This window comes from Astatotilapia calliptera, chromosome 6 (genome assembly GCF_900246225.1).
Source record: "Astatotilapia calliptera chromosome 6, fAstCal1.2, whole genome shotgun sequence".
Taxonomy (NCBI): domain Eukaryota; kingdom Metazoa; phylum Chordata; class Actinopteri; order Cichliformes; family Cichlidae; genus Astatotilapia; species Astatotilapia calliptera.
Genome location: NC_039307.1, coordinates 19,514,534 through 19,733,900, shown reverse-complemented (window position 1 = coordinate 19,733,900; position 219,367 = coordinate 19,514,534). Strand labels below are relative to the sequence as shown.

The window sequence follows — 219,367 nt, the reverse complement described above, 5'->3', positions numbered from 1 at the left end:
GTTAGCTAACAGTTGGATCTGAAGTGTCTGGGTGGCGTGATGAAACACACACACACGTAGAGACGGCGATGTTGAAACAGACTGGGTGGAATATATATGTGCAATTTCCTTGCCAAGAATGAAATTTCTTAGAAGCGACTTACTGTTGCTCTGTTACCAAAGCCTTTTTTAATTTACATTTAGACTTTCTGACACACCCAGATGTGCTGCAAAGAAGAATAAACTCATCTGAGGCATCTGCCAAAACAAACCCCTGTGACAGATTTGTGTCAAACATGATTTCTGGTAAGGTTCCTGTAATGCAGGGTGGATGGATGACGTGAAATAAAGTGCAGCGATAGCGAGACTTCATTAAAAATAAAACTTATATTACAAAAGATTAATAAATATAATGCGAGTGTTACTCTCGCTTCTGGTGTGGTAGAGTTCTCCTCTCTCGCTGGTGGTAAAACTAGCTTCCATAATGAATACAAACTTTTACGCTGTTGTCTACCTGACACACACACACACTTAAATGTTACAGATAAAATACAAAATGAGGTTAATTATATAATGAAGTCAGCCATTTAAAATCATAAAATAATAGAGCAAAAGCTACTATCCAGCATTTGCAACATTGAATCTAATTACCAAAAATAAATACACAATCCATAACTAAGGTTATTTTACTGTGTTATATTCACCAGCTCAATGCATTTAGTTCAAAGTGAGCATCAGAATGGGGAAGAAATGTAATTTAAGTGACTTGACCGGTGACCCGGTGTCACTCCTGTCAGCGAAGAACAGGAAACTGAGGCTACAATTCCCAAAACTAGACAATAGAAGACTGGAAAAATGTTTCCTGGCCTGAAGAGTCTATTTCTGTTGCAGTATTCAGATGGTAGGGTCAGAACGTGGTGCAAACAACATGAAAGCCTGGATCCATCCTACTGAGTGTCAAAGTTTCAGCCTGGTGGAGTGTAACGGTGTGGGGGGGGGGGGGGGGGGGGGGAATCTTGGCACACTTTGGAGCCCTCAGTACCACCTGAGCATCATTTAAACTGTCTTTACGCTGTACAGACTCCGCTGATGAGCGTTTAATTAATTTGTTTAATTAATTAATTTGTTGTTTTATGTTTTATTTTTATTTCCACAGCATACCTGAGCATTGCTGCTGACCACGTCTATCCCTTTACGACCACATTGTACTCAGGGTGAAGGAGATAAAGGCCTTGAATCGGACTTGAACCTTTAGCCTTATGGTTAATACATTTTTAATAACCATGTAGAAAAATGATCTCCATTGTTACTGTAAAGCTGTAAATTACATTCAGGAAACTTGATAAATTCTCTGCAGTGCATCTATAAACACTATCTGGATGGCTTTCATAAAGGATTGTTATAAAACTTGGTTTAAAGAACCTTTAACTGAGTCCTGTTTCACTTTCACTCCCTGTTCGGTTAGATTAAGGCTGCCTTGTTAGGTTTAGGAAAAGATCGTCGTTTTGGATTAAAATACACCAGTTCACAGCCTAAATCTGCACACTGAATACACTTTAAGGGTACCCAGTGCATTACAAGCAACACCTTATCTGTATCTCCAAGGAGGATTTAATGCACCGGAGAATAAAAACACTGATCGAAATCTTTTACAGACGATAAAGAAAAACAGTCATCTTTAACAAATGCATATATGTGGACAGTGTATGAAATATTATATGTGAGTATGCTATCAAAATGCCATCGTTAAACTTTCAGCACAATAAATATTATTAAAAATGAACCTTAAAATAATCAGTGTTTATTTCACAAACTAATGAAACAACCAATAAAACAAGTCCACATAAATCACAACATTATTTTTGATTAGAAACATTACTGTTATCTAGCAATGTTTGCTAAACAGCATAGTTGTCCAGCCACTTTTTGAACATCAGTAACACAAGCAGATACAGATTACAGCAAATCAGTTTTGCTTTGATTGTTACATAATCAATATTAATATTACATTTAAAGCCTGGTAGCAACTTTTTCTTTTCACTTACAGCAGCAGAGCACGTGTCAGAGGTGGGGTCAAGGAGAGGCTCCTGCCTGTCACAGACTCGTTCAGCCAGCGGTGAGTGCACTAATACTGATAATGACGTGTGTTTTAATAGTCTGAGACATTAACATTAAATGGACTTTGTGGATATTTCTGTTTTTTCCAAAACATCCAAAAGGAACAAATGTCATTAACTTCTTCTGTTTCCTCTCACAATCCTATTCAAAGTGAGATCAAACGAATAATGAATGGGGAGAAAATAGGAAAATCATTCTTAAGCAAGTTAAAACAAACATTCAGATTATTATTATTTTTTTAAATAGGCTTGAGGGTGAAAGTAAAGCGAGAAGCTTCAAAGGTCTTGTTTAATCAGGACCTGACTTTACAGCCTCCATCGCTCTGAATTACCTGGGCGCTAAAGGGAAAGTAGCTGCTTATCAATATTTAGTGCTGCTGCAGTGCTTTATGGGCTGTTACTGACACTGCCTGACCTTTTGTACTGACCCTCATCACGGCACTTGATGTGCTGTTACAGTCCTTTAAACAGAGCATCACTGATGATTATAAACCATCTAAATTACTTTATAAAGCACATGAAAGCGTGAAATTTATATTTGCTGGTGCATAAAGGTGAGCAGATAACGTCCTACCCTGATATATTTCTTCATATTTCAGGGGTTGGTTTAGTTCCTCCTGCACACATCCTTTACTGATGGCACAAGGGATTTTTTTTGTTGCAGCAGCAGGAAAGAATAAAAACAGAACAGTCTACAATGAAGTTCTGTTCAATTAAATTTTATCTACATAGGTCCAAATCACAACAACAGTCGCCTCATGGTGCTTTATATTGTAAGGTCGACCCCACAATAATGCATACAGAGAAAAACCCAACAATCATATGACCCCCTACGTGCAAGCACTTTGGCGACAGTGTGAAGGAAAAACTCCCTTTTAACAGGAAGAAACCTCCAGCAGAACCAGGCTCAGGTTGGGGTGAGAGAAGGAAGACAGGATAAAAGACATGCTGTGGAAGAGAGCCAGAGATTAATACCAAGTATAAATTGGAGTCTAATAAATATATATATTTCAAACCACTGATGCACAAATACAACAGTGATAGAAACAAAAAAAGCAAAGTGGGCCCTGAGTATTCACTCATATTTTATTACAACCATAAGCAGAAGCCATACGTTAGAGCAGTGGCTTCCCAAAGGTAAACAAAGCTAAACAGATCATCTCGAAACTAACACACAGGTTCTTCATTATTACTGAAATATAATAGCTTAAAATTCCTCCATCAGGCTCTTGGATGGCGGGAGTTCGCGTCAGGTTTTAAGGAGGATACAGGCATGTGGTGTAGCTGATCCTGCTGGGAAGGGCTGGGCACGGCCGGGCTGAGGCGGAGTGTGGACAAGTAAACAGATGCCAAGTCAAATAAAACTCTCCAATGGAACAGCTCTGGGCAGCAGGACACATTTAACACAAACACACACACTTTGTACACATTCAGTAGACTGTTTACACACAGCGTAGGCAGCGCAGCAGACGCGGGGTGATCCAGCTCCATCGCAGCTCACTCAACCAGAGAAAATCTGTAAGCCGAGTTTCAACCACAGTCATGTGACAAATCATCTTTCCCCAACAGAGAAGAAGCTTGTTCCCTTTTCAGCCTGTAACATTAGGAGCTCTGACACAGCAGGTGCGACACACACACACATGTGCACACACCACTGTTACAAAACCCCATAATTGCAACATAAGAAACCTCATTTATCAGGCGGTTCTGGTGGGCTGTGAGGTGTGGCCACGTAAGGAGCAGTCATGCTAATCAGTGACATTTACAGACGAAGGTGTGTCTGGCTTCTGGATGTTATGTAGAGAACATGACTCTCTTTGTTGCTGCTTCATGGAAATCTCCACTCAGCTGCAGTGTTTGGTTTGGATCAAGACATGAGCTGTGCCTTCACCCCACAGATCAGCGAAGCAGTTAACAGACAGTATTAGCAATTCTTCTGTTGATCCCTGAGGCTCAGGCAAAGTCTTTGTTCTCACATGGCCGGTCAGAGGTCATTTACAGAGCAGCACCACTTCTGGACCTGGAAGGCCTGGCTTTCTCAAATTCATGGTGTATTTGATTATGAGGGAGTAGCTGATGCAAACAGATGCCCTGCACTCCAGCTGAATGCCACTTATAGGGCCCAAAGGGCTCCACAACCAGAAAAAAGTCCAACATATTTTGGGAAAAAGAATAATCAGGTGTTGAAGTTTGACTGGGAAAGACATTTCTGAATGAGCTTCAACCACTTTTTAAATTATTATTATTAGGGTGACAAAAGTTAGAGCGGCAAAGCTGGGATGCTTTGTACAGGTGCAGAGGAGGGATAGTGGATATACTGGACGAGGATGCTAGGGATAGGGGCAGCTGAAGGTACACGTTTAACTGTATTTTTTATATTACTTATTAAAATAAAACATTATTTTATTAATATTTGAGGCAGAAAAAAAACAGCACACTCACCTGTGGCTTTCTTCCATTTTTCAGTCCTTTGTTTGCAGCCATGTCATCTATTGCCAACATTAATTAATTATAATTTAATTTTGGGTGGTTTTTTGGCCATGCTCAAAAGTAATTAATACACTTCAGGATATTCCAGGATTGCTTTTAACACTTGGAAATCCATTGATGTCAGTGACTGCCTGAAGTCTATAACTCAGGGACGTCATCAAAGACTGTTTTTCCTCCTTTGAGATATTCTGTCAGACTTCTATAGCAAAACTTTTGTAAAACACCTTGAATTAGAGCTGGAAGTCTGCATTTCAATCACACGCGGCCTGTTTCATTCAGTATTCACTTTGGTGGTGTACACAGTTCACCAAACTATAAAAAAAAAGTGTCTTATAGACCTACTAACTGTAATATGATCATTGCATAGCGTATCAAACTGTAGCTAATTTTTAATTCATTAACATCCCAACTTAAGCGTGGTATATAGAAACGCACCATTTATGTGCTTCTTTTCTTTAAATTGAATAAGCACATTTTACTCTTGCACACAAATAACCTGTAGCAAACTCCATGAGTGACATTTCTGTGATTAAAAACACAAAATCAAACAAGCAAAAAACAAAACAAAAAAACCCATCCAAGAATGGCTCCAACCCGACTGGGTGGCTGATTAAGACATGCTTGGAGAGGCCCGTGAACAGGTTTAGGAATGGAAGGAGAAAAAGATCTCTCGGTGAAATCGTATAGTCCTCTTGCATTCTGCTTGACTAACAGAACAACCCAATCACAGAGGGCAAAAAACAAAACAAAAACTAAGCATGCATGTACACGCACTACAAAATATTTTGCAGAAATTCCGTTTTCTGTCTTGTCTGGGGTCTTGCTGTTGGTGTTTTTTTTGGCTTTCCTGTTTCATGTACCCACTCTCACACTATATGCAAACTAACAGGGTCACAACTTGCCCGAACACGCCGCTTCTCCAACCTCAGGAGGAGTTCCTGTTAACAAATACGTCTGTGTTTTAAGTACGGTGTACAGCGCACGTCTATGTACTGGAAACCTTATATTGGTATTCAAAAATGACTGACATGTTTAGACAGGAGGTGGAAGAATCTATACATCCGACACATGTTGGTCTGGAGTGCAACACACTCACTCACACACACACGCACAAAGAAAGCTGGCTTCAGACGTGCTGGAAGAATATGAAATGTATTTTAAAGTACAGAGTAGCAATAATCATAGTAAAACAGAACATGTGCAAAGAGAGTCAGGGGTAAAAGAAAAATATCTTTACAGTGTAAACCGACAGGTTTGTTGCAATCAGTGAGAACATTGACACGCAGTGACATTCAAACACTCACGTACAGGCACACCAAGCTGCAGCTCGGGCTGAAGAATTCAGTGTGTTGCATACAGTAAATGATTTACGGGTGACAGATTGTCTCAACAGCAGAAGTTTTCCTCTTTAAAGTTAGCGTCTTTTGCCGTAATTTTGAGTAGCTCCTCAGTAAATGTGTGGACTTCCCCTCGCTGGAGCGGCACGGCTAAGATATCAGATTTTTCCCATCAATGCAGATGAATTGACATGTGTTTAAAGGTGAAACAACAGGATGTGAAATGAACTGGATTTATTGTGTTGCTTTTCCTGGAAGCTGCTGTAACTTAAATGAAGTTCAAGTTCAAATTGCGCAGGGCCAGGAAAGCCTAGGAAGAATCAAAAATAGTTCACCCCTGATCTCAGAATATGAGCACCATCATCATCATTTAGCCGATGTTATATTTAACCTTTGCATTTCAAACCCCCCCCAAAACATTTTGCTGCCGTTTATTTCTTCACCCATCCCTTCATCTCACCTCCTTCTTACAATCTCATTTTCTTTGGGAGGAACTTGTGTTTCTTAATTAATGTGATATTTGTAACAGTGCTCTGAATACTGCAGAGTGGAGTCTTTGTTCTACAAGCTTGCTGTACATTTTTTGCTGCATCCAAAAACACAAACAAACTCCATTTATCACACACACAAACACACACACACAAACACACACACACACAGGTGCAAAAGTATTTTAACAGCCGAGGCCCGGCGGTACAGTCAGCGCCATCTTTGGGGATTATTTATGTTTATTTATTAGAGCACAGGAAGAGAGTACTATCCTTCAACCTCAATCCCATTTCTGCCACTATTTCATCTGTCCTCTTATCATCATCATCATCATTATTATTAAAACATTCCAGAGGCGGCAGGATCGAGGCAGAGACTCATTAATCAACCCTCGCCAGCAGGTGAAGCAGCGAGTCCACAGTCCTGCTATCGTGCTGCTCTCTGCCCTCCAGCTTTGATGCTGCTGTGACTGTCTGTCAGACGGACAGTGAAGGCAGCGCCTGTCCGTCGGGGTTGGCGTTTATCCCGAGGTTGGAGAGGAGGCCCTGGAGGTGTGTGATGGTGTTCAGCAGCTGCTTCTTCTCCTCCTCCAGTGCAGAAACCTGCTCCTTCAGCTGCCCCTCTGCCTGGGCCAAAGCCTCCACTCGACTCTCCAGGTTGCACACTCGAGCGTGGGACACCTGGGTGAGAACAGCGAGGGAGCGGTGACCTAATGGAACAAAGAACGGGCAAAGGCAGCTTTTCTTCTTTTGTGCAAGCGTGCGTGTGTGTGTGTACCTGGAGCTCCTCGAGCAGGTCGAGGTTCTGCTGTCGCAGGCTCTGATTGGTCCTCTCCAGCTGCGCAGCTCGCTGGTGCTGGTTGAGGGTCGGGGGCGTGTCCAGCAGCTCATCCTGCAACACGTGGTACTCCACCTCATAGGCTTGGAGCTGCTTGGACACATCCATCTCACAAACCTGAAGCAGAGGCATTTAATAACTCTCAGCTGGGTGAACATTTGAACTGCTTGCAAACAGGAGAATCGTGTTTCCATCGTGTCATACCATTATAAAAGAATGTATGTGAGGAGGATATAAAAGGAATATGACCAGGTTAAAAGTGGGTTTAATTGTTATTTTTACTGATTTGATTGATCTAAAACTCTTGCTTTGGCTTTGTAACTATTTAACTGAGTAATAATGGAAACTCAAAGTACTCCACAAGTTTAGCACTGCTGTTTATAACTCGGCTCTCATTATTGCAGCTCGGTCGTTATTCCTAATTGTTCTCACCAAAGACAACATTTGGAGGCAGTAAACAAAAGCAGCCGCACAATCACACAATTCAACAAGACTTCAAACACATTCGGTTTAGAGCTGCTCATTAACTGAGATTTCTCATATATATCTATATATTTAAATTAAAAAAATAGTCTTTTGCTCACGTGTATTCCCTTTATTTCACTGAGGGCACTTTGTGTTTCTCAGCAAAATTACGTTATCATTACTCACAGCAATGGTGGTCAAAACTAGGAACAAAGCCTCGTGTGAAACTGGGGATGTTTACTCTACAATGTCAACACATTACACACACTGAGCAGGCTGCTGTTGTCCAGACCAAAGAATTTTTCACATTTCGGCATTACAAAACAATGAACTGACCTGGAGTCTCCACACATCCAGTATGTTCACTCCCACTTTTCTTTTTTTTTTCTCAGATGAAACTGTGAGTCATAACACATGTAACATATACATAATCCGATATGAAAAAGTGGCACTGGAGGGAAAGTACCGGCAAGTAAGCAGTTTGCCATCTCATAGAAATTATAAGATAAGCGCGTACCTTCTAAAGTATAGCTTACCATGAGTTATTAGCTCTGTGTCATCTGTGATAGCTAGGGATGGGTACCGGTATCGGTTCTGACATAAACGGTAGTAACCAGACCGAAAAGCAGCGCACATTTCGGTGCTTTATTTCGGTGCTTTTTTTTTCCTAAGCTGTGATACACTTTAGATTCTAGCCAATCATTTTACGTTTCCGAGGATAGTAGGCGGGCCCAGGTACGTGCGTTCTTTTAGAGCAGAGCTACAGATTAAAATGTCCAAGGCAAAGCGGTCAAAAGTCTGGCTGTACTTCACAGCAAAAGATGCAAACTCAGCAGCAACAAGTGCTTTAAGCTGATACTGTGATACTGTCAAAGGAGGTAACACCTCAAATCCGATGAAACACCTGGCGACGCATAGCGTTTTTTTTAAAAGCCGAGAAATGCGCCGTATTTGATAGCTTGCTGCAAGAGCTCACACCGAGCGCATGTACTGTGCGTGGGTTGCCTGTTATCGGACCCGGAGTTAGCAACATCCCCCAAAAACCCGAAGAATAGAGTCCTGGCCCCTAGCCCTGTCAGTGTAGCAGAAATGATGAGGATAATGATGCAGCAGCAGCAGCCGTTCTTCTCTGCGTGAGTAGCTTAATGTTGTTCGTGTGTAATTTACGTTGAGTAGGCTAACCACGTTATTACATTAATGCATGTAAGGTGAACTAGCAAACATCATCATAGCTACATGTGGCTGTCTTCTTGTTTGATGGAAGATACTCCCTTCACCCTGGCCAAAAAGGCTAAAATGACCAAAGAAAAAGTGGGAAACAGTTAAACATGAGAGGTTTTTGGACAAAGTTTGTGTTTTTTCCATTGATTAAGCACTGCTTCCAGCCAAGAGTGATACCATATATGCCCCATAGCTGCAGAAAAGGCTAACATTGTTATCTTTTTACAAAAAAAACTGCTGAACATGAGAGGTTTTTGGACCAATTTTGTGTTCTCCATTCTTTAAGCACCGGTTTGAGCACCGTTTGAGCACCGGCACCATTTCAAAAGTACTGGTTTGGCACCGGTATCGGATAAAACCTAAACGATACCCATCCCTAGTGATAGCTGACAGCCACATTACCGCGCACCTTAATGGTTAACATTTTCTCATGGCAACCATAAATTACACTAAAAAGTGAAACCTGACCAAGACTATGAGATTTTACCCACTCGAGTTGATCAGCGTGAGAGGCCCATCTTACTGACGTGGTATTTTTCCAAATGGTGACGCATGAGGTAAAATTTGCATAACTTCACACACACACACTCCACCCATCAGCTGCTCTCATCACTGTTGTAAAGGCAGGGTGTGGCTGGCCCTGATAGCCTCTGTCACTCAAGCAGGATATCATTCTCCTTTGTCTCATTGTGAAGCCATTAAACTGTCTCCTTTAACTGCTGCGAGTTGTAAAACCAGATCTCAAAATGAAACATCTGTTCCGTGAACTTAGTAAAAATGTTTTAATAGTTTCGTGAGCTCATTTAGAGCAACAACAGACAAGAAAAGAACGTCCAGTTTTACAACAGCTAATCTGATGAGCTCGGTGCTGGTTATCGTGTGAACGATGTCTGGTATGAGCGTGAGTAAAGGCACAAAGTCGCCAAAATAAACTGCAGGAGGACCACCAGGAAATTTTTTATAACAAACCTCACAGCTGAACATGGAGGACATTTCAAAGACAAACAAAGGCAAACTGGCTAAAGCTAAAGCTATCCAGAGCTCAGAGCCAGCCACAAGCCAGCAGCCTCGGTATGAGCAACGGATCAAAGATGTTACGAGGAGAATTATGGAGATAAATGAAAACGTTTTTTTATTACATAAATCTTCTCCACCTCCTCAATCCAAAGTTTTATCTGTTAAAACTTTGGATTGAAGACGAGCTGATTTTTGCCATATGTCAAATATAGATCTTAGAAAGAAAACTGAAAGCTGCAAAAATCTGTAGCATTAGGTCCCACAGGAAGTAACAGGCGTTCCTCTGTTTTCACATACGAAGTTCAGATCATTTTAAATAGAATGTTTGTGTTATAAAGGCATCAAATTGTGCAAAAGATCAATATTTTTGTCACACCGGCTGTTGTAGAATCAGCGTTTCTGCATTTTCAACTAGAGCATGGCGATATGACCAAAAATATTTATCACGATATACATTTGAAAATTTGTGATAACAATATAACTAACGATATAACTGACACTAGACAAAATACTTTACAACTCCTCAACTTTATTAGTGCAAAAAAACAAAAAACAAAAAAACAACCATGAACAAGCAGCTGTTTTTTTTATGTGCATTAAAGTTATATAAAAATTTAACAGTGCAAATGCAAAATCCTTGCTGACAGTTTAACCTAAAGGCATTTCCAGTGGAAATTGGCCAACATATCCTCAGCATAACCATGTATCCACAAAACTTAAAAAGAGGTTATACACATAATAGGGTACTATTATGTTGAAGCGCAGTACGTATCACTCCGCGAGGCTCCTTCCTACGATAGCCGTAATGCTCCGACAATCCATCAAGCGGTGTGGGTTCGTAGCTTAGCAAAGTCGTACTGAAACATTTGACCGATTTTCGAGCGCCGTGTACGACATAAAATTGTTTCCAGGTCAGTAAACACAACCAGAATTCATACATAAGGCACACGGGATTATAAGGGGCACTGTCGATTTTCAGAAAAATCAAAGGATTGATTTTCCAAAAAACACGGTAATAACGACGGCCCGCTAGCATGCACTACCAAAAATAGTGCTTTGTTGTGTATCTGATGGACGAAAGCTAAACCAGTTCCACACCACTGAAGTTGCAGCATTTTTACAAACCAATTCTGGTTCATCCGTTTCATTTAACGATCAACTTTCGCTCTTCTCATTCTGCGTCGCCGCCATGTGCGTATGTAAACAAAGGCACTGCGCATGCGCCAGTATTACCGTGAACGGTATGATATAGCCCAGCCCTATTTTCAACCATAGAAAAGACCAAATATCAAGAGTCTGATAGAAAACACTGGGGAAAAAAAAAGAAGTTACTTTTTACCGCTGACTAACATTTATCTAGAATAGTTATGCATCACTCGCTCTTTAAAATGAAAGTACACACGTACATTGTGAACAGATATTTCTTTAGGAATTCATAGAGAAAGTCTTTCTCACTGTCCTACATCCAACTAGTTGTTAGTTTTGTTTCAAACATGAAAATTAAAAATCACGCCAGACCAATTGTTCAGCAATGACTCAATTATCTCAATAGGCAAGGTTATTATCGTTAATGAAAACTAACGAAATAACGAAAACTAGAAGTGAAAAAACATTTTCGTTAACGGAAACAAAAATAAAAACAAAAAAAGGAAAACTAACTAAAACTGTAATGAGTGTTCACAAAACTAACTAAAATTACCTGAATTTATAGCAAAAATGTGTTTAGTTTTCATTGATGTGTGCGTGTCATACAATAGTCAAGGGTGAAAATAAGTTTAGTTTCCAGATTTTTCTCTTGCTGTCTCATTATGCCAGCAGGTGGCAGTACGTTAGTCGAGTCGTCTGTGTTGCTGCTCCGTCCACGCGCAGAATCATGTCAGGAAAAGTCGGGAGAAAGCGCCAGAGTCAAATTTGGGATTACTTTGAACATGACTGTGTTTTGGATGAAGCAAGTGTCTTGTAGTGGAAAGAGACAAATTATGAGGGGCATTTCTAAAGGGAAAAAAATCCCACAAACCTTAAAGTGCACTTGAAAAGCTCACACAAGAAGGCTAACCTAGCTTACCTTGAGAAGGTAAGGGAGCACACTCAACCCTCATCCCCAGAAACAGAAGCTAACCCCAGGCAAGGCAGCGTGATGCATCCCGAGACAACAGGACGGAGATATCTACATAACTGTGTGAGTCAATTGCCTTCAAAAAGTTTATCAATTCATATGAACCAAAATTATGAACACCCGGTGCTGCAAGAGTTAATAGTCTTATTGGGGCCAAGATATACATTTTATAGTTGCCTGGTATCAATGGTTGTTCATCTGCCTTTATTTATTTATTTATTTAAAGAACCCATAGCTGGGAATGTGAGTTGTCTGTCTCTGCATGTTAGCCCTGCGACAGGCAGGCGACCTGTCCAGGGTGCAGGGTATGGTAGCTGGAATAGCAACATACCCAAGGATAAGCAGAAGAGCATGACTGATATGATGAAACTGGGATTTTGTTACACTTAATTATTGCAAACACAACTAAAACTATAACTGAAACTAATCAAAACTAAACTGAAACTAAGGATTTTCAAATAAAATAAAAACTAAACTAGCAAACAATTGGTAAAAACTAATTAAAACTGATATAAAATTGAAAATCTGAAGTCAAAACTAAATAAAAATAAAAACTAATAAAATCGCAAAACTATTAAAACCCTGTCAATAGGACGATGGCTCACAACCTTTCTATAGCTCCCAAAACTCAATACATAAGATCACACTGATAAAAAAAAAAAAAAAAAAAAAAAAATAGATTTCTGTACTCCAGTGTTAAAATTAGGGCTGCTCAATTAATCGAATTTTAATCACGATTACGATCTGGGCTTTCAACGATCATTAAAAATGACTGAGCCGATTATTAGCCCCTCCCTCGTGCTTTACTCTCGCGCTGCTCCGTGTGGCAAATCGAGCGCACCTCTCTGCATTTCGAACACGTGTCACAACAATTAAGAGGACCCGAGGGAAGCTCGGAAAGCTAAGCAGAAGTTATTTGGAGAGGAGAGTGACTGCCGTTGGTTGAAAAGAGAGGTAAAGAAAACTTCAGTGGTGTGGAAACATTGTGGGTTCGCGGAGTCAGACGTGGATCAAGTAGACATAGTGTGTAAACTTTGCTACAGTGTCGTAGCTGCACCACAGAGCAACACTGCAAAGTTCACTAAACATAGATGTTTACATTTTTCATTTATTTTTTATATTGCAAACATTTGCACTGTTATCAGTATTTGCACACTATTTTATATTATTTTTTAAAGTCATTATTCAATACATTGTTATTGTTAAATAAATATCGTCAAATAATCGAGATCTCAATTTCAGTGAAAATAATCGCGATTATCATTTTTGCCATAATCGAGCAGCCCTAGTTAAAATGAGTAGTTACACATTACTAAACAACTTTGTCTCCTTGTCTAACCTGGTTGATGGTTTTCTCCATCTGTACAAGGCCCAGGTTGGGTAGCATGGTCTTGATGAAATCCACAATAGACTCCAAGCTATCGTGCTGCAGGATCAGAGGCTTGTGGCTCCCCAGCAGGCTTAAGGCCACCTTGAAGATGACCTCTGACCCCTGCAGAAACACCATATCTGACAGAGGACAAAAAGGAAGGATAAGTTACAGAGGCAAGCGGGGAAAAAACCCAGAAAACACAGGGAAAGGAGGCTAAAAAAGGCTCTAGCGTGACGGCACTCTTAAATTACATATTGTAAAAATCAATACTGACATGTGCTGACAGCAGAGCTTACCCTGTTTAATGGCAACTTAAAGGCTCATTAATGGGAACAATGATTTGACGTCAGCAGAAAACGTTTAAGCAAACATAAATGTAGGCCATTGTGAATCTGCAGAGCCAGAGAGCATTTGTGTGTGTATACTGTGAATACATCAGGGTGTGGTAAGGGTTAGGCAGGATTGCATGAGATCATACAGAAGATTAAGGAATGGCAGCAGAGGTGTGGGCCCCACAGATGATATCAAAAACCTGACAGTGCAAATGTGATGGCCGCTAAGCGCAACACACGCACGCTCGTGCACGTCAACACACACACAAATGAAGTGTTATGCTCAGATGAGCACAAGGAGCCAGTGAGTCTGGTTCAATGACTGAGTACTATGTAAGAAATTAGGCGTGAAAACAAAAGTGCGGAAGGAATGAGGTAGAGAGAAAGGCAACTCCAGAAAACATATACCCTCTGTGGGCGTGATGGCATTTACACAAATGAGGAAAAGGTCACTTAACAGATAAACAGTAACTGTAACTGAGTCTCAGTGTGCACATGACTCAACTGAATCCTTTACTTTGCCTGAAGTCCCTCCCCAACTCCTTCACCAAACTTTCAGGATTATAGTACTACTTATCTTCAATCAGTTACTAAAATTTCATTTAGCTCTGACAATTTCCTTTCAGCATTTTGGGTTCAAGATCTAATTAGATGAGATACCTAGGGAGTAGAGATAACTAAACATCACTGTAAACGCCCCGTCATCCTTTTTCCTGTCATGCGTCAATACTGCTGTGCTTCTATCAGGAAGAAGAAACAAGGCGGCGACCCACCAAATCCACTGTGCAGAAATAGAAAGCCTTCAAAGCTTACCAAAAACTCTGGCCACAAACCCGAGGGGAAAGTGTGAGGCGAAGACCGTGAGGAACCAGGGGGTGGCATATAAGCTGGGCCCGATCTCCTGCTGCTCCAAGTGGCTGTAAAGATCCCTGTGATAGTCATGAAGCAGCCGCGACAGCTGGTACATCTGGATCTGAGAGGAGCAACAGCACTTCGTTGTAAAGGTGTAACATGACTTTGTATGAGGGGCTTTTATTATTTCACACATGCTTTAAAAACTGGATCTGTTATACATGAACATTTGTAGGATTTTAATAGAGAGTATTCAGGAAGACAAACGTCTTGGTAAAAAATGGAAAGATTTTTTTCCCCTTAAGTTTACGACGCAAACACAAGTTTAAGAATGGACCAATTACACGACACCTTATTATGAGGTCACCTCCTTGGAGGGTAAAACGAGGGCTTCCTGTGTGGTATGACAATTATTTTTTAAGCAATTTTTCACTTATCATTAATGAGCCACTCCGTTCATTCACCATAGCAAAGTATAGAGTATTGCACTAAATGTGAATACTTTCCTAACTCCCTCATACAAAGTGCTGCGGTGAGGTCATATCAATTTGTCTTTCTACAGAGCAACTCCAACGTTATCCGTGGTAGATCACATCCACACCAAGTTTACCGAAGGTGCCTCATTTAAAGTGGTATAAGAAATAAGTTTTGATTAGATTAATGTTAAACTGAAATGCTGACAACAGTGACTCTTAAACTAGTCAGGGTACACTATGGAAAATGGCCTTTTTACCAGTGCTGGATTATGCAGATGTCATTTAAGTGTATGCTGCTGCCTCACTGTGTATTATCGTCACTTAACACTCAAAGAGAACAACACAGTTTATTTTTAAAACCATCTTTAATTAAATTTCACGTTATTTATGATCGGGGTTAGCCATATGAGTGTTTGTACACAAGGATGGGAAAAACTTTTAAGCACCTCACAGAACTTTCAGGTTAGGCCTCAGCCATAAAGGCCAGTTGTTGACTGCTTGGCAACCACTATTCCTGGATGAAAATGAGGATGCAACCAGTTACATGAGGTTCCTTGCAAATACTATGAAATCAGTCACACAGACCTAGAACATAGTGATCCTGTGGCCACCACAGACCACAAGGGAAAAATGTGTCTACCTCAACCAGCTGGTGAGTAGCTGCTGGTTGCCGCTGAGTGAAATTGGTCACAAAGAGCCACATGGTGCTGCCGTAAAAGCTTGTAATCACTTTGATTAACAGCAGATTTGGCACAGTTTGTGTGGAAGAACCAGACTCGCCAGGAATTCTTTCAGCTGCTCCCCTCTTGGGGTCACCACAGCAGACAACCTGCCTCATCCCGTCATCATATTTGCTTTGACAATATAGAATTTCTCGTTTTGACCTCAAAAACCACAAAATGATTGATGAGTTATTATCTGGTTTTGTTCACTTTCATTCTAGCAGCAAAGTAAAATGAGGGATTGTTCACAAAAGGTGTGTATAACGTTCACAAAGTGGAAAGCCGTCAAGGACCTTTTGAATTTATTGATTAAGGATCACGAGCACCAAGATCGTAACAGCACTTCGTTCATATTCATAGTTTGAAGCTTGAGAAAAAGCAACAGTCCTGTGCAATATTATTGTGGAGTATGCCGCATGTTGGACTGGTGTTGGACTCCCTGGATTAGCTCACAAGCTTTTTATTGTTACGTGACCTGCGCTTGAATTCAGGAACAAAACACATGATGTTTAGCATGATAACAAGGTTGTTTAGCATTTAACCATAGTATGTAGCTCTTTTGGTTCTAGTTCTATCAAAAGATGAAATTCAATCCCACACTGGAATTCAAAACCAATGACGTAGTTATCTGTAACACGAGCACTATTTACCAACTGTGTGGCGAGTACTAATGCAACTAAATTCCAATGCCAAGCACTAAGACCATGTCTCAACCTCACCAACGCTCTAGAGGCCATTAATTCACTGTTTTTGTTTGAAAACGAAAACGTAAGCAGACGTGTCATCTAAAAACAAAAAAAGGGGAATAAGAAGCATCAAATTCCAGAAAATGTGAGTTAGTGACATTACTCAACTACGTAACCACTGGAACTGGAGGGCTTTGCTCATGTGATTCAAGTATTTAAGAAAGGGAAACATAATGTAGATTAAGTTGTTTGGGGACACTGACAAGAGAATATTGTGTGGGTGAACACTGTACCTGCAGGATAATCATGTCAGGCCTGTACTGTTTGCGGAGCCCAGCATCGTACATTAGAAATTTGAGCATGTCGAAGGCGTCTTCTTCCCCCATGTGTAAAAGCAGCACTCCAGCGATGAAGGACAGGCCCTGGCAGTATCCCACCTACAAAAACGACAACCACAAACTTGATGCCGACAACACAGGGGAGGGAAACTCTCTCAAGTCTAAAAGACAGGTAACAGCTGGCTTTTTTTTCTTCCTTTTTTCCACTGAATATCAAAAGAAACATGCAGAATGAAAGAGGAGAAAGGCAGAAATAAAGCAAAAACAGAATTCAATGATACCTCAGGGTCAAGCAGTGAGTAGGCTTTCAGGATATTATAGAGAGACAGCTGTCCTGCCCCCAGCTGGGCTTGGAAATATGGATGTGTGGGAAAAGTACGACCTGGAAGAGAAGAGCGGAGCGGCATATTATCTCTCAGCAACGTCCGTAGTTTGCATTAAATATTATTTCAAACTAATGCACCAGATACGCAGTCGAAAACAACACTGACACAGCTTTAGAAGTGTAACATTTTCTTCTCATGGTTTATTTTAATTCGCTCTATTCTATTCAGCAGCATCTGGGTGTGTCCATGTTTTTGAACAAAGCATATACACTGCTGATCTTCGCTGTGGATGCAGAACTTCTCACTTTGCTGTTGACGTTAAAAAGGAGCTCGGTGCAGCTGCATGCACGTACTCTTTTGGAGCAAACACGCTTACAAACAGGTTCTTGAGAAGCGCACAGATGAATGCAGCTTTTTAAAGAGAACCGATCCCCGTGCTTCAGAGGCTTAACGTGTATTAGTGGATTGGACGTGTATGTTTCAAAAATGACAATAAGGAATGCGCTCCATTTAAAAACAAAACAAAAAAGCACTCTAAGGAAGGACAGACTAGTAATTGGCAGGTGTGTGTCAGGGGACTGAGGACTTGATTTACAGTTAGTGATGTGAGGTTTTAGAGAACCGAATGAAAACCGTGTGAGTGTATATTAAAGGAATGTGCGTGGGGGATTTAAGCTGGTGAACATAATGTCCTGACTCCCTCCCCTGCCTGGAGGAAAGTGTGTCTATTCTGCTACATAAAAGGTGTGGGAATGCAATGTGTTACGCACCTACATTCTAACCAAAAAAATAAATAAATTCCTCTTTTGCTTGTTTATGTGAAGGAAATAGCCTTGAGCTGCCATAAATCTTCTACCTGCATTCTTATTTTTGTAGCTTCAGTGTGACAAACACTGTGTTTATCACACTGCATATAACACCTTTATATTAGACCATGTATGCAAACCACCAGTTTGTATGTGCACGCCGTTACAGCTGTCCCTGCCCTATTAGATGTAGAGTAAATAACATGAAAAACACAGGGTCAAAAGCAAAAACTGAGGGAGGGGAAGCACTACAGGGACAGATCTGTGGGTGGATGTGTCTATGTATATATATGTGGGTGTTATATGGGTGGGGTGTAGGTAGTGAGTGTATGTGGGTTTTTGGGTGGGAGGTGTTGGGAGCATTTAAGGGAGAAAGTGTTAAAATGAGGTTTGACAAATACAAAAGAATATATGCAGTTTATGTGGCGTTTGCTATGTACGTTTGACTTCTTGGTATCACGCAGAAGGAAATTTACATTTTTCACAGTACTTGTCAAAGAATGACCATAAACCAGTGGGAACAATGAGGTGTTTGGCTACGTGAATTTATAAACATCACACACGTCACACAAAGAGACTGACAAATTGATTATTTAAAAGCAACAGTTCTACTAAAATCTTATGTTTTCTTTTACTTTATGCACTGTAGCTACAAAGTAGTGATTATGCTTGGCATGCATGCTGACTGAAGCGCCAAACAAAAGGATTAGAGAGGCTCCCGTGCTCACAATCAGCTGTTGCACCTATATTAAAGGTTATAGATGTATAGGGTATGACGACAAAGAATCAAACACTTTACTTTCTAAGTAAATATGGCTCTTAAACCATTAAAGGCATTCTCCTTATAGTCGTTCAGCTTGCTCCTGTTATGTTTGGCTCACTCTTCGAAAGTCTCATTCTGAACACCTGAAGGGGAAAATCTGTGATACACACTTTTGACAGTTTTGCTGCACGTTCAACCTGAGACGCCTCTGGGTCATTCCAGTAGAACTCGACACTGACTGTCTAAACACAAAAACACAAACGATGCTCCTGATTGGGCTTCAATGTTAAAGGATCAGTCCAAGGTCATGAGGAAACTGCCAGTGTGAATCTGCAAGTGGTCTAAGTGTGACTGTCAGGGAGTCATCCAAACGTTGCAAAACAGCATAAATAAGAACAGAAAAAAAGGCAATGAATCAAGTTTAGCTCACGAGTTTTTTTGTTTTTAAATTACAGGTTCTTCAACAGGCAGCCTGCAGGCCAACGATCACCAGTGGTAATCAGGGGTTCAAATGGGATTAATAATGCGTTGGCAGTGTTTGTGGCATACATAGCATTTAGAGAAAATATATTATTTAAAGAAACAACCAACTTACATTTGGCTGTAAAAGAAAGTGTGTAGGCATTTTATGCATACAACGACTGCAATTAGACTAAAGTTATTAGACTTAACTGATGACATAAAATGTGTTTATTTATTTACTGTTTTGAATTAGACTGCGATTCGTAAAATATACACATTGTTAAAAATCACTTTTGTGACATTGACGACATGGGAAAGCGAATGTACCAGGCACATTTAGATAACCCACACGCAGTTTAACCCTGCATGTTAACCGTGGATGCATTACCCAGGTCGATGAGGATGGCATGTTGCTGTGAGGTGAGTTGTTTCAGCAGCTCTTTGTATGGAGTGTGATTAGAAGGGGGCCGGGAAGGGACTGTCTGTGTTAACCGGTACTGTTCGGCGAGAAACTTCCAGATCTCTCCTCTGTGTTGCCTTGGGACACCTGCCAGACAACGATAAAGGAAGGAGAGGGTGATGAGGACAAACGTGGGACAGAACGCTACCATGTTGAGTGAAACGCGTCCGCCATGTCCAAAGGGATTTCTACCCTTCTTGAGTTATTAACTATTTGTACATGCCTGTAGAACTTAGTAACAGAAGTTGTCTCCATCATAATTTTAATCTACTAATATCCCGAGCATCGTTCAATCACCGCTTGCCCGCTTCTTGCATGTAAAATTTACTCTCAGCTTCCTCTCAGATGGATTATCCAGCTTGTATCCCTAATTCACCAGGTTCTCAGACTGCTATTTGTTATATGGTGACCTTTCTGTGTGTAAATACGTGTGTTGGACTCGTTGTTCGAGGCCGTGTGCACAGTAGATAACCTTCCTGTCCACGCTGCAGAACATGCTGATACTAGAAAATGGACAGAACAAAAAGGCCTGATGATTAGAGACACGCACCAGAGATAAAAATGTCAAAGGGAATAGACACCGAGTTCACTGTGCCCAAAAACAGTGAGTAGAATGCCTCGTGGAATTCAGTCACCTTGCTTTTGCCACATTTTAAAAAACAGTTATGAAGATAAGTTACAGTTTTTGGAGCTTTGTGCGTTAAGGTTTGGTCAATATTTGAAAATCTCTGCTGATTTTAAGAAGAATAAACATTTACAGGAGGAACTGATATAGAGCATGTGTTTGTGGAGCCAAGTATGTACCTTGTGCAACTGCAGTATGTATGGTCTCGGCGTCAAATTTGACTTTTGCCCTCCCGGGAGTTCCTAGCATTTTCTCCCACACCAGCGTGACCTCCTTCAGACACGGAGTGATTTCTTCATAGTCCAACTTCAGGCGCTTGTTCTGCAGATCGTTCTCTGATGCTACAAACACAAACACACAAACAACACATGTGAGAAAAAGCAACAACACTGTGCGTTTGCTGGTGGAGCTGAGGTGTTAGGACTCGGTTTCTGAGAACTATTTGAGCCCATCATCTCATCATTATGTGCGCTGCTCAAAACTCTCGGAATTATGCGCTATCGATTTCAGTTTGGTTTTGCGTATTAAAATGAGCCTCACATAGCACCCGTGCACTTTGACAAATTACTAATCCTGACTTTCGTTCGCTCTTTGTTGTGGCAAAGTGATGAGCAGAAACATGCAGCTGCACTGCATTAATACACTTCTCAGCAAAGGTCAGAAGATACAGGTGATAGTGAGTGAAAAGAAAAGAAAATCACTAAACAGCGGTGACAACTTGCTTGATGACTCTTCAGGTTCTTTAAGGAAAGTGTCCCCTTTACATGGCATCCAGAGTGCAATTTACTCTACTGTGCTTAACCATGCTGATTATAGAAACTTTACTGTCACTAGATCTGCTTCTATGGGTGTTTTCTTTGCAACCCCTTCAAAGGAACATAAGACCACAGCTGTCTGTCCGACCCTCTGCAACATCCTGTAGCTGGAATTCTCAATAGATCCCTTCAGTTAGTACAGAAAGTGTTGCTCTAAGCTATGAAAGACACAGCTCTTGTTTACGACCCACAGTCAAAAAAATACCCCGAGGATGCCTTAATTTTCACATGGAGACACACACGTTCTAATTAGCAATAACTGGAGACGTACATAATTGCAACATCCCCTTTATTTATGAAACTTTTTTGTTTGTCTTTTTTGGTTCGATGTAAAGGAAAACCTCCCACTGGACTTTCAGGTTAGTACAGTTTACAAACCAAACAGAAAAACACAAACTGAATTCCGTTGCAACATGTTGACACCAGTGATCAAAGAAGGTGAGGGCACACCCAGCACCCCTCATCTGTTCCTCTCTCTATGACAACACCCTTCCTCTCTCCCTCCCCAAATCTCTTAGCCCAAAACCCATGTCTTCTCTCTTTTTTCTTCTCAGTCAATCCCATGTCTGTATAGTCCCACCACCACCCCCTCCCTCTTCCCCTGTGGATGCCCCCACCCTTTCCGTTCAAATGTGGTGTCCACCCAGTGACCAGCTGCAGCTTGGCTGCGCTCGGGAGAGTGATATCATCATTACAGGAGGACAGAGACAGAGACAGGAGGCCACCCATCGCAGCCGGCACTGCAAAGGACTCTAGGAAAATAAGGTGTAAGAGGAAAAAAGGCTGAATGAATATTAAAAAAAAAAAAAAAAAAATAGAAAGAAAAAGACTAGCAGCACAATGTTATTAAACAAACTAAGAAATTTAATTTTAGGGCTGCTTTGAACTCACAAAATAAACAGTCTAAGGAAAAAAAACTGAAAAAAAGCTGTATGAATACCTTTTATGGGACATAAATCAGAAATGTAGAGGAATGACCTGGAAGGCATAATCTAGATTAATGGGAAAAAACTTGGACGGAGCAGATAGCTGACACACCCATAGTAAGAATAGATGCTGAGGCTGTGGCCATGCCGTCTGTCTTATCATCTGTTCAGAGCAAGCAGTGTCTCGTCACTCAGGAGTGGCACACTGGCAGGAGCCCAGCTAGCGCTCCTTCTCTTTCCTCTGTCTAGCCTTCTCCTTGTCTCCTACTTTCTTTTCTTTCTCTTTCACTGCCGCCGGAAAACTCCACCCTTGATAAAACACAACAGGATAGGATAACCCACCCTGGAGCTGACAAAGATACGCACACATGGATGGACGTGCACGCGCGTGTTTTCATAGTTGACCCACAAACCAGGCGGCAGCGAGAGAGATAAACTCATAGAATGGAGGATACGGAGTCGGGCTCCACCCTGACAAATAACGGACAGAAAGGTGGAGTGCACGCTGTGGGAGACTAAAACACAATAAATCTACAGAGCGCCAAGAAAGCCGCCACACGCTGGCAATGTTTGGATTGGTGTGTGTTTGTGTAGTGCGATCAGAGTGTCTGCGTGAGGCAGAATTGTGAGGCTGTGGTCCCAACTGTATTTTCTTTTTCTTACATCAATATTGACCTTCATTCGTTAATCTAGCACCATGTGCTTGTCAATTTATGGTTCATAAATAGAGGCAGAGGTATGACACATGGCTAGATGGGTGTAGATATGAGCCAACTGGGTCAGGAAAAAGGTGGTGCACTTGGCACACCCATAGATGTGCCTACCAGGAAGCACTTTTGGGCGCGCGCGCGCGCACACACATGCAATAACGTGTTATATAACTTGATCATTTGTGGTTTGTGATTTTAAATAAAGAAAAGTAGGTGTATACTCAATTTGCAAAGCTTTAAGAGCATGCATTTGGAAAGGCGTGTTGCCAGTGTCTTAAACAAAGACTCATCCTACTTTTTAGCTTCCAGAGAAACCAACTCATCGTGTAGTCAATGACTACCGATGAGCCACGTGAAACAAACAGTACCTGCATGTTATCATGTAGACAGAGCGAATTCAGACAGAACTGCAGTAATATTTAACACACCTCAAAAATTTTAGAGTTAAGGGCTAATAAAACACTTTTTCACAGCAATAAAGCACCATTTGGCTCATCCAGTTTTTCTATTTTGTGTGCATTTCGTTTTGATGTGTACATCTCAAATTCAGGCAAACATTGAAGTTTTTTCTCCACCTCAACAGGATGCTTGAGTAGCTGCTGTGTAGATTACGGGCTGAACACCACAACACTGTGAAATGCGATAGCAAAGTTTGATTATATGTCTCACTGTAGGGAAGTTTATTTTAACTTCTCTGTTTAGGGCTATTTTTTAAGAGTTGTTACTTGTAAATATGAATAAATCTCAAAAGTCAGTGTGGGCTCATTGCGTGTATCTGTTTAAAAAAAAAAAAAAATCCCTTTATTCATCCAGCTCACCTTGTAGCTTCTGGTTCTCTCTCTCCATCCTCTGCAGGAGAATCTGCTGCAGGATGGCCTTCTTCCAGAGATCCCTCAGCTCCTCTTTGGTTCTCTTCGTCTTCTCCTCAGGCACCGGTCTCATCGCCGAGTCCCCAGATCCTCCACCCACGATCTGGGCCACAACCTGACAGGCATCAGACCCATCTTAAAGACATTTAAAAGATTATCATATTAGCTTACATTAGATTATGTTGCACAAGATGTTTACTGTAGCAAATGTAAAAAAAGATCTTAATTTAGATTGAGAAATGTATCTTTAAAAACAGTTTTGTTGAGCAAAAAAAAAAAAGCAATAAACACTCCAAGTCATTTCAATTTAAAATGAAACAATCACAAATATCTTCTGGAGTTAGAAGCTTATTAATAAAAACATTTATGAGCAGCACATTCACATTCCTTCATCTGGACTAGCAGATAACACGCCGTTTAAGAACTGCAGGCCTTCCGATTAGATTCAGACCCACAGTTCTGGGTTTGTGTGTTAGATGTGTTGTGATTCTTTCACCATTAGCAATGACAATAAGCAAGAAATTTACATTTCATTTACACTTCATTTACATTTGTTCAACACTTCACTTTGTTTACAGGTATGAACAAAACTTTTGTTCATACCTGACAGAGGCGAGTGTCAACTTCTTCTTACTTTCAAACGTGTTGGTATAAAAAGGAACAAAATCATCGTCTCTAAAAAAATTCAAGTAGCCTTCCAGACCCCTCTCTCTCTCTTCTTTCTCTCTCTTTCGGTGAACCTCACGGACACTCATGCAAAACAACAAGAAAATGCTAAACATAGATATATTTGACACAGTTGGGTGCAACACACAGACAGTAAAAAAAAAAAAAAAAAAAAAGCGTTTGTGTGACTCCACCTCAAAGTACAGGGTGGATCCCAAACCTCAAAATACCCTGTGTTGTTTAGAGGAGCGACATACCAACTATCCAGATCGCACTTCTCTTTCAGTTCGCGGGAATATCGCGATTGATCCTGATCACTAAAATACACACGTACACACATACCTTAGCCTAACTTAGGTATGTAAATCTGATGCTTATCTTGTCAAAGACTCTTCTGAGGAAAAAAAAAAAAAAAATATGTAAAGGTCATCCTTTCAATACTACAAAAAACACTCACGCACACCACAATGGCGGGCTTTGTGTAAAACGAGTCTTATATTTGTGGAGTGATCATCTGTTTCTAAGACATGCTGAAACCAGCCGAGTCACCACACAAATTTATGGCTCTTCAGTTATAAAAGAGGTGAAGACAAAGCAAACTCATGGACGACACACACAGAAAGACACTAAGACACTCACACGCGCGCGCACAACTCTCTTAACAGATTCATGTTTCTTACTAGAGAGAGACAACTGCTGCAGTTTCAGCAGAAGACTGGTGACAATTTGTCTTTAGGTGAAAAAATGTCAAACTTTCAAACTGCAATACTTGATGACATTAATTCCCCGCCTACTTACCCCAACTAACACTATGGTACTGCATATTCCTCATAATAACATAAAAACACACACACACACACTCTGGCACAAAGTGGCACAATCCACTCCCTGTGCAAACAACCTGGTCAGAACCAGGTTGCAGTACACACACACACACACACACACACACACACACACACACACACACACACACACACACACCATGCAAAGTGGGTCAACAAGGCTGGCGCTTTCCTCTGGCGCTGTCTATGTATGGACTGTCAACATGACCTTGAGACACACTGCCACTTCCAGCAAAACACACACACACACACACACACACACACCACGCCCATGACCTCATGCATCTACGCACACACATAAATACACACCCAACAAGTTTAGCACTGCATTCAGCCAGCACAAAGCCCATCACATTGACTTGTTAAAAAAAAAAAAAAAAAGCCCTGTTTTTCCCTTCACTTGCTTGCAGTTGAGCGTCAAAGTAAACTTTGGCTGCACATTTCATTAACTGAAACATTTAACATGCTTCAATTACAGGGCAAATTCATGCAGAAAGACAGACTTCACCAGTCTCTGCACATTCAGTGTTAAAGTGAAGAAAACAACCACATTAGTCCAACATACCAATCTGATTTTATGAAATACAATATCCACCCAACAGACTCCAGTTGGGCGTGTGCACGAGTCAACATAATAATAGGAAAACTACATAATGTTACTTACTCCTGAGAAGAATACCACCTTTGTGAGGATTTAAATATTGCTGAAGGTGCACCAGGGAGGTATTATTTAACTGTATGGAAATCTTTGTAGCTGTAATGTGCCGTTAAAGCCACAAAGCGTAACATTGGGAAATGTGATCTTTGGCACCCCCCAGTGGTTAGATCTTGAGGGCCTCTTAGTTAACATTTTAATAATTTATCTAGACAAAACAACCAACAGGCATTCTAGTTAACAACACATTATGTGCTGCACATACATGTCCAAACAACATGGGAGTGTAGGACACCGCTAGTGGAAACTAGTGAAACTAGTTATTCTCAATGAGTTTTTGAAAAGCAGCAATTTAGCAATTAGCTGATGAATCAAGGAGTCAGTGGACATAAAAACAAAATAAAATCATAATAATGCATGCATGCATGTTACTGAAAGAAACAGTGTACACCCTGTTAGTCCAAGTCTTCCAATAACACAAAATGAACACTGACATAACAAAGTACAGAAAACACTTATTTTTGTAAATAAAATGCACTGTGTGAGAAAACGGTTTTATATCAGCTCACATGGATCATGCTTCTTTCCTGCTCGGTGCTTACTGGCATTACAGTGTGAGAAGCTCAACTATCTCAACTGTCAACACTTCTTCTGTCCTGAGTGCACTGTACATATAATTATGACACAGAATCCAAAGACTTGCAAGCACTAGCATGATTAAGACATGTCCACAAGCTGAAATACAGGCATTTTTATGTCAACATATGTTGTGATTGATATTTCAAAGTTATCTGAAGTCAAAGTAACTGTTCACTACCCAAAGTTATACAGTTTTCTACTTGTAACCATCATACCTTGACGGTATTTGACAAGAGCTGTCATTTCCCAGGCAACAATTACAACTGTTTGCTCAAGGTTTTCAAGCTTTTAGGCAAATCTTCATTTTCAAGCATTCAAATAATCAACCAGCAGCATTAGTGAAGAAATTTATACTGCAGTAACACAAAATTAACACTCCACCAGAATAATCATCTAGTGCAGCTGTCCCCAATCCCCGGGCCACAGACTGGTACCTGTCCGTGAGTCATTTAGTACCGTTGAGGCTTGGGTATGAAATTTATGGTTTTCAGAGTTTTTATCGGTTTTAGCGGTTTGTTTTTTTTAATTATTTTTTTATCGTTTTTATCGTTGACTCGGTTTCCTGGGTCTGTTCCCTTGTGTTATGAATGAATCGTCTTTTTTTGGTATCGGTTTTATTTTGTTGTATTTGTTCACGACACCTTAAAGGCCGGTCCTTGAAAATATTGTCAGACAAAAACCAGTCTGTGGCGCAAAAAAGGTTGGGGACCACTGATCTAGTGCCAATACTGGATTTGTAAAAAAACCAAAACCAAAACAAATAAAAAGTACATGAATATATCACAAATTCTTAGTTTCACCTTACATTTTAGAAAGTATCACTTCAACATCAAGAAAGAGGTTTCTGGGTACTATTTGCTCAGTTTACTGATCAATTTACTGATGATATCAAAGGTCTGGGGCTTTGCCAACAACTGTTAGTATAATCAATTCATTACAGCCCTACATAACAACAAATATAGCTGTGATTAACTAAATATAATATAAATATATGTTTAATGCATGACTTCCGTAGGTTAAAAAATAATAATAATAATAAAGAAGTAATAAAAAGTATACTGCTTCCCCAAAATGGAGGAGATGAGAAATTAAAACTGTTATGATAAACAGATAGGGAGTTACGTTTAAGTTATGAATCTCTGCCTTCAACTCTTCTGAGAGTTCTTAGCATAAAACTAAATGAAAGAGTGACACACAGTGGAAATGCTTTGTGTCTGCACCGCAGGAGCAGATTTAATAACAGTGTAGTAACAGCTTACTGAAGCAGCGCAGTCTCAGTTTTGCATATGAGCTTCCTGTTTAGACTCGCAAAAACTATTAAACTGAATAACGTGATTTACTAAGGTATGCAGTAAGCAAGGTACTTCAATTGAGTCAGGTTTAATAGGAAACAATTTATCTACAAATGTTCATGTTCCTGTGACAGTTTCTCCTATGAATGTTTGTGTATCTGAAATGGCAGGTGGAGAGGTTAAGAATGCGAGTGCAAACTGGGAACAGAGAATGTTAAGCCTAAGCTTTGACCCTGTTTTTTTTTGTCATATGTTTTGTCATTTCTACACAAAACTTTGTCCTTTATCTTTACTCAGCAGTGTGCACACACACAAGGTTTGACTTTTAGTGTGCTAAAAGTCTTGCTCTAGTAACACACACTTGTACCCCTCTCCAGCAATTTCATTTACAGCAGGAAAAAAAAGTACTTTTTGTAAAGACATTACTCACTCCCTCATCAGTTCTGCTCATTTTCAGCCTGGTAATTTGCAATTGCTAGAATGCATTGGTCATTACATGAAGTGGCTGTGTCATGTTTATATAAATCAGCATACTGTTAGTTGATCACCCACATAATTTTCTACTCCATCAGCGCATTTGTTAGCCTCATGCTAATTTGTCATGCTTAAGAAACCTGGGCTTTAGCAAAGAAAAGCATGTACACACACTCTTTATGGAGTGTGTTTTCACTTTCAGCTTTGCAAGCCGCTGTCAGCTTTTCTGTTCTCAGCTTAGAAGTGGATCCAAAGTTAAAATTTACATTAGCCATTAGACAGACTAATATACCAAAGATAAACAGGAATACAACTAATTTCACACAAGAATTGCTTTTTAGAGCATGATGACAACACAGCATGTTGGGGTTATCTACAGTCTCAAGAACAATGAGGGGTCCAGCATGAAGTGAATTATGTCTTTAACCATGATTTCAAAAGTTTTAAGTGTGTGTGGGTGTCCCTTACCGATGGAGTCTGTGCCTTTCTGAGGAGTAGCGACCCGCAAGAAGATCTGCTGCCTCCACGAGTGGCGGCGGCTGCGCTGAGGGCTTTCCCCGACCCCACCAGCTGCACTTGGTGTGGAAAGCGCCACTACATCACTGACAGCACAAACACCCAAATACAGAGATGTAGTTACAGATGTGCCCTGATAAACAGTCAATAGATAGATAGAACTTACTTTTTACACATACATGTATGCATGCATGTGCATGTACACATATCAAAACCACTTCAAAGACTGTATGAAACCAGAAGCGGATGCAGCCTGTGACTCAGCCTGTGACTCTCTCCACTCTGTGGTCAGCAGACTGCAAACACAATCACCGAGAGCCCTTCTCATAATATCAGGGGACTTCAATCATGCCTCACTGGACTCCACACTGCCCACCTTCACCCAGTATGTGACCTGCCCAACCAGAGTCAATAAAACACTGGACTTACTGTATGCCAATGCAGATGAGGCATACAGTTCATCACCTCTCCCTCCTCTGGGCAGATCTGATCACAACCTGGTGCACCTTGTCCCTGTGTATGAGCCCTTAGTGCGCAGGGAGCCACCAGCCACCCGCACAGTACAGAGATGGTCAGAGGAGAGCGAGGAGGCTCTTAAGGATTGTTTTGAGTCGACTGTGTGGGAGGTGATTTGTGATGACCACGGTGAGGACATCGACAGCCTTACTACATGCATTACTGACTATATAAACTTCTGTGTGGATAACACTGTACCTACCAGGACTGTACGGTGTTTCTCCAACAACAAACCTTGGATTACCCCAGAAATTAAAACCGTCCTCAAGCAGAAGAGGAGGGCCTTCAAATCCAGAGACAAAGAGGAGTTGAAAAGGGTGCAGAGAGAGCTGAGGGGACTGATAAGGAATGGGAAGGAGAGCTACAGGCAGAAGATGGAGAACCAGCTTCAGCAAAACAACGTTGGTGAAGTCTGGAGAGGCCTCAGAACCATCTCGGGCCACAAACAGCAGAACTCTCTGCCTGGGAGGGATGTGAGATGGGCAAATGAACTGAATCATTTCTTCAACAGATTTGACTCAGCCATGAGGCAGTCTGCAACATCGGCTGCAGACTCACCCACCCCCACTGCTGCTGTTCCACCTCAGACACTTCACACCTCCTCTATTCACCCTGCTCACTCCCCCCCACCCCCAACAACAGCATCCAATACACACTCAACACAAGGCTCCAGCCTGTCTCTCTCAACCACCCAGGTTAGGAGGGAACTGAGGAGGATTAATGGCAAGAAGGCAGCGGGCCCAGATGGCATCAGCTCGAGGGTCGTCAGGTCCTGCGCGGACCAACTGTGTGGGGTGATGGAGCACCTCTTCAACCTGAGCCTGAGGTTGGGAAGAGTCCCACAGCTCTGGAAAACCTCCTGTGTTGTACCAGTGCCAAAGACTTCACGCCCCAAGGACCTCAACAGCTACAGGCCGGTGGCTCTGACATCCCACCTGATGAAGACCCTGGAGCGGTTGGTCCTGGCTCAGCTTCGGCGCCTAATAAGCTCATCACCGGACCCACTTCAGTTTGCCTACCAGCCTGGCATTGGAGCGGATGATGCCGTCATTCACCTCCTACATCGTTCCCTCGCTCACCTGGAGACCGCTGGAAGCACTGTGAGAATCATGTTCTTTGATTTCTCCAGTGCCTTCAACACCATTCTTCCCTCGGTTCTAAAGGACAAGCTGGTGAACTCTGGAGTGGACCATCACCTCACTACCTGGATCCTGGACTACCTCACCGACCGACCACAGTATGTGAGGACTCAGGGCTGTGTGTCGGACAGGGTCGTCTGCAGTACGGGGGCCCCACAGGGAACGGTTCTGGCTCCGTTCCTCTTCACCATCTACACTGCAGACTTCTCCCACAATTCCACCCAGTGCTTCCTGCAGAAGTTCTCTGATGACTCTGCAATAGTCGGCCTCATCACTGATGGGGACGACAAGGAGTACAGAGGTCTGACCCAAGACTTTGTGGACTGGTGCCAGCTGAACTACCTCCAGATCAACGCCAGTAAAACCAAGGAACTGGTGGTAGACTTCCGCAGGCACAAGCATTCTCCACTGCAACCACTGAACATCCAAGGTATGGACATTGAGGCTGTGGACAGCTACAGGTACCTTGGTGTTCATCTGAACAATAGACTGGACTGGACTCATAACTCAGACGCCCTCTACAGGAAAGGGCAGAGCAGGCTGTACCTGCTGCGGAGACTCAGGTCGTTTGGGGTGGAGGGCCCACTCCTGAAGAAATTCTATGACTCTGTTGTGGCTTCTGCTATCTTTTATGGCGTGGTCTCTGCTATCTTTTATGGCGTGGTCTGCTGGGGCGGCAGCATCTTTGCTGGGGACAGGAAGAGACTGAACAGGGTGATCCGAAGGGCCAGCTCTGTTCTAGGATGCCCTCTGGACCCAGTGGAGGTGGTGAGTGACAGGAGAACGGCGGCTAAGCTGTCATCCCTGATGGACAACATCTCCCACCCCATGCAGCAGACTGTGACAGCACTGAGCAGCTCCTTCAGTGGGAGACTGCGGCACCCACGGTGTGGGACGGAGAGATTTCGCAGGTCTTTCCTCCCCACTGCTGTCAGACTCCATAATAAAGACTTTAACTGATCAAGCACACACATCCATACATATGCAATAATACTAAGTGCAATAATCCTTTCTGTCATCGTTGTATTTTTACTCAGTTGTATATAGTATTTGTATTTGTATTCTATTTTTATCTGATTGTATATTTATTTTATTTTATTCTACTGTATATAGTATTTTATTTTATTCTATTCTGTACAGTTGTGTACTGTATTTATTCTTATTGTATTCTAATTTTTGCCTCATAACTTTTGCACTGTCCACTTCCTGCTGTGACAAAACAAATTTCCCACGTGTGGGACTAATAAAGGTTATCTTATCTTATCTTATCTTAAGTACAGATTATGACTTTGCTATTACTAACAGACATTTACACTGACTTTTGGTACGAGTGTGTGTGTACCTGTTCTTTGGGTCAGGGCAATCATTCTCTCGGACAGTGGCCAGAAATGGAAATTTCAGAAAATTAGGGACAGATGAGGAGGAGTGGAGACGAGCACGGAGACCACCCAGAGGACTGAGATGCAGGTGGCGATAAACAGAAGGCAAAAACAAATGAAAGAACAATCGTGGAATCGCATCCTAACAGAGACATGCAGACGTAATTCCATCGATATCACCAAAAGCATGATGACATTTTCTGCTGAGGTGGAAAAAGCTGAACACAGCCCAGCGATTATAAATGAGGGATGGATTTAGCATGTCTCTGTCTGAATGGCGAACTACAGAAAAATACAGAACACAAGACTACAGGAAGGTATGAAAAGTTAGTACGAGAGCATTTAAAAACACAAAGAAAAACATTAGTTAAACTAAAAAACAGATTCTCACCTTCTTTTACTGAGCCGGGCTCCAGAAGAAGGTGAGGAAGGAGGATGAAGGAGGAGAGAAGAGTGGGACGAAGGACAAGGAAGGGCAGGAGGAAGAGCAGAGTTGCATGGGACGTGTCTGAGAGTCAGTGCGAGTGCAGAGAGAATGAGAGGAAGTAAAGAATATAATGGGCAATGACAAATGTATTTAAACAGAAGGAGAGTTTCAGAGTAACCGGTATAGAGTTAGGAGAAAAACATGTGACTATAAGTGCATATGCATCATATAAACAAGATTTTTGTCAAGCATGAAACTACAGAATATTGTGTTTTTATCTCTATATGGTCTATATGAGTAAAATCATTTGCATTTGATATCAATCACTTAGAACATGTTTTTACCAAACTCTGAAAAATGTTAGAAACATGTAGATTTAAAAAAAAAAAAAAGAAAACAGAGAAAAAGGTTTGCAGAAGGCTGAGATAGAGAGCAAGTAAAGCCAACATCCAGGGAGAGGAATGATGCAGTAATCCACGTACAAGTTTCACTTTCTTTTGACACAAATATGCTGGTGTCACTGAAAACTCAAACATGACAAAAATCCTCTTAACACGTTTGGAAAAAGATGATACTGCTTGCTCCTCATTGTCATAGACTTGATGAACCACAGTATTAAACGACAACACACACACACAGCTTCATTACTACTTGCAAATACCATAGTTTCATTATCTTTTTCTCAAAGTGACAAAGCGATGCGTACTCTCCAAACTGGCTTTGCAACCCTTATTCTGGGAACTGAGGTAAACCGATACAGGGTGTTAGACCACAAGGTAAAAATACCATCACTATAACCATCAACTTTTTAAGCTATAAAAAATATCTAAATTAAATAAAATACTAAAACCAATCCTTTTCTAAATTTCTCATATCAGCGAGTTCCTTTACACACATGACATTGTACGCATCTTGAAGACACAAATAATCATACTGTATTTGTCTGTTATTAATAAGTGGCACTATTTCTCTTTTATATGTTCATTACGTTTTGATATCTTATAATATTCATTAAGTTGCCTTATTATTACAGTCAACTGTATGAAAGCACAAAGTAAAATTTAACAAATACTATCCAAATAAAATTTCTACTAGTCTATCTGTAAACACACACACAGAAACACTCACATGCTCTACTCACTTGCTCTGGTGGGGAGTGTCCGTGCTGACGGAGTAGTGTCGCACAAGCTTGTGCTTGGTAGCTGCAGTGTGGTCCTGTGGTGGGTGAATTAGTATGTGCTCCGGTGAGTATTCGGCTGAGGAGGGGGTGGCAGGGTGGCTGAAAGTGCTGGCCCGGCGGCGGAAGCCCTGTGGCTGAGCATCCCCGGATAAAGAGGAGGAAGAGTGTGACAGCGGCAGAGAAGTGTCAATGTGCTTCAGGTCTCCTGTTGAGTTGTGACACCTGAAGATAATAAAAAGGAAAGGAATAAAAATTCATGAATGCAATCATTTCTACACAAGTCTAAGTCTATGATATGCACCACATAGTGAGAGAAAGCTTAATGTGATTTTAAACTTAATCCAATGTACCACTGAGCAGAGAGTATACAGTGGGTACAGAAAGTATTCAGACCGCCTTACATTTTACACTCTTTGTTTTATTGCAGCCTTTTGCTAAAATCATTTAAGTTCATTTTTTCCTCATTAATGTACACACAGCACCCCATATTGACTTGAACAAGTTCTCACCTTTAAAGCACTGAGTAACCCGAGATATGAGGTAGCCTTTGCATATAGGAGCGTTTACCTGAGAGGGCTGGTTGATCGCTGATGAGCAGGCAAAGGATCATCTAAACAGGGCTGATCCTGGCTGCTGTTGACAGTACAAATAGATGAGCTGCTCTCACTTCCCTCGCTGTTCTCCCTTTGAGCTCTGGCCTTGCTGCTTCCCTGCCATTAACAAACACACGTGTGTTAAACACATGGTTTTTACCTGTGAGCAAAGATCACAAACCAAGACACACAACCTTCCCAACCAATTTCTCAGTGCTTTACTCTATATGTAAAGACTAAAAACTGCTAAAAATAAATATTATAAATATGAACTCTCTCATCCTAACGGGCTGCTTTTTTTCCTGTTACACTGCAAAAACAATGAATAAAATAATGAAAATATATTATTACAGGTTTGCATAATCTATACTTTCAGCTTTATTTCAGCCCCGAACTGTTCACTACACTTTATGTGTAAACTGAGCCATTTTGTCAGTAGATATTTGCTGTGCTTGTTTTCACTCCAAGTCCTAAGCTTTTTTTATCTTATCTTCATGTGTTCTATTGAGCTTTTTATCTAAGTGAGAGGGATGGCAAGCAATTAGTCTGATAGTTTATAGGTCCTCATTTAATTTAAAAAAATATCCAAAGCCTGAAACTGAAAATCAAACACCTACCTATGAATTAATATCAATGTACAGCCACGATTTATTTCAATTTACATAAAATAACAGCACTTCTTGCATGTGGAAAAGCTAAGCTAAATGTAGCACTCTTTGGGAGTGTGGGAGTGGGAATTGTTAGGTACCCACTGTTTTGCACTTTTTAAACACCTACATATTAACATGGGAAGCACACACATGGAGAAAGACATTTATTATAACAACTGTATTTGCTTCTTACCAAACCAAAAGGTCAGGTATGTAATTTGCATATAGTCACATACCAGAACATACTTCTGCACACAAACCAAAACAGAAACAGCACTGTTACCTTCCAGATCCCCTCCAGGGACTCAGTGAGAGAGCGCTTGGCTCGGCTCTTGAACTCCTCGAGTCGCTGCCGGCTGCTACTCTGCTGCTGTGCCTCCACAGCTGGAGCGACATCCTCACACATCTACATACACATAGAGACAGGAAAAGACACAGAAAGCAACAGTGAGCGAGAGGAAGGGAGGTCCTCAGAGGCATGCAATGACGGCAATTTGTGTGTGTCAGAAAAAGGGAATTTTGTCTTTCCTTAGAGGACCAGTCTTTCATAGCAATAATGACAATAGAGAGGAAATGTAGGACTTAAGAGTGTGTTCTGCTAAAGAAGTGCATATGTATTTCATAGGGGTGTCCAGTAGGTACCTGTTTGCTCTCCTTCTGCACTGTGTGCTGATGGGTCTTCTGTCTCGCTTCATACAGATTTCTCAAAGAAGCCATTATCAACTCATTCTCTTCCTGATCACTCTTAGGACGAGCCCTCTGGACAAACAGACAGATTAATCAATATATTTGATGAGTTTTTGTATATATTATATATACTTATTATATATAAATGATGGAAATATGTAAAAATTATGTTTTTTGTTTTCTGTTCTGTGTCCTGTTCTTTTTGTATATGTGTGTTTTTTTGCTGCTGATACAACCACATTTCCCCTTGTGGGACAATTAAAGGATTATTCTATTCTATTCTACTTATATATATATATAAAATTATTATGAGAAATGGAAAGTTTCAACTGGAAAAAAAGAAAAATCTAAAATTGATCACAAGTCTGTTTAAGCTGGTAAGTTTCAGAGAACTCATCTGCAGAAGTTTACATTTGGAAAATAATTTTTACACCTGGTTCCCAAAAAATGGTGAAATCGAGGTACATTAACACCTACAGCACAGTGAGCTAATAAAGACATGCTTAGCTCTGTTGGGTTGCAGTTTTACTACACCACCAGCAGATGTTAGCTAAGTCACACAGCACAATGTATCTGCATTATTACTCTGGCAGTTTCCTTTTAACGTGCCTGCCCTTCCAATAAATACCATCAGCAGACCCCATTAAAAGTACTCAAGCCCATTACTGAAAACAAAACAAAAAGCTAAGCAAGGTGAAGAGAGAAAAAAACATTGTAAAGGCAAAACTGAGAAATGAGGTGGCAGAAAAATTTAAATTATCTGTGAAGAAAGAAAAATGTATCTCTGTGAATCCCCCTCAAAAAAACTTGTGAATCCACATTCATTTATCCACGATAAACTTCGATGACCTTGCTTACTAGGAAGTTTTCATGTTACAACCACCTGAAGGGAAATTTAAAAATTTACACCGCGCCCTTCAGGTCAACAGGCACAACAGGCTCATTACCATAGTGTTTTCAAAGACTGAAGCTTGATCATCATTGTCCAAAGTGGCCAAATGTTTTTGAAGCTCCAGTTTAGTTTTAGATGGGTGTAGACCTGAAAATAAAGAAAATACAGAATATAAACACACTACAAGCAAGCCTAGTCTCACTAGAGATTTGTTATACAGCAGCTTAGACAGTCCTAAAAGCCTAAATATAAAGAGTTGTACACATCTACAACATAGAGACACCACTTATAGCTTTAAGGACACCTTCTTACCTTCTATGCTCTCACAAAGCCTGTGGAGCTGCTGCATCGGGCAGCTGTCACACTGCTGGCTCTGAGTCTTTGCATTTTGCTGCAGGGCGGCCACAGAGAACGCTTGCTTCAAAGTCAGCATGATCTCGTCCACCTTAGAAGAGTGAAATAAAATTATTTATTGCCCTCTACAAGCTTCAGTGTTTTTAGGCAAATATCAAATAAATATTAGGATGTATGTCTTTTCCCCAACACTGTTATTGTCAGAGCAATAAATGCTTCATAATAAGTGTTAACTCCTAAATTCTTGGTTTGTGAAACCAGTTTTGTTCAGTTTGTTTAATTTTAATAGCCAAATCCCCGGAGAGCATCTGATTTGCTCCTTTTCTATCCCCAACACCAGAACATCTCCCTTTGAGTGTACAAGGTCTTTAACAACACTAAAGGGAAATCTAGCTCTGCAAACAGGAAAGCAGAGCCACTGCACATCTGGAATCAAAACTCCAGCGCCATATGGGAACAGACATTATGTAATGTTCATTTTACAACCTGTTAAAATGAACTCTGGCAGCTGATGTTTAACAGAACAAGTGTCTGATTCTTTCAAGAAATACAGTATACTCACAGCGCAGAGCTAGCTATCATACAGTAGCTTTTTTTTCCAAACCAAAATTGAGTACTTGGCACACTATGAGTCAGTGGAGCCCAGATGCACTGAGTCATAGGTCCTATGATTTACAGATATATTTAATCTGAAGTGACAGAAAAAAAGAAAACACTTGTGAGAAATTTCACCCTCCTGCCTTCTGGCATTTCATTTTAAATCCAAAGCAAACTTATTGACTCTTAAATGAAGTAGGCTGATCAAATCCAAACACTGAGTGGGAGGGACTGATATTAAAAAAAATCAATGGGTAAAATTCTCCTTTTCAGCACACATTCAAAATTGAAAAAAAATGTAGCTGCACCACTTCTGTTGTAAAAACTCAACAGCTGGCGATAATAACACAAAATGACACTGCGCTAGTGTCCAAAATCTTAACTGTGACTCAGTTATTTGGAGTCTGTTACATGGGAATATTGAATGAACTGTGTCTGGACACAAGCAAGAATCCTTATCAACTTCATGTCTCACCAGTGATTCATCTGTACACTGGAAGACATAACACACGAAGTGGCAGTTTCCCCCTTCCACGGTCTCCCTGCAAATGAAGCCGAAGTGATCCACATGACGAATACCCTGGAAACAGACAAATAGTGGGTTTAAAAAAAAAAAATCATAATCATAGTCACGCTTGAATAGTAGTAGGACTGTAGCGATCATACCTGTGAGCAGAAAGAAATTTCTTTGAAGCTCTTCTCTATTGCAACTTTCTTAGTGTCTGGACTAACCAAGAAGATCTGAGACCTGCCCACCTAAAACACAAAGAAACACAAAGAAAATACAGTTAATGCATGTGTGTTTATGACCTTACTAGCTTTCTTTCTGTAGTGTGTGACAACTGTGGTGTGGCAGTGACTACAGTTATAAATCTTACTGACAGAACTACTTAACAGAAGTTATATACAGTGTTTCCTTAAATAGTGTCCAGGGCCAACATTTAGTTAAATGCAGAAGGAAACAGAATGCCTGTGTTTTCACAGGCTTTTATTAGAGGTCGCAAATCACTCTGCTTACTGGATTAAATACTACACAACATTTTTTGTCTATTGCAAATTATTTAAAAGGGGTAGTGAATAATTATGAACATATCAATAGAAATGTCAGACTTAGCCAAAAGCCTACTATTCATCTGTAGTCCGTGGTAGGTCAGACAAAAACAAAAAATAAGAAAAATAACACACCATCATACTATACAACAATACAGCCCTGACAATAAATATATATAAACTTACAACATGAAGTACAATAAGATAACACAGAAAAAGAAATAAATATGAATGCATATAGAATTAAATATAACACATATGTTAACATATGTGTTATATTTAATTCTATATCTGATTAGTGAGTTACAGAATTATGTCTCTTTTTGTGAATAAGAGCGACACAGCAAACTACACAATACAAATTATGACTGCCATCCTTTGCAGTGTATGTGACTTCATTAGGAAGGAGTAAGAAAATGAATGAAAAGGAAACCAAAGTCGTTTTTTCTTCTTCTTTTCATCCAGTATGACACAAAGATGAGATAAAACGAATGACTGCCGTTCACAAAGACCTTTTTCATTCCCAAACTGTCATCCAAATCAGGCCATAATTAGGCTTATACCATGTAGACTGAACCCGCCATCGGACAGCGTTGCTAATCATGCACGAAGTTTGATAAAACAACACAGAAACAGCCATAAAGTGTGAAAGCGGACATTTCATTTAATTTTTTAAAAAGGTTTTTATTGGGAAACTTCAGTCTGCCTATGTAACAGTCCTTTTCTTATTTTTTCCCGAGCCTACAGGGAGTGCAGAATTATTAGGCAAGTTGTATTTTTGAGGAATAATTTTATTATTGAACAACAACCATGTTCTCAATGAACCCAAAAAACTCATTAATATCAAAGCTGAATGTTTTTGGAAGTAGTTTTTAGTTTTAGCTATTTTAGGGGGATATCTGTATGTGCAGGTGACTATTACTGTGCATAATTATTAGGCAACTTAACAAAAAACAAATATATACCCATTTCAATTATTTATTTTTACCAGTGACACCAATATAACATCTCCACATTCACAAATATACATTTCTGACATTCAAAAACAAAACAAAAACAAATCAGCGACCAATATAGCCACCTTTCTTTGCAAGGACACTCAAAAGCCTGCCATCCATGGATTCTGTCAGTGTTTTGATCTGTTCACCATCAACATTGCGTGCAGCAGCAACCACAGCCTCCCAGACACTGTTCAGAGAGGTGTACTGTTTTCCCTCCTTGTAAATCTCACATTTGATGATGGACCACAGGTTCTCAATGGGGTTCAGATCAGGTGAACAAGGAGGCCATGTCATTAGTTTTTCTTCTTTTATACCCTTTCTTGCCAGCCACGCTGTGGAGTACTTGGACGCGTGTGATGGAGCATTGTCCTGCATGAAAATCATGTTTTTCTTGAAGGATGCAGACTTCTTCCTGTACCACTGCTTGAAGAAGGTGTCTTCCAGAAACTGGCAGTAGGACTGGGAGTTGAGCTTGACTCCATCCTCAACCCGAAAAGGTCCCACAAGCTCATCTTTGATGATACCAGCCCAAACCAGTACTCCACCTCCACCTTGCTGGCGTCTGAGTCGGACTGGAGCTCTCTGCCCTTTACCAATCCAGCCACGGGCCCATCCATCTGGCCCATCAAGACTCACTCTCATGTCATCAGTCCATAAAACCTTAGAAAAACCAGTCTTGAGATATTTCTTGGCTCAGTCTTGACGTTTCAGCTTGTGTGTCTTGTTCAGTGGTGGTCGTCTTTCAGCCTTTCTTACCTTGGCCATGTCTCTGAGTATTGCACACCTCGTGCTTTTGGGCACTCCAGTGATGTTGCAGCTCTGAAATATGGCCAAACTGGTGGCAAGTGGCATCTTGGCAGCTGCACGCTTGACTTTTCTCAGTTCATGGGCAGTTATTTTGCGCCTTGGTTTTTCCACACGCTTCTTGCGACCCTGTTGACTATTTTGAATGAAACGCTTGATTGTTTGATGATCACGCTTCAGAAGCTTTGCAATTTTGAGACTGCTGCATCCCTCTGCAAGATATCTCACTATTTTTGACTTTTCTGAGCCTGTCAAGTCCTTCTTTTGACCCATTTTGCCAAAGGAAAGGACGTTGCCTAATAATTATGCACACCTGATATAGGGTGTTGATATCATTAGACCACACCCCTTCTCATTACACAGATGCACATCACCTAATATGCTTAATTGGTAGTAGGCTTTCGAGCCTATACAGCTTGGAGTAAGACAACATGCATGAAGAGGATGATGTGGACAAAATACTCATTTGCCTAATAATTCTGCACTCCCTGTATATGTAGACAACGGCCTTTATTTACATCTACCACGACCCCGACCATTATTAGTTTTGAAATTCTCTGAACACAGCTATTCCCCTCCCTGCAGCGTCTCTTTCAATATGCCTTTCTGTATCAAATATTAATAACATAATTAGAGCCTTTTGAGAGGAATGAAGATATTTGATCTGTGTCTCTATAACTGAAGCAAAAGAGAGGCGATGATCGCACTGGGATGAGGCTACTCTGGCAGTAACAGGATGTATAGTTAGTGTTAATAATGTGTCTGTATCTGCTGAGCAGAGCAGGACACTGACCTGTGACTATTTCCTGTCTGTAAAACAAACAGGGAAATTCCTGTTGGCAAGAGACCACTGAGGTCATGAAAATGTCAATCAGGGAGACTCATTTTGAGCAGCAGTCAGCATTTGTTATTGCGGAGTCATTATATTTTTGTCTTTATATTTGTTTTCTTCTCTGCCTTTTTGGCCTTGAGCAACTGGATAAGGGGCTTTATTTTTTAATCTTGAACAGCAATTTATTGCACTACTAACATACTTTGTATTCTTATGAGTATGAATGTTCTTTAGAAAAATTTTTACAATCAAACTTCCTGTGGATTCAATAAATTTTGGTACATTAATTTAAAATGGTATGCATTATGGGTGATAAATTCAACAAAGATAATGGGACCATGTTTTTTTTTTGTTTTTTTTAACTCAACGTTGAATCTGTAGTCTGGTATTTAAATCTGTTCAGAAAGCCAGAAATGTTCTCACAATCAACACTATGCATCTGGAGACCATTTCAGTCAGCATACAGTGATAAGAGGGTAGCGCCCAGAATATGTCGCCAGTCTATCAAAGCTCCGACACAGAGGGACAGACAACCATTCATGCTCACATTCAGACCTACAGTGAATTGAGAATCACTAGTTAACCCAACAAGCATGCATTCGAACTGTGGAAGGAAGGCAAAAAGCACCCAAGCAAGCCCCATCAAGCACATGGAAAACATGCCAACTATTAGGACTGTGCCATATCATTCATGGTAATACCGTTATAAATTTTTACTTGACATAAAAGTGTCATATAATGGTTTGTGTGCAAGCCTTCAATGGCAGTTTAGCACCTAACAAGGGGAACTTCTTCAACAATCTTGAACAAAGAGCAATACTTTGCAAAATATGCAAGAAATCTGTTCCTGCTACAGGTGGAAACAAACTTGTTCCACCACTTGAAGCAAAAAGCACACGATCAAGTATAACCAGGCTGAAGGGGAGATACTAGCAGCTGGCGATGTGTGACCCAAATTCAACAAAATGAGTCAAGCATGTATTGCTAGATACACTCGCTAGTTACAGGAACAAATACTGGAAATTACTGATGTGGTCACATGGTGGCACCTTGTTTGAGTGTGTCATCAACAACAGCATCTCAGTGAAAAAAAGAATGGAGGATAATGCCCTTCATTTACTTACAACCACTACGCCACCGTGTTGACCTCTAATTACACTGTCATGCAATATTTATATAAGTAACATTATAATAATAAAAATTATGCTTACAAGTCCTTAATAGAGAACAAATACAGATGTTTGGAGCATCCAAAAGAGAACTCAGAACACGCCTTCAATTTTATGTGTGTGTGTGTGTGTGTGTGCGCGCGCGCCTTTTCACCCACCATAAACAACATGGTCCTATTCTCCTTCAGGCTGGTGGGCTGCACATCAGCGGACCGCGTCTGAGGATCGGTAGTGTTGCTGTTAGAAATCTCTGGTGAGAGGCCATTCTCATCCAGGGCCTGTAGGCAGGGAAAGCTGGGGTCTCGCTTGAACAGAATTGGGCGTTTCCCAGTGGTTGGGCTCTCTGCTGCACCGTTACTAACAGCGCCACTCCCCAGTCCATTGGATTGGAAGGTTAATGCCCTCTTCAGCCCACCCACCAATCCCCCATCATTTGCCCCTTTATCAGCTGTCCCTGAGCCACGCAGCTGGCTGAACTTCTCGATGCACTCGTCAATCAGGGCAGGAGGGGCTTTCTTGTGAGCAACACTAACGCGGCCGCAGTATAATACCTCAAACTTTTTGGCAAACGCTGTCGGAGACACAGCAGCGGCGGGTGCCATGGAGGTGGTTGTAGTAGAGAGAGCGCAAATCCACGTTTCAGAGGAATCGCTGCCTCCAGAACCCGTGGAAGCCTTGTTGGAAACGGTGGTGATGTCATTGTTGCGTGCCGAGCTTTTGCCAGCCTGCCTCAATGTACTGATGATCTCAGGAACCTGGAAAGATAACGAGAACATCATTAGAAGTACTGTAAGGACTCATTATGTAATTGTAAGGCATTTAGCTAGAAAACCTATTTTTAGACTAATTGCATAAACAGAGACTGCGGAAGAAAACCGAGCTCTTAGTGTCACATTACATCCATTTGAGCCTAAGCAAAGACAAACAACTTTGAAAAAAAGCTTAACTCAAAATGCACAAAATGCTCAAAAACATTTAATCATGCATTTAATCTCTCTTCAATCCCAACCAGCCAAGTGGGGAATTTATTTAAAATCATCAACATTGCCAGCTATACTGTATATGTTCACAGCAACACGAATGATTGACATTCAAACAGAAGTATTTCCAAAACAACATTACAAATTTGAACCTGTACACTGTAAAAATACTTTTACTTTTTTTAATGTATCCATAAAAGTGCAGTACAATAACCTACACATTTCATCTAACAACAAAACTGTCTTTAGGAAATTATAGCCTGTTGACTATGTGCAAACAATGCAATTCAGCACTATGTTTAAGTTTCAGATCTTCAAAGTTAATGTTTAGTAATGCTTTTTTTTGGGGGGGGGGGGGGGGGGGGGATGCTACTTGTGTAAAATAAATTTCATTTGTTCACATGCTTTGACCTGGTGTGGTCCTTTGTTTGTGGACTCCAAAGTCATCACATACATGTTTGAACGTTTGAGTAAAATGTATTTTACACCGATCTTACACTGATACGAATCCTGCTGGGCTCAGACATTTGATATTGCTACTACTATTCGACGGCAATGCTTGCTGACATACTTACTTGTCTTTTTCTTTTGAAAGAATATTTATAACACTACTAATAAAACCCCATGAGGTGCAAAAGTAAACATTTCACAGGGAATAACTCATTACTGAGACCTTTACTCTTGCGTGAGTTCAAGCACTACCATCAAATTTCGTCTTCTAATAATATTTTTTGAATCCTTCATCCATATAAATTCATTCAGGGTCACAGAGTGACTGGATCCTACCTCAGCTGTATATAGCTGAAGCCTGCCTACGGGACAACAGGTGGGATACAATGTGGACAGATTACCAGGGGTGACCTATCGCAGGGCTAACACAGAGAGATAGAAAATCATCCATATTTATGGCCAATTTAGAATAACCAATTTACTGAACATTCATGTCTTTTGAGTGTAGAAGGCAGCCAAAGTAGGCCAGCCAGCCAGTCTATTAGCTGACAGTGCCAACCACTGCATCGACGTGACACTTAATGTTTTAGTTTAAACTTCCCTTATTATTTCTAAAGTGGTGATTTCACTGAGTCGTCACACTGTTCATGCATTCAGGTTGCATGTCCACAAACAGGTGGCTGCCTACAGTAGCAACAGCAGATAAACTAAAACAAACACAAAAGGCGTACTTCAAAGAACAACTTTTCCATCCATCGATGTAGATGCCACACCTCACTATGAGCTAACCTGCCAAATGGTGTGAAGAGTATTTTGAGACCCCTGAATAAAGCAGCTCTTGTGTTGTCTTCTGGTGGTGAAAAAAATGCCAAATTGGGACCTCAAAGCAGGCTCTGTACTCCTGTCCCCTTTAGATGCACCTATTTCTTTTCTTTCTGAATCTTCTCGAGTTTCCTCTCTTGCCCTATAAACTGTACCACTGCATTGAGATCTTATGGTAGGTACAATTTCAATCCAAATTTTTACTGGAAAAAGTCTTTTCCTATTCCTCCATATAACTAAACAGGATAACAGAGAGAGAAAGGGTGGAAAAGAAAAAAAAAGGAGAAAAAACTCCAATGCTACAAAACATATTATACACTCACAAGCTCACACAACAGAGCAATGAAGAGCACTCCTAGGTAACTTAGACATTATGTTTCAATTTAAGGCAAAATGTTTTAGGTTATCTGTTGTTTGGCCTTGTTGTGCTGAACATTTCAGAAAAAAGTTGCATATTTAAATAAGTATCAAGAATAAAGAGCTCAGAAGTGTCCATCTAAGACATATTTCTGGCAACCTCGCAATTGCAGTTTAATACTCACTCTTTCCCTGGCTCCTCTTAGCTGTGTTGGACTTGGATTACCTCTTAAGGGAAATATCTGTCTCTCAAGTTCAGTTAAGCTCACTAGCTGTGTCCGTTTGGACCGGTTAGAGCTCTGAGGGTTGAGAGGGGACAGTTGAGAACAAATGAACTGTAACTGGGTTCTTTCCCCACACAAAAGCCCTTTTCTGTAGCTACACTCTCCACATTAACACAAGGTCCATTACCATTAGAAGAGTCTGACATGTTGCGTGTGCCAATTATAAAGATGGAAAAGTGACACAGAGAGAAATATAAGAAAGCCTAACAAAGCTGGGATGCTGTGTGATCTAGTCGCACAATCGGTGTATCCTCAATACTGGCTTTGTTACATAAAGCTCACTCTTTGACCATTTTCCTATACAGGGACACTCTGTGCTGTTAATTTAAAGCCTTTTCCTGATTACTCGCACATCGAGAACGTTCTGTTATCCAGGCAAAACAACTCATTAAGCCACTCAGGTAGCTTAATGTATTTTGTGATTCTTGCAAGGCTTATTTTATTTTCTTGCACACACTTTGATTAATGTCTTACTTTATTGCTTGGCTCTAGTTATAAAAGCTATGCATGACCAGAGAGATCAATTCAAACAGCCTGAGGCTTTTCTCTGGATAATTGGTCCCACTTCCTTGTTTTAATCTATTTACAAACAAGCACTGGACAGAAGATAACGCCATACAAATCAGAAAACAACCTTTTGCTGTCTACAGTATATGTCCTTCTCCTATTGTGGACCACACTATCATTGTACCACACCAAGGAACAAAAAGGAGGAAGCAGATGAGCTAAGCAGAAGCAGCGGTTGAGCCACATTGGTGATGTCATTAATGACAGATGCCTGAGCAGCTACAGTCTGACAGACAAACTTCCAGCAAGGTCTTGCCGTGTCTTGCCTCAGCATGAGGTGCGCGCTTTTAGCAAAACAAACACATAACTCTCTGTCCTCACCTGGAAGCTGCTCTGGATAGGTGTGTCAGCCAAATGTGTAATAAGTATTCTGACTTGTTGCCTTTTCCTTTTTCTTTTTTTCAAGGATATAAAAACTGTATGAAGGGTTCGAACATAACCATGTATGTTCATAAGTACTGTTCAGTTTTGGGACTTCACTTTTAAAGGTTGTGCACAACACTGCAGCGCTTACAGGATTACCAAATACATTCCTGGGTGACACACCAACAGTTTAAGCTTTCGGATTTGTGTCTGCAGCACACAAGTACACAAAACATTTTGGTCTTAGTGGTGAGAGTTTAAATTAAAAAGACAAGTGCACAACAACTTTTTGTAGGGAATGATTATGAAATGTAATTACTGACGAGATCCAAAACTATCTCAGTACCCACCCCAACCTGCCACCAAACACAAGCAAAGGTAGGAATTCAGACTAGGGCTGCCACAAACGATTATTTTGATAGTAGACTAGTCAGCAGCGAGGCTGAAGCAGTCGCTGCTGACCGACATCGATGGAGATCACTGCCCGATGCGCCGCCCGGCGTAGGAGGAACTAAGTGCTAAGTAAGTAAGACTAGTCACCGATTAATTTTGCAATTAGTCCACTAATCAGATCATGCATCCATTGGACGTAAAACGTACAGCTTATTGCACCAGCATCCATCTGCTCTTATATAACTATCATTAGCTTACAGCTTTAAGTGTTTAAGGTCTGTGCTAACTAAAAATAAGGACAAGATGATAGTTTAAATTTTAATAAAATTTGCAGATTGTTTCGGTGAAGTTTAATAAACTCCTTGCTATCTAAAATATAACAGGACACCGGAGTAGATTCTCCAGCATCTCACACTTCTGATAATCAGCTGTCTGCTTGACGTTTATTCAGCTGTGTAAAAACTATAACTTTAATCTTAGCCAAACCGATTTACTCAGGAACAAATAAAATACTGAAAAAAACCAAACAATAACATTTTTAAGTTATCTAAGTGACTTATATATGTTTAACCTGAGTAGCGAAAGACGGTGGTGGGTTTGAAAACGATTTGCCGGGAGTCCGGTGCTCTCACCGGCTCTAGTGAGCCTTGCCCCCGGCTAGCTATCGACCTGGTGGGTAACAGACGTCTCCGAAAACGTCAGAGCGCTTTTAAAAATATGTGGTGTCTTGATGAACTGAGCAAATATTTGAGGTTTACACAGTTACATTCTTGCCTGAAATATGTTAAACGTTTATTTTGTGACCCAGAAAGAATAATAAGAGTAATATTAAAACTAACTAGCTGCCGCCATTGTTGGAAACTGAGCAGGGCTGCGCTATGAATTCTGGGACAGAGCTACTTCTTCTTCGGGGTTTAACACCGGCTGGCATCCTTGTACATGCAGTACTGCCATCTTCTGTTTCAGTCCGTTATTACACTCATAAATCCTACTACTTATTCCTGCGTCTTTTGTGATCTTACAAAGCTTCAAACGACGCGTCGAGTATTAGATCAGTCGTCGACGATTTTGATAGTCGACTAATCGTGCCAGCCCTAGTTCAGACTTGCAATCCTTGGCTACTTCTTACTCCCAGGTTTCCAGCTTTTTTTGCTCTCCAGTTGCATCTAAATGCAGCTAAATACCACCAACTGCATTTCTTCTTCTTGAATATATGGCATACAGATACAAGTTAAGTAATGGGTCCAGTTGAATCGCCCGCTAAAAAAAAAAAAAGCACACGAGCAACAAATTTATCCTATAACTAATTTCAAGATTAATCTTTAAAAGATTCTCAATACTGCTGGCTGAAATGCAACCCCAAACCATTACAGAGCCTACATGGTGTTTTACAGATAGCAACAGATACTCACTGTTGTACATCTCTTCTGAGCACCTCAGTACACACTGGCAACAATTCAAACCAAATGTTCAAATTTATATTCATAACGCCAGAAAAGTTGTTCCCACTGATTTTCAGTCCAGCTTTTGAGTCATCTGGCATACCTCAGGCTTTTCTCCCTGTGTCTCTTCCTTAAGGATGCCTTCTTGACAGTCTCCATTCCTCTGAGACCATTTCTGATGAGACTGATGCATCTCTCAGGTCCTGTGCCAGGTTTCTGCTGCTCTCCTATATCTCAATGACATGACTTTCAGATACTCTTCATGTGCTGTATATAGTTTTGTAAGCGTTGCCACTTCTTCTTTTGTCCTGCCCTTATCCATTTTCCTCAATTTTTTTAAAGAGAGACTGTACACCACGCTGACATCAGCACATAATTCAGACTGAAAATGAGTGAAAAAGCAGCCAATGTCCAAATAAAAACTGACATACCTTCATAAAGTCTGGAGAGCTACTTGTCAAGGCCACTATAAAAACTGCAATAAAGTCTGAATCTTTGGAAGTAAAATATAGAGATGAGAGCCAAATCAAGACCTACGCACAGTACTATATTTCTTTCAACTACATTTTTGCTTGAATCACTCAAATAAATAACTTAATCAGCAGGGGAAATGAAAAAAATACCCCAAAATGACACTACGACCAACTGCAAACCTAGTTACTGCAGCAGCAATCCATCACAATTAATAAATGCTTTCTTTTTAAAATGTATTTGTCCCTTTACTTATTCAGACTCAAAGATACTTGTTATATATCATTTTGAGTATCTTGTGGTCCTCTCTCTTGAAACAACGCTTCCTTTCCTCCTTTGACTGTCACTCACTCACACAGGAATCTAGACACCATGTTTCTCACTCTCTGCTTTCTACTGCCTACTTGCTTTTAATCATTCTGTGAAGAGTGAAGTCTGCTATCTGTCCACTAACAACAGACTCTTTGCTTTGCACCCCACCCCCCTTCCTCTTCCTCCTGCTTTCACTGCTCGACTCTGAAACACTTCAACCAACAGATACATTTAGTCCTTGCCAATGGCTCTCCTCCTCCGACTTCTTTTGTGTCTCTCTGTGACAAAAGATACTGAATAGCCACTTCTTTACTGTCCTTGTTAAGACTTTATCTTACTGTATTTCTACACACAACTTGAGTTTCATTTTTTCTGCACTTGGTAATTGATAACCTGTTTAACTGCACGGCATGGCGATGTTATCGCTCTCTTCTACATCAGGTAGTCACTGCCTTGTAAAATGCACTTCACATAACTAGGAAGCAGAGATTCTTGCGTAATTTGGCGAATGACAAACAGCTAAAGCTATATTTATAGTTTTTAGAAGTTTAATGCAGAAATCCAGTAAACAGCTTTCTAGAAATATAGCTCAATTTAAATTTGGTGAATGAAAAGTCAAATTCATTTGTATGTCATCATGCTTTTTAATCTATTCTCATATAACCTTTTGGTGAGTACTCCTCTACTGCTTCCTTCCTCTTCCATACTTCTCGTAGCATGCTAACACATCTGTTTTGGAGGTTTGAAGCAAAGCTGACAGAAGTTTTGCTTGTGAGGGTGCAGCCCTTGCTAAAGGCACACAGCACACATTATCTCTCACAGTGGAACGTTTACATGAAGCCGATCTCAGACAGGAAGGCAGTTGGACGGCCTCAGGCAGTGACCCACAGACTCGGCCTCTCACAGAGGAACAAAACTGAAAAAGTTTGATGTCCCACACCATACCACAATTAAAAAGAAGTACTGTAGTAATGGCCTCAAAAAAGGAGGAAGTTACACAAGAAAGACAGCAAAAGAGAAGCTGCAGGTCGGCACAGTAAACAAAACAAACCTGTTGGTGTTTTTCAGAAAGAGAAAATAAACCTCAAACATCAGAATATAACATGAACCAGGACAAAATTGTGAGTAAGCGCCTGAGGAATATTGTAAAAATGTATTTTTTTTTCCACAAAGAGGCCCCTATAAGAAACTCTTTAAAAAGACTGTCAATGAGATTATTGTTTTAAAAGAATCTATAAATATGGAAATATTTTTCAGTTAAAAGTTCTTTTTTAAATATTTTTTATAGCTAGACTTTCAGAACTATCTGACCCCTGGGCTATTTATAACTTTGAGGAACTCCAGTGCAGTGAGACTCACATCATTGGTTTACCACCAAAATCCAATAACTAAAACACAGCAGTGCAATTTAAAACCATGATGAATGTATATAACTTCATTAATTAATTATACTCCAAAGGAAAGTATCTATTTTAACCCAACAATATGTATTCTAAAACAAAAATAATTTCAATTTGATTTCAATTCAGGTTTATTTATATAGCACCAAATTGCAACAACAGTTGCCTGAAGACTCTTTATACTGTATGGTAAAGATCCTACAATAAAACAGCGAAAACCAAGGAAACCCACAAAATCAGATGACCTCTGGCAACAGTGGAAAGAAAAAAACTCCCATTTAACAGGAAGAAACCTCCAGCAGAATCAGACTCAGGAAGGGGCAGCCATCTGCCATAACTGGGGGTGAGAGGAGGGGGGGGAAAAAACCCAACCAAAAAACATTTTGTTGATAATTTCACTTTAAACACAGACTGAGCCTAAACAGACGTTTAACTTGAATGATTCAAACTAGAAAAGCTGGGAAAAAACATTACAATTTAAGGAGAAATGCCCCTTAAAACCCACTAATGCACCAGCAAGACACATGAAAATGAACAACAAAGATGACGAGGCAGCTGAAAGTCCCACTTCTCTGCTTCCCATGATCATGTGCTTGAGTCTTGTGCCTCGTGGAGCTCTGCCAAGTTCAAAGTTCAATGTATAACCAAGAAACGAGAAGCATTGCTGACGGAAAGCGAAGCGCAATGAAGAGAAAGAGGGCAATTTTATATGGTTGAAAATGGTTAACCACAAGCTTCCAACATATTGACATCACTTCAACAGACTGAAAAACTACTTCAGCACAAAAAACAACCCCTGACAATGAGCTCATTCAATAGTAACAACAAGCCCACAATGTAAGGACTTGTTTAAACGCAGTGCAGAGTGAACTCTTGACTGAGAATAAATTAAGTCAGTAAAGATCCCCGACACCTTCAATGTTTTCATCTTAGAAGACTGAATGTCTGTAGCGTGGAAATGTTAGAGCTGACACAGTGACTGAAGAGGCAAACAGCCACTGAATGGACATGGTTAGATACAGACTCCCAGACAAACAGGCAAAAAGCAGTCTGACAGTTCACAAGGACATGTTATTTATATAACGACTCGAAGGTGCCTCCAGTTTACTAGCTTGTTTTTGCTACAGAGCATGGAGTGTGTCACATGAAAAGAGCAGCCAAGTCGCATAAAATGAGGGAGGAAAAGGCAGGTGGCCAAAAAGGAAAAGGGGACTCTAAAGGCTCTCTTGGACAGTTTAGATAATCATTAACTTCAATCACTTCTGGGGTTTTGTTTTTTTTTGGGTTTTTTTTTATTTGGTCAAAAAATAAAAGGCTGCGTGCGGTACTTTCCAAGCTGAGTCAGAAATCAGCTGTTTTACCAGAGAAGGTTAAATTTAAGCTCTGTAAAGAATTGGGTTCAAAGTAACCTGATAATACTTGTTAGCAGTTCCAACTGAAGAATAATTTTAGTCAAAACTCAACAAATAATGAGTTACTATCATGGTAAAAGATTCCCGCTTCTACTGATATCAAAATCAACCTTTTTCCCACCAGCTATTTTGACATGAAGTTCTAGGTAAAACACAGCTGTTACTTTCTGCTTTGGTTCAGAGCTTTAATTCATGTGATCAGTAACAGGGACAGCAGTCTGAGCTCCCTCTCCCCTGTTCTCAACCCAGCTGAGAGATTAATCTTTCCATTGTGCCTTGAGACCTCCTCCCCATAGGATATGCTGGAAACACCTCACCTTGGAGGCACCCAGGAAAAATCCTGATCAGATGCGTTACCTCAACTGGACATTTTCGATGCCTTTCCCGAATGATAGTTCCTTGCCCTACCTCTAAGGTTGAGCCGAAACACTCTTCGGAGGAAGCTCATTTCCACCGCTTGTATGCATGATCTTACTCTTTCAGTCACTCCCGAAGGCATGGGAATATCAATCAACTAGTGAAGTGACAGTGTCAGCACCACTTGCGAACAACGCATTTATACTCCTCACCCCAGACTTGGGGGTGCTACTTCTCATCTCAGCTTCTTAACACTTGCCTGCAAATTCCACAGTACAAAAGGAACGTCATGGCTCAATGAAGCAAACAGAACCACATCATCAGCAAAAAGCAGACACAAGATCCTGAGACCAACGAATCCCACAACCTACCATAACATGCAAAAAAAGGCTGCTGTGACAAAGGTTCTGTAAAATGTCCCTGATATTTTACAGCACAAAGGTTGAGCTTCACTTCAGTATGAGCTTTTGAGCTTGCATGCAATCAAAGCAGTTTCAAAAGAGACAGACTGCCGACGTAATAGCTCATGACAGACTTTATGACTAATATGCCATACAAGACGTGCCTCCTGTTCCAGGACTACAGCACTGGCAGGAGCACAATGGATCTGGAGGTGATATCGCCATGAGTCACTCACACGCTCACATACACCTACATTTGGCTTGAGTTGGCAGCAGCTAAGCAGACTGGATTTTCACGTATTCGGCTCTTTAAAGGGTCTGACAATTAGTAACCTACAATTTACAGAAGCAGGAGCTCTGACATCATCTAGGAAAGGAAAAACCCTGTTTTATTACTGGAGTGCTTAAGCACAGTTATGGTTTATGCTAAACAATACTGTGAGTGAGGACGGGAAGAGCAACGTTCCCCCACAGTGATCTTTCTCTAAACTTGTAAGGAGAATGACGATTCACTTACAAATTATTTATTAGGCCCATTATGTAAATTAGAAGGAAAAAAGTGTCAAAAGCCCCATCACATTTCTGAAGAGTAAAAGGTGAGGTGTTCATGCCTTAATTCTTGGCACTCTGCAGGGAATAAAGTAAATACATTACTGACAGTGCATGTGACATTCAAATTCAACTTATTTTCACTCACAAACACATCTATAGATGGCCTCACACGCATGAAAGCACCATAGTAGAGGTGAAATTTTGATCTGACAACTTTAGAGGAAGTTTCAAAAGTAGACATATTTATCTATTGTAAATACTCATTACACTTTCCAGCTTCAATCAAACTTCTGTGAACTGTGTGAGCCTGAATGACCACCCAAAGCTACCATTTTACACCCGAACCAATGGTAGGGTCACAATGAACTGAACGGTAGCATCCAGTTGACAGGATGAAGTACAGTAGTCACTACAACGCAAAGCACATTTGGAATAAAGACGAGCGAAATTATTTGGTGTTAAATACATTAACTGCTACACAAAACATTACTAGACATGTAACAACTATTCTGCTGGAGTCGTTTTAAAAGGCTAAGGCCACCACAGACGAAAACTAACAACAGGTTGCGAAAATTTAGCTAATGTAAAAGCTTACTCAACGTTAGCTAACTGTCCACTTTAGCATGACACACGAAGTAAAACAACGCCTTCAAACTCCACTCACATCTCTCGACTCTTGTTTGTTGTTGAACAGGCTGAATCGCTGGAATCGCGCTTTCATCCCATCCGCCATAAACTTGACAAAAACTAAATCTGAATTGTTACTTCTCCGTAACTCGTCCCTGCCAGCGCGAAGCGCTTCAATATCATTTCATTGGAAAGTTGATTTTTCTCCCTGAAGCCGAGGTGGATCCTGCTGTTCGTTCGCCGTTAGGTTCGCAAGCGTAAGATCATTCAGCTTCCGGTACACACATTCGCAATAAAACAGTTCCAGCGCTCAACGTGTAAATCCCTTACTCTTTAACGAAATTTCTGTTTTATTTTGAAAGCAAATAGGTAACTTCCGTTTCCCTTCACCACAGACTGCGTCTGATTTGTCGTAGCCAAATCCTCCTCCGCGTATTGAGAAAATGGACACAGTTCCTGTCCCGGAGCAGTCAAAGTTTCGGCGGCAGAAATTAGGGTGGATTTCCCATTACCGTTACAAGAATGCAGATCTGTTATTTTCGTCGACATGACGTTATATAAACCAGCGGTCCCCAACCCCCGGGCCTGGCCGCGAGAGTTGAGGCTCAGGTGTGAAATGTATGGTTTTCAGGGTTTTTATCGGTTTTCATCGTTATTTTGTTATCGTTTTTATCGTTAACTCGGTTTTCCTGAGTCTTTTCACGTGTGTTACGAATAAATCTTATTTTTTTTCGGTACCGGTACTAGTTTTATTTTGTTGTATTTATCCGCGACACCTTAAAGGCCGGCCCGTGAAAATATTGTTGGGCATAAACCGGTCCGTGGCGCAAAAAAGGTTGGGGACCGCTGATATAAACAACATTTCCACCCAGGAATGCACAGCCTTTGGGGAGTGCCACTGAAGGAGAATTTGGGATGAAAAGCACACTTGTGGCGCAAAAGTTTCAAGTCTTCATTAACGTCAAAGTCAACATTTGACACAGTTTTGTCACGCCGAACAACCACCGTTAGATGATACTGAAGTTTGCTAGAGCACCACACTGCATTTTAAACTAGTTACTTTTCACAGCACATGCCTAGAAAAGTGGACGGCTTGTACAATGATACAGTTATAGGATTAAATAAAAAGTAGTTATTTTAAGCACTGATTAATTAAAGTGCAATAGCATTTTTTACCATTCACTGTTGATATCTAATAAACTTGAATCGCTGAATGTGGATTAAAATTATTCTTCTGAAATTGCAAAAATAACAGTCCCATAAAAATAAGATAAAATGGGAAGTTGTGTAATGAAAATCGTATTCGTCTATTTATTATGCATAGCTTAGTCATCAATTTATATCCAAAGAAAGCAATGCATTTTATTCAACAAAGTCTCTCACAAATTACTGTTCAGCATTACAAATGGTAGCCTATTAGTGATTAAAACAAACCCTTGGTGTTCATGAATGCTACCTTTTTATTACCAACGAAGCAAGAAATAAAATATTGTAAGTGCAATGGTGGTAACTCCTCAATTAGTAGACGCCAATAAAAACAGTCTAGCACTGTAGTATCTATTCTTTAGTAACTACCATACATTAAAGGAAAAATAGGTTTAGTAACTTTGCTAATGAACACAAAGGCACTCAGAGAGCACATTCTCCTCCAAGGTCTTATTTAGTCATTTTGATGCAAGTGATCTGGAGCTGCAACAAAACGTAATAATATCTCCCTGTGCTTCATCTCTCAACCAAGATACAAGAAACAAATTAAACCTGACAAACAAAACAAACCTTCGTCTCTGCTCTCGACTCGCCAGACGAATCACAGATTGCACAGGGACACCAGTTACAGTGAAGAGAAGCTGGCTTGTAAAACGTAAATTTAAAGCTGAAATCACACAAAAGCACAGCAACAAATACAAAGTCATGCAAACAGATTTTCACACCGAAACACTGATTTTTAGACACCTCTGTGGTGACACCCAGTGGTTACTTTCTTATTTACTAGTTCAGCAGAAAGGGGAGGCCCCACCGACCTCCTGAGATCATTTCTCTCCCTTGATAGAGAATAGGAAGTTTATGTTTCTTGCTGAGGTACTTAAATTTAGTGCTGGTGGTTCTTTTTCCCATAATGTCTCATTTTTAACCACAAAAAGATCCCATGTCCCTGCAAACATTTACAAAACACACAAGGGAAACTGCAAAGCACAGTGGCACCTGTAACAGAGTGTTACTCCTGAAATAGTAATGACAACCATCTAAAAACACACTTACCTTAAATGTCTATAACATTAGTGGTCTAAAAAAAGTAGATGTGTATATTCAACTGCACTGTTAAGCAACTCTACAGTTTTTCAGTTGCAGATATGGAGATCCAATATAATAGCTTCTTTTGCGATAACAGTATGACATGGCACAACATGGAGCAGAGAGCTGCATTTCCTGTCCGGAGGCAGTTAAATTATAACCGTGTAACCAGTCAAGAGGAACCACTAATGCAGCAACAAGAACAAATCCTTCATGGTGGTACATTCTTTGTCCCCTGCAGTGAACAGGAACTTCTATTTCCTCTGACTCTGAATATGTGCTTAAAGAAAAAAATACAGATATTTTTTCTGATTCAAAAGTTTTACTTGGCACGGTTCTCATAAAGAAAGCCAGAAAGCCATGAACCAACCCTGATCTGGTATGTTCAGGTGCACATTTCATATCACGACAGTCCAAACTGAAATGCCCCATTTGAGAAATGTGTCAAATTGTGTGAAACTGCTGTTACTGCGGTGTGACAAGTGACAAGAACTCCAGAAGCAAAGAGCGATATTGTGTGTGTTTGTGTGTGTGGCTGACACAGCTCAGACAGCAGGTTGAACAGAGACTCTTGACAACTGTGTCATTTTCTCAGTCGATCCATGCCTGTTGCAGAGATACTTTTTTCCAGCTCCGTCTTCCACCATCAGACTGTGAGATGCTTTGGATGAAACACAGTTTGTGACTGGGCATGCCCCTCTCATACCTGTCTGATTTTCTCAAATCTTTTAACACAATTACATTGTAATTTCCACAGCATATTCAGCTCCTGTCTATCCTCACAGTTGAAAAGAAAACACGAGGCTGGATGCCCTTATCCAAAGCCGGTCAATTCCTCTGGAATCAGAATATCAGGATTTGTGCTGAGGCTTATGAATCCAGGTCTCATTCCCATTAAATGTATTGCACCTAATTTAGATGAGATTAGATTAATTGCTGTCCTCAAAGCTCCCTCTCCCGTATTCTCCCCATTTCCTCTCCTCTGCCCTATTTTCAGTGTGCTGACATTCATCTGTCCTGATGCCTCTCTCTTCCCCTGGCTGTCTGTGCCTTGTTCCAGATGATCCGGATCCTCCACAAGATTTAGAAACTTATCTTGTCTCATTCCTGCCAACTATCCCAGCTGTCATAGTGCGAGAGGCAGGGTGAAGTCTGTGATGTAAGGTTATGTAAAATTAATTTGACTCAAAATCTGATGATTTTTGTGCTTTTGGTGGTGAGGGTTCATTCTAGATTCCCATCTTGCTGTAAAGTATGCACTTTTATTCTGCTTAATAAAAACTTATTTGACAACATTTAAAACACTAAAGAAAAGACTGTATTATCTCACTATTTAAAGCCCCGCAGCACTGTGTAGAGATGCCACTTATAATTAGAATGTATGTAACTGCGAGAGAAGCCTGAGCAACAGGTGGTCAGCCTGACATCATCATGGTCACATGTTCGAAAAGGTAATGAAAACAACAAGCGCTCACTCTGCTGCAAACATAACATCATAACAGGATCTGTGCGACAGGAAGTGATCTCTATGGTAACGTTGTTTCACATCCTGCACGTTTCATGTAAAGTATGCTCATTTTCTCTTGATCAACAAAACAGACAGGCGTATCCAGGCATGTCTGCAGCCGCTGTGCAAATGCTGAAGAACACAGATGTACACTCAGTGATATTTACATTACCCCACACAGTAAATGATGGCTGTAGGCATAACTGAAGCGTGCTGGTATTTCTCTTGCGGTGCACATGTGACATTTTGTATTTTGACTTCTCTGACTCATCACGTTTCACATCGAGTACCCTTCATTGTCTCCATCTTCCTAATCTGGCCAACTTTTTAAGTCTCTGGCATGTTGGGCATGGCATGCTATCGAATGTCTCGGGCCTGATCTAACACCAGCTGCAACTTCACTTTGAACACACAGGCTTTTGGCCATGCATGTCATGTGGAGGAAAGGTAAAAGGACTAGAGGTCAGGGGTGTGTTGGTCCTCAGTGTGTCACTGTTAGTGGATCAAATGCACGTCTGTGTTTGCTCGTGTTGCTGAATGGAATAAAAGCACGGAGCATGTGGGCCGCAAGCGAGCCAAAGCCAGATCCAGTTTCTGTCTGTGGGCTGTCATAATAAATACTGATGCGGTCACACTGAATGCTCAGGCAGCTTTTTGTCATTTGTGCAAACATAAGGAAGAGGTCGTCACACAGCTGGTGATCCCCTCGTGTCATTCTCATCTGTACCTTGGTGCTCCAGATTATCTGACATGCTGTGTTTCCATATACTTTGACTAGCTGAGCTTGTGTTGATATGTTTGTGGTTGACATATGCCGTTGCTTGTCGTGAGAGAACTCCCTTTGACGTTTTTGGACTTCTAATTTGGCTCATGTGCATTTATTTACCATAGCTCTGAAGCTGTTCTGTGTTATTGTGAAACACGTTTTGTTTTGTAACTTTGCATACATGTGTAGTTTATTTCTACAGCCTCAAACGCTCTACCCGATTGTTGATTGAAGTAATTAAATCCAAGAACACATGCACACACACTTATACATACCTTAGTTCTGTACTGGCACTGGAAGACATAGCAGGCACAAGTCTGTGTGCCTTTCACCAGGCAGGCAAAGCTACTGGGTTCCTGGCTGTTGTGAATTAGCTTGGTCACATGGTGAGGAAGACATTCAAACAGAACTGTGTGTGTCAGAGGGTCCCATACAAGGCTCTCTCCCAGCGTGGACACACATCGTACCCTTGATGCTGACACACACAGAAAAACTGTCTGACTGCGTGAAGTAGGACCCAGCTGTCTACCTCCAGACCCCCCAGCTTGCACCCCACCACCTTGCTCCCTCTCACCGGGCTGGGACCTGCTGATTTCAGCCACCACCCAGGGTAGCATAGCCATGGTGGTCAAATGGTGGACTTTCCGAAAACCAATCATGGTCAGTTTGTATCGTACTTCGTCCTCCTCTCCTTCCACCTCCATCTTTGCCCCCCATGATGCAATCCTCTCCCTCCCAAGCTTCTGAAGACACTGCGTGGCAGAGGTCAGATGTGAAAGTGAAGGACATGAGCGGTGGTTTGGAGTTAGATTATAACGGGGTTTGTCAGAGCTCCCTGGTCCAAGAGCTTCACTCCTTCTTGGCTTCACTTCAAAGTAGAGACCCTCCATGATGTCTGTGACCTGAGGCAGCTGCTTGCCTCCACTTCACCTACAAAATATCAGTTAGAGATCAGAGCCAGTAAACAGCTGAAAGGACAGCCGCAGGCATTTGCAATCTAGCTTGATCTTATGAGATTTCAAATGAACACAAATGTGCTACACAAACATTTACTTTGCAAATTAGAACTTAATCTTGTAGCTTGATGTTTGCTCGACTTTGCTTTTAGTGTAGAATGAGGCCAGTTTCCCCAGGACACTATGAATCACCTGATTTGTGTGTGAGACTCAGTGGTACATTCTCAAGGACACACAAACAAATGATGGTAATCCTTCAAATATCATATTTGACCGGTTAGTTGTCACAGAGGGGAAAGGGACCCCCTCACTTCATCTAATCATACAGCTCTACATAACCGCTCACCTGTGTTTGCACATTACGTTTTTCATTTAAAATCCGTGAGAAATTACACAACAGCGTCAGAACCTTAATACTAGGACACGAGTACAAGATTAAGTAAAGATACATTGTCCGTTTAACCAAAACGATCACGTTAAAGTCCCGAAAAAGCAAAAGGCAAACGTTTTCATACCTGCCTTAATATAAATAAATCGTTAACTTCATCAGCGGTGCTACGTTCAAGATCTCTATGCTGCTCGAGAGCATCACGCGGAAGTGAAAGCTATTTTTTATACAAGGAGCGGGCGGCAAACAACGGATCGTAACGGGGTTTTGGTCATTTTACGCACGTAGCCGTTTATTTTTACGCACGGGGGTTTGCGCGATTTGCTCCCCGCACCAAATATTGTTTACCCCGAGATTCCCAACGCGCACAACGTCCGGTTTTAATCAGTTTAACATTTTCATCTTCTCCTCCTTCCTTACCTGTCCCGGTCACGCCGGTCTGTCGTGGCTAGCGGCAGAACCACCACCGAGAGAAATCTTATGGTGTAAGAGTAACTGCCTACAGAGGAACGAGAGAGAGCCCTTTACACAGCTCGAGCCGTCTTCAGCTCGAGTTAAATATAGATAGACCAAATCCTACCGTCCTCCTCGCCTCTGTACTCAGATGGGGCATGACAAGTGCATGCTGAGTGTGCGCGCTGGCGAAGGATGCAGGGGCGACAAATGTGCGCGTCGTGGAACTCACAAAACAGATCGATAGTGTGTCCCCTCGTTTTTTGTGTTTTTTTTTTGTTACTTCACGTTTACCTCCACATGTACAGTCAGAATCTTTATTTAGTAAAGTTGTATTTTTCAGCATGAAGAATACCGGAACACGCACATTATTTATTCTCCATCAAATGAATTTAAACTGAAAATAAGTTAAAACAACAACAAAAAACCTCTGACTTCTAACACTTCTAACAACATACAGTATGAAGAAACGAGGAGTCGGTGTCTCCACTTGATGGCGCTATAAACTTTTAATGTTCTCATTTACACACTCCTCTAATTCTTGACATTAGCAGCAAAGCAAATGATGCTGAAGCACACTGTGGAATGCATGTCATCAAAACAGGAAATACAGAACGCATAATAGTGTGAAAACAGGAATGGCTGTGGGTGTAAGATGGTTGGACTTGTGCGCTTTAAGATCTCCGGCATTGAGGTAAACTGAATTTTAAAAAACAAAAACATGAAGCTGTGAAACATTTTGACTACTGAAAATATAGGAACACATGACCCTTGAGATCATTTTAAAATGACTAATTATCATCAACAACAACATGATTTCTCCAAATTGTAAAAGAGCCACATGGTTAACTTGTCACTAACACGTTTATGAATTGATGTAAAGCCAGAATTAAAAAGAATCTCGTCTGGAGAATTCAGACAACACGTGGCATGCTGGTCAGAGATATTAAGCCCAGCTTGTCCTGCTTGTTGTTACAGACCCATCTGCGCTACTGTGGCTTTGGCTGCAGCTTATTCTTATCTGGCTCGAAAAAGTTTTCAATGATGGCATCAACCAAGTCATCCAGTTCCTTCTTCAGGTGCGGCACATCACTGTTAGAGACAAAAAAACAAAAACAAAAAACCCGTTGACATTTATGAGGGATTACTAGAGTTGCACTGTTCAGTTATGACATTTCAAACTGTGGAGTTTCTTTATCTTCAGAGAAAATAAAACAACTATTTATTCCTACAAAAAAAAAAAAAAAAAAAAAAAAAAAAAACCCAAAAAAACGTTTTTGCCCATCATTAAATTCCTTCAGGATTTGGGCTGATATCAGACTAAAGAAGATGTATAAAGCCATTTTGCAGGGTGTAGAAAAATGTAACAGTTCTATAGTTTGCTTATATTAGCTTTGCCTCTAAAGTAACCTACCTGTTACCAGGAGGAGCACAGAGTTCAGTGTAGTATTTGATTTTTGGTTCTGTGCCGCTGGTCCTCATGGTGGCCACACCCCCATTAGAGAAGGTAAAGGTGATCATCTGACTGGAGCTAGACGTGGGAAGAACCTGAGAGAGGAGAGGAAGGAGTGTTAGATGGACAGAGGGAGAGACACACTAAAATAAATAAAACTGGAAAGACGAGCAAAATTAAAAACACAAAACTTCTGCAGTTTAAAACTAACAACTGTTTTAAAAGGAAACTCTTACACAATTATAATGTGTAATTAAGAGGTTTGTTATGCTCTCAGTGTATGAACTGCAGGTGTGAAGTTTGTGCCCTTACAGCTTTTTTATCGGGTTGGTTGCTATCGTATCCGGTGGTCAGGTCTCGCACAGCGTCGATGGCAAAACGACCACATTCGGTGGGATACGAGTCTTTTGTGCCACCATAGTTGCGCAGACGCTCAAACAGACTGCGGATCACTTCCTGGTCATGGCAGATAAAGTAAGAGTTCTTGCTGATGTGGTAGCCATACCTGATGATAAGAAATAATCAAAGACAGAGCTAGAGCCTGCAGTTTTAGGTTATTCAAAGTTTAAGGTGAAATGTACGCAAGTGTGTGCATCTTACTCTTCATAGATTGTAGTGAGCTGCTGAGAAAGACTGATTTTTTTAGTCGCCAGGAAGGAAATCATCTCTCCTGCTATGGCTGCAGCGCTCACTCCATCCTTGTCCAATACAGAGGGACTACACATATACCCTGCAACACACACACAGAGTTCACTTAGACTATATAAACCTCCAGCTGCTGTAGTCAGCTGCCACTTCTTTTAGTAGCAGTGTATCCAAAGGAATGAGATTCCAATTATAGTATCATAATCTTATTATATAGGAATGCTGGAAACTATGCTGTTATGTTGTATGTGTGTGTTGGACTTACTAACAATCGTATTGACCCCAAACAACTTTTATTTTTAACTCAGCCTTTGTGTTTGACTGTCAGCACGGCTCAAACCTTTTAATAATCAAGACTGAGATCACATCACATAAATCTGATGTTTTTACATGTTTAATTTTGATGACTCATATTTTCATTAACCAAATTACCAAGATTGCGCTACGTTGTGTGATTAGATTCACTTGTAAAGCGCAACTGTTTTTTTTCCACAGAAATATTTCAGTATCAGTGCACAGTATACATGCAAGTATACTTCAGGACGGCACAAAGAAAGTGAAGCACTTCTATTCACAGTAATGATGCAACCTTTGGTCACAGTTTTCAGTGGTGTTTAGTTCAGGGGACTGTGAGAGCTCTGCATCATCTTGCACCTCTTGAATTAGTCCACTGTGAAGTCTGAGGTGAGTTTGTGATACTTTCCTTGTCAGAGATGAAATGGTGTGACCTTTGCTTCCAGAATTATTCGCTGATATTAAACTGGATCTATTGTTCCCTCTCCCACTCAAATACTTTCAGCTTTGCAAGTGGAAACAACTACAGCCAAAAAGCTCATCCACTTCCATAAAGGTCATATTTGTTTAGTCCTCAGTGCACTGCTGGTGACTCATTCTGAAGGTCTTTTGCAGTTAAACAGGGGTTGTCCTTGGTCTTCTTAGCAAACCTACAAGCAATTCTCCCTTTTTTGGTCTTACAGATCTCAACTTAACCTCCTCTGTTCCTGTTAACTGCCACTTCTTGATTAAACTATGAGATGAGGAACCAGCTTTCTTTACTTTCATAGACACAGGTAGCTGTTTAGAGAAGCCGTGGCTGCTGACAGCTGCCACAGCAGAAGACGTTTGTGGATAAAGGTCTCTGAAGCTGAAAGGCCCAAAAGAAGTTAAAAATTAACTTCATGTCTTTCAGCGATCAGCTCACACACCTCTCACTTAACCGTTCATAGTAACTTTACTTTTCCATGTCACTGTGCACTTTATATATCTAGTTTAGTTCACCAACAGGTGACTACACATTTCAGTTTCATTACTGCCATCACTTTAAGGCTATTTTTTAATCCTCAAGCAAGTTTTTGAAAGGTTTAGATTTAGGTTGAGTTTAAACTTTAGTTTAGATCTTGTGAGCTCCCAAAAACTCAAACAGAAAAATGTTGTTGTCATCAACTGATCCCACACAAATTTATGTTACTTGAATACTTTTAGGCAGTTAAAATTAACTCAGCTTGTGACACTGTGGAGATCATTGTGTGCATTAGCCACAAAGCATGAATCAGGACTGGTCTCAGTTTGAAAACAGTCATTCGTGTGTGTGCTGCGTGTGATAATACCTATGGCCTCTTCAAAGGCAAACAGCACGGTCTTGTCCTGGTCCAAAAGGTCTCTGGCTCTGTTACCCATCCACTTGAACCCTGTTAGTGTTTCCTGTCCAAACATTATGTAAGAAATTTGGTTAACAGTAACCACGGAGAATGGTTTGAAACATTCAATCTGAAACACGTGCGGTGGTGAAACCTAAAACAGTATTGTTAAATAGTCTCATAGCCCTTTTTTTAAAAATTTATCTCAGTTTCTTCTAAATACGATTACTAGCAGGAATTCCATACAAGCACTCCTCTCCAGTTAGGCCCATCTTACAGAATCTTTTGATGCATGGGGAAATTTAACTGATCTTATTTTAAAAACAACTTTGTTACCTCAAAGTGGAATCCCTCCTTCAGGGCAATGGCGCGCAGTATTTTGGATGAGACTGTGCTCGACAGCATGTAGAGGTTTTTCACAGCAGCAGCGTCGGAGTTTTGCTCCCTCCAGCAGCGAAATAGCCACCAGCCAAGCAATGCTCCCAGCTCATTACCACTGAACACACGCCACCGTCCACTAACACAGACACAGACAGAGGTTATGGAAGTGAAGGCAAGCTAACATACCTTATGCAGAGGGTCATCGATCTGTGATCATCAAAGCATTCTGTAATATGCAATGTTTAAACTGTTACATTGCAGCAGGTCAGTCACATAAGTTGGTATAAAAAGAAGATCTTAGAGAGGGCAGAGTTTCGCACAAGTAAAGATGGACAGATTCACCAAATTGCAAAAAGCTGCATTTACAAACTGCGAAAATCTTCCTCAATGAAACAATTGTGAAGACTTTTAACATCTTCTCATCTGCAACACATAATGTCATCAAAAGATTATGAGAATCTGGAAAAATCTCTATGTGCGCGTGAAAAAGGCCAAAAGTCAGTATTGGATGCCTGTGATCTTCAGTGGGTCTCAAGCAGAACTGCATTAAAAACATGCATGAATCTGTCATGGAAATTACTGCGTGGGCTCAGAAACCCCCTTCTGTTCACCTCGCCGTCTACAAATTCAGGTTAAAGCTTAATCAGGAGAAGCTACATATGAAGAAGATCCAGAAAGGCTGATCCACGGTCAGATTAATAGAAGTTTTAAATTATTTCTGGAAAAAAAAATGGACATTTTGTTCTCTAGCCTAAAGAGGAAAGGGACCATCCGGCATGTTATCAGCAGTCAGTTCAAAAGGCTGCATCTCTGAATTGGTGCCTTGCATATCTGGAAAGGCATGATCAATGCTAAAAGGTATATACAGGTTTTAGAGTAGCACATGCTCTTATCTAGACATCTTTTCCAGGGAAGGCCTTGCATATTTCAGCAAGATGATGCCGAACTACACACTGCATTTATTACAAGAGTCTGGGTGCAGAGTGGTCTGATCATTCACCAACTGAAAAGATGAAATCATCATGTAAAACAATGACAAAGAAGACCCGGAACTGAGCAGCTGGAGGTCCTGAGTAGCTCTAAAATGTGTGGGTCACCATAATTTTTATTCATTCAACCCTAATAAACCTGCCCAATGAGTTTGTGTCAAACTCTGCTGCAAACACTATTAAAGCTGTATATGCACACAAACACACCTCTCCTGCTTCTCAGCAATGGCCAGTCGATCTGCATCAGGGTCATTCGCCAGCACCACAGAGGCCCCCTCCTTCTCTGCCAGTGCAAATGACAATGTCTGCAAGAACAACCAATCACTTGTTACACAATCAACCAAAACCAGTCATCTACTACAGTCAGCTGTATATGTTTTAGGGCAGTGAAACATTTGTTGTACTTTCATTTTGGTTTCTGTACACTGGAAATCTCAATACAAGAAGAATAGGTGCATGATTACAAAATTATTTCCTTAGTTAAGAAAAACAACTTCACAAAATGTCAAGAATACTCTCAAAGAGGAAGGTGTGTCATCGTCAAACAAAGTGAAACAGGCGCAGGATGAACTCTTAAGTGTACAGGGCTATTCTGTCATTCCTAAACAGTAATGCGATACTTTTGTAAAAACCCTTGAACTGAGACTCCCCGTCTGTACTTCAATCACATCTTGATGATCTGATTTAAAATCCACCATGATCGTGAACATTAAAACTGTGTCACTGTCCAAAAACCTACGGACGCAACTGTACATATGATTGGGTGTGACAAATGTTGACTACGCACCAGGACTCCCTCTCCCTCTTCAGGATTAGGATATTTAACGGTGGGAAATTCGGGGTCTGGATCCTTCTGTTCCTCCACTGCGTACGGAGGACGAAGATCGAAAGCCTTGAATGCTGACTGGACGAACGTGTGACCAACACCGTGCACAGATGTATGCACAATTTTCACCTCTGACTTCTTGTTTATTTCCCTGCAAAAAAAGTCAAAACATGATTTATGAATATCCACAGTTTTTACCTCGAAGCATCATGTACTTGTACGGCCTACATGGCAGCTTATGCATTTAAAACATTACACAGTAGAATCGCTAGCATGTTTTAAATGGTACATGCTGCTCAGCAAGTTGTGTATCTATGCAGCACCTGTGATGGCAGTGTTTCTGGATGGCTTTGAAGTATTCTGTGTTAATATCCTGATAGGGGTCTTTGAGCAAAGTGCTCTTCAGAGCCTCCTCCGTGTTCCACGACTCAGGCCAAGGCTCCAGGTTTTCCACAATGGCTTTAGATATACCTTTGTCATGAGGAGTCACAATCTGGGCACCGTTCTCCCAGTACACCTAGGACAAAACCAGAAAAAACTAAATGTTTCAGAAATTTATGGGAAAGAAATTGGAACTTTGTAATTTTTAAATTAGCAGAGATTATAAATAAAACTATCAGTAAGCTATTGATGCATTTAAGGAAGAAAGACAAGGCAATGATGAGGTCTTACCTTGTAGCCATTGTCTTGTTTGGGGTTGTGAGAGGCCGTCACCATGATACCAGCACACAGACCCAGGTGGGAAACTGTGAAAGGCTACAATGAGAATGAGAGAAAGACAATAGTACCTCATATATGATAAATATTTTAAGAACACCATGCAGAAGCAAAAAAAAGTTAAGAAATACAAAGAAAGCCTATTTGAAAATGTTACTAATAAAACAATGTTATAGTTGGTTACTATGAGGGATTGGATTCATTTCTACTGAGAGCCAAATGGTTAAAATGTTTTCTGCTATAACGCCATCATGGAGGCAATTACTCGTGATCAAGGTGCACTTAAGGAAAATGTCAATATAATTTTTTTTTTTTTTTAATTACTTTGGGAGAACATCAGGTGAATTTGAGCAGCAGACGTTTTCCCTCGTTTTCCTTTTGTCTGAAGACTCACAACAAAACTGTGCTACACAAAGATTTTCTTTCCCACAAAACTGCAGTGAAAGATAAAATCAGGATGAAAAAGTGAGAACGAGGAATACGCTTTTATGAAATTCTGGGGCGAGGCTGCCGGAAACTGGCGCCACTGACCACCACCAGTAGGCAACGGGTGAAGTGTCTTGCCCAAGGACACAACAACCGAGACTGTCCAAACCGGGGCTCGAACCGGCAACCTTCAGATTAAAAGGCGAACTCCCAACTCTTGAGCCACGATTGCCAGTAGAAAAAGGCAGATATTGGCTAATACTAATATTTGGTTGACTTATCGATGAATGCCTACTGAGAACGGGCCTAAACCACTGCTGTGTGTTTGCATGCTGGCCTTTGGGCAAATCCTGCAGAGATATAGTCTACATTTTCACTAAGGCTGAATGATTGTGGATCTTTCCTCTGGTCTAAGTAGGCTCATACCCAGGGCTAATCTTTGAATCTGACATCTTTTGATGCACAGTGTCTAAAATTTCATGGAGTCCTGTTTCATCCAGCTTAGACAGACACCTAAAATCCATTCACTCCTATCTCAGCATGACTTAACAAGGTCCTGCTTTTATTTCTTCCAGAGTTGACTACTTACACCAGCGTAACATAAACAGGCTACTATTAAATGAAAATGCAGCTGCTAGGCTTCTAACACGTAGCTGAAGCAGAGGGAGCATTACAGCAGCCTTTGCAGCTCTTCACTGACGACTTCATAGCTTTAGAAGTGATTGAAACATTTTATGCTTGTTTCTTAAGCCATACAGAATTCCCTGACTGGACATCTGAGGTAGGCAGTCTTTAAAATCTTCTCTTAAAAGTTATTTTTATCTGCTGGCTTTTTAAAATCACTTGTTGAAACCTGTTGTTCTATGTATTTTATTTTTTTCACGTGTTGGACTAGCACTTTACGGCTTGGCTTTGGAAAGTGCAATATAAAAACAAGATAAATATTGCGTGCTGCTCTCACTATTACACAAGGAAAATAAGTAATGCAACAGGAAAATTGAGCAAAAACTGAATAAAATAAGTGGATAAATAGATATATTGAATAATCACCTGGAAATACAAACAAGACTTAAGTGGTATTGATGTCTAAAGCCTAAATTGCTAATCACAGATCCTCTTTCTTCAAAGTGAACATAATCTGATGACTGCTACATGTGTTATGCAACATGTTGCACTGTACACTGAAGGAAAGTGAGCGGATTTTTTTTTAAATTGGAATTTGCTTTAATTTTTTTGACTGTGTTGAATACGTGTTGCAACATCCAAAAAAAAACACCCAAGTGATGAAAACACAGGAAACCAAGTGATTACCACAAAGGGCGTGGGGGTGATGTCAGAGAAGAGGTGGACAGGGACTCCTCGGCTGATGAATACAGCCGCAGCCAAGCTGGCGAAACGCTTGCTGCTGCCCCCGCTGGGAGGGTGGGCGCGAGCGTCGTACCCAATCACCACCCCTCGCTCTTTGAGGTTCCCAATACTCTGCTCCAGGTAGCAACAGAAACCCTGTCAGGGAGGAAACGATTAGAAGATACAAGAGAAAGGTCTTGAGAATGGTTGATTATAACTTTAAATAAATATATATACACACAGCACCTCTCACAAAAAAGGCACAAACTATGGATGGGTTTTAACCCGGATTATAACAATTTCAATCATGTAATGAATCAGATAAAAATCACAAAATAATAATTACAGAACATGAAGTTGGATATATATTCAGAACAATATGAATAAAAGCAATCATCATAAAACTGAGCTAGCTTTTATACAAATCAGTGATTTGAAGGACTGCTTGTATATATAGTTTCACGATCCTGCAGTGTCAGATCTTCAGTGCAAAAACAGCAATCTCCATTATTCTAGAGCCAGAAAAGAACTAAGGGGAAGGTCTGACTCACACACAGGCAGCAACTCAGGAATAAACTATGAAGTGCTATAAAGCAATCTATACGATCTTAAATTCAGCTATAAAATTAAGTGTGAACCAGATTTTGGGGGGTTTTGGGTGACAATAAAATACTTCGCATTCCTCAACTTCTTCACAAAACAAAGACTAAAAATCAAAAACGGAAACATTCAACTTTGCATGCGACTTGAAACGTATTGAGCTGCAGTATTGACCCACCTGTGTGGTCTGAATAATAGTGAGGTCGTTCATACAGGATATGCCAGGCCCCATGGCTGCTCTCAGACCTGCTGTGCCAAACTCCATCCTGGAGGAGAAACACTTCTTCAAAGCTTCCATGTTTCCCTCTTTCACCATATCCTGCACCATGGATTTCGTTTTGGGGTTCTGGGGAAGGGAAATGTTTTATTATCCACAAATTAATAAATAAATAAACGAACACAATTAAAGATTTAAAATCTTGTCTACAGTGTTGTCACTTGATGATAAAGTTAGCATTAAAAAACCCAACACAAAAGCTTCTATAGACAACAGGAAAGTTTAGAGGGTAAGAATCAGTCTACTTAGGAATTACTATGAGAACGTCCAGACAGGACGGCACTTCTGACCACGTGGACCCCTGAGGAAGCCGCTGTAACACAATTATCTCAAGACTAATGAATCTGGGGTCTTTTTCCAGTGTGACCTAATTTGTGACATCCCATATGTCTTTAAGGCCAAGAATGACTGTGTTTGTGTAGGTCTGATAGTCGGGTAGTAGCCGGGTTAGTTTGGTTATACATTTGTGTTGTAAGCATGTTAAGACCATGTGACTGGTTCTGTTTCAGTAATGACCAACATACCAGAATGTATGACCAGCAGCTGACTGGGTTATTATAAAATCTGAGTCATATTCTGTTTTACTGATTTATAATTTCAAATTATTTTCCACTAAATAATTCTGTTATTTTGTAGTATTTATAAAAATAATGACGTAAATATTAAAAATAAATATAATATTAGGAACAACTGATGCTTGCAGACAGGAGGAAGAGTCTCCTGCAAAATTTGGACAAACGTTTGGGGACCAAACAGAGGGTTATGGATTTATAATCATTAAAATGAAAAAGACTCAGTAACAACAGACACTTGAGTACAAGCACAAGTTGACTTCTGGTTTTAAAGAAAGCAAACCTGCAGTGATGAATGTTTGTGGATACGTAACCCAAGTGGAAACTTCTCTGTCTAAGATAAGAGAAGTCTAAGAGCAGAGCCCTGGGGAACACCACTGGTCACTCACAAGCAGATGACTGGCTTCATAAAGTAGGCACAGTTCAGTTTACCATGAAATCCACAACTGGTTTAATTTTACACGTAAGACAGGAGGAGAAGTAGAGAAAAACTACCTGTAATTGTTAAAACCTTGCAGATCAGTATTAATTCTGTAGGGTGAAATGTCAAAAGGGCTCTATGATGACTTTAATTTAGCTCTCATGTTCTTGGAAGTAAAATAGCTTCAAACTAATTTAGTAGGGGAGGGCAGGTCAGTGTTCGTGGAGTGGTCACGAGTTACGCAACCCGGAGAACGACTTCTTCTATTTTTGTGTGAACAAGGGCTTCTTTGACTTGATTTGTTGGTTGGATGTAAAATAGCTGACAAAGATTATTTAAAAAAAAAAAAAAAAAAAAAAAAAAAAAAAAAAGAGTTTGAATTATGACGGTTTCTAGCTAAAATGCTTAAGGGTCTTTCTCATCTCAAAGCATCAAATTTCTACAATATGTTCTGTTCGTCCACATCTGACGTCCCTGAAAAGTTTATGGTTTAAAATTTGGGCGCATGTAATGATTGATGTGAAATTATTAGAATTTAATGTACATTAAACTCCAGAATTTTGCGTTATTTGGATTAGAGGACCTACTTATATTTTTGCTTTTGTAGAAAAATTTGTCATATTTGCTCCATCCAGATTAAAGTTGAATGAAAACAGCATTTTTTCATGTTGACAAAGTTTTATTTGGCATTTTTTGTAAAATACATCTATGTCCCATTCAGAAAGTTGTCTTTTTTGCAGTGTGTTTTCTTTTCCAATTATTACTATATGTTCAAATGTTGGACTTTATAATTCGGGTTACTTTCTTTGTTTATTTATTCTTTAACCAGTCATAATCAGACATTTTTTGATCCATCTCATCCTGGTTCATTTTAAGGTGAGAATTTGAAAAATTTCAGGCTTTTATCTTTAATAGTTTCTGATTCATGCTCAAACATGGCCTCAGATTTCGCAATGTGAAAAAAAAGATATGGTGGAAATGAATCAAGAGATAATTTTCAGAACTATACATCTTGAAAAGTAAACGACATATGAAGCTGAAATTTCACACTGATCATTATATATGTCCAAATATTAGACCATAAAATCTTCTAGCAAATTGGTGATGGTCAAGCAGAAAGTCCGTGGTGATTTGAGACAAAACAATGCTAAAGAAACTGGACATCCTCCTTTACAGTGTTTTATAAGCCGAGATCTAAGACACATGAGATTCTGCTTTCAAATGACAGATCAGATCTACTTTCTGTTATGCTTATCCAGACTATTAACAGGCTATCATCTAATTCTCACAGAGAAAGAAGAATCCAGTTCTTCTTTGCGCTTCTTGGTTTAGGCATAATAATCATGTATTTAGTAATTCAATGGCAGATACTTGATTTGAGGTAATTCGTGGGAAATGGGCACTTCTTTAACAGAAAATACAGATAAATTAAAACCCAAGTCAATATAAACTTATATCAACTTATTATAGTAAACAAGTAGCAGATTTTTACAACTTTAAATTAAAATCTAAATTGAGCACTATCACAAAAAGTTCATTGATGCATGCTTAAATGAAAGGACCAGTCAAGGACACCACTAAACTCACAAAGTTACTAACTGGAATCTTCATGTATCGCCCGAGAATAAATAAAATCGCTCGTACAAAGATAACCCTGAATGTGTTTGATGACTACAGCAAAGCTGAAGCACTCTGAGCTAGCACGCTAGCTGTCAGCTCACCTTGTCGTACTGCAGCCACTGCCGTATAGACTGGTCCAGCTGGGCGTCACCGGTTGAGGACGTACCGTTCTCCATTTCTCTTCTTGGCCAGAGTCAACAGTCTGTCCAGCTCAGTGTCTATGCTCATGGGAGATCAACGCACTCCTTCAGTAACTTTTTCTGGCTAAAAACTGAAGATGTTAGCACCACTGCCTGCTGCTGCGGGCGGAGCGACGTTCTGCGTCACGAGCTTCCTGCGTGTTGCATTCAGAAGCTGTCGTAACTGTGGTTAATAACAAGCGCGAGGCCTTCATGGACTATTTTAACCAATGACTCTAGAAAACAGTTATACAGTCATCGATTTTAACCAGAGAAAATTAATTGAAAGATTGTTTCAAAACTGTTACAGAAAGCGTAATCTTTGTTTTCCTAGAGGAAAAAAACCATAATTACACAACTACAGCAGTCACTGGAATCACGGTACCAGTATTTAAAGTAATGTGCAAAAGTCTTAACCCACTCTCATTTATTTACATTTTTACAATTTAAATGGGAAGTAGATAATCCTTTACTACATTCAGTGATTGTCATGCAGAAAAATGAAGCTGCTGCCAATCAGATGCTTTCCAGATGATCTTGCATGGTGGATGAAAAACTGAAGGGACCTCTCTGTGTTCATAATTCCATTCATTTTGACAAGTTCCCCAACACCACTGGCTGAAATGTAGCCCCAAATCAAGACAGAGCCTCCAAGGTGTTTTACAGATGTCTGTAGACATTCACTGTTTCAACTCTCTCCTGATTGCCTACATACATACTGAAATGATTTGAACTAAAACAATAAATTTCTGTCTTACTACCCCATGTGACCTGCTGCCACTGATTTTCAGTGAAACGTTTGTATAATCTGGAATACCTTATCCTTTCTCCACATTTCCGTAAGAATGGCTTCTTACTACCCACCCTTCCACGTAGAACATTTGTGATGAGGCTTCAGTGAACAGTAGATAAAAAGGGCCAGATGTATCCATCAGAGTCTGTGTCAGACCTTTGTTGGACCTCCCCCTATTTGACACCAAGAGTGGGACAGGAGCCCTGTGGCATATGAGACTATTTGATCAGAAATAATAAATTAAAAAAAAAATTCCATTTGCAGCCCTGTGTCCTTTTAAAGCTTCATCAGCATTTCTGTTCTGTCAGTAAAGACCAGCAGAGGATATAAAGTATATCCTCTTTAAAGTAAATAAATTGAAAGATTGAAATATGAAGATGATTATCAGTGAATGTTTTTATACTGTGATTCATTCATCTGAGGAATGGAAGCATGTTTTTAAGAGCCAATTAAAGATCAAAGCTGTGTAAGAGTTTAACTTGTTTCGAACAATAAGTCTGGATCACTCTGACCCAGTGTGAGTGTAGTTTTAATCTTTCAGTTCTCATGTCTGATAACACAGGCAAGTACATTCAAATCCCTCCATCAGCTGTCTCTGTAGTTTGTCTGGGTTCACTGACTGAAGCCAAATTAAGGAGAAGTGACAGCATCCACCGGTCTTTACCGCCCTTCACAGAGCACTAGGCTCCATAATGCATACTGGAAGCATCTATCACCAAGTTCATTGCTCTTCTCACGTACAAAAATGGCACTTTCATATAGCTATCTTCTGCAGCAGTTGACAGTCTTCAGTGTACTTTTACCTCGTGCCTTTAATAAATCACAAAAATAAAGATAAAATTGACAAGCTGATCGTCTGAAAACATGAAATCATGAAAGCACAAGGCTACACAGCAGATAAATAGTAAAGAAAAACTGTTGCTCAGTCTGTGGAAAGACTGGACCTCAATCAAAATGTCAACAGTAGGCCACTTAGGGTTTTTAACAAATAGTTTGTGACTCATTGTTATAGATCACAAATTATTTTTCCCCAGCATAGGGAAAATTAAAATTCATCCATCAACCTCCACTATGACATTTATCAACCCGAGCCAAGTGCTATGAATTGTATTGAATAACAATGACACTGAAGATAAGAAAAAAGAACTGCGAGCGCAGAAGCAATCCAAGCTTTCTTCCTCAATCACAGAAGAGATTCAAGTTTTATTTTTCCTCAGACACTTTGAATAACCAGTGGTCATATTACAAAGGGATCACTTCACACGATTTCCTATTTCAGGGTTTCATTTAGCTACGACAATAACAAATAAGAACGCATACAACTGATTTTAAATGATCAACACTGTTGGGGCCACATGTTAGTGATGCATGTTATCTGGGACCAGTGGTTTGAGTCCACTTGTCCGCTTACAAGAAAACATTCCTGAAAGTGATCACCTTCAATAAATACAAGAAATACTTGTGTTCTGACTGAAGCGATCTTTTTCAGGTTTGACAGAGTTCTCCAACATCAAATGACAGAGGATCACGGTTAAATAGGCGTCTGCTGATTTTTCATCACTGCTCTATTAGTCTGTACGTAACAGATGCATTAGTGCTCATAAATACAGAAAAATTACAAGCGCATGGGTTGGTTACAGAAAAGAGCAGCAGTTTACCCTTCAGTTAAAATTGAAAATGAAATTAGTCACAAACACGTGTTTAAATATACACTGGCTTCTGGTTCCAAGAGCAGCAGCAACATTAAAAAACTACTTTCAAAGCAGAAGCACAGGGAAATCAGCTTATTGAACTTGCAAATATTTTTAATTTTCTTTTTTTAAAATGAGACTTTTGCAACACGATGGAACCAATGGGAAGAAATAAATTTTAAGTCACCATTACTCCTGAAACTGTTTTAGTAAACCTTTTTGGTTTTACGCAAATATTATCCAGATTCCTTTCAGGCCATGATCCTTTTTCATTAAAAATCCACAGAACTGTGACTTACTGGACTAACTAAATTGTGAACTGCTGTTTATACATAGTCAATTTCCAAACATAAGGGCCACTTCCTGTTTAAATCTGGGGACAGCTGTATTCTCACACTGACCACATGGGGAAAGTAAATAAACAGCTTCAGCGTTCTGACTCGTTTTAAGCTGTTATTAACAAGATTAAAGATGCTGCTCTGTTCAAGCATCACAATGTGACTTCGAGCCACTGTGAACAAAATCAGGACCCTGGAGGTGAAGCAACTAAATGAAGCATCTTTTAATATTTCCAAAAATCATACACATCACCTAACTCTTGACTGTTGTTAAAATATTTTGTGAAAAGGTCCCATGAAGGCCCTTAAAGCCACAATAATTTCAGGTATTTATGTCGAGACCTGAGTTAACGAAACGTGCGACACGCCCCTAAAAGTCACGGTCTTAACTTTTGCTTTTAGAGATCAGAGCCCTGACAGACTCTGACATTGAAACCTCACACAAACAGATGCTATCTTCTGCCCTTTCTTTGTTTAATGAAGAACAGATTATCGTCTGCAGGGTACATCTGCGCACCAGTTTTTTTGTCAGCAGTCGCGGGGGCTTGATTTTTCCTCTTTTTTCTCTTCTCTTGCTTTGCTTTAGGCCCATGCACCTTTCCTCCAACAGAGCCAAAGAGAGGATTAGATCTTTTCTCTGTGTGTCCCCCTGGCTGTGCTGAAGGGACATGGTTCACTTTCTTCTTCTTTCTCCTCTTCTTCCTCTTCTCTCCCATCCCTCCCCCTCTGGGAAAGTCTTCTGCTTCATCGAAAATTGGTTTAGCGGCTGGCAGCGGGTTTCTCGAGGTGGGCACAGGTCTCTTAGGTTTCCATGGTTTAACATTGCCTATGCTTTCCTGTTGTTTGTACTTATTAAACTTTTTTGTTTTGGGTGTTGCAGCACTTAAGTCATTATTATTAAAAAATAAATGGCTGGGCCTGGGATTGTGGTTGTTAGGAGTATGCCGAGGGGTATGGTAGGACTGGTGGTTGGTTTTATGAAAGCTGATCTTCTGTTTCTTCTTTGGGGGTCCTGGTGTGAGAAGGGCCTCAGAAAAAGATTGAAAACCGCCATTTTTCTTCAGTTCTGGGGAAAGAAAAACAAAAATAATTAATTGGATCTGATTTGATTAGATGATTTTCATCTTTTTCTCTTATGATTGAAAAAACAAAGTCAGATGGATAAAAACTCTTATGTGCCAAGACATAAAATATTAATTTGGTCCTTAACAGCATTTAACTACAACCTCACATGACTAATATCTGTTTAACAAAGCGACGCCAAAATGCTGAAGCAGAGTCTGAAGAGCTAAGTACTCCCAAGGACCGAATAGGTTATGAAACAATTTTTAGGAGCAAAAAGTTGACAAAAGTAATTTTTTTGCACGACTTTGTCAGTATCTGACATGATTGTGGAGGAATTCCCCCCCCCCCTCTTCTTTACAATGTTGCTTCAGTCTGCAGGCACTTGTTTGTGCACAGTTCTCTTCGCCAAATCATTGCTGAGCACGGGCACAGGCTGAGGTTTGGACTTTGACTCAGTCACTGCATCACCTTGATTCTCTTCATTTTCCTGCTGTGCTTTAATCACTGTTCTGTTTTCAGCCAAGCCTCTACAATACTTTGGTATACAGAGGAGTTCACAGTAGACTGCAGTGGATGCAAAACAAGCACAATTTTTCACGCCTCCACCAACGTGCTTAACAGATGGTGTGAGGTGTTTCTGCTGATATGTTGTGTTTAGTTTTTTTCCAAACACGGTTTTCTCATATGCAACTGTGCAACACTACGGTTCACACGCTGAACAGCTTTTAATTATTGCTTTGAACAGTTCTTTTTTCAGGGGGGAATGATTGCACAGCATAGGTCACTAATGCTGTGGGGCGATCGTGGCTCAAATGTTGGCAGTTTGTCTTGTAATCGGAAGGTTGCCGGTTCGAGCCCTGGCTCGGACAGTCTCGGTCGTTGTGTCCTTGGGCAAGACACTTCACCCGTTGCCTACTGGTGGTGGTCAGAGGGTCCAGTGGCGCCAGTGTCCGGCAGCCTCGCCTCTGTCAGTGCGCCCCAGGGTGGCTGTGGCTACAATGTAGCTGCCATCACCAGTGTGTGAATGCGTGTGTGAATGGGTGGATGACTGAATGTAGTGTGAAGTGCTTTGGAGTCCTTAGGGACTAGTAAAGCGCCATACAAATACAGGGCATTTACCATTTAATGACTTAAGAAGCAAGTGCACAATTTTGAATTTCATTCAGATGCTTTTGGTGGCCATCAGCAAGCTTCTGGTATAATTCCGGCTGCACACTTGCCCGCTCTTCTTGGCAGAATTGGTAGAGTTTATTTAAATTAGTTGGTGTCCTGGCACAGACCAGGCTTTTAAGCATATAGCCCAAGGATTTTAGCCCATGGAGGAAAGCTTAGTACTGCGCCTAGACCAAGACACGCTACTAAGAGGCGTTGGCCTAAAAATGAATAATAGCTGCAGCCATAAAAAGGATAGATATTTACTGGCCTATTTCTTTATGTGATTTACCTTTAGCCCTGATCTTTATCCTGTGTTGTCTGCGGCTTATCTCTTCCACAGTGTCATAGTGGTTAATCAATGAGGTTGTGGGATGCACTCCACTGAACATCCTCTGTCTTATACATGCCTGTGGAAAACACACAAGACACAGAATTAAAAGGCCTGCAATATATTTAAAATGACATAATAAAAACGCAGCACATGAGGTCAAATCCAATCCTACAGAAATCCCGCTGATTATGTTACTTTTAGAATCTGTAGAAAAAACAACTCTGCGCATGCGGAAGCTGATGAGTAAACCCGAAGACGTTGGATGTGAAATACGCTGTTGATTACAAAAACCTGTAGGAGGTTATATCTTACTACAATAATCTCTGTCTGTGTGTTTGTTTCCTTATCCGCTGTCAAAAAAGTCCATTTTGACCAGAAACATCTGTATGAAGCTGCTATTTGAGCCTCGTAATAAAGCTGGCATAGCCTTTTAACTCTTGTTGTGTTTCACTGCCAGCCATTTTCAAACGGCTGGCAGTGAAACACAACAAGACTTGCACCACCACTTGCACCACATTTTTGTCTCACTGCGCAATCCCTTACGTGCGCAAACCCTGCACCTCCTTGCAGGTCTACTTTTACTGCTGGTGGGCTTCAGTTCAATTTACGTTGAATGAGTTAAGTATAAATTAACCTCTCAACATAACTAAGCTGCAAAAAATTTATATCTTTAACTTCACGTGACGACTTTGCAGCAAGCTATTGATGATTTGATATTTTAGCTTAGCGTTTATGAAATTTTAGAATACAAATAATGAGAACTCTTAGAATTTATTTATTTTTATTTAACATAGAAGCTGGAAGAATTTCAGGGTTGTTCCTGGTTCAAATGGGTCATGGAAGCTTGTTTCTACAATGGAAAAAACACACACAAAAAAAATAAAAATTGCCAGTCAAGAGCCAAGCTGAAGTTTTAAGCTATTAGTTCAAAATTTCAACTTGCTGACTCAAACTGCTGCGTAAACTGAAATTATGAGATCATTTTGTGACTTTTCTCAGTCAGGCAGTACTGGACCTAAACAGTAGTAGTAAAGAATTATTTAATCAAATAATAAAAGTACTTACAATTAAATATATCCCTTAAAGAAAATATTGTTTCTTTTTGTTTTAAAGAATCTGCTTCCACTTTGGCCTTTATTCTTTTGGTGTATACAAAATGGCAAATACCTACACATGTAATATAACAGACAATTCAGCGTAGACTAAAGAAAGACAGTGAGGGTTACTTACATGGCCAAAGTGTCCCTTCTGTGAGCAGTTGTAGCAGTAGGCATGAGAGTGTCTGCTGCGCTTTGGTTGCTGCTTCACAGGAGGGCCATGCTTAGTCTGTCAAAAAAAAAAAAAATCAAAAATATATTTTTAAATAAAAACCACAATCGGATCCCCCCCGATAAACACGATGGACACAATAAAACGGTGGCTTAACCTCCCATTTCTGTCTCATTCTCCCTCTCCTCTGCCATCATTCCCATGCTCTCAATGAAGCGGACTGCAGTGTATTGTACAGAGAATATGGGGCGCTGATATAAACCACTGATTTCCGAGGTATAGTTAGAGGCCTGTAATGACCCTGTATGATAAGTAACTGTGTGTGTTTGTGTTTGTGTGCGTCAGACTGTGTGTGTGTGTGAGTGTTTGTTGGACACGGGGTCCCGTCCCCTATGGGCCAGTGTTCTGAAAGCCTTCCATGCTCCAGCGCCCACAGCTAATATACACTGATAAAGAGAGAGAGAGGAGACACAGGCAGAGTGCATTTACTGCTAATGTTACACTTACACACACACACACACACACACACACACACACACACACACACACACACACACACACACACACACACACCCCTAATGCTATTCTCCAAAACACACAACCACAAAACTGCGCAGAAATTGCCCCCTCCCTCTCTCTCATCCCTGATTCCGAGATTACAAATGATTTGCGCCCCACGTCATTTCTTAAACATAGCTTAGGTAACCTCCCCATCCCCTCCCGCTTCACCCTCTCCTCCGTACACACCCCTGCAAACCCACATCTACACCTCACACTTTTCCCCTCTCTCTCCCTCTCTTTTCCGCTTGAGTAGTTTTGCGGCAGAAAGGATGAATGCTATTAGAGCGTCGCGTCATTATCGGGTCAGGCCTGCCGGGCCCATCTCCATCACAAAGGCCAGGAGATCACAGACCTCTCGCAAGCACAAACTCTCTCTCACACACACACACACATACACATGTGCACCCCAAGGAGATCACAGCCCCTGTCTCGAGCCCCCCACCCGACCTCCACCCTTCCTGCCCCTCTTTCCATTCATCTTTCATGTAAATTGGCTGTAGGTCTCCCTCTGTCTCTCCCTCTCCCTGACCTTGGGCTTGCGTTATCTCCACATACTCTGATCCAGCACACAGAATGAATGAAAGCACGAGAGACATCGGAGAAAAAAAGAGAGAGAGAAACGAAATCCCCCTCTTATTCTCACACCAACCTGTGATAGTTGTGTGAATACCTGGTGTGAATGTGCGTGTGCATGCGAGGAGTTCTCTGCCTCATCCGATATTAATTAACGGGATGAACGTTTATCCCTCACTCATTTCCTCTCCTTGTTCTGATCTCACACTGCCTATCACGGGCATCTAAACAGAGTGAGGCCCTAAGGGATCACCGCAGCTTGGTGCCTTTCTAAATCTTTTTTAAATGGTTTAGTGAGGAGTGACAGCTATGGCTGTGCAGCGACAGCTAATATGACACATAATTTTAGTATAAATTTGCAGCAGGAACATTTCCACTGAAGTCTAAACCGAGTGGGAAACTGGAGTCAACATCAATGGCTATGCAAAACAACATGTTTTCCTTGTTGGTCGGTATGTGTTCAGTTCTGGATCACTCATAGCGAGTGAAGGGCATTAACTTGAGTTACACAGATTATGTCTATGGAGAGTCTACTCGCTTCGTATTAATGCCATGTACCAACATTGAGTGGAATAATCACCAATAATGAACAGGACTGAATAAAGAGCTAAAATAATTGTTTAGATAAGGGGAAGCCATTATATGCTAGCACTGCTAATGTTTGTCAGTTGGTGGGTTAAGATAAGTATTTCAATAAAAAACAAAAAACAAAAAAATTACACCTCCATCAAAACCTGAATAACACAGCTGGCTGTGGTGGTCATCAGTGGATGCTACACTACATGGACAAAAGCACATGTACCACCTGCACATGTCACCTACAGGAGTTGCTCAGTCGTGGTAACACATGAAGCTGTCGGAACACAGTTTTTGTGCTGATGTTAACACCAGAGGACATTTAGACTTTTACACACTATTCGCCTCGGCACTTGCTGATACTGCTCTGTAACTTTACATGTTCGGCCAGATCATTTCAGAGATTCCTAAACACTTTCAAAAATATGACTTATAGCTAATTGGGAAACATGTAGGAGGGAATGAATGTAACAGACTAACCTGCTGCAGTGGTGGCATCCAATCACAGGACAAAACGCAAAGTCAGTGAGCTCTTTAGAAAGACTCATTCTTAAAAAAGTGTTTATAAAGGCTGATTGCACAGCTAGGTGCTTGATTTTATACACCTGTGGTAATGGGACTGAAAACACCTGAATTAAAGATTGGGACCGTTGGCTGTGATGCACAGTGATCATTACTCACAGTAAGGTATTTCATGCAACCTCAAAAAAAGAAAAGAAACTATGTAGCTAATTTGAAAAGATTTAATTAGAAAATGGTATCTTTGCCGATGCAAAGTCTGATTGTTTCAGTATTTATGCATTTTCGTTCACCTACAGAGTGATTTTTTTTCTTCCTTTTATATTTTTTAGCAGTCAAAAAAGTTAGAGTGACCCAGTGCTCTAGGTAAATAGGCACATACTGCAGGAAATCATCTTTTTGTTTTTAAATAGAAAATACACTGGTTCTTATATAGTGCATTTTCTACTCCATCCAAGCACTCAAAGTGCTTTATACAACATACCACATTTGCACAAGCTTTTTTTGCAGCTAAGTGCTTTCTATCTAACAATCACACACATTTACACTCGAGTGTCATTTTACAGACAGCAACTCGGGGTTCAGTGTCTTGCCCAAGGACACAATGGCATGAAGACTGGAGCAGACAGGGATTGAACCACAAACAAACCCTGCACATGAGCAAAAAATATCTGCTTTACCTAAACATTTCCCAAAAGACCCTGAGAATGTCCATGTCTCTTCATAAACTTGCTTACAAGCATTAGAAGAGACTTTCAGCATCAGACACAACAGGAGAGACTCCCTTGATACCTAAAGAGCTTTTGATCACACACATAAAGCATAAAGCCAGCCTGACCTAAAAAATAAAAAAAGGACTGAAACTGGGAAGAGGAATGACGCGTTGGTTTAGTTTTTGTGTGTGTGTTAGTTTGTACGAGGGTATTTGAGAAGGTCCTGAGGGCTCCACTGTGTGGACATAGACAACCAACCATCCGTGGCCTCTCATGCATGCACGCACAGATACATGAGCACTCTCTCCCTGTCACACACACAAATGTGTTTTCCCACAGTTGTCCCAACACATACACCGTGTCTCTCTAAGCCCTGCTCGCCTCTGCTCCTTGCCTTAGCTGCTGGTGGCAAAGCTGTGATAATCCTTCGGCCAACACAAAGCTCAGACTGTTACAGACTAAAATCTGAAGGAACACACACACACACACACACACACACACACACACTGAGACACACACACAGTTATCAAACAAAATCCGAGAAGCAAACAGGCTTGTGTGTGTGTAAGAGGAGAGGGGGGCGGGATCTGAACAGTAACGGGTGGTGGGAGCATAGGGGCCGGGGCCAGCAGCGCTGTTTTGCATATGTTATTGCAGCAATAGGGAGACGTTTGCATATGTTACTGGACCCACAGGGGACCAACTCTGCATGCTTTATCATAGAGAGCAGCCTCACAACACAAGACTACTGGGCTCATACCAAAACAAACAGAGCCTTGTGGTGTGTGTGTGTGTGTGTGTGTGTGTGTGTGTGTGTGTGTGTGTGTGTGTGTGTGTGTGTGTGTGTGTGTGTGTGTGTGTGTGCGCGCGCGCAACATACCACTATGTACATATTAGGTTAACAGGGAGGATTAATTAGACTGTTGTGAATCAGAGAGATGAAATGGCTGTAAGGTGTACATCTTCCCAGACAGGATGCATTGAATGAACTGCAGACCTAACCATTAATCCTCCTTTTGTTATGGAATAATTAAAAAAAAAAAAAAAGCATATAAACCGTGTTTACTGTCACTCATCAACAGGAATGACAAAAATCCATCTGCTTAAGGAGACTGCTGAAGGTGGAGGTGGGCATGTTTGCAGTTAGGTAGGCCATGAATGAGGAAGAGGAAGTGGATCCTCCAAATAACCAGATGTGATTCCTGCCCTCTTTGTGTCTCCCAGTTCACAAAGACCGAAACCCTAACCCCGCACCCGGTGAGGACTCACACTCACACAGTGCAATTCCCAGAGGCTCTTCCTATCTCTTCCTGTCAGTTGGTCAATCAGTTTGTAGACAATCAGTACGAGTCTGGATTTTTTTTTTTCTTTAGAGAGGAAAAAAAAATGCTCCTGGAATGTAACGATAATGTGATGCAGAGCTGGGAGGCGGTGGGTTGCCACCTCTGGAGAAAACCCCCCTTTAGGGGCAGCAAGTGGCGGTAATCTGGTCACACCGTGGAAGGCGGAACAGGGGATACAAGCTAATCTATTCAAAACCAAGTTGTACGATTTCTTTTCTTAGTGCTCACTGCTGAGTGGAGAGGCTTCTTTTCTGCTGTGGCCAGCGTGAGGCTGTGTTTTCATTAAATATAGGACCCATAGACAACACGTATGGACATGAGAGACACGGATTTAGATATACTACATACAGATGGACCGCGTCTTTTATGCTCTGGTCAGTATTTCAAATCCTAATTTTACATTCTCAGCCAGCCACACACACACACACACACACACACACACACACACACACACACACACACACACACACACACACACACACACACACACACACACACACACACACACACACACACACACACACACATCGACACCATCCAGCTAAGCGGAAATTCACAATGACCTGCAAGCCTGCAAGACCTCTGATAACACTGCACCTGTGTGTGAGTGTGTGCGTGAACATGTGCATTTGTTTACATTCCTATGGTCCTGCATGTGCATCCAGTAGATTATCTAAAGACACTTTTACCAAATACTAATAAACTCCAAAATACAGAGTCCCTGGTCTTCTTACTGAGGATAGCAAAGTGTGTGCAAGCTTTGATGAGGACCTCTAAGCCTTTGTTTGTAGTTTGAACAAAGTATTTTGGGAAGGGAAGCACCTAAAAACCCCAAACAAGCAGAACTAGTTTGTCTGCATAATGTCGCCATGAGGGAATGAACTAAAAAAAATGCAGTTTTACTAAATAAATTTGATCAAAATTTGGCTTCAAACAACCAAATACAGTTCTTCACATATTTGATAAAGTTATTTCAATTTAAATATTTATAAAAATGATATTAGCCTTCGTAGTGGCTGGTACATATGGATTTGGTTCCTGAAAGGGTTGTTGCTTTCAGCGTTGTTAATCTAAATTTATTTATTTATATATATATATATATATATATATATATATATATATATAAATTTCAATCAATTATGTAAAAATTTAAGTGACAATGTAATAACAGTGTAATAACAAACAACATAATGCCATTGAGGTTTAAACACTCTTTGTTCTTGCAAGTTTGGTACAAGGTGATGATTTGTCATACAACTAAATGTTGCTTAATAATTAATTTGTCTTTTTCCTTCCAGAAATCTGATGATTTTAGAAAAATCCGCGTATAGGATCTTGTTTTTAAAATACTTGTTTCTTTGATCACCAACATGCGATTCAAATATAATCAGTTTAACATGACATAAAACAGCCCGTACCAATAAATTCTAACATGATTCCTTAATAATGACTGAAACAATCGAAACAACTGATTATTATAAATGACAATATGCTGATGACGTGAGAAACTGAAATTAAAATAAATCATCTGAAGTTAGATTGTTATAAGGTGCCCTGTGCTGCTTTATGAACTGTGCTATCCGTCTGACTACTGAAGACACACAAAAGCCATTTCCTTTCACAAACACCTTCCCCTTCCTCCGGTGCTGTTAGCGCTTCAGTCTGAGGGAGAATAAAGAGTTGAGGGCCTTTTGACACGGCGAGGTGAGAAGACTGGACAGTCTGTACTGTACAATGATGAGACAGCAAAAACAGCTCACTGAATAGATGTGGATTTAAAGGATTTTTACAGAGCACACTTTGAATTGAGGACATTCTTGTAAGAAAAAAAAAAAGAGCGGTCAGCCAAACAGAAGAAAGGACAGAACAAAAAGTGGAATAAAGATCAAACTTAAACCTGTGAGAAGACTTAATGTTGGTATATTATTACTGCGGGAAAGAGTGCGATTTTAATTAAGTTTTGTCTGAGTGACAGTTAAGTGTTCATTCATATAAAACCATTTCTCTATGCAAACTTACAGCCTACACTGGTTTAATTAGACTTTTAACAGCAGCACCTTTGGCTGAGTATGCTGTAACTTTCATATAATGTCTTACTGTTTCCTAAGTGTCTGATTTTTAAGCTCTTCTGCCTTCTTTTCTGTTCCCATATCCATGTACTGCCTCGTGGTAACATTTATGCTTCCGCCATTGTCTGTGCCGTCCCCCTGAATATTTATTCTGTTGGTTGGTTGAGTGTTGGCTTTTCCCCAAAAAAAAAAAAAAAAAAAAATCAGTTTACCTCTGATCCTCCAAGGCAACATCATTTTTTGTTTGTGTGTTTCATGTTGTATTTGTTGGTTTCATTTCTTGTTTGGTGGGAAAGAGGGGCGGGTGGGTTCAGAGATGTTTAATGTGTGTAGACTACTTGTGAAATTAAACACACAAGTCCATTCATGTTCTGTTATGCTGGGTAAAAATACTTTTGATGTTAAAAAAACCTCCTGAAAAGATCTGGCTTAAAATCCCTCCCCTGCAGCCGTATGGGAGTGCAGTTGCCTGTTTGACCACTGAATGGCGCTCTATCTTCACACAGTGTACAGAAAAGCCCAAGGCTGATCTCAGCGCAGAAGTAGGACTTCGATAGGAGGAATACAATCAGAGTTGTTCATTTGTCTTTAACGCAGCTGGTGTGGGCATCAGGACAATCTTCTCTTAATGCTTTTGCTTAATCTGTCTCATTTGGACACTCAGAGCACTAAAACATTTACTTTTATGAAGGTGAAGATGGTGTGCCAATCACAGAGAGAGGTCAGCAAACAATACCACTTAATAATTGTGTGAACGCAGACAGCAATTTAATTCCGTACAAAATCAAATACAATATCTAAATGTGTTAACTGTAAAATAACACCAGGATTTGATCAGTCTTCATTGTATTTAATATTACTGCAATAAAACATTTATGATATTGCACTGAAATAATACAAATGTTTATAAATTCAAACCAGAATAACAGCTAAAGTGCAGCCATGTTTCTTTTCTGTCCATTAAAAATCAGATTACACACATTATCTACCATTTACCTCTAAATATCCAGTAAATATATTTATTTCTAAACGGTCATATAAACCAAAGTCATAAACCCCACAGAAACCAGCCAAAACATCCGACCACTACTGAGGTCTATTTTACACAACAGCGGAGGGATTTCAGGGTTACCTGTGACGTAACATTTATTAAAGTTTTTTTTTTTTTTTAAACTGTCTTTTTTCACAATTAATCTGAGGGAGACCCTCTTTGGAGTAAAGCTTTTTCTTCAGCTATTCATTCTGCTCAACTTAAAACAGACAAAGAAAAGAAAATGAGGATTCCTGAAATATTTTGTACCTTGGAAAAGTCGACTGTCTTAACGAGACATTTTTTCCTATAGAAATAAGAGGATTTAAGGGGCAAAATGTCCTAACCTTGCGCTAACAAAGACATGTGTGAACTGAGCATACCTTCTGAAGAAAGACGGACAGACAAAAATGTATAAAAGGGTACAACATGCTAAATGAAAGGGGAAAGAAAGGCAGTCAGGTGAGAAAGAGAGGGGGAGTTAAAACGGCTTCATTTTGGAGTCGACTAGGAAGGTCACGGAGCGCTTTTTCACGGGCAACCCCGACACATTTACACACCTGTCCCACAGGAAAAGATCAATTCACACACCCTGACACGATCGCAAGATTGGCTCAGCACACACATACACACGCACGCACACACTCGGCAGAGCTGCTGATCAATAAACACCGATGTACAGGTGTCACCATTACTATCTAAAGGGAGGCCAATCAATGCTCACACACCGATATACCTGCACCAATCAGCTTCTGGGCGCACTGATTCACTCTCTCTGCTCACTCTCTTGTCTCCTTCACCATTTAATGCACTCACCATTAACCCCCACCCGCCTTCCAGCAGTTCTCCCCCACCCTCTCCAACTGCCTCTGCCTTCCTCCCTCTCCCTTGTTCATACATATATTTCTGCTATAAAGGTGAAACACATTGAAACTACTTCTTCTTTTTCTTTAGTAAAGACACTTGATCTCTATTAAAGTAAAAAAAATACAAGCATTCAGGACATTTGCTTGAGCTTTAACCCTCGTTCAGAGTCTCAAAAGTTAGAAGAAAGATAATTCCCACTTCACATACACTCATTGGTTAAAGGCAAGGGAGCATTCACTTTCTACCAGAGGGTGGCACTCTGGTCTTAATGCAACAGAGCAGGGTCTGGGCACCAAGAAAAAAAAGTGACTGGGAGTTGTATGTTTGTTGTGTGTATGCATGCACACATTTATGCATGATATTTACATGAATTAAAGCAGCCAGAATACAGATAGCAGGTCACTAAACCTCGCTCCCCATCCAATCATCCCTCCAGCCATCCATCCCCCCCTTAATCGTGCTTTCCTACTGGTCCCTACATGACTTCAGTCTTTCCACCCTGTCCTTCTCTGTCCTCTCATCCTCCTCTTTTTTGTCTTGCGTGTAGTTAGCTATGAAATAGAAATATGGTTCTTTTAGCCTCTTGTCAAAAAGACTGTTCAATTGGCCCATTAGATATTTAACTGGTCTTTAAAGCTGATTATGTGGTGTATATGTAATAATTCACCAATGTGTGCCATTCTATTTTATTTCAATCATATAAACACTATAAATCTGAAATATCACCAGTGGCAAAAATATTTATTAATCTATAAAATCAGAGAGATTTATCAGTAATATAAATGAAAATAATTATTAGTCACACTTTCCACAGTCTGACCTCAATGCAGAAGTGGCCAAAGGCAATTTGTATAAATTTAAAAAAGCCATTTGTGTAGCAACTTGAGTGCAGGTGTAGTTGTAGGCATGCCCACGTAACAGAAATCATATGACCAACAGACCGAAAGAAAAGTTCAAACAAGTCATGTTGGCGGCAGGGCCTTCTGGAAAACAAAACATATGTCGATGGCAGAACTTTGCACCGGCCGACCTCAGCCAGATAATACCAGTATTTTGGGAGTTTTTTGTTATATTTAGTATGTAGAGTATTAGGTGGAAATCATAAGAACATAATAACATACATGGGGGTAGTGACATGGGTCTGCAGGAAAAGGAGTGACCCCACACTGTAAGCTTCAATGGAAAAGAAAGGGGGAGAAGAAAAAAAACAGGGCGTCTGTGGGTGGGTGGGTGAAGTGGTGTTTGCGTAGGAGAGTGAAAAAGAAAGATAGACTGAACAGCAGAAGTAAACTCCGTTCTTCAAAAAGGAAACAGTTACATTTTCTACAAGTGCTACAGTTGTGTTAAAAAAAAAAAGGTGCTCAAATCTGTATGACACAGACACAATGAAAATGTTGTGGATATCTTTTTACCCCATTTGCTGCTCTATATATTTGTAGGAGGAGTGTGTGTGTTTGTGTGTGTCCATGTGTGTCAGTATCGTACTTTCTCGGTAAATACCCCAGGGCTTTGTGGTCTATACTGTGTGGTTTGGAGGAGTTTGTTAGTTGAGGGCCAGGTGCAGGCAGACAACAGATACACTCATGGAAGATAAACGGACCCAACACACACACAAGCACGCACACACAGCGAAGGATAAATGGACCCAGTAGCAGGGAGGTCTGACAGAATGCCTTTTCACACCTGGCTGAGCCCAGCGGAAGGTGACAGAGTCACATCTCCCAAAGCGAACACACACACACACAAACACACACACACACACGCACGCACACACACCTTCTCACATTGGGGAGTTCAGGGTCATAAGCAGCATCATGAATAAAATGAGGCTGTCTTAAACAGAAGGAGCTCTGTGTATGCATGTGTGTGGGTGTGTTTGTATGTGTGAGACTGTGTTTGTGTCTGCGCAGGCCCCTAACCCCCATGCCAGTTTGGATCTGTAACGACCTTCTGCTCCCAGTGCTTAAATGGCTTAAATACTTCAATTAGACCTGGGTCACAATCCTCCACCCGTTAAAGCACACCATTGCACACACAAACACACAAACGCACATGCGGAAGTGCAGCGGGGAACAAAAAAACAAAATGGTTTCATCATCCCGCAAGGCGACCGGAGACTTTCGTCAGCATGTTCTCGTTTCGTCTGTGGTTCAAAGTGAAACTCCGCTGTAAATCATAGAGGCTCATCCGCCAAACACAGGAGCAACAATTAAACTCAACTCCCATCTTCTCTGCCAGCGTCTCCCCTGGAACTTCTCTGTCCCGCTCCCTCCTCCCACTTCCTCCTCCTCCTCTTTCCATCTCTCCCGCCGTGCTACCCTAGCGCTAACGATGCTGCCTTTTCATTAGACAGCCCCTGCTAATTAATCTCCATAGAGGAGAGTGACAGACCTCCCCTAACACACACACAGTGCATGCCAAGATATATGCAAACACACACTCTTCTTCCCCCTCTCTCACTCCCTCGTCCCACGTGGTGTTGGCAGCCCATTTCATGCTTTATCACGTCTTTTAATTGACAAACAAGCTGCTCTTTTCTCTTAGGCTGAGGTCTATATCACCCCCTCGCTCAGATGCACACACACACACACAAACATACAGACACACACACACGGAAGTAAGAAGCCAAGAAAACTAGTTATCTTTTGAGATTTTGGATAAACACACACAAACACACAGATATAAATAAGCAAATGCCTCCCCACTGACATATGGCCCATGTGACTGTCAAACAGTTTTCTACTCTTTGACACATTGTTTCTGTCTCACACAGACACACACACACACACACTAATGTCACATGAGCACTTGATGAAAGAAAAGGAGGAGGACAAGTTTCCCATAACTTTTAGTACTTCTTTAATATTTTACTATATTTCTTACCCCCACGCTTCACTTACCTGCTACAGGGCAAAGTCAATACCAGTCACGACTGACTTATTGACTAATCACATGACACCTTTGCCTCTATGAAACTCATGGAAACACCTCGTTGATTGACGATTCAAAAATAAATGTAACAAGAAGATCAATTACTCTAATTCAGCAGTGGTGAGAGTCCGGCTTAGTGCTAGTGCAAAGTTTTACAATTAAGTACATTTATTTTTGTTAGTATTTTCCACTGAAAAATACTTTAATGAGCTATTAATTGATATGTTTCACTACAATGTTGCTTTATGTATTTTTTAAGACAAATTTCAGAAGGTAAGATGTCTATTTAGATTGGGCTTTATCACTCCTCACTACCATCATTTTTCTTTTTTTATCTTTCTTGGCTTTAACTCAGACTCTGAGCAGAAATCCTACATAAACGTGGTGCAAACTAAACCCACACAAATTGCTTTTCACAATTTCCCAAGCTTAATAAATTTTGGGACTTTCCACTTAAAACCACTCGTTCTGCTGTTCTCAGGTCACCTCCTTTTACCTCCTTTGTTTTGCTAAATAATTTATCATGAATATAATAATACAAAAATTGTTTGTACCATTAGTTACATATTTAATATTTTCAGTAAAGTAATGAATCAAATATGCACATTTACAAAAGTTTCCACTTGTACTCACTGAAGAAAAAATTCAAACCTAAACTAAGACATATTTGGTGAAACATTCTATAGAAAACAAAAACACATTTGGTGTTTAATGATTTCCTGTTTTCACTTTTACTGTCATTTGTATGAATTCATACCACAAGTTAAAAGCAGCTTCCCTTATTTTAAAGAGCTATTAGACAAACGCAAAATACAAATCTCAGAATTTTTATCTATGAGCTCAAGATTCGAGTGCGAGCAGAGGAAACTACTGAACACCATCTGAACCCTTGATCCAAAAGGTATACTTGACCTACACTTTACTCCTTTCCCCTGCACACAGTCTGTTCGACTTTGGCATCGTTTCTAAAAAAGAAGCGGGACCTTTCTCATTTTTCAGGACTGAACCTGATACAATATTAGCCTCCTTTCACAAAAAAAGAACTAATAACTGGAGAAATGGAAGGAGTGTGAAGAATTCTGCTATGACACTTGCTGACAGAGTTTTTCTGTGAAAAGATACTCACTGTCAGGTGATACTGTCTCCAGATTTCTGGACAAGCCTGAAAAAGAAAAACACACACACTGTGTCATTAAATACCTTTTACAAAGCTTTGTAAAAACAACAACACTTTTTTTTTTATACTCCACCACAATGAATTTTAAATCAAACAATCAAGATGTGATTGTAGTGCAGAATTTCAGCTTTAATTCAAGGGTTTTTAATGAAGTATTCAACAAAGTGTTTAGAAATTACAGTCACTTTTCCCCATTTTGAAAAGCTCAAAAGTAATTGGACAAACTGGCATAATAAAAAAATGAGAGAATAGTTTTATAGTAGTTAATACATAGATGGAGTCCTTATTTTTGCAGTCTGTGCTTTTAAAATCTGCAGGTCTGTCTTCAGTCCTGCCTCCCTACGCTCTCTTTTTTCAGTGACCTTACAGTAAACGTGTACTGGGGCAACTGTTATTGTGCTTTGGTGCTATGTAAATAAACCTGAACTGAAATTAAATTCAATGAATCAAGTAAGTAAAAAGCATGCTCAGCTGAACTAAGATCAGGTGAATGACTTGGCCATTGAAGAATATTATTGTTAGTTAATGTCTGCATTATCCTTTGGGTCATTATCCATTTGCTGTCCAACCTGTTTTGCAACATTACGCTGGAGCTGAGCAGACAGCACAGCCCTGTACACCTCAGAGTTCATGCTGCTACTTCTATCTGCAGTCGCTTCATCTAAAAAAACAGTGACCCAGTTCCACTGGCAACCATACATGTCCACGTCATCCATTACGCTTCCTCCACTATGTTTGGCAGATGGTGTGGTATGCTTCAGACCATGAACTGCTTCCCTTCTTCTCAATATTTCTCTATTTCCATCATTCTAGTGCACGTTAATCTTGGCTTCATCTGTTCAAAGAGGGTTTTTTAAAGCACTGTGCAGGCTCTTTTAGATGTTTTTTGACCTCCCTATTCTTGAGTGGAATCGATGGTTTGCACCTTGTTGAAAACCCTCTGTTATTTCCATTCATAAAGGTGTCTCTTGTGTCTAATCTATAACTTCTTTTCAAGACTGAACCAGGTTGTAGACCTGACCACTCCTAAAGTATGTGCGTAATGATTGCGTCCTTCACTTGCACTGACAGCACCTTGGACCTCAGGTATCCAGTTAACAGCTACTAAAGCTCAACATTTGGAATCAACTCCATATTCTTTATCTCCTAAATTTGTTTATCACTCAATTGTCCAATTATTTTTGAGCCACTGAATATTTGGGACTATGAATAAATGCAGTTCACACTTCAGTCACATATTGATTTTTTAAAATCCACTGTGTTGGTGTAGAGAGGAAAAAATACAGATAAACTGTCCAAAAACCTGTGGACCAAACTGCATTTATACCAGTTTACTTGGACTCTGACAGTACACACAAAATCAGGACAAAACATTTTGAAAACATCAACATCAGATTTTTAAAACACAAGGGAGAGGTATGAAAGTCTAACTGGTGAGAGAAAAGACAAGAAAGACATTCAGAGGCTGAATGGAAACTCCTGGCAGGCCACGGAGTCATTTGCTTGCCCGTCTAAGACCATAAGTCTCTTCTTGCATCTCTCTCTAGAGTCTGATCACCTTGATTTCTCAGTAACTATTTTCTATCCATGTGTCTCTCTGCAGTCAGTCGGTAAGTAAAGCAGTCAGTCGTTTTGTCCCAGTGTGGCTAAAGCATTATCTCCGGGGCTTCTCCACGCTGTTCCTTAAGCGTTCCAACATCCTTTCCAAACCGCCACCACTTCCCACTGGGAAATTGAAAATGCCGCAGGCAACAAGATTTATCTACTTACATACCTACTGAGTCAAGAGAGTGTGTGAGACAGAATGAGGGAGACAAATTCAAGCCTGTTCTGTGCAAACAGCACTGTTCAGTCACACCAAAGTTCCTCAACATATTTTGTAAAATATATAAATTACAATCCCACTAAAAAGTCACTAATTTGACCTCAAGTGTGGGTTCAAATCCCGACCTTGAAACAGCAGCCTGTGAGAACAGTAGGTACTTTTTCTGGCTTAATGTGATCTGTTCTGATTTGAATACATACAAGAACAAATATGAATTTCAACAGCTGCATCTTCCTCCACCTCTCATCTAGCTCTTTTCTTTTCTTCAACCCCCCCCCCCCGTTTGCTCTCTCCCTCCAGACCGCCAGGGTAGTGTGTTGTTGTCGAGGGCGACAGGCGAGGCGAGCGACACACTCGCGCTCCATCAACCGTCTGTCTTTAATGAGAGACACAGAAAGGCCCAGGGGACTGAGACCTGACTCTCTTTCTCTCTCAAACACAGACACTAATACATACAGTATAATTTGTGAGTGTAAGGAAAAGAGGAGAAAAAAAGTGATACGTTCCAAGAAAAAGGTAATTACAATGCCACACAACTTTGCACCTTTGTTTGCTGTTGGAAAACAATATGCAAAAGAGTAGAATGAGATCAATTTGAAGATCTGGATGACGAGCTGAAAGGAATGGGTTTAGAGATTGAGAGAAAGAGAGACAGAGAGAGAGCAAGAGAAAAAGAAAAAATTGGGTTATGTGTGTCCTGGCCTACACTCTCCCTCTGGTGTTCACCTGGTTACTCATCCATTACACAGAGCACAGTACATGACTGACTGACGGAGAGACAGGGCGCGAGAAGGAGAGAGAGACAGCGAGAGAGACAGCGAGAGAGAGAGAGAGAGAGGGAGAGAAAGAGTGGGGTGTGAGGTGGAGAGACACAGACTGACTTCTTGCAGGGTTTTCCATTCTGTGGCATTAGTGTAAATGGGCAAGGTAATGAACACTGCGGCGGGATAATTGTCATTGATGGTCATTAGATTCACCCTTCAGTGCCAACACACGCACACACACACACACACGCACGCGCCCATAGCTGGAATATGCAGCATGGCAGAGACATAACTAAGCTGTAATTACTGAAGTGTATCAATTAATGTGAACAGCAGCGTTTGCTGACCCCTGGTCACTCATTATTACTGAAAGCGAAAGAGGGAGGGAGTGAGAGGTGGAAAAAACGATGATAGTGGAAAGAAAAAGTGAAAAACAAACCACATTTATTGTGATGAAGGCGGTTTTGATTTCTATGTTCAGCAGTAATTTTTATTAAAAGCCCAAGCCGCAGTATCAATCTGTGGCAGTTCCCATGTTTTATCATAGAGCAAAGTGAAGTTGTGTGTACAGTAATTCTTCATATATGCATTTTACCCCAAAACATGTTGCCTCCCTCAGCTTTAAGCATGTGTACATGCATGTGTTCAGTTTGGTCCTGTTATGCAGTTTGAGCTTCTTTGTGTCAAACTGGCTCTCTGGTTAAAACTATAAGTGTACATGTGTTTGAGCTCTGTGGTCTCTTACTTTCAGTGGAAGAAAATATTAAAGTCACAGCAAAGTGATTTTTGGGAAAGGCCTTTCCAGTCTCAGCTGGGCAATACATTACTTTAGTTTAGAAGAGCCTGACTGACCTGCACAGAGCCAACACCTCAACTACATATCAGCTTTACAACTAACAACGCCAGGAGTTATTGCCCAACAGAAACAACATTCACCATCGTCATGGGAAACCTTCACAGAGAAATGAAGGATTCTCATAGCTCCCATGATTTGGGAATATAATGTTCAACACTCTGGAATGCGTATAATGTTTGCATATCCACAATTCTGGATCATCTAGTGCAAGTCTGACTCTCAAGTAAAATAAAAGTGGGTGTAATACTCACGTCAGGGTAGTGTCCCTTCATGTTGCAGCGATGACAATGTCTGTTCCAGTATGAATTCTCACTGCAGGAATCATAAAGATGCCCTGGCAGGCTACAGTTGTTGCAGTGCCTTTTGAGACAGTCACGGGCTGGGTGGCCTGGAGTCCCACAAAGAAAGCATGGCAGCAACTTCTGCACATACACACACAAAACGTGGTTAGAACCTTTATGTACTTATAAAAGTGCTATATGAGCCACTATGTGGTGATCAGGACTCACTTTAGGGTCAGGACAGTTCTTGGAGAGATGTCCAAAATTGTTGCAGTTTCGGCAGTTGACGTTCTTATCAGTATAGTATCTGTTCGACACCCGCTGCACTGCTATCCTGACACCTTTTCTTTTGTTATAGATTTGAGCCTGAAAAACACAAGTTTAGTGCATTAATGGCATCACGGTGTTAGTGTAAGGATCAAGAAACTCTGTAGCCATACAGGATATATAGCCACAGGGTTTAGTGCTTGGTGTTTGGTCGATAAAGCCTCATCATTCACTTTTCTGTCAGTTGTTGGTGTTAATTACACAAGGACAAAGCAGCTGCATCAATAGTTTTACAAGATGAACTCAATATTTTTTGGCAGCTATGAGGAAAAAAACTCATGCTACTGGGTCTAACTTACTGATGTTTACATTTAATAAATATATATTTGGAGTCAGCTGTTTGTGTGGCTGCATTTTATTAAAATTAAGCAATAGGTCACCAACACTAGGCTAACTAGGATATTCTGTCAGCTTCAGTGCTTAAATGTTTGAGGCCATTTCAATACTTTTGCTACGACTGAGTCGCTAAGTTGTTGGTCGAACACACATTTTTTTCTCTGTACACTACCATGGGAATTTCACACTAAACAATCAAGATGGGACTGAAGGGATTTTACAGAAGTATTACTTTAACTGTTTTCACTTTCATACATAGTGCCCCAGATGCTCAAACATAATTGGACAACAGACTGAGCAGGCAGTTTCATGACCAGGTGGGGCCTGTTGTTATTTAATAATACATATGGAGCTGGCTTTACATGTTGAACTTGCATTAGGATTTTTTTTTTACCAGAACTCTTAATAATCATTTCAGTATAAAATAACACAGTTAAAACTATATGAGTAATGCAAATACTAGCTTTTATGTTTATTTATAGTTGATTTTGATTGATAGAAACCAAAAACAAAGCGGCAACAAACAGAAAGCACTAAAAAGCTGCTCATTGCCACCCACCTCCTTGTCTTTGTCTGAAACCAACCAAGTTTCACCTTCTGCATCAACATCTGGAAGAGAAGAAGAAAATACATTTTAAAACAAATTTAAGGGAGAAGACTATGCTAGGCTCTTATTTTTCTGTTATAAGGTTTATTAGTTATTCCTGAATGTAATACAAACCAACACAAAAAACCTGACATGAATTCATCAGTTACTGGGTAATGAGCACTTTAATACAAGAAAGTAAGTGAACAATTACAATTTGCAAATTTTAGAATAACAAAGGGATTGCAGTTACCAAGCATAACATGTTCACACACACAAGTCGTGAGCCATGGTTTTTAAGAGTGCCTAAAAGCAATTACAATGGATGAACATCAGAGCTGCATTCAAACGTGGGGCTTTATATGACAAATGAGTGAGAAAAAAACAAGAGGAAAATATCGTTTTTGAAATCTTTTCTCACAGTAACATTAAACAACAATTGGAACAAATATTTGATAAGAACTGATAGATTCAAGTGTCTAGATCCCACCCCAGCAGGAAACCCTGAGGAATAACTTTAGTTTCCTGTAAGAGAATGGTATGCATGCACACACGCACACGCAAACACACACACAGAAACTGACACAGTCGCAGCCCAGCACATCTGTATGAGAGTGGCACTAACAGCACCCTGAGGGAGGCCGCTGTATTCTCCTCAGGCCCACAGAACTGTAACTGACATCCAAAAATCGTAACATACACACAAACATACGCGCAGAAACACACAGACATGTGTATTCGGCATAAATTATGTTCTGATAAGCAATGACCCACACAAGCTGGCGTGTTTTCACACACACACATAAAGTCACACCCATCCGTCGACCCCTGCGATTTGCTGGTTGACAGTCTTTAGCTTTTAGACAAATATACAGCCTTGAGCCATAATCAAATATTCCACACTCCTTTTTCACCACTCTCGTTTGTTCTTTCTTTTACTGACTCTATCCAGCCCCTTATCGCCATTCTGCTCAGCCCTCCCTTCCTTTGCTTTTGCTCTCTCTCTCGTTGTTTTCTACCTCTCTTTCCCCCCCACCTTTCCTCCCCGGGTGAGCGGCTACGGAGGGAGGTTATCACCTCTCTTCCCTGTCAAACAAATTAAAATGGCTGCTGTTTGGATGGGGCTTCTTTCTGCCACGACCTTCACCTCCAAAAAAAAACAAAAACAAGCAAACAAAAAACCAATGCAAGCAACCTAATGTCATCACATAGGTAAGCTTGAAATTTTGACTCAAAATCACCTGATGGTCCTCCCATAGCTGATAAATTTGGAGAACGACCTGTAAAGATGTTGGTATTACCTTATACCTATCATCTCTAAAAGGAAAAATTATCCCAACAGACAGATGTTGTATTGCATCTTCTTGCTATATATTCATGATGCAGTGGTCAAATGTCTATAAGGTGTATAGCAAAGTGAACGGAAATAAGTTAATTTAGGATGAAAAAGAAATAACTCAGGTGAAAATGGAGAAAGTAGCAGGCAGAAGCAAATCAGAAAGTTAATTAACTGAACTGACACGCCTGCTAAAATTGAATGATAATGCATCAGTTTCCCTTTTTAGGGCTTTTTTTCTCCTTAAATTAAGCAGATATAATCCACCATCATAGATGATTCCCAAAAAGTTGATTCTGTTCATCTGGACGTAGCCTTTTCAGAGGGTGAAATGTTTTGTTAGGCATCCAAGTGACTTCTTCAGTCTCAGCTGACTGCAGGCTTCTCCAGCCTTATAAATGGTACATTTGCATAATGACTGAAACTAACACCACTGACAAAGAATGGGCTGTCAGGTCAGTTTCTTGATCATTAATATATAAATTGTCATGACTACAGATCGCCAAATACTGATCAATGAACACTGATCAATGGCCATGAGTATTATTCACAGAGTTGGGTAATGGCTGCAATCACAGCACTGAAAGATTGTGAAAGATGTAGGCCTCCTTCTCAATTAAGAGATGGTCTTTCCTTTTAAAATAAACGGCCACCTTGTCTCCCCGCAGCGTTCCTCCCTGTCCAGGATGTGTACATGCTCATCATTGAAAGAGTGTCCACTGGCTTGTAGGTGTGAACAGATTGCGGAGTCCTGGCCTTACAAGTTAGCTCTTCTATGTTGTGCCATCCGCTTAGCTGCAGAAAGTCTTTCCCAAAAGTCTTCAAAATGTTGGGGTCATCAAAATGTTGATGACCCCCAAGACTGTAAGACAAATGTGAGACAAGTCTTTGTGTTCTTTTTGGTTAGCATTGGTTTTGTCCTCAAATCACCAGTGTATGCCATCTTTTCTTAGTCTCTTTGTGATTATTGAATTGTGAACTTTGACTTTAACTGAGGTAACTGAGACGTGTAGTTCTTTAAATATTGTTCTGGGTTCTTTTGTGACCTTTTTGATGAGTCGTTGATGTGTTATTGGAGTAATTTTGGAACACCGGACACCCCTTGGGAAAGTTCGCCGCTGTTCCATGTTCTCCCCATTTGTGGATAATGGCTCTGTGGTTCTCCCAAAACCTCAGAAATGGCTCTGTAAACCTTTCCAGAATGATCGATGCCGATGACTTTGTTTTTCAGATGTTTTTAAGTTTAGATCATGCCATAATGTGTTGCTTTTTAACATATTTTAGCCTATTTCACTTTGTCAGACAGATTCTATTTAAATGATTTTTTGATTCAACAGATCTAGCAGTGATCAGGCCTGAGCGTGGCTAGTTTTCCAAAAAGTGTGGTTAATCACATTAAATTTGTGATTTGGCAAGTGGGCAATTACTTTTTATGATAAGGCCAGGTAGGTTTAGATAGCGGTTTAGATAGCTCCTTTCCCATAATAAATAAAATAATCATTCAAAAACTGCATTTTATTTTACTCAGGTTATCTTTGTCCAATAATAAAATTTGTTTAATGGTCTGAAACATTTAAATCAAGAAGGGGACAAAAACATTTTCCCCATATAGTAACTTTATTCATTGGTTAGCTGTTTTAACTATAAATACAATGACAAAGCCCAAAGTAATGCCTAATATTAAACTGTCTGAATAAAACAATTTTTAAGACATCAAGTAAAAAACTAAATAAAGGCTCATCCTGAAAAAGCTAGAAGATACCATTTTTATTCTAATTTATCAATTTCACAGAATAGCGTTTCTATCAGTTAATCAATGAATCCACAAAACTATTTCAGCTCTGCTGGGGGTGGGGAAAGTACAGCGACAGATGACTGTTTAATCTTCTGGTTTGCTTTTGTATGTTCACTTCAGGTTTTGAGTATTTACATTTATTATGTATGTAAGCTGTATCACATTGTCTCTGTCTATGCACATCACTTTGAAGTAACTTATATTAAACTGTAGTAGTTTAGGGTGGGTGTGATGGTGGTGGTGGGGTGTACTGATCTAAGTGTGAGCATACTGGGGGGCCTCTGTATGAAGAATGCATGTGTGTCACCGGTATCCAGCAGTCAATGGGGGGAAAAAAAGGCAGGGGTGAAAGGTGCGTGCATGTGTGTGGTGTGTGTGTGCATGTGTGTGAGCAGGCGTTAGTGACTCAACGAAAGTCATTCCCAAAGCACCTCCCGGGGGGGACTCCCCAAATAAAGAGCAGGAAGCTTTCCCTTAATCTAACCCCCTATCCACACACCCCAGCCCGACGCCCCCAACTCGATGCCCCCACCTCACCAACACAACACGCCAAATAAAGGGTGAAGCTCTTTGTCACGGCCGAGGAATCAAACACATGGGTGGAGGGGTGCTGGAGAGGAGAGGAAAGAAGAAGGAGGGGGGCTGTACACAGGGTAAAAATATGCTAATCAACCTTGAGGCCCTGTTCAATACCAAACCCTCGTTCCATCGTGGCCCAGCAGATCTGAAGGAGTCTGGAGCTCAAAAAGCAGATGGCAGCGACATCACCGAGCAGCTGAACGCACTCAAGAGAGGCCTCCGCCATGTTGACTCCAACTGTTCAATTTGAGCAGATCTAATGGCAAAGCATTCCTTACAGCCATCTTAGTGGTCTAAACCCAAATATCCTGAAGAGAGAAATGGTTGTTTAATGTTAAGAGCACCAAGTGGTGCTCAAGTCATCTGCTATGACTCTCTGAAGCAGCTCACTGACAGCGTTTACTGAGGGTTCCAAAGACTTAGATTCTGCAGGACATCTCGTACATTATCTCATCACTCCATTGTCACGGGAAATGCAACACAATGACATGGAAGAGGGGGAGAAACAGAGGGAGAGATTGATCAGGGGAGAGAAGGCAACAGATGCTATCTGTCTGTCTCATAGGTACCCTGATTACTAGAAGATGAGGAGGAGAGGGGAGGAGGCTGCGTTCCTGTTCATCAGAGTCGGCAGAACAAAACAAAAGGGGTGGGGGGGATGTATGTGTGTGAATGCTTTAAATCTGTCTCTTCTACCAGTGAGAACAGAACGGAAGTGTACATGTGGCTAATGAACCATGAACACCCAGCTCTCCTGGGGTGACGTGCACACACACACATGGGATGAGGCCCAGACAGGATGGTTTAAGTCTGGTAAACCAAGGACAGCACTGAGAACATCAACGACACAATCAACTGCAATTCTAACCAGTTACCAGTTTCCTAAAATGTGTGTGTGTGTGTGTGTGTGTGTGTGTGTGTGTGTGTATTCATGAGTGTGTCATATACAAGCTGTTCTCCCCTCTGTCCCAGCAACATCAAAGGCTTCAATGGATCTGCCTTACCCCAGTCTTTTTCCCTGTCCCGACACTTAAACAGGCATCCTAGGCCAGCCCGCCCATTATACAAGCTGCTGACCAGACCCATTAATACACACGCACACACAGGCACCGTCTCACACACAGACACACGCACGCACGCACGCACGCACACACACACCCACACCCACAAAGGGAATGTGTAAGAGGTCTTGCCCCCCCCCACCCCCTCCCAAAATGGAGGTTATGTTTGATACCAAAGCGACAGGGCTGGATTAGCAACACTATACATGACAATGGTGAGGGTGGGTGGGAGTGTGCATGCTCTAAGTGTGTGCGTGTGTGTGTGAGTGTGTACAAGAAAGTGTTTCCTTTGTGACATCACCCTTGCCCTACAGCCTTCCCTTCTGTCCAACAGACATGTACAGAGCACCACATTTTTAACTCCTCTCTTTAATTTGAGAGAAAAGTCTGACCAAGCCCGTAAAACACAACAGAAGATTGGCAGAGATTTTTATTACTATGACTAGCGGATACAGTGCTGTGGAAACCCAGCATCGCAGAAAGAAAAGTATCAGAGTCGATGTCTTCACTCCATACTGTGACATATTTTTGAACCAACATGCTGTCCTGAAACCCAAGCTAGCTGCATGTTGCTAGCAAAGCTAGCAACTGTATGTATTCAAAACTCTCCACGAATAAATAAACAATTCACAGTTGTTGGACTGACAGTAGCCTTTTGGAAAATTTTAATCATATTGTCATAAACCCTAGTGTGCAGATGTTTGGCACGTAGGGAGTAGATAAACAGCTGTACAACCACACTACTTACTTCAAATTCCTTTTTTCCAATCTCTACTTATCTCTCTGTTAGAGAGAGGTGGTTTCCATCCAAATGTAGCGCAAATGTTTCCACCCACTAACATTTTTAGATAAACAGCTGGTGGCACCAATTCTCCAGTCTCGCAGCGCAGAAGAAGAGGGTACGCCACATGAGATGTTTTGGCTCAAAAGCACAAGTGTAATAATTATGTGAATGGTGACTGGATTCAGTTCAGGTATTTTCAGGTTCCTGGTGGTGTACATGTTGGCCTAACAAGAGTAGGAAATTAATTTACACATAGGACCACACAAGCATCTGGGACTGATTGGTGCGGCGCTCCATAAGACTCCCAGTTTGGGTACTGCCTACTCCTGACAAGGTCATTTCGTTAAACTGAAGTTTGATGAAGTTGTGCTTTTCTTGCCATTACCAGTTGAAACCAGCTGTGACATCATGATGTAAAAATGATATTATTTGTGCTGTGTTTTTTTTTTTACAGTACTGTTCACAACTGCACTATCCTCAATGATTTGAATCACCTCAGCCAATATGTAAAATACTTTTTTGTAAATTAAAAACAAAACAATGTATATATGTGGATATAAACATACCTAGAGCCCGAAAAAACGTGAATGCTGATGCTCTGTGGCAAATATTTGCATCATTTACAAAAGGGATTTGCTGCAATCTGTCTGGAATGAAAGAAAAACATTCTTGAGGGTTATGAAAACCTTTTTTTCATGATTAGATTCTTAAGGCAAGACAGAAAATCTCATGGCAAACAAAGTTTCATTTCAGGCTTATAATAGTTTACAAGATAAGAGATATTTGGGGATATTTCAGTTTGTGTTCTTTTCCCTGGTATTAACTGGGCAATATAAAGCAACTTATGAATATCAATGTTATGAGAGCAATAAGACTGTATATGCACATTTAAATCTGACACCTGTTCACTCCTTATGTAGAAAACGATTCAAGCTTTGAGTACTGCCATCTTTATGAGAAACATATGAGGATGTTTAATTTCTAGACTTTATTTACATTATTTAACAACTAGGGTGTCTTTGTTTTTACCTCAAGAGAATCAAGTCTGTCTGCCTCCGTAAAAAAAAAATCACATAGGAGGGTTTGCTTTATATGTCTGTGGGTGAATTTCATCTATGCTATGGTGGCAAACCAGCAAGTCAAAAAGGTTAAAGATGGGTGTCATCAACTGAGAGCCGCACCTGGTCCATATACGGATCTTTAAAATTGACCCACACGTGCCTGTAATTTTACACATATTCCTTCTGTCAGTTCAACAGGCAAAGGCAAACTGTGCTACTCTGTCATTTTACCACCGCCCAGGAGGCATACTGATATACTTGCAAGATAAAGCACAGAAGTGCATAGAAAACTCTTATTTTTAGTGTAATTAATAAGAAAAACAATGGAATACAAAAATATCTTTTAAAAAATAAAATATTTCTTTCATGCTCGTGATGATGTTTTTGGCAGTATGACATGTCTTATGTCATACTGCCAAAAACATCATGGACTCAAAGCGTAACTCAAGAGAACATTATATCAAATACTATAAGTTATATTAGCTTTATTTCAAAAATTGTGGTCATGACCACAGAACCTAAAGAAACCAGCGACTGTAATGGTATTGACCCTCGGCCAGATAATCAAAGGCAGCAGATTTTAAAAAACGCCAAAGAGACAGATTTTTTACACATCTGCTTGGGTGGTCAAACTATTTCTTTCTGCTACAAGATTCTGGAAAACAGCCCAGAAAGCGTTCATTAGCCTCACTTTGATCAAACAGGATGAAATTACTATCAAAGACAATGTTTAAAACTAGAACCAAAATGATTTTCCACTAATTTTTTGCCATTTCGGTGAAAAACCGAAGACGGATGCCATCACCGTGGTCCCTGTTGAATCTGCCTTATGTTCAGCAAACACATATTTCAACACAGCCCGTCTGATTATCTGATATATCCACCACCCCCTCCTCCGTGACACATCGAGCGCTCACCCCCTGCCAGCCTGTGCCACCTCCTCCCCTCCTCTTCACCCTCTTCCACGCCATGTTGGCAGGCAGGGCAGGGCAGGTGGCCAAACCTGTCAGTCAAAGTACCATCGCCACGCAGCAGCACCACAGACACCAATTACCACACAGCAGGGGCGCGGCCTGGCAACCGCATGGCAACCACATGGTCCAATCAGGGTACACAACAACGGGGACCAGAGAAGGCCAAGAAAAGTGAACGAGGCTGTGTGCCCCCAGTGTGCCTGTGTACGTGTTTTCGAGTTATCCAAAACTGAGCCAAAACGTGTCCGGGACTGACAGGAGACACGTAGTCACTGTGTCTTTTTAATATCCGTTAGCTGCCTCTTTAGCGCAGATTTTCAATTCAAACTAGAAATTATCTCCATCAATCTGCTGATAACCAGAGTGGCTCTTATTAAAGATACAGTCCTGACTTGTACCATCATATCGTCACCGATGATTCAAAAAAGGAGGCTGAATTGAAAATTGACTCATTTAACTGCCATAAATATGCTTGGATCGCTGGTGCTGATGACACATTACATGACAATAAAAAAAAAAAAAAGAAGAAGTTACAACTCATATTTTTTACATAACACTTACTATCACAATGATTTGTTCATGTCTCAGTATCGGATTAGATCATTGTCTGGGACTTTAACAGCCGTGAACTTGGGAGATTATAGACTGATTTAAAGCTACAGCAGCACTTTTTTTTTGGCTGTTAAGAACAAACAAAAACACATAAATCAAGAGATGGAGCAGTCTAGAAGAGTTATTCTGAATAACTGTATTTTTATAGACACTATAAGTGGAACAAATGCATATGTATTCACAAAAATGTAAGCTTCATACCAAACAGATTTATTAAAAGATTGAAGTCTGACAAGCCAGTCAAATGTTTTTTGCCCATTAACTAATTGTTTGACATTTTTTAATGAAGCTTTACAGTTACGTCTCTAAATGGTAAAGCCATGTAAATAAACAATGACTACATTGCAAAGTGTTGGCAGTGCCCAACCAACACTCCAAAATCCCAAAATTTTCCAACTTTAAAGTTTAATCCTTTGTGCTTATATAATTGCCTGAATGAAAAAAAGATTCAGCTTCATTAAAGCTACCCATAAGTTAAAAAAAAAAAAAAAAAATCAGGATGGAGTTTCCCTAAATCAGTGTTGTGGTAGAGCAGACTATAGTCAACAAGTATTTCATGGCTAAAGTCGTACTTGTGTAAGCAGACGCAAAATGTCAAAAACATTACACAAAAAAAAAAAAATATCTGACCAAATTATTCATGGTGCCCCTTTTGTCTTCTGTGGCACAACACGCATCGTCTGTGAGGGGCAAATATATTTTAATAAAACCAGTGAGTTGCAACCTCAATTTCATTTTGATGAATTTCCTCCTGCGGGAGTGAGCCAGGCAGTGGGCGGGAGGGTGGAAAGGCAAGAGAAGAAGCGGGGTGATGGGGGCTGGGAGGCAGATAGAATTTTCATGATTGTTATTTTTGTTATTATACAGAAAGGGGGGGAGTGGGTGGGGTGGGGTGGTGGTTGATAAACGGCGTTGGTTAATCTGAGCCATTCTGCGGAGCGCTCCATTATCGGGCAGGTTGGGCACGTCGAGGGGGTTATTTTTCCGAGGGATCTTTGGCCCCGGTAATTAAGCTCCATTCACCAGGCCCTGTTCCCCAAATTAAAAATTTGTCATTAAGTGGAATTCACCATAATGCCTTTTTATCTGCCGGCGCTTCAGCATGTGTGCATGGATGGGTGTGTGTGTGTGTGTGTGTAGGAGGGACAACAGCAGAGGGCAGCCAATAAGGGGTTACACTCTGGTCTCATGCACATACAAGCACATACATGAATACTCACACACACTTTGAGAAGAAATGGCAAATTAAAAAAAAAGAAAAAAAAAAAGAAATAATCCTGGACAGCAGTGTGTGTGTGTGTTCGTTTGCAAGTGGAAGCGCGCACACACACACACACACACACACACACACACACACACACACACACACACACACACACACACACACACCAACAAAGAAACCCTTTCAATCCTTCAAATCCACAGCCTTTAGGGTAATTAAATAATAGTGCTTTAAAGTTTTAATTTAGATTTGGCTTTTTCCTTCCTCCTCCTAGTGTATGCCGCACAGCCCTCCCTCTCTTACACACACCCAAAACAGCCCGTCACTGCTGTGGTTGTAGACTTCAACCAGCAAGATAGCCCCTCGATCGGCAGGGTACATTGGAGGGAGTGAATGATTGAAGAGCAGAATCTTTGTCTCTATAGACTTTATAAAACAATACAATTATTAGTCTTTAATTAGAGCAGCCCCTCTGTGGACCAGGGGACAGACAAAGAACAATAGAGGATTAGAAAGGGAGTGCCTAATATGGCTCTTTTATCACTTCACTCAAATATAGCTGCAACCAGCTGTCCTATGCACCTGGTAGGCAGAAGTTAGAAGTTAGATTCTGGTGCAGAAGGGAGTAAAACTACATCACCTATTTCAAACTAAAAAGACCTATTTTTGATCTCAAATGATCCACAAATCAGTAACTGTCAACAACATATTGCAACATACATAAATATAGGGATGGCCTGGTTGTGGCCTAAGACTTTAAGGATCCATCACATAGCATCTCCAGGCTCATACTGGACCTCTAGATGTCTGTCACTGTTCAATGGTTTAGTCTGAAAAAGTAAAAATGACTTAACCATACAATTCTTCTCGCTATTTATTGAGTCAAACTAACAATTATGGAACCATATCAAATAGACAGCTTGAGTTTTCTTTATTTTAAACTACATAAAAGACAGACTGAAAGTGGGAAATGAATTATCAGAACCAAAACCGACAAAGGGGTGCAAACTCAAACTCTGATTAACAATGATAGAACTGAGTACTTGCAATATGAAAAAACACAACACAAACAGGACCTTTGATTTCATGTGATGTGGTTGAAAATGTAAAAAGCAGGCTTTTTATTTTTATTTTTTGGCTTTACACGACCCAAACACCCTGCCACTGTCCTCCTCCCTCCTCTTCTTATCAGAGATACATGGATACTCCCCTGACACGTGACTAATATTCCACAATCTTGTGAATGCCACCAGAGAGTATAGGTTAAGAAACAGGGCCCTAAATGAACATCTTGAGGTGGGAGGGGGGCTGAAAGAAGAGGAAGAGCAGAGGAGGTGGAGGAGGCTGAAATGGAGGAGAGAAAAAAAGAAAAAACAGGAAGATAGGAAGAGGAGGGGGCGGACAGATGGCAGAGGTTATGCCTGGCTGAAAGGGGCAAGACGGGAGGAGGCTATTCAGGATCTGTGTGCGTGCAAAGAGAGGAAACACCATGCCCTCACTTCCCACATGCAGAAGTCATTCTTAAGAAATCCCCTCCACCTCAATCTCAACTCCTCATTTGTAGACCTCTAAAAGGCATCAGATGAGTTTCAATAAATGTCTGAGCCCCTTTCCTTTACCATCAGCCCGATTGACTGGCTAAGCTGATTCCATATTGGCTTCAGACTCGGTGATGAACAAAATAATTACATTTTCCAGCATCTGATTGACAGACTAGACTGGTTAAGGTAAACTACAGATAGAGCTGAACAACAACATGCTGTCAAAATCTCCAAGTGTGTCTGTGTGTCTCTCCAAAATACAGCGAATGGAGGAATGGCAGACTGGCAGGGGGGCGAGTGCAGAGAGATAGGGGGGTCTTATTTACTGTCGTTTAATTCGCTCCCCTCTTTTCCATCCATCCCTTGGTTTTTCTGACAGGTAATAAAAAGCAGGAGCTTCCTTGACAAGCCCATTTGAATTTGGATTGAATAATATAACTGTAGGGTTTCCCACATAACGCTCTGTCCAAGCGTGCAGACACCACAGATGCTGGCAGCCCCCATGCCTGCCAGTCTAAGTGTGTATATGTGTCAGTGACACACACACACACACACACACACACACACACACACACACACACACACACACACACACGCTTACGTCATAGTAGTTAATGCAGCAATAATAATGAATTCCAGCAACTAGCTATCACACCAGTCTAATATGTTAATCTCCACATGTGCCAAACCTTTATTTCTTTTTTTTTGTCACCACACTCCCCCTCCCGATTCCCTCTTCTTCCTTCTGCACCTCTCCAAGATCCCTTCATCCCACCTCCTCTTCTCGTCTTACCTCATCCACCAGTCGTGCTACCTCCTTCCAAGAACCCCTGCCCCTCCTCCTCTTCCTCTTTCAGAAGCAGCTGAAAATCCCATTCCCCGTGGGGCAGGCTAAATTGAATTGGCGTGTTTATATGAACAACAGGGCCGTTGCTTTAATATACCTTAGAGTTTATGCCTAATGCCTCCCTGCTAATACCGCTGGAGTTTCAACGCTCACTCAACACACTTGCTTTTATGGAAGTCATAAAAGAGACAGAGGAGTGAGGGATGAGGATGGAGAGATACTCTGGAAGTGTGCTTGATTTTGTAAACCATGGGGAGAAAGAGAGGAAGGAGTGAGACCCCCGTTAATGCAACTTAACGAGTCATCTGTGTTTTGTCACACCTCTTTAAAAGATCCCCACCGCTCTAGAAACCTACACACACACACACTTACATACACTCTCTATGCCTCTAGTGTGAATGAATAGAAAGACAGAAGACACAGAATGGTAGGAAAGGGTTTTTCTGGATTTTTTTTTTTATATATATTAGTATGTGATACTGAACAAATTCCACAGTTTTAGTTGATGGAGTTGGTCATGCTCGTCGACTTGCAAACATTGTCCATTTTCTTTCCGTCTACCCCCACTTTTTTCTTCTCCTTTATTTCGTTTCCCTCGCTTGTCCCCTTTCTCTTCTGGCACTGTGTCCATCTACAAAAGGCCCACAGTACAAAGGACAGAAACAGGCCTGATACACTCAACCCAATTACTATTGATCAGTCTCCACTCTGAGGACAAAAAAAAAAAATGCTCACCTGCACGCACACAGCACACACACGCACACAGCACACACACACACACACACACACACACACTAATCTGTAAAGATCAAGTCCTTTAGGGTGGGTATTTGTCCATAGCTGATTTTTAACACTTGGAACCAAAGACTTAAAAAAGTAAATAAAAATAATCCAACTCTTTGAAAGTCTACATGATCCGAAAACAGTGGCTGGTAACACAGATTGTTTAAGAGAAGAGGGTGATATAAAGGTGAGCTGCCAATAAATAAAAAAAAAAACATATCTGTAAAATATAAAAACACAGTATTATAAATGTGAATTGAAAGTGTAGTTTTTCACTGTATTTTAGATATTTCTCTTTCCTTTTTATTAGGTTTAATGTCTTTCCTCTGATTACAAACAATAATACAAATTCTTCATGAAAGCCAAAATCTGTGAATGCTAGAGAAAGATTTCTTTTATCATCCAGCTAGACAAAAAGTAGTGGTATCAGTTATTTTAAAGTGCCTCTAAATCTGCAACATGATGGGAAACTTAACAATCAAAGTTCTTCTACAATCTAGATTTCATACTTTTTTTTTTTTTATTTGCTGTTCTTGACAGTTAATATCTTTTAATTGAGTAATCAGAGAAATTCAGAAAAGTGTAATTGATTAAAGTGTAATTTTGGCAGGATTACTTGTACCAGTTGGCTGAAACAACTAAAGCAGAGAGTAATGTGACTTTTGCATCAGCTCCACTTAAATTTTAACTTAATTTAAGATTGTTTAAATCTTGCTCTGAGAAAAACCTACATTAATGGAGACAAGAATGACTGAATGCTGTGAAATGTGAATACTCAAAGGATAAAAGTCCTTGAGCTGCTGGAAACCCCGAGGACATTCCAGCTGATCCGCAGGGAAAAATGGGGGGGGAAAAAAGCTACATCAGTATGTCGGCTGCGTTAAAACCCAAAGGCTTTTTGATCCTCAACCAAAACATTTAAAAGTTTGTAAAGCCCAGCTCGAAGGTGCATCCACACACACTTAGACACACAAAACTAGTATCACATTAAGGGTGTGATGAACTCTGCATGTTGTCTGGAAGCCTGTGCCGAAATATCAATGACTAAACTCCCCAACGAGTCGGTAACTATCTCCTTCGCTCTTGATTTTATCCCCAATAATTAATTTTCTCTCCTAACGCCGACTTCGGCTTTATCGGTCGCTCGCCGCCAGAATCTCAGCATTTCATTTAACCATAATCCCCCGGATAAAGGGGCGGCCTAGGTGTGCAAATGCACAGGCATGCGTGTGCGCAGGAGCACACGCACAGGCGAAGGCTTAAACTTCACAGACACAAACCGGTTACACATGTGTGCAAGGAGAGTTAATCATACAATATTGAGGAAATTTGATAAATCACACATTTAGACACATTAAACCTCTTTACAGGAAGTCTGAATGTAGACTGCGGGACATAGTGTCCACTGCTAGCCGTGAAAACACTAAAATGCATCCTGGATAGAAACTGGATTAACTCAGGAAAAGCCTGCAACCTGGCATAGCAACAAGCCCCGTAACCAGGGCTTGGTCTTGTTGTACGGAAGCATGGTTGGGAATGGGAGTGGAGGAATAAAGAGATGAGATGGATGGAGTGAAGGAGGGTGGAGCTGAAGGGTTAAGGGAAGAAAAGCAGATTGTGATATGGATGTACGCTTGTCCTTAGCATACGCTTGCTGTAGCCATCTGTAGTAGATCATGTTGATATATTATGTTGCCTTTATGAAATTATGGAAATCTTGGTTGGTCACAACATTTGAGTTAGAGACAGAGACCATTTTTCTGCATTGTTTGCATAAGGAATGCAAGTCCATTTTAGTCTTTCAAAAGAGATGTGACCAAAGAGGCATGACATATCCTGCCAGTTAAATACACAATGTTTCAGTGTGTCTGAGAACATCGGCCACGAACTACAAAAAATTTAAAAGGAAGAAAATGACTGGATAATTTCTTAGATTTAGAGAGCTTTTTCCCTTTACATTTATTTTATCCCACACAGAATAAACACTGATTTTTTTTTTTTCTATTTTCTCATGGTATTCCCCCCCTCATGACGACTGCTTAAGCATTTAACGTGTTCCTTAACACCTATATCCTGGTATTTAAGGGCCGATTAACTAGCAGACTCTCAGATACTAATGGGACTCCTAATTAGTGCTTTATTGAAGGCAGGTGTGATGGAAAGGTCAACTAGTTAAGCTTACATGTGTTATAAACATGCAGAGGGCACTTCCATCGATATGCAGCAATCCAAGAACGTACAAGTCAATCAATGAGGGAAACAAAGGCCAAAGAAATCTGCAGAAGAGAAAAGGTGAGTAGGAAAGAAACAAAAAAGCAAAGAAGATGAGGGAAGGGTTGGACTGACTGAAATTAGTGAGTGCCAGCTAGGCCAGACCAGGCCCAGCTGGTCTCTGTCTGACGAGTGCCTTAATTAAGAGACATGGGGAGAAGCCTTGGAATGGCCACATACACACTGCCAGGAGCCTCTGGAGAGGAAACTGCTAAACAGGCACACTTGTGTGTGTCTGTGTGGTACACTGCCAAGAATCTCTCTCTCTCACACACACACACACACACACCCCCCCTCTGGGACCTTGTGAAAAACATTGCCTTGCTATTATTAGGCAACCCTTTGCATACCGAAGCAAGTGTACAAACCCTAAATGAGGTGTATTTGTGTGTTTGGGGTTCTCCCTCTTATCCTGTTGACTGTTAAACTGAACTTATGATTTCAAAACAGACAGCTCCCCTCTTTGCTGGCGCCGGAGCTCTGAGAAGTAGTAGAGGTGAACCAGAAAGTGAGTACCCCCCCCCCCAAAAAAGGGGGGGGGGGGGCTAAAAATGAAGCGAGAGGAGATGGGGTGATTGTGTGGATCCATGACTGCCTTTACGCCCCCCCCCTCACCCTTCCATCGCTCAGTCCTCTTCCTCCTGTTCCTCAGCCCAAAAACGTATTAATATTAATACATATCCCTCAAACCCCGTTCCCTCAATTCCACCATCCAAAAAAAGAAAGAAAAAAATCATCACCCTAGGCTACCAGTTAATAAAGCCCTCTCGACAACCCCTCCTAGCCCAAAAACCAAGGAAAGACAATAAAGGGAAAGTTCTCGGGTCAAATAAAAGAATAGAAATTAATACAGTCCCACGGGACCTCCCTCTGTCCCACTGTCACCCCCCACAATAATTTGATTTCTTATTAAGTGATTGCTTAATTATAATGATTATTATTGGTAATTGTAATTGACATTTTTTTCCTCTCTGCTAGTCTCCTCTGTGTCCCTTCCCTCCCAGTCCTTCATTTAAAGGATGAGACAGTTTGTGAAAACGGCCACATTTTGTGTAACTACTTGACCAAAAGCTACAGTTACGGGACCAAGCGGACTGCAAGGACAAACAATGCAGGATTAAGGTGTTGAGGCCTAGAAGTTTTATTTAATCAGACTTGAGTGGGTGTCTGTGTGCGTGTGTGTTTCTGTTGTGTATTTGTCAAGATGTCTTACACTGTAGCTTCAGGGCACTGTGTCTGCTGCAGGTCTCCGTAGGAAGAAAAAAAAGAAAAAAAGATCCTTGCTCTCAGTGGGATATCCTGGTTAAATAAAGGTTCAAGTAGAAGACAGGGATTCCCTATTCAATCCACCCACCACCCCACCCACACAGACACACACATACATACGCATTAAACTACAGTAGGGACCCCCTTGGTCTCCAGTTTATTACCCCTTCCTCCAGGCCACAGTTACCGCAAGCAGCCGGTTGTGTGCTATTGCTAAAAGAAGCCCCTCTCATGCAATGTTACATCTCACGCTCAAAAAGACAAAAATCCCAAACCACGGTTCATCAGCGGCAGCTAAAAAAAAAAAAAAGCAAAGCGTTGAAAACCATTTCATTTAATGTCACATTCTCTCTCTATTCGGAACTAAAGATGGTGAAACTTCGTTCCAGTGGGCCATGGCACGGTTATTGGGCTCACCTCAGGCGTGGTGAGGCTGACACACACTTTTCTCTTTAGATGCGCACACCTTCACACTCCAACACACACACACACACACACACACACAACCTGGCATCGCACCTTCACTTTCGCTCTCAAACGTCCTCTCATTTCTACAATACGACATATTAAAAACAAAACAACCACATTTCATAAAAAAATATCTCAAATCAAACTAAAATGGGTGAAAAAATAAAACAAATTTAAACCATCTCAAATTCGGGAATCAAAATGCCACTCCCTGACCGACAGATGGTGGCTGTGCAAAGGTTTCTGTAAATGTAGCCAAAATGTTTTCTCCTAGATTATATTCAAATGCTGCCCCTCACTCACGCTGAAGAACAAACAGCCACATTAATACAAATGAGCACCTGGACCCGCAACCGCAGATGTCTGTGGGTGTTTTTGAGTCAAAGTTTCCAGGAAAAAAAATAGCAAAATTTTCATAGATTATTTTGACAAAGATTACTTTCAGACAGGATGGCTTGTTCTGTCCAGATGCAGATAAAAGCGGTATAAATAAACTCCAGATATCTGCACACAAAAAAAGACACTCTGCAGTAGAAGCAGCACAGCTGAAATTAAAACGTGTCCGTGATAACTAAAAGCAGGGGCAGTATTTTGACCGTAATTCTGCAATTTGAATAACAGTAGATGCAGAAAATGTTGCAAAATATAAAACATAAAAAAAACTATTATCGCTACAGTTTCAAAACACATTTTAATAAGAAAATAAATGTGATTATGTCACATACATAAACTATAAATCTAACATTTAAATGAATTTCAAAATCAATCCATCATGACATTGCGACAACTCATATTTGGCTCAGACTTAAAGCTTCATATGAACAGTTTCAAGTGCAGCTGACGTGCTGGAAATCTGAAAACGGCTCGTGAGACAAAAATTTGCTTTCGTTTTTCCTAAAAATAATGGCATTTGAACCAGATTCGCAGCTTTGTACAGAGCCACATCAGGTCACGACTTATGTGGGAAGGTTCAACAGCAGAACCATCAGCTACACACAGACGGGGCTGACAGACAGCGCTGGATATCAGTTTGTGCAGACAGAAATCCGGCCGTGTTCGAGCCACTCTGAGATCTTAGCCTGGAGACAAACCGTTCCTGACAGACCGACACCGTGGCCGATGCTTTTCAAGGCCTGTCTCATCCACTTTGGCTTCTACCGCTCTCATCTCTCTCTACCTCTGTCTGATGCTGAGCTCTACTACCTGTCCGTCCACCACGATTTTTTAGATATAGACTCGAGTGGTGCTTCACAATTTCTACTTCCTCTATCCTGTTCTTTGTCACATATGTAAGCAATTATTTTACTCAATTTTCTTTATGAAACCATTTGGCAAAAGACGTCCTGAAGCTAAGTTAGAAGAAGGAAGAATTCAGCTGTGCTGATTTTCTAATATTTAAAGTACAATTGAACAGAAGAACACAAACACGAAATCCAACAATGATAAGTTTCTATCTCTGAGTCTGCAGGAACAGCATGAGGATTATCCTGCACTATATTTCACAATAATAAATAACACAAGCTAACAAGTTGCACTGTGTACAGTGCAAAGCATGTCCAAAAATGCTGCAAGGGGCTAAATAATAAAATCTTTAATGAGTCTACACAACATAAATACATCTTAATAAGCAAAAGATGAGCAGTAAATGCTCAATTCATTTTAACAAAATATGGAATACTCAATAAGGAGATTTTTCTTTTTTGCATTACAAAAACCTTCTGTTTCATTTACTCGATTCCAAATGTCATTACATTTCAAAGGCCGCTGGCATCAAAATGATTGTTCAATCAAAAGCTTTTTTTTTTTTTAGATATGAAGGCACCGGCCATTCAACTGAATTTCCACCATTTATTTTGCATGCGCTAATATTAGGCCTACACTGTAGTCTCATCTAATTTGCATATCCTCTGAAAAAAAGAAAAAGAAAAAAGGATAATACAAGTCAAACTATGGCACAGTGATTTCATGGTGTGTGTGTGTGTGTGTGTGTGTGTGTGTGTGTGTGTGTGTGTGTGTGTGTGTGTGTGTGTGTGTGTGTGCCTGTTCAAACACACTGTGTGGTAGCGTGGGTGTGGCGTTACACCTCGTGTGGCACTGGGCAGCCAAGATAAGAGCTGATCCTATCCATGTCTCCCTTCTGCAGCGCCTGCCCGCCCGCCCACCCACACGCGCGCGCGCACACACATGCACACGCACACCTACTGCACTACCCAACGTGCCATTGTAATCTCATTTTACAATCCCGATGCCCTGTACATAAACGTGCACTCTCACACATAATCAGAGCAAAAAGAAAATACACACAGCTAAATCCGTATTTCACTTTGTGCGTACACTGGCATGCAACTTTAGAGTACACAGATGCTGCAAGAAGCAGCAGAAGAAAGCTTTAGGCCTAAAGTAGTGTGGCTCATTCACACATATAGCTGAAAACATTTGTGCAACTACTTTCCACAAACAAATCTGAGTATGGAACAGCCTCTCAGGACTATAAAAGATGGCACACAGAAAATGATGAAGGAAGAAGAGGAGAGAAGTGAACAGACTTACCTCGCTTTTCTCTGAGTCAGAGTTAACCATTACATACAAACACTCACTTCTCTCTAATTCACCAAGACTTTCAGTGAAACACACACATTGACACACACACACTCAGGCTCACTCTGATGTGATCGGCCACCCTGATAGCAAGCCAGAGCTGACTCTAAGCCTCAAACAAAGTTTGGTGTGCACTGACCAAGATCGAGGGGACAAAAAAAAAAGCGAAGAGGAGAGAGCTGGGGGGGGGGGGAGAGGGGGGGGAGTGTGACCATAGAGTGAAGTTTAACCACTTACAATTCAAGTTTAGCTTCAGCACACCCCGCCTACACCGCAGATTCATTCACGGGGAAGTAGACGCACACCTCTTCGGGTGGGAAAGGCACTGAGCTGGATTTTGGGAAGACCTGTTTTCGCTCTCTTGTTCCGTCTGGTTGCTGCTGCATAGCTGCCGGACAGGCGGACGGCCCTTGCTCACCCTCCTTCTCTCAACTATCTTTTCTCTCTCTCTCTCTCTCTCTTTTTTTTTTTTGTTTTACCTATTCGTTGTCCTTACAGATCCACCCAGCAGGACCCGCTACTAACAGCTAGGTGACAGATAGCCACTCAGACTGTGTGTGCATGTGTGTTCACGTTCTTGATTAAAAAAATTATTTAAAAAAAAAACTTATCTCAAGGGGTGAGAAAAGATTAGATTGTAAAAGTATGTGAACAAGTGACAACATGTAGGCGGAAGAGGGAGAGAAAGAGGATGAACAGATTAAATTTCTGCAGGCGAGAGGGAGAGACTAAGTGTAGTGAATGTGATTTGATGGTGATGCTGAGATGGGGTCTAGGCGTACAAATACTATTAGTCGCTGCTGTGCAAAATGGTTACACACACACACACACACACACACACACACACACACACACACACACACAAACAAATGCAGAAACCAAAGCTACAGAACTCACAACATGGCATATAAAAAACAGAAATCAATCTTTATATTTGAAGCCCTGGTTTATGGATGTAACGATTAAGATTAAGGTTCCCATAAAAATTCAAACAACCATATCTCAGCGACCTAAAATTGGCCTTTTTCTCTGAATATCTTTTCCAAGTAAAAAAGCTTGTGAAATGAATTGTAAAAGAAGAAAATGATTCAGCATACGATTGTGTTTTTAAACCTACACCATCAGAGAGGTGGAGGCAAGAGGGAATCAAAACTGTGTCCCAAACATACATTCAAGTCAGCTGCAGCGCGTACTTCACACAAAGATGTATCAGCAAGCGACATTATCGGTCCAATACTGGCTCGTCACACATAAATATGTGCCGTCCCATTTAAACCCATCTGAAAACGTGCAGCACATGTAGCAGAGTATGCAACACTTTAGAGATGCGTGTATAAATCTATGCAGATATATTGATTATCATGACTTCTTGCATTCCTTAAAAACCCACTACTAGTCAGGTTACATTTAGTACACACTAAATCATTTGACTTTTTGTTAGTTTTTTCTCAAAGATTTAATAACACTAAATATTTTTTTTCATAATTCTTCAAAGAGCTATAAAACCAAATTTTCAGTTGAGATCAACAGACATCTTATTTGATTATTAATTTAATTAACAGGTGACAACCTTTAAAACACAGTTCGTGAATTTTGCTTAATCATAAAACAAACTGCATAAAGCAAACTTCTGTCTTTTAGCGCTAATGGTTACCATCTATTTTTTTAAAACACCATTTATTTCTAAAAGAAGCTTTTTTTGTTTCAAAGAATTACAAAAAAAAGTGAACGATGTATTTCTTAGGGAATGCATCTGCAGAATGGCACATTTGGTGCACTTGGAAATGTTTTACAGTGGCAGGAGTGTGGCTCACTAATGTGTTTTAATAGTTTTCATACAGCACCCCACGATAAGCCCTATCGGTTTTGGAATGAATAGAAAACGGTAATCTGGGATCAGTTCAATTTTAGTTTTTGTGCTTTTCAGAATTTTTTCTTAAGATTTAAGAAAAAATTTTTTATATTTTGGCCCGTTTTTAGTGTAAACGCCCAACATACTCAGGACCAAGTTTGAATTAGTGAGTTGTATTAAATTCAGGCACAGTTCAAGACTACTCAGGCTCATCCCTTAATTTCCTCGCCTTTATTTCTCCTTTTTTTTTGAAAAACTCCCCCCCCCCTCCCCGATTCCTCTCACTTTAAGACCCCATCCACACCACACCCATGACCCCCCATGTGCAGACATGAGGTCAAGCTCCAAAGATCACAGAGAGAAACCAGACGAGAGAGACAGAGAGGGAGAGAAAGACAGAGACCTAAAATCCTCCTTTCCTCCCAAAACCAGGCCAAACCTCAAGCCTTCCCACCAGCTACAGACCCCCTCCTTTAGCCCAGTTGTGTGTAGAGGAGGCAGTGAGCACTCTTGCAGAAACATCAGCCCAGGGAAATTCAAATGAGGAAGAAACGGTGAGAGGGAGAGTGGGAGAGAGAGAGCACAATAGTGAGAAAATAGGATAAAAGAATGAGATGGGAGAGCGTTAGGTAGGAGGGAGGAGGAGGAGGAGGGAGCCGGAGAGGTTGCTGAGGCTGCAGGTTAAGATAATGTGTAGATCTGAAGAGATTTGCAGGGAACATTTTTATTCATTTTTTGATTACTCCCATCTCTCCCAAACCTCCCCTCCCTCTCCTCCTGCGTTACCGTTTCTCCGTTTGTTTGTTTTTGGCATTAGCGTTATGACTGCTGGTATCCACGTGTATGTACGCATGCATGCTGATTAGAGCCAGAATATGTTATAAACACAAATATTCACACTTTTGCAGACTCACACACATATATCAATACATAATGCACACAAACATATTTAAAGATGCATCAGAGAAGCGAGCAGCTGGGCAGACGGTGCCAGGAATGCTAAAAGCTTACAGGTTCGTAAACAAGCAGACATAGATGCTGCTTATGTATGTACAAACACGCATTCACACAGATTGTTCTCAGTGCAGCCTAACGCCTGCTTCTTATCAATGGGCTGTGCAGGTAGACTAAGTGTTCTGAATGAACTGGGCCACACAAGAGGTGCAGCCCAAATACAATGCCGTGAAAATATTTATTTGATGAGCTGAAACATGTAAGTATGGAAGCCCGTTTCCGCCACTAAAAAAAAAAAAAAAAAAAAAAAAGGATCCATAACTCAAAATTCCGAGTTATTTTCTCAAAATTTCGAGTTTTTTTCTCAAAATTTCGAGAAAGTAACTTGAAATTTCGAGTTAGCGCTGCCAATCAGTAATCTACGTGAATTCCTTGTTACCTGGAAGCTGAAGCCCTCAGCTACAAATGCTACAGCTAAGCTACCGGTATTATATCCAGTCGTGAATGCACAGATTGCTGAGTGTTTTCAGCCTGGCTTCACAAATGATGAAATCCCTGTGTTATTAGCTGAATCACATGGTGTTACTATCAGCAAACGTACTCGCGAAAGCGCCAATTTGTTGGGATCCATTTTTGAGTGCGCGTTCCTCTGCGCCATATGCTTCCGGGTAACAAGAAAGCGACCTCATTCACATATATTTTTGATTGGCAGAGCTAACTCGAAATTTTGAGAAAAGTAACTCGAAATTTTGAGTTATGGATACTACCTTTTTTGTTTTTATTTAGTGGCGGAAACGGGCTTCCATATGTAAGCATGACAAATATGCAAATAAATAAGAAATCTAGAAAGGGGCAAACACTTTTTCACAGCACTGTAGGTCTAACTATTTCTCAGTACAAACAGGAGTCACGATTAAATAAGGTCACAAAAGACAGACACACAACACACCCAATTCGCTGTGAGACCCTCCTTCCAGGTTGAGTGAGATGGAGTGGTCGCCAAACTGATTCCCTTGACCCAGGATCATCCAGCTTTCCAGGCCATCCGAATCAGATGAATCGGACTCAGATTCGGATTCTGACTCTTCTGAATCCGATTGTGAACTTCTGGACTCCACAGTCACAGGCACACCTGGAGTCCTTTTCCTTTTCTGAGCATCCTACATGGATGAATTATACACGCAATTAGTGTGCATCAGATGTCAAATCCTTTATTTATTTATTTTTTTACCTTGCAGCTTTACTGAACTGATCAAATGACAAAGCAGCGATAAAGGTGATGGTTTGTGAAATTGCTTTGTCCTTTGTTAAACATCATTACTTCACTGCTAGCATTACACCTGCAGCACCTAGTCATTCACAAGCCATGCTACAGCTCAAAATGGAAAACAGCAGTAATTAAGCCTGGTGCCAGTGACCACTGAGAAGTAGCTTGCAAAGGACAGAAAAAAATCAAAAATGAAGATGGAAGCCAGATTTCTGATAATGTCTCACAAATTACAAAATAAAGGGGCTTTAACTTTACGGTGACTTTTGCTATGTCTAAGAAGACGTTCATAAAAGTCTTCAAAGTTAGATGTCCACATGCTGGGCGTAATCTATTTTTACAGCTCATTTGAGCCATTGGACATCCTTTTGTAATAAGCTTCATATTTAAGTGACTGGGAACTGTGGATTTAATCCCCTGACCCCATTCTGTGCAAGACCATATGCAAACATTTATCTGCTGCTAGTATGAGGCCCCAGCTGGCCTAGTTTGTCAAAGTTGCATTAGTGTCAAAACCTGAAGTAAAAAAATTGGTTTTACTCTTCACACGGACATCTGGCAGACTTACCGCTCACACATACTGTCATCAACATTCAGTCAGTTTTGATTATGACTGACAAACTCAGATTTTAAGTTAAGTTAAGGTTTGACTTAATACCCAAGGCACCAAAAGGCAGCTGATCTTGGATGGCTGGAGGAGTAACCAAATTGGATGGGCAATTAAGTCCAAGACTACAGGGTGCAGCTGCAAACTGACGTGCTGAGCTTCAGCGCTGTTTCAGTGTCCACAGGAATTGTTTCAGAGGTAAAGCATCTGTTCCTTAGCATGTTTAATCTGCTCAGAGGTGCTTCTTAACACATTTTCTTGTTTATGCATGTCAGAGACAAGTTTGCAGATTGTTTAACACTACCCTAAGCCAGACGGATTTTTTTTTTAATAAACTGGAAACACCATAAATAATATGTTTCATAAAATGTGTCTTTATTTTTGCATTTACCTTTTTTTTTTTAATTAATTTTTTTAAACGTATCTTAAATATAAATACTTCTGTGTCAACAACTACTCTGCAAACTTTCTAGTTACTCTGCCACTGTGTTGACTGATGTTAAAATGACTTTATCTACAGTTCATCAGCAGGGTAATACTGGCTAACAAAGTAAATGTGACACACGGATAGCAGTTCACTTTTTGCTCTACCTGCTGCGCTGGAGTGGAAGTCTGCATGCCTCGACCCTTTAAAGCACAGATCCCTTCATCACCTTCAGCGCTGTCATCGTCAGAGATTGAGATGACGTCAGGGCCGGAGTCGATCACGATGACCTCCTCGAAAAGTGATGATGGCAACCTCTGACCTTTAGAGTCACTTTTCTTCTTCGGCTTGTCCTTTTTCTCTTTCTTCTTCTTCTGCTTCAGGTGTTGCTGCAGGCTGCCATTAGTAGGTGTCAGAGCCTTGATGCCTGTTTTTTCCTCTAGTCCTCTATCACCATCTGTAACCCTATTTTGCCGGGTGTCCTCTCTTTCATGGTTCTGCTCTTCTTCACCCTCCTGCTCCTCTAGTTCCCCAAGGTTGGATGAGTAGTGGAGCTGGCTATAAAGGTGGAACTCCACCTCGCTGTTGGCCTCTGACCCATCAGAGTCCACTTCTTCCTCTTGATAGAGATCATCCTCCAATCTCTCCCGGTCCTGGTAGACACTGTACATCCTCACAACCACATGCACACACCTGAGGAGATGGCGACTTCAGTGGCTGAAAAGCACACAAAATCAACATAATACAGCATCACATTGTCTAACTCATTATCAAGCATCAAATTATACATTATTAATACACTGCTGTGTTATAGTTGGAAAAAGAAGAACAAACAGACAGTTTACTTTAGCCTACAGTTATTGACCACTAGTTATTATCATTTGGTTTGTAAAGACGAGTCAATCAAATTCTTTTCACATTTCCAAAATCCCAAAGAAATAAAAGGCTTAATCTACCCACAATAAAAAAAAATCAAAGAGTTTTCTATTATGCAAGTCAAAATAAAATCAAAAGAAATTCTTACGCGTGGGAAACTTCACTTTTTTTAACAATTCATTTCTAAACTGCTAACACTGGTTACCATCACCAACATAAACCAGCTTTAAGTAGGCAATCATAACAGCTCACCAACCAGCAGCTCTTTATGCGTTTCCGCAGGTCCTTCCTCCCTGCAGCCGTCAGACTGTACAATCAAAACTGCTCCCAACAAACAGAGGTTTACATCAGCGCTGTAACTTGCACTATTTTATCAACCGAGTCACACTATAACCAGGGTTTGCCTCTTAACTTCATTTAATTTAATTTAATAATGGTACAGTACTCTGTTTTTGGTAACCATTGTCCTTGATGTAAATATGTAAAAATTGTGTATGTTTCTGTTCTGTGTCTTATGTACTGTTTGTTTGCATATGTGTCTTTCTTGCTGCTGTTACACCCAAATTTCCCCTTGTGGGACAATTAAAGGATTATTCTATTTATTCTCTTTGCAAAGCATCACTTTGGATTCAGATTCACCTGCTCAGCGGTTTATTCGGGAAAATAAGGCACAAATAGCAAATTGTGTTTTTACTAGTGTCATAATAGTGTACATTTGTTAATTTTAGAAAAAGATGTGCTCCTTTGCTGCAACCAATCTTTCTCCTAACTGAGTGTGTTTTTCAAAAGATTCAAAACTGAATACAAAAATGAAACTTATTTAGTTTTCATTTTGCCTGATATCAGCTACAAAATCTTCATCAATACCAATCCAATTCTAGTAATGTTTAGAATTTCTTCTTTTTTTTCTGTGCACATGAAATCTTTATCCCACCATTCAAATATTTAACACTGATCAACCATGTCAGGTCTAATATACAAGACTAATTAGTAGCTCTACTTTATTACCAGAATTGTGCTGTCGTCATTTTCCTCTCTTAAGTTATATGGCGGGTATCCACAGCGCTGTCGAACTGAAGGAAACACAGGCCAACATCAATTACAGGAAACTTCCATCTTACTCGGAAAACCATGAGGCCTTGTTAAGAAATCTGAGCGGACACAGCTCAAGAGAACTCAGATTTTTTTTTTTTTTTTTTTAACATGTAGACTTTTTTTTTTTTCCATCGGAGCTGTCTTCATTGGCTCAAGCAAACAAGACCCAAGTTTTTTTACCTGCCAGGTGACGACTTTAAATAACACTTAACGTGACACCAAAAAATTGTTGAATTAGCTGGTTACGCACTGTGGTGTTAATTTTTCCAGTGCTTGTCTGTCTTTTTCTAACACACACAGTCACACACACACACACACAAAGTGGACAGAGAAGGGGCACCGGCCCATTGCTCTGTCCAGTCCTGCGTGTCTGTGCCATGATGGCTGGAGATGATTGGCTCCCAGGCCTCACACACACTGCATAAAAGCCACGCTACACGGTCACAAGCCGGCCACAAGGGATTAAAGGGACAGAAAATCTTACCGGTTGGTGAGGGGCGACCGTTGTGTTGAAAGTTTCAGCAGCTCACAGGGACTGGGAGCCGACAAATGACTCACTGTGTTTTACAGTAGTGGAATTTAATGTACTATACTTAAAGGCCGGGTACAGTCATGGTCTGACAACACAGGTGATTCCTCCTAATCTTCTCAATTAAAATGCTACCTGAACAACACCTCTGGACTCTGTTAGCTCCATTGCATCTGTTTTGGTGAAGCAACTCAGCTTCACCAAAACCAGAGAGGGGTTTTCCACAGAAAACTTTTTGACATGCCAGGAAAAAAAAGTGAAGAGAAAAACAACAGGCAAGATGCAAAGGTGTCTAAATTCTATTTAGTTACTTCAGTTTCAATCCTAATCATGCTCACAGTCTAAATGTCTGATTTAATATAGATCAGACAGACCTATGAATGATAAGACCTATGAATGCAGCTGAAATGCGTTTTACAAATGCTGCATTAGGACACAATGAATTTAGTAGAGATCAACAAATATCAAGCACTGATGTTTCTATTAGCCAGCTGTGCATATTCACACGTGAGTCCCTATGGGTTTACACCGAAACAGGAAATACAAGGTTTAATTTATCTGTAGTTTTGGTTAAAAAAAAAAAAGTGAACTGGGGACTCTGAAAATTTACTTCATAGCTGTGAGATTTAACTAATCATTAGAACAGAAAACACCTACATATGGCTCAATTGTGAATGTGCATGTATCTGAGAAGCTTTAAGTAAAATTCAGGCATGTTAGGTTAACTGGTGATTCTAAATTGTCCAGAGAGGTGAACGTGAGCGTGAATGGTCATTTGTCCCTACAGACATGACAAACGGGTATCCGCCTCTCAGCCAAAGACAGCTGGGATCCACCTGAGCTGGATGAGCAGTTAAGAAAAGTACATTTTATGTTTCAAGAAAAGAAAAAAACAAAAAAACATTGAATCAACTTAACTGATCTTTTCTTATATCATTCAGAGCACAATTCTTCAAACAAAGCACATCATCATCTTAATAATTAGGAGGCCATCTTATACTTACAATACTAAAAGAATGGACAAACTCTATTGAACCAATAATAATCTATTAATATAATCAATTAATGTATTGGTTGGAGGATAATGGCCTATAAGATGCTTGGATTAACTTGAGGTAACTAAATGGTGTCTGCATGTAGTTTGCCCAGCTAAGGACTGGTGACTACATTACATATAACACTTTTGCAGTACTACATGCTATCCAAAAACATACTGGCTGATATACTGACATTGGAATAGATCCATCCATCCTCCTATTTTCTTCAGGGTTGCAAGAAGGCTGGAAACTAACTAAGCTGTCATAGGCTGCGAGGCAGGCATGCAAACTCTACACAGAAAAGCTCCAGACTTGATTCAAACCTAGGACTTTCTTGCTGTGAGGCAACAGGTAACACTGCACCACCATACCACCCACTGCAATCTTTAAAAATCAGTATCAGCCAGGTATTGAACAAGCGTTATGACAAAAGTGATTTCTTATGTTTCTGTGTGTTTTATGTCTGATATCTTTTTCTTACATAAACTGTCTTCAGCATGATTTTTGAAGGGAGTAATAGATAAAATAAAGACAAATGTCCTTAAGATTCTGCATTTTGTACATAGTCTGTGTTCTACATTATAACCAATACTGTCCATTTTGGCATATGGCACTTCTGGCGCAAAATACCTTGATATCATTCAAGGAAGATATGTCTGACATATTACAGGTCAGCAGTTTGAATACTAGACAATGTTTTGCTAGATATTCACTTTTTAACCAGTGCCATGCAAAAGAGTGATCATCTCCCAAAAGGTGATTTCTAGTGTCTACCAAAAAATGATTGCCCATATTTAACCTGTTGTAAATGACTTATTGGCCTGTAATTTGTGAAACTTATGTGAAACATATCTTTCATGAATGATAATAAGTAATTTTAAGCCAGAACTTCCCTGCTACAATGTAGAAGATGCAATGAGTTTCTGACAAAGAAGCTTTTAGATATCATTTATGTATCCCAGTAAACATCACAGTTTTGTAGAACATCACAATTCTACAAAAGATATATTTAGTGACCAAAAAGGAGTGGATTGATTGTATTGGAGGTGCAATTACACAGTTATAAAAATACTTTCAAAACAGGTCATTTATTTATTTTATATATAACCCCTCCAAGAACCCTGCTGAGTAGAGTTTATTTAACAATTTAAGAAAAAAAACAAGTTTAAAACACACACAAACATCAGAAGTCACCTTTTGCACAAAACTGTGTAATGAGGCCTTTTGATTATACATACATTTTTCTTTAATTTTAGTGAATGTGTGATTATGCTATGGTTGCAATGTGGAGTTTATAACATCCAAGCGGTCATTTGACTTAAGTTAGGTTGCCAAAAACAGACTAGAGTGACAGGCAGACATCTCGGACATCCAGCAGCCTGGTTACATTGCAGTGACAAACAGAAACTTCAGTTTTATAACTGTGTACTCTCCAATTGTAGTTAGCCTAATGGTAACCCCGGCTAGCTCAATGCTAACGAGCTAGCTTACTGGGGAACATGCGAGCTGTTTATCAGAGTACCGAGGCTTCACTAAACAGTAACACGCCATAAAACACAGGTAGCTCGGGAATTTTCGCTAAGCTTTTTTTGGGCTTTTAAAAGTTATTTTAGCGTATCGGCAGTCCCTGGTTGACATGTCTCAGTCCACTCCATCCACGTGTTTCTAAGCAGCAGAGCAACTGCTCGGATGTAAACAATGGAGCGTTTCAGCCTCAAACACACATGAAAGAACATAAATACAAGGAGCTGAGGCAGCCCTACTCAAGGCCACCACTGTGTGTGCTTAATATATAATGTCAGTGTGTATGAGCTCACCTTTGGAAACAAACTGGAAAGGTACTGCTACCGGAGGCTGGAGCTGCTTTTCCTGCGCCTCCAGCACAGGAGACAGACAAACAACTTCCGGGTTTGTCCGAGGAAAATAAGTTGGCCGACCGTAACATTTCACGTCGAATGCGAAGACTGTTATGAGTGTTGAAACAAAGTGCATCTCGGACACTGAAAGGTCATGATTTCCCCAACACAGGTAATTTTTACAGGATACCAAGAAGAAGAGCCTTTATTCTATAAATAGTTATTTGAGACTGTATTTCGCTCGTTTTCTCCCCTTTGCCTAAAATAAGTATTTTTGTCTTTTTATTTTCATTACTAACAACTGACAAGCCTGTGTTGTGTCAGTATTGTAGGTAGTAATTATGGGGTTTTTAGAGCTAGAAAGAACGACGAAAAAACGCAATTTACTAAACAAAAAAGAGACAGAGACAAAATAATAAAATACAGCATTTTACAAACACAACATTTAAAATTTAAAGCAGCAAATTTTTAAAAACAATGTTTCGTAAAATGTTTTTTACTAAATTACTATAGTGAATTATAATTGATTATATAGAGACAAAGATATGCACTGTTTTTTCAAGTCCTGCTTGTACATTTAGTTTTGTTTTTCCTTATCTATGTTTTCATTTTATGATTAGAGGTGCCTCCAAAATGTTTTCAAAGGGTTGGCCATATGCGGTCTACTAAAATATTGGGGTGGCACACCAAAAACAAAACTTCCTGTTTTATTATGCTGTATAAGTTACTCAAAAATATCGCAATGAAAAGAGAAGGAAAAAAATTATATGCCTGGTTAATTGCCTGCTATTAAAGTTGATATTACCAAAAAAAAAAGGTTTATATGAAAACCAAAGAAGACTTTGAATTCCAAAATAATCTGTCTTGAATGATTGATTGACTGGAAGTCCACTGCTTTAATGATTCTCAAATAAATATTACATCATGTTAGAGTGTGAACTGTTGCCTGTTTCTGTGTTGGCCCTGAGATCCACCAGTGATGTGTCCAGGGATTGGCTCAAGCGTTTCTGTAACATTATTACATTATTACCAATATAGGACAGTCTCCCCTGCCTTATATTGTGTGTGTGTGTGAGAGAGAGAGAGAGAGAGAGTGTGGGTGCAGTGGCCAATGCCCCCTCTGCCCCCCCCCCCCCGGTGGCACCCCTGCTTGTGATGCCTATTCTGATATAAAAGGAGATTATTCTTCTTTGATTTGGATTTCTTTTACAACAATTCAACTAGAAATTCATTTTCTTATCAAAATTCCAACATTGATTCAATGAAGAAAAGATGAAATGAAAATGTGTTGATCTCAAAAGATCTGAAGGTCATAATCCCTCATGGTACCACAAGATAATTTAAGAAGGCTGTCAATTAAGAATTAGAAGAAAAAAAAGATTTTTGTTGTTGTTTGTAGGTTGTTTGCTTGCGCAGGTAGGCTTCATTAATATTTTCTCTCTTACTTTAACTGCTAAGCATCATCATATGAAACCACTGGTTTAAATAGTTTGTTAGTGTGCTGGCAGCCAAGGGAATGGAGATACTCATTTGGTTTAAGTCCAAATGGGGAATCTACCCATTTCCTCTCATTTGCTTCCAGCTTTTTGCTGACAAAGACAAAATGTCCAAAACTGTCAACAAAGTAAGAGACCTCCATCATCAACAGTTAGTATTCAAGTCTTGCGTACTTAAGGTGGATTTTCTTTGTGATTCATGAACGCGAACCTCCTCTGCTAAACTTTTAATTGTCAAACTTGACACTGAAGTCAGCCAGGCTGCTCTACTTCCAAAAATATTGTTTCTGCAAACAAAACATCCCTCAGGGCCCTATATGTTGTTTTACTGCATCATTTCTCTGATGTATACATCTACAGTAAGGTCCAAATACCAGCTGTAAATCCTCTGAATATGTAGGTATGCTCACTTGGTGTGAGCATGAATGTGTGAGTGACTAGTATGAACCTTCAGGCCCGTGCCTTTATTACATGTTGATGGGAATGTAAATCTATATGTAAATGTAATTCAACAGACTGGGTATCGCCATCAGTCATATTTATGACACGTAGAATACAGCAAAATTACGCCATCCTGGCTCTTGTGCAAGCTGTGTAACATTAACATCCATCTCCCTCTTCCTCTCCTCCATATCATGAGAATAATTACGAGCTCTGTATATCCTGCTATAAATGTCGCCATCATAATAGTGGTGAGAGAATGGCGTTATGATAGGGAATCAGAGGGTGAATGCCATCTGATTCCTGAGGTTTCTCCATGCGTGTCATCACAGGAAAGGCCATCACAGAGTTGGATTGTTTCCTTCCAAAGGTTAGTCTATACCTCATGTCACAACACTATCACCTTTTCTAGTCTATGTATACCTCTGACATACACATACACACACCTGTGCGTACACACAGGTGCATACTTAATATTGTGCACCTGTTTTGTTTTTAGGAGGTGCAGACGGGTGGGCGTGGGACCTTCTGCTTCCTCTGCCTCCCTGTATCTCTCTAAATTGGATGCAGGTCCGAGATGCCTGACTGCCCCAGTGAAATTGTGATGTGACTGCCTGATTTTGGGTTCTACGCATTTGGTGGTATTTACTGTTATTATTTTAAATGAAGGTAGAAGAGATCGGCTGAATGGAGGCATCTGGTTCAGCGATTCATCTCCAGGCCAGTGGTGCCCAGACCAGTGGCGTGTTGAAGATGGATGGAGTGTCCGGGAGAGGGATTTAAAGTCCCCTCGTTTCCAATCACACATTCCAGAAGGGATGGTTCTGCCTGATGAATGATCTTTATTGAAGAGAAGAAGTTAAAAGAAGCATGTCATTGCTCTCATTTGGTGGTGTTTGTATGTTCCATAGCGGCCCCTTCTTTCCATTTGGTATCGGACGACTTGGAAAAGCTTTCTCCAGAATGTTTTATCAAAGCTGGATTCTTGTCAGCCGCTCCGGTGTAAAGGCGATATTCTACAGCTGATGGTCATTTTTGTTTTGTAAGTGTGTAACTGATGACAAAAAAAGCCCCAATTCTGTTCTTTTTGTCTGCAGTTGTGATTTGAAGAACCTGTACAAAATGGAGTGGAACACTTGCTTTCTCTGGCAAAAATCTGACCTCTAGCTTCTGACTGCATTATGAGAAACCATGGACTATGCTTACCTGAGAGTAAGCATGCAATTAATAATCAGTTGTGAGGACAATGGTTGGCAACTATATAAGTCCGAATGAAAAATAAAAAAAATGTCACTGGTTTTGAAATATGCATGTCAGTTTGTTTGTGATAGATATTGCTGTTGGCCAGAGAGAGCAGAATATTTTAAGAAAGCAAAAAATATTTTATTCTCAACAGCAGGTTTGGAATACCACCAATGGAGTATCTCCAACAGGAACGTGTTTTTTAATAAACCTCATATTTTTTTCTACTAACTATAAGATTCCTACAGAAGTGTTTAATTTCTATTTGGTGCAGCTCAAGTTAAGAATTTTTTGTCAGAACAGGTTCAATAACAGCATCAGTCTTTAGTGACTCATTGTTGAGCTGATGTCGCTCTCTAATTTTAAAAGCAGGTGAAGGTGAGCTTGAATCAATCCTGGCCTTGTGATAAGTAAAGGTGTCTCAAAATAATATGACCAGTTTTAGCCCTACAGTCTCCCAGCTTTTTAAATTTTGAGAGATATTTTGTGCAAGTCAAACTGTAAACCAAAAAAACAAAACAAAAACAAGCCCGAAAAAGCTAAACTGGGGTTTAAGAGATTAATCTGCGCTCATTCTCTCAAAAATTAACATGATGGGCATCCACTCCAAATTTAAATGTTCTGCATTTGCCTTCTTGCTTCACATTTAATGTTTATAGAAGTTTTAAAAAAAATAAAAATCTAAATATAGCAGCCAAACAGTTGTGGAGCTGATTTGTATTGAAAAAGGAAAATAATAGCGGAGATCTAGAAGTAATAGTAAGGTGTTTCAAAAACGCGTCCAGCATCTGCTCAGATGTTTACTCCATCCATAACTGGTTGCATCAGCTCGTTTCAGTTCTCTAAAAGAGGTCTGCTTCCCTTTCTACTGTTGCCACATGCTTTTTTGTTACTGTATATATGTAAATTCAACCATCCGGTCTGTATCGAAGCAGCCGGGCAGAAGGAATTCCCTTAAAAAAAAGGCTCTCCCTGGATCAGCGCTTCTGAACAAAAACGGCTCCTGTGCGTCACCCATATGGGGCCCTCAGTGCTGAAGTCATTCACATATTCTGGATGTACAGAATGTATAAGCCCCATCATCACTGGGGTTTTTTCACTGCATCGCATGTAATCTATCGTATCTGTCGCCTCAGTCAAGGTTTGATCTTTTTGGTCACATTAATGCAGGTGTTACATTCTCATTAATTCTAAGAGACACTGCAGCGTCAAATAGCTTTGTGGGATAAGAAACTGGTGGTGTATTAGAGAGATTCAGTAGATTCTGGAGTTAATATGCCAAGTAGAGCATGTACTAATCAGTGGCAAAGCTCACAGGCAGGAAGGAACAAATGATAAAGCACAACCAGAGGGGAATGATAACTCGTCACCGGGGTATTGCTTGTAATTTTGTACCATGTAAGAGAATATTTCTTTGTTTTCTCAGTTCTACACAAAGTTTAGCAAGCTTGATCTCCAAACCTCTCTTCAGACATAGAATTTGTAACACAGATCAGCCACAAATGACCTCATATTATGCCTGGGCCATATGGATGAAATGACAAACCTGACACTTAAAGTACTTCATGATACGATGCTAAATTCATTTAAAATGAGTTGTTTTACAATACTGAACACAGTGGCTGGACACTCTGTTGACACCAGAAAGTACAATGCATCTGATCAGGGCTCACAACTAAACTATCTCTTAAATTAAGAGACAACAAGCCAACAAAGAAGAGTGGAGATCCAGAGCGATGCCACCGGGATGCTCCAGGGTTTATTTGTTTCAGGTTGCAGCTTAAAATCTAACCTGCATTATCAGGACTCTCTGACGATGATCTCTTTTCATATTGAATGCATGTCAAGTACAGGTGAAACACACACACGCTTGTGTGCACACCCAGAGGAAACTGTTTTTGTGAAGCTCTGTGATCAACAGTCTGTCCATGCTTTCAATTGGAAAAAAAAAAAACAAGAGAGCAAGCCTGACAACACCTTTTCAGGCCAGACCAAGTGACTTGTGTCTATGGGGATTAAATTTGTGAACACAAGCTCTACACACACACACAAAGTCCCACATACACACTTCATCACCACACGATGCCACAACACCTCTTTCTCAGCTGCAAGTATAAAACCACATTGACAGGAGCCTTGTCCGCTCTTGTCGAATTGTCACGCTGAAATGTTTACCTTTACATACAAATGGCCTGGTGTCATGTTGTGTCACATAATGTTTCATGGACAAATAATGTGTCCCATTTCTCAATCCGCCCTGCAGCCCTTAAGCCCCCTTTCTAGCCTCTATAGCCACAACGACACCCAGGCACCATGGCCGCAGAAAGGGAACCTTGTGTCGCCACAGTGAAGTGCCACTCTGAATTAAATCCCAGGGATATAGAGGTAAGCTCAATCAGCACTGTGGCTCTGAGTATTTCTAGGAAAACAATGAGCACCAGAGGTAAGTTTTTGGGGTTTTTTGTAAGGCTGTCGGTATTAGGTTTCTCTGATGTACTGTAAAGAAATGTAACACATAAGTGGATGAGAGGGAGTATTTTTTTAACTCATACCTAATACACACTCAAGTTAGAAACCCTGAGTGAGACTTATTCATATAACATTGCTGAAAAACAAAAGTTACTAAATACTCCAGAATTTAAGGAAGGATTAACAAATATATAAAAGCAGGAAAACCACAATTTTTAAATTTTTTCTTTATTGTAAAATGAAGAAGTATATAAGATATAAGTCCAGAGTATACTCTGCTTTTAAATAGTTCTGTCCCTTTCATTTTTAAATATGAAAAAATACAGTGTTGATATGAATGTGAGGCTTTGGACTTAAGAATAACATTTAGGTAGCAAACAAAACATCATTATCAGGTAAAGTTGGGTGTTTTTTGTTAAATTTTCTTTTGAAATGTAAATGTAGTTCATTTTGAAGTTAGACAAAATATTTTAATGAACACTTGAGTATATTTTAAGGTGCTACTACTTTCTATTTCTGATGCTTTCCTCTCTGCTACAGTTGATGGGAAATGCAGTAAAGTGTATTGCTTCACCTGATATACAAATTTATTATTATTAAATATAAATTAAACCCAGCATTACAGTGGCACACATTAGCTCCAGGCATAGGATTAAAAGCTGTGTATAGTTGGATCCCCATTTAAATACAGCATAATCAAACTGTCATTGTCCAAATGCCCTGCCTTTACTTTTAATAGTTAAAAGTAAATCACGTCGATATCTAATTTGCATAGCCTGCATCTAAGTGAAATTTTGGAGGCGGGACCTTTAACACGCAACTTGTGAACTTCCACAGATAACACAGATGCATGTGTAATTTTGCACTGACACAATGAAACCCCACAGAACTGCAGGCCTGCAATAAGCCTTTGTCTTTTCCGTGTAGTTTACACTAAATTAAACCGGTCTGGTGAAAGCCAAAAGTCCCACAGAGACGAGGAGCATTTCCGCCTGTGTTTACGTGTTTACTTATTGTTCTAATCGTCCCTTTAGTTCTTCTATCTCGCGCTTTAATGCGATTCTTTCCGGTTCCGCTCGGTCAGAGCTCGGGTCACCGATCCAGCTACTCCCCACTCATATTAATTACATTAATTAGTACGGGGTGAAAAACAAACAAGTGATGATTAATATCTAAACTGTGGAGAGTTCTTTGAAGAGGTCCTGCAGGCCAAAACAACAAAAACAAAAACAAAAACAAAAAGAAGTGGAGAGACAAATGAAAGACTGCAAAAAAGAAATAAATTCATTAATTAAAAAATGGGATTTTAGGGATTTAGGAAAAACTATTTCTTGTCTAAATGTTTGAAATACAAACAATAAAAAATAACAAAATAAATAAATAATGTAAAAAAAACCTGTTGCATGTAAAATATTTCATACACGCAACATATAAGCCCAAATAATTATGTGCACATTGTTACATAAATATATTTAAAATGCGTGATGTATATATGTATTTTACATATACACTATGTAAACAGTAATTTTTCCTTTTATGGTCTATAGCTCGTTATTAACATCATCATCTTCATCAATAACAATAATAATAATAATAATTATTATTATTATTATACTGCCTCGAGCGATTAATAAAAATCGTTACACATTTCTGCATTTCACTGCACTACAGTGAAGATTAATTACCAGTCAAATCTGATTTAAAAATACCCCCTCCCTCAAACTGTGTCCGCTTTATGTTTTGTAGTTTGAAATTATAATTGTGGCAAGATGTGCATTTCATCTTTATGTGCGTCTCTGGAAAAGACTAAGGAAAAACACACAAATTAAAACCAAGCAGAATGCAATAGTGTGGTTTCTTCAAAGAGCCCAATAGCAGATAATTGCACATTTTTCTCTCCACGAGCTCACACATTTAGGAAATGTAGTGAATAATCCGCAGCCGTGGCCTTGCATACAGATTCAACTTTTGGGGGTCCATGAAGTGATAAGGATGAGACAGTTCTGCCGGGGATTCGAGAGCTTTCCCCTGCAGGCAAAACACAGAATCCACGTTAGTGTGTGCAGGCCTAATCATCATTAGCCTGGAAAGTGACAACACCAGGCTGCACTATTAACCAAATCACTCTGTGCGATGTGCAAAGGCGGGTTCAAAAGATCCCGTTGACTAACTTTTCCCCGCATAAGTGGCCTACAGTCCATTCCAACACGGCATAAATTCATATTTTCCTCATAAAAGTCTGTAATTGATTTATCTGCGGCTGCTTCCCCGCCTGAAGGTCAGAGTAGAGCCTCCTTCTTTGTTTTCTCGCCACCACACAGGAAACATTAATGTTGATGTTTTGATGTTGTGGGCGCGAGCCGAAGGTCAGGGTCGTAGTGTTGCAGCGCGAGGCGACAAGCAGAGCAAAATGGGTCGCTGTCTCGCGCTTTGTTCCTCACTCAATTGTCTCGGGGCTGCGCGTGAACCCTGAGACCCGCAGCTGTCTGGAGGAAAGCAAGAAGAAGTTAGACACCGAGTAAAGAGACACACCCACTGCTTCAATTTCGCTCTTAAATCTTAATTCCTGTTTATGGTCACGATCGGCAGGAACTGGCGGTGAAGTCTTAAGTTAGGACTGTTGTGTGTTTGTCTTTTACAGTAAATTCACTTTCGTTTGTACTGCTGTTTCCACGTTTTTTCGCCTGGAATCAGTCCTCTTTTAAGCATAATTCAATTGCGTTTGTTTGCTGCATAAGACACCCCTTCGTTCCGGCTTTACCTCATGCCCTCTTATTGGTGAAAATTTTACTGAACACGCTGCTGCGAAACTCTTTTAAAATTGCTCCTTCAAAGTGGTACTTTGGTCTTCAAGTGTCATTATTTACACAGCCTTATGATTAATATCTGTTTGATTTTAAAGGTTGCAAATGTATCAATAAATGTAATAAATGTATTTATAATAATTTATGGGGGGGGGGGGGGGGCATTTGCGTGTTTGGGCTTGTTGACGAAAAGCGACAGCAAAACCTGACCGTAATAACACGAAAAGCCTACAAAGGAACACTAAATCAGGAGATCTATATCGTCAGTGTTTCACTAGACACTCTAAGAAACCCAAAGAAAGCGGTAAGTATCAGTATGAGTGGAAATTTTCAGTTGGAAAATCGATTTCTAAATTAAATGTAACGCGCTTACAGGTGTGTGTCTGACAATCAAGACTAAGGACCAGAACTATCCATTTTGTAACAAACTCTTTTCACGAGATACACGCAGAGGAAGACTGTACGCTCCAACTGCAGAGCAGTGACGTTAGCTGAAGTTGTAGCTCGACGTATTGCACCTGCTCCAAAGTCTCTGAGTCCGTGCGTAAAGAGCATCCTGCGTAACAGGTGTAGACCGGCAGAGGAGGACAGAAGTTGGAGAAACTCCTTTGAGCACTCTTTTGGGAGACACTGAAAGGACACTAAACAGAAATCCACCTGTGAACCAACGTTTTCTTATTTCTAAGTAAAAGGAAAAAAGAAAAACGCGCACTAGTTTTACGCACGGCGCTGTAATGTTACCTATCAACCTGCATAGCAATCAACCGGGAATGAATCAGAGGTATCAGAGGAAATGAATCTAACATGAAAGGGAGAAAGAGAGAGAGGGAGAGTGGGGTGTGGGCGGGAAAGTTTAGTAAAGTGGAACTTGGTAACAGATGCGAGGGAGGGGGCGCGGCCCTGAAGGGAAGGGTGGCGGTTGTAAGTTGCATGTTATGTATGCAGGGCCGTGCGCGTGCGTCGGAGCGCACGTTAATGTGTGCACGTGAGCGCGTACACCCATTGAATTTGTGTGTGCAAGCTCGTGCAGGAAAAGGACAGGACATGAGCGCACATTGAGAAAGCGGCTCTTTTACTCGGCGTGATCATTTCACGCTTCCCCCCGAAGCCTTTTTTCCACCTAAAGCGTTTAGTTGCAGCTGACTGAGCACTTGCAGGGAGTGCAATAGGGAGCGGAAGGGTCGAATTATTTCAACCTACAAGTCGCCCCAAAAGTAGGGGACAAAAAAAAAGGGGGGGGGGGGGAAAGGGGGAGAGAAGAAAACTGCCCCAGGAAGGGAGAGAGAGAGGGAGAGGGAGAGAGAGAGAGAGAGAGAGAGGAGGAGGAGGAGAGGGAGACGCTGGAAAAAAGTTTTTGATCTTTTCCTTTTTTCTCCCTCCATCGCCTCCCCCTGTTCTAACCGAGTAACATGGACCAGGGGCCCAAGAGTCCTGCGCTGCGGCTGGGAAGAGCAGGTAGGGTCGCGCCGTCTCACTCTGGCTATATTTTTGCTCTCATCAAGAGCTAGAACTCATCTGCTTATCTAGTGAACTTGTGCTTTTCTTGTTTTTTAATTTTATTTACGACAAAACTTTTAAACTGACGTTAAAGTTTAGCTTTTTACAAACGTTTCTTTAAAAAAAAAAACTTGCTTTAAAGCCGTTCCAAGTTATTAAACTATTACAAAAACTATACAAAAGTTTCTGGAGTTGATCTCTGCAATGAAACACTCCGTAAACTTTTGTGCTAACTTTGAAGTGTAAAACGTGCTTTACTTGCAATGTTTTCTCTCAAGTTTGTGACTTTTGTGGACAAGTGCAGAAACTTTTAGTCTTCGTGTTGCTGTCTTTTAGAAATTCCTTAGGCTTCATTTAAAGAGATAAAGAAGATAAAAAAAATGTGCCTGAGTGCTGTCGGTTTATAATTTTGCTTCTTTAAAAGATATGTTTTGGTGTTTATTTGCTATTTTGTATTTATTATTATTTTCGTCATTTGCTGGCATAGAAGGAAAAGTGGCTGAAGTTGCTGGGTTTGGGTGGCATTGAGCTTCAGGTCATCTCCACGTGTTGGTCAATCACCTGATGGGGTTAGCTTAGTACCGAGTGGGTGATTAGAACTGAAAGGCAACGTGGATTTGCGCAAGATCGTGGTCCCTGTGTATCTCCACGTCTCACAAATGTGTGTAAAATGCGTCTTGTGAGGGTGGCCATGTGAGATATTTGTTTTTCTAGTTTGTTAAACAGAAGTTGGCGTCTCTGGTCGTTTCAGTCAAATGCAAATCTCTAAAGGATGTGAACTCGACTCTTTCCTTCGTGTCTCCATTATTTTATTCAACAGGTTAATCTCCTATAGGCCTATTCATAAAACAGCAGGGTCTGGTACAGCAATGGATCAGGCCATCGACCTTGTTATGGCACCCAATGGATATCACATCATTTCATATTGCTGCCCGCTGTGTCTGCATTGATAAAACGTCGTTTGTCATTAAGAAACTGTGGGTAGGTGATCAGCCTCTTTGAACGGGCTCCACGCAGCTTTTTTTCCTCCAGAAAAGCAACATCTGCTTTCATGACCCCTCCTTTTGCCTGTTAGAAAGAATATTGAAATGTACGCTCACAGATTTAAGACAGCTGTTGAATAACATTTTTAATAGAGGTTCAGACTGCAGTTAATGCTGTTTTGCGCATTCATTTATACTATATTGCGTCAAGGAGGACTTTTGAGAGCATGGCACTTTGTCTTGAAATAGAATTTTTTTTTTAATCTTGGAGTCACCCTTCTTTGAAAATTTCTCTACAGATGATGCCACTGCTCTGTAAGACAAGCCAGGGCTCCTCTGCAGTCTTTTGTGGAGTGGGCCTAGCCCCTGATAAACGGTGAAAACGATGGGATTTGTAGCAATTGGATGATAGCCTTTTAGCCACTGAGGAAATCAGAGTTTAAAGGAGGGCCCCTCCCATGCTGATGTGTAAAGTCTTCTGGGCCCGGGGCCTGTACCTACGGCCTCTCCATGTTTCCTCTCACTTTAAGATACGTGCCTGGAGTACAAAGGAGAATCAATGGGGAAGAACATGAATCTAGAAAAGCTTCTGGTAGTGCGTGAAAGAGAAAAGCTCGATTCTTTCCATTTAGCTTGGCTGTTATTTCTGTGAATTATTATTAAAACAACAACAACAACAACACGCAAGGCATTTATCTGTCTTATAAGACATTTTCAACACTCGTATATGATGTTAGCTCCCCTTGGCCTGTCTTCTGTCCACAGTAAAATACAGGTGTATTGAGAGTAATACGACCCACTCAGTGATATCGTTTCTCTGCGTATATTCTTCTGCGTCATTCTCTACCAGCCTGTTTTTATGCAGGCGCCTCGGAAACCCAGTGAACTGCTCTGCACTACTCTGACCATTCAAGCTTCAGCTACAGGATTTGTGTTTTCCAAAAGTCAAAGCTGACACGCCACCGTATAAAAGTTGTTGACCAAAACGCTCACTAAACTGTGCAGAGTACACTATGTGATGCACAACCGATACCATGAAAATGGAAGAGAGAAAGAAGTGAGGCAGGGGAGGGGAGGGAGAAAGACAACCATGACCTCACATGGCGTAGCCTGCTTTAGGTTTGACCTCAAGTGCCCCATCATAGTAGAGAAACTAGGCTGATATACGGCCATGAGGCCTTTCTATTCCACCTGGCAGATGACAGACTGGTCTTTACTTGCATTATGAAAGAGCCAAATGATTACAAATAGGACCATCTGATCGGGCCTGTGGGTGGGACAAGCAGTCTCAGCGATTTACCTGCTTGGCACACGGTCGAGTTCCACCCCGGGAAGTCCAAGACGGTTCACTCTCTAGTCCATATATTTTATTTATTAGTTATGACTTTTATATTTTATAAGCAAATGAAAACTTAAGAAGAGATACGGGAGCTTTCTCATTATGTTTACAGTCAGCTGGTGGAGTTAACATGCGCTATTAATTTTTCATTGCTTTTTCGTTTTGAGGCTCGGGCGTAAAAAAGCAAAACAGCCGAAGCCTTCTTGGCGGATAGAGGGAAAAGGGGAGAGCAGGAGTGAAAGGGGGGAACTCCTAAACAACAACAGTGGGTTCAATTTGCCTCCAAATGATTAGCACAACTCCACCACATTCTTACTAACGTTTAAAAAAGTCTACAAACCCTTCATCCTTCTCCTCCTCTTCTTCTTCCTCCTCCACCACTACCACCCTCCCATCCTCCCGTTTCCAGCAGTGGAGAGGTAATGAAATATGGTAATGGATTTGGATCCCCGGATTAAAGTCGTCCTACCCTGATTGAAGTTTTCTCCAAATTTCAAACCCTAAAGCAACAACAATTTGTATACATGATTGATTGTGTTTGGATTTTTTAATTGCTTATGTATTTAATTTGCAAATCGGAGAGACAAGAGCGACGGCTGTAATTTACTTCTGTGGGGAGAGAAGCGCTCGTGTCTATATCTCAGTAAATAAAAACAGACTGGGTGCAGAAGGAGAACGGATTCAGTGACAGAAATACGTAAAGTATCATATGGCAGGTTTTGTTTTTGAGTCTTTGTTTGGAGACCCCTCCAAGATAGCAAAATAACCTGCTCCGCCAATACAATATATATTACGAATTTACTACTAGTAGTTTATATTTATATAGAAAGTAAAATGAGATATTGTCATATTTTAAAACTAGGTTCATTTAGGCCTATTTTAAACGTCACGAGGCCAGGAGATTTTTTTTTCCACTCTTGGTCCCACTTCAGAGAATTTTCAGTATTATCAGCGGTCCCCTGCTTTTCGACATTTTGTTTCGTCTTGTGGCCTAAATTCAGGCCTGAGGTGTAGGTGGCAAATCTAAATATCAAAATTAAAAATATTACTACTACTTCTTTGTGTTTTAATTTTTTTTCTATTTTAATGTTAAGAAAAATGCAAGGCTAAAAACAGAATGAGGCTCGTCTGCTGTCTGTCGTGTTTTTCCACGAGGCCTCATAACTGATGAATACTCAGCAAAGAGATGTGAAATATGAATGAGGATTAGCGTGGATCCTGAAAACAGGGTCTACTTTCAGTGGATTAAAGAACAGAGACGTGGAATCAATGGAGATTCATGAAAACGTATTTTGTGTTTTGGATGTCTGGGTTAGTGAAACAGACAAAAAAGAATAGAAAGAAAGAAAATGTTTGATATGCAGTAATCCCGTGCTGGGATTATTGTTCTTCCTGTTTTAGGAGATATTTTGGTCCTTCTAGGCCTTCACTGGTCTACTTGGAGGACTTAACTTAAGGTATGTTCATGGTAAAGTTCCTGTAGGCCACGTCTTGTCTTCGTGTGTATGTGTGTGCACCTGCATGCGCGTAAGGGGGTGTTGCCCAAGGTTGAACGCCCCCTCGTGGTTAGTTCCGCAAACATCCCATACAGAGGAGCCAGTCTAACCAGAAAGCAAAACCCCAAAGCCTCCAAGCTTCCAGTTTTTCAGAAAGATTTCTGAAACAGCGTCAAAATGTGTTATTTTTCATTTTAGGGATAACTTTTTATTTTCTAGTTATGCTGTACTTGAGTTTACATGAGCTCTCTGGGCTGATGCGCGCTTTAAAATGAGCAGAAGTGCAGATCATGAGAGGAGCAGAGGAAAGACGCTAACAACTGCAAATCAAGAAATCTGCTAATCTAAAAAATTAAATAGACTCAATCATATCACAAACTGACCTTTTCCATAACTGTGCATTGCCTTGAGGTACATCGAGCTCGTAGGTCTTTTGAGGATAAGCTTGACAGGTAGGCAGAATAACCTAAAGACTGTTGTGGTTGTTGTTTAGGTCTCCATTGTGACACTGACTTGACAGATTGTAACAAAAGCCGCATGCTTAGTGATGCTGTTAGACGGGCAGAAATGACTTGTGCGATTCTGCCTCCTGTTTAAGTGTCTGTGAATGACTGTACAAATATATCTAATCAGAGGGGTTTATGTGCATGCGGCACATATGCACCAAAACGATTAAATGTCTAGACACAGGAAGAAGGGAAATAACACTTTTTAATTTGGCTCATGCTTTAGGCTATTTGCTTGGTTAATATTACCGGAGCGAGGCTTCGATATGCCCTCTCAAATCAGGTGGGACGAGCGCGTATTGAATCCCCTCTTGTAGTTTGGTGAGTAAACGCGCAGCTCGCCAATTGCTTTTCGTAAAAACCGACATCCGTTTGGATCCGCGATCAATTAGGTAATGAGTGGGAATGCATGTTTCATATGTTTTCTCCCAGTTGTCCCCCTAGCTAAAGATTTATAGCATTGTGCTGAAGGAAGAGGGAGGAAACAGAGAAAGTATGCAGGGCCAGTTGTTTTCAAAAACACTCTGACTTTGGTAGACCTGTGCTTACGTGAATATAAAGATTTTATTTTTTTTATTTTTTTATTTTTTACTCAAACGCGTTTCCCAGGAAGGCTGTGGGCCTATGAAATCTACTTTTGTCCACTTACAGCTACAGTTACTCATGCAACAGAAAGATGGACACTAGCTATTTAAGTTCTTCAGCATCCCTTCATTTATAAAAGCCTGCTGCAACTAAGCCTCATTTTTAGTAATACTCAATTAATTAGCCATTTAATATTGACATGAATAAATTGAGCGCAAATGGGTATAAAGGCATTAGTTTTTTTTTTTACTTCGTTAATTGAAATTAAACATATGATCATCTACTCCCCGAGCCGGGCGTCCCTTCGCTGAGCCTCACCATTGGCTGACGCGTAAATCTGCGGGGCGTCATTGGTCTACGGGATTCGCTCGAGCCAATCGCCACCCTCCCCCGCCCGATTCTATCTGGGGCTGGCGGTGACGTGTGGCTCGCGCTCACGCTGTGATTGGCCAGATTCCCTGTGAGTGACGGGCAGCTGGCCGGCGCGTGTAGGTTAGGGTTCCAGGGGGTTGGGAGCGCGGGCGCTGTCCGCAAGAGACCAGGTCCTGAAACTCGCCGTGCGCCACCGCGGATGCTGGGCGCAGGCAGCTTTCTATTGTATAGTTAAAGAAGCCCGTTTATGTACAGACTTGAATCGCAGTCTGTGGCGTTTTTTGTGCTTTGAGCGCGGAGAAAAGTAGATCTTTTTTCCCTTAAATTTCGGAGAGAACTGTTTTTCTTCTCCGTCGCGAAAGAAATCAAAACTCACGCACAAGCCCGCATCTTCGTTTGTGCAGGGTTCCTGGTCAGCAAGGAGGAGGAAGGAGAAAGAGTGACCGAGGGCTGAGTGCTGCCTTTCGTTCCTTCAAACAAGGCAACAGATATCAAGTCATCTTCAGTACCTTCTGTTGAGAAAGAGGGAGAGCGCGTCCCCCCACACCCTCCTCCTGTGCACTTTTTCTGTATTTTACTTTTCTTTTTGGGGGGATGTGAATCTTCAAGATGTGAGCACTTATCCGCTGTCTTTCATGGTTTTTTATGTTGATGGGAGATAACCGAGTTTTCCAGTAGAAGCAACCGAGGACGACTTATCGCAAGAAGCAATGTGCAAAAAAGAACTTGGGACAAAATACAGCCGCGAGTGGATCTGTAACGAATATTTTTGTCTTTTAAAAGCTCTTTTTAATGTTTGTCTTTTTAAATATTTCTGAACAGACTGAGAGGAGAAAGTTCAGCCTCCGCCGGGTTAGTCTCAGTTCAGGGGTCACGGCCAGCGGACCGAGAAGGAGAGAAAGGAGGGAAGGCTACTTTGTTTATTTTGCGTATTTATTTTTTATTTTTTGGCAAAACTTTTAACATTACCTCAATATTTTTACGACCCGGGACTGGTGCAACTTGGTGATAATGAGAAGCTGAAGGAATGAAAGCTTACGCCGTCGTCTCCCTCCTCTGGTTTAGGAGACGCCAGAATAGACCCGCTGTTGTGTCCCATCCCCATGAGGAGGGGGCCCATCTTTGATTCATATTTTTGAGGCCGGTTCTTTCTTCCCCATCCAACTGCAAATCCTCCATTTTCGATGTTTTAATATCGTTGTACCAGTTTATCACAAAGTGTCGCCTTGCCAGCATCGTATTTTATTTTTTAATCAAGAAGAAGAAAAAAGTTCCCTCTTTTAAAGGGAAACAGGCGCTTTTCATTCATTGGAGGTCACGGTCTTTCAGTAATATTGGCCGACTGAAGCGAGGAGTCCGTTGGCATTTTTTTAAAGACTCGTAATAGCTCGCTGGGGCCCTCCAGCCCCATCTTTCCGATGGAGATTCACTGTAAGCACGACCCGTTTGCGGCAATGCACAGTAAGTGTATGCGTTTATAATTTCCTTCATCTGCATCTGCCCTGAACTGAACTGTCTCCCTGACCGACAGCTCTGCGTGCATGTGCAACAATAACAGCAAAGAGTAAAAAAAGAAAAAAAAGAAAATAAAAATAAAAATCATAATTCGAAGAATTGAAATGTCGATTTATTTGTAAGAATATATACAAAAACATATGAAAACGTGTTTTTTTGTTTTGTTTTATTTAATTTAAATAGGAGCTCCCGATTTCGGAGAACTCAAAAAACAAAACAAAACAAACATTTTAGGCATTTTCTTTTTCAAATACAAAAAGTGTTTAATATTGGATTGTTTGAAAGTACTTTACAAATATGTTGCGCACGCGTATCTTTAGGCTGCTTGTTATTCTTTCTTATTATTATTTGAAAAAATCAATTATAAGTGACTTTACAATGTGGATATTTTCTCAGTCTTTAAATATGGACAGAAAACATTTACAAATCTTATATCTTATGAAATTATACATTTTTTTGTATTACTTACCTTACCAATTGTTTCTTACAATTTAAAGCTGGATCATTTTTCATAAATGTGCATATTAAAATGTCAAGTAAGTGTAAATCGACATGAGTTTTGGGTAGAATGAGGAGCTGAGGGGATTTGTGAATCGTGTGATGAAATGCAGGTTGCGCACATTGTGTCGGATTTGATGTTTTGTGGGAGATGGTTTGCTGTGCTTCCCTCTTTTGAAGCGAAGAAGTTCAGGGGTCAGAGAGGGTCGGGGAGAGGGAAAGAGAGAGAATGGGAGAGAGTGGGAGAGAGAGAGAGAGAGAGACTGGGGTAACAAAGCATGACTAAAAGCTGAACCTGATCCACAAACAGTAACCGCAGTGTTTCTGCACATAACCAGGTTAGACTGCACTTCACACACACACACACACACACACACACACACACACACACACACACACACACACACACACACACACACACACACACACACACACGGATCCGGGAGATTTTGAGATTTTATGCGAGTACCCACAAAAACTAAGCCCTCGTTTTTACCACACAGCAGGACACAGTTTTATGTAGCTCAGTGTCTTGCTTGAGGACACTTCAACAGAGTAGCTGTATATATATATATATATATATATATATATATATATATATATATATATATATATATATATATATATATATATATATATATATATATACACACACACATATATGCAGGGGAAGGCTGTGCAGAAGGAGGGGGATCAACTTTTGGTCACTCAGTCGTGACATGGCGGAGCCTGCTTTGTTTTTTCGGTTCATTTTCCCCTCTCCAAAAATGTGCTGCTGCGCACCTCTGCGTATTTATGAAGAAAGAGTCAAACAGTGATAATAACAAAAAAAGAAGAAAGTCTTCTGCTAATATTAATCATTCTGAATTTGAGCACAAAACCTCTGCTGTAATTATAAGCAAAATGTCAGGTTTATTACAGTGTGCACTGAAACTACTGCAGTGTTTTGTATTTAGAGTGTTAGGCAGTAAAGACTGAAGGCTGATGCTCAAAAAGACGTTTAAACTGTTAAATTCGTTTGGTTTTTTTTTGCAAATTTGCATAAAAAATGTCACCCCCTAAATCAGCAGGCTGCACGGTGGCAGTACATGTTGTGTTTTCTCTTTACACTCAAAAGTCAAATAAAGCGTCCTACAAGCGTTTCAGCGTGTGGCTAATAGATTATGCGTTATATTGCACTTTAGTCCCGGAGAGAAGCTGTGTTATGTGACTGACATAGTTTCCCACGGTGTGTTGCTCTGTGGGATTTAAAAAAAGAAAAGAAAAGAAGAAGAAGAAGGAGAAAAAAAGTGCTGCACACACGTATCCAAAAGCTAGAACGAATCACGTTTCCTCTTCCCTGCCGTTTCAGCAAAGCCAATGATCCGCGGTGCTGATGGCAGCGGCGGGGCTAAAGCTATATATGTCAAAGCGCGGAGACGCTTTAAAACGATTACACCTAAAAATGTCAAAGGTAGAGAGAGAGAGAGGTCGGGAGGAATCGACTGTGACGCGTGGAAATGTTGTTGGGAGAGTTTGGATGTGCGCTCCATGCCAGTGTTGGTGTGCGTGTGTGCGTGCAAACGGGTGTGTAGGTGTACTTCACCTCATCAGGAAGTCTGTGAAGCATACGGGCCACAGACTTTTAAATTTAAAGCAGAGGCAATAACACACGATCCTAAAGTTTCATGTGTTATTGTGAGGGCGTAACAAGTGCGTGTTCGTCCCAAAAGCCTTTCCCAAATATTTTATTTGACAAAAATAGGAGGTTTTTCACCTACACGGCTGACACTTATAATTAATATTATTTTTCTTGCTATTATTTTTGCTTAAAATCTCATTCCCTACAATCATTTGCCTTACACACTTTTATAACGATGATTGAAACGTGAATAGCCCACATATGTGGCTCATAACAAGCCTGAGCACTCACTAACTTTAAAGAGTTATTTCTACCACGAGCAACACCATAAAATAGGGATATTTAAAATATCTATACCAGGTAATTGTGATGGTAATGAGTTGAATTTCATAATCACGCATTGTAATGGTAATAGAGGCATGCTGAATATTAAGTAGGCGAGGCCGTGGCCTACCGTAGAGACTCGCGAGTTATAGCGTAAAGAAAATATAGATCTGACTTTCTAATGTAGAGCTACACTGAGCCGGAACAACAGCAAAGAAATGTGGAAAAAATGGATTAATCTTAATCCAACAGATCGACTCAGACGCCATCGTCATAATCAGTGTCCGCTGCAAATATGAAGTTTACTTTAAATTATTTAGTTTTGGGGGACTTTTTCCTCTGTGAGTTTCTTTGAGCCTCGATTCTTCCACCAAATATTAATTATCCCTCTGTTCACGTAAAGAAAATACAAAATAGCACTATACGTCCAAAACGCCCGCCTGGCACATCTCACCGATCTATCCACTGTTTGCTCAAGGAAATTTGCTTCATCTGTATTCTCGCAGGCGACTTTCCAAACAGGTTTTCGGCCTAAAGTAATTTCTAGTTGTTTTTTTTTCTTCCTTTCTTCCCCCTCTAAGACAGGGAGCGGAGAAAAGAGAGAGGGGACCGGTGGCGTTTTGTCGCGATTTCTCTTTTGCTTTATTTTTGAGTCGTCAGGCCGTGACGGCCCAGATGAGAGATGAGAGAGAGAGCTATGTGGACAGAGGGAAAGAGAGAGAGTAAGAGAGACACTGAGGAATGTGGCTGGAAGAGAGAGACAGAGAGCCTAATGGACCTTATTTTCTGGATGGGGGAGCGCGAATATATTCTGCTTTATCTTTGTATTTCCCCCTCCCGGAAACAGTGAATCAATCAAACGTTTAAGGTGGCGCTGGGTTCTTAAGGCAGCTCCTATAAAGGGTAAATAAATAAAATACAAGAGGGATGCATAATGACCGCTGGTCCCCTGGCAGGGTGAAAATGAAGCTGCTGTCTCTGCCAACACCCCCACACTACCACCACCTCTGGAGACTTCAGAGGTTCAGTAGAAAGATATTTAAAAGCCAAGGCTAGTAATTTGGCAAAATCTTCATTCTGCAACAAAGTCTCCTGAGCTGCTGATTGAATTTCTGTGAGCAAGTGGTTAATTTGCTTGGTCAGAGGGATGAATTACTGGCATCTGTCAGTAAACCCACCCAGCTGTGGGAACATCAGCCCGGGTTTCTTCTGTAATTAGTTTTAAGGACAAGAAAGGAAATCATTTCTTCTAAAATTAGGAGAAACTTCCGAGTTCTCTTACTCGGCCTTGCTCTGGGCTAGCACCGTTCACCTCTCCAGCCTGATGCCTAAACATGGCATATAACCCTCTGAAATGAGAACTTGTACAGCGTATTCAGAGAATTACGCTACTGAGGCCGATAAACAAATGCTTTTATAGATTTGCGTTTCTCCCTATCAGTATTTATGGGCTTAGAAAAATAAATTTCAAACACATAATCCACACAGCCTACCCCAAGAATGGTGAGAGTCTGAACGCCTAATACCAACAGTAAATACACAGATAAGTGAATAAATAGTTATCGGGAGGTTTTTGTAGGTCACAAGTCATTCCTCTCCATCTCTTTACAAAGCAAGGCGTATTTCATGCCCTGGCCCAGATAGGAAGGGTGAAAGGAACCATTTCATTTACTCTTATCTGAGGAAGGGGGAGGGAGGGAGAGCGAGAGCGAGGGAGCGTCTTCTCTGCAGATACCTTTGGTCAGGAGGAAGTAGCGCAGTAGGCTTCTATAAACCATTCTAGAAAAAAACCTTCTTTTATTCCTTGAGAGGTTATAGGAAATAATAATAAAGAGAGGAGGAGGAGAAATGCGTTTACACATTTAGACAACCTTATAAGGTATTCACAGAATGTCAAAAAAGACTTTCTCCAGTGGAGGTCAGCTGACTCTTTCTTGCTTTAAGGAAGATCTGAAACTGTACGTGTTTGAGATGTCTCTGCGAATGCTGTACAGGACTGGGCAGTGAGTATTCCCAGTAAAGTCTTAGTAGATCAACAAATTGATCCCTTATTACAAAAACAGTAGGGTCAGGGGTGCCCTGTAGGCTCCAGGAGGGTCAACTGACTGCCTATGAATGACTATGAGCAGGCTCGTCTCTTCTACTTAAATTCTGATTATGAATTTTCTGATAAATACATAAAATCTGTTCACATGTTTTACAAAACATATGGTTGGGAAGTTTACTGGAGGAATTAAGGGTGATAAAGGGGGCTATGATGTTGTTCAAGTTATGTAGCCCACCGGAGCAAATTTGTAAATTGTGATTTTGGATGTTTTAATTAAATAAATCTAGTTCCATTTGACTCGTTGCTGTGTATGCTTTCAAGAGCAATAAGTTCACAGTACCCGTTAGTATGAAAAAAGCCTTTGAAAGCCAGAAATGTCCTTAATGGGAAATAAAACAGAGCACACTGAACAGTTGTGAGGTACAAATTCTTATTTTGGAAAATAAAATAGATAATAGACATCAAGAACTCATGAAGAGCTTATCACAAGGATAAAACACGTTTCTTATTTCAGGTGAATGGTCCTCTTCATTCAGCCACTGCTATATCTCAACGTAACATTACTGTATTATTAGCCATCTGAAATATAATGAAAGCACGAAGAAACCTTTTGCATACAGAACATAAAAAAAAACATGGTACCTCAGCACTGAATGATTTGCAAATCCACTGTTAAGTTAATAAAAAGGGGTGAGATTTAACATTTCTTATTCATAGAGTTAGAGCAGACAGGGACCTTTAGTCTCTGTTCTACAGTAAATTTCCCAAAAGCTCTGACATTTTGATGAAGTGTGACTCAGTAGCGTCTACAGTACATCATTCAAATCTCTGTGAAGTCTTCCGAACTCCGTCCTTCCAGTTTGTTATAAATTTAGGACATCCAAACCCAGGATAGTAACACATCTGATGCTATACGAAGCAAACAGTCTACAGAAGCTTTGCAGTACTTCCTCCGATGAATCCACTAAACGTGTAGAGCGGAAATATGAAAAATGACAATACATAAGCGCTAATTGGGTGAATGACTTCTTTGATTGAACAGGTTTAAAAGTAAATAACAAATCGATTAAACACAGCTGATGGTAAAGTTCATGCTGCTTGTCTCTGAGCTGTGGCTGAGCCCAGCTCACAGGGTCATATTACTCTGCCTGCGTTTTCCTGTCTTTCATAAAGAGCGATTGCTTTTCAAATTGTGCTCTGCAGCAGACGTCTGCATAATGAGACTTCTTCTATCTGAAAAAAAAATAAAGCAGTAAGGAAGCGAGTCGCCGTCCACGTTAGCCATTTGGAAATAGCTTTGTTTGATTTCACAGAATGAGACTCTCCACTCTTCACATTTTTGTATTTATCTCTCCTGTATTGACCTATTTATATTTATGCTGGAGAAAGCTGCGAAAGTGCGTGCGTGTGTGTGTGTGTGTGTGTGTGTGTCTTTCTTTATTTTATGCTGATGGAGAGAAGTTGAGGACAGGGGGACAGGTTCAGGGGACAGCACGGTGTTTTAGGGGGTATCCCTGCTGGGGTAATGTGTTTAAAATCTATTACCCCCACAGCTAGGATTAGTGTGTGTGGGAGAGTGTGTGTCTGTGTGTGTGTTTCCCCTAAAGACGCAATCACTATGGTAATACAAAAGCCAGTGGATTAAATGGTTGAAATTTTTTTTCTATTTCATTTAAACTTTGCCTTTGGAGGGAAACACACACACACACACACACACACACACACACACACACACACACACACACACACACACACACACACACACACACACACACACACACACGCACACACACATATGTTTAAGAAACCTGGGGAACCAGTCCTGATCTTTCTTACTGTTTTCTGCTCACATGCAGCATTTCTGTTGGTGGATGCAGTTTAATCATTTACCCCAAATTCCAGGATTCTGACCTGGCCCGGCTCACGGGGTCTCACAGCGTGGTGTTTACAAATGTATAAATGGTGTAGTCTGTTTAAGTGCATCTTCTGTGATATGCTGCTGACCTGCTCAAAATGTATTTCCAGTCAGTAGAAGCTTGGATATTTTCTACTATAGGAGAGCTGAAAGAAACTAGATGGACACAGATCATGTGCATATATATAAATTACTCTCCTTTGCAGTTTTGCCCTTGTCAGTTGTGGCTGCTGTTTAAATCTGTTTATGCAACTTTCTAATAGACGGCTGTAGTTTTCTGTGACTTATGGATACAGAAGAAGTTTATTCAATTATGCAAAGGTTCAGCTAGTCTTTTCTTCTATTCTACTTTTGCTGTCTTTCATTCATTTCCTTGTACTTTCATCCCTTCATCCCTCAGAGGGAATATTAGCGGTGTCTTTCGCTAAGGGGCCAAGGCAAGGCCTTGGTCAATAATTAATTAAAATCCCTTCATTTACTCAAAATCTTTGCTTAGCCTGCCCCTGGTGAAATTGGGCAAAGTTTGCACTTTGGAATAGTATTATTATGCTGAGCAGGATAAATCACAGGCGGGAGAGAAAACAGATGTATTTGAGATAGTAAATTAACTAAGCTAAGCCAGCTAAGCCAAGGGCCAACAGCTGTGGGACTGCAGCCTAGAAAGTGTTGCTGAAGTAACTATTTCTCAGGCAAACAAATGTAAATGTACAGAAACAAGCTGTTAATGGCACAGATCCAGCATCAATTTACTGAATGAGAAGTGATGTTATTAAAATAAAGCTCATCGAGTGTTTAAGTAGAATGGAAAAGCACTATATACGAACCAATCAATTGACCTTTTCCCAAAATAGAGGAAGTAGCCTCTAACTGCTGTGCTGCAGACTAGACTACCTTAGTGCTGATATGAGGTGTAAAGATTGTCTGAAATGCCCTTAAACAAGCTGGTTTTTGCTGCTACTTTATACAGTGAAGCTGTTAAGTTTTTGTGTTCTTCTGTCTGATATTGTTTTGACCTTTAACTTGAACCAAGTCTTGGTCAGTCTTTGATATGCGAATATAAGGATAATGGATCAATTTGTATGTTTGATTGTGTTGAAAAAGTTACATCAAGATCTTTGACTCTTGCCTATCCAACTGTCTGCCATGTATCAAGAATGTAATCAGAGGAAATGAGAGGATTTTGTAATTAATTTCCACTGAGTCCTTTTTTTTTTTGGTTGCATATCGAGTTAGATTTCAAGGTTATCTTTGATTTCAGTGCAATTTTTCATGCATTTCTTTCTGTTGTTCCTCATTGGCTTCTTGCCCATCTCAAATTCTCATTCTCTTCTAGGACATGGTGGCGTGAACCAGCTTGGAGGTGTGTTCGTAAATGGCAGACCCCTCCCAGATGTAGTTCGCCAGCGAATAGTAGAACTTGCCCATCAGGGGGTTCGGCCGTGCGACATCTCACGCCAGCTACGAGTCAGTCATGGATGTGTCAGCAAGATACTGGGCAGGTAAGAAGCCGACCAGCACCTACACTCGTGTGTGTGATCAAAACACATCAACCTCCTCATTCAGTACTTTAAAGGATCCCTTTTCACAATAAGTTAACCTTTAAACGATGCAGTGGAAGACCAAGTATCTTCACCTTTACTTGTTGGATTTATTTGTGTTTTTCTGGTTAGTTTTTTTTCCATCAGGTGAAAAGAACACACACAGGCTGGTTCAGCATGTGTCAGACTGAAGCTCCTGTAAGGTCATACTGACTCCTTTGGTGTCAGTTCTGCTGTGTTCTTCAGTTTCCTCCACATGCACAAGCTGCGTTTTCCAAAGTGCCTCCATTTTCGCTCTGCTTCTTACTTCTCTCACACGGTTCTCTGCTCTTTTCTTGCTTTTCACCTTCCTCTCCCCTCTCCTTATATCCTGTATTTTTTTTGTCCCCCCCCCCCTATATTTCTGTGTCTCTCCTCACTCCCCCTTTTCTCTCTCTTTCTGTCTCTCCCTCTGCCTTTTTCAAAGCTAAATTCAAGAGTAAATCCCTGTTCGTTCCATCCCTCAGAGAAGAAAGGGGGACAAAAGGGAAAAGATTCATCACTTTTTGGAATTAGCATCAAAATGAAAGTGGCACCATATTTCTGCACCAAAAAAAGACAGAGGGAGATGGAGAATGGGAGAAAGACATGAACAAGGGACACAATCAAAAGGGAAAAGGCGTGTTAAAGAAGACGAGTGCAGGAAAAAGAAAAACGAATGAGAGACAGAGAGACCATTTGTGAGGACGGAGGGGAAGGATTAGCTACAGCGACCCTCAGCTATATCAAAAAATGTGCTGCTCATTGTTCTCCCATGCCTCTCTTTCTCCGTCTCTCTCTTTCCGTCTTTCTCTCTCTATCTCTCTCTTTCTCTCTCTCTCTCTCTCTCCCCTTTCCTGGCCGTTCAACTCACTGAAGCGTTACCATGAGGGGGGAGGAGGGGAGGGGATCGAGGGATGGAAGGAGGGAGGGAGGGTTGTTTTATCCTCTCCTCTCTCTCTGGTGCCAGCAGAACAAAAACACCAACTCTACCACCCTGTGTGTGTTTGTGTGTGTGTGTGTGTATTGGCTCATCGTTGTGCAGATATCAATAACTACGCTCATTTATTCACCAATGATTCAGCTGTGAATAATTTAAATAGTTTTCCATTTGAAAATAGATTGTTTTTCCTTTAGCTGTGTTTATACTCCAGCTGTGAATAGTCAAAAATGTGGAACACACACACTCACACCCCCCCCCCCCCACACACACACACACACAGAAAGAAAGACAAGGAAGTGCACATTTACAGGAACTCGCATCTTCACGGAAAGGATTACTCTACCGTACAGTGGAGAGAGAGAGGGCGAGAGGAGAGCAGCAGCAGGTTTAAGACTGACTGACAGCTTGCATCCACACACAGCATCCCCCCTTTTTTCTGCAAGCTGTGTAGCGCATTTGCTGTCCTCCCACCCCCTGTCCCCCCCATGCCCCTTCTGCATGCAAATACATTCATGACATAGCCATGGTGGACATGAAACGGTTGTGTGAGTGCGTCCCGTGTGCACATGTGTGTGTGTCGGTGCCATCCTCTTCCTGCATCTGCGTAATAACGTGAAATTGCTTAAGAGAACAGAAGCCGATCGCGGGACGAGTCAGGCCCTAAAAATGTTGCGTGACAGGTGTTTGAGCTTATTGCATTTAGCCTTTCAGCTGACTCTGACATCTGCAGCGAAATCGGCAACATTATGTAACTGGCAGTGAGGGTTTTAGCACGCCTTGATTTAACAAGGTGTATCCCAACGAGAGCAGAGTCTCTGTTTGCGAGAAGGAGCTGAGCAAATCAGTCAAAGATACAAAATAAAACAGAAATAAAGAAAACTAAAAGAAAGGATCAAATATACAGAAAGATTCCCTCGAATTTGCAGTATATTTGACCAGCATTATCTGACCGGTGTGAATAAATACAAAGTCTTTGATACAAACTCTATCCACACACAGATTATAAATACACAGTGCAATCATTAAATCTTCAAGGTGCTTTCAAGAGGAAATATTTCCACGGCAATATTTCGATTTAATACAGAACCTTTTTGGTTAAAGAGGATTTTAAGCCTATATAGCAGACACATTTGGACCTCATCTGGGGTACTTTCCACAGCTGTTGGGCAGGTACATCCCTAGAAAGTATTATGTGGCCAAAAATATCCCAAAAGTTATGACACAACTGGCATCAGGCTCATTTTAAGGAGAACTGTGACTGAATTCACATGTGGGCAGATATGAGCCACCTTTGGGCCAAACATTCATTGCATTCTGAGCAATGCAATATTCATAAGTCCATGCAGCGCATGGGCACTGAAGCTGTTTTTGCGATCTTCCCTGCTTTATGCGATGTGATTCCTCGCCACATCAAAAGATCAGCCCAAACCAACACGGAGTTTCAATTGTCAGAATTACCCAAATAAAAAGTTCTGTTTGAAATTCAAATTCAATTAAAAAAAAAAGATGCAGCTGATGGAGGATTAGCAAATAATCACACCCATTTCATACCTCAAATTAAGCAAATTAGGACAAGAACCACAAGTGATCAAAAAATTTGGACACTAAGAAGATTTACAGGCTACAAAAACTATTTTAATTGACATGGCAACATGACAGACTCGGGGGGGGGGGGGGGGGGGGGGGGGTTAGCTGTCTATCGTGAGTGGAAAAAAGACCTTAGACAGGAGGAGCACGTCCAATGTTTGGTGTGTAATCCAGAAATAAGTCCTGACCACAGGAGGGAAGGTCATTCCTCTGTTGGAGAGCTTGAAGGGAAAATAGCTGAGTCCAAGTGGAGCAATGTTCAAACCACCACCAAGAGAGGTGAAGTAGAGGGGCAGTAAAGCAGAAAGCTGCTTTATGTTATATCTGGGTTCTTTGGAGTCTAGATTCCCCTTCTACTCGATTTAGCAGTGAAACAGAACTCCCAATAATTATTTCAGCATATTTGATTCTGTCACAGAAATTACCTGGCCACTTTTCAGCTTCAATAGGTGAAAGAAGAGGAGTTAAAGGATAAGGACACCGATACGAGAAATTTATTTAAAAAAAATCCTTCACATTTGTATCTTATTCCTCTCTGCCACTGACCTACATTGTTGTCCATTCGCTGTTAAAAACACAGAAAAAAAGCCACACTGTTGGGCTCTGTGTTAGTTTATTCACTGTCCTCGTGCTGTGAAGAGCCTCGAGATCTGACTCCACACCTGTTGATGTATATTTGAGAAAATGAGGAAAGTATAGAAGAGCACCAACCTAATGCTTTTAAAAAAAAGCATGTTCAGATTCTTATTTGGATGGAAACTTGAACTGAAATATTTTCAGATGCGGCGGCACAATCTTGATTAAGTACTTTAACCCAACTAAACTCGGCCTTGTTTCTCTTTTATGTTTTTTTAATTAAAGTTTTTTTTCAGGTTTGGATTTGGCACATTTTAATAAGGAGCTGTATGCATAAAAAAACGAACTAAAAACAGAATTTGCAGATTTCATATTCCATATGATTCTATTAATTTGTCCTCTCGTTCCTCTCCGTATGATCAATGCAAGTGTCTTTTAATTGGCAGGTACTATGAAACGGGCAGTATCCGCCCTGGGGTAATTGGGGGATCCAAACCAAAGGTTGCTACACCAAAAGTGGTCGACAAAATCGCCGATTACAAACGCCAAAACCCCACCATGTTTGCCTGGGAGATCCGGGACAGGCTCCTAGCAGAGAGAGTTTGTGACAACGACAGTGTTCCCAGCGTCAGCTCCATTAACAGGTACGACGGTCTGCATGCTTTGTGTATGTTTGTTTGAGTTTGGGCGTATAGCAACAGGTACAGCCTATTGGTAGAGCTCAGAGCAATATAATACTCTGTGTTTTATGTGTGTGTGTGCCTGTGTGTGAGTCTGGGAGTGGAAAAGAGAATAGTAAAGAGGCCCCAGTCTCCATATGTATGAAGTGGCTGCAGCTCAGTGGTTCAACACGATGGTACAATGACAACCCTTTCCCCTGAGCATAGAAGCAGAGAGAGAGAGGGAGGGATGGTGAAATAAGAGAGAGAAGGAGTGAGCAAAAGAGGCAGACAAAAGGGAAGGAAGGTGTGTGGGGGTAAGGAAAGAAACAGACACAAAAGGAAAGGAAAGAAAGGAAAAGGGAGAAAAGGAAATGAGAGGAGAGGAAAAAAGGGGAGGAAAGGAAGAAAAAGGAAAGGAAAGAGGAAGAAAAGGCTTGCATGAGCAGCCAAGCAGGAAGTGTGAGGCCCCTCTGCCATGTCAGCCTGCCTCAGCCACTTCACACACACACACACACACACACACACACACACACACACACACACACACACACACACACACACACACACGCACAGACACATATACACAGTTTTGCTCCCACGATGGTCATGTTCTCTCTGTCACTCAGGATCTCTCTCACGCACACTCACACAAACCACTTCACACACACTAATATCCCCTCTCTCCTCCTGCAGGATCATCCGGACTAAGGTTCAGCAGCAGCCTGGTCAAACGGGCTCAGTGTCGGCTCACAACCTAGGTAGGTTGCTGTTCGAAAATCCTGTTTCCAGCCATCAAAGCCAATTTTTTTTTTTAACAAAAGAAGTGTTTTTGTGTAAAATCTCTCCGGAGAGGATCTTCTGTGCTGAACAAGAAAACAGAGTTTCTGGACCTGTGTGAAGACAGGATGCTATGTGCCACAAAGTTCCAAATCTACATTGCATCCTTACAGTCAGCTTTAGATTGTCATTTTCCACGTAAGAAGTATGTTTAGGGTTTGTTTCTTTTTTACCAGAGTTTTGTGTGATGGTCAGGTTCATTTAGCCTTTTTGGGCCAACCGAGAGCTGACTGAAGAACGAGTAAGGTAGTGTACGATCAAACAAAGGTGACCGGCTGGATATAAAATAACAGTTACATATTAAGCTTTCATATTCTTGGCCCATCCGCTATGACGACTGTAACCGAAAGCACACTGGTAACATTATTACAGTAGTGTACAATGTAACTATTAAGACGTACAATAGTCCCAATAACAACAATCAAAGGGATCCACGGCGTGAAACCATGTCATCCTAAATATAACTGTTTCATAAATAAGTCAACAAAAATGCTCAAGTCATTGTAATATCAAAGCATTAGAGATCTTTATCAGTTCCTTCTCAAATGGGTACTAGATTAGCAACACTGGCAAGCATTTAACTCTTTGATTATTGGAGGTTATGACTGGAAATTGATTATTTACAATGATATTCAAGTTCAAAGCGAGGATGCACCTGGTGAGGCATATTCTCACGGGCTAGAAAAGATCATATTTACGGTTTCTCAGTTACATCACCAAATTATTACTTATAGGTTAATGGACTTCTTGTGACCTATGCACCAAACTTTACACTATGCATATTCATAAACACATTTTTTTTCATCCATATTGCTACAAGCAGTGATTAGTGGGGAAGGATACACAGCTTTCTGCCCCCTTTGTCAGATTAATTCAGCTGTGTTTTGTTTGAGCAACATAGTAGTTTGAAAATAAGTTTGAGTATATTAGCAACAGGTAAACTTTTGCTTTAGTTTCGATTAGCACGAGTTAAAATTATGTTAAGTGCAGCTGGATGAGATCCAAAACCAGACAAATATTAAAGGACTTATCGGAAGGTTCTCATTATATATTTTTAATAAAGGACCCGTAACCTTTGTCAGTATACAGTTAATTATCCTGTTAGACACTGAAAGACTATATCTGTGGCATCTATGGCTTGAACATTATTTCCTTTTATTCGATGAATATCGCAGTGTACACACAGATACGATAGCCTTTCTCTCTCTTCCTCACTTTGCCCTGCAGTGGATTGTGTTTCAGAGTCTCTCATATCTTCATAATCGCACATTGTCTATTAATCTAAATTAATTTCACACACACTGCTCCCTGACTCCTGCCTTTTACTCACATTTAAGCGACACACACACACACACACACACACACCCTAGATGCAGTGAGACACACACGCACACGCTTACAGATTACACAGATAAATGGGTCCCACTCCCAGGCGGAAAATTGAACATTTGGATTTGCAGAATAAAAGCGTTACGTTCTGATAAAAAAAAGAGTGAAAAGAAAGAGAAAGGAAAATCAGATAATTGAAGTGCTAAATCAAGTGATGGGAATAGGAGGGATATGCATTCATTATACTCTCCTTGTCGTTAGCGAAAGAGTAACGGCTTGAAGGGACTTTGATCCTCTGGTTTACCTGCCTTTTTTACCCCCTCCTTCTTCTTTATTGCCATTTCAGTCTTGTCTTTCTCTGTTTGGGGGGTCTGCTGGGAGAGGGGATTAGTATGTCTGTCTCCACACCTTTCTGTCCCTCCTGGGATACCATACTGTCACTCAGCCCCACGTCCGCTTACAGGGGTACAGATAAGGGACCAAGAAGTGAGCGACTGTATGTTTAAGCCTGTGCCTGCGTGTCAGGAGGTTGCAGGATGCGTGTGTGTGTCCGTGTTACTGAAGCGGTGACAAGTATGTCGCTGTGTCACCCGGCAAAGAACTTGTCTCCTCCAGGGGGAAGATTAAAGGAAGAGACAACAAAGAGCAAAACACTAACAGAGGCTGGTCTTTTGTGTCTTTTCCTTTAGTTTCAATTTAGCCGATACAACCGAGTGAAATTTAGAGAGAAAAAATGGACTTTTATTGATTTTTTAAAAAAGAATAATAATTAAGATTTATATTGTGTGGCAATCATGCCACAAATATATGAATAAGGACACTTGATTGTTGTTTTTCAAGCCTGAAAGGCATCCGCACACACAGACACACAGAAGAATTTCTCAGAAAGAGCTTTGTGCACAAAAACTATAGCTTACTGTTTATTTTCAATTAAATATTTGTGCTTTCAAATGAGATCCAAAGACACATGCAAATATATTGGATTCAGTTCATTTTGGTGAGTGTTTATAGAGTTTTGTGACACAGTACATTAAAATATACAGTCTGTGATATTTCAGCAACAGCCAGAAATTCATAAAACACTTTGCTGTCTTCTTTTTCTTATCATTTTATCTGAGATGTGATCATAAAGTAAAACATGAACATTTTAAAAAATACACTCTTTTCTTTATAAGTAATTGTTTTATTGAAAGCAAATGTTTCAGTGAGTTAAAGAGTCACTTATGCCTTTTTAATAAAATCACACAGCTTACAAGAGTAAGTGTCCACATAACACAATAAATGTGTTGTGCTTTCCCCCATTTTATTTTACAATAGGACTCTGAGATTAAGTAATTCCTCATTTCAGTCATCTGTTTTTTGGGTGTTCTTTTGCTTTCTCAGTATATCCTTTAAAGTGTTGGCATTGTCATGTGATCTGTCTGCAGCAACGTCCGTGCCAGCCACACAGGTCTCAGCAGTGACCAGCGACTCGGCCGGCTCCTCGTACTCCATCAGCGGCATTCTGGGTATCAGCTCAGCTGCTGATGTAGGCAAGAGGAAGAGGGATGAAGGTGAGCAAACAGTTATGCTTTGTATATGTCCCACTTTGCTAATTTTTCCTGGTGGATGCACAAGGCACACGAGAATCTAACACACAAGCAACAGCAACGGGACATGTGAATAAAATATCTTCATTGAGGAACGCAGATTTATTTACTAACAGTGTTTCATGGGATAGCAACCCGAGAGGCCAGCTCATGCACGCACTATCGATCATATACTTCTGTCATACTTGGTCAATGTTGCGTGCTAATGTATATGCGAGCTTGTGTATGTGCTCATAGGTACTGGATGTATATATTTGTGTACGCTGATATGCCTCCACGTGTTTGCTTGATTGTGTGTGTGTGGGGGTGTGTGTGTGGGGGGGTGTCAGTGGCATTAAAAAGCCATCACACAGACGGTCTCCTACGGTAAATGAGACAGGACCAGATGTCGGAGCGAGAGGGGGTGACAGAATGCCACTGGGGGCTATTTCGCTCTCTCTCTCCCTGACACACACACACACGCACACACACACAGATACAGTGTGGGATCCTTTTTCCCACTGCTGATGAATTTTCAGAACACTCCAGCAGGTTCCAGGTGAATCCCAGGTGCACCTTGATATGCTCGGATTCAGCCCACTTAACCATCAGTAGAGTACAAAGACTTTAGACCCAACGCAGACATAGAGACATGCACACATATATCATTGATACACTGGATCAAAGTTTGACTTACTATGTGAACAGTTTGTCCATTGATAAATGAGGTTTTAGCTCAATCCAAAATAACAACAAATTGCACTCTCATCCTGTTCAGCGATCATCCGCTGGTTGGGGTTTCCTCCGTCTTTCTGTTGCAACTGCATAAAACGTCAAAATATGTTACAAAGTTAAGGTTGAGGTAGAAGACTTGGTGTATCCATAAAAGCAAAATGTGACATAGTGTTCTAAAAGCAGGCTTAAACACCCGGTGAAGCTTGAGACACACTCTAGACTTTAAAAACTGGGGCAGACAAAGAACCTACACGATGAGGAAACTGCCTTTTCTCACATTAACACTTGAAACAAATGTAAAATGGCAATTTTCCCTCACATTTTCCACATTTCGTATTCATTAAGTTATCTCGCATGCACACCTTGACTTACCTTGATGTGCATGTATGATATCTGCGCAACAGAACTGAAGAGAAACAAATCAAATTCAAATGTTTTAGATATATTCGGTTAAATTTTACACTAAGTTTGACGGGACTCTGATTTTAGTTGCTGCTCTTGAATAAGATCAGAGCACTTGCACAGAGCACAGTGATTGTCATGTCCACATTTTGGCTCACTGACAGAGTAAAGACTGAAAGATTAACAGATTCACCTGTGTTAGTGATCATAAGTCTGAACGGCCACAGTGAAACTGGTCTCTGACTGATTTCATCCATGCCTCTTTGACATAAATAATATGAAGTATTAATCCACCCCATTCTGTGCTGTATTGTCTTCAGCAGAAACTCTGCAGTCAGATCTGTTGCTGAAGGAAAGTATCTGTAGCCTAATTAGCGGTATTATTGTTTCACTTTGTTCTTTATGTGCATGACACACTACACCATGTGCTACATGTGTGGTCTGTCTGCCGGTTTTCTATGACTGCTGCTGGACTTTCCATTTCACAGTTCGAATCGAAACATTGTATCACTTCTCGTTTCATTGAAGCATTCAGAAAGCATCATTCGAGCATTATGTCTCTCCGTGTCACGTTTCGCTTGTGTGTTTTATCTGCAGCGTTTCTGTGCCAGAGGTCTGCGCGGTTGGCTCTGTGGTCTAATTAACAGCATTGCTAATCACAGCTTCCATTAGAGCAGCCCCCGCTGGATAATGACACACACACACGGCAAGGGGCGACAGGGGGAACAGCATGCACAGACATGGACAGACAAACACATACACAGGCAAACAATAAGGCAAGCTTCTGACGACGAGTCACGGCCATATGCCCGTCTTTGCAGACATTCTTACACACGGAGAAGGAAGGCATAAACCCACAGTACACTACAGTGACACACCGGACATCACCAAGGCTCTTTTGTTGACTTTGTCTGTCTCTCTTTGTACAGGTGGATATATCACACATACAGCAATGTGACAGTTTGTGTAGTTCAGAACGCATTTAGAACAATGATACCATTGGTCCATTTTTTGGTGGGGCAGGGGGGGGGGGGGGGGGGGGAGCCTTGAGTCAGTCTGTTGCAATTTTCCTGATTTTTTTGTGTAAAAAATCCCCAAACACACTGCAGCTCTTATTTTTATTTATTAATTCATTTATTAGAGCAGGTTAATGTTAGCTGAATCCTCTGATGATCCTAAGGCGGCATGGTCTGCATGCTTAATAAACAGGCATTTTATTACATATGCAGCCCATACTCTTTTAGTGAGCCTCCTACGTGACAGAGAGGATTAACAGTGGCCATTGACTCTTTCCTAAACTGGTATGAGAAGTTATACCTTTTCCTAATGATTAAATCCACTAACCCTGCTGATAAACCAGTACAACTAGTTACAAATTGCTTCGCAATGTGCTTAAGCCATAAGCTTATACTGGAGCATGTGGAGTGACCACATAAACTGAACAAAAGAAACCTTTTGACCACAAAAAACAAGTTGTTACTGAAAATATTCTGTCCCACTACATCATCTGCTACTCTGCCAACATAGCCAGTAAACTGTACCAACATCAGTAAACATACAGAGTGGTTCATCCATTGTTTTGTAGCTGACAGGCTGTTTGCTAGTGTAGGTAAACCTCTTGTCTAATTCCCATAATTCTCACATCAGTCAGTGGTATTCTTTGCATCTGTCTCACTCAATCACCCCCCATGAAGTTGAATTTTAACTTGGTACCAACTCATTTTGTGCCTCCACCAATTATTTAGTCTCTCATTGCTACATGTTGTTGAACTCCACACTCCCTGGTGTCCACAGCATCTCAATTCCTGCAGCAGATTGTGTTTACTCTTTGAATTAAATGTGTTGTGGAAAATATTATGTTTTCAATAATGGAATGTATCTACAGAGACAGAGGTATAAATAAAGCAAATGATATTCTAGCTCACAAGAGGCACCCCACTGACTCCTCAATTGAACTGTTGCCATCTGGTCAACAATATTGCCCCCTCGATTTGCTAAAAACACATCTACATTAGAACGTGTTCTCCAGGCCATTGACTTTTAAAACTGGTAAAACATAAATCAGTAGTTCTGGTGCTGAGCTGGTCTGGCCATCCTAATCTGTTGCAAGGTGCGCAGTATGAGTGAAATGATGCTTAGTTTGTTGTGATGAAATTGCTGTTTTTTTTTATATCATATCATTGCATATCATATCTGCTGTATGTGCTTGTGAGGACGTCAATGCGTGCAATGGAAACTGTTAGCCATGAGCATATCAAACAGCTGCTGTGCACGTGAACACAGGAAGGAGGGATCAGTAGCTTGTGTTGTGTATGTATGTGTTCTTGTGTGTTGGTAGGAGGAGTTTGTGGGGGTAAAACCCTGTGGTGACCTGTGCCCCCAGCCAAAGCGAGGGGAAGTTGGGGGTGACTGGGGCCAGAAAGGAGATGAATGGGTGTGAATGGAAGAACTTGACTTCTGGGGCCAAAAGGGGACTATTGTACCTTAACCTATTCACTTTACACATTGAAGCTTCTGCTGCTGCTGCTGCTGCTGCTGTGTGTGTGTGTGTGTGTGTGTGTGTGCAAGCATCCAACATGCATGTGGAGTTCAGGACAGGTGGGCCGGTCACTAAAGGGAGTGCTGTTTTTTTCTTCCTCAAATCTGTGAGGGGAAATCCACTCTCAGTATTTTTAAGTCATGCACATTTTTCAAAATATAACAACAAATAGTTTCAATGGCATTTACCCAGAATGCCAGATTGACCTCTCACCCCCTTGTGCATCCACTGTGACATGAGGCAGCTTACAAAATAAAAGATGCTGGGAGTGAGCAAGAGATGCAGGGTGGAGGGAGGGGATCGTCGCCCTTCGCGCGTAACTCCTCCCGGCTTACAAAAACTTTGATCTCTAGAGTTTGGATCAGGCACATACACACTCTCACAGACAAAAAAAAATCATTACACACACACATGCAGGGAAGAGCTGGGGCTGTGAGGTCAGACTTGTGACACTTAGGCTATCAGCATGATTATCTATGTCAAGAGCAAAAAGGAGCACACTGGTGGTGTTCTAACCTCTGCAGACATGCATGTATAAGCAGGCAGGAAAACAGACAAATAAGTGACAACTCATCTAATTCTTTAGGGTATTTGGATTTAATAATTCAACTGCTTCTGGATTCTTGGGAAAAATGGCAGCAGCAGGCTGTTATGGAAGACGACTGTGATGGAGAGAGAGCAAGAGAGGCAGGAGGGAGGGAGAAAGAGAGAGACAGACAGAGAAGGCGGAAGAGAGAGGAAAAAGGCAGAAAGGAGAGAACAATAAGGGCTCATTGTTTGTTTTGTTCTGCTCTGAAAAAGAGGGAAGAGAAGCGCTTCCCTTCTGAGACTGAATCACAGAGATAGAGGCAGCTGTGTGTGTGTGTGTGTTTGTGTGTGTGTGTGCGTGTGTGCGCGCATCCAACAGTGAATAGGATTTAACCCGTCACGGCAATGAGTTTCTTTACCCATCCATGGATACAATGAGACCAGCCGGATATCAAGCTACCCACCCACCCACACTCACAGCCTCAATCACATCCATACCAAGGCCCATGCATGCACACCTCAAGACAGACACACACACACACACACACACACACACACACACACACACACACACACACACACACACACACACACACACACACACACCTTTACACAACTTCATACAGATGAATGAACAATATTGATTATCATAAGTAAAAGCTTTGTTCTTACTGCTCGATTACAGCAGGTTCTGTCATCTCCCCTGTTCTGTCTTTCTCTGGTTCTTTGTGGATGCTCCACCATGACAGACACAGGTCAGTCTTTCAGGGTGCATTTGTGTGTGTGTGTGTGTGTGTGTGTCTGCGCACATATGAGAGAGTTTGTGTGTGCAACAGAGAGAAAGCAGAAAGCAATAAGCTGGCTGAAATGGTGCCATCAGAGCTACATGATTGATCAATTGAATTCCATCATGGGGACTGGCCGGTGGGATTAAATGGGTTGCCTTGGGTTACCAGGCTAAAGCATCATACTGGCTTTATCTCCCACCCTGATTGGTCTGTCACTGGAGACCTGGACCATACACACACTACTCCCAGCATCTGTATATGAGTGTGTGTGTGTGTGTGTGTGTGTGTGAGAGAGAGAGAGAGAGAGAGAGAGAGAGATTATGATCAAACCTCTGTTTGTGAGAGAGGGTTTTGTGTACTGAAGATGTAGAGGGAGGTTTAGTGTGTGACACAGCACTGTAGGATACTGTCTGAAGATTTAAAGGTTTGCTAGAAGTCTTTGAATTGATCCAAAGCCACAGGTTGTGCCAAGACTGATCCTTTTTATCAACTTTTGAAATTTAGCTAACACACATCAAACTGTAAGCAAACATTTTGCAACCAGCTTTGGTACCGTTATACAACTCTGGGACTGTAATCCATCCATCCATCCATCCATCCATCCATCCATCCATCCAGGAAAGGTTTTCAGTCTAACCTGGTGCATTTGCACTCACACCTATAGCCAGTTTAACCTGAAACTTTTTAGACTATTGGAAAAAATCCATCCAGCCACATTGCGATCACACAAACTTCACACAGAAAGGCCACAGCCCACAAACAACTTCAAACCCAGAACCTCCTGCTTAGAGGAGAAGTGCTAACCTCTATATCGTCACAGTGCCATATGCCAATCTACCAAATGTTTTAACATAGTCTTTGTTCTGCCTGTCACTCTTGGATGTGCACAGAGATCACTTAAATAATGAACCAAAACAACGGAAAAAGTGAAAAAACAAACAAACAAACAAACTGTCAGTTTCCTTATTAGGCTACTGTGGATGTAAAATGTACACTTACATAATCCTCTTATCTTGTACAAAGGATCAATTAATTCTGACTCCTCAGGTATACTCACAAAACACCTTATTTTCCTCAATGTAATCTAGCTAAACTTGCTTACTTAAAACCCATTGCATCTTTGCTTTAAACCAGTAATTCTTGCTTATGTCGTAAAACCTTTTTTAGATTATGTTTTTAGGAATGTGACTAGAACAAATAAAGAATGAATAAGATTAAGTAAAACTATGTTAAAGAGGAAACCTGTCATTCTTATAGATTACTACACTGTCTCAGCTCAGTCCTTAGTTGAAACCTCAGTTACTTCTTTATGACAAAGTGAATTATACTCTGATTTATCATCTATTTTATACAGATGGGTAACAACTATTTAACAAAATGAATACAATTAAAACTTGAAAACTAGTAAATAAGACCACAAAGTCATTAGGAAAAATGTTTCCTGCTCATAAATGAAAGAAGAAGTAATTTAAAATTCTCACTGACTTATACAATCAGATTAGCAAAACTCACTTCTGTAGTTTTGAAGTCATTAAATCTGAAATACTACATTTTAACAAACACTCAAACCTTTATAAAAAGAATATAGTCTCCCCTGCAGTAGCACAGGTCTCAGTAACTACATGTAGTGGTATTAAAAGTTATCCACAACTACAGAATTTCAAAACAGGAAGCATCCCTTGAGGTTAAATATGGTTAGACAGACATTTTTTTCTTTCTTTCTTCAGTTTTTTTATTTATTAGAACTAGTCTGGTGCAAATGAATCTGTATTTTCACTCCAAATGGAAAAAAAAAAAAAAAAAAAAAAAAAAAAAATATATATATATATATATATATATATATATATATATATATATATATATATATATATATATATATATATATATATATATATATATATTTGAAGCCCCCTCCCCCCTCTCCACCTGTCTGTCATATCACTACCCTGGACACACATTCACGCACATACACACACTAAACACAGTGACCCCCAGGACTAAAATAGGCTCTCAGGAGTGGTTTGGAACGCTGAATTGGCTCTATAGTGGGGATTTTCACCCTCATCCCCTTTTTCTCTTTATCTTTTTCTCTCGTTCTCTCTTCTCTAATCATTTGTGGGCCGCGACTCTTCAGAGTTCTTATAATTGTCTCGTTCAGTCCCTCAGCCTTGCAATAACTGCAGGATACGAGAGCTCACAGTCTAATACTGATACCGTGGCAATATATATTTGTGTGGATGTGTGTGTATGTGTGATACGACGAGAGGGGACGGACAAGTGTGTATATATGAGAGGAGAGAGTGTACTTTTTAGAGATCAAGAAGGAGAGACAGCGTATGCTTGGTAATGGATTGCATTTGTATACCATTTTCTCTGAGCCTCCACAATCTATGAAGTCGCTCAGTCTTAAATCAGTTCACTGGAGTTCATTTGAGTCCACTAACTTCTTTCTCCACATCTGTCTTAGTGATTTATATTGTCAACACACGCTTTCACTACTCCCTTCATTCCTCTATCGCTGTCTGTCTGGGTTTTCCCTCCATAACATAAACCAGACTCGCAAAAGCTTCCTTTTATCTTGCTCATTTCCTCTCCCTTTCAGTTATCATTCCTCTCTTAAAAATTCTGCATTTACAGCCTGTCTAACCCCTCTCCTTTCACCTGTCCTCTCTGTGCAGGTTTGCAGGAGTCACCGCTGGCCAATGGACACGGCCACAGTGGGCGGGACTTCCTCAGGAAGCAGATGAGAGGGGAGCTATTCTCGCCACAGCAGATCGAGGTATTGGACCGCCTCTTTGACAGACAGCCATCCTGTCCAATCCAGTCCAGCTCTGACCTCTATGTGAGCCCTGATTCTGGCAAGGTAAGGGCGAGGCATCGTGCAGGCTCTGGGCTGAGGCTGAGGTTGGGAAGAGGTTAGGAGTCAACAAGAATGTAGTTGTGGGCTAATGAAAAATAGGGGCTGTGACAGGAGATAACCGCTCATGAAAAACAAACAGGAGCTGACTAAAGCAGAAGTGGCGGTTCCTGTGTTATCACCTCACGGCCACCAGACACAGCAGTGTACTTCAAGTCACTGTCACAGCACAACAGCCATTCAGCCATCCTATACTGTAAGTCTTTTTTCGCTGAGTTCAGACATTTTTTTTCTTACTGTTTACAAGACCATGAAAAGATCCAAAGCAACAAATATGTTTCCCGCCTAACAAGTGCTTTGTCCTCGTTCAAAGACATACATTTTTTTATCCTGCTAACTGTGGCCCTTCACAACCTCTGGTTATAGTCAAGAAAATAATACATGGGCCTACCTGGGATGTAGGTGTAACTGCAGCACAGAGGTTAAAGGGCCTCTCATCCTTTTCAGAACGTGTGTTTTTTTTATTTACAATCTCTGACAAAAAATAAGCAGAATATAAAAAAGCATACGCTTTTTTTTACACCAGGGTATATGTTTTGATTAGAAGACGGCCTACTTTCACCAACCTGGAATCTCCAAATAAAAACATCCAAGAACTAATGCTCAACGGTTGCGTGCCACACATGCAAACAAAATTAAAGCAAACAGCGCTAGACTAACACATTGTTGTTTTTGGTCTTTCCATCAATAAGAGCAAAACTGTTGAATGGCACAAGTCACATCGTTTAAAGAGACAGTGTGCAGGAGTTTCAAACTGCCACCAATATGACAGTTATTTGGGTTTTCCAGTGGACACAGGTGCAAATTTCTTTTTTTTTTTTGTTGCTGATAGTGAAAAAAATGTAAGGCAGGAAAGCTTAAAATGTAATGGACTATTTTGGGATTTACATAGTACAGAAGCCAGATTAGTTTGTAGTTTATCAGTTAACATTTAAGGTTTATCTGACTGTCGTATAAAATATTTGTCTCTGTTTTTAGAAAAAAAAAGCCTGCCTGCTATGCCTTGCCATGCCATGTCAATGTTGCTGACTGCTGTCACATTGCACAACAAATAATCCCATTTTAAAAAGCTCTCTCTCTATCCAAGCGCTTCACTCATCCTGTCTTTTCCCCAATTCTTTCATGTTGCTGTGAGCTCTCAAAGTGTCAGCATCAAGTCGTGTTTTCACTGTTGGCTTGACAAACCGCTGTGAGTTTCTTTGGTCTGATAGACACTGTGATGAGTCAGACCTGCTCTATTGATGTTCCTATAATGTAGACACACTACAGGGGTTAATGAACATATTGACCCGACTCTCATTATGACCTCACTTCCTGCTGCTTGGTGGGACGGCAGTGCCGCTGTCCGCATGCTGATGCGTCTTGGGAATGTGCGTATGCGTGTGATCGTTTGCATGTGAGAGAAAAAGAGAAAAAACGAGACAAGAAAACCGAGAGCGAGAAAGGGTGTGTCTGTGTGTCCTAATGTTGCATCTAAATTGACCTCCCGCCCTTTCTCAGGAGAAAATTAATGTAAATCTGAGTGGAATAGACAGGTGTAAGTGGTATGCTGAATAACAAAATGACAACAAGCTAGCATTTGTATTCTCTCTACCTTTTCTCAGATGCCTTCTAATCAGCAGCCCAACGGTCAATATTAAGGAAATATTTGGCCAATGTTTCAAAATGAAATTTTTGTTTCAGCGAGCTTTCAAGCTGACACTGCTTCTGGTTTATTTATTCAGTCAGTGCCAAGGGCAAGAGTACAAGCAAACTCCCGAGTAGTCGGAGTATATGGAAGCATAAATAGGCTGCAGCCTTAGACCTACAGGGCAGAGTTTGGCTTTTTAGTAAATTCTCTTTCCTCTGACCGACATGGGGACTTGAGTGGCACAGGGCGAGAGGTCGACAGGGATTGGCTGTAGTAGCTCTATAGACTGGGACTCAAGACTATAATACCCATGATTCATAGGTCAGTGTCCTGTCTGAGCCTGGTCAAGCCACTGGGGTCGGTGTCTGGGATAGGGGAATCAAACTGGGGTCAAACTGGCTTCAAGAAGTGCATTACAAAGAGACCCAAGCAATCACAACCACATGCACACAAACACACACACACAAATCTACATGACTATCTAGTCCTCCACCTCTGCTAACCCCCCTTTTTCCCACTGGGAATGATTGACACTCTTAGCCTTAACGCTGACAGCCACAGCTTAGGCTCTTTGGTATGTGGGCTGAGGTGTGTGTACACGTGTGCGTGAGTGTGCACAGTAACCACTATTGGTGGGGTTATGGTCAAGGGGGGTCACCCTGCCTTGCGACTGACATTCCTGACAGATTTGTCCCTGCTGGTGATGTTTTGTATGGGGTCGTCTTTTACGAAACGCGTGTCAGTGTGTGTGCATCGGACAAAGACGTGTCCAAAACTGTGAAAACCAAAGTAAAGACAGAAGAGCAAGAGGCTCAGATTCAGGTGTTATACTAATAAACTGTAATCTCAGTGGTTACGTCAAGCTCCTCATTATTTTTTAGCTTTCTTGCACTAAAACATGAGGCTTACTCATTATTTTGTCTTCCTTCGTCCCACTTGAAGAGACCAAAAGCAATACCGCTCGCAAGCAAATCTTATTTTATCTGTCAGCAGTAGTTACTCGTCTATCCTGTTTATTTCAGACCTTTTTCTTTATCTTTCTTTCCTAACAAGCCCTGCTTTTATCTCATCTGCCTCTCCTGCTCTTGTTCCACTTCACCCTGTAGTCTATTAAGCCCCGCTATTAATTTATGTGTGCGTGCTCGTATGTGTGTCTGCATGTGTGCCTGTCAGAGACAGTTCATTTGAATTTCCCTTCAATCACTTTCTATTACCCAGGTGATAAATCAGCAGGGCTGACAAGCACCCCCGCCCATCCGTGCTGCCCTGGGTCCAAACGCCCACCCCAGTACCAAGCAGTTTACACTGAGATGTGGACGGAGAAAAATGAGACTGATATTATAGATTTTTTTTTCTTTACTTAAAAGGATTTCTATCTTGGGCTCCAGTTTGGCTCAGATGCCCTGTGGCTGAAATGCAGCGGCCCGGGTTTGAATCTGCCCCTTGACCCTTTGTGTCTTCCCCTCTTTCCTGTCTACTCTTTACTGCTGCACTAAACACAAAAATGAAGAATGCATCTCAGGTCATTTCAGCTAGTTCGTCTCATCATTGACCGCAGAATGTTTTCCCCACACAACAAATAATAAATCAAGAGAAAACAAGTAGTCGGGAAACTAGAAATAACGCTAAATTCATCGCTTTATAGCATGAGCTTATTAAAGTATCCTGTAGGAAATTTCACAGTGCAGTTAGAGATTGAATTTGATGGCTCCAGAGTGTAGTGGTTCACACATTTAACTGAAAAGTAAAAGATACACTTTTTGTTTCTAGGAGGAGACACAAATCTCTGTGGGGTTGTAACAGAAAGGGCGTCTGGACGCAGTTAAAAGTAGCTTTCAGGTGAAGATTGGATTTAGATGCACAAAGCCACAACATTTTTTTATTAACACTGAAACTATTTAAGTGTGATCAGACGCATCAACCATGCTGCTCAAATTTGAAAAAAAAAAAAAAACCCCAGCAGACTTTGCGTCATTGTGTAATCACTACACTAAACGTTTTTTTTTAAATCATGCATACAAGAAGTATAACAGTAAACAACTGCAAAACTTAGATAAATTAATTAAGTATAAAATATGTAAAAACTTCCTCTCATGTGGCCTACAGCGGCCCCGTGACTCATAAGGAGCTGTTTGGAAATGAGTATCCTCCCCTTGCTGCCACGCTCAGTTTGAGCACAGATAAATTCCTTCCCCACAATCCCTGTCTCAGTCTGTGGGCCACTCAGGGAATTGTATTTGTTTATAGTCAAGCAATTTTCCATCAGGAGCACTCAAGCCAATGTGACGAATGGGAGAGAGAGAGTAGGAGATGGAGAAATCACGAGCTATTTTGGAAGTGGTGAAAATAGGAAATACTATTATGCAAATGGTACAGAAGGGCCGGTCTGTGTGTGTATTTGTGTGCTTGTTTGTGTTTATGCGTGTGTCTCTGGCTGGGTTGGGCACATCTGTCCCATTTCTGACTCAGCAGACCAAGCTGCTGCGTGGAAGAGACACAGTGATAGAACGAGTGAGATTAAAACTTAGTGCAGCTGCTTTTAAAGAGTTAAAGTGTTATGATAAAGGACTGCTATCTGCTAACCCTTTAGAGGACAGAGTTAACGAAACAAGAAAGGAGAAAATGCATCGAAGCAGACAGCAATAATCAACCAATGAGAAATTGTGTATGTTATACCCTAAAAAACATGCTGCATTTATATAAAATGAAAACAAAACGCTGAAAACAGTGAGTGCCGTCCATGATGTGTAACTTTAGTGGAGTAATGAAGTGAAATTTGATCCTGGGAGTCCACTTTGGGTGACAGATCCAAGAATGTGAAGACTTAGGATTCAAAGCAATGTAAAGTTTGTGAGTTAGTTAACTTCAAATCCTTTAACTCATTGGTCACAGAAGAAAAACTAAAAATGACCAAGTTCTCAGTATTACCATATATTGGTGGGATGCTGCTGCTGCTGAGTGCCCTGCTCTACATTCTTTTCTCTATCCCACTAATTTATCAATCGATTAACATTTCCCTCCATCTCAGCCCCATTTCCTGTCTCCTCCTTATTCCTTATTATTTCTTTATAGCGACCCTTTATATCTGCCAGGTCCCCCTCCTGCCACCTTTACTTGCTTCCTCCCATCTTGCCCCGAACAACCCCTCCCCATCAGCATCGCCAACCCCAAACCCCAACCCCTCCATGGCCCGGCAGCTGCGTCCCTCCTCTTTGATGAGGGCTGATGGCGCTGTATGAGCGGTGGAATTGACAACATTTACGGGGGCGAATGAGAATGATCCATCTTCCTTAGCGGGCCTGTCACCCCACTGGCCAAACTTCATCATGGCCAATTACCACGGCAGACCCCTTCTTCTCTGGTGCTGCTGCTGCCTGGCCCCCATCTACACACGGATACATGGACACATTAGACACCATTATAATAAGACAGAGAGCGGCCAAGAGAAAGGGGGGGAGGGCGGCTGAGCAGTGATAGCTCATATGATTGGATGAAGAAACTACAGGTGTGATGTGTGTGATGTGTTTGATGTGCGAGAGAAAAGAGAGCTTAAAAGTGTGTCTGAAGTCCAAAGAGAGAGAGAGAGAGAGTGAGGGAGGATGTGTGTAGTGTACTGCGTAAGCTCTTATTTGGCAGGTCACAGTCCAGTGGTTGTGTTGTGTGTTGACGAGCACAGGGGTGTTTAAGAGGTCAGTGAGCACAAACACACGCCTACACTTACACCTCCACACACACAGATGCAGACGCATTAAAAGGGTCAGTGCAAAACTCTCACCTCATCACCTAAAGGAAATTCTGATTGGTGTCATTAGTGTACACACACACACACACACACACACACACACACACACACACACACACACACACACACACACACACAGGTCAGTAGTAACTGAATGGGAGGAAAAGCTACAGAAGGAATTTCATGCGATAAAGTGCAATATTTCATTTGCTCAGTTTTATTTACTCGTACAGTGGGAACAGTTTGAGGTTCAGTGTGTTGGTCTAGTGTGCTTCAAAATGCAGTCAGGAGGAGAATTTAATGACCAACTTACTAAGCTTTTTTTAAGCCACCCCTCAATAATCATACACTATATGCTTATATTTAATTGCCGAACTCCGGATGAATATGTGTCTCTTTTCCAATACTGTGAGTAGGGTTGTTTAGTACATACACAAATTAATTGAAGCTGACTGAGAGCAGTTTAGTTAGCTCAGTCATTATGGCTTTCCGGTTAAAAACGCTGCTGCAGAAACATTCATGTGACATGAACTCTTACCTAAAAAAAGAGCTAAAGCTTACCTCGCAGTAGTCAATTAACACAACAGACAGATTTAATGAGCAAACGACTGAATGTACTACTCCACACAGTCTTAATTGTGGCCACAGAGTAACGAATGGTGTTTGCCTGTATGCTTTGCTTGCATTTGCTTGTTGCTGTAATACAAGGTTTATTTATATGATCACTTGTCTCAAAGTCACCAAGGAATGGACTTAAATATTTTATTGTAAGCCCCACATTTTTATTTCTAGTGCACCTCTTTTCTGCACTGACTTACTTATGATGTTACTTCCTTTTCTGCGTTTTAAGGAACAGATGAGCTTAAACTCCCTGATGCTGAGAGCCAACCTTTTTTTTTTAAAGTGTCAATTTCTGCACAGCCTTCGTTATTATTATTATTATTATCATTATTATTATTATTAATATTATTATTGCACACACGGCAATGTGCGTATCTCTGACTTCAGAGGTCAATACATGACTTTAACCTTTACCTACCTGCCCAACACTACAAAAAAGACATATATTCACCTTAAAATGTAATCATTTGCATGACGGGGATTTTGTCCCAATAAGAGGTAAGTCCCCAGTAAGTCACTGTGTACAGTGATTTAAGTCCCTGCATGATGAGTAATGTCTGGACCACACATAATTACACACACACTTGTCTAGTAGAGAAATGAGGATGGATGGGTCGTGACTCTGTGCTGGGGTCAAACACAGGTTAGCGGACAGTTTCCATTATCCACCCATCTCACTGCCTTTCAGCCAGGCTGGGTTATTAAAGACCTCTTTCAAAGTTGTGTCCGTATGATCCAAAGATCATAACCCATGTTGTGGACAGTGAGTTATTTGACATTTGTGTACTGTACGAGCATACTGTTGTATTTTCTGGGTTTCTTCTTTTGTGTGTCTTGCTAGTTAAGCTAATTTCCTTTCATGTGCTTGTGGGTTTTGTTTTGTTTTTTTGCAGTGTTTTTTTGTTTGGATCACATTATCACATGTTTCTTTATTTCTTTTCAGCCTTCCTTTTTTTAAACTTCAATATTATTTTGTTTCTAAAGAAACTGCACATTCAGACAGTGACATATTGTTTTGTCACTTCAGCCTTCTCTGAGTGCTTTTTAAGTTTTTGCAGCGTGTGTGTATGCTGGGTTAACACCACTGGGAGAACGTGTGTAGGTGTGCTGAGATGATCACAGTTCTTATTGTTGTTGGTATCTGGGGAGACAAGAGGCTTTGTGTTAGCCGTGGTCTATGTAATGCCAGCGCGTATGTGTGGATATATATACGGGTGTCTATGTATCCTGTGTGTGTGAGGGATGAAGAGAAAGAGCAAGCTGATCCTGTGGTTATAGACTGTTGGACTTGGTTGTACAGTAAATCCCTGTCTTTGTAAACAGATCAATAAACTCTCAGCTGTAGGTGTGTTTCTGTATGTGCGTGTGAGTCTGTGTGTGTCTGTGAGTTTGTGTTCATTCTAAAGCGCTTTTGCTCTCTGCTCTGAGGAAAGTGCAGCATGCTGAAAATGTAGCAGGATGTAACAAACACTGCATCCGCGTTAGATCTAACAACAAGCTAGCCTCATAACATGTACTTGTTGTTTTCGATTTTTGTTAATAAGTTTACCCTTTGTTTACTTCCTCCTTTCTTCCAGACGTCAGATTATTCAGCCATGGCTTCATTAGCAGGAGGACTGGATGAGATGAAGAACAGTTTGGCCAATCCGGGCACAGGGGCAGAGTTAGGAGCCAGCGTCTCTGGTCCACAGTCCTACTCACTAGTTCCAGGTAAAAGTTACACCTAGCTAATAATCTTAACTTCACCTCTGAGAGACATTTTGAAATGACTAAATAAAGGGTTTTCATATAAATGTTAATTTTCCATGAAGTTTTGTACTCAGTTATTTTTTCCAACCTCAGCTTCACTTGGTAATGACCCGTTTCCAATCAGTTTCTGTACACATTTCTTTTCTTCATGTTGCTCTTGCCTTTTAGAGGAATGATCTGTTGTGGATATTTAATGTATGAAAGAGACTAAAAAAGTAGTGCATGTGTACTATGAAGAGTGAGATTTTGAATTCTTTTATAATTACTACCCTCCTATTTGGTTACACGAAAAAAATGTGAATGTTTGTTGTTGTTTTTAAAGAGAGAATTAAAAGATTGCTTGGGTTTGTTTAGTTTTAGGATTAAAACTGCTAACCTATTGCTGCACAATCCCATAATTCACACATAAAAATTCCATAAAATATTTTAGTCAGAAGACAAAACTCTGGTGTTTTATACTTTAGAGTCAAGCTTTAGCTGGAGCTCTGACAGTCGTATTTAAACAACACACACACACACCCAGAGAGTAAAGTAAAGGCTTTTTAAGTCTACCTCAGCAGTGGCAGGAGCTCCAAAATTGTCAGGGCTTAAAGAGCTTAACGCTTTGGATCTCAAAGGAGGAAGGAAACTCAGAGGGAAGGAGGAAAAGAAAGGTGGAAGGATGGATGAAAAGTGAGAGCCTCATCTATTCCTCCTTTTCCATTTAGGGGCACTGGGAGAGGCAGTGGTTAATTAAGAGTAGACCAGGGAGCACTTGGACAAGGCTTTGACGCTCCCATCTGTAATGAGGGGAATCATAGAGCTGGGAATTTGGGATATCTGGGAATGGGCTCGTTTTTGCCGCCTGAAACCACTGAGGAATATTACCTGCTCGTGTTGGAAGAGAGAAAGAGCGAGACACGGAGAGCATGAGCAAAAGAGAGCAAGATCAAAATTTCCATTTCTGCTTATGCATGCAAACACACACATTCTGTTACACACACACACACCTTCTGAATATTATGCATACATTTCCTTGCCTGTTTTTTCCCTGAGAATAGAGCTCCCTTAAGGGGATCAGACGTCTGTGTGTTTGACGCAATGTTATTGCATCCTTGAAGTGGTGATACACTGGACACATGCTGTAGAGCAACGCTCACACTCTCATCCCTCAATTCTAAGGTCTTTCCAAATCTGTAGGGCATTTTATTTTATCCTGAACTTCACCCAGTCTACTATAGCACAAAAACACACAAAGGGACACACACTGTGCCCGCTTGATCCCTCCAGGTTTGACATGTGTTGCTTTGATGGCTGGCTGAAATGGGAGAGTTAGATAGGCAGACAGTATGAGAGTAAGAGAGGCAGAGGATGTGTGTTCATCTGTAGCTGCAAGTGAGCGTGGAGGAGACTTGTACTTGTTCGTTGACCTCTGCAGGAAAGCTGTGGAGAACAGATACATCAATACAACTGGCAAACATATGCACAAATACGCTGTGTGCACTTTCGTGTACATACACACTCATGCATACACACCTCAGAGGATCTGGTCCTGTCTGCCCCCTCTAAGTTGGGCTGTAGAGAGTCCATCTCTCCTCTCTCTCAGCCTCTCCTCCCTCTCCTCCTTGCCCTGTGCACTGACCCTGAGCGGATGAGTAGCCCGTCTGCACTAATGCCTCGCTGTCGCGTCAAACACAGAGAAAAACTTTACTACACGAGACAGGAGAGAGGAGGCGGGGAGGGACAGATAGAGGCTGGAGTGGGGAAGCAATATGTGAGGGAGAAACACAAGTAGAGAGGGAGGTGCAGAAGGAAATAGGAAGTAAAGAGGACAGAAAAATGAAAGGATTTAAGATGTTCATTTTTTGCTGATAAGGACCATAAATGCTGTTTTTCTTTTATTGCTCCATTTGTCCACTTTCCCTAGCATGGGAACATGTACAGTTGGGATTTTTTATCTATGTATACATGCTGAAATGTAATTGGAGGCCACATTATCCATAGACATGACAATGTTTGCCAGCCATTCAACTTCCTTGATCTCAGACCTTTTATTTATGAAACTAGATATTTTAAATAGTGTTGAGTGAAATGGCTCAACAAATATTTGATGGGTTGCAATAAAATCCATCCATCCATCCATCCATCCATCCATCCATCCATCCATCCATCCATCCATCCATCCATCCATCCATCCATCCATCCATCCTCAAGTTTTCATTGACTACCCACAGCTTTGCTTTTCGCTCGACTCTCTTCTCCACAACATCCTGTTATAGGCTCTGCATCACTGCAGACATTAGACTAATGCATCTGCCAGTCTCCTGCTCCGCTTTTTCTAAGATACTCAAACTAAAACAAGTGTGCTGCTTTTACTGGCTGAATTTTGTTTGACCAGAGCAGGACCTTTTACAATTAATGATTTGTCCACTTACGTAACATTGGCTTAGCCATTAGAATTTGCCTGTTTGTGTGTGGACTGCTGTTCTGCAGTTTCATATTCTTTATTGGTCTTTTAAAATGATCCTTTATTAAGCTAATGCTCACAATAGTTGCTAGCTTGATTAGGGTTAGGGGTTATTCAGTGTGATATTAAATAGGATAAACAACAACTTACTAAACAAACAAAAAAACACACACAAAAAACAACACAAAACTGACCAGATGTGTATTTGTGTAACTCATAAAGAAGCAAGGCATAGATCTGACTGAAAAACCACACTGCAGGTCTACATTGTTTTGAATTGTTAATTCAAGAGTAGCAAATCCCTAAAGCACATCCTGCTTATTGGTTATTGTACTCTGAATAGATCATAATTTATTTCATCATGCTGTATCGAAAAATACTATTAAAAATTGAAGCTTGTGAGGAAAACATTTAAAAAAGTAATAAATAAACTGAACGATGGGATGTTTTTCTTCTACACACTTCTACACAATCAGACCTGAGGAGTTGCCCTCTGCTGGTCATTATCGGTACTGCTAGTTTAAAGCATTTCAGCATTGGCTACACTTCATGCCAATCTCCTGTGTCCATCTTTACTGTACAGTCTATGTTCTTGAGTCTTTATTCAATGTATGAACCATAAATTTCAAACAAATATAATGTACAGGCAGTTTATAAAATACTAAATAAAATATAAATAAAATAGTAGATTGTGACATTATAAATCCAGGTTGCCATACCGGATGACTGAATTAAGCTTTTAATACTTTCTTTAAAATACTTTTGAGTGCAGGATGGTTACTTATACGGGAGATGGAGAAAACTAATACTGTGATATTGTTTTTACTCAACAATTTCTTCTTTAGGTGTCACCACAGCCATTCATCTGTCCCCATCTCACCCTGTCCCTAGCTTCCACCTGTGCCACACCAACCCTCTGCATGTCAACCACCTTGCCTCATCTTCCTCTTTTCCTTCTGCCTGGCAGCTCCTTTTTCAACATCCTTTTTCTAATATATCAACTAACCCTCCCGGTCATATGTCCAAACCATTTCACTCACTGTCTCATGAAAACAAATATTTATCTACTACAGCTGTTGACCTTCTAGCACATATCCCTCCTCTCTTATTCTCGTACCTGTTTGCTCTTTTTTGCTTTTTGCTATTTCTGTTCTTCTTGTTTTTTATATTCTGTATTTTCCTCTCCCACCTTGTTCCCCTTTCCTCCTCCTCCTCCTCCTTCTCACTTAGTTAGTGGTGGTTAAGTGGAAGGGAAGTGAATGGGATTGATGGTGTTAGCATCCGAGCTGTTTATGATGATGATAAATATGTGTGTGCAGGGGGCAGGAGGAGGGTGTTGATGCATGTGTGTGTGGTTGAGTGTGTGTATATGATGATGATGAATGGAGGGCACCCTCTCCACGCACTTCCAGTGTCTACTGCGCGCAAACATAGAGAAATGATTTGGGTCGACACACTGTCATGTAGTCTAATGCAGTTATATATCCTATCCACCAAGTGACAGACAAAGCAAGGAAGGGGAGATTCAGGTAACGAGAGACAGGGGAAGTTGATAAATTAATAGATGCCAGGAGATGGAAAACAAGACTGGAGGAAACAAAAGGAAAAAAGGATGCCCTGCTCCTGCAGGATTTAGTAAAATAAAAACACTGCTTACCCTTTTCATTAAGTGATATTAATTGAAATCACTCATCACTGTGAGAAAGATTTTGCAGTTTGGTTTTAATCAATTTTCCTTTAAATCTCAATTTATATATATATATATATATATATATATATATATATATATATATATATATATATATATATATATATATATATATATAAACCAAACACCCAGCACGCCCCTGCGGGCGGTTTATCCTTCAAGCTCGGGTCCTCTACCAGAGGCCTGGGAGCTTGAGGGTCCTGCGCAGTATCTTAGCTGTTCCCAGGACTGCGCTCTTCTGGACAGAGATCTCCGATGTTTTTCCCGGGATCTGCTGGAGCCACTCGCCTAGCTTGGGAGTCACCGCACCTAGTGCTCCGATTACCACGGGGACCACCGTTACCTTCACCCTCCACATCCTCTCGAGCTCTTCTCTGAGCCCTTGGTATTTCTCCAGCTTCTCGTGTTCCTTCTTCCTGATATTGCTGTCATTCAGAACCGCTACATCGATCACTACGGCCCTCTTCTTCTGTTTGTCTACCACCACTATGTCCGGTTGGTTAGCCACCACCATTTTGTCCGTCTGTATCTGGAAGTCCCACAGGATCTTAGCTCGGTCATTCTCCACCACCCTTGGGGGCATCTCCCATTTTGACCTCAGGACTTCCAGGTTATACTCGGCACAGATGTTCCTGTACACTATGCCGGCCACTTGGTTATGGCGTTCCATGTATGCCTTGCCTGCTAGCATCTTGCACCCTGCTGTTATGTGCTGGATTGTCTCTGGGGCATCTTTACACAGCCTGCACCTGGGGTCTTGCCTGGTGTGATAGACCCCAGCCTCTATGGATCTTGTACTCAGAGCTTGTTCTTGTGCTGCCATGATTAGTGCCTCTGTGCTGTCTTTCAGTCCAGCTTTGTCCAGCCTCTGGTAGGATTTCTGGATATCAGCCACCTCCTCTATCTGCCGGTGGTACATACCGTGCAGGGGCCTGTCCTTCCATGATGGTTCCTCGTCTCCCTCCTCTTTCTTGGGTTTCTGCTGCCTGAGGTATTCACTGAGCACTCGGTCAGTTGGGGCCATCTTCCCAATGTATTCTTGGATGTTCCTTGTCTCATCCTGGACTGTGGTGCTGACACTCACCAGTCCCCGGCCTCCTTCCTTCCGCTTAGCGTACAGCCTCAGGGTGCTGGACTTGGGGTGAAACCCTCCATGCATGGTAAGGAGCTTTCTTGTCTTTATGTCAGTGGCTTCTATCTCCTCCTTTGGCCAGCCTATTACCCCAGCAGGGTACCTGATCACGGGCAGGGCGTACGTGTTGATGGCCCGGATCTTGTTCTTACCATTCAGCTGACTCCTCAGGACTTGCCTGACCCTCTGCAGGTACTTGGTGGTTGCAGCTTTTCTAGCGGCCTCTTCATGGTTCCCATTCGCCTGCGGGATCCCCAAGTACTTGTAACTGTCCTATATATATATATATATATATATATATATATATATATATATATATATATATATGTATATGTGTGTGTGATGAGTGGTCCGATTACCACGGGTGGTCCCCGTGGTAATCGGAGCACTAGGTGCGGTGACTCCCAAGCTAGGCGAGTGGCTCCAGCAGATCCCGGGAATAACATCGGAGATCTCTGTCCAGAAGAGCGCAGTCCTGGGAACAGCTAAGATACTGCGCAGGACCCTCAAGCTCCCAGGCCTCTGGTAGAGGACCCGAGCTTGAAGGATAAACCGCCCGCAGGGGCGTGCTGGGTGTTATATATTAGGGGTGCAACGATACACAAAATTCACGGTTCGGTTCGGTTCGGTTCGATACTTTGGTGTCACGGTTCGATATTTTTTCGATACAAAAAAAATGTTCATGCCTTTTTAATTTGTCATTTATTAAAATTATAAATATATATTTTAACTCAAAAGTACAGTTTTTGAATTTAACCCTAACCCTTGTGCGTGTTTTTTATTTTGACAGCGAATGCGCACCTGCGGACCACTTATGTGCAGCCCTGGTTATTTAGCTCGTCATATTGCAGCCACAGAAATTCTTTTGTCCATGAAACCATAAAGCTGCACTTTCTTTTTGCCTTATACTCTGATTTGTCATAACTTCTCCGTTTTGTGGTAAGCTTTTCTTTGGCTGTCACTTCTTCACCCTGACCTGTCTTATTTGGCTCAGCAGAACTGAAATATATATCTGTCTGTGAAGGTTCTCAGTCATCCAGGTCATCGTAGTCAAATATAAATCCTGCTGCTTTTACACACGTACTCACATAAGCTCAGCGATTCTCTGCGCGATCAACCTCTCACATGTTTAAGCTGCGGGAGATTTCACTTGTCATGTTTGCATAGTAAGCTAACAATTAATAAGACGATGTCAGAGGAATTGGTGCGCAAATTATCATCACTCACAGATCAGTGCTGTCGCTCTCTATACACAGTTCGCGCGATTGCAAAGTGAAAGCAAAAAAACAAGCGCAAATTCAAACGCGATTTCAATATGTCACATATTGACAGTGGCTCACCGATGCCAATGACATAATTACCCAGCTACATTTCCGAAAGAATGCAAAAGCATTGACATATATTTTTTCTTCCTACGATAGGCCGACGGGCAGGGCAGAGATAGATTTTGGTACCCTGACTGAAAAAATCGCTAGCCCCGGGACGTCGGGCTAGCGATATTGCAAGCCCTGTATCTGATTGAGGAATCACTCATCTTTGGAAAAGAGAGTTTATTACAGAGAAATGTCTCTTTCCAAAATAAAAGCTATACTATCCGCTTCTTCTGGGCTATATTCTCAGCAGCATATTAAACAGCTGTCTAAATGACTCGGCTAAAGTTAGTAGCATGCTTGCTTGTTTTTTTTCTGCTTCCACTTGTCTTTGCACTAGGATGATGTCGGTGTAAATGTGCAGTCATATTCGTTGTGTTCCCACTAGTGCTTTCAGGTTAATCTCGTTGAAATGACCTTAACGCCACAACACGGCAAATCTCCGTTAACTAGCTACCCCCGATCGCCCGTGCATGGGGCTAGACGGCCAACACGTTAACGAGCTAACTGCGCTAACACACTAGCTCCCACCCATGTAATTGAGCATTGCATGGCACATCCAACATACTGTTTTACTTTAGTCCATGACTCGCTTACCTTCAGGGTCATACGTCACATGAAAACCAAAATAATTCCAAACGCCAGATCTGAATGAGGGTGGGGGAGGTCCATGTTGTAAGGAGAGCTTAACTTCTGTCTCGCTAGCTTGCCCTGCACTCTTCCTTCTGACGATGCTGTCTGTGTTGAGCACTCAGTGAATCTGCGTTCGACTACTCCGCCTAGGCTGCACTGTTGACCCTAGGCGGAGTAGTCGAACGCAGATTCACTGAGTGCTCAACACAGACAGCATCGTCAGAAGGAAAGTTGATAAAATAAATTACAAATGTTGTATTGTATTGTTGTGTTGTATTGTTCGATACATATGCGTACCGAACCGAAAGCACTGTATCGAACGGTTCAATATCGATACGAATATCGTTGCACCCCTAATATATATATATATATATATATAAGTGCCAATCATGATCCAGATGTTTTTTGCTGCATCCGTGGAAGCTTCACTACATCCAAACTGCAGCAAAAAAATAACAGTTTTTTGTAAAAAAGAAAGAAAGAAAGAAAGAAAGAAAGAAAGAAAGAAAGAAAGAAAGAAAGAAAGAAAGAAAGAAAGAAAGAAAGAAAGAAGGAAAGAAAAGGGTATGTTTTGCTTACTTTGGTATCAGCACTGGCTTAGTTGATGAGAGAAAGGAGTCTGATGATGTTTTGCCTGCAACAATGTAGTGATGAAGACTTTGAAGATCTCTTATAGTGTCTCAGTTGTCCCCCGGTTATTCACTTAGTCAGAGTTAAATGACTTAGTACCAGATTCGGATCTGACAAAGGAAGCAGATGAGATGCTTGAGTCTAGACTCAGTGAGAAAAGCTTCCTGGCTCCAGGAACCGGACTTTCCTCTTATAGGCATTGTGAGAAGGCTCTTATTCCATTCTTTCTAATGGATGATGACTTCGTTTATTCTGGTGATGCTGAAGATCTTTTGGGTGCAGTGGGTTGTGAGCACGATCCAGGTTGCTCCAGAGCCAGCCTTTTGTCCTACTGCACAAAAGCAGTAACTTTGCATCCATGTCAATTGTTTATTCTGTCCAGTTAAAAGAAACCTATAAAAATATGTGAATTGTGTTAAAGAAGCTGAATTTTAATGAGTAAAAAAGGGCCCTATGCGAAAAATGGATTCACATTTTGTGAGAAAATTAAATGTGATGATAATTTTATTGCCATTTTCAACTCAGCATCAGTGAATTATGTAATATTAATTATTTTCTGGAAAACAGTAGAAAGGTTATTTTTTGACACAGGGCAGTGTAATAGCACTTATAGTAGGAAGACACTGATGACAACAAATGTGTGTGTGTGTTTGATTACAGGTCGAGATCTAGCCAGCACCACTCTGCCAGGCTACCCTCCTCATGTCCCTCCTACTGGACAGGGCAGCTACTCCACCCCCTCCCTCACTGGAATGGTACCTGGTGAGTACACACACACACACACACACACACACACACACACACACACACACACACACACACACACACACACACACACACAGTCATGTTTCCATCACCTTACACTGATGTGTGGAGACTTACCTTCTCTAAGCATGCAAGTATGCAACACTGCCTCAAACCTAACCCTAAAAGCAGGTCATACTGAAATGAATATATTTACAACTTACTTACTTTTTCTTCCCACAGTGGAGACTTGTCACCACAAAATGAGTAATGGCAAATGCACACTTGCTAAAGCTGTTTTACTTTTAATGTACATAGCTGTGTCATCTCTCGCCACACATGATGTCAACCCATCTCTACGTACATATCCTCTAAGTTCCTGCTGGATGTTTGTCAGAGCGTGTGTGTTTTCAGAGGCTGTACTTAGCTTCACCACTTCCTCTTTCTTGTCTGTCTACACTGTGGGTGACAGTGCTCCCAGGGGGTGGTGCGTGTGTCTGTTTGTGTGCATATATTTGTGTGTTTGCGCTTCTCTTTAGCGTGTGTGTCTGTGCGTGTGTGTGTATCATTAGAAACCAGCCACAGTAGCACAGCTGTCCCTCCTCAACATTAGTAATTTGTTTTTAATGAGAATCACCAGTGACCCACGACTAATTCATTCATTCCCTTCCACTCCGCCTTCTACGATGCTTTTGTGTTTCAATCCTAAGCCGCTATTCTTGTTCTCTCGCTCGCTCTCTCTCAGACTTGCAGTGGTGGTCGTGGTCAGTGTGAAATACACTGCAGAAAAATAAAGGGAGAGACACAAACGGGAGGGAAGCAAAGTCAAAAAACAATGCTGTTTACAAGTTGTATTCCCAATCATTCAGTCTGTGACAAACACACACACATATAGGCTGACACGCAGAAACACACACTCTCAGTGGACATGTAGGAACAACACGTCTAAAGATGGGTAACCCTGTCACCCTGTCCCCCTGCGCTCACCCCGTCCTGTCCTCAGGTTTGACAGCATATTTGTGTGTGTGCGTGTTTTTGGTTTGCTGGATGTTTATGCGTGTGCTGTGTTTGTTTGTGTGTATGTGTGTTTGTGTGTGCGCGCGACCTTGACACTGAGCTACACCAGGGAGACCCCTGAGCCTTCTTTCCCCTCCTCTCTCCCCTCCGCTCCTCGTCTCCTAAACAACCTGACACATTGCCGTCACTACGGTGATGACAAGGGAGAGGATGTTCGCACCCACGGATGCCATGGAGACAACATCCCGACCCCACCTGACAGACGCAGCTAAACGCACACATAAATGCACACACTAGCACAAAGAAAACTTGTTTTGTGTATATATATATATACACACACACACACACACAAACAGTGCAGGCATTTGAATTTTTCTCAGTGCATTTTTAAAGCTGCACGAATCCATGAGCTGACTGGAATGAGTCGAGGAGATAATCTACAAACTTTGCTTCTCCAGCTCCGGCACGTTTTATCTCAGCACTTCTCAGGCAAATTATCCTCCTTTTTGTTCGCTCTGTCTAATATCATACCTTCATTAAGCAAGCAACTCTCTTCTGCTGTTCGCCTTCTCCCTCTCTGTCTCTCTGTCTTTCTCTCTGCAGCAGGGGGGCTGACACTCAGAGGGGGTGTTGGAGAGCAGTGAGGCAGAACCGACAGAACGAGAAGGAGAGAGGAGGAACGGGTGGTGGTTGGAGGGAGGGGGCATCAGGGTCTGTGACTGTCAGCTATGGGAGAGGGATCCCCTGGGAGGAGTGAAGGTTCAGGAGAAAAGAAAGAGCAAAAGAGTGAAAAAAGAGAGCAAGTCAACAGAGATATGTGGAGGAAAAAAAGAGGAGAAGAAATGGAGGAGAATGTTGTTTTGATGTGAAGGGTGACGGGCGGGCTGCAGTCAGGCGGGCCAGAGGACGAGAGAGAAAAATAAAGAGGAAGGGGTGATGGGAAAAGCAGGAGGGGAAGGCAAAAGGAAGAGTAGACCCCAGACAGTAAGTATTAAATGAGGGAGAAAAGCTACACTATCATCCACTGTATGGCAGGACCACTACATTCGCACCGAGCTCTCCTGTTCTGTCCCTGTCACCTAGTCTGTAAAATATTCTGTTGAACACAAGAAGCCGGTTAAAGCTTCAGAGAGCAAAGTATTTCCACAAGCATGTGTTCCTGCCAAACGAGATAAGAATAATATCCTGAATATTATCTAAAACTGTGCTAGTCCTCACCTAAACCAAACCAAGATGGGATTGTCCTCCCTGTCCTTTAATGTTTTTAACCATGTCTTGTGTCTCTGTTTTCTGTTCTCCTACAGGGGGAGATTTTTCCGGAAGTCCATATTCCCATCCGCAGTATTCAACGTACAATGAATCATGGAGATTTCCTAACCCCAGCCTATTAGGTTGGTGTATCCCATATTGTTTATTGTAGCGTATTCTGTGGAGTTTCATCACATTCCACCTTACATCCCACTTCCACCCTCTCTAATACTGTTCTATTTATCTTTTTCATGGCATTACATTTCATTCTTTGTAGTAATGTAGCAGACAGTCTGCAGAGGGTTTTTTGTTTTTAATGACAGGCAATTTTGGCGTGAATGGATCTGAAGAACAGATATAGCAAGAGAGGAATGAACTGAATTAACTGTTTGTTTTTTTTTAAATATATATAGGTGTCATGGAGGAAAGTGACTCTGACCACCTATTGTTTTAAGTTTCAGTCACCTTTAGATTAAAAATTAATCTAAAGAAATGATGTTAGTAATATAATATATTAGAATCTTAGCTGTTTGCTTGCCCAAGCAACAAACAGTTACAGCTTATTTAGTCCCAAAGAGTCACCAGTGTTGATCTGAGGGACTCTAATAAGCAGCAAGCATTACCTACCCCCCCCCCCCCCCCCCCCAAATGTTTTTAGATATCTTGGCAGCATCCATTTCCTTTAACTTCCAAAACCATTGATGTGTGTTTCTGAAAGACATCCCAACGCTGTCTTTACATCTCCGCATTAGTGTTTAAGAGGAGGCATTAACCCTGAGCTAAAACAGTCGGTGTCAAAGTCATTGTCTAAGCAGCCATTTCAGGGTCATGATTAAAGGTGAAACGGTCAGAAGGTGATGGTTTAAAAGGTCAATAGGTGAGAGAGGTCACGCTGTGATGACCTTTAGCATACCCCCACCCTTTCCTCTCCTCACCTCTCCTTTTGCCTCCTTCCCTCCATCCCTCTGTCCCCAGTGTTTCAGCAGGATTATGGGTCTCTCCTGGGGACGGAAATCGGCTGCTCCTCCAGTCTCTTCACCAGCCAGGCAGGACAGATGCAAGGTAGGTGGAGAAAGACAAAAGAAGCAGATGAAGAGAGTACAACAGAAATAAGTGCATTGTGTTTGTGAGCACGCAGGTGCTGTATATGCACGGGGGGATGCCACGATGAGGAAAGCTGACAGTAGAGCATGCAAAAAGGGAAAAAATGCAGAGAGACTGTAACGGAAGTTTATGATAACGGATGAGTGGACACATAATATGAGGACAAGATGCACATTAGGAGACACTGAAAGGCTTAAGATTGAAGGCAGGGGAAGGGAGAGCCTTGGATACAAAAGAAAGGATAAGGAACGGATGAGGAAAATGGTGAGACATGAAAGAAAGGGGAGTTTTTCAAGAAGAGGCAAAAGGGGAGAAGAGGGCGTCTGAAACCTTGAGTGAGACTAAATAGTTTGTCAGGTCGGCTTAATGCCTCACTTCCCCAAAGAGGCTCCTGAGATTACCTGGACTGTGGACAGACATAACCTGTCAACACACAGCTAGGCTGATTGATGGAAGGAACGGAGACAGGTGTGGATGTGTGTGTGCAGGTGACTGCTTTTTTCTGTGTGTATTGAGGTGTGTAAGTGTGGGTTTCTGCGTGTCTTTGGGGTTACAGTATTGAATTGACCTCTCCCTTGGGGAGAGAATAGACTCAGGGGATCAGCAGTAGTAGAGCTGTACTCAGTGTGTCAGCTTAGACTGTCACTACGATTGTGTGTGCGTGTGCGTGTGTGTGTGTGTGTGTGTGTGTGTGTGTGTGTGTATGTGTGTGAGAGAGAGAGAGAGAGAGAGAGAGAGAGAGAGAGAGAGAGAGAAAGACTGAAAGAGTCAGGGAGTTAATTTTATTGGTTGTACATGAAAGAGAGACTATTTTTTCTGTCATTAGCTCCATCAGCTCATGTCATCTCATCCCTGCCTTTCACTGCTCACATTCAAAGTAAAATATAATCTGAACAGAAAATTGAAGCTGCTCGTTTCACATTTACACCATATTTAAGTAGGCTGTAAATTGTTCAGGGAGAATTCAGATTTATTACAGCCGTCTTGCTGTTTTTTGTCATTTTAAACATCAGTTCTAGCTGTAATAAAAAAAAATTATTCTGACCAAGTTAATTGCTGCGATCTGTCAGTGTGATGACATTGCGACAGAAGTCCACGGGGAAGCGAAATGAGCAAAAGAACAAGACAATCGTATTAACAAATCTCCAGATTAGTCAAACTTATTTGAAAGAGAAAGTACTTTTCCTGCCCACAGAGGAATAATTGCCTACGTTCTTGCTTAGTTCACTTTCAGTTTTACCTGGTTTACAGCTGCTAATCAGGATTTGTCAGATATACTGAAGGGATCAAATGAAAGCAGTTTCTTCAATATTCGTTTTTTGTGTGAAATGATTCAAAAGCTTTAAATACTAAAAATCCTTAAATATCACAAAACGTCTTTCATTACACATTTAATAAACTTCTTTTATTATACATTTAGCCTGTTATCACAGTGGAATAAGTGACCGCCTGGTAACCTCTAAGCAGTTAGCGAGTAATTTCTGACAGTTGCTAGGATAAATCGGTTGCAAAGAGGGCGTGGCACCACTAGCAGGTCACTAGCAGATTACTGTGGTCAACTGTAGCTTGAATGGGAAATACAAACACTTGATAACTAACCATGAAGCGATCATGCTTGATGGTTAGTTAGGCCTTAATAGTAGAGATAAAAAAAAACCTTTTATTGGACTCCATCAAACACAGCTCTTAGATAAATCCCATCGCTGTTCTGTTTCTGCCTGTAAATTGCTCAGCACACACCATTTTAAAATAATGTATTTTCTCTGCTTTCAGCTCTTACATGGCAGAAATGACAGGTTTTAATAATCTAATTATGTAGACAAGAAAAAAGCCCAAGGTTAAAGAACCTGGATTCACATCACGTTTTCATATTTTTTTCAGTTAAGTGACTTAAAAAAGTTGTGTGTTTGCTTTTTTCCCCCTCCAGGATCGCCATATTATTACAGTGCAACATCACGAGGGGCAGGCCCTGCTGCCACCGCTACAGCCTCCACCTACGACCGCCACTGACACCCTCGTGTAGACACAGGAAGTCGCAGGGTGAGGAGGAGAAGGAGATGAGGGAGGGATGGATAGCATCGGAACCGCTCAGTACAAACTCGCCTACGCTTGGACTTCAAAGAGGAGAAGAATTCAAATCTTTGACATCGGTGAAGTTTGCATTTTCTTTGAGTGACACTTAAACCAACGAATACACTCCTGAGCTGCAGCACAATACTGTTTGGGTATACAATACTGTGAGGACACAGGTATGTCAAGGTCAATAACCGATTATGTAAACAAGTAGATTTTGGAAATTTGGACCCTCCCACACTATCAAGCCTTCGTATTCCTATCTAGTTTTTAACCAGTCATAAACCAAAAGTCAGCGGACTGTGTGTAGCATTAAAACTATCTGTATTGTGACCTTCTGGGTTTTCCAGTTGGGAATATTTTTGATGAAATTATTTAAGCTGATCAGAGAAAAATCAACTTTTTCAAACAGTAGGCTATTTTTATGACCGCACATTAATCAATCAATTTTCTATGCCATGCTACAGTGAAGTAAAGACAATCCAATCATCCTAACTTTGACTGACCAAAATCACCCATATCGTTACCATTCTATTCGTTCTGCCACAGATTCAACACATTTTCCTCTGGAACCCTCAGAAATGTTCATCAAATGAGATAACATTATTTCAAAGGGAGCGTTCAGGGTCACGCATGTTCGCCCTGTCCCGTTTGTTACTGTTATAGTGGTCAAGCTTTCCAGTTCTGCAGAGTATACATGCTCTGAATTTCTAGTCATTTTTAAAGCGGCGGATTGCTTACGACAAACACAACTATCACACAACTGTCAACTATCCAATCCTTTTGTGTTACCAGTGCACTATGCAGTATGTAAGCTAGTGAGCATTTTTGCATCTCACCTCATTTCTTCATTCTTTACTTTTAGGATTGGAAAAAGTTTAGAAGATAAGACTCCTTAAATGCTGTGTGTGATTTCTACTGCTGCACCATGCACACGGGTTCAGCGTGTAGAAAAATCCAAAACTTGGCACGCCTAAAGATAGTTAATAAACCATGACTGGATGTTTGCTGTTCAGGGGTGGGGTTTTAGTAGTTGAAGTCAAGCATGATCCAATTTTCTGGTAAGAAAACTGTGTCCTCACATAGTGGATGTATTAAGAGGAGCTGGATACTGGATGTCAACGCCTACAGATAAATTCATAACAGAACGATTACGGGCCAACCTATCAGAGGTAGAAACATTAGTAGTTCTACAGATGACTCTTTTGTATTTTTCAAGAAATGGGGGGGAAAAACGTTTTTTGAGGTGTGGGTATTTTTGCCTGCAATACTGAATTTGACCACTAGAAAAATTGGAAGGACGTGCTGAATGACATCGCTGCATCCAAAAGCCTCATTTATAACATGAAGTTACATTCGTAAAATCTTAATTTGTAAGTCTGAACTGTCCATGAGTTTCCTGCTAATCAGAATCAGATTCACTGGCAAATTTGGATTCTCTTTTATTTTCTCTTAATCTACTTAAGAGAGCTTGTCCTCAAAAAAGTTTTCTTTTCTGTTTTGGTCCTCGGTTATTTCTGTTTAAACCCACAATTCTGCTGAAATTACAGGTGCCGTCAATTTAGGTTGGTTTCAGATCTATAAACAATGGTCGTCACATAATTAAACACAAGTAATTAACCAATCTTTGAACATAATAAAAATGTATAAATGAGGCCCCAGCTCTTTTAATACATCCATGCCTTACATTCACACTTGCATTTGAGTTGGTTTGAAAGCCACTGACCAAGACATAGAGAGACTTTTCAGGAAAGCACAGCCTAAAATCTGAGCCCACTACTGTAAAACAAACAGTACTCATCTTCACATCGGACCAAAATCGGTTCCATCAGGTTGTGTTACAGTACAGGACGGTGGTATCCTACCTCCCCAGACAAGATTTAGTCCTGATCAAGAGCTATTTATAATGGAGGAGACACAGAGTAATATATTAAGAAGCTTTTCTGTGCTGCACTCCGTGATGAGAGTGAATGCCTGTAATGATTTATAATAGTGTCACGCTGTTGTGCTAGAATAGTGACGATGACGACGGCGATGACGCAGTGAAATATGAATTCTGAAAAAACTTTCAATATAAGAAGTCTTTGTTTATAAGTGTGATCAGATTGCGATTTTCCTGTTTATAGTTTGTTGCCTGGTATCAGTTGACAAAGGTGCCACTTAATAAGTTTTTTGTGTTTTTATTTTGCTTCCTAAGTGTCCAAACGAAGGCTGGTGCTAGACTGGATCAGACCCAATGTGAGGAGTATCCCTCCTGTTGCTGATCCAGTCGAGCATCAGCCAAAGACCAACAGGAAGCAGTGGCACCCTCTCTTTCTATCTCTGTCTTTAAACTCCCCAAAGATGGGCCCCCCTAGTGGATCGGCTGACTTCTTACAAAAGCACAAAGAGACTCAATCATCTTCTTAAGGTGACATTCTACTTTTTCAGCTTCCTTTCAGAACCATTAAGTACTTCTTCTGCTTTTCCCCGTTTTGAGTATGTGTCAAAACATGTGCTTGTTTAAAATCCTGAAATTGTTTCTATAAAAGTACTGCTTTCGTGAAAAAAAGTAAACCTGATTATTATTTTTTTTCGTTTGTTTGTCTGCCACATCAGTTCTGCGCTGTGACAATGCATGACACCAGGGTTGAGGCCTTACCCATCTCGTACAGACAGACAGACAAGGACAGATTTGCCCCTCAGCACAGATCTGAAATCAGTGTGTTTTCCCTTCCCAAATGTCTGAGGGGCCGATATATTGGTCTTGTGAGAGGGCAATATCTTCCTTAGCCTGTACCTTTTTCAGTTTCAATTCTGTCCTCACCAGACTTGTACAGTAATCAGCGAAAGAGAAGTCACAATGTCAATAGCGATTTCAGTTATTCACACTGAAGATTTTAGTGTCGAAGCTTTCTTCTATTATAAAAAGACTTAAGGTGTGCGGTGTTGTTTTTGGCCATCATCTGCGAGTGTTTGGATTCCTTTTTTGTTTTGGGTATATGTGGCTGAGTGTAGCGCTTCATTGCTACTGTGTAGTGTCTACTAGCAAACAGATTGAAGGCACCAAATCTGCAGTGTGAGGCATAATATATAGCTCTATAAACATACAATAACTATAAACCCTGAACAAAGCTGTTAGTTTCTCAATATTTGTTGTTTCTGGGATTTTTTGAAATAGTAATAGAGTGGATCCTTTCACGTTTGTAGACCTTAAAAGTTGTGAATACACAACTCTAAAGAAAGATTCTTATGACGGCTCACCTGCTGTGTTGCCAGCGTGCGCCTCAGCGGGAGCCTTTCCTTATTTCTGTCTTTTTCTCTTGATCCTTCTGAGGCATTATTGAACCTGAACCACACCAGCTGAAAACAAGGACAGTGCCTTTAGTTTTATATGTCAACATCCCCCTGACCTACTATGAGTCACTAAAACTAGATTCAGTTTCCTCCCTGCAACGCATTTAACAGAAGTCTTATTATTTACCCGGGCAAACACAGGGTTTGAAGATTTTACAAAGCCTTTTACAAATAAATAAAGGTGATTAAAGTACCAATAACTCACAGTGATTCTTACAATGCAACAACAGTGTCATCGCGGCTCTGACAGCTGATCTAACAGCACCCACATTAGTCAATAAATCTCCCCGAATGTGGATTTTTCAGTCATAAAACCCGGAGGAAAAAAAGATGTTGTTAAGCAGCTACAGCAACGAAAAGCAGAAAATAGTCCTGGTTGTATTAAAGTCAGTGATTGATTCCTCACTCATCAGCTGTAGTGACAGTGCCAGAGCCATAGATTCCTATCCAAGCGACTCAGCTGAGACTAAACTTCTGGTGACACCAAGACAGATGTCTTTTTTTGTTGAGTTGTCTTTTGTGTGGCAGTACAGTAGGTCATGTCATGGAAGATTGTTTCCACCACTGAATTTATTTTATTTATATTTTCCCCCATCTGTAGCTCTAAATTCTATGATATTATTTCAAAATTCTTAGTTATCTTTAGATAATAATCCCAAATTTTGACATAGCACAACATTTTTCATTTTTGATAAAGCTCCTAAGATGATCACGTTGTTAGTGGGTGGTAGTGTCTGTGTGGGAACATTGACCATAAAGAAATGGGTCAGCAAAGTCACAGGACACAACTCCAGTTCTACAAGTATATGCAGAACCTGCTAATGGGCTAAAAACCTGCTTACAGAGCCAGTCACCCAGGCCTAGACAAGTTAGTGACATCCTGGCAACCACCCATCGTTAGGGGAAAATGAGTATCACCCCAATGAGTTGTGAGTGGTTGCAAAAGGTTGCTGAGAAATCAGCTGCTGAAGCCTCAGTCACATAGGTCTGGAGACTGGTGACACTGGTAACCACTGGTAACTACGAAAAAATTGTGTTCCCTGACCAGTTTGCAAGTGGTTGCAGGAGGATGCTTGCTATCAAAAGGTGAAGGCAAATGGTCTCCATTTCGTTTTGGATCACACTTTTACAAGTTTCACTACTGCTTGATGAGTGTTTGCAGTAAGACAGCATCTTCCATCAAAACAACGGCAACCGTTAAACTGCCATCAACCAAACCAATCTCAAGGAGGTTTTTTTGGTTGCAGCGGGACAGTGAGATATTTTTTCCAACTTTAGGGTCATTAAAAGATATCCGAACATCAACCAAGTGCATAATATTTGCATATTTCTGAAATGGGTGACTGAAAAGTTCAATTTCTGGGAGATATCCACAACATAGATCACGGTTAAACTATGTTTATATATATATATATATATATATATAGAAGTAAAAGCCAAGAACATGACAGAAATATATCAAGTTTATTCATTAATAAAATGAATTTCTTTTTTCCAACCCCAGTATTTAAAAGAAACACACAATTTCATATCTTAGTGAGGACATCTCATTGACATAATCTAGCTGCTTACCCTAACCATCAAAAATGAATGCCTAACCCTCAGCCTAAGCCTAACCATAACCTAATTGTAACCCTGACACTAAAACCATATTTTGAGCCTCAAAAACTCCTAGGGACAGGCATTTTGTCACCATAAGTGCACTGCTGGTCCCCACAAGTATAGTAGCATGCCAATTTTCTGTCCTCACAAAGATGTCTAAACATGTTCACACACACGCATACAATAAGAAATAATTGATTGAAGTCATTCTCCTTCAGGAGGTAAATCCAGTTGTCCGCTTGCATCAACTTGCTAAATCAAACAAGTCAAACTCAGTGGTTGTCATTCGGTGTAGACCAGAGTCCAGTGACATATTAACAGGACTGTTGGTTAACTATGCATCTCATAGGGACACAGCTTGCTTTGCCATTGCTTTGACCTGACTGGTTCACATTGGGAGAGACTGGATTCTCACTGGCCGGCAGCTGTTTGGATTGGCAGCTATGACATTGACTGCAGTGATGAAGGGGGGGGGACTAGTCACCGTGGGTGGTACTATAGAAAGCGTGGCAGGCAGAGGCTACACACACACACACACACATAAATATAAGTACAGACATACTCTTGCTCCCTCCTTTTGTCCTTTGCAAAGTGGTGGTAGCCCCTCCTCTTATGCCCCCATGTTCCCCAGGGGAGGCCAAACCTGCTGTGCCATCAGAAGCTCATCCCATCCCTTTTCACCCCCCCCCCCCCCCCCCCCCCCGCCCCATCCCTCCTCAGCCCTAATCTCATCATATCTCATGCACTTGTCTCCCCATCTCGCCTCTCCTCCCCACTGCCACACCACCAGGATTAGGAATATTAAAGGTATTCTCTTGATTTCAGGGCTGTGACCTTCCTCAGAAGTCCTCCCCTTTTCTTCAGACAGCCCTATTAATCCTTTTTCCTTCTTACTTCTCTCACTTTTTCCCACTGACTCCTCAGACGTGATGCTCGCTGTCCTGTCAGATATTCTGCATAGGAATCAAGCTGGGTGTTTTTCGTGCCAAAGCGAGGTCATTTCAATGGCAATATTGCTGCCGGCGTCTTTATTTGGACAAGAACACTCTGTGAGATCTCGCATCTCCTGTTTCCTATTTCCTCTCCGTGTGGCTGTAGAGCATTTTGAAACACAAAGAAACACCAGTTTCAGATCAAACAAATACATTTCATTTGCAGCACTTCCACAGTTTACTGTCCATGAAAATAAATTGCATCCTGAATTTTGATCCCAGCTCCAAGTCAAATAAGAACCTGAAATAAATGCAAATGAGTTTTTTTCTCCTTTATTATGATTTCTTGCCGAGTGCGCACTGCCTGACTGTATCTCAATATGAATCCATGAAGAAGGCTACTGCCTTCCCAAAACCTGAGGGGAATTCAGCATCACATCTTGACAGCAATTAGTGGCACAATCTGTTTCATGCTTGCTGATATAACTAGGCTCTGGACAGATCTCATACTGAAGTGTTACAATGTTCTGTACATCTTAATATTATTCAACTGTGGAAGAGGAGTAATACACACGACTCAGCCTACAAAAATCAACTGTGCTTTTTAAGCAGATGTTTCAATCAAAAAAAAAGAAAAAAAGAAAAAAAGAATAGATACATAATTTTTCACCTTACTGTGGCCTTTCGTGTAACAATCTGGAGTTTTTTTTGTGTCCATGACTTCCTATCTGGGGTTTTGAAGAGATATTTATATCTGTGACATTTTGGTCCAAATAAAATAAAATAAAATATGAATTTAAATAAAATGAACAAACAAAAGACAAAAAGGCAAAAATTTAATTCGGGTCCAACGATTCAGTGTGTTCTATTCTTCAACATTAAAATGGGACAAAAAAGATAACATATCTGTAACATTCACCAAAGCCTGTGATGCCTGTTTTAAAGGACAAACTCTTGTACAAAAACCATATGAAATAGAAGAAAAAGAGTTACAAACACAAAAACGAAGACGAGAAATGCCTTCAAATATTCTAGAGGGGAGGATTAAAAAAAAAAAAAGTAAAAAGAAATGCTTCTTTAAGAAAACCTGTATGTTTTTTATTCAATTTTCTAGTAGTTGCAAACAAAACTTGGTGTTTTTTCTCTTTGTGTGTTGTGTGTTGTCTTAATATTTGAATGTATTTTACTGCAGTGCGAATTTGCCAAAGATATCATATCACTTGATTTTTCTTCTTTTTATCTTTTCTTCACTTTTTGTTTGTTAGTTTATTTTGTTCCTGAACTGCGATCAGTTTTGTTCAGAAAACTGAAAGTAAATGGTGAATTTGATATTATGCTTATTTTTTATATTTTTATTGTTAATATTATTGTTATTTTATTTCATGGCTTTGAGTTTACTGTGAAATATTAAATTGCAGTTTGCTTGATGCATTTCTTCATACTCAGTCTGTGTACCTGTCCATCCGTCCACCTGAGTGACTGTTGTTGGTGAATTATTCCATTTATGTACCTGTAATGTGAAACTAAGAAGTAATTATTTGTAAATATTTGCCATAATTTTATTGGTCATTCAGAATAAAAATAATTTTTTGGAATTTAAAGCTTCTGAGTGAGTGTTTAGCTGCTCGTTTACTTGATTTTTGATACACAAACTCACACAAACTAAACAGTTGTTTCTGGCATAAATACCACATTCCTGTACATTCAGCCTCAGTCATGGACAGTAGACGCTGCTGACAGAGCTGGTGGCTGTTTGTGTCTCATTGTGACCCCACAGAGCTGCTTTCATCCTGGGGGACACACATCTCATCTCACCCCCTCCCTCTTCTCACCTCACCAATCTTAGTGAATGGAGTGTCCCAGTGCTGCAGTCTTGGCTGCTGGCCGAGTCCAGAAGGGGGCAGAGGTGTGTGTGTGTGTGCGTGTGTGTGTGTGTGTGAGAGAGAGAGGAGGAGAAAGGGGGAGAGGGGTGATAATAGGACACAAGCCACGACATGGCGACAACACGCCACACACACAGAAAACAGCACATACCCAGCTTGAGACACAGGCCAGGCTGTCCACAGTTTGGGTGTCTGCCCAGGACACCAGAACTGCAAGAAGTGTGTGTGTGTGTGTGTGTGTGTGTGTGTGTGTGTGTGTGTGTGTGTGTGTGTGTGTGTGTGTGTGTGTGTGTGTGTGTGTGTGTGTGTGTGTTTATTCTAGTTCCATGCCAACCAAAGGCAACCCTTTAATGTTGTGTAAAAATGCATCATACGGTAAAGGATTAACACTGGAGTGAAAGTTAACAAGCGCTGTTTTATTGCCGCTATCGAAGTTGGACGAATTCCTAGGCAAGATTAAATCTGGTGCTTCCATGTACATTTCTCCAGCCTTCATTTTTCTCTTCTATTCATCTGAATCCTAAAAGACCACTGAGGGCTTTTCTCACCTTCTTTTGGGTTTCTTTGCAGTTGTTTTTGTGGTATTCATATACAACCGTTGGCATTTTTCCTGGTGTATAGTAGCAGATAACCAGATATTCTCTGCAGATATTTGGGGGTTATTGCTCAGACTTAAAAATGCATTTGTGGTTGAATCTGTGATGGTATGGATATGGCTCAAAACTGTACGCTACAATACTGCTCCCACTGAAATTAGTCAAAAGAGCTCTGTTAAATTATAGACTGTATCTTAAAGATGGACATGGCATCTAGGGCTGAAAAATAAAGCCATTTATTCAATAAAACTTAATGTTTCTAATGAGCAGTGCTGTGGTTGGGAGAAAAAGCAGACTCTACAGAAGTCTACAAGAAAATATTCACTCTGCCCTCACTCGAGATTCTCTAAGTCTCTTTATTAATACACCGTGATGCGCTCTCTCTCTCTCTCTCTCTCTCTCTCTCTCTCTCTCTCTCTCTCTCTCTCTCTCGATATTGTCCTAGTTAGAAACAGGCAGTAAAGATGTTAAAGATGTTAGATGTCCTAGGTCATGGCTACCTTAAAGATACTTTCAAGCCCCTCCCTTATTCCCTGAGGAATTGCCACAGTGAATGCCGTTCCTGATGCAACCTCCCTATTTATCCAGGATCAGGCCTTATGAAGCCAAGATGGTAAATGTCGAACTCGCCCAGAAGCCATGGCAGTCCATTTGTTTTAAGGTCTACGTGATCAACAGCACTGTGTGTTACTAAAGCAGCTCAGTAAGTTCAATGTAATATTCAGCCAGGACTTTAGTGCTCTCACAGTTTCTGTGTGCAGTTAAGTGTTTCGCAGGTTTTAAGCTAATGTGTCACAGACACAATTCCAACAATGAATGCAAAGCCATGGCTACAGCAGCCATCCCAGCCTGTCTCAATCAGCTGTGACACAACTACGCACGGTGTGGAGCGGAGAAAATAACCAAAGCTTAGCTTGCTAAAACTACACAATTTAAATTGTACATACTCCACTACGTACTACAGTTTATTAATTGGTGATTGTGAGTAACAGAAAGACAGTAAAATCACATTGCCAATGAGCAATTTCACATTAGGAATTTAAAATCAGGAGACACAGATATTGGTGCTGCTGTTTGTCTGTGCATGTCTAAAAAATGTGCAGTTTCTGGATCTAAAAACTTGTATTAGCAAAAACTAGCCACATATAATTCTACTGTATCTGTTTTTCTTTAGTGAAGTGGCATCCTGAAAGATCTGATAACCTCTTAAGCCCAAAATTTTATTTGCAAATGAGCTAAAGAACAAACACTAGGAAAAATAAATAAATAAATGGGAGATTTATGTTTGCGTAGTCTGAAATCAGAATCAGAATCAGAATCAGAATACTTTATTGATCCCTGGGGGAAATTATTTTTTGTTACAGTGCTCCATTTTAAACCAACATTAAGACAAGACAGACAATACACTAACTAAGAATAGTACAATATATACATATATATACATACATACATACATAAGTCACTCATAAATAAATAGTTGGAAAAGAAACATGTGTAGCTGTAGCAGCAAACAGTGTGTTAAGTGGATGCGTTGTACAGGGAGATGGCCACAGGCAGGAATGATTTCCTGTGTCGTTCAGTGGTGCTTTTCGGTAATCTCAGTCTCTCACTGAACGTGCTCCTGTGACTGACCAGCATGTCATGGAGTGGGAGGTGTTATCCAACATTGTCTTTATCTTGGACAGCATCCGCCAGTAGACTACAGATATCTGGGCAAACACTGCCAAACTGCCAGAAACGTTAGCCTGGCAGATAGAGAGCCGATGTGTGACCTGTCAGATCCATGTCTGCCTGCAAAATAAGGGTTTGACAGTACTTAGTTAGAAAGCAGTGCGACACTCCCTGCCTTCTTTACTCTCCTACTAGTGCTTCGGATTACATAACATGACATGTTCTACCTCTTCTTCTCCTCCTCTGGCTTCCTATGCAACGGCAGAAGACAGACAACAGTGGTACTTATGGAGGCCAAGAAGTCATGCAAATTAACGTCAGTCAGCATCGGTATATTTTGGCCCTCCAGAGCCCCTGTAGTGAGGTGGTGCGGGGCCAACTGAGTATAATTGGGCCTCAGATGATTAGTGAAGAGGGGCTCATGCACGAGAGAGGGGGGTTAGGAGAAGAGATGCTGAAGAGGTATTAGGAGTGAGAGAGCAGGGGATTTGAATCAAACAGGAGGAGAAGGCAGCAAGAATCTGACAAAACATACAGAGGAAAAGGATGGAGCAGGGGGTGAGCTGTGTGCTGCATATTCATGACTTCTGCTGTGTTTGCATTCCCATCTCTATTTGCTTTCTTTCCATTCATGTCCAGGCGCATTCTCCTTGATTTTTCTGCTATGAGTTTACATCTTGAGACATCTTTGAGGATGGGGAATAGTTAATGCTATGCTATCTCCTGGTTTGTTTCAATTGCATCTTATTTCCATTGATTTGACCGTCTTTTCCAGCTGTGGTTGTGGTCTATCAGCAGGCAAGAACACTGGTGATGGAAAAGTCTGTTAAACACTGGATTGCTTTTAAATTGTCCCCTCCTCAGTAGCTGCAGATGACAATTAATTCAAGTAAGAGAATTGTTGAGGTTCAAGATAGCTCAGTGAAGAGTTAGGGAGACCATAGCATGAATATATAAATATGACTTAGTTGCAACAAATGAAGGAAATAAAGAAGTTTAAATCATCACCCCTCCACTGCCGTGCTTGGCAGTTGGCATCAGGTGTTCATGCTGAGTTTTGCAAACATGGTGCTATGCATTACGACTAAACAAATTTACTTAATCTACAAAGAACATTGTTCCAGAAGTCTTTTAATTTGATCAAATGAAACTTTGCAAATCTGAGCTGTGCACCCATGTTTTTTTACGAGATATTAAGCTTTGTATTTAACATCTCAACTGAGGCCTGTAGAGACTGAAATGTGTTTCTCTGAATATTGGATGGTCTGACCCTAGGGTGAATTTGCATGGAAGTCCACTCCTGGGATGACTCTGATGTTGTGTTATCACACATCTGAATGGTGCAACAACACCTGGCTGCTACTTGGCCTCTTAATTCCTATGGAAGCATAAGGGTGTACTTTGTTTTTCACGTGATTGTATTCTAATATGATGGACTACTAGTGCCCGTCATACCTTCTAATTTCGGGGTTTTTTTTCTATTTTTGAGAAAATAATTCAGTCCCAGCAAGATTATATATAATGACTTCTGACTTAACCGGACATGCTTAAGCCCTAAATAATCCTGAATGAATCCTGGAAACATTTTTATCATGTCACCAGACACACCTTCATTATTAAAGGTCACAAGCTAAAAAGGTTGGGAGCAGTCGAGTCCAGGGATCCTTAAAGTGTTTGTCTTACTTGAACCTGTGTTACAAATGTCATACAAGCACTTTCTATGTGTACCTTTTATCGCTCGGTTTTATTACCGCCTAAGTCAAGCAAATCTCAAGAAGAAGAAGAAAGCTGCTCTGACTGCTGGCCCATCAAATCAGGAGAGAAGAGAAACTCTCTGACACACTTACAGTGGAAAAAATCTCGTTTGACCTTATCAAAGCAGACATTTGGACCTCTCACAATGAAGCTCTACATGTTTCTCTTTGCCCTTTACAACAGCGATCATGTTAACACACATACGCACGCGTCCGCTCACACACTGAAGTCTCAGAAATGCAATACACAGTGACACTGGTAAAAATGAGCAGGGTTGTAGAAAGTCTTTATATGCTGTGTTTTGCTCATTAAGGCTCTCCGGACACCAGAAATGACAGACACTCAGCTCCATGTAAAGTTTTTTTTTTCCACCCCCCACACTCAACCCGTCACTCACAATCACTCTCTCACAGATACTACATGTAACAAATGTCAGACGTGAGAATAGTGTGTGCGTGTGGCTGGATGTTGGACCACTGACAGGCATGGAAGCAGCTTGTTGAACTAATAGCCTAACTAATGTGTCTACATTCCCTCCCTCTTTACCTCCCTCACCCCCACTTCCCTTTGCAAAACTGACATCTACGTACCGAGCAGAGAGACGAGGGAGAGGGGGAAGTAAAGAGGGAGGGGGAAAAGAGGAGAGAAGTGGGTTGACAAGCGGCAGACCCTATCGCCCTCCCGTCTGACTCTGTCTATCTCCCCGTTGCTCCCTGAGGGTTTGTCTCTGAGGATAGTGCTATGATGAATAGGCCTGTCTAAGCAAACCTAGCGGAGACCAATTAGAGAGAGTGAGAAGAAAAAGAAGAACGATAGAAACAGAAAAACAATGAGAGAAATGGAAGCAAAGGGAGAGCGGGAGACAGAGAGGGAAGAGAAGGGCAGATGCATTAAAAGGAGGTAGGAGGACTGGGGTAAAGTGGAAAGTTTAAGGCAGTGCGTGTTGTCTGTGAGCGTGTGTGTGCCTCAGTGAGCTGTCAGTGCTGAGGGAGACGCCGTATGAGAGGGCCCGGCCTCCTAAGTCTTAACCTCGTCTGCTACTGCAGGAGAGGCTTTGACAGCAGAGACGCACAAACAGGACTGACCCTCGCAAAAACATTTCCTCCTCCTCCTTTAGAAAAGCCTTTCAGTGCTATCCTACTTCCTCTGTGTTCCTCCTCCCTCCTTCATCCAACTAATTTTTCTCCAGTCGAGCAAGCATATTACGTTTATTCAGATTATGTTGACATCTTTTATGTGAATAAATGCCATTATTTTATTTTTTTTAATTGGGTTTTCACTGGATTTTATCTCAGGAAACTGGCAAATATTCACACTGTGATGGTCAGAGGTGTAGTCCACGTACAAGAACAGAAAAAGCTATAACAAAGCTACAAGTGCTAAAAACTAAAGAATCCAAATGAAGAACCTATTTCAGTGGGTCCTAATCCCAAACGCGCTGACCCTGTTGTGGAAAGCAGGTTCAGTAAAATCTGACTTGATTAACTCTGAGTTTCTAGATCATAATTTTCTCTTCAATCAAGCTATAATACCATAATTTACCATAGAAAAGGGCAAGAAAAGAGCAGAGCCTCCAATTTATTTCAGTAGTCTGAGGAATAAAAATGACATAGTGTGCATCTCATTATTCAACAGTAATATGACAGGGACAAAATACAGGCGACAGTAACTGCAGGTTGAAGAATAAATCCAAGATAAGATAGTTTAGTAATGGACGTATAAATTATTAACTGATTTTGGTCATTTGCAGGGAAAAAAATTATGAGTTCAAGGTGCTCCAATTTGCTAATCAGAATTTGGTCATAGGGGGTTTTTTTTCACCTGTGAAATAAGCAAAGATTACTCACTGAAAGCTCGAGAGACTGTTTGTTTTTTCAGTCCCACCTTCATAACGTCTTTTCCCATCCTCCGCCTCAGCAGCTTTTTGGCTTTTGTAGTTTCTTTGCCATGTTCCTGTCATTCATCCATTTTCTTATGCTTATCAAATTCATGGCCTTTCATTGGGTGAGACACCGGGTACAACCTGGACGCCAATCTATCGAAGGGCTAAAAAATAAACATCTATGGTCAATTTAGAACATCAGTTTTAGACAAACAGTTTTAATTTAGACTGTTGGACTTACCTGACTTACACTTCTGTATGTTAGCCCTTAACATACAGAAGTGTCTGTCAAACAAAAGTATTTCGGACACTATCTTAAGTCTATTTTGCAATACAATCAGATTTAATCATTTGGATATGAACTATATTGTCTAGTATATCATTTCTGACCCCCATTTGCTCAATCATGTAATCCCCATATGAATCTGAAACATTTGTAAGTCTTAAACATGAAACATTTCTACTTTCTATAATGTGAGCACTGAATTATGTTGGAGATTTAAACAACTAGGAAAAAGCATCAGCTTGGCCTGGGATCAAATCCAACTAGCACTTCCTCGCCTGCGTCTGCCAAGCTAATTTTCCTCCTTCAAACAAACATTTGATAAATGGCTTCCCCACTCTCTTCTTACAAAACAGGATAACTCTCCTCGTCCTCTTCCTCTCGACGATCTCTGTCGTCCTTCCCCCTACACACACGCACACACACGCACACACACGAATCTCTGAGACAATTACAAACATCCTGCTTCCCATTTATCACCAACAATTAAACGGCACGGACGCTCGCTACTTCATAAGCAGAGAAGAGAGGGCAAGGAAAGCAGGAGGAGACGAATGCGAGCGGAATGAAGTAGAGTCAACAGTGAGAAAGAGAGAGGAAGGCTGACAGCACAATTAAGGTTTTTAATTCTCTGCTTGAGTGGGCCAGTCCAGTCTTTATGCTAATTAGGATGCCACGGCCATGTAATAAATCTCTATGATCCAGCCTCATTTCCCTTCTGTCTCTCTCTGTCTCTTTCTCGCACGCTTGTACAGACAACAGCACAGAAAGTTCACCGGTTACTTTTTAAACGGCTAAACCCTTCGGCTGCAGTGTTGATCATTTTGATAAGATTGTTATTTCTGTGCAGTTTTAATGCTTCACTGTGATCAGGGAGCCACAGTTTGTCTGCATACGCTGTTTACTTGGTTGGGCAAGCATTTGCCGCCTTGGCTCAACGCCTCCACCACATGCAGTTTCTCTCCCTGTTAACTCGCTTTATTAGTGTTTTTCAGGAATGTGGTTTGCATGTCCTGCACCGCTGGACTCCGCTGCATAAACGTTACGAATGCAGAACATTTTCGGTTCTTCTCTTATCTTCTCATCTCCATTTGACAGACACGTCTAATGATAACATCTGCAGATGGGAAGCAAACAGCACAACAATCCGCAGATAATTGGGGGCCGTGTTTAAAGACGACGAGAGAAAATGAGAGAGACCGATAAGTGGACAACTGCAGGCTCTTTGTTAAAGTAGCAACGAGCAGATATATTTTCACCCTCATTTAGGGCACGAGGACTCACTAGTGCCCTCCTCCCTCCCCTTTTCTTTTTGCTTCCTTGTAAGGTTGTCCCAAACCCAGTAAAAGACAGAAACACAGAATCTATGTAAAAATCAACTAAAAGTTTACTTTCATTAAATAAACAAAGGTAAAAGCAATTAACTAAGGTGGATTTTTATTCACACATCATCATTTTACACAACTCAGCCTTGCTGGGCAGCTCTTTTACCAATTAGTAGCCTGCTTTTGGTTTGCTGCCCTTCTACGCTCTTCTGTAGGCTTAATACTTTCTCCCTGGGGGTGTCACCGTCAGCCATCTTGTGTTGCCTGACAGCCAAAATGGCTACCGCCCCAGCCACCAGCCCGAGGTGAAGTAGGTAGAGAGAAACATGGAGACCGGTCACCAGCAGAGAGAAGCAGACAGTGGCAACACACCAAGGCCCAGCCAGGATCAGCAGCAAGGAGTGATACCAGGAGCTGAAGACGAGAGCTGGGACGGACAGAAGGAACCTGAGCAACGTGGAGGTCATCCAGGAGTACAGAGACAGAGGCGATAAGAGGAGAGATACTGCTGCCTCACTCATCGATACTGCCTAAAAGATACAAAAGGTGGGCGTTAAATACACACACTATATATTTCTTTATAGCATTATTTATTTTTGTCAACCTACCTCACGAGCATTCATGTGCAAGGTGACACTAGATGTCTGAGTCTTGTGAAGCCCTGAAAAGTTAGCAACATACAGACACAACTTTACTTGGATAAGAGCAAAACACGACTGAATCAAACAAAGCTTTTAAACCTCATCAGTGATGGTTGCATTCTTTAAAAGACATCTACTTACATAGGAAGAGGAGAATGAGACTGACAGCCAGCAATAGCCTCATTTCTCCTACACAGCTTCACACTTACAATCCTGAAATCAACAAACAAAACAATTCAACAGCAACATTAAGCCTTCACTAAGGTTTAATGCCTACACTAGCCTTCACGAGCACTCGCACATGAATCTAGGACAGTGTCTGCATGGCTTAAAAACAACAGCAAGAGTTTAATTTCTCACCCAACACTGCTCCCACTGTGTATCAGCTCACTCCTGCTTCCTTCTGTCACACCGACCTTTATTCAGCAAAGTTTTCAGCTTTACTTAAGTAATCCTCTTGTGGAAGTTATGCAACATTCCCCCTTGTTGTGCCAGTTTTCCAACAAAAAAGAAAAGAAGCATGGCCTGAACCACTCCACACTGACTTTAGGGATGTCAGCGCCACCTGTTTGAGGGGAGGGGTGATATCAAGAATACTTTCACAGCTGAAAGATCACCTAGAGACTCTTTTCTCTGCATGTTTTGTGCATCTTTTGTCCTGTTTCCCACCTTCAACCAGTCACAGCAGATCGCTGCCCCTCCCTGAGCCTGGTTGTGGTTTCTTCCTGTTAAAAGGGAGTTTTTCCTTCCCACTGTCACCAAGTAACTGCACATAGGGGGTCATCTGATTGTTGGGGTTTTCTCTGTATTGTTGCAGTCTTTACCTTCCAATATAAAACACACTGAAGCAACTATAAAACTCAACTGAATTATATGAAACATCAAATTCATGCTTTTGTGCCAAAACACTTAAAAAAATGACTTGAGGCCAGCAGGAGGTATTTACCGTCACTGGAATGTCATAGTATGATGTGACGCTCTCCAACTCCAACCTTCACCCCTGTCTTTAAATGATCGTCCCACCCCCTACCCTCGCACTCCATTAAGGTTAAACCCCTCCTGTTATTATCAGCTCACCCCACCATTACCCTTCTCCTCCCCACTGAGACACCAAGGAGAACCTGCTACAAATAAATGCTGATCAGCTGTAATGTTGTCATGATTAAGTGGCATTCTGTCAGAGTAGGGGGAGAGGGAGGTTTACTCAAAGGGCCGAAGCGCACTAATAGTCTTTATGTTACCATTTAATGTCTTTCACCAGGGTTTGTTTATTTATTAGGTCATGACTTCAGCCTTTCACTTAGTACTAACAATCATGCTCTCACAGGCATTCCTGCCATAAAAATGATAAAAAATCATGATACACCAGTTCAAGTTTTTTTTATTATGTTAACCCAGTGATGCGTGGGCAGTATGTTTATACACCATGTTTTATCTGTGTACTGTACAATGATTACTAACGCTTAAAAATACTGGAAACTATTTTTTTGTTTTGTTTTTGCAGCTTGTAGTAAATGTCGGTTAAAACCACAAGTCTGTTCGCCAGTAGTCTTAAACTCAAAAGTATCTGAGGTGAGAAACGTTACAGACATTTGACACCTTTCACTGCTCATTTCATTTACGGTAGATGTTTAGAAAAACTCGCTAAGATAAACTATCACCATCAATCTTTCTACCAAAGTGAAGTGAAGCCTAGAGGACGAACAGAAGGCTGATGACAAGAGTGTAAAACACACCACTGCTCCATCAACTGCTGAATGAATAAACAACATTTGAAGTTAAGAAAGTAGCTGAATTCATCTCAATCATCTGTCTTCATGAATGCGAAAATCATTTATTTTTGCTGCTTTTGCATTTTCAGAAAAAACATACAGACACCATGTGACACAGAAACCAAGACAGAAAAAAGGACATTTAATATAACCACATAAAAACATGATGAAAGCTGTAAACATGTGTACAGAGAATTAGTCATTCTTTACACTTCATCCTATTCATAAAAATTTTGCATCTACAGGGGAGAACAACAAGAAGAAGACATAAATATGTTAATAAGAAGCTGGAAGGTATAGTGTAAGAAGTCCCGTTTCATTTCAGACACACACCTCAACTCACTTTACATCAATTACATAAAGCTTACTCATTATGAAAATGGAAATTAAAAATTGTTCTACATAAAACAAGACGCACTGTACAGACAGGATCCTGAGACGTGATGCTCATAAATTTAATGTAACATGTATTTTGGGAATTCCGGACTAGCCTACGGACAATATTCCAAACAACAATGAAGGACTGATCATTGTCCATGTATCTGCATCACTCATTGGTTAGTCAGTGGTATTTCTTCAGCAAAGAAAGCCAGTGCGAATTCACTTAGGACTAGTAGATACTGGTAAGAAAGTGCTTTTTTTTCCCCCCTTCAAATACTGGATGTGGAGAGAATGTCCTCCACCAGATGCTTGTATACCCAAGCGTCTCCCTTCAGCCTCTGGCGGCGGACCCCAACAACTTCGGGCCTTTGCAGCAAGCACACCTCCAGTTCAAACGCCATCGTCACCTTCCCGAAGTCACCCCAGGTTTGACATTTCAGAGTATACCTGGAGGAAAGGCAATGGGAACAATGTGGAAACATTAACATTTGGTCCAAGAGTGAGCAAACCAGTCAGAAGACAGGGAGGTAACGGGAATTCTTACCCTTTCTGTGTGAAGTCGATGTTTTTCTCCGGCAGGATGGAGAGGATCTGGTTAAGCACCTGGTCTGGATTGGTCTGACTGGTCAGAGTCACGTTGTACTGTGCCTGGTGGAAAACACAGCCAAGCCACTGATCAGAATTTCTATCATTTTGCTGTAAATTAATTGTCTTTGAATTTTTATTTTACTGATGATGGATCTGCTTTGGGGGTTTTCGGCTTTCTATTACCTTAATCTTACGTGGACCATCCCGCAGAGCTCGTCGCTTGTTTGGCGTGAGCATGGTTATCACCTTATCCAGACCTCTCTCCAGGGAACCAAACATCTTTCCCCCTCGTTTCTTCTTCCCACTGTCTCCTGTGACAGCCAAGTCCAGTGACCTGGACCTTAAGAGCACAGAGGAAAAAAAAAAAAAAAAAAAAGCCTCACTTTAGCTCAGGAATCCTGAACTGCCCTTCCCATTGGCTTACATGTTACTGGTTTCAAGGACTCAAGAACACATTTATGACCCATTCTTATGACTAAAAGTAAAGAATAAATTCTGTTGAAGGGAAAGCACCATTTAGGGAACCTTTACTCACCTCCGCTCTGGGCTGAAGGCTATGATTTCTACATTTGCAGGATCCTTGTTCTCTGCTGCTCTCTTCTTGTGCTCTTTGGATGAGCCGTCTCCACCTACCAGAAAAAAGTGCATTAAGAAAGTTGAAAACTTACTACCTTGCAAACATAGAACTTCTATACATATTGGTGGATCTGACTGAGAAAGCAAGAAACACCGAATGCTCATTTGGTTGGCTAGCCTAAAGAATACTTGCTTTTATTTGTGTCACTAAGCACAATAAAGACCACAGTTCATGTTTTATTCAGTATGCCTTATCGATTATCGATTTAGGCCATAAACTCATCAGGACTGTCTTCAGTGCCTGCTGAAGTCATGCATCAAGTGAGCACTAGGATTGTTTCACCATAGATTTTACACAGACGTTGTCACCACCCTGTGATGGCTCTGAGAAGGAATCCAGGTTTAATCCAATTTAACAAGCGGCAGAATTTTATAGCAAAATAATTTAACTATAAATATGTGAGTATTTCATTAACCAATAAGGAAAAATCTAACTGAAAATTGATAACTCATGTGGAATTCAGTGTCAAATAAACCCCTCTTATAATACATTTTTGGCTATGACTGTTTTGGTCAGATCGTAGTGTTAGGGAAATAACCGTGAAGCTCCTGAGAAGTATAGTCAGCTTGGGGTTTGAATGTTTCACTCACTGTCACTCAGGAACTCTAGTTTAAATCAAGAGCTGATCAAAGACAACACAAAAAATAAAGCATACCGCTAACACAACATGGATAAAGGTTTGTTTTTTACCAACCCCAAGGTCACTCAACAGGGAGAAGTGTTTGGAATGAGAATAAATTTGAAAACGCTTAGGTAACAGCCCTGTGCTCTTATGCATCGAACTGGCTGGCTTTGACACTGGAGTTGTGAACACAAAGGAATAACGATTTTGACACACACGCACACACAAGAGAGCTAGGCTTTAGTGGTAAGAGAACACATGTCACTACAGCCCACGTGGGACAGTGAGCAAAGGAAAGAGACAGCTACACCTGTCACAGCACACGCCTAGGGACAGACACGCATAGACCACTGTGTGTGTGTGTGTGTGTGAGTCAGAGAGAAATATGAGGACAAGTAAGTCACAGGTAGCACGTTTGCACTTTGCTGTAGTTTGCAGAGCAGGAGGCTGTAAAGAGAGCGGGTCTGAGCCGTATTCCGAGGATTCAACATCAACTAGGTCAGCTGCAGCGAGCTGGTGGCTGAATTTATAGAGGCATCTAATGAGGCTGGACATGTGAGCAGACAAGTCGCTATGACAAATAATTAAGACTTTAATGATTCTCCGTTCATATTAGTGTCCTTCATTCACAGATAAGTGAACAGAATTAGCTGCTTCTTGATAATAACCTCACCTTTGAGTTGACAGTGATAGATGTGTGTGTGTGTGTGTGTGTCCATTTTCAGTGGCAAAATGACAGCTAAATCACAGAAATATGAGTGGCTTTGGGATAAAAACAGACCCAATAAATGAGTTTATTACCAGAATACAATTTACTTGCAAATGTTTGGCATGTGGTTGTGGCACTTGTGATTATGAGAGCTGTGTAAGACCAAGCGAGGGACGGATAAATGAAGGGGGGGCAGGGGGTGAGTGGAGGAGAGGGGCAGCTGGTTAATGCGAATCTGATCTAATAGGCACTGCACTTCAAACCCTTGTTGAGAACAACAATTACAGTACAAATAAACTGTACGATGCCCAGAGCTCTGTACTGTCTGTACGGTACTCAATTTTCTGTCTTTGGTTGAGTGACCAAGAATCTATTAAGAAATGATTCTTACCTTTAGGTGTGGCCACACTGGGTTTGGGGCTGTTGATATTAGCATTTTGATTGGGTGTGGTCAACACATTCTTATTGAGGCGTGCATTCCTCTTACTGGATACAGGCGTTCGAGGTGGAGGCAAGGCAAAAATGTCAACGTCTCTGTCTTGGACATCATTATTCTCCTTGTTCTCGCTGGCCTGTTCTCGGTTCCTCTCTCTATGGTAGCGAGGTGTCGCTTTTCGCACTCTCTCTGGGGTCGGGCTTGAAGGATGTCCTTTTTCCACCGATGGCGATACCAGCCTCTTTAAAAATACCAAAAGACAAATGATGATAATAATAATGGATTAGATTTATATAGCGCTTTTCAAGGCACCCAAAGTGCTTTACAATGCCACTATTCATTCTCTCTCGCATTCACTCACTGGTGGAGGCAAGCTATGGTTGTAGCCACAGCTGCCCTGGGGCAGACTGACAGAAGCGAGGCTGCCATATCACGCCATCAGCCCCTCTGGCCAACACCAGTAAGTGGCAGGGTGAAGTGTCTTGCCCAAGGACACAACGACCAGGAGAGAGAGCCCGGGGATCGAACTGGCGACCTTCCGGTTACAGATACGCTTCCCAACCCCCCTGAGCCACGGTCGCCCCCAAATGTGGTGTCTCAGAAAAAAAAGCTGCATTTGGGATTTATCTGAACTGCATTTCAGATAGCCAGAAAGCACCCAAAACCTCATCCCCCTGCTTCTTTCAGGTATCAGCTGGAGAATTTCTTATTCATTCAGTATCTGTAACTTCCCGTTCAGACTGTACTTTCTGACATACGGCAGTAAGAGAGAAATCAGGGATTGGTTGCTCTCTGCTTCGGATTAATTAGGTGGTTATTTGGAATACTTTTCTATGTTTACCACCCTGGCGAGAAAAGTGGGTGTCCTTTCCATTTTTAAACATTTAAACATCTGCCTCCCCTTCCCCACAATGGCTGGTTTGTCACTCTGCCTTAAAGCGTGGCCACTTGGAACGACTAAACGCATCCAGCTTCTGACGTGGTTGGACAGCGTGTCTAAAGAGAAGGCTTTCAATCCGAGTTTACCTTTTTCTTCAGTCTACTCATTTAGACACATGAAAGAAAAGAGAAATCTATACTTATAGCAACTTCCACATACCGTGTCTTTTTTTATGATTCCATCTGGCTGACCTCTGACCCTCTGGGGTGTGTGCTGTGGAACTGAAACCCAGGGGCAATCATCGATGTAGTCTGAGCAAATGTCCAAGGAATCCACAATCAAAGCGTCTTCATCCTCACTGAAGTGCAGAGCTTTTCTGGTCTAACAGAGATAGAATAAAAAAATAAAATCCATAACAGCAAAATGTATCAGTATCAGCTGTAAGCAGCTTTAAAAGAGCAGAGCATCATGGAAGCTCTGGTCCTAAATCTGACCTGTAGTCCCTGATGCAGAGGCGAGCAGGAGTCCTCACAGACAGCTGGCTCAGGGCGCAGGCGGACAGGCTTTCCCCTCTGCTTCTTAGACAGCAGCAGCAGGTAGGTGGCTGTGATATGGTCATATCGCCACTGTGGGAGATAATTTAAGATGTATTTAAGTAGATGTCTAACAGAAATTAAGTACAAGTTCTAGTATAATATGATAAATACAACATAATGATGCTGAAATATGCATATACAGACACACACCTCCTTCACCAGCGCTGTGGTGCTCTGTCTTGATCGCTTCATGTTTACTGCCATCTCAGTGATACAGTCTTCATCCATGTAGCCAAGCTACAAAAGACAAAACAAAGATTAAACTGTGAACACACAAAGCTACAAACAGACAAATTTTATTATCGTCACCAAGGAGGTTTTTCATTGATTCAGTTTGTTTGTTTGAAGGATTATTCAAAACAGCTGAAGAAGGTTTTGCATCAAAAATGTGTTCACAGAGGTTCAGGCTTGGCCTAATTTAGTACCAATTAACTTTTGGAGTTCATCTGGATCCAAGATTTTTGTTTTGAAGGATTCTTCAGGATTGCAGCAGAGGGCAAAACTGGTCATTTCCTCACAGATCCATATCACAGTCCTATCTTCACACATGCACATCACATAAAAATAAGAAAACTTGGACAAAATCTCAAGAATATATCACAAACTAATCTGGTTCCACATCATGTACAGTGTGGAATTTTCAGCCTTGGTGGAGATGTGCATTTGCAGACTGTTCTTGTTTCATACACTAATCCCGATGAAAAAAAGAAAGTGATGTTAAGGACTATGGTAATGTCACAGAACAATGACTTGTATGCTGACTGGACAATCTAAAAGAAGGGGGAAAAGCCTGAAAAAGGCTGTAAAAGCGATGTCACAGCAAACGCTACCATTTGCAATTATGAGTTTTCTTATGCAGTTTTTTTTGTGTGTCTGTCCATACCGGCTGCCTGCTGTACCACTCCACAGGGCTGTTGTAGTCTTTCATCACCCAGGGATGGTCCAGCAGCTGTCTGACAGTCAGACGCCGCTTTGGGTCCACCTGCAGGACACATACAGAAACTACAACTCAACCTGCACAAAACTACATAGTCCACAATCTGTAGCAGAAACAGATTTGCCTTCAAATCTTGGAAAATGCTTTTAGGTTTACTGAGAGTAAGAGGTGTTCTGTTATAATAAATTTATGTGGCAAATGCATAATTGCATCTTACTGTAATTCAACCAAAAAAAGAAGATTTGCACCTCAGTTTTAATTAAAAAGAATCAAGTTTTCTAGAGAACAGTAAACAAATGATACATATCACAGGTTGAGAGGCTGACAGGTATACAAAGACAAGAGCAAATAAACTGACTGACCTGTAACATTTGGTTGAGGAGGAGGATACTACCTGGAGAGAGCCACTTTGGGTTATCATATGTACCCCTCTGAAAATAAAGAAGACATCAAGAAACCCATTAAAAAATAATAATAATAATGATAAGACAACAGCTTGCTGTGAGTTTCCTTGAATGCCCACAAAAATTGAGGAGCAGCACCCGGAACTTAAGGGAAAGGTTTTAAAAATAAGAGTGCTCTTACTGTAATCTTCCTGTAGAGGATCATGCAGTTGTCATCATCAAAGGGCAGGTGTCCACAGAGCAGAGCGAACAGCAGTACTCCCATGCTCCATACATCAGCCTGGGAGGAGGGAGTTACACACCACACAGCGGTATTTCAGCTTCATGCGTTACAGATAACATTTCACAGCTCAGTTGCACTGAATTGCACGCCAGCAAATGTGATCACGACACCATGAAAAACTCGAACCGTGGAACAGGCAGGTATTCATAAATCTTGGTGAAAGCCAAATGCAAATACTGCGACTTCAGAAATTTTTGAATTAAAACCCCAGCATTTCTAAAAGTTGTATTTACCAAAGAACATGTCATACCTCTGATCCAATATACGCTTTTCCCTGGATAAGTTCAGGAGCAGCATAAGCAGGGCTCCCACAGCAGGTCATCAGCTCATAGCCCAACCCTCCCTACAAGAGGCAACAACATGCTATTTAGGTCATGATTATACACAGCATCGAGTACAGCATGCATACACATGTCTAAGTTTTAGTTATGATGTGCTACACAACAGTGTTCCTTTTATGATTATTTTACTCCCCATGCTTCTGAAAAAATAAAATGGATGTTTGTCTGAGATTTTTTTCCTCATTGCAACATCCATAAGTATCAGGATACACTAAAGCCTTATCCATAACTAACTACTACATTTTCCAAAGTAGCTAAAAAAAAAAAAAAAAATCCAAACTCACAAACAACCTTTCAGAAAGATATTTAGGACCCTGGGTGGTTTTTCTGTGTTCAATATGATTGGAAAAAAGATATGCCTGGTAATCAAATTTTACATAAGTGCTGCTTTGTCTCACGTCGTGCACCAGTGTAGTGTGTTATGCATGGAACTAGTTTGTACAATAGACTGAGGAGTACCTTGGTAAACAGCAAATGCCTTAAGAACGTTTTTCCCTCGCCCTGATGCTAAATATTTATAATACACACAAAGAGGGAAAAGGAATTTGGTAATATACCTTAGGTTTGGCACACAAGCCAAAGTCTATAAGCTTCAAGTTGTGGTCTCCATCAATCAATAAGTTTTCCTAGAGTTCAAAGAGAAAAACTTTAAGATTCATATTACAGCCACAACTGATCTATGACACTTTTTGGTGGTTGTTTTTGTTTGTTTGTTTTTTACCGGTTTTAGGTCTCTGTGTGCGTATCCTTGGCTGTGGACATAGGCCATTGCTGACACAATTTGCCTAAAAAAGACCCGGGTTTCCTCCTCAGACAGGCGGTCCTTAGCTATGATGTAGTCAAAGAGCTCCCCACCAGGGCAGTACTGAAAGTAAAATGAAAGATTGAGGGAAAGAAGAAAAAAGAATTCAGGATTTTTCTGGTTCAAAGCAGGTTTTGGGGATAATTATCTCAACTAGCCCACATATAGTTGCATCAAAAAAAACTGTGTTGCCTTACCGAAAAGAAATTTGTGGCTTTTCATGTTATTTTAGGTCATTTGATAAGCATAAAAGTCAATATCACTTAAAATAAGTTGATAATGATAACATAGTTTTATTTACCATTATTATTATTATTCAAATTAAATTCTGGGGGAGAGGAGAACCCCAGAAATTGATCTTAAGCTTATATTCATTCTCACATAACACATTGCTTATGCCCTTACCTCCAACACCATAAATATCTGGGTGGAGGTCTCTATGACCTGATACAGTCGACAGATATGTTGGTGACTCAGGTTCTTCATGGCTTCGATCTCCACCTTCACACGGGGTAGGTCATCCTAGGTGAAACACAGGGATTTCTTGTAAATTATTTATACATACAAATACTGTTTACTGCACTGTACACTTTCTTTCTTTTAAAAAAAAAAAAACAACATTATTCTTTGTTTGTTCTGCCTATTTGAAGACGAGCAAGAGCCGCGAATTGTGCTCAAGCGAAATACTGAGTTATTTCAGAAGAACCACTCCCATACTAATGTTTTCTGAAACCTCTTGTTCTAGACAAGGTCCGGTTTGCAGAGGAAAATGGGGTGTTAGAAAAGCTTCAGCATTACTTGGAAGGTAACAGGACAAATGCCAGGGCGTGACTTTTTCTCCCCAGATTAAAGGTTCAACTCAGGGCGAGGTCATCTTACTCTTATTGTAAACAAATGAATGCTTGAGCAAACATAACAGTTGAATCATTAGTCGGCCAAAAAGATTTGAATTGCAGTTCCAGCACATAGTTATTGAAAAGTGCCAAATGTCAGTTGTTGATTTTTATAAATGATGTGTCATGACTAATTGACCTGCATGCACCTAAACCAAAAGGCCAGTGAAACTGAGTTAACAGTTACAGACATTTAGGAACAAAAGTTAATAACAAATTTAATTCTGATAGAAACACAAATTTATTTTACTGCTTGGTGCGATTGGAAATCACCAGTTTGTTGTCAGACAAACATGAAACAAATTTTATTGGCTGAACAGCTGTTATTGCTGATAAATGGACAACAAATGCAACCAATAACTTTCTGATCTGTGTTCTAGTGGCTGAAATTGCATTAGTGTAAACTCTGAATTTAAGATAATCAGAATACTTTATTAATGCTAAGGACATTATGTGGTTAGTGTTGCTCCAAGACAACAAGAAGAGTAACATACTGAACTAAATTAAATATCCAATACATTATCAAAGTTAGAAAATAAAGCCAAGAGCTCCAATATATACAAATAGCTCAATCTCCAGAACATTACAGAAATTACATATGATTGACATTTTACTCTAAAATTATTTTTGTAGAGGATGTGGAAAAGGGTGTAACTATGGCAGTGTGTACTGTGCATTAGATGGAGGAGTTTTACAGCCAGGAATGATTCCCTCTGTAGTTCATAGCAGTTTTAATAGTAGTTTAACTGGTACATATTTGTAAATATTTAATCTTTTATTTGTTTACTGCTTGTCACTCCGTTTCACTATCAGATCTAAATAAAGACTGAACTGAACTCTTACAAGTATAGACTAATGGCACCAACATACAACTAGGCTGCCTCACTTTTGAATGCAACAACTTGTGATAATTGTTTCTGACATTTTATACTCTGAGCTATATTTTTGTGTTTGACCCTATTTTTCTATTGCCGGTTTCATTTCTTACCCCAAGATCCTTTTTATTCATGATTTTAATGGCAACCTTCTCTCCTGTCAAGATGTGTCGACCCAGCTTGACTTTAGCGAAACCTCCTGGGGAAAAAACAGAAAGAAAGAAAAAACACACACAGGGTTCAGAGAGGATACGATACAGATAGTAATTGTTTTCTTAAATGCATCAATTAACCCTTGCATTACCTGAGCCGATAGTCTCATAAACCTCATAATATCTTTGGAGCTCGTCCGCTCCGCGATGCTCCGTCCTTTCTATTGGCATCTTCCCTGCTCCGGCGCAAGATGGTAAACTTTCCTGGAGAGGAAAATGCTTAAAATTGGCAACAGACACGAAAAAACTACGTTTGGCACTCACTGGTTATCGGTTTGTGACCGTTCAGCTAGCTTAACGTCAATTACTGCATAACTGTAGCCAACATAAATCATTAATACCGCTTGCAGTTGGTAAAAGTAACTACAATAAACCTTAACTGAACCAAAACAGTACTCGATATTCTGCATTTACCTGAACGAAAACAGAGGAAGACGGCAGCGTCAGTTAACCACACGGTAAAGCCCGAGTCCGGCAGACCGATGTTTTGTTACAGAAGTTTGAATTTCGCACGTTGACGTGACTACATTTCCTGCTTCCGGTTTGCGCTTCGTGCTTCCCCCTGTGGTGAAAAAGAGTACTGCAGCTGTAAAACAAAAAGCACAGTTAGTGCAACTTTGTTTTCATTCTGCAGGCTGGTTCACAATCAGAATTACGTTAATTACCAAGTTGTTTTTTTTTATACAAACGAGTCAGGGGTTAAAAAAAAATCTAACATGGTATTTATATTTGGTGTTATATTTGGTTCACTTTACCAGTCAGAGACAACATTAAAACCCCTGACGGGTTAAATGAATATCATTTTCATCATCTTGTTACAATACATGTTCTGCTTGGAAACCTGTGCTTTATTATTTATGTGTATGTATGATCTATTTGCTAAATGCGTATGCATTTCTATTTTAACTTCCAAATAGGATATAAGAAGGTACAAAACAAACATATTTGCCCCTAAAACCCAGATTAGTAGTTTGACATATAGCTAAATACAGCTAAAGTAGCACAGTAATATATTCTAAATGCATACAAAAACTACAAATACTGGTTAAATATGGTTAAATATTGGAGTACATATAGGAAGGACTAATGGCACTAGTCTGGTCAGATATGTACAATGTGGGTTAATGCATTTCTGTTGGGCTTTACACGGTTCAGTAGTCCAACAAGCCACAAGTTAATACACACCTCCCAGCCAGTCAGAAATCATTTATTTGTTTTGGTATGCATACACTCATCCCTGTAACACTGAAATCTCTTTTTCCTACTACTGTGTAGGTCCCGCTTTTGCTGCCAAAACAGGCCTGACCTATTGAGGCATGCACTCCGCAAGTCCTCTGAAAGCATCCTGTGTTGTCAGGAACAAGATGTTAGTTAAAAAACTGCAAGATAGTGTCTCCACGGATGGTACTCAGACTGGATTTTAGGGAATTGAGGACAAGTCAACAACTTGAATTTGCTAGGTTGCCCAAACCATTCCTAAAGTAGTTTTTTTTTTCCAGAGAGGCAGACAATAGTGTGGAAGGCTTCTGCAACAATGGAAGGGTCTACCACAATGTTTAAGTAGAGCCCACATAAATGTCAGGACCAGAACACTGTCCAGCGTATGGCACTGTACTTCTGCCAGTTTGCCTTCATTTGCCAGTGGATTCTGGTAAAAGTGACACCTGGCTGTCCACATAATGTAGTATAATATAAACTATCACACCAAGCAACCTATTCCCATTGGTCAACCGTATACAAGCGTACACTGGGTAAGACACAGGGTCCACCATTTCCCAGCCCCAGTCAACGAACAGATTCAGACCCACAGACTAATTGCTGCAAGGTCAACGTTTTAACTACTGCATCACTATGCTGCCAGATTTGTTCATCTATTATTCCCATACGGAAAAAGAAATAGAAAAAAAACCTCCTGAGTTTCCCATTACCTCAAATAGTAAATATTTATATTTTATGTATAAGTATTTACACTTAAACCAATATACTGTGGACGAATGATGATACTGGTAATCATGCTTTCATATACAGGTATATTACGACCTGCAGGTAGGAAAGCCTTGTGTGTTTTTTGTAATGTGGAAAGTGTTCTGTTTTGACCCTATAGGTATGTGATTGCAGTGGCTGACCGAAGAGATGTATTTAAGGTGTCAGAAGAGGTGTCTTCAGCTGTGCCTGTCTGAAGTCTGTAATTAGAAACAGGTGAGAGGTGAACTATAAATGCATTTTAGCAGAACCCCATCTTCTGTCTACCACTTGTAATGCAAGCACTTTCACTGCAGATGATGTATAAAGTTATTTCCCCCCTGATTATTTTCCCTGATTATTTTAATTGTAAAGGGACAACCACAAAGCTACGGAGCTATTCAGTGATTAATCAGTGACCATCCTGTATGTCTCGTGGTTGTTAGGAAATGAGTCGGTTGTTAGGGAAGTAATCTGTGGTTAGGGGATGTCCAGGTGTCAGCAGGATGACAGAACCACTCATTTGGTCTGTGCGGCAGCTGGACGGGATGGGACAGAGGCACATCAAATAACCACAGCTGGAAGCAAACAGAGGAGAAAGTGAGTGTGAGGAGACGGGAGAGTGAAAAGAAGAAAAGAGAGCGGAGAGAGCAGCGGTGGAAAGTGGAAAACAGAGGAAAATGGAGACCAGTATGAGGTTTTAAAAAAACGAAATCTCGAACGTCACTATTTTGTCTTTGTGTCATTTGTACTTTGTGGTCAGCATACACACACACACATACACAATCACTTACACACCGACGAAAACATATTTTAAATAGTTACATACGGTTGATTGTCTGGAAAGCAATAGCCGTGTTTTTTTTAACAGATCTCAGCTAGTCTAAAATCTGCATGAGCTCATAGGTTTACTGCAGATTTAAACATATTTTGAATGTATTGTAACGTACTGCAAGGCACAGGGTGTTCCCCCCTCTGGGTCCTTTTATAAGATACAACTCAAAGAATTTAAAAAAAAAATGGTTATAATGCTGTTGAGAGCAAATTTTGTGACGGCAAATGGTTTTAACAGACAGCCCGGGACTGCCAAGGCCATGTCCAGCCAGCAAAGTTTCACATATAAGCATCAGTACATAATCATAACAGTCAGGCAACTAAATGTCATGAACAAAATCCTGGTGTAATTGCACGGAAACTTTTAAAAACAATAAGAAACATCATGTTAGCAGATGTGTGTAATATGCAGGTTGTGCATCCACGTCCTGCATTTGTTTTGGGATATATGCTGCTGTGTGCTGTCATTCAAGCAGATCTCTGCGTTAAGGAGCTGCTGTGTGAAGGTAAACATGTTGCAAAATGTAAGAGCTTGTAAAATGTAAGATTCTACAAGCTCTCACATTTTGCAAGATATTTACCTTCATACATATTTAGCTCCATACTGCTGTACCACCTCCAGCGAGTGTATAATGAGAGATCCTGTAGCAGCTATAAAGGTGTCACAACCAAAAACAGACATTGTGGTCCTAACAGCTTCTGTCTTGTACATCTAGTATCCTCTGACAGATTCTTGGAGGTTCCCAGAATGCCTGTGTCATTAGTCCATGGCTGCTGGGTGTTCACTGCAGGGGACTGGCGTCTTAGACCTGGATGGTTGCCAGAGAGGGTTGAAGTAAAGAAAAAGAGGGGCATGTATGTCCGTGTTTAGATGTACAACATGTGTATGTAGGTGCATGCTATCATAAAGGTTGTGCTGCACTTTGCCTCACTGTCTCCAGTCAGAGGGCTCGTGCTAAACACTCAATAGGAGAGATGTAAAGCTTTGCAGAATAACAGATTTTCGTTCTCACTCAACCTCTTTAAACAGTGGCCCGATTGGCTGTGTACAACAGACATTGCATCACTGCACTTTATCCACACATATGTGTCTCATATATCTTTTTAGAGTCCACACATAAACATGAGCGCATACACAATCACAAAGAAGGGGGCTCTCAGAGAAGTTGGGAAAGTTTTGATCCTGGCAATTTCACACCCATGTTGTGAACAGCTGCAGGGTCAATCGAAGGACAGTCTGTGGGGGGAAAAAAGGTTTTTCAGGTCTGAAATGTTGTCACTCCATTCAGCAACACAGGTAAGACATGTTTTTATCTGCCCCCTACCTCCCGAAGTGGCTCTGTGTCATAAGTTTTGATAGACCTGACTCTCATTGCTCCAATCTACGCAACATGAAACGGTGGAACTAGGCAAGCTTCACTACATTGTGTGTTTACAGGGCAAAAACAGTCCTCTTCCCAGAACTAAAACATTCAGCCAAGGTAATATATTACACCCATATGTGTTTGCACTCCTCCAAATCATTCATGTTCATCCAAAATATTAGCCAAAACTCTCAAACTGAAGACCTTGGGAGTGTGTGACAGTGGGGTTTTGAATGCAGGCCAGTGAATATACAGTAATGTTAAAAGCGATCTGATCATTAAAGGACAGAGCAACATGGTAGTAAACTGAGTCATGATAAGATGGCAAAATAATGCATGTGAATCATTTATTCAGGGAATTTAAATCACCAGGGAACAATGCCACTCAGTGCGTGTGTGTGTTTGATTTTCAGTCCATCCTCTAGCAGTTTGCTGTGGGCTTTTGTTTTTTTTCCCCCAAAGAATTTCTAAAGGTGTTTCCCATCATCACTAAAATATAATAAAAACAATAACTCAAAACATAACAAGCCTTATACAGCAAAAAACAAAAAGTGGGTGGAGAAGCAAGAAGTATGCCTCTCTAAAGCCCCACAATCCTGCATGATGATTCAAAGGGAGCAATATTGTCTTTGGACAAGCGTTAGGATACGCTACAGGAGTCTGTCCATTTTTCTCTCTCACAAACACACGCTCT

General features: G+C 40.9%; 5 protein-coding genes across 13 annotated transcripts; 1 reads left to right on the top strand and 4 right to left on the bottom strand.

Moving 5' to 3' along the window:
- Positions 1-5,722: 5,722 nt before the first annotated feature.
- tbc1d1 (TBC1 (tre-2/USP6, BUB2, cdc16) domain family, member 1) lies at positions 5,723-59,624 on the bottom strand. Of its 6 annotated transcripts, none has more exons than XM_026170923.1 (23): positions 59,482-59,624; positions 57,993-58,647; positions 42,121-42,717; positions 37,773-37,862; positions 37,582-37,686; positions 36,468-36,600; positions 36,211-36,302; positions 35,219-35,335; positions 34,860-34,982; positions 33,901-34,043; positions 33,295-33,555; positions 32,118-32,234; positions 31,690-31,803; positions 28,645-28,778; positions 23,558-23,743; positions 20,468-20,629; positions 19,592-19,750; positions 17,128-17,228; positions 16,802-16,945; positions 14,586-14,745; positions 13,408-13,577; positions 7,190-7,366; positions 5,723-7,092 (listed from the first exon to the last, which is right to left on the bottom strand). In XM_026170923.1, the coding sequence occupies exons 2-23, from the start codon at positions 58,605-58,607 to the stop codon at positions 6,889-6,891; spliced, it is 4,104 nt and encodes a 1,367-aa protein (XP_026026708.1). In that variant the 5' UTR covers positions 58,608-58,647; positions 59,482-59,624; the 3' UTR covers positions 5,723-6,888. The 6 variants fall into 6 exon arrangements, with proteins under 6 accessions (XP_026026708.1, XP_026026707.1, XP_026026709.1 ...); XM_026170922.1 differs by lacking the exon at positions 59,482-59,624 and adding an exon at positions 59,189-59,276; XM_026170924.1 differs by lacking the exon at positions 59,482-59,624 and adding an exon at positions 59,193-59,276.
- Positions 59,625-59,817: 193 nt separating this feature from the next.
- pgm2 (phosphoglucomutase 2) lies at positions 59,818-71,779 on the bottom strand. Its single transcript, XM_026170928.1, has 13 exons — positions 71,527-71,779; positions 68,714-68,881; positions 67,900-68,091; positions 66,118-66,201; positions 65,769-65,962; positions 65,407-65,596; positions 64,827-64,924; positions 63,586-63,766; positions 63,220-63,313; positions 61,568-61,697; positions 61,280-61,472; positions 60,929-61,062; positions 59,818-60,606 (listed from the first exon to the last, which is right to left on the bottom strand). The coding sequence occupies exons 1-13, from the start codon at positions 71,599-71,601 to the stop codon at positions 60,504-60,506; spliced, it is 1,836 nt and encodes a 611-aa protein (XP_026026713.1). The 5' UTR covers positions 71,602-71,779; the 3' UTR covers positions 59,818-60,503.
- Positions 71,780-73,580: 1,801 nt separating this feature from the next.
- Positions 73,581-125,314, bottom strand: zcchc7 (zinc finger, CCHC domain containing 7). Its single transcript, XM_026170921.1, has 10 exons — positions 125,237-125,314; positions 120,050-120,599; positions 118,534-118,744; positions 95,554-95,603; positions 94,560-94,697; positions 94,302-94,472; positions 90,555-90,590; positions 78,208-78,303; positions 76,936-77,053; positions 73,581-75,492 (listed from the first exon to the last, which is right to left on the bottom strand). The coding sequence occupies exons 2-10, from the start codon at positions 120,551-120,553 to the stop codon at positions 74,879-74,881; spliced, it is 1,938 nt and encodes a 645-aa protein (XP_026026706.1). The 5' UTR covers positions 120,554-120,599; positions 125,237-125,314; the 3' UTR covers positions 73,581-74,878.
- A 9,759-nt stretch (positions 125,315-135,073) lies between these two features.
- Positions 135,074-192,087, top strand: pax5 (paired box 5). Of its 4 annotated transcripts, none has more exons than XM_026170918.1 (11): positions 135,074-135,182; positions 149,759-149,924; positions 153,534-153,731; positions 154,443-154,507; positions 157,343-157,468; positions 165,154-165,254; positions 172,963-173,095; positions 181,714-181,815; positions 184,119-184,205; positions 185,038-185,124; positions 187,094-192,087. In XM_026170918.1, the coding sequence occupies exons 1-11, from the start codon at positions 135,137-135,139 to the stop codon at positions 187,174-187,176; spliced, it is 1,194 nt and encodes a 397-aa protein (XP_026026703.1). In that variant the 5' UTR covers positions 135,074-135,136; the 3' UTR covers positions 187,177-192,087. The 4 variants fall into 4 exon arrangements, with proteins under 4 accessions (XP_026026703.1, XP_026026701.1, XP_026026704.1 ...); XM_026170916.1 differs by having other exon boundaries at positions 165,154-165,338; XM_026170919.1 differs by lacking the exon at positions 135,074-135,182 and adding an exon at positions 140,675-141,966.
- Positions 192,088-205,040: 12,953 nt separating this feature from the next.
- Positions 205,041-215,082, bottom strand: melk (maternal embryonic leucine zipper kinase). The gene is made up of 18 exons (XM_026170915.1): positions 214,928-215,082; positions 214,606-214,717; positions 214,415-214,500; positions 212,939-213,055; positions 212,453-212,596; positions 212,289-212,357; positions 211,641-211,733; positions 211,289-211,387; positions 211,066-211,134; positions 210,650-210,748; positions 209,917-210,003; positions 209,665-209,796; positions 209,390-209,551; positions 208,246-208,531; positions 206,422-206,515; positions 206,070-206,226; positions 205,843-205,946; positions 205,041-205,745 (listed from the first exon to the last, which is right to left on the bottom strand). The coding sequence occupies exons 2-18, from the start codon at positions 214,682-214,684 to the stop codon at positions 205,568-205,570; spliced, it is 2,055 nt and encodes a 684-aa protein (XP_026026700.1). The 5' UTR covers positions 214,685-214,717; positions 214,928-215,082; the 3' UTR covers positions 205,041-205,567.
- Between the last annotated feature and the right edge of the window lie 4,285 nt (positions 215,083-219,367).

Coding starts and splice junctions, on each gene's coding strand:
- tbc1d1 (XM_026170923.1), bottom strand. CDS start 58,607: ATGGAGGGTCTCTACTTTGAAGTGAAGCCAAGAAGGAGTGAAGCTCTT. Junction 36,601..37,581: donor AGTGTACAGATGAATCACTG/GTGAGACATGAA, acceptor CACTCTTCTAAG/GTGGACGAGATCATGCTGAC. Junction 23,744..28,644: donor GAAAGGCACAGACTCCATCG/GTAAGGGACACC, acceptor AATGTCTTTAAG/ATGGGTCTGATGCCTGTCAG.
- pgm2 (XM_026170928.1), bottom strand. CDS start 71,601: ATGGAGAACGGTACGTCCTCAACCGGTGACGCCCAGCTGGACCAGTCT. Junction 65,597..65,768: donor CAGAAACACTGCCATCACAG/GTGCTGCATAGA, acceptor CTTTTTTTGCAG/GGAAATAAACAAGAAGTCAG. Junction 61,473..61,567: donor CTCACTACAATCTATGAAGA/GTAAGATGCACA, acceptor TCTTATCATCAG/GTATGGCTACCACATCAGCA.
- zcchc7 (XM_026170921.1), bottom strand. CDS start 120,553: ATGTACAGTGTCTACCAGGACCGGGAGAGATTGGAGGATGATCTCTAT. Junction 95,604..118,533: donor AGGGTCTCACAGCGAATTGG/GTGTGTTGTGTG, acceptor CTTCTCTTCCAG/ATGTTGATGCAGAAGGTGAA. Junction 94,698..95,553: donor TTTCAGACAAAGACAAGGAG/GTGGGTGGCAAT, acceptor TGTGTTTTTCAG/GCTCAAATCTATAACAAAAG.
- pax5 (XM_026170916.1), top strand. CDS start 135,137: ATGGACCAGGGGCCCAAGAGTCCTGCGCTGCGGCTGGGAAGAGCAG. Junction 153,732..154,442: donor AGCGTCAGCTCCATTAACAG/GTACGACGGTCT, acceptor CTCCTCCTGCAG/GATCATCCGGACTAAGGTTC. Junction 157,469..165,153: donor CAAGAGGAAGAGGGATGAAG/GTGAGCAAACAG, acceptor CTCTCTGTGCAG/GTTTGCAGGAGTCACCGCTG.
- melk (XM_026170915.1), bottom strand. CDS start 214,684: ATGCCAATAGAAAGGACGGAGCATCGCGGAGCGGACGAGCTCCAAAGA. Junction 213,056..214,414: donor TGAATAAAAAGGATCTTGGG/GTAAGAAATGAA, acceptor TGTTTCACCTAG/GATGACCTACCCCGTGTGAA. Junction 208,532..209,389: donor GAATCATAAAAAAAGACACG/GTATGTGGAAGT, acceptor GTATTTTTAAAG/AGGCTGGTATCGCCATCGGT.